Source organism: Cryptomeria japonica, chromosome 3 (assembly GCF_030272615.1).
Source record: "Cryptomeria japonica chromosome 3, Sugi_1.0, whole genome shotgun sequence".
Taxonomy (NCBI): Eukaryota; Viridiplantae; Streptophyta; class Pinopsida; order Cupressales; family Cupressaceae; genus Cryptomeria; species Cryptomeria japonica.
Window position 1 is genome coordinate 50,034,796 of NC_081407.1, and position 288,358 is coordinate 50,323,153.

At 36.1% G+C, this 288,358-nt stretch overlaps 2 protein-coding genes across 6 annotated transcripts; both read right to left on the bottom strand.

The window, feature by feature from the left end:
- Positions 1-6,667: 6,667 nt before the first annotated feature.
- LOC131033004 (MADS-box transcription factor 14) lies at positions 6,668-230,732 on the bottom strand. 5 transcript variants are annotated; one of them, XM_057964130.2, is made up of 7 exons: positions 230,317-230,732; positions 130,249-130,318; positions 74,007-74,068; positions 73,804-73,903; positions 73,543-73,583; positions 7,065-7,106; positions 6,668-6,978 (listed from the first exon to the last, which is right to left on the bottom strand). In XM_057964130.2, exons 1-5 carry the CDS (start codon positions 230,496-230,498, stop codon positions 73,545-73,547), a joined length of 453 nt encoding a protein of 150 aa, XP_057820113.2. In that variant the 5' UTR covers positions 230,499-230,732; the 3' UTR covers positions 6,668-6,978; positions 7,065-7,106; positions 73,543-73,544. The 5 variants fall into 5 exon arrangements, with proteins under 5 accessions (XP_057820113.2, XP_057820101.2, XP_057820123.1 ...); XM_057964118.2 differs by having other exon boundaries at positions 130,249-130,327; positions 230,317-230,722; XM_057964140.2 differs by lacking the exon at positions 230,317-230,732 and adding an exon at positions 169,929-170,304.
- LOC131032997 (uncharacterized) lies at positions 28,489-31,087 on the bottom strand. Its single transcript, XM_057964100.2, has 5 exons — positions 30,553-31,087; positions 30,142-30,440; positions 29,636-30,033; positions 29,104-29,512; positions 28,489-28,993 (listed from the first exon to the last, which is right to left on the bottom strand). The coding sequence occupies exons 1-4, from the start codon at positions 30,975-30,977 to the stop codon at positions 29,342-29,344; spliced, it is 1,293 nt and encodes a 430-aa protein (XP_057820083.2). The 5' UTR covers positions 30,978-31,087; the 3' UTR covers positions 28,489-28,993; positions 29,104-29,341.
- Positions 230,733-288,358: the final 57,626 nt, after the last annotated feature.

Consider the following 288,358-nt stretch of genomic DNA (forward strand, 5'->3'; position numbering starts at 1 on the left):
CCTTAAGATACCTAAGACCCCTTAGTAGGACCTTTTATGACATAAGATTCCTTAAACCCATTTTCACCCCAATGCTACATATATTTAAATGTTATACATGTATAGTTAGATGTTTAAATGTTTAAATTTCTCTCTATATATGTATGTCTCACTCACTCTCTCTCTCTATCTCGCTCACTCTCTCTTATTACCTACCCTATCTCTCTCAATCTCACTCACTTTCTCTTATTGTCTACTCTCACTCTCTCTCGTTGTTTGCCAGATCACTTTCAAAGTTAACTCCTCTTTACAACTTTTGACAAATTTTTACGATGAATATTAGGATATCCACTTATGCTAGTCATCATTTTTTTTATCAAAAGTTGTTTTGCTTACTAAAATTGTTTTTATTGCTCGTCATGCCGCATTCCTATCTTTAGAATGACTTTTCTTTTCGATTGTATCAAAGGTGCTAGCGACAATCGATACAACTTGTTTTAAAGACCCATCCTTCTTCTTGGGTTTGACATAAAACCCTAGCTTCTTCATCACTTTTCGTATTTGTCATTTTAATTAGTTGAAACATTAATTGACATGGAAACCCAAATTTCTTATTATAAAAAAATTGTCTAAACAATCTATTTGCATGTGTCATAATCTGTCTTCATGAAACCAAGCCAAAAAGATTGTCTAGCACATCACTTTTAATTTGAAAATATTCATTCATTTCAATATCATTCAAACATGTTTCTTTTTCAATTGGTGTTTCCATGTCTACATCCACATTATTGATTTCAATTGTCGATTGATTTTCAATTTCAATTAGGGTTTCAATTTGAGTTTTATTTTCATTTGGGGTTTGATTTAATGAGTAACCTGCTTCTACTAAATCACCAATTTGTTCATGAGAATAAACATGGGGCTGTGAAGACATACCTGCATCCAATAATGGATTAGAGGATGCACCTAAATTTGGTTCTATCGTGTTTCTTTCTTCAAAATTTATGGTGTCCTCAATGTTCTCTTCTGTGCTGATTTGATCCCATGGCTACACAAAAATTCGAATTCTAATGGATCTCCTTGTCAAATTGATAACAAGACAAGAAAAGAGAATTATTTAACAAAATACTCCCTGCAGATCAAACCTGTTGGATAATGATTGAATAATCATTCAATCATTGAAATTTGTCCTTATAGGCCAGGTTTTTGCCCAACGGATCTTTTAAGAAACGAGCGCCCGTTACTTGAATGAAACGGGTGTCCGTTTTCAAATCGGGTACACATTTCTGAAAAACAGTTTTTAAAATTTTAAATAACAGGCGCTCGTTTCATAAAAGGTGGAGCGGGAAACAACCCTTTGCCTTGGTTTTGGCTTCAGGTTAGGCTTGGTGAGACCAAGCCTATGCTTGGACCTCCAAAAAATGGCTAAGCCAAAAGAATATCAAATTTCTGCCTTGGCCTATTTTTTTTAAGTCCTTGACTGATTTTTTTGATGAAACGAAAACCCATTACAGTTCTCAGTGTCTTGATTTTAAAAATGTAAATTTCATAGTGAAAAGATTATTTTTACGATTTTTGCATTATTTATTAATCAAGAGCGGTACTTAAACCTAAAATACTGAGGTTCAGTAAAACTTTAATAACTTTTTGTTTTCAAGTTTTGAGAAAAAAAATTTATATGACATCAATCTACATACGATTCTTTTTAAGATTGAAAAAAAATTTAAAAATATGAAATTTTCATCAAATTATGGTGGCCGTACATCTGATGTTTTGAAAATGTACTTTATTGTCAATTAAAAATTAATAAAAAAATATATATCCAATAAAAAAAATTAGAAAAAATATTATATCGATATTTGGTGTCTTAGGTATCGTTTCCCAAAAGGATTTGCAAAAATTCATTTATTTGCATCAAAAAATAGTGGTCGTACACGTGGTATAGTCCTGAAACAAGCATTTTGAAACAATAATTTTTAAACATGCTTACTAAAAAGTGATTTCTACCATTTGGGTATTGAAATAAATTACATATTTGAAAAGAAGACTCTGTGCACTACATTTTCTATTACTGAAGTTTTTTAAGATTCAATCTCTAAGTACGTCAAATTTTGACATCAATCAACAGAAAAATTTGAAAAACAAAGAAAATACTTCCACTTTTTGCCCAAAAGTGGGACTGCAAAAAGTGGGACTCAACTTCTTGCAGCCACCCGTAATGTGTATGAACAAATATAAGTAAATGACATTCTCAAATTAGTCATATTGTTATATGATGAAAATCATATATTTCACAGAGGTAAATTTTGGTTTTACATATTTGGTAGCCCAAGGCCATCCATTGAACATTGATATCAAATTTCCGAAACGAAACATACACTGGTTGAGAAGCCAATGGAATATGCGCATGGTATGCTTCTACCAGAGACCTAGATTCTTGCTATGCCCACGGGGGGCATACATCCCGAACAAGAGCCACTGTTAGGACCTCCAAAATTTTCTAAATTTTGAGGTCCCATGTTGAGAAACTTACTTGTAGCACTCAAAAATGCAACTGAAGAAACTTGCCCAAGTAGCCCACTTCGAGGGCTAATATTTTGGAGCACATTGATTATCATGCAAAATGTCTTGGGGAAAGTATTGAGCACTTATCAATAAGCACATTGATCATGTTCCAGCATCTCACAATAAGATTGAATGCATTTTTTAAGTACTTAGTTTGAAGGGTCCATGAAAGTTTAGTGTGTGTATTTCTAGAAAAGCCTGAGTAGCCTACTTTGGAGGCTTGCATCTTGCACTAAGTTGATTGTCATGACAAACCACTTGTCCACCTATGTTCTCTGCAATTTTTTATGCCCCCTTGTCCGTTATCAAATCCCCATGATCCCGTTTGACATATTTTTTAGGCATAAATCATTTGCACTTTGTATAATGAAATACTTTTCAGCAGAGCTCACTTCAAGCATTGATAACTTGCACCCAAATGGTTGTTTCATCAAGACAAGTGGTTCCTATTATTCCTTCTAGCCAAATGAGCTCATATGCAGGATCTCAAACATTCACAATGTTATTCGATATTTTTTTCAAAATAGGTTTGAAAGAGGGTTTGAAAGGGATTGCAGCAAGTTACATTGCAGAAACAACCAAGTTGTCATCTTTGGCGATTAAAACCTTGCAACCCAAAATGAGTTAAGCGAATCCGTTTTGCAAAGTGATACACAATATATCAAACTACATCTCAGTCAGTTGACATGGCCTCATGGGGTCATTTGATCAGTTTTTTAGGGCAGTTTATAGAGGCTCCGAGCTAAATTTAGCATCCGGAAAAAGTTCCAAAATTCAAAAAATGGAGAATGTCACGGATTTTGGTATGGTCTCAGAAGTCTTCAGTTTTGATTTCGTCAAATTCCAAATCTGTTTGACATATTATTTTAAACTTTATATTTTGTGGCTGTTATCCCACAATGAAATTTTACTGTTTACCTCATAGGCGAAATTGGAAAATGCAATTTTTTTAATGTTTTAATGTGCAGATTTTAAAGGATTTTTAAATGTTTTAAAATACAAGTAGGAAACATCTATCATAGTCTCAAATGTTTAACATATTAAAGCTTGTAAAATTTAAACTACAAACTTTATTTTTTCAATTTGTCAACGGGAAGGCTTCCTCTACCCGCATACGCATACCCGTGAGCAGCCCAAAGGGGAAAACAAATTATTTAGAGGAAGGAGCATATTTAAGGTTTTGATATTGTTCTTCTTCTTCCACAATAGCCATAAGGAGTTTCAAGGGATAAATCACTGTATATTTCCCATGCTGATAAATGAGTTACTGCCAATCACTTTCATCAGAGATGACAACTTCTGAGCTTTCTTCATGATTGGAAGACATTACATAGTCCAATGGAGAATAACAAATGTAAAACGATTACTGTGGATAGATATTCTGCTTGATGATTTGTAGATTTCTTATTGTTTTTGGCAGAGTATAATCATAGATTTGTAATTAGTTGAAATGATGAGTTGTGGTCGGCACAGTATATACCCCAAGTTACATTTTGAAACATAAAAATTGCACAAACACATTGTTGGTTGCACAATGGAGAATGAGAGTGGGCTCCAGATCTTTTCTTAGCTATAGTAAAGAAGTGTTGCTGCTGAATAAATTTTCATTGTGTTGGAAATACTTTGTGGTTTCAGTGCTAAAAACATTTACAGAGTAAAGATTTTGTCCTGAAAGGGCAAAGTATGCAGTAAAGATACCATATGAAGATTGGAGGATGTGTTGATTTCACAAAAGAGTTTGCAAATGAGAGCCAAAGAGGAATTACTTCTACAGGAAATGAGTTAATCATGCTACACACTGTTTTCATTAAGTGAATCATGATGTAAAGAAAGGGGATTGTATTTATGAAGTGATGACTTCTATCCAAGGTAAAAATGCAATTGCAGAACATAAGCTTTCACTCAGGTCATAAAGGCAAGAATTAATAGTGGGCAAAATATTTCCACCAATCATGAAATATTATTTGAACAGAAGGCATAATGTTGTTCAAAAATATTTGTTACAAATACTTTTATGTGAGAACAAGTGCTGAAGATAAATCTATTTACCAGCAAATGGATTTAATTTTCACGAGAATGATTAGTGCAATGTAGGCAGTACTTGGAGCCTTTTAATGAAATAATTCAAATGTTGCCAATACAAGTAAATGGTGATTTCCATACAAATGAAGGGGTTAAGTAAAATTAAGGCAGACTACAGTAACAAGGGAGGTATTTTCACTCAGAAGAAGTATTGTTGCACAAAGGAAGCTGATTATTATGTAGTAAAGTGTTGTGGTCAAAATTTATTTTCACCTGAGAGTGATTCCTTTTCACTTAGTAGTAAAGGAGATATACCAAAAGTGAAGTGCAATTGCTGAATTATTTTTTACTTTGGCAACGGATTAATATGTGCCCAAAATTATTTTTCATTATGTGAAAAATATAAAAGCATAAAAGACAAAATTATTTGCAAACAAAGGATACATGGGAAGTGGCATTTATCCGAAGGGGGTTTATTTTACTCAGAGAATAAAGTGCAGCAAGGCAAATGTTTTTTAACTAAAATAATATTTTCACAGAAGAGGCAGAATTGAAGGGGAATGAGGCAAATATATCATGTGCACACTAATGTATTTTCAGTTGCAAATTAAAGGAAGGAATAAAGGAGGGAGTGCTGGAGCTTTTTCAAAGTGCCAGGTGCCTACCGGACAGCTGTCAACTACAGTGCTATGCTGGGAACTTCCCTTCTATATTCTCTTTTCCTTTTGATTGTAGAGGGTTCTGGAGTTCAGATTTGGAGAATAGAATAGAAAAATGTACAACTTAAGGCTGGAATTTGGTCTGTAGAAAATGAGTGTGTGAATTTTACAATAGCATGAGTTAGTTTGAACATATTGAAGGAATATTGCAGAAATTGTCTCCATCTTGTGCTTTCAAATTACATACGAGTCAGGGACATTAAGGATGTTTTGATTTGTCATTGTAATCTTTTTACAATTGTTTATTTGTGTATGGGCTTCTTCAAGGAATAATTAAAATCTGTATGCGGGTTATTGTGGGTTTGAAAGAATGACATGGATTTATAAAGTATGATCATGCAATAATATGAGAGGCTTCAGTAATGTCGGGCATTAGTGTGAAAAGACTACTGATTTCTAAATGTCTATTGTTCAATTTTGTACTCATGATCTTAGATATGACTCTATGCCCAATAGCTAGGCACCGATCTGTGATATTTTTCAGATCTGGTTCATAAACAATCAATCTTTTCAAAATCATCTTTCTTTTCCCTGCTCTTTCTTGTTTTATTATAAATTATTAGTAATTGTTTGTTCTCCATGCTAGTCAATGAAGTTTGTCCAAGATCTGAGCCAATTCTGAGCGAAATTCATGTATTTTGACATATTTTGGAAAGAACAAAATCTGTTATGCAATGCCCAATTGAATGCATGATTTAATCCTTAGGTGTTGCTGAGAGGTCCACCTGCCTAGGGTCCTACAAAGGCTGAAGTGAAAGAGAAATTGTTTATTTCCTGTTAATTGACCAAATCCAGTATTGAGATTGAGAATAAAGTTTGGTTATCTTTTAGATCTTAGCATTTTGTTGATTTGGAAACCCCAGTGAGGAAACGCCCCATTAGTTATGGTAAACATCCTTTACATTAGCCTGAAATGAGGTACAGAAAATCTCTTGGACCATATAATGTCAGGCTGCACACACGATCTCTTCATTAAAAATGATCTTTTGAGATAAAGAAGAAGCAGTTAGCAGAAATTATCATCATGAAATCATGTGAGATTAAGTTTAGTTTGAGATAGATCTTGTTGATTGCAGCATCTGTATTCAGGTAACCGTTGACTTCTTCGATGAAGTCAATATTAGGGTGGTATGCCTCGTGACTTGTACCAATCTGTATCATGTTTACAATTCCTTTCTGGTCAAAAGAAAACGAAACATTATGATGGCAATAAGAAAAAAGGTTAAGACAGTCTGTATCTTTCTTTTTCAGATTAAGCCTTTTCCAGTCTGTTAACTGAAATTTACTCTGGATTTCCTTTCAATTTCATAAAATTACTGTTTAAAAACAATCAGAAGCTGAAATCAGAGCATAGACACCAAACAAAGAGATTTGAAGTCTAATAATTTTAATGGAATATTTGGATTTCCTAAGAAACAACGTAGCTGTAAAAAATCTTGTTGAACAGAATTGAACTTCACAGCGACTGAAATGAGTTACAGAGAATATCATGGACCATAGAAACGCCTTTGAGTTCATCCAATCTTTTGAGATTAAGAAGAATCAGTTAGCAGAATTATTATAATAAAAATTACGTGAGATAAAGGTTAGTTTGAGGCAGATATTGTAGAGTTACAGCGTCTGATTCCAATTTATCGTTGACTTCCTCCATCATCTCAATATTAAGGTGGCATACTTTGTGATTTCTACCAATCTGCATCATATTTAGAATACCATTCTAGTCAAAAGCGAAAGAAACATTATAATGGCAGTGAGGAGAAGTATAGAACAGTTTGTTACCTTTTAATCCAGCTCAGCTTTTTCCAGTCTAAATAACTTTTCCTGCGTTACAGTCAATCATCGGCCATTATCAGAATAGGGTCACTACAGGTGTAATGAGCAATTTAAGGCAACTCTGTTTATGCAGTTTATAGCAATTCCAATTTAAAATGCGAAACATGCTAAAAGAAATCAAATAAAGCTAAAAAGAGATTAAGTACAGGATTAATTTCAGAGATTGCTAAACCCCATAAATATTTATTATAGCAATCCTTAGGTCAATGTCGAAAACCACCAGCATCGTCTAATCTATAATGATACAATCTAAGTTGCAGACAGCAAACGAAAAAAGCTAATAATAAAAATCAGCTTGAAAGTTTTAAGAGGATAAAAATCTAAACAGATAAATATTAAAAAAACAAATAAAATAAGGAAAAGTGTCATAAATAATTGAATATTTAATTTAAGAAACCAATCCACCACTTTCGAAGTCAGGGAAGTTCAACAACACTGTCGACCAAAAAACTTCTTTTGGTAAGGTAATTCTCTAGGCCTCGAATTAAGATTCTAATAATAACAATCATGTTCGTTAAGTGTTCCCACCAAGGAATCCATATCAAAGGAAGAAGGATAATTTATAGATTCTAAGCTTAGCAATGTTTCCTTGAGCCTTACACATATTGCAGTTATCAACTTATGATGCAGCACTGTGTCTAGACCTGCAAAACTTACTCCACAACAGTACCCTGTTGTCTAACCTGTTCAAATTAAATAAAACAATTATCCTACAGCACAGGTACAAACAGGAGTAATAAAAAGGTATCCAGAAATATAACAAGTAGACTTCTGTTATTATATTTCCATAAACAGAAAGTAAAACAGAGCAGTGAATAATGAAGACTGCTGTCTCCATATCAAGTTCATCTCTTTCTCTAAAAACCCTTAAAAGCTTTCTACCACTTATTTCTCCTCTCACTAACTTTCCTAATCCTATATAGACTCCCCATAACTCCCCAGCTCATTAAAGGACACAAACTCAACTAGAAGCTAACAATAGCAAATACTAGGAAGCCAGTCAAAACAAACAACTGAACAAATGTCTAAAACTGTAGTAAAGAGATCCTAAAAGGACTGGACAGTCACCCAACCAACTCAACGTGGGTGGGCTGTTAGATTAAATGCTCCGCATCAACTTGTGAGTGTGAGGATGCATTTAGATCTCTGATAAATGATAGGAAAATAATCCACAATATCAATAGTTTAATTGCCCTCAAAGTTAAGATTATGTGATCAAATTACAGATGTTATTTCCTTAAATTTAATTAGCAAAAATATTAGAAAAGAACATATGAGACGTTAAGTTTAACAAGGGATAGCCTTTTAAGAAAACTCAATAGCAAAAGGATGCAAATAATTATATTAAATCTACGAATATAAATACAATACAACCTCCTTAGTCTGTCTCCCTCAATATTTGGTCTCACAGTTAATAGTTTCTACACACTTCTCGATCACAACATCATCATCTTCCTTACCATGCCATAGACTACATATAGACCGGTTTGTTTCCTTAGAATGCCAACCGACTATTAGAAACATCAATTATAAAATCATTAAACTAGGACCTTGTCATAGTTTCGTACCTACCATGTCACTCTCAACAGGAACCTTCACATGGATGGACTACTCATCAGTCTAGATACTCCCATAATTGACCAAGTCATCAATTGTGACCATACACCCACTGTATGGAGGAATGATAAAAGTTTTATTTCTATAGTACCAACAAGATTATTCCCGTGGTTTGCACTAGCATAGACAACAATCATATGAGATTACCCTTTCATTCCGCTCGTCGTCATAGAACACCTAAAATGCTCTAGCATTATTACACATACTCGAACAATGTACTCTACACAAGATGCAGTAACTATAATGTAATAAAAAATTCTTTGATTGCTACCATGGCTTCACCAAGGTCCAGGAGATATCCAGGCCATACTGCAAACTGTAACTTCAACTGTATTTTATCATATACGCTTTCAACACTATTCTACAGTCTGCAATTAAACTTCTCCATAAAAGAAACTCATAGAAGTCTCAAGCATTCTTCTCACTCAAAAATTCTCCATAGGTGAATGTCAGGCCAGGATTTACAACATAGAATGGATATTCAAAAGCTGTCTTATTTGATTCGCGATGGGAATATATTTTTAAAACAAATAAAAGATGGTTAAACTGTCTGAACAGAACTTCCTCAATGGAAAATTGTTTTCACACAAGACTATCATTAAAAAAAAACAATAAAATATAAAAAATAAATAAAACACAATTAGTCCCATGATTAATATTGTAAAATCCCTCCCTTAATCTGAAGGGATGAAACCAAGCGTTCCTTGGAATTTCTCAAACTTCTCTCGTCCAAGTTTTTGGTAAGAATATCTACAGGCTGATCTGGAGAGGTACAATATTTGAGATGTACACTCGTGTCTTCCAAATGATGTCGAATTATATTAACTTTGTGTTAGTGTTAATGTGTTTGGTTCGATCATGACAAATTGGATTTTGGCCATTTTCATTGCAGATCGATTGTAAACAAAGAGTGGTGTGGACGAATTCTTCGAAGTCATAAGATATCCCAAGTTGCCTCAAGGGCTACCATGTTTTCAGTAAAAGATATGGCTGGTAATAGTTGCTTCTTAGTTTTCTAAGAAATGACTAAAGACTCAAGATGTATTAAGAAACCAGATGTGCATTTTCCATCACTTATAGTTTGAATCTAAAATATCCAACCAAAGGAAAGTGCATTCTCTTGGTGTTTTTTAGCCCATAGATTTGAGTGTCTTATAAATACCGAAGATCTTGATTGGTTGCTAAGCAATGAATTTCTTTAAGTCATTGCACGAATCTAGAGAGTGTTAGGATAACTGGTGGACAACTGAGAATGAGGGGGGGTGAATCAGTTGTCAACAGATTATATTAATCAAACATCTTTATAACCTTTAACCAGAGCACATAAACATTGAATACCAGAATAGCAGAAACAGATACCGATAAGCAATAAAACTTAAGAATGAAACAGAGAATTAACACAATGCAACCATACCACATAACACCATGATTTGTACGCGGAAAACCCGATAAAGGGAAAAACCACGGTGGGAAGCCTACCCACAGTCAGATGATACTTCTGCAGAAAGTGTGCGATACAATAAGCAGCCTACACATGCAGGAAGGCACACTGCCTAGAGCATACTGCTCATTACAAAGGAGTCTCACTGACTACAGAAAGGTTATAACCACCTCAATATAATTGGACAACAATCCAGAAGAATGAACTGCCAGAGATAGCATCTACCATGCCTGATTACAGTTCCAGTTAAACTCAATATCGAAAGCCTTTGACCTCTTACTTAAACCCAATTCGATCACCTATGATCGACCAAATCTCCTTCACATATGATATTGCATTCCATGACCACGAACATTTTTCACCACGATCTACAATGAGATCTTACATCAATTTATACAAACCTTAAGGCCTAAACCAATTAGGTCAGCCACCTAAAAGATATTACAATAAGATCATTACATACATCCATATTACAATGATATGCCATGTCATCTTTAGACCAAAACAATATTAACCAATCCATAAAACATCCCGGTAACGTGTAGAGAACACGTTAACATAATACCGGTCCATCCTAGATAGGTACCATACCTAATCTGGGTCCACCACACCAAAGCGTTGTCTCCAATCAGTCGAGCCATGATCAAGGATCACCTTCTGCATCTTGAGTTCCATCTAGAAACTACACCAACACCACTTATGCATCCTGTCAAAGATTCTCAGAAAAAGCTCTGCTGGTAAAACCTTAAACCCTTACCGATACCACAAGTTCTTCTACCGGTAAGCAAACCTGTCTGGTGGTAACCAATCATAACAGCTAGTGTTGACATCAATGACAAAACATCAATGCAACACATAATCAATTCCTACATATTGCTAACAATCTCCCCCTTTGGCATTGATAACAACACTAGATGTAAAAAAGAAAACATCTAAGTGCCAAGAAGTGCCAAAAATTTCTCATAGAAGATATAAAAATGAAAAGCTAAAAAATCTCAGCAACTCCCCCTCAGAAGTGCAATTCAATATGAAACTGATCTAAATTTTTCACATATAACTCTTCCCTTTTGACATCAATGCCAAAGATATGACATAAATATCAAAATTCTGTGAATCTCAAAGCTGACTACTCCTCCTGAATAGTAACACCACTACATCAACCCGGAACAAAGGATAAAGTTGATGATGCATACCGGACTGATGGTCTGCTCCATCAATTAAGTTTCTACCCGAAGGGTAGATACCCCTAACCTGTCTCTCAAATACTCAAATGATTCCTTAGACAACGGTTTAGTGAATATATCTGCAATCTATTCTTTAGTGTTCACATAAACCAATTTGACTTCCTTTTCTTCCACCTTGTCCTTCAAAGAGTTATATTTTATTGAAATGTGCTTAGGCTTAGAGTGAAATATCGGATTCTTAGACATGTCAATAGCTGCAGAGCTATCACAATAGATAACTACCGGTTCACTATAATTTACCTTGGTATCCTTCAACATTTGCTTCATCCACAAGACTTGAGTGCAATTAGTTGCTGCTGCAACATATTGAGCTTCTGCAGTAGATAAAGAAATGCATGACTGTTTTTTGCTGATCCATGAAACTAATTATTTTCCAAGAAAGAAAGCTCCACCAGAAGTGCTCTTCCTGTCATTAGTATCTCCTACCCAATCTGAATATGTATATGCATATAAAGTGAAGTTATCATCTCTAGAATACCATAAGCCATATTTTGTTGTTCCTTGCAAATACCAAAATATCCCCTTTACTGCACATTCGTGATTTTCTTTAGGATTACTTTGATATCTTGAAATAATACTTACTGCATTCATAATATTTGGTCTAGTCTGAGTTAGATATAACAAGCCACCAATCATAGATTTATACCTTGTCAAATTTATCGGTGCAGATGTGTCTTTCATAGATAATTTCTCACTTGTCACCATAGGAGTAATTACCGGTTTGGAATTATCCATACCAAACTTCTTCAACAATTCCCTTAGATACTTAGTTTGACAAATAAAAATGCCTTTGTCAGTTTGAGTAATCTGCAAACCTAAGAAAAATCTCATCTCACCAATCATGGACATTTGAAATTCATTCTTCATATTATTAGAGAATTCCATGCACAATTTATCTTCACCTCCAAAAATGATATCATCAACAAATACTTCAATAATCAGAATATCATCATCAGTGATCTCGTAATATAAATTACTGTCAGAACTGCCTTTAGTAAAACCAAGCTTCAAAAGATATTTATCCAACCTTGCATACCAAGCTCTAGGAGCTTGTTTCAATCCATATAATGCGTTCCTTAACCTGCAAACCATATCTTTGTCATCTGTCAGTGAAAATCCATTAGGCTGCTCAATGTATACCTCTTCCTCAAGTTCACCATTCAAAAACGCACATTTAATATCCATTTGATAGACCTTATAGTTCTTATATGCTGCATGGGCAAGAAATAGTCTAACAGCTTCAATTCTAGCTATGGGTGCAAATTACCCACCGTAATCAATTTCTTCCATTTGAGAATATCCTTTACAAACCAATCTAGCCTTGTTTTTTACAACTTGACCATCCTCATTTAGTTTATTTCTAAAAACCCATTTAGTTCCAATAACATTCTTATTTTTAGGTCGGGGAACTAAAGTCCAAGTGTTATTCTTCTCTATCTGATCTAATTCATCTTCTATAGTCTTTAACCAATGTTTATCTTTACAAGCTTCAATAACAAATGCCGGTTCAATTTAAGAAATAAGACATACCTCTTCATTTGTTAGTCTTCTTCTTGTCATAACTCCCTTGTTCCCATCTCCAATGATTTGATCTTCAGAATGATTTAACCTTACATACCTTGGTGTCTTCTGAAATTCAGGTTCACTGTTCTGATCATCTGTCACAGTTGAATTTTCTAATTAACTGGTGTAACTATTTCAATACTTTGTAGCGATTGGGGCATTGTCGATTCAGGTATGATTATTTCCATTGCTGGTTCCCTATCATATGATATAGATTGATTTCCGTATTGCTCATCCACTTTCATATTTGCGCTCTCCACAATTTTCTGCAATCTTTTGTTATAACATCTATATGCTTTGCTCTGAATTGAATATCCAAGAAATATCCCTTCATCACATCTAGAATCAAACTTCCTAATTGAATCATCCCTTTTGATATAACATTTACTTTCAAAAATTATGAAATATTTAACAGTGGGTGTATGTCCAAACCATAATTCATAAGGGGTCTTACCGATTTCACCTTTGATATGAACTCTGTTGAATGTGTAGACTATTTTACTCATTTATTCTCTCCAGTAGAAGTGAGACAATTTGGCTTCCGTCATCATGGTTCTTGCTGCATCCAAAATGGTTCTATGCTTCCTTTCCACTACATTCTGCTGAGGAATCTGAGGTGCAAATAACTATCTCCTAATTCCATTTGTCTCACAATAACTGTTAAATTCATGAGAAATGAACTCACCGCCTTGATTTGATCTCAGACATTTGATATTCAATTCAGTTTTTGTTTCTACCTTTTCTTTAAAGATCTTGAATTTCTCAAATGCTTCAAACTTCTCCCTTAGAAAAGTCACCCACATCATTCTAGAATAATCATCAATTATCAGCATGAAGTATCTATCACCTTGAAAGCTTCTGATCCTTGCTGAACCACATAGGTCAGTATGTATCAAATCAAGCACATCATTAGATTTATCATGTATGCTCTTAAAAGAAGTTCTAATTTGTTTTCCCAATTGACATTCCTTACATGCCGGATTATGAAGCTTTATAATCTTAGGTATATCTCTAATTGCCTTTGTGGAACTGATCTTAACAATACAATCAAAATTATCATGACACAACCTCTTATGCCATAACCAACTCTCATCAATATGAGCAATCAAACATGTCTTATTACCAGTGTTCAAGTGAAAGATATTACCTCCAATCTAAGTACCGGTTGCAATCTCCAAACCAGTTTTGTTAATGATTTTGCATTTTCTATCTTTAAACTGAAGTTGGAATCCCTTGTCCACCAATTGACCAACACTTAAAAGATTATGCTTTAAGCCTTCTACATAATAGACATTATCAGTATTATGCTTGCCATCCAGAGAAATAATACCTCTACCTTTGATCATACATGCTTTGTCATCGCCAAATCTGACTTGACCGCCATTGTATTCTTGCGGGGACAAAAATTTTTTTTTATCTCTAGTCATATGATGTGAACATTCACTATCAATTACCCATTCATCCTTGTCTTCAACTTTTGCTGCCAGGGCCTTTTCTTCATTCTTGATAGCCGGTTCCAATTCATCTTCCTTTAAAGCATAGAACACCCATTCCTTTCCATTGCCAGATCCACTAGCAGAGTCTGTTGCCGGTTCATCCTCAGAGTCATCACTTACTCCTTCCTCATCCAATATTTAGCATTGTTTGTTTTTCTTGAATCTATATCTGTTTAGATTAGGCTTAAATGATTTCTTAACTCTTTCTTCAAATCTTGCATTCCTTTCAGGACATCTAAATGCAAAATGTGACCAATCTTATTACATGCAAAAGATTTAAAAGGTGATTTTCGTTCATACTTATTTCTTGTCGGTCCTTTAGGCACTCTTCTAGCAAATAAGGCTTCAAGTTGCTCAAATTCTTCATCCTCTTTCCTCATATCTTCCAATTCTTTTGCATATAAGGCTTTCCAATCACTTTTGCCGGTAGATGATGATGCATGAAAAACAGGTTCAGATTTTGCAACTCCAAAGGGTCCAAATTCTTCAAGCTCAAAAGCAAATAATTTCCCAATCAGAATGTCTCTATTAATTGAAGTGTTTGCCATTGTTGTCAATTCATTAATTGCAATCGCCTTCATCTTGTAAGCCGGTGGAAGGGCTCTCAAGACTTTAGAAACTATTTCATCTTCACTCAGAGATCCTCCACAATATTGAATTTCCATGACAATCTCATTTACTCTTTCCATAAATATAGTAATTATTTTATTATCTTTCATCTTCAAGTTCTCATAACTTACTAAGTAACCATCAAGTTTAGCAATTTTGACACTAGGGTCACCTTCATTCAGAGTTTGCAATTTCTCCCACATAACCTTTGCAAATGATTTATCAGTCAATCCCATGATTTGCTGATCAGTGAGTGCACACAAGAGGGCTTCTCTTGCTCTGCAATCATTTTCAATATTCTTGTCCAAGTCTGCAGGAGCAGGATTGCCAGATGCCGAATCATAAGGTGTATATCCTTTCTCAGTGATCTCCCAAATATCCTTTCCAAGACATCTAAGATGAGTCTCCATTTGTATTTTCCATATCCCATAATTTGTTCCATCAAGCTTAGGGATTTATCTTCTGAAAATAGTTGACGGTGGATTTGAAGTATTAGTTGCCATAAGATCTACCTCAAGCGGTTAAGCTTCTGCAAAAGAGGACCAAAGCTATGATACCAATTGTTAGGATAACCGGTGGACAACTGAGAGGGTGGGGGGGGGGGGGTGAATCAGTTGTCAACAGATTATATTAATCAAACCACTTTTTAACCTTTAACTGGAGCACATAAACATTCAATACTGGAATAGTAGAAACAGATACCAATAAGCAATAAAACTTAAGAATGAAACAGAGAATTAACACAATGCAACCATACCACATAACACCATGATTTGTATGTAGAAAACCCGTTAAAGCGAAAAACCACGGTGGGAAGCCTACCCACAGTCAGATGATACTTCTCCAAAAGTATGTGATATAATAAGGGGCTTGCACATGCAGGAAGGCACACTGCATAGAACATACTGCTCATTACAACGAAGTCTCACTGACCACAGAGAGGTTATAACCACCTCAATATAATTGGACAACAATAAAAAAGAATGAACTGCCAGAGATAGCATCTACCATGCCTGATTACAGTCCTGGTAAAGCTCAATACCGGAGGCCTTTGACCTCTTACTTAAACCCAATTCGATCACCTATGATCAACCAAATCTCCTTCGCATATGATATTTCATTCCATGACCACGAACAATTTTTACCATGATCTACAATGAGATCTTACATCAATTTATACAAACCCTAAGGCCTAAACCAATTAGGTCGGCCACCTAAAAGATATTACAATAAGATCATTACATAAATCCATATTACAATGATATGCCATGTCGGCTTTGGACCAAAACAATATTAAGCAATCCATAAAACATCCCGGTAATGTGTAGAGAACACGTTAACATGATACCGGTCCATAACCTAGATAGGTACCAGACCTAATCTGGGTCTACCATGCCAAAGCGATGTCTCCAATCAGTCGAGCCATGATCAAGGATCACCTTCTGCATCCTGAGTCCCATCTAGAAGCCGCACCAACACCACTTATGCATCCTGTCAAAGATTCTCAGAAAAAGCTCTGCCGGTAAAACCGTAAACCCTTACCGGTAACACAAGTTCTTCTACCAGTAACCAAAACCTGTCTAGTGGTAACCAATCATACTAGCTAGTGTTGACATCAATGACAAAAAATCAATGCAACACATAATCAATTCCTCCATATTGCCAACAAAGAAAACAACGATAAATGATGTAGGAGCATTCATGGTTACCAAACAATCCTGCATCAACCAAAAATATTTCCTTTCTTGCATTTTACTGTGTAGTAGTTTAAGCATTTTCTCTGCAATGGACTAGATATTTCTCTTCATGCTTTGCAGATCTGGATTCACACTCTAGACATGATCATCTACATCATATCCAAAGATTTGTTGATTTTCATCAAGCTATCATGTCTGAAAGCTCATTTTTTTGCCAGAACATTGTGTGTCTATGGTGCCAATTCAATTTCAGACCCTTCCATTGTGTGCGGCTCTGATTACAACATCATTCGAGACATTGGGACCTGGGGGAATCCTTTCTTGTGGTCTGCATTCCATTTTCTCCTTCTGCAATGTATTTTGAGGTCGACCTACACATTTCATCATTCTTTAGATTTGAGACTTTTAACGCTGATGCGGATCATTTCTGAAGCTTGTAAAACATGTATAATAATAGATTGTAGTCATTCAAAGGAAATTCAAAGATCAGTAGTTAGATTCGTAAGGACATACCACTCACATTGTGAATTTAGTTCTGCCAATCTGTGGGACTGTGATCAGGCCAATCTGCCCTATAAGCGTTGTTATTCCATATACCAAATTGATGTTGCTGATGGTAAATCTATTGATCTTCTTGCTTATCGGGTGTTTTGTTGTCTTATTTCCATTGTGTTCACTCTATATTGCACAGTTGGGTATTCTTATTCTAGACCTTTCATTCATGACTATAACAAGTGGTATCAAAGAAAGCTTTGAGTAGAGCTAGGGCATTCCTTGAGGTGAACAGATTGTCGACCTAAGGCAAACTACAAGTGTTGTAAATTGACTGCCAACTGCGAGGCAATTGAGACCTTGTATCCAGATTGCTGAATTGAGGCAATTGCATCAGAGTAAAGGAAGAGATGTTGCCTATAGCGAATATTGCTAATAGAATGGATGCAATGATGGAAATGATGAGACCAATAAGAGTCCGATTAGATGATATAGAAGAGGATAGAAAGAGAGGCTTAAACCCTAGACCAGAAGGCAAAAGTGAAGATGAATTAGACCAAAACCTAGTCGACCACGATTTTGGAGACGAGAAAAAAGAATCAAATCAAATAAAGATGATGAAAGCTATTTCAAAGATCAGTAAAAGACCTAGAATTGAAATTCAAAATTAAAAGGAAAATATAAACCCTGAGGAACTAATTGATTGCATAAATTATATGAAAGAGTACTTCGAATATGCAGAAATTGAAGATCTGGAGAGAGTAAGATTTTTGAAAACCAAGTAGAAAGGTCACGCTACTTAATGGTAGAAAGAAGTTCAGTTGGATATGAATAGGAGAGGAAAAGAGAAAATTACAAAATGGGATAAGATGGTGACAAAACTGAAGAACCAATTCATACCTACTGATTATGAGGTTGAGTTGCTAAAAAGATTGCAAAACCTAAGACAAAAAGAGAAACCTTTGAAGGAGTATATCGTGCAATTCTACAAAATAATCATTAGGGCTAGACATGTGAAGCAAGCAATGAAAAGGTTGCACGGTACATCAATGGACTACAAACAAATATTAAGGAAGAATTGGCTCTAGTAAGAATAACATTAGTTGAGGGATCATATCAATTTGCATCGAAAGTAGAGGAGAACATGAATAAAAAGTGTGACCAAAGACAGAGATCTGAAAGATGTAGATTTTAGAGAGACAAAATACAACCCGAAGAAGGGCAGTCCTACACTGAGAAAAACAAATAAGATAGACCTATCTGGAATGATCAAAAATAAAGGAAATGATGATAAAATTACCTATCGCAGTGACAAGGGAGGCTATTGTTGGACATTGTTGCTGCTAGGATATGTTGTTGTCATTGATGTCAACATATTCCTGTGATTTATTGCTCCGATGATTGCAGATTGGTTTATTGCGATCTTAGTTTGTTGTATTGAGTATTTCTAGTATCATTATATTCTTTTGTATTCGTTTTGGTGATCCGGATAACTTAACTGATCATATCATATGATCCGGTTTGCAGTTTGTTTTTTTGATCAGTGCTTTATAGAGTTCAGTATTTCCTCCGGTATATTCTAGTGTGATCAGATCTTGAGTTGAGATTTTGGGAGATTGTTTGGGATGGTCTTGTGTATCTTCAGTTTAGATGGTTCGTGATTTGATGTTTCGCAAGTTATCTTTCTTCATGACAATTGTTGTTGCTTGTTTCAGATGTTGATCGATGAAGATTTGATAAGTCGTGTTGCTACAACTCTTACTGATGATTCTAATGTGCTTGTTGGTGTTTCCTAAGTATGTCCTATTTATTTTGATGATCCGCATTGATCGTTGTGCGTGTTCTTGGTAATTTTGTCGAACTGGTGATGTTCTTCATGTTACGCAGTTTTCCTGGTGATGTAGCATGTTGCGGTTGATTTTAGCATGATTACAATTGGTGTTGAGCATTTGAAAATTTGATTTAGGTCCATGTTATGTCATGTATATCATTATAATGGTCCAGTGATTGATCTTTGTATCATGTGATGTAATTTTGTAATTGTGAGTTGAGGGTTTAGCCGACCTTGTTGTAAAGGTTGATAAATTGTATAAATAGGTGATATAGTTATGTAATTTTGGTGTCAAGATTGTGTCTGCATTATCAGAGTGGTGTATGTGCAAATAAGTGATTCATCCTTTGGCATTGTGATTGAGTAGAGATTGATGTTGTAGAGCAGACAATTGTGCTTAACGGGAACGGTCACCAAGCATTTGTAGATGCTATTATTGTAGTTCATTCCCTCCGGATTGTAGTCCGAATCTTGCTGTAAGTCAGTGAGACTTCTCTAAGGGTTGTAGCCATCCAAGTTATTATATTTGAGCAGTGAGCTCTAAGCAGTGTGCCTGAATGCTGGTGCATTCCCCATTGTAAATTTTTCACATACTACTTGTTTGCTCCATTTCAGAAATAGTGAAAGTTTAAACTTTTGGTGACAAAAGTTTAAATATTGTTAACCATTGAAAATTTTCACAAGTTGTCAAAAGATACTCGCATGCGTTTCACATGGTTTTCATCGTCTTCATGCATCTTCAAATGGTCATGGTTGTTTCAGTTTATTTAGGATGGTATAATATTTCAAAGAGGGCTATCTTTCATTTTAGTCGAAGTCCTCAAAGTGATCAAAATTTAGGTTTCTAGATGAAATGTTGGGAAGCAAAGGTAATGAATGATATTCATTTTCCATTCAAGAGGCAACTCATATGACTTGGAAGTATTGATAAAGAGGATTTTATGGCATTCTCATGTGGTCACAAGCATTGATATTCATCACTATCAATGTTAACACTTACTCGAATTACTCATGTCAAAGTCTCAAAATAATTGTTGCTCACTTTGACAGTTACTTGCAAATTGAAAGATTTAAAATCCAATGTTGTTGGCAAAGGTGTTTTACATCCATTTCAAAAATCAAAAGTTGGATCCTAATGGCTAAAGGTTACGATAACAGAAATAATAATGCTTATTTAGGCCTTTCAAAATAATTGTCAAAGTAACCCAAGCTACTGGTTTGCCAATAAATAGCTTAAAACAGTACAAGTCAATACAAATCAGTATTTTGCACGAAAATCATAACTTACCAAAAAGCAAATGTCATTTTCATTTTTTATTTCTATCGACCATTTCTCTAAGGTGGCCAAGTTTGTGCAAACACTTTCGGTGAAAGGTGGCCAAGTTTGTGCAAACACTTTCGGTAACAAAGTTATTATCGGCAAGTTACCTTATTTTCCAAAGAAGCCGATATACTTGTATGGGACATGTTTTCGAAGTTTCACTCATCTGTCAGGGGCTTTCTCAAGTTTCCAAAGTTACCGAAATCTCATGTATTCATTAATATTATCGGAAAGTTGTTTATGTTTTGAAAGAGAGGATGGCAAAAGAGTTCACTGACGACAACTTGAAGTATTTTGGCAAAACACCGAAAGCGATGCCCAAGATCATTAAATCTATCATGATATTTCGGTAAGTTGGCTCCCTTAACTAAAATACCGATGCACATATTCATCGATGGATTGTTTAGTCTCCAAAATTACCATATATCGGCCTTGTCAGCCAGTTTAGTAAATATCTAAAGTTGTCGACTTTTGTTGTGAACTATCTCTAGACTGAAGATGATAAAACAAAGCCGCCATGAATAACGGCATTCCCTTCACCTACGGCATGGCACAAGAACTTCTTGGTGAAACGCCTCGGATAAATGTTATCTCATGCAATACAATTATCACACAGTGTGCGTAGATCAAAATAAGAACATGGATTGTTTGTTTGAATGACTCAAGGAGACAATTTCTCATATGGTGCGATGATTGCAAGAGTTGCATGAAATAACTCCGATGATAAGTCATTAGAAACTTTTAAAGCAAGCAGGTGTAAAGCCGTATTCTGCAACCACGTTGTCATCTCCCCTGCCCGCGAGTTTGGCAATATAACTCAAAGAAATGTGGTCTAAGGACAAGCAAATATTGTATGATATGCGCATCAATGATTTGTTCAAAAGGCTTTAGAAGCTCGCAAGCCAATATAAGTGACAGTCATGTAAGTATATTATCTATGCACGCAAGTTAGAGCCTTGAGATTGTATCGAAGCACAATGTCTACTGAAAGCACTTCAGAAACTTTCAAGAGAATGCAAGAGCAAGTATAAAGCCATGCCTCACGAACTTTGCCAATTTCCTCGAGTTTGGTCTAGAATGAAGGAAATATAGTGCGCAGAAATGGGAGCTACATAACGACATATTGACATCCATCAGAACATTATGATTGGCGACCTTTATTAGATTCAAAAAAAAACTCAAGACAAAATGCATACAGAATGTGGAGTCACTGACATACTGGTTTTATTTGTTGCATGCAAAAAGTTTCGTTGAAAAGGGTTTTAGAAACTTTCAGGTAAATGCGGTCAGCCAGGTTTATAGCCAAATTGCAGCACCGAACTGTTTGAAACGCCGCCTCTGAGAGATGTCATTCCACAGAATGTAATAATTGCAGGATATGTACAAAATAGATTTATTGAAAAAGTCTTTAAAAATTCCGCATAAGCACAACTTGCTGGAGTAAAGACCAAGCTTTGCTGTTCTTGCCAAACATAAGCACAACTTGCTGGAGTAAAGACCAAGCTTTGCTGTTCTTGCCAAACATCCCCCTCTCGTGTGCCATTTTGAAAACTCTGGATCTGTTTTTGCAGCTAAAAAACGACTATTAAAGATGTTTTGAAAATTTCAAGTTCCACTTTTTTGCAAAGCATTGTATGAAGGACTCATATAGTACTATTCAAGCAGAGAAATGCTTTGGATGTGTGTTCAATTCATCAAAAAGTGTTATTGTTAATAATCTTATGTCCTATCAATGATAACCATTTGCTATCCTTTAACATTGCATGTGAAGAAGATTATTATTTCAAGTTTTGGTATCTTAACTTGGATGTGTGAAATTTAAAAATTGATAAGTTTATATCTTATTTCTCTATCAGTTTTGATTATACATTATTACATTGTGTTCTTTGAATCATAGAAAATTCATATACCCCCATCGTATGAGGAAGTTGCCCCAATCTAACGTAGAGGAAGATTGCAGTTTGATTGCAATCTCTCCAACTGTTGGAACGGTTGTCACTGCTCTTTGAGCAAACATGGTCAATTTTGAAGGAGAATTCGCAGTGACAAATCTTGGTGTTGTGTGGTGTCTTATCAATTTGCTTATCTTTGTTATTGCTGCAGTTTATCAGATTTGTATTTGTGGTTGAGTTTGTAGTTCCGATAGAAAACTGATTCACCACCCCCCTTAAGTTTTCTCTTATTGTTGTTGCCAAGAGCTACAATTCAGTTTGCAATGATGGATATCGAAGAGATTGGGGTAGATTTGAGAACAAACCGTTCAAAGGAACCTGGTTTAAGTATCCCGGTGAAGGTCATTGAGTATTTGACTGCCATTAAGGGAGTACCGTAAGACAACTGAAAATAATGCTGGAGCAGCCTATGTAGAAGAGGGACCTATTAGATTACCTAATTCGGTTTGCAAACCAAAGAAAGGCGAATCATTGGTGATGAGGAGACCTTTATTGCTAGAAGAGAACACTAAGGAGTCACCACAAAGGAAGAGTCTATTCAGGACTAGATGCAAGTTTGGAGGTAAATGTTGCAGAGTCATTGTTGATAGTGGTAGTATAGACAACTTAATTTGAATGGATATGTTGATCAAGCTGAATTTGAAGATAATGAAGCATCCAAGACCCTATAAGATAGCATGGATTCAAGATGAATACAGAGTACTGTTAAGTGAACAATGTTGGGTAAAATTTCATACTGGATCTTATCATGATAAAGTACTGTGTGATATTATGCCCATGGATGTATATCTGTTGTTGGGGAGACCATGGCAATATCATAGAAAGGTAATTCATGATGGAAGAAGAATCACCTACATTGTGACATCTAATGGCAAGAGGCATGCATTAATACCTTTGGAGGAGGAAGAAGAGAACAGTGAAGCGTGTAGTAACACCAAGATTTATTTGATCGATGGAAGAAAATTCTTAGAAGTCTAAGACATGAAAACATGTGTTTTGCATTGATTCCAAAGGTCGGAAAATCTAGAAGCTAAGAGCTATATCGGAAGACAAGATGAACCACTCCAGAGAGAGATAACAGACTTGTTGACAAAATACAATGATAATCAAAGAATATGCCAAATAGATTACCACCAGTCCAACGTATCAGTCATCATATAGATCTCATACGAGGAGCTAGTTTGCCTAACAAAGCAGCACATAGAATGACACCAACAGAGAATACAGAGTTGAACAGACAAGAAGGAGAACTGCAGAAGAAAGGATTGATTAGAGAAAGATTAAGCCCATGTCTGCTACCTATTGTGCAAGTGCACCTAAGAAAGATGGAGAATGGAGGATGTGTACTAATTCGAGAGCAATCAATAAGATCATTGTGAAGTATAGATTCCCATTGCCAAGGATGGATGGCATTATGGATTGTCCAAGTGGAGCAAAGTATTTCACCAAGATTGACTTCAAGAGTGGAAAACATCAGATCAAAATCGAAAAGGAAGATGAATGGAAGACTTCATTTAAGACAAATGAGGGACCATATTTGGGATTTTTCATTTTTGTAGAGGGATTAAAGATGGATCCGGACAAGGTTAGAGAAATTGTTAAATGGCCTACACTAGTAAATGCTGGAGAGGTGAGATCTTTACATGGGTTGGCTACTTTCTATAGGAAGTTCATCAGAAATAATAGCAGTATTTGCACACCTATGACTGAGATGATGAGAGGAGATAAGGACTTCAAGTGGATATTTGAAGCACAAATAAGCTTTGAGTTGTTGAAACAAAAAAGTGACAAATCAACCGGTGTTAGCTTTGCCCGATTTTAACGAAGTATTTCACGTTGATTGTGATACTAGTGAAAATGCGATAGGAGCAATATTGAGTCAAGAAGCAAGACTAGTAGCATATTTTAGTGAGAAGTTAAAGGATGCTAGGAAAATATATTTGGTATATGATCAACAATTCTATGTCATAGTTCAAGCCTTGAAGAAGTGGAGACATTACTTGCTGCCTAAGGAATTTGTGTTGTATATCGATCACCAAGATTTGTAATATTTGAATAGTCAAAACAAGTTGAATCATAGACATATGAGATGGCTTGAGTTCTTGTAGAGTTACTCATTTATGTTGAAGCATAGAAGTGGTAAGTCAAACAAAGTTGCAGATCCAATGACCCGAAGGAGGAACCTTCTAACATAAATGAGAGTGGATGTGTTGGGTTTTGAAGAACTTAAACATTTATATGAAGGTGACTATGATTTTGTAGAAGTGTAGAAGGCATGTAAGGAACTAGTAATGATCGATAGAAGCTACTGGTTGGATTACTTCAGTCCAAAAGAGATGTTATTTAAGGGAAATCGGTTGTACATTCCAAGGAGTTAAATGAGAGAGAACCTGATCAAGTAAAAGCATAGTATTTTTGGCCTAAGATGTATAAAGTTATCGAGAAGTATGTTCATAGTAGCAAACATTATCAAGTTGCAAAAGGAAGTATTCAATATACCGAATTATACAAACCTTTGATAGTACCAGAAAGACCTTGGGAAGACATTATCATGGATTTCATATTCAGGTTGTCAAGAGCATAAAGAGGACATGATTCATTAATGGTAATAGTAGACAGATTTTCTAAAATGACACATTTCATTCCTTGTAAGAAGACCAATAATGCAGTATATGTTGCAGATCTATTTTTCAAGGACATTGTCAGATTAGATGGATTACCAAAGAGCATAATTTCAAATGGGGATACCAAATTCATTGGATACTTTTGGAGAACCTAATGAAAAATGATGAAGACAGACTTGAAATTCGATTCAGCATATCATCCACAAATTCATTGGATAGTTTCGGTAACTTGTTAAGATGTGTAGTATGAGATAAAGCAGGAAATTGGAATATAGCTCTACCACAAGCAGAGTTTGAAACTGAAGTATAGGGAAGACACCATTTGAGGTTATGACTAGAGTGCATCCTAAAGGAGTTGCAAAAATTAGAGACATCAATATGGAGAAAATGAGGAGTGCAAAAGTAGAAGAATTTGTACGGTACATAGAGATCTAGTGCATAAGAAGATCCAAAACATTTGGAGAACATGAACAATAAGTAAAAGGAGCATGCAGATGAAAAGAGGAGACATAAAGAGTATTCTATTAGAGATTAAGTCTTGATGTATCTCAAAAAGGAGAGATTTACATCTCGTACATATAACAAGTGGAAGATGAGGGAGTATGGACCATGTAAGATTCTTAGGAAGTTTGATTCTAGAAATGAATATGAAGTGGAGTTACCGGAGACATTGGGTATATCACCTAATTTCAATATTGTAAATATCTATGAGTATCATCAAAGACAATTAGATGCTAGTATCAATGAGGTTTGTTTGGAGGATCAGTTACCACCTCAACCACAGGAATAGATTGGGCGAATTTTGGGTAGCAAAATCGGAAAGAGCACTACGAACAAGAAATATCAAGATTATTTGGTCAAGTGGAAAGAAAAACCGATGTAAGATTCAACATGGATTTATCAAGTTGCTATAGATCACCTTGGTTTTCCTCCAGTCCCAACTAAATGAGACACTCACTTTCCTTCTATCTTTGGTTGTCTAATACAAGAACAACCCTGGTTACTGAGCAATCCGGCATTAACCAAAAATATTTCCTTTCTTACATTTCAATTTGTTGTTGCCTTAGTATTTTCTTTGAATTAGACTAGATCCTTATAGATTTGGATTCACACTCTAGACATGGTCATCTACATCATATCCAAAGATCTTTTGATTTTCATCAAGTTATAATATTCGAAAGCTCATTCATTTGCCAGAACATTCTGTCTGTGGTAACAATTCACTTACAGGCCCTTCCTGTTGCGTGAAGATCTAATTGGAGCATCATTTGAGATATTGGGACCTAAGGGAAATCTTTCCTATGGTCCGCATTCTGTTTTCTGTTGGTCATTTGGAGGAATTGATTATGTGTTGCCTTGATGTTTTATCATTTATGTCAGAACTAGCTGTTTTGGATGCTTTACCAGCACCCTTATGGTCCCGATAGGTTGTTTGGTTTCTGGTTGGTTTGGATCCGGCATGATCCTGTATGCTCCGATATGTTTGCGTCATAGAATTGGCTTATTCATGCTACTCAGATTCATGTTCAGTCAATTGGTTTTGATCTGGTAGTCAGATGCTATCCTGATTGCTAGAAAGCTTGGTTTGTAGTTCCAGCAAGGGTTTCACCGGTAGAGCTTTGATGAAGATTTTTGATGATATGCATAAGTGGTGTTGGTGCGGCTTCTGGTGGAGATTTAGGATACTGATGGTGATCATGTTCGAGACTTAGTTGATTGAGATTATTGCTTTGGCATGTATGGACCTAAATTGGGTCCCGATATTGTCTAGATTATGGACCGGCTTAATGTAACGTGTGGATTGGACCTCTCGATGTGTTTCCAGGATATCTTATGGATTGGATATTATTTGTTTTGTCTCAGGCTGACATGTTTTGTAATTATATAATCATTTTATTGTCAGGTGGCTGACCTTATTGTTTATGGTCGAGGGTTTGTATATATATGATGTAAGATCTCATTGTAGATCATATAGGGCATGGGATACGAATATGTAAGGAGCGAATAATGTAATAATCATTCAAGTAGAGGATTTTGTCGATCATTGGTGATCGAGTTGGGTTTATGTAAGAGGATTTAGTCGTTCAGTATTGAGCTTAATCAGAACTGTACTCAGGCATAGCAGATGCTATCTTTGCAGTTCATTCCTTCTTCTAGATTGTAGTCAATGAGACTCCTTTTGTGATGAGTAGTGCGCTCTACGCTGGTGACCATCCAGCAAGTGCAGACCCCTCATTTGTAATTCACATACTGCAGAAGTATTATCTAATTGTGGGTAGGCTTCCCACCGTGGCTTTTCCCTTTACCGGGTTTTCTATGTATAAATCTTGGTGTCATGTGGATGGTATTTATTCTTTGATTATTGCTTATGCTTAATTGGTTTATCTTCTATTTCGGTATTTGGTTTATGTATTCGGGTATTGATCTTTTCGGTTCCGGTATTAAAGTTTAAATTGCTTAAGGTTCCGGCAATCTGGTGACAACTGATTCACCCTGCCCCCCCTCTCAATTGTCTTCCGGTTATTTGAATTGTCTAACATTTTCTCCTTCCGCAATGTATTTTGAGGTCGACCTACATATTTCATCATTTTTTGAGTTTGAGACCTTTGAGGTCGACGCAAATCTTTTTCAGAACTTATAAAGTATATATAATAACATCTTGTAGTCATTCAAAGGTAGTTCAGAGATCAATAGTTAGATTCATAAGAATATACCATCCACACTTTGAATTTAGTTTCACCAATCTGTGGGACTATTACCAGGCCAATGTGCCCTATGTAAATCTGTAATGCCTTGTAGTAGGCCTGTCAGCCCATTGTTATTTTGGATACCAATGCATATGATGTAATTGATGTTGTTGATGATAAATATATTAATCTTTTTTCTTACTGAGTGTTTTGTTGTGTTGATTCTATGTTGCACAGTTGGTCAATCCTCTTCCAGACCTTCCATCCATGATTGCACCAAGAAATGAAATATCTAGGCTGTTGGCATTTTGATGATGTTTTGATCGTCATTGATGGACACACACTTTCTTGATGTATGAGTTATACTCAACCGGTAATTGTTCCAACCGGTATTGTATATAGTCTTTATACCATAGTTGAACTACTCACGACTCGGCTCAACTCGCCAAGCCCCTGGGAAAAAAACTCAATGAAAACTCGGGAAAAACTTGGCGAAAAACTCGGCAACTTAAAAACACACTTAAACTTAGTAAAAAATGCATTTTTTTTACAAAATTTAATGAGAAGATGCATCCACTGAGTCAATAAATGATAATACAAAAGAAACAAGCTGATTCTAGATATATTTAAATGCAAAGTGTCTACAAAATCGCATCCTCATGAGGAATGCTGATGGCTGGAAGCCTAGAAGCAAAATAGTAAATTACTAAATAGTTTTTGTAAAAACAAAGTTAAATACATCATTACAAATTATAATTACAACTTCCTCTTCCCAGCTCTAGCAAAAACATGGGGAGAGGTAGAACAAGAGGGTCTAGACTGTCTCGTCGCATAAGTCTGCTGTGGGACTGGGCGTGACTGTGCCTCCTTGCTCAGTATGGTTGGTTGAGACTCATCCTCCATCCTGGATGAAGCTATGTCTCCACCTGCCTCTGGCACTAGCAATGAATCCTCATCCTCATCCTCCTCAATGTCATCCAGCCTGAAACCAAATCCACCACCCTCCTCCATAGCCTGCCTCTTCAAATCAGTGATGTCAGTGTCGGAAAACAATGGAGGTTGCTCCTGTGATGTCCAATCACTGTAAGGATCTATATCATCCAAGTCAATTGGACCACCTTGTAGTTCCTCTACCTTCTTTACACGCAATCGAAGATTATATTGCATGTAGACAAGGTCATTGAGCCGTTTCTGCGCTAACTTGCTCCTCTTCTTCGTGTGGATTACTTCAAACAAGCTCCAATTGCGCTCACAATTGGATGAACTGCAATTGTTTCCACCCCAATTTTGCCACCAAGCATCTGCAAAATAAATAAAATGGAAAAGTTAGAAACCAAAGGGAAAAGAGAAAACATAATTTATCAATCATTTTAGTCTTTAGATCCCAAAATCCAAATGACAAATGTTATACCTGGGGTTTGAGTGGTTCTTCCTCTCCTAGCCGGCTCTGAAGAGAATAGCTTACCCCTTCCTCCCTCATAATTTTGGAGCTCACTCACAATGAGGTCTCTCTCCTCAACATCAGGTACCATCCTCTCAATGCCTATACTGAGGCCCTCCATGACTTCTCCATTCGAATCTGAGTAAGAAACCCCAAACCTAAAACGAGGGTTGAGGAAGTAACCTGCTGCATGAATGGGTTGGTGGAGCTAATTGTTCCACCTCCTATCAACAATTTCCCAAATGGGATCAAATTTGAGCCTATCCCCCTTGTAATTTTTGATAGACTCCTTGGCCCTATCCATGGCCTCATAAAGATATCCCATTGGGGTTTTATCCCCATCCACCAAGCGAAGAACTCGAACCAAGGGCTCTGACACCTACAATTGAAAAATACAAATTACAAAAAGATTAAAATTTAAATAATGAAGTTACAAATTAGTAATGAGAAACTTGAATCAAGAATAACTAAAATTTAAAAATTAAAGTTTTAAAGTAACAACCTTCACAATCTCTGCAGCCCTTTGTGCAAATTGGTTGTCGAAGACTATGCATGCTACAGCCTCTCCTTCAGGCTTCTTTGAATAAGGTGAGTTAAGCCATTCTCCACTCACGAACATTTGTTTCCAAGAAGTCAATGCAGCAAGAAGGCTTTGCAACGTCAAGAATATCATTGCAAACCTTGTGACACCAGCTCTCACCAAATCTTTCCCTTGGGTGTGTTGTCTCATCAAATGTGGGACCCAGGGGTGATTGTAAATATATTTGGTGATCCTCCTTGCATTTTCCACAATTGGAGTCACCCACTCAAGTTTTCCTATGTCCTCCAAGAGAAGGTCAAGGACATGTGCTGCACAAGGTGTCCAAAAAAGAGTGGTGTGCCCCTCTTGGAGGATTCTTCCTGCAAAAGAAGAATTTATTCTTAAGAAATATGCAACCAAGTAAAACAAAGTCACAACAAATGAAAATATTGCTAATGCCTAAAGGTGATAATTTAAAAGGATTCTACCTGCTGACACATATGTTGCTGCATTATCTGTGATGATTTGCACCACATTCTCTACCCCCACCTCCATGATGACATGCTCCAACATTCCAGCCAATGTTTCTGCATTTTTCACCTTGCTGGAGGCATCAACAGATTTCAAGAATACTACATTCTCCTTACAAGCAACCAAAAAATTGATGATGGTGCGGTTCTTGCCATCTATCCACCCATCAGAAAGAATGGTGCAGCCATAATTTGCCCATTCAATTTTTTGATCCTGCATCACTTCTCTTGCCCAACCAACTGCCATTGTGAGCAACCTGTAAGTGCAAAGTGAAATTAGGTCTTACTACACAATTTTGATTTAATAAACAAGAAATCTAAAAATTAATTAAAAATGAAATCAAGTGGACTATGTAGTAATTTACTAACCTCCCACTCAAATCCTTGCAAGAAGGGGCCTTGTACCCCTTTCCTGAAACTATCATAGCAGTCACCAAATTCAACCAATAAGCATTCTCCGCCACATTGAATGCAATGTTGTTGAAGTACCAAAAATCAGCTACTGCAATGTCAGTTTTCTCATGTACCTCCTTATTCCATCCAGTGACCTCTAATGATGGTTGTGCTCCAGGTGTGTTCCTAGGCACAAAATAATCACCTATGGACCCTGCTCGTGGTGATGGAAGTGGAACAGTGCCAGGTACTCTACTAGAGGAAGCAGAAGCAACGGGCGAGGTGATGGTTGGTTTGCGGATACGTGGGCCACGCCGAGAGCCCACTATGCCCTCAAGTGCTTCTTGTTCCTCTTCAAGGTCAATAGAAACACCTTGAGATTCAACTATGGCTGATCTCATGGCTAGTTTTGCCTTCTCCTTTCACAATTTCTTCTCTTCCCCAGCTGCAAGTAGGGCATTCATTTGTCTTTTTATTTCTTCATTGGTCCCAGGGCATGCTCTAGCATCATGCCTATCTAATCCCTACAAGGTGGTATTTGAGGCGATTGATGCTCCCATGAAGTATTTTCTCACATTTTATGCATATAACTGACCCAGGATCGGGTCCCTCATTGGCATACCTTCATGCCCCATCTCTAGCACCTCTAGGACGGGTGCCTATATATCCAGATGGGCATGGATCCAGTGGCCATTGCTCCCTTGCCATGATTAATGCTTACTTAACCTACACATACAAAGTGAAAAAAAAATTTAACATTTTAGTTAAACAATATAGCAAACTATCTACATTAGTTTAAATAAATTTAGACATCATTCAAAGTTTTTTTTCAAAAAAAGTAGGGTTTGATTTTTTTTTGAAAACTAGATTCTTCAAAAAAATTGTGAAAATTCAACAAAACTTGTCAAATCTAGTGTTAAATCTTGTGCAAATAACTTAGAAATGATTTAGATTACCTAGGAATCATTTCTAATCCATCTAAATGCAACAAAAAATAAACAAATTGTTTTAAAAAAGCATAGAAAAAAAATGCAAAAACTTACCTGGGAATCTGATTTTCCCTTCAAATCCCCTTTAAATCCACTTGGAATCACTCAAAAATCACTCCAAATCACCTTGCAACTCACTACAAGTCCACTTCCCCCTTCTCAGCCCAAAACACAATCAAAAAACACAAAATGCATTACTGTTTTGCCGTTTTCGGCTAAGAGACCCAAGCAGTCGAGTTTTTAACTTGGACTCGCAGAGTTTTTGACAAAAACTCGGCGAGTTTTCTAGCGAGTAGAAGTGGTAACTACTCGCCAGGCTCAAAAACTCGGCGAGTTTTTGAAACTCGCCGAGTTTTCAGCGAGTAGTCTATCTATGCTTTAGACTATCGGTATTTTGCAGAAGATGTTTAACGGTCACAGATTGACTGAAGACCCGAGCGGTTCGAAGATCTCAAGCGGTACGAAGGAGCAAAGTGGTAGTTAACATTTTCCAGTCTTCATTTTTTGACAACCAGAAATCGGTATATTGTATTAACCGGCACTACTCTGTGATGAGTTACCAACCGGTATTTTTGTGATGAGTTATCATAAACTGACACTTTGGCGGTGATTTTATGTCGTGTTACCAAATGTGTCTAGATGCACTGAACCTAGGAACTTGTAGTCTAATCCTATTGGACCGACATGAAATCAGATTCCTTTATAAGGACATCATGTCTAGGGGTTGCATGTATGAAATGAATACCATTGATGCAATAGAAGAACTGGTATTCCAGATGCAGACTGTAAGTGAGGTTGCTACCTCATTACTTGAGTCATGGTCATTGGCCATGAAAACTTTTATGAAGGACTTTAAATATGTTTTTGATAAGTTTTATTCCTTATTGTCATAAACATTTACTCTATTTTTATATATAAGGAAACAGGGGTTATTCTGCATTACTTTGTCATTGTTGGCAAAGGAGGAGTAGTATTTAAAATTTTGGTGAATGTTACCATTTCATGTATACTTTCATGTTACCACTTTGGGGGAGTAATATTTTGTATTCAAAATTTTGATGCATGCTATGTATACTGTCATGTTTATCTCTATAAGGGAGTAGTATTCCTTTTTATTTTCTGCAAAAAAGATAGTGTATATACTTAGGGGGAGTAATTTTGATTATGACATAATTTTGTTGTAAAAACACTCTGTCAAAATTTTCCTAAGTGTTGCCATCAATGCCAAAGGGGGAGATTGTTGGTATTTTGATGATGTTTTGATTGTCATTGATGGACACACACTTTCTTGATGTATGAGTTATACTCAACCGGTAATTGTTCCAACCGGTATTGTGAATAGTCTTTAGACTATCGGTATTTTGCAGAAGATGTTTACTGGTCACAGATTGACTAAAGACCCAAGCAGTACGAAGATCTCAAGCGGTACGAAGGAGCAAAGCGGTACTTAACATTTTCCAGTCTTCATTTTTGACAACCGGAAATCAGTATATTGTATTAACCGGTACTACTCTGTGATGAGTTACCAACCAGTATTTCTGCGATGAGTTATCATACACCGACACTTTGGCAATGATTTTGTGTAGTGTTACCAAATATGTCTAGATGCACTGAACCTAGGAACTTGTAGTCTAATCCTATTGGACTGACATGAAATCAGATTCGTTTATAAGCATATCATGTTTAGGGTTTTCATGTATGAGATAGAGTATGAGAGATGTGTGATAGAAGAGGTTATGTGCGATCATTGTAGAGAAGATTAAGTCTGTGCGAAGAGTTAGAGTGTGGAGATATTGAAGACTGAAGTAATGCTGAAATGCATTAACAATGAGCTATCAAGGATCTAATTAAGCAGACTGTGCTATTTGCTAGATCACTCACTTGTTGATTACTCACATCTTCGACAAGTCTGAAACCCTTAACTAGGTAGGCCCAGCAAAGCCTTTGTAAATCCTCTAACAAGGTGGTTCAAAACTGTGGATCTGAAATCCTCCAACAAGGTAGTCTTTAACAGGACTTATCTCCTAACAGAGATCTAGATTCCTAACAGGATTTGTTCTCATGAAGAACATTGTATGACCTTAACCGGTTTGGTTTTTTTTCTGCAGATAGTTACTTGTGAGTTTCTACTCACCGTGGTTTTTTCCCATTTGGGTTTCCACATCAAATATCTTGTGTTATGGTGATTGTTCTTTTGTGGGTGAATTCTTTATTTTCTATTTGGTTTGCATTTATCTTAACGGGTTTATTAGTGAATCTGTTATACCGGGTATCTGCTAAACTGTTTAAGAGTTTGAGTACAGTATTTTTTGGTATACTAATTCACCCCCCCCTCTTAGTATTCATCATAGGCAAGTAGTTGCATAAATCAAACTACCAAAAAGTTGTCTATATGTTGTTGCATCAACCAATGCTGTAGAATCATTTATGTGAGTTTTAAGTTTTTCTCCATAGGACTAGTAAGTCTTTTCCAATTTGACATGTCAAACTTATTGAGAAGTTCAACAATGTATTTTTATTGGGTGATGAAGATATACTAGGGGTTTAGAATTGCCTCAATACCTAAATAGTAATGAAAATGGCTCAAATCAACCATGTCAAACCCTTTCTTTAATTTGTCTTTCATATTTTAAATATAATCCTCATTATAACCAATGATAAATTAATCATCCATATAAACAAGAAGATAGACAATACTATCAATTTTTTTATAAAAACAATTGCAACATCGACTTCAAAATGTGTGAAATTCAACTTGAAGAGACACTTGGTAAGTTTTTCATAGTGGGCTTCGGGGGCTTGTTTCAAACTATACAATAATTTTACAAGCTTCGATACCTAGTGTTCTTTACCATTGACTGCATAGCCTTCTGGTTGAGTCATACACACTATTAATTTGAGATCGCCATTCAAGAATCTAGTTTTGATGTCCGTTTGATGAAATTTCAACCCATTTTGTGCTGCAAGAACTAACAGAGCACAAATGGTAGTCTATTTTGCTGTGGGTGTGAAAGTTTCATTATAATCTAGCCCTCTTTTCTAGCATAAGCTTTTGCAACAACTCAGGCTTTATGTTTGCCAAGTGAACCACTTGCTTTATAATTATTTCTAAAAATCTAGTTGCGATCAATAGGTTTACAACCAACTAGAGGATCAACCAACTCCCAGGTACCATTTTTCAAAAGACCATCATAGTCATTTTGTAAATCTTGCCTCCTCATTTCGATATCCTTAGTGTCATTATACTAAGTTGGTTATAATTATATTATAATATTGAGTTCGTCAATAGACATCAAGTTACAATATTATGAGCCTGTTGCGTTTCTTTGTAAGACTTATTTTGTCATTTTACCTGTTTCATCAATTCTGAAATCTTTCAAAGTTTGTTAGACTTGTGGGAATATTCTGGCTAGACTAAAGGTGCTTACATTTCTTTACTAGAAGCTTCATAAGTGGCTAGTTTTTTTTAAATCCCAAGCTCATCTAAGGAGGGAAGATCATTATTCTTGAGCTAGGAAAGCTTGGGATATAGATTCTGCATGTTAATCCATGAAAAGTAATTTGAAATAATTTATCCCCTGCCCCCCCTCTACTCCCCTCCCCCAAAAGTGAGGAGCCTCACACGGATTTTCTATCCAAGAAGTATATTTGGCAAATATATCAAGTTGTTTTGACAGGCAATCAACATTCGCATATTTTTTGGAAGATTCACAAAATGCAACATCTCGTGCAATAAAGAATTTCTTTTAACTTTATCAAAAAACCTATAGGCTTTTAAAGAGTTTGAATAACCAAGAAAAATGCTTTATAACTTATCGTATATCTTCGTTTTTCTTGGGAAGCAAAGCATAGAAAGTCGAGGCAAAAATATGAATAATCCAAACAAATAGAGGATAACCAAACCAAACTCCATATGGATTTGCTTGGTGAAGAGAAAATTAAGGAGATCTATTACGAAGATAAATCATTATTCTTGTTACTTCTGCCAAAACATTTAACTTGATGTCTTTGAAATATAATATTTCTTGAAGCATATTCATGATATTACTATTCATTCTTTAAATGATATCCAATTCGGTCACCAATGATCGACCAACTCCTCTGCCTGAATGATATTACAATATTCGCACATTACATTCCTTGACCATGACCTTTTTCATGAACCATGATTCACTAAAAAGAGTTTCTACCTTTTATTTATACAAACCCTAAGGCTTAAACCAATTAGGTCAGACACCTAAAAGAGATCATTACATATAAATCCTCTCGAAACATCTCGGTAACGTGTAGAGTGTTAAAGCCCAAAAGTGCACCCGAAAACTAAGTCTTTAAAAACTCAGCACTTTGGGATAACATGAGAACAATCATGAGTTTGTGGGTAAACTACTGGGATGATTGGACCTCCGGATAGGCCGGCTCCTAAAAATGATGGATCACCTATTCTAATAAAACTTGGGAAAACCTTGTTTGGAAAAGGGACAAGGTATTAAAACTGAAAAAAAATGGAAAAAACTAAAACTTAAGTAAAGTGATACACCAATTTGATCTGAAAATGACAGAAGACTTTCTAAAATCACTCGCTTTACTCAAAAGCACCTCTGATTTATATCACCTAAATGATTTATGCAAAGGATCATAACTCAGAAAATTGAAAGGAAAAAAAATGGCTTTCTCAAACAATCAATTGATAAACCACAATGCATAACATGTGATTCATGCATGAGACAAAAATTCCAAAGGTTATTTAATCAATAACACACTATAAAAATGACTCTCAATCACACATCAAATAATAAGCTCAGAAATATAAGGCATATGCTGATAATTTTATTGAATATTCTGTCAAGAAACTATAAATGTGAGCTACAAGAAGAATTCTCTGCCCAGCATGAGAATAATAATCCAGAACCCCCTAAAAAGATGAATCTTTTTCACTTTATAAAAAAAGGCCTTCCAAAGGCCAAGATAAGATGACTCCAAGTCAACTGAAGGTGAACTGGAGTGATCTCCAACTCAAAATATCCCAAAAATCCGAATAGAGAAGAAAAACAACCAAAAAAGGCTTCAAATTTTGCATAAATGTGTGAAATCTGGCCCAAACTCTTGGTCAACTAAAAGTTGACCCATGTGACACTCAGAATCAAGTCTCAACTACTAAAGAACTGGTTCAAACCCACGTATAATTGCACCTCAAGCCCAAATCTGACCCCAAACTCATGAGATAACTCCAACCTCTTTGAGTTCAATATTTTTTGCATATGCATATAAGGAATAAATATTTAAGACACAATTATAATAAATATTAATTGGATTTATAACTCATCCAATTAAAATATTCATTTTACAATTTTCAATGTGTCTATGGGTGAAAAAAATTGAACTTAAAAGGGCTACAAAGATGCAAAATTAATAATTTCCACATAAGGATATAAAAATTGGAAATATTCTTATGCAAAAATAATTAATTATTATGTTAATGTTGCTATTAGTTTATTTTTATCAACATTAATATAATAATTAATTATTAAAATTAATAGCATCTTTAGAAGAAATAAGTCTTTTAAAAGACTTAAGGGTTTTATAGCCTCCCCACGGCTAACCATAACATATCAAAAGTGGGAGTCTAGGGACTCGACCACTATGCATTAGTTGCATCTTTAAATAAAAAATGCAATCCCATAAAAATGGGAAAAAGCAAAACAAAGGAGATGTAAAAAAAAACGAACCCTAAGTCTTCATTCACTCTCGCATTTTTTTGTAATCGCTGTAGAAGAGCTCTGCCGCCATGTGAGGGTTTGGACAGGAAGAAAAGGAGCGCAAACTACGAACTGACTCTCTCTTCTGGCAGTCACCCACGACTGCAACTGGGGTTTTCGAGTTTCATATTTGCAGGGGTCTCTACATAAACTGTAGCATTATTTCGGTCCCAAAATCAAAACAGGTATTTTCGAGCTGCATTTTAAAGGAACCTCTGTAAATTTTGGCGTTGTAAAAAGGCCATCCTGTGATAATTTTGCTTTGCAATGTTAGAGAACAACCATTCTCTGTTCAATTTGGTGAAACAAAGACAAGGAAATATCTGCAGCACCAATAGCTAACCATCGTTCTCCAACCTTGACTAATAATATATCTGATGAATGAATGCTTATATTTTTCACACATTGCAATGAGCCCTCGTGAGTTTCCCAAATTCGTTGAACCAGTGATTATCCCTTTGTCAAAAGTTGAGTATTCAACACAAGTGATTGGGCCAGCATGAAATGCTAGTACAACATCACAAGTTCCACGAGAAACAAACCACAATCTAGCAGTCCAGTCATCACTTCTAGTAATTATAATGTCTCCAACCATTCTCATTGATCGAATCCATTTTGTATGCCCTAACAGCTTGTGCATTTGTTTTCCAGATCGTATATCCCATTTATTGCCAACCCCATCATGAGAAGCAGTAAGCACACGCTCTCCAGAAAGCATCTTCACACAGCTAACCTGAGCATCATGACCCTTGAGTTCCTCCAAAAGTCGGGAAGTATGTTTGTCCCACACAAACACGTTCTGATCATCAGAGCCTGAAACAACTCGTGCTCTGTCAGAGCTGATTGCATGGATTTCTCTTAGCACTCTTCATTCTGATATTAGTTTATCTTTTCATCATTAGGGAATGAAACTAGAGGCACCCTTATGTGCACATTGTCCTCTGAACAGTCATATAGATTCTATGAGCTGGGCTCAACCCTTGTGGGAGCCTCATTTAATCCCACTCATGCATGAAATCTGAAATCTACAATTTTTATTTTTTTTATTAATCTGTTTCTACACATTAAGCAAACTTCATTAGAAAAACATTGATTCTGCGATGCAATGAGAATGATCTTTCTCTTTTTTTTTCTTTTTTTTTAATGCTTATTTTCTTGTTCAAATAAGGATCATGATTGAATAGTATAAATGCATAGGCATGATTAGGAGCTAATAAATCATTGCTTGGATCCCTTGGATCTAACACATACTTATTTTCACTCTTTCAGGACCACGAGACAATTGGAGGTTAGGAGACATCGGGGTTGTAGACCTACACCAAAAAAACAGATTTATGCCAGCCATAGACCCCCAGGCAATGACTAGTTCCCTTCTCATCTTTTCTATGCATTTGTATTATTTAGTTTTGTATTTCTCCTTTGCATAGGAAAATTAAGATCAATCGAGAAACATTTATTCAATAGATTACTTTCTCTTAATCTTTCCAATTGTATAAAAGATGAAATATTATTTAGTTGAAAACAATTAAAAGATCTAAAATTTTCTCCATGTAGTTGTAATCTTTTAAAAGGAAACTGAAAACCATAATTAAGACTTTTTGCAAAAAACGTACCTTATGCCTGGCAATTGAATTTTCTACTAAATTGCAATCAATGTGAAAATTCAGTAACATAGAGTACACATTAGCATGATACCGGTCCATAACCTAGATATGTACCGGACCTATTCTGGGTCCACCACGCCAAAACAAAGTCTTCAAGCAATTGAAGCACGATCAAAGAACATCTTCAGCATCCTGAAATCCATGAAGAAGCTGCACCAACACCAATTATGCATCATATCATGATTCCTTAATGAAAGCTCTGCCAGTAAATCCTTAAACCAGTGCCGATAAGGGTTTACCAGAGTGTATGATAGCATCTGATTGCCAAGCCAATACTAACTGACCAAAACATGCTCATGGAGCATATAACACATGAAATCAAACATACTTCACTGATCCAAACACGCCGGAAGTGTCCAACAGATAGTCTCTTCTGTCGGTAACACTAGATCTTCTACCGGTAACCAAAACCTGTCCAGTGTTGACATCAGTGGCAAAACATCAATGCAACACATAATCAATTCATCAATAATGCCAACAATCATCCCCTTTGTCATTGATGACAACACTAGATGTGAAAAACATCTAAGTACCAAGAAGTGCCAAACAAGTCTCCCCTAATGGAAGACAACCAACAATCTTCTGAATATCAATAGCTCTCCCCCTGTCAATGATTTTTCACATTACTATCACTCCCCCTTTGACATCAATGCCAGAAATCTGAGAAAAATATCAAAGCAATGATATAAACCTCTGAATCTCAAAGCTGACTACTCCCCCTGAGTAGTAGCACCACTTATCAGTACCGGAATGAACATTGTCTCTGATAATGCATGCCGAACTGATAACAAACTTCATCAATCAAGTCTTTGCCGGAGGGGCAGAAACCTCTAGTCTGTCTCTCAAATACTCAAATGATTCCTTAAATAGTGGTTTAGTGAATATATCTGCAATATGTTCTTTAGTGTTAACATAAACCAATTTGACTTCCTCTGCTTCTACCTTGTCCTTCGGAAAGTTATACTTTATTGAAATATGCTTAGTCTTAGAGTGAAATACCGGATTCTTAGACATGTCAATGGCTGCAGAGTTATCACAGTAGATAACTACCGGTTCATTACAATTTACCCTGATATCCTTCAACATTTGCTTCATCCTCAAGACTTGAGTGCAATTAGTCGCTACTGCAACATACTTAGCTTTTGTAGCAGATAAAGAAATGCATGACTATTTTTTGTTGATCCATGAAATCAGTTTATTTCCAAGAAAGAAAGCTCCACCAAACGTGCTCTTCCTATCATCAGTATCTCCTGCCCAATCTGAGTCGGTATTTGCACATAAAGTGAAATCATCATTTTTAGAATACCATAAACCATATTCTGTTGTTCCTTGTAAATACAAGAATATCCTCTTTACTGCACAATCATGATTTTCATTAGGATTACTTTCATATCTTTAAACAATACTTACTGCATTCATAATATCTGGTCTAGTCTGAGTCAGATATAACAGACGACCAATCATAGACTTATACCTTGTCGAATTAACCGGTGTAGAAGTATCCTTGATAGATAATTTCTCACTTGTCGCCATAGGAGTACTTACCGGATTGGAATTATCCATACCAAACTTATTCAACACTTCCCTCAGATACTTAGTTTGATAGATAAAAATGCCTTTGTCAGTTTGAATAATCTGCAAACCTAAGAAAAATTTCATCTCACCAATCATGGACATTTCAAATTCATTCTTCATGTTAGCAAATTTCATGCACAATTTATCTTCTCCTCCAAAAATGATATCATCAACAAATACTTCAATAATCAGAATATCATTATCAGTTATCTTATAATATAGATTACTATCAGCACTGCCTTTAGTAAAACCAAGCTTCAAAAGATATTTATCCAACCTTGCATACCAAGCTCTAGGAGCCTGTTTCAAACCATATAAAGCTTTCTTCAATCTGCAAACCATATCTTTATCATCTGTCAGTGAAAATCATTCAGGTTGCTCAATGTATACTTCTTCCTCAAGCTCACCATTCAAAAATGCAAATTTAACATCCATTTGATAAACCTTATAGTTCTTATAAGCTGCATAGGCAAGAAATAGTCTAACAGCTTCAATTCTAGCTACAGGTGCAAATGTCTCACCATAATCAATTCCTTCCATTTGAGAATAACCTTTACAAACCAATCTAGCTTTGTTCGTTACAACTTGACCATCCTCATTCAGTTTATTCCTAAAAACCCATTTAGTTAGAATAAAATTCTTATTTTTAGGTCGGCGAACTAAAGACCAAGTCTCATTTTTCTCTATCTGATCTAATTCATCTTCCATAGCCTTTAACCAACATTTATCCTTACAAGCTTCAATAACAACTTGAGAAATAAGACATACCTCTTCATTTGTCAGTTTTCTTCTTGTAATAACTCCCTTGTTCCTATCACCAATAATTTGATCTTCGGAATGATTTAATCTTACATACCTTGGTGTCTTTTGAACTTCAGGTTCACTACTCTGATCATCAGTCATAGTTGAATTTTCTGACTGTGCCGGTGTAACTGTCTCAGCTTTCTGTACTGGTTGAGACATTGTTGGTTCAGTTATGATCATTTCCACTGCCGATTCCCTATCATATGATATAGAATGATTCATGTATTGTTCATCCACATTCACATTAGCACTCGCCACAATTTTCTGCAATCTTTTGTTATAACATCTATAAGCTTTGCTCTGAATTGAATAACCAAGAAATATCCCTTCATCACATCTAGGATCAAACTTTCCAATTGAATCATCTCTTTTGATACAGCATTTACTTCCAAAAATTCTGAAATATTTAACAGTAGGTGTATGTCCAAACCATAGTTCATAAGGGGTCTTACCAGTTTCACCTTTGATGTGAACTGTGTTAAATGTGTAGACTGTTGTACTCACTGCTTCTCTCCAATAGAAATGAGGCAATTTGGCTTCCATCATCATAGATCTTGCTGCATCCCGAAATGGTTATGTTCTTTCTTTCCACTACTTCATTTTGCTAAGGAGTCCTAGGTGCAGATAGTTGTTTCCTGATTCCATTTGTCTCACAATAACTGTTAAATTCATGAGAAGTGAACTCACCACCATGATTTGATCTTAGACATTTGATTTTCAAACCAGTTTCAGTTTCAACCTTCGCTTTAAAAATTTTGAATTTCTAAAAAGCTTCAGACTTCTCTCTTAAAAAACTCACCCACATCATTCTAGAATAGTCGTCAATAATCAGCATGAAATACCTATCACCTTGAAAGCTTCTATTCCTTGTTGGACTACATAAGTCAGTGTGAATCAAATCAAGTACATCATTAGACTTATCGTGTATGCTCTTAAAAGAACCTCTGACTTTCTTACCCAATTGACATTCCTTACATATCGGATTATGAGGCTTCATAATCTTAGGTATATCTCTGACTGCCTTAGTTGAACTGATCTTAACAATACAATCAAAATTAACATGACACAACCTCTTATGCCATAACCAACTCTCATCAATATGAGCAATTAAAACATGTCTTATTACTAGTGTTCAAGTGAAAGATATTACTTCCAGTTTGAATACCGGTTGCGATCTCCAAACCAATCTTGTTAATGATTTTGCATTTTCTATCTTTCAATTGAAATCGAAAACCCTTATCAACCAATTGACCAACACTCAAAAGATTATGCTTTAAACCTTCTACATAATAGACATTATCAGTATTATGCTTGCCATCCAAAGAAATAATAGCTCTACCTTTCATCATACATGCCTTGTCATCTCCAAATCTGACTTGACCGCAATTGTATTCTTGCAGGGACAAAAATTTCCCTTTATCTCCAGTCATATGATGTGAGCATCCACTATCAATTATCAATTCATCCTTATCTTCAACTTTTGCTGCCAGGGCCTTTTCTTCATTTTTGATAGCCAGTTCCGGTTCATTTTCCTTCAAAGCATATAAAACAACCATTCTTTTCCTTTTCTAGATCCACTAGCAGAGTCTTCTGTCGGTTCATCTCCAAAGTCATCAGTTACTCCTTCCTCATCTGCTATGTAGCATTGTTTACTTTTCTTGTTCATCTATATCTGTTCTGGTTAGGCTTAAAAGATTTCTTAACTCTTTTCTCAAACCTTGCATTCCTTTAAGGACATCTAGATGCAAAATGACCAATCTTATTACATGCAAAACATTTAAAAGGTGCTTTTCCTTCTTACTTACTTCCAGTTGGTCCTTTAGGTACTCTTCTAGCAAATAAGACTTCAAGTTGCTCAAGTTCTTCATCTTCTTTCCTCATTGCTTCCAATTCTTTTGCATATAGGGCTTTCCAATCACTTTTGATGGTAGATGTTGATGATGATGCATGAAAAGCAGGTTCAGACTTTACAGCTCCAGAAGATCCAAATTCTTCAAGCTCAAAAGCAAATAATTTGCCAATCAAAATGTCTTTGTTAACTGGAGTGTTTTCCATTGTTCTTAACTCATTAATTGCAGTTGCCTTCATCTTGTAAGCCGGTGGAAGGGCTCTCAAGATAGGAAACTATTTCATCTTCACTTAGAAATCCTCCACAACATTGAATTCCCATAACAATCTCATTTACTCTTTCCATAAACACAACAATTCTTTCATTATCTTCCATTTTCAAGTTTTCATATCTTACCCGGTAACCATCAAGTTTAGCAATTTTGGCAGTAGGATCACCTTCATTCGAAGTTTGCAATTTGTCCCATATAACCTTAGCCGATGATTTATCAGTTAATCCCATGATCTGCTGATCATTAAGTGCACACAAGAGGGCTTCTCTAGCTCTGCAATCATTTTCAATATTCTTATCCAAGTTTGCAGGAGCAGGATTGCCAGATGCCGGATCATAAGGTGTATATCCTTTCTCAATGATCTCCCAAATATCCTTGCCAAGACATCTAAGATGAGTCTCCATTCGAATTTTCCATATCCCATAATTTGTTCCATCAATCTTAGGGATTACTCTTCTAAAAATAGTTGTTGGTCGATTAGAGGTGTTAGTTGCCATAGGATCTACCTCAAGCGGTTAAGCTTCTGCAAAAGAGGACCAAGGCTCTGATACCAATTGTTACAAGCTAGTGTTGCCATTGCACCAAAAGATCGACCTGTCAATGCCCAATCCAACCACTAGACTTATAGAATCCATAGGAGGTTGTTAAACCATGCCGCGAATCCACACAAGGGACGCTGGCCCACTACCAACATAAAAGCCCACATAGATTATAATGAATGAATTGTAATTTTTTGTGTGCTCAACAAGTGGAGTGAGCAAAAGCCTCTTTATGTTGTTTTACAAGAATAGAAGCTTCACATCTTTCAATTGTCTTGGGCACAGTTGGCAAACCTGAAACACCATTCTTTTGCATGATATGTAATAAGCCCAAATCCCACATGCCATAAAATACCAAGAGAAAAATTACCTTCCTCAGTAAGATATGTAAAACTCCTAAAAAGGGTTGAAGTGTCATGGAGTTTTAACAATTTATGATCTTCACAACTAGTAAATGCATCTTGATTATTTAACTTCTTCCTAACAACTACGTGTCCATATTCCAACAAAATGGAGTGGCTTATTTTCAAATCAATATTATTGACAACAAATTATATTGTCATTGAGGAAGATATAATACATCATGAAGTACAAAATTTGCATGGCTAGTCAACTTGAGTTGAATGATTCCTTTTCTAATATGATTGAGGCTTGATTCATCTACCAAATATATTGTACCACAAACACCTCATATAGTTCTTCAAAATAATAATGTCAAAATGTCATGTTGTTTGGCTCCAATATCTTACTCTTGAAGTTTAATACTTAAAGTATTTTTATTTTATATTTTTGTTTAACAGAATTTTCTGTCATATCTCATCAGATCTTGCATCCACATGCTTCATGACCAAATTTTTTACCACATCGTTTAAAATACAAGTTGTACCTATCATTTTGATTGTCAAATTGGGATTGGCCTTTGCCATGTGCACCTCGTCTACCTCTATTTTTCGGTTGACATCTTTCCTCTATCACTATGACCACATCTAGATGAGCTCTTGTTTCGAAGGTTTATCTTATTCATGAGAAAGACAAAAAAATTCACCGATGTTATCATTTTTTCTTCAAAAAGCTTTCTCACATTGTACCAACTATTGACCCAATTGATCAACAGTGGTGACCTTCAATTGGTTACTTTCTTGAAGAGACTACAAATAAGTGGAATGTATTAGAATAAATGCCTTTACAAGGGTTTGAGATAGATGTAACTTTCCCACTAGCAGCATCAACATCTTGTTTTGTTGTTTGAATTTCAGAAGACAAACTCATGACATCTTCATTCTTCAAATTAAGATTAAATATATTCAACTATAACAAAATAAAATCCTATTCAAAATGAGAATCATATAGATATATCAATCTTTGAACAACATCCCAAGCATATTTATCACTTTGTATGTGATAAGTAGGAGGTATTTTCCACAGCAAGTCAAACTATGATATTGCTATCACGGTTCAAATGTGTAGTTTTTGAGTCAAACTATGATATACCTCCTACTTATCAATTGATGAGCTAAAGGGGCTCTATAATGAATGGTTCATAACTTGCTGAAGGTTTTGCAAATTGGGTTGCAAGCTAAGCGGGTTTAACCTTGGAGGGAACTCCGTGGTTAACCGCACATGAGTTGCAGTAGTACTGGGATGAGTGGCCTCCCGGGAAGTCCCAATGCTTCACCCCTGTGAGCATCACCTAGATGTGATGAGCGTTAAGTGGACCATTCATTCTCATGAAAGATGGGTTCTTGTGAACCATTACTCATGAATCATGGGTCAACGAGTTTGACTCAAAAACTACACACTTGATCTCTGATAGCAATATCATAACTTGTATGTGCCTAAACACATCTGAAATGCCAAAAACTGTAAAACACACAAATATACTTAAAGGGGAGTGGGTGAATCAGTACATGCCAAATTCAACATCAAATTTAATACAACTTGGAAATCATTACCACGTCTCACATCACCATCAAGTCATCTAACCAAATGATAAACATAACCACATATCAACACATGAGAACACCAAATATATGTGGAAACCTAGAAGGGAAAAACCATGATAAGAATAGATGTTTCAATCTATTGCCTAAATCCATCCTCGAAAAGATAATAAACAACTTACATTATTTTGTAGGAACCAACCCACAAGAATTACAATCTTAGATGGAGACAAGAATACCCAATTATATTTGCAATCACCAACCTATAGGAGATACCAATCCACTAATCCAAGAACTAAGCACTAACTCAAATACAAGACAATTACAAGACAATGACCTCAATTACAACAAGATTTATTAAATATATGTCATGCGGAACTTGAAAGCTTATTCTTCAACATCTTTATGATTTGAACTGCTTCAAAACACTCTCATAGGTGCATGCAATCTGTATTTCAATTTGCACACTTATACACATATTGAGTAGACAACTTCCACAACTTTTTCCACAATTATCTTCTACTTAATTTCTCACTTGCAATGAAACTACATCAAAAATATATTATACATTCCAACATTAATTGTATTCACTAGATGGCAAAGAACATATTAAGATCATCCACAAATCAGCCGTACGAACAAACCTTAAACCAACCATGTAATAGGCCCAGTCTGAAACCGAACACATTACACTAGGATTGGGATGACATTGTGTGTTACCCAATACAAACTCAATTATAAAAAAAAGACTTCAAACACTTCCTCCAACTATCCCATGTTACGATACACTAGCTCATTCATCAGGGACACCAACATGGTCAAAGAACTAGCACTGTGACAACTCTATTGACTCTAACTTTCCTCTTTTGAAATAGATTAACCTTAATATGCAACCTAACTTGTCTTCCAAACTGCAAGCCATAAAACATCATTGTGGTAGAATGTGGTACTAAACACCATGCTAGTGAAGATATGTACATATAAGAAGAGATATTTAAGTCAGTTCCTGATGAACTTGAAGATTCCGAATCGGACCTACTCTCTACAATGATGAACATCTAATTTGTACCTAGAGGATCAAGACCACCATTCTTTGCATGAGAAAAAGGTAATATTTTTAACACTCAGAGATTTCACATTTTCTATCAAAAAAATCAAATTATGCTCTTATTTTTAAGGAATTTGAATTGAAAGATTATAATCAACCCAAACATAAAAATGAAAGAAGAAAAAGAGTTCAATGAAATTATTGAAGAATGTAATTTTATAACTTCAGTTTGTGATGATATCAATGAAAGTTCTCAAAAGAATGAAGGTATAAAAGTTATAGAAATTGAAGAAGAAGAAGATTTTTTCGCTGAGCAAAATTGTCCAAATGCTGCGAAGGAAAGACTTGTCAATACTAGTCTACCAGAACTAAAGCCTAAAATGAAATATATTACTTCTCTTATCAATGGTAGATTTTCTCAATTTATTTTAGTAGAAACAAATGATAAAACATTATGATACTCAAGTAGAAACCTATTCTTCTTTGTCATTATGTTGAACTCATGTATTCCAAGACTAGGAACAACTTGACAAAAAGGACACATACAAAATATAAGACGTATAGGCAAAACTCTTTATTTGTGACAAATATAAACACCAAGAAAAGATCAGAATAGAAAGGATAAAAAATTCAGGTGTGACTTATATAAATTCAATAACCTGTTAGTAGATGTATTGCTTAGAAGAAACTTTGTTGATCGAGATTCTCCATATGAAAGTACAAAAATGATGTTCTATTTACACTCAATGGAGAAAGAGTAAGGATAAATACATTAAATTATACTACTGAAAAGTATCCATCTACAATGGTATCTCAAAAGGAACTATATTCTGAAGATACATAAAAGTTTTGGAGAAAAAGAATGCCTACAGGGAGATAAAGCAATCCAAGGAAAACAGACAAAAATAGGAAATAAAATTCCTATTCCATCTTCAAATAATTAAGATATGGAGAAAGCTATTAGAGAAATTAAAGAACGAAAATATATTTCTCCATCAAAATTGCCATTATGTTGCTATGCGTGTATGGTCAACAAAAACTCGGAACAAAAACAAGGGAAGGAAAGGTTAGTTAACAATTATAAACCAGTAAATGAAATTATAGATTCTTTTCCCTATCCTATTCCTCACAAAATTTATTTTGTTATAAAAAGTTGCCAAAGGAAAGAATTTCTCAGAGTCTTATTGCAAGTCAAGATTTACCAGTTTCAGTTGTCCTTTTGGACACTTTGAGTGGAATTGTATTTCAATTGGACTAACGAGTGCTCCTACTTTTTTCCAAGAATTGTAAATGGATCAAGTATTCAAAGGTGTGCCAGATTTTATTTGTATATATATAGAATTGATATTCTAATTTTTAATTCAACTTTAGAATTTCATCTGAATCATCTTAGAAAATTTTATGATATTGTAAAAAATGTTGAAATTGTATTATCCATAAATAAAATCCAGTGGTGTGCTACGAACTATAAATTCATAAGAATGATTGAAAATAATGACATTCTAAAATTACATTTGAATGTGCGTTTGATAGAGAAATGCTCCAAGCTTGTATAGCTATTTTAAATATGTAAAATAACTTTATCAAAATGCTAGTATAGACCATGAATCTCTTCAACAACTTTTCAAGGAAAACAAATTCTTTCGAAAGAAATATGGTAATAGTTAAAACATCACAAAGAAAATCAATAATCTTCCTACACTACACATGCCAACAACAGAAGATTTTGTGCTCTATATAGATGCCTGCTAGCAAGCTATTTGCTACAGGAGCCCAAAATTGGAATTCATCTAATAAATATATAGATGGGGTAAATAAATGCCTAGAAAATTTTCTTTGAAACTCAAGCATCTCAAACACTTCATTATAAAAACTGATTGTACTAGATTCTTAACATTCAAGGATAAGGATCATGGCCGAAAATATGGAAGAGGTAAGTATGTATGATGGCGTGATTATTTCAACCAATCAAATTGCTGAACACATTCTAAGTAATGACAATATTGCAAAAACTGATTGTACTAGATTCTTAACATTCAAGGATAAGGATCCAAAAATATGAAAGAGGTAAGTATGTATGATGGCATGATTATTTCAACCAGCCAATTTAACTATATTGCTGAATATATTCTAGGGAAAGACTATTGTAGCAGATTGGTTGAGCAAAGATTTTCCTATAACAGCTACGCAAGTTCCCATCACTCTAAATTCTCCTCCTATAGGCTTTAATTATTACCAAGCAATTAATGCTAACTTTAATTCCATCCAAAAACATATCCAAATTCAAATATTAAGGCTTGGTATAAATTAACAATTTAAGCATTATTAAGAAATTGCTAGCCAATAGCTATTTGGGCTTCATCACACCACCACATGTGGTAGGGAATTGGGGATAATTTGTCATGTTACACATTAACATAAATTTTTCATACTTAACACTCGTTGATCTTGTAAGACGAGAAAAATTTGAATGCAGAATTCTAATTTAAATAAGACTATTAGACCAACTGTATAAGACTCTTAAATATGCAGGAAATCCTCTCCATTCTAATGAAGAGTTCTTATCAAATTTAGTAGTGACAACTATCATTCATCGGTAACTACATTGGGAATCTCATTTCACAATCAATATTTGAATAAATGATAATGATACAGACTAGAATTTATGACACAACTTGAAAATTACTACTTTATGGAGACCCATTAATAAAGCCAATACAAAAGCATGGTGGGACAAGTAGAATTAGGATATTCTTGAATCTTCATCTTTCATTTGTAATGATGAATATCCTGTCTATAGTGAACAATTAAAATAAAGTCACTAACATATGGTACAATAATCTTCCATTCACATTTGCCCATTTAACTGGTAGTCTAAGTACTTGATTTGGAATCACTGGATCAATAGGTCATCTAGGATCTCTAGATAAAGGCTCAAAGAAGTCATTCAACATCGTAAAGCTTAGTGTGTCTAAGCAATTGAATGCTCTTCTATTGTACTCTATGTGAAATGGAGAATCAAACAATTGATTTAAATTTGTAATGAAAGCCTTGTAATATTCCATTTCAGTAACCGAAGAAGCCGTAACCATTTGGCCATCAACCTCTACCCTTGTTTTCCTATCTACCATTATTCGGCCTAATTTTCTTGAGTCCATAAAGTGATTTCTTCAATTTGCATACGAAGTATTGATTCTCAGACAACTAAAAACCTTCTGTTTGCTCAATGTATACCTCTTCTTCTAGCTCTCCATTTAGAATTAACAACTTAACATCCATCTGATACACCTTGAACTTCCTGAATGGTGATAATGTTAAAAATATTATAATTGATCCTAATCTTGCTACCAAAGTAAATGTCTCTTCAAAATCAACTCCTTCAACTTGAGTATAGCCTTCGCATACAAGTTTGGCCTTACTTTTTATTACATTTTGTCTTCATTGAATTTATTTTTGAAGACCCATTTAGTGTAAACAACGATGTTGTCCTTAGGTCATGGAACAAGTTCTTAAGTTCCATTCTTCTCAATTTGATTTAGTTCTTCTTCCATTACTTCTAACCAATTCTCATCTTTTCTTGCTTCCATAAATGTACTTGGTTCATGTTTTGATAACAGAGAAAAGTATACTTTTTCACTTGCTTTCTCTAACCTTCTCATGGTATGAACTCCACTCTCTTTGTATACAAGAATTTTATCTTTAGAATGATGTTTTTGAACATATTTGGTCGAAGTCTTTGAAACTATTTTATCAAACACACATTCAATAGACTCTTCACTACTACAAAATGAACCATTACTATTATCTTCATCTAAACCATTAGAACTTTCAACAATCCTCCATAACCTTTGTTATAGCATCTATATAGCTTACTTCTTTTATAATAACCAAGAAATATACCTACATCAAATCTTGAGTCAAACTTACCCAAGTTGTCTTCATCCCTTCTTATACAGCACGCACATCTAAATAACCTGATATATCTGACTAATGTCGATCATTATTTCCATAGTTCATATGCTATCTTAGTAGTTTTTATTCTAATCTATACTCTATTTAGAATATGTAATACAGTTTGAACAACTTATCTCTAATATAAGTCAAGTAGCTTAGCTTGGCTCAAAATTGTTCTTGTCATCTCTTACACTGTTTTATTCTTTCTTTCCACCACTCTATTTTGTTGTCCTAGGGGAAAAGTACTACCTCTAGATTTCGTTCTTCTCACAATATTCTTCAATTTCATCAAAAGTAAACTTTTTGTCTTTCTCAATCTTAGACATTTGATAGTCCTACCTACCTCATTCTCTACCATGGATTTAAATATTTTGAACTTCTCAAAAACCTCTGATTTTTTCTTTAGAAAAGTAATTTGTGGCATTCTAGAAAAATCATCAATAAGTATCATAAAATACCTATCACCTTGTAGACTCTTTGTCTTGATTGGTCCATATAGATCTATATGGACCGGATCCAAAGGTCTTGTATTTGAATGCTCCTTTGTTCAAAATTTAACTCTTTTTTTCTTCTCTTCATGAGCTTGCTTGCAAATAGTACATGAGCGCTTTGTAATCTTAGTTATGTCTCTTACAACTCGGACCTTTGAGTTGATCTTCACAAAATGATCAAAATTGATGTGACCCACCTTCTGTGCCATAGCCAACTTTCTTCTTTTATGTATTGTAAACCAATTCTTTCCATTGACTTCATTGAGATTATACACATCACTCTCTCTTCTGCTTTCTTCCACAACTAACTCATTAGGACTTACTTTTTTGATCTCACATTGAATGACAGACTATAAACTTTGGTACACATATGACTAACAATTAGAAGATTATGTTTCAAACCTCCCACATACAAAATATCATGGCTTATTTTTTCAAACATCGAACTTTTTGTACCTTTTGAGGAAATATTTGCAACTGAATTGGTAGTGAGAGTTAATGCTCCACCTTTAAAGTTTTATAAATTTAGGAAATTGCTTTTATCTCCACTCGTATGATTAGAAAAACTGCTATCAATAATCCATAGGTTATTCTCCTTCAGTGTATGAACTATAGTGTATGCCACCATTGAACTTTTTGACCTAAGTTCCTTTAATTTCCTTTTCCATATTTTCTTAGTTTTGTCCTTCAAATATTTTGAACTCTTCTCCTTTATATTCGACTTAGCAGGATTCACAAAAATACTTCGACAATCTCTTACAATATGTCCAAAATTATTGCACTTATAACAAACAACATTGAAATCAAACAAAGGTACAAATTTATACTTACAAAGTTATTTCTCCTTGTCTCCTTGTAGGAAACCTTCTACAACCTACAACCTTACAACAAAGTTGATTATAGCTAAAATAGTAACCAGAAAAAGAATAATTGAATTTGGTATAATACACTTGTTCTTTTGGGTTTTCCCTTATGGGTCTTCTCCCGTTTCTATGAACTTGAATGAAGCTATCATCTTCCTTTTTTCTATTTTCTGCCACCTTGTTCTACTCAGTTTTTGACACTTCTGAAGCCAATCAAATATAGATTCTTTGTAATTGTCTTCAATTGATCCTTAGTTAGCTTATAATTTTTACTTTCATCAATCCAATACCATTCTTAATATGCGGTTTCCTCTAAATACTTACAATCTCATTTAGGATCTCCATACTTTTTCTAAACTTCAAACTTAGCTCATTGTTTGATCTCTCCAAATACTTTCTCAAGGACACAAATTCTGATTCAACATCTCCAAAATATTTATCGTTTATATTTAATCTATCTGTTATAAAATCTTCTATCCTCTTTGCTTCCTCTACATGTATTTTCAAATCAATGATGAGCTTCTTTGCCCTTTCTAGATTCTATGATAATTTATCTTTCGCTTTCATATCCTACATATTTTTTCTTTGAAGTCTTTTGAGTTCCTTGCCTGCACAATAGATCTCTTCAACAAGATCAACATCATCATCTTCATTTTTATAATTCATATTTTATGCATTACCTTCAGAAGTCCAATTCCTTGAATAGGGCTCTTTCTTTTTCATATTCACTTCCAAAGGGGCACTGTCTTTTTCATATTCACTTCCAAAGGGGCACTGATCATATTAATCACATGATTTGTCTTCTTTAGAATAGAAACTTTTCTTTTTCTTTTGAAAGTTCTTCTTGTTGGCATATGTGCAAGAGTATGATGACATGATGATATTGTATGTTGTCATTGATGTCAATATGCTAAGAAGTGAACCAGTATATTGAAGTTAAGCAACTAGCAAAGAGAACCGGTATGGTGGTGTAAACCGGTATATGTGCAATAAGTGAAGCGGTATGCTTGTCCAAGTGAACCGATATGATGTTGTGAACCGGAACTGGTATGTCGGAAAGAAAACTAGTACATGGAATGTGGTAGGACTACCGGTTGGTAGTCTTAGCTTCAGGGTTTCCGGTTGAAGTGTTCCAAGCCCGATGACATTGTGTGATGAGTTAGCATTGTAATGGAGATCCGATCGTGTTGCCACGTCGGTCTTGTGCACGTGAAGGATCTTGCATGAAGGAGATTGATCCTATCTACCTCGGGAATGTGTGAAGTCTTTGCAAACGGTGGAGAACGCGTGATGGGTTATCGCCTCCATGAAGCGGTGAAGAACGAACGATGGAGAATTTCTTGAGATCTGTTCAAGACCGTTGTATTCAAATGCAAAGTGCTCAATGGTCAGGATTCAACCGATCAATTGCTTAACCTAAGTGTTTAGGGTTTAGGGTTTATGCTACCAACCTATCTGTGTTCTATAAGGTCGATGTTGTGTTTCATGTTGAGGTTGTTGACAAATGTTGTGTGTGTATCTAAGTGCAGAGATACATGATTCTTGCCAGACCAAATAAAAGGATTGATACCTGCATAGTGTGTATGCAGAAGGAAGGAACTAAAGCGAATCTGCATTAGCATTGAGTGCTATTACCAGATCATTGTAATACCTGTTGATCTTTAACTACTTCAACAGTTAGAAAATCCCTTAACCGGGTAGCTTTAACCAGCTTGCTGTAAATCCTTTAACAGGGTGACTCAAAGCCATTGAGTTCATAAAATCCTTTAACAAGTTAACCTCTAACAGGTTTTAACCCTTAACCAGGTATTCTAGCCATCCTTTAACTGGGTGATCCCTAACAGGATCGGTTCCTAATAGAACCTGTTGAAACAGTCTTTAACTGGACTAGGCTTCTAACAGAGCAGACTTCAAAAGAGTTCAAAACAGCTTGTGGGTATTCATCCCCACCATGGTTTTTCCCAGTTGGGTTTCCACGTGAAAAATATGTGTCATATGTGATGTCTTTTTCATGTGATGCTTTGTTGTTTTCTGTCAAGCGGTGAATCATGTTGATCTAGCAAGTTATTAGATTTCTGATGATAGATTATCTGTTTATGCATAAGGACAAAGTGGAAATGAGGGAGTAGGTTGTGTGGAAAGCTAAGAAGATTGACCGGTTCATGTCTTTCACAGTTGCACTGTGTTTAACCGGTAGTAGTCTGGTTTGGACCGGTGTTAGGGATTGCCAATAGTTTACAGTCTGCACTGATTCACCCCCGCCCCCCCTCTCAGTACCGGTTTGGTACTCACTTTTCATCATTGAGATATCACTTCTTACAATTCTTTTAGTTTTCCTTTTATTCATCATTGCTTTCTATGTATGGACACTTAGCCATAAAATGGCCTACTTCACCATAATTAAGACACTTAAGGGTAACTTATCTTTCAAATTAACGGAACCTCTCTACAACTTTCTTACAAAGTTAGGTTCTTTTGGAATGGAATGATCATTTGAATCAAGACTCTTCAACCTTCTTAGATACCTTGTATACTTCCTCTTTCCTTAAAGACTTGTCATCCATAAACATCATCTCATATTCAATTAGAATCTCGTATCATTCATCTATACTCAAAATATTAATGTCTTTAGCTTCTTCAACTGCTGAAACTTTTCAATCAAACCTTGGGGAAGGAATATGAGTATCATTTTCAAAATCATACCTTCTTTCACCTCCTCATCATGTGCTATGATGATGTTGATAATTTATTTAGCCTACAGTAGGAATGAAATAACATTTTCTTCTTTCTAAATGTTTAGACTCTTAAATTGACCTCAATAGGTCTGAAGCTTTTCCAAATTGAATTTTTCATCTCCTTCATAGATATTATGCAACTTACCTGTACAATTTTAAATTTTATACCTTTATAATTTCACGCTCATTTTCGGTTCACTTTGGTGGTTGTGCCTCATCCCCCTAATTCATGCCTAATAATGCTTAGTGCATGGCTATTTCTACAAACTCAACACAATCACCTACTCAGAGACCTTTTTTGGCCAAAAATGCTAGGACTAGAGAACCAACCTCCCCTATCCTCCTAGACTAGGACACCTAGCAACCTTGTCTAGCCATTTTGACCCTAAATTTGAAATTCAAATGATCAACTTTACAAGTAGTAGCAAAGTGCTCCATGATATCAGTCTTATCCCAAAATTAAAAGCAAAAAGGTGTAAATGTTGGCAAGAGACACTGCATAGATGAACCAATGATTGTCATTGATGGAAACTAATGCTAATGCATCCATCCGCATAGCTCAGCTTGTTCATACCGAAAGAGTGATTGATTTTGGTTACGTCCGACAGACTAGAAAATAGAATATTTGACAAAGAATAGGTTGATCGATCCATACTTCAATACAAGTTTATATCTTGTGTCGCGGATCTCGGGAAAGCATAACGGATGTGTTATCTACCCTATTCCAGGTTTGTGGCATCTAGTGCTGACTCATGGTTGAGTTAGATGATCTTGTGTGCAGGTTTTCAGTTTGACAGAGCAATTTAGGAGTATTGTGTAAATAATCATTGTGCGGATTATGTGGATTGATTTTGGTGCTCAAATTGTAATCGTGGCATGTTGTTAGATAATTTTGGTAGTGTGTGGAGAAATTCTTTTTGGTCCGCATATGCATTAGAATTTGAATTGAGCCGACTTTGCTTACACATTTCATTATTTGGATAGTGTTCTTGAAGCCAACATGTAGAAGACCTAAATTCATATTGTGGATATTAAAAGCCGATGGATATGATCATTAATAGACAACAATCCAGCTATTGTTAGGAATTCAATAAAAGCAAAAGCTAATTTGAAGTGATCCAAAAATCTCATTGTGATTGCAAAGAGTTTTGTCAAGTTAATTCAATATTTTAGAAAGCTTATCAAATCATATTCCACAATTGCAGATCTTTATATCATAGCAGCAAAAATTGTTTGGGGAAAAAATTGATAAACTAAAAGTATAACATTTTTTTTTAAATGGGTAAAACATTGGATTATAAAAAATCATAAAAAAATTGTAGAAAAATAAACACAAACTACTTTTTTTATAAAAAACTTAAGGGCATTTCCTTAGCATAGAGATATAGAGAGTAAATAAAATAGATTTTAGCCCATGATTTGTAGAAAAAAGATTTTTGTTGTTTATATTCATATTGCTGATTACATAGGCAAATATTCAGTTAATTTTTAGAAGGGCAATCACCAAATACACCAAATAGTTGTATAAGTCTGAAATCAAAGATTAGCTAAGTCTGTGAAGTAGCTGAGATAAAAATTTATCAAATGGTGATCCAACTATTCTTAGGAATTTAGTAAAAGTGAAAGTCATTTTGAAGTGATCCAAGACTTTCATTGTGATCGAGGCAAGGAGTTTTCTAGGGGTGGTTCAATATTTGAGAAAGATTATCAAATCATATTCCACATGTGCAATTATTTATATTCCTTGATGGAAATTGGTAAGTCTTTTAAATGGGGCAAAATTCAATAAAAGGCATTTGTTTAGTTGAAGTAAAACATTAGCACCCCACTACTTTTTGCAATAACTAGCTTGCAACTACTATTTTAGGTTCAGACAAATTTTAATCATTATGTGTTGGAGGTTGTTTTATTACAAGTATGTAAGCTTGTTTGTTATCATTCAGATTTATTTCACGGAGCAATTTGGATATATTCTTCACATAATGAATTGTATGACTTTGTTTGAGCAAAAATTAACTATATCAATTATAAATTATAAATAATATATTTTTATCTATATCTATTATTTTTGTCTTTGAACGTTTAGTGTCATAGTAGAAACACTTCATTGGTGAGGCAGCCACCAAGATTCAAACACTTGTTGGGCTACTGAGCGCGCAGGCCTTTTCCTTTTGCTGGGTTGTTGAGCTCACGAATTTGAACAAGTGTGGGGAATGATGACCGCACATGAATGGCCTGGTGGGAAGAGACCCTCTATAAGTGGTCTCTCTAGGAACATACCAAGCTAAAAACCCAAGTTTCCTCCATCAAAAAAATAAATATTATATATTATATTAAATAGTAAATATGTACATTATAAATCTTACATTATTTTTAATTTATAGTTTATTATACAACTTTTAATATATATTCATATTCTCTAATAGTTTAAATATGAAAACTACTTTATAGTATTAGTTATAGACTATAGAGGTTCGCTCCTTCCCCATCAAAGCTCCATCAATAATAGTGCATAACAGTATTAATTTTAAAGCTAGTGTACAATATTAATTATACACTTGTTTGCATCAAAATCCATGGGGTGAGGTGTGCAAAGAGCTTGAGTCATAACAAAGCTGCATTTAGAGAAGATTTGCTAGCTGCTTTGACACTCTCTCATATGCCACCCATGATTTAGGATGATTGAAACTCTTTCAACTTCGGTTGATGACAGCCATTGCTCCTCCCATTCCTTTATTTAGGGATTTTCAAAGCTCAAAAATAAAACTAAGGGATAAAATAATAAATTGTTTCAACGTTGATTCCACATTGACTTTGATTTTGTCTCAAATCGGCCCTATTTCTAAGAAATTCAACCATTTCACAAGTTTTTCTAGGGTTTTGTGAGTTTTTACAACAACAAAAAAAAAAAAACTTTTTTTTTTTACAATTTTTAGGGAGTTATAACATGATTTAAATGCGATTTAAATACAAAAAATCATTGAAAACATGTCAATGGCCTTTTCGTGAATCAAGATTTTTTCAAGGAATAAATTGGTTCGCTCAAAGATTCATTACTAATCGGGCATAATCGAGATTTTTTTGTAGACTATTGCTTCTTTGGTTATAGGGTCTTGTATGTCTCATTTTACTTAGATCTTGCATAATCATAATCAAAACCATATCCAATTATATCAAATAAAAAAGAGGAACAACTAATCAAAGTGTTCAGAGGTCCTTGAGGAATAAAGCTAGAACTAAGTGGTCATTTCACCAATAAAATGATTTGTAATTGGAAACGGTGAATGAATAAGTCTAGATTTTTTATATCTAGGCAAAGGATCCATTTCTCAATATTCTAGTCTCATGCTTCCTTTATTGTCCTACAATGTATCATCTTCACAAACTTAGAGTTACATAAAGCATGAAAAATAACATTTACTACCCTAGCATTTTTTCACAAGCCTTCTTGCCAACCTAATCTCCTGGAGAATTCTTTGCAATAGATCTAGCCATTCACAGTTGCTTCAAAAAAACATCAAACCCTAATAGGCTCCCATCCTTACACTCCAAAATGCATAATTTTTTCCATAAAACAATGGTGCCTTATTTGAAGAAAGACCATCCTAATCAATTGTGTGTACCTTCCTAGATCTACATCAATTTGTTAAATTTCTTCTAGGGAAGTTGGCTTTAATACCAATCATTAATCATACAGATATATTGCGAGAGTGTTGAACCAATATATGTCAAACTTCAAATTTAACACAATCTAGAAGACATTACCAAATCTCACATCATATTCAAGGCATCTAGCCAAATGATTAAATAAACACATATCAACATATGCAAACACCACATATACATGTAAACCAAGTAGAGAAAAACCATTCTTAGAATAGTTGCATGGATCCACTATCCAAATGAAAGCTCACAAAGATAATAAAGAACTCACAATATTTTGTAGGCACCAACACACATGCATTACAATGTCAAATGGAAACACCAACCCCAAATTATATTTTCAAGAACCAGCCTACAAGATACAAATCTCCTAATCTAAGAATTGAGCTACAACCAAGATATGAGGCACCGATTTCAATTATGACAAGATTTATGAAAGACATATCATGTAGACCTTCAAATTTTAGCCTTCAACATTTCTCTGATATAATCTACTTCAAATGTAATCTTTAATATGTTGTTGACCTTCAAGGCACTTTTTGACAAAGGGAAAAGAACATTTTTTCATAGATTGCCAATTGTAACCCATATGAAGTAATTTTCTAATCAAAGATCTACCACCAAAGTTCCCCCTATAAGCACCTCAATGGGCTTCCTTAAGGGCAATAAGGGTCTTTGATTTGTTCAGACATCAAAGGAGAAGACCATTTTATCCTAGAGAATGCTTGTGGTAATTTAACATATAGAAGCTCAAACATTCTTAGTAGTACAAACTTTAAAGGATCCATCACACAAATATCAAAATATATTGGTGTGCCACTCATCAAGATCAATGTTATAACAATAAGAAATCATAGAAGAGATCTCTAAAATAATGGGTGAGATAAGTTTATGGATAATAAATTGGTAATCTATAAATAAATTGCCAAGGCATATAATAGAAGCAACATTCGCCATTACATCCGCATGTTGTTTATCTTTATGTGGAATCGTCTATATGGTATAATAAGTGAAGTTCTTTAACAATGATTAGACTAAATCAAAATATTGAGATAGTTTATTTTGTTTTTCTTGATAAGTTTGGCATTGCTTGTCTTAGAATCAAATGTGAATATCATTACTTGTCTTAGAATCAAAAGTGAATCACCAAAGATATGTAAATATTAAATTCTAAGAGATGAAGTAGCACACAATCCAACTATAAGGGCTTCTTCATAATCAGCAATTTTTTTGGTATAGAAGAATGCAATCAAGAAATTTATAGAAATGTTATTACAATCCAAAATTAGGGTTTCAAATTGACTAGCGCATTTAGACTCTCTTTTAGTTCTTTATTTAATGTATAAAAATACATAGTGCTTGCCTCAAAACTGGTGTAGAAAAAATAAAAAATCCCTCTTTTAAAATAAAACATAAACAAGTCCATGATACCACATACATGATGGAGGATACCTCTCACGAATCTAAGATTAAACATGATCATTTAACGAAAATAATCCATTGCTCTATTTCTGAGAAACTTGCATGTTTGTTCATGGGTACCTCATCAGGCTTTAGGCCGGACCCATCATGCATTCATCTTTGCATGCTTTTTCCTATATCTTTGCCTCTCTCCCATTTGTGCATTCAGGGGAGTGTTGGAATAAATAATGCATATATTAATTATTCACTTAATTGCATTAATTCACTAAATAATCGATGTCTTAGTTCGTAATTAATTATTGGTATTTATTAATTAGTTAATTAATTAATTATGAATAATTAATTAATATTTATCTCCATGCATAATGCAAACTAGGAAAAGCAAACTATGTTTAGAATTTCAAGAGTTTCATACATTAATTAGTCTATTATGATTTTTGTGCATACATGATTGATTCATGCATTCTATTTTAACTCTTAGTCTATCTTGTGGACTCCACCATTTAGGATTTATATCTTAGAGTTAGATTTCTTTATAAGGATGTCATATCCTTCATTGTAATTAAGCAATTTCAAAGCAATACATTCAATTATTGTTAATTATCTTCAATTCTCTTTGTTGTTCAATTTTCTCTTATGGTGTGACAGGTATTCTTGCAGAAGATAACTGGGGTTGTGGGATTCACATTTCACGAATTCTAACAATCATGAGTTCATATTGATGTATGGAAATTGGTGTAGGTGATATATCTAGTTGTCTTAGAACTATTTTGAAGCATTGAAGATGTATTTAGATGTTCGCAACAGATTATAGTTATGTATGATTGCTCTAGTGAATAACCAATCAAATATGGTTCAGATTTCTAGTTTGTATTGTGCCGCTGGTGCAGGAGCTCCTAAGGTCTAGTCGATTTTTCAATTTGGTATTTTGAGTCTTAGGAGTTAGGGTTAGGTCTATTTTGATTTAATAAGGTCTATTGAGACCATTTGTAATGTTATTTTATGTTTTTGGGTCTGTTGGTCAAAATTGGAGTCATGATTTTCAAATTTGTAAAGTTGCTCAAAATATTGTCTTTTTTGTCATCGGGATAAGCTATACCGATAAAATGTCATTGGGGTAAAAGGTTATCATTACTATTATCAGGATAGGTTAAACCGATAAGGTATCATTGTTGTTATCGGGATAGGTTACACTATCGGCTTTGCAAAATTCTATTCGGCCGACTTTGAATAGTTATTCTGATAAGGTATCAATATTGGCATCAGGATAGTTAACCTGATAAAGTATCATTGTGGTGAAAAGTTGCCATTGGAATAGTTAATCGGATAAGGTTGTCATCGGGATAATTTACACTATCGGGATTGCAAAATATTGTTTAGCCAACTTTGATGGGTTATTCCGATAGACATTCACATGTCTTGTTCGGCATAAGCTATACCGAAATGAGTGACATCGGAGTAGTTTGTTCTGTCGGGATTACTGGAATTTGTTGCTCCGCCTTGAAGAGTTATTCCGATGGGAGATTGACAGTCATGATCGGAGTTCTTATTGGTACCCAGTGTTGGTCTATCAACTCAACATTGCTATTCCAACACCTGTGTCTGACAGCGACTTATCAATTTTTGAATTTGAACGGTCATGCAGTCCAACAGTCACGACGGGAAAATTCAAATTTGGGGCAAATTGTATGAGCAACGGGTAGAAAACTAGAGAGAGGGGGGGAGAACAGATAAGATTTTGCAATGTAAATTATGTAATTGTTTTTCAAATTTGAAATCATTGGTACCAAATTGGAAGTCTATTTTATGTCATTCGCTCTGTCTCTGAAATTTGTTCTGTTTCTTGTATTTGTATGGATTCAAATTATTTATGTGAGCATATGTGGGTATAGAGGTGTGTGTTATCATCCATTTGCTGATGGTTGAAATTATGAACCATAAAGACTTTGCAGATTTTTCACGAGATTGCCTGGCTGGTTAGGTTAACTAGGGTTCTAACAGAAATCTGACAGTTTCTCCTTGATTCGGTTGTCAAAACACCTTGAAACTTGGTGTGAGGACCCAAGAGGAGTTAGAGGATAGAATTGGCATCAAAGAGAGGCATCAGTCCAATTAGGGCTATAGTTGTAATTATATGTTCGTGATTTGATGAGCATATAAGCTTAAGTTTTGTTGCAATTTGACCGTTAATCTGGTAGCAGAGAGTCCTTGTAAGGGTATTCTATGTTTTGAATGTTGTAAGTTTGAAGGGAAGGGGTTTTGTATTGCATTAGCCGTATTCATTCATCTTTAATTTTGGTTGTGATATATTTTTAGTAGATGCCAAAGCATATTATATCTAAGGTTTTATATGTGCATTTGATCTACAATTGATATGTTGTTAGTCTGAGTGTTGGTTCCGTAGTGACAGTGTACCTGTTTGCAGGAATGCTTTGCATTCCTCAACTTACTAATGTTGTTGGTGTTGCGATTCTCTGATGTTGTGTTGTGCGTGTTGGGTTATGCTACGTTATCCATCCTCAAGTATTTTTGGTGGTCCACACTATATTTTGAGTATGTTTAATTGGATTGCCTTATTGGTTTTGTTCTTTGGAGTCGACTTGAGTATTTTTGGTCCATGCGGTTGTATGCAGAGTTGAAGGTAATGATTTAGGATTGCTAGCAAGGTATGCCAACATGATGAGATTCTTCACACATCTTTTTGTCCCTTCCGCATTGCTTTGGAGAATTTTTTTAGACCAATGCTTTATATTCTACACATTACATCTAAATAGTCCGACCTAATTGATGTATTTTCTTTGTGTGGATGATATACAAAGGAAGAGATCTTTTGGAGGATGATATGTAATGGTGTGTGTTGAATGAGAAGTTGTGAAAAGCTGCACAAGGGCAACTGAGCAATGATGAAGTCAATTTCAGATGTTTATAATAGTGAACTACAATCGATATTTTAAATAATGCACTTCTACTTAGTTCAACAATTATTACTCTTTGTAATTAAATCCATTGTATATTTCCCTAAAGAAGTGAAATTTAATGTTTCGCAAATCCATTGTATCTCACCCTACGGTTGTGCAAATTAGCCTGCAAATCTAAATCAAGAGCAATGAGCTTCCTCGGTCAAGCGCCTAAAACTTTGTAATCAATTTTTCATATAGTGAGATAATTCTCACCATTTTTTTTCCCTCATTGGGTTTTCCACGTAAAATCTATTGGAATCAAGTAACACTGAGAGGGGGGTGAATCAGTCTTTTGCAAATTTTGATTTTATTAACTTGTTCTTTCAACCACTTAATGCAAATGAACAAAAGCAAAATCCAGAAACACAAAGCAATCAGCAACAACACCATGACACTAGATTTTATAAGTGGGAAACCTAATCAAGGGAAAAACCACAGCGGGGATGACATCCACAATATAAATATACTCTGCATAAGTATAGAAATATTACATAAGGGAATGCAAATGCATTCAGGCATACTGCCTAGAGCTCACTACTCAAAGAAAGAAGGGCAACAACCCCGGAAGGCTCATTGCCTTACAAAATATTTTACAAAAGATAATTGGAATGTCTGAACTGAAAAATAGCATCTACAAATGCCAAGGTACAATTCCAGTTAAGCACAAAATACTCAATCTCATGCTGCTCTGCTACACTGCTTTGTTCCACTGTTTTGCTTTATTCCAGAGCACAAATCCTTAACTTGACCACGTGAAACTTTGCACAATTGATCATAAACACTTTCCACATACATCTCCATATAAAAAATGATCATATCTATCGGTCTTTAATATCCACAATATGAATTTAGGTCTTCTACATGTCGGCTTCAATACTATCCAAATAATGAAACCTGTAAGCAAAGTCAGCACAATTCGAATTCCAATCCATATGCGGACCAAAAGAATTGTCCACACGCTACCAAAATTATCTAACAACACGCCAAGATCACAAAATGAACACCAAAATCAATCCACATAATCCACATAATGATTATTTACACAATACTGCTAAACTGCTCTGTAAAACTGATAACCAACACACCGGATCATCTAACTCAACCATGAGTCAACACCGGATGCCACAAACCTAGAATATGGTAGATAACACATTCATAATGCTTCCCTAAGATCTGCAACACAAGATATAAACTTGTATTGAAGTACGGATCGATCAACCTGTTCTCTATCAAATACTCTGTGTTTCCAATCTACCGGACTTAACCAAAATCAATCACTCTTCTGGTATGAACAAACTGAGCTATGCGGGTGGGTGCATTAGCATTAGTTGCCAACAATGACAACATTGGATCATCTATGAAGTATCTCTTGCCAACAAACTCTAGGTATCATTGTGTGATTAAAGTTTTTCCATCTATTGTCTACTTCTGCACTTATGATTGTAAAGCGGAAAAATTGAACCCTAGTTGTTCTCCCCTCCCCAACTCCAAGGAGAGAGAAGGCAGAGTCACTAGGGTTGATGGTTTTCACTTAGGAGGGACTTTACATTCAAAAGAGGGGTTGAAACCCACAAGATCCAATCCCACGCAATGCAAGATTGGATTCTAGATGAGTTTCAAGGGGTAAGACATCAAGGATACCCTCTTTTGTAAAGAATGTAAAAAGATTGAACTAGGAATGCATGTAAAGTAGGAAAGATTCGCTTATAAACAGAGATAGGGATATAGGATGAAGCTGCGGACCTAGAATTAGCAGTAAAATGTCGAGACGGTGCTGTTCTGCAAATTTGAGCGAAAGTTGACGGGACGATGGCGCCCGGCGTGCACACGGTCCTCCGAAAAATCCGCGAAACGAAGGGGGATCTGTTCGTCTCTGCACAAGGATTCCAGATCTTCAATTACAGCCGCGTACCGGCAACCTACACACAAAAAAGAGAGGACGATTGGGGGGTTAGGGATGAGGGGTTTGCCTTTAGGTCAAACCCCGGTTTTGGAATTAACCAAGAAATGAGAATGCTGTAAATGTAAATGTTTGTAATGTAAACAAGTACTGATACCTTGTTGTAAGATTGTTTGTATTCTTACATGCGAAGGTGTAATGTATGTAGTATGTTGTATGTTGTATGTGATCTCCTCTTCAATGGTTGAATCCTTGTCTTGAATGCAACACTTAGCCTTGAATGGAGACTTAGAATGATCAATTGCTTGAAAGAATGTTTGAATGCTTGAATGCTTCAATGCTTGAATGTTTGAATATCGTTTCCGCCTTTTTCCCTCTTACCAAAATGGGAGAGGAAATGTAGTTTATATACTTGTCAATTAGGGCTGATAGAATGATTTTCCCGACCTTAGGCCAACCAGGAAATGTTATTTTCCAATTTGCAAACATAAAGACCCGATGCCCAAAAGAGACCGGGCCCAAAATAGGGCCAGGGACCAGGGTGCTGGGCGCCATGGTCCTGGGGGACCAGGGACCAGGGCGCTGGGCGCCATGGTCCTGGGGGACCAGGGCACTGGGCGCCCTAGTCCTGAAGGACCTGGGTGCTGGGCGCCATGGTCCCACCTCCCAGGACAGCAGGGTGCAAGGAGGATCAGGCCAGGGTGCTGAGAAATGCAGTTTTTGATGTCATGAACAAGTTTCGGGGTCTCCATTCAGGTTCCGTGTTGCATCGCCATCCTGAAGATCCAAATGCAGTAGAAATTGCAAGTGTCGCAATTTTAGGACGCTACATTTAGCCCCCACTTTGGCGGGAGTACAAGCGTACGCTCATACTTCCGATAAAGTATAAGGAATCAACATTGAAAGACTTTCACCACGTCAAGGAGGCAAGATACACCAAGCCCCCAGTGGACTAAGGATCTTACGACTTCGATTGACAAAGTAAAAGGGAAGATCACGAGGGAGAACCATGACTGTCAGTAGTAAGGTTCCCTCACTGTGAGTCATCCAAGAAAGATATCAAAAATTTTCAAGGCAAAGCTAAATTTGTCAAGAAATTTTCAAGTATCTTGAAAAGATATAGACGGGATGTATGCCCCCCTACGTTAAAGCGATCGCACACGCCTCACCGAGGGTGAATGCTTTAAGGTAGTGATACATATAAGAACTGAGACAGGAAAGGAGCACGTTATCACAAGGATTTAGCCCCCAAGTGTGAGATAAGCCCAAGGATAATAGACACAAAACACAAAGCACAAGGTGACTTCGCTTTCCTCGCGGTGAGTATGCTGTATGATAATTCATGTATATCATATGTATGTATGCATAATTTTTCTTCATTCCCCAATCAAGGAGGGTCACCTAGAAGAAGGGAACACATGTGTCTTTTGAGTCAACATGAGAGAGACCAAAAGAGATCTCAATGTTTTGCATCGTCCTCAAGTAGACAACACTAAGGACAACAAATAGAAGAATGAGAGTAACACATAGAAGAAGTAACAAAAGAGAGGAGGAGAGAGTCTGCTATGCTAATGAACTAGTCTAGCACGTCATCTACCCCCCGATCTTGCTGATCAATATTTCGAGAAGGTAGGAAACACGCTAGAGGAGGAACATCCAACACAGCAGATGGAGCTATCACGAGATCCAAACAAGGGCTATGTTCATGTTCCAAGCCACGTTGTTCTTGTCTAGGAGCTAGGATAAGTGCTTTAGAAAATTCGTTAGATAAATAGTTATCAACATCAACATATTCATATTCACCATCAGAATGAACAGGAGTAACATTTTCATCATGAATAACATTTTCATCTATATCATCATCAAGATTTATAAAAATAGGATCTTTAACTCGCACAGGATCAAGACCATCATGCATCTTATGTTTAGGAGATTTCGGCTCAATTGTCGGCTGAGGAGAAAATGGAATAATACTAGCTGAAGGTGTTTTTGGGGATTGCAAAGTTTGAGAAGCAACTGCTTGAGCTCTGAGACGACGCTTTCGTCGGCGTTCACGTGCAAAATGATTTCGTCTAGTCTTAGTAGGAAGTGGAGAAGAGTGAGGAGGAGGAATGTTCTCATCCTTATCACTTGGGTGTCTAGGTTGTGGTCTCTTAGGTTGAATAATAGGAGAAGAGGAAGGTCTCTTCTCTCCATAAGAGGAAGGAGGAGGAACTGCTCCATATAAAGGAGGAATATTTGGTTTAGGAAGGAGACCAAGCCCATCATGACGAGGAGGTATAGGTCTACCTTTAGAAAGTTTATTAGACATAGGCATAGTTACATCCATAGGGATGGGTTGGGAATCTTCTTGAGGAAAGACATTGGTTTTATCTTTCAAAGGAAGAACTTCCTTCTCAAGAATGATAGGAATATCAAGTTTGGGTGTTCTAGGTTCACTTAGACATAGGATCATATCTTTTTTCCACTTTTGATAAGATTTGAAAAAATGATCACTTCGCGGAGGAAGAGATTGGAATTGTTTAGGCCAAAAGTAATCAATAGGAACACTAGAAGTTCTTTCAGCTGGTTTAAAGAGACTATGATTGACAGTAACAACTTCACCATTATGGGGAAATTTCAAACACTTGTGAATAGGAGAAGCAATAGCTTTCATGGAAGATAGCCAAGGATAGCCTAGCTTCACACAAAATTGTTCGGATGATGGAATAATAGCAAAGTCCACATCAAGGGATTTGTTATGAACCTCAATAGATAATGTAATAGAACCAATTGCAGGAGAAGAAAATGCATCAAATAGTTTCACAACCACATTTGTTTCATCATAGATCACTTGATTCAATTGCAAAGTAAAAAGAAATTCTTCAGTAATGACATTAACCATACAAGAAGGATCAATAAGCACTCCACGGCAAGGTGTATTCTTGACATTTGCAACTATATATAAAGGACCATCAGGTGCCCTGATAGTTTCACTAGAATCAAAGATGATGGAAGGTTCTTTAGGGATTTTCTGCTGCTCCACAAAGTTAATCACATTCGGAGTCATAGACACGAGATCATCAGGTGAGACAGAGGAATCAGTAGTATCAATCGCATTAGAGGTATGAGAAGGCAAGGGATCAGTAAAAATCTTAAGGTTTTGGTTAGGAGGAGCTACAGATGTGTTTCCTTTATCATTCACTCCAGAAACAGAGATAGTATTATTATCAATCAAATCTTGAATTTTACCATTTAAAGCAAAACATTTTTCAGTATCATGCCCAGGATGACGATGAAATTGACAAAAAGATTTGTTATCAAAATAGGGTGAGTTAATCTTTGCAGGATCTATTTGCCTTATAGGAGGAAGAGTAAGCACATTTTGTTCCAATAACTTATTCATAATACTATGCAATGATTCATTCAAAGGAGTAAACTTTCTTTCTTTCTTGAAAAATTTAGAAATAGGAAGCACACCTGATGCTGCATTCACATTGTTGTTGATGATGTTTTCATTGAATTTAATGGACTCTCTGTTCGGTTTAAACTTCCCAAATGGTTGTTGACTACTATCACCCTTATCACTCGGAGCCATAGGATTTGCTTGTTCCATTTGACTCACAGTCAGTTGATAATTGTGAAGAGTTGCGCACAACTGTTGGAAAGAAGTAAACTCAGAAAACAGGAGTTTTTCTCTAATATCTTTTGGTAAATTAGAAATAAAGATTCTCTGAATATCATTGTCAGGTACTGGAAAAGAAATCTGAGCATACAAATGATTATATCTACCAATGAAATCAGTCACTTTTTCTTTAACACCTTGTTTGCAATGCATTAAATCAATCAAAGTAACTTTAGGACTTATATTGTTTTGAAATTGTTGAGTGAAAGCATTTGCAAGTTGTTCGAAAGAAGTAATAGAATAGGAAGGCAACGAGCAATACCATTGTAGGGCTTTGTCTCTTAATGTTCTAGTGAACAGTTTTGCAAGCAACCTTTGGTCATAAGCAAAATCAGTACATATTGTTTGAAAGGTCTTAACATGTGTTAGAGGATCACCCTTACCATTATAAAGCTCCAAATGCGGAATTTCAACATGTTTAGGGGTAATAGCTCGAACAATGTCAAGAGAAAGTGGGCTCGCAACATCAAATGTGGGCACACTAAACTTAGATTGATTCATAGAGGCAATTTGTTGCTGTAAAGAAGACACAGTTTGTGCAAGATTGTTAATGGTCGCTTCAGTCGAAGAGTTCATATTAGACGTGTTAGATTGTGATGGAGGTGTTATGTTATTGAAAGAAGGTAGAGAGTAAGGTGGTGGGACACTATGATAGTTAGTCATAGGAGATGATTGGACAGGAGGAACACTACAAGGAGGAATGGAAGGGTTAAATGAATTGCCCCCTTGCGTCATGTTCATTTGTGGAGATATAATAGGAACACTTATTGAAGGAATGAATGAAGAAGTCGGATTGAATGAAGGAAGAGGGTTGATTGAAGAAGAGGGATTGCCCCCATGACTGGTGATCATAGGAGGAATGTCTTGTGTTGAAGTAGTCATTATGTTTGATGTAAAAGTAGGTATACTAGCAATAGGATTCGTCAAAGGAAAAGAATGATTAACTTGAGTAGGAGGTTGTGTATAACCCAAAGTTTCGGCACAACTCTTCATAGGCATCACATTCGAATCCACAATGTGTGCAATACCACGCAAAATATCAATTCCATTCTTATCACTTTGAACCATACGTTTTAGACCCTCAATTAATGAAAGAGCTTGACTATCAGGGTATTCTTGAGACATCCATTGTCAAAAATCATCAAATTGGTTATCCAATTTTGAAAGTTGTTCTACAGAAACCTCATGGAGAGCTTCTTCATCATTAAGAGGATTAGAGGAATTACCCATGTCCTCGTTAAAAAGGCCATTCAAATTAGGTTCCATCTCCTCAGTAATTAAACCTTGGAAAGACTTAATTCTAAGGCTTCGTCTTACGGGAATAGTGTAAGTAGGGCTTATTGTTGTAAAACTCATGCACTAAAGAAAGAGAGAAGATTTTGAATTTTAGAGGTAGCAAATTTCAATAAAACCAGCCAATCTCCTAGATTTAAGCTGTTAAATACAATCAGGACAATCTCCCGAAATTTCGGAAAAAATGTCCGGGACCGTAGCGAACAAAATGCACACGGTCCTCCCAACTTTTTTTGAAATTTTCAATGATGAAAGTTATGATGATTTTAAATCTAATCTGAAAAAATTGAGTGATTTTACGATCTGTAGATAGGCCAAATTAAAGTTGCAATCTCAAAATTGAACCCTACCCAGATTGTTGAAAAATGTAAATTTTGAATCTTGAAAAAGAGAGGGAAACTGAAATTTTGAATTTTATGATTTTAGAGGGAATACTGAAAGCAAGGCAGGCTTTGAAATTTAAAATTTGACTCAATTTCATGCAAAATTCGAATTTGAAAGTGGAAATCAAGGTTGTTGCAATTAGACACTTAATTTCAAGAGTCACAAATTGTAAAAATTTGAATAAAACACTGAAATTTCGAATGAATGCTAACACACTTTTCAGATTTAGGACTGTAAGAAACACAATTTTGACATGAATTTTAATTTCAACGATTTTTGAATGATTAGAAGCCTCAATCCAAGCAATCGCTAGACCAACTTTGACTGTAATTTTGAAAGTGTTAAAATTGATAAAATCAGCCAAAATTCTGGATTTTAGTAGAAAAATACAGTAAGATCTAGCTCCCGAAATATCGGAAAAAATGTCGGGGACGATGGCGCTCGGGGTGCACAAGGTCCTCGCAACTTTTTTCCAAATTTTCAGGGATGAAAGATATTGTGATTTTGTTGCGGAATCCAAAGTTACAGCCGATTTGGAGGTGTTTTGATCAGTGAAATTATCAGTCAAAGGTTGAATCAAGGAGGTTTTAAAAATTAGGGTTTTGACACTTAACCACTTAATTTTAAAAATTAAAGCACAAATATGAATTGACAATTTGCAATAGAAAGGTAGATCTGAAACAAGCATTTAACAATTAAACATTTCACAAGTTTAATTACTAAAAAGAAAATTTTAGGGTTTTTATGCAATTAACCTCTAAAATTTGCAAAAGATCAAACACGGAAATTTAGGAAAGCAAAATTTTCAGATCTAACCATGAATAATCAGAATGAGGATGTTCACGTCGGGTTCACCAAAATGTAAAGCGGAAAAATCGAACCCTAGTTGTTCTCCCCTCCCCAACTCCAAGGAGAGAGAAGGGAGAGTCACTAGGGTTGATGGTTTTCACTTAGGAGGGACTTTACATTCAAAAGAGGGGTTGAAACCCACAAGATCCAATCCCACGCAATGCAAGATTGGATTCTACATGAGTTTCAAGGGGTAAGACATCAAGGATACCCTCTTTTGTAAAGAATGTAGAAAGATTGAACTAGGAATGCATGTAAAGTAGGAAAGATTCGCTTATAAACAGAGATAGGGATATAGGATGAAGCTGCGGACCTGGAATTAGCAGTAAAATGTCGAGACGGTGTTGTTCTGCAAATTTGAGCGAAAGTTGACGGGAAGATGGCGCCCGGCGTGCACACGGTCCTCCGAAAAATCCGCGAAACGAAGGGGGATCTGTTCGTCTCTGCACAAGGATTCCAGATCTTCAATTACAGCCGCGTACCTGCAACCTACACACAGAAAAGAGAGGACGATTGGGGGGTTAGGGATGAGGGGTTTGCCTTTAGGTCAAACCCCGGTTTTGGAATTAACCAAGAAATGAGAATGCTGTAAATGTAAATGTTTGTAATGTAAACAAGTACTGATACCTTGTTGTAAGACTGTTTGTATTCTTACATGCGAAGGTGTAATGTATGTAGTATGTTGTATGTTGTATGTGATCTCCTCTTCAATGGTTGAATCCTTGTCTTGAATGCAACACTTAGCCTTGAATGGAGACTTAGAATGATCAATTGCTTGAAAGAATGTTTGAATGCTTGAATGCTTGAATGTTTGAATATCGTTTCCGCCTTTTTCCCTCTTACCAAAATGGGAGAGGAAATGTAGTTTATATACTTGTCAATTAGGGCTGATAGACTGATTTTCCCGACCTTAGGCCGACCAGGAAATGTTATTTTCCAATTTGCAAACATAAAGACCCGATGCCCAAAAGAGACCGGGCCCAAAATAGGGCCAGGGACCAGGGCGTTGGGCGCCATGGTCCTGGGGGACCAGGGTGCTGGGCGCCCTAATCCTGAAGGACCAGGGCGCTGGGCGCCATGGTCCCACCTCCCGGGACAGCAGGGTGCAAGGAGGATCAGGCCAGGGTGCTGAGAAATGCAGTTTTTGATGTCATGAACAAGTTTCGGGGTCTCCATTCAAGTTCCGTGTTGCATCGCCATCGTGAAGACCCAAATGCAGTCGAAATTGCAAGTGTCGCAATTTTAGGACGCTACAATGATAATTGAAATAATGTTGAATAAATCATTAAGTTTTAATATATCCCAATTCACAACCCCCCCCCCCCCCCACCCCCCCTCCCCTCCCAACATCCAAAGTGTTCAACAATAAGATCTATAGTTGAGATATGCTTCAACTTTTTTAGCAATCTATATATGTAAGGCTCTTTCTATTTGTAAATACTTGTCAATTATCTCTTACAATTTTAACTATATTTTTCTCTTATTTAAATTATGGATTATTGATCATTTATCCCTTGGCCTTTGATTAACGTAATATCTTTTACGCTTTTGTTCTTCATACTCAATCTGAGAGAGTGGACTTCGGTGTAACTTTAAAATGTGTCTTGTGTTTGTCTACCTATACCTCGGATGATAATGGATAATTTATGTTTCTTGTATAATCAAGTTTGCATAATTTGAGTTGAGGTAGCCCCACTATAGGCATTCACATTTTCATTGATGATGATCTATTATATGTTAAAGAGAGAGTTGACTTATTACTTTCTTTAGTACCCCTCTATCCACCATTTTAATCTAATTTTTCGAATCCTTGCCTCCTTTTTCTAAACTCTATGCCTAGTGAAATCCCTTTTTTATAAGCATTAGTTTAGTTTTTCTTTAGATAGAAAGCTGGCCTTCTTTAAAGGTTTCTTGCTCTTTTCAGATTATGTGTATGAGCATCCATGATTGTGCTGCCCCCCATTCTAGCATCCTTGGCCCCTTGGGCTTCAGTAATCTAATTTGACAAACAACAAGTCCCTCAAATGGCTAAATTTAAAATCAAGAATGTAATAAAAAATTCATGAATGAGGTCCCAAATAGAATCATTTCTAGTTTATAAAAACTAAATACCAAAATTACTAAAATATTTAAAATTTTAAAAGATCTTATATATAAATCTCAAATAAAAATATATGTAAATAACCTCATTTAAGTCTTCTCTTCTAATTACATAATTCTAGCTTAAAAAATTACATGATATTTTTCTATTATTTACAAACAAAATAGAAAAATAAAATATCATAATATTTTTTTAAAAGTAAAAATAATATGTAAAATATAATAATTTCTTAAAAAAGAAATTGTACGATACCTTCATTTGTAGAACTCCACATTCTCCGATAAAATTTTACCCTACAGAGCTTGAATGTATAAGACAGTCTAACATTGATTGAAATTATTTTAAAATAGTACAAATTTATTTTATTTTTTAATTTTTTTAAATATTAAAACTGATAACATAACATACTACTTTAAGATCGCCCAATTTCTATAACAATTAATGTAGCGCTAAAAACATAATGCAGAAAACCTATTAAATTTTAAACTTAATCAAAAGGATACTGCGAGTTACCTTTCTTGAGCGTATCCTTCTAGCACCCAAACTCATTTTCTTTTCAAGTTGTTGCAATTCTTTCAAATTTAGTAAATCCAAGTCTTCACCGATCATATGTCTGTCATAAGATGTTTTATACTTTAAATAGGTAGAAACACTTTTTCAATTTTATAATCTATAAATAAATATTCAAATTTCATCATATGATTCAACGTTCTTACTTGCACACTTTTTCTGACTGTGTTATCTGTCTTCGTAAGTCCTCAAATTCCAAACGCAATGGCTATTAGCAGATAGAATGTTAGTCCACAAACTATTAATAACTATTTAACATATTCTAAACAAAATTGCAACATATGTATACGGGATCTGAAGCATATATTCAAAATTTTGCTGAATAGAACTCAAAATAATATATTAATTATAACTTTTGAAAAATTCCTTTTTAAGTACAAAAGTATTGATATCTAAAATCATGAGAAATTCTACCATTTAGACCTTTCGTTGTCCTTCTAAATAAACTTATATTATTATTTTTCAATTATAAAATAAAAAAAAATCTATACGTAAAAATATTCTGTATAGTAAATTACGATTTATATTGTATCATATAATAAATATTTATCACTATTTATATAATAGTAGTATTTAGTCAAGTTTTGTAATTATTTTGGTCTTATTTTTAGATATGTTATTTTAGTATTCAATTCAATTTATTTTTGCACATAAATTGATAAAAACCAATAAATTCCTCTATTTTCAATTACTTCATCACTAATAGTCTAAACCTTGGATAATTCCTATTAGTTTTTTATTTTCTACCCTAAACTAAATTTAGGTGTTTTTTTCCCTAAGAATAAACATCCTCATGATCTTATTCAATTTATAGGAACTTAACTTTCACTCATCACGAGGTCAATTCCTACCAAGAATCAATTGGTGCCCATCATCTTTCATGCAAAAGCAATCAAACCTTAATAACTAGGATATTATATTTAAAGAGAGGTCCTAGGGCACTAGACTATATCCAAAGGAAGTATTCACACATCATAAACAATAATAAATCAATATTATAGTGCATCATACTATATAGATCACTTTAAATTTACAATAAGCATCTTGCATGACTTTGCAACTTACTCTTGTAAAAGTAATGAAATGGATCTAAAGAAGACTTAACGAACCTCAAAAAATTAATCCTACCACAAAGGAATCTAATTTCTTTTAATTAACACTAGCTTAGTGCTAGAAAACTTTAAGGAGTACAAATTTCATAGGTTAGCAACAATGACTAATAAAATCTTGTTGGACGAGACAATTGTTGGAAAATGTCTAGCATCTTCCCTTGGGGTTTGTGACATGGTTTAACAACCTCCCTTGAGATCCTAAATTGAGATGGTAGTGGTTTCCTAAACAAGTACATCTTTTGGGAAAAATGACCAACTTAACTCCCAACAAGTAGTATCAAAAAAGGGTCGTAGGTTTGAATCCCCTCGTGTAACACGGAGGGGGAGATGTTGGATCATAATTAACCGTTGGGATAATGTGCAAATATGTGTTTGGATTGACTGAGTGACATGTTGTCATTGTTGTCAACATATTCCTCGGTGTGTTCTAGTGTTGCAGTCGGATTAAGTGAGTTGGTTTGGCAAGTGTGTTGTAGATGAGTTGTTGTGGATTAAAAGGTTTTAAGATAAGTATATCTAGTTTATTCAGCTCTAGTTTTAGTGGTTCGCATGGAAATTTGATTGAGTTATGAGATCCAGTATTGCGGTTGCTTTTTCAATTGTTCGGTGTTGATCAGTATTCTAGATTTTGCTCCGCATAGCTCCATGTTGCAATATTTTGGTTTGCAGATTGGCAGTGTTTGGGACGTTACATATGGTGTGTCCTCAATTCACATGGTTCATGATTTGGAGATTCGCAAGTGAATCTTTCACTTTGACAATCATTCCAGTTAGTGTTCTTAAAGTCCAGTACATTGATGATGAAGATTCTAGTAAGTGGTGTTAGTGCAGTTGTTTCTGTGGTAATTCATGATCGGTACTTGTACCGGTACCAGTACAGTGCATCATCGCTACGGAAAGGATGTCAACTGGTAAGTGATGTGTTAACATGGGGAAGTCAGATCAACCAAGTGAGTGGTTGTCTGCCTGCAAAGGTCATGACCAGTATACTTGAAGCAGGATGAGCATGGTTGTTGGATGTTGTTTGTCCTGGAGAGGCAGAACATTACCTAAATCACATCAACACTAGAGGAGAAAGAATGAACAAAGCACAGGGATAATGTAAGGTTGCAGGACAGCAGGACTCCCACCTGATGAAAATGCAGTCAGCATGAAAAGCAATGACTAACAGTGAATGTGCCCACACCGGATCACATGTGCCTTTATGAAGATATGTTGCACAAACAGGGAAGTCACATGAGTACATTGCAGGATGCAGAAGACAAGATGGCACTCCACCGGTAAGTGGAACTTATCTACTATTATGTATTGTGTGCATTATAGTTTTGTAAGATAAGGAAGAAGGGGTGTGACTCAATTGCATGAAATCAGGGATATGCATTGAACCGACTGAGAAGGCATGTTGAGATGCCGAAACAAATCAAGAGGGTTTACCGGTATGTAAGTCCACCGGTAATATGAGCAAGGTGCAGATGCAGGTGTCCTCCCACTTTGTGGAAATGTGCATGTTTGGGATAGACATGTCTGAAGACCGATTTAGGTGTTCCACTGACAGTTCAACAAGTGCAGACATGAGGTGTGAACCAGTAGAATGAGAGATACCGGCAGGGTTAGAAAACTCGCAGAGAAGAGGAACTGGTAGAAATGTTTCGTCGATGATCCTATCTGGACCGACAGGAAGAGTCAAGCTGGCAGATGGTCGACATGGATGCCACATGGAGTCAAGATGGCGAACCTGCATTTGGATGAAGATGGAATGTACACCAACGAGGTAGTTGCAGAGTTGGTCGACATTGATGGAAGATCCCACAATTCAAGTGACGTGTTGCAGTGTCCTTGCAGAGGTTTGTGGCTTGAGGTCTGGAGGACAACTACGAGCCAGCTAAGAGTGATTGAGAAGATGGAGGCAGTTGAAGGAAACAGCAAGACAAATCTTGGTATTTGACCAAGAGATCAGTGGATAAGGAAAAAGCACATCACCAAGGATAGAAGACGTAATCAAGAAGGTGCGATAATGGTAGAGGTGTACTATTGGCTGTCAGGAAGATCAAATTGGGGAAGATCTGATTGGATTTGGTTTGCCTCGAGGATGATGAGAAAACCCTAACCACCCATGATTTTGAATTGGCTTTTGGCAGGAAAACCTAACTATAAATATGCAGGCCAAAGACATTGTTGAGTGTTGTTGTATAGAAGAATATTGTGCTACTACGAAGTGTGTTACTTCTGCATGTAAGAGCAAATCAGCCAAGTGCTCAACGAGTATCTCAGAAAAGAGTGAGAGCAAGTGAGAATCAGGTTGAAGTGTTCAACCGGTAGCAAAGCAAAACCGGTAGTGACCATACTGGCAGAGCAGAAGTAAAGGAGGCTACAAAGAAGGCAGATAGAGAACCGGCAAAGTGTTATACCGGTGAAGAGCAGAGAGTAAGGTGGAGATCCAGCAGAGAAGAAGAAGAGGAGAAGTGTACCAGTAGAGTTTATCGACAGTTAAGCAGCAGAAGAGTGAGTCAGTGTAGCAGAGAAGGTATCTCACCGGCAAAGTAAGGTATATGAAATGGTTGCAAGATTCACTTGTAACAGGACAACTACTTTTGTAATTGAAGTTATCATTGTGATCACTGAGTTATAGCTCGGTGAAGGGGTTGGTGCTCCTGGGGTTGGTGCTCCTTGGGTTGGTTCCCTAAATCAAGGGTTGGTGTTCCTGGGGTTTGTGCCCAAAACATTGTAATAGAGTTTTCATTGTGAGGTTGGATTGGAGCAGTAGTCTTCAACAGCATTGCTCACCGAGGTTTTTCTCATCTTGGATTTTCCTCGTATATATTGGTGTTATGTGATGTCCCTTGTGTGATTGCATTTGTGTTGATCTCTCCACTAACCGGTAAGTTTGCATTGAGTTAGTTCTATTAACCAGTATGCTCACATAGGATAGCTAAAGGGAAAAGTTTGAGAACCGCGGATTCACCCCCTCCCCCTCTCAGTGGTGCATTGTGTCTAACAATTGGTATTAGAGCCTAGGTTCCCAACTAGACGAGTTTTCTCCAGCTTGGGTAGACTCCGTCTTAAGGACACAATGGTTTGTTTAGTGTCAATCCCTGCTCCTGTGCTTGATGGTTCAAACTATGCTATCCGGAGTTGTAGAATGAAAATCTTCCTATCCTCTCTAGGGTTTGATGTATGGATGTCGATTATCAATGGTCTCCCTAGGAATATCAGTCCTCCCATCGGATCTGAAGAAGAAAGAAGTTGCCTGTGCAATGCAGAAGCCATGAAGGCTATATTCAGTGGGCTCACCGGTGATGTCTCCTCACAAGTGGATAAATGTAAATCTGCAAAGAGTCGATGGGATAGACTAAGGAAGCTCTATAGAAATGAACACTGCACTACTAGATCAATGTGTGGAAGTGAGAAGAACAATACAACAGATACATGTGCAGATGATGAAGACAGATCCACTAGCCGTCCCCGCATTGATAAAGAAGGAACCCATCTCCTCATGGCTCAAGGATCTAAAGTTGAGGTGCACACATCTGAAAGTGACAAGTCAAATGGATCCGACCAACAAGATGTGTTTGGCAGTGATGATGGGGAAGAAGGAGACAAGACAGATGGATCTAGCCATCAAGATCTATTTGATAGTGAAGGAGAAGAAGAAGAAGAAGATACAGAAGTAGATGTTGAGTGTGAACTGGTAAGTGCTCTAGAAGAGCTTCAAAATATTAGAAATGATTTTAAAATCTACAAAAGATCAATTCATGAGGACTGCAGTTAGTTGAGAACCTACATTGATGTGTCAAACCAAAAGGTTGGCTTATTGACCTCTCAATTAGAAGAGACAAAAATATTGACTGATGATTTAAAATCAGTCTTGGACTCCAAGGAAAGTGAAAGGGAGATCTTGAGAAATGAATACAAGCTATTCAAGAATGCTGCTATAATAGAGCAGAACCGACTGCAAAATGCCTTGAAGAATCTGAGAAATGCATCTCAGAGTTGAAGCCTCAAGCAGAGAACACCAAGGAGTGCTGGTGTGAAGATCTAGCATCTAGGCTAGAAGTAAAGAATGAAGAATATCTGCAGCTAGTTGGAGAAATGATGATTCTCCGAAATGACCTTGAGAAGTGTCAGGATGAGCTCAAGGTAAGAACCCGGTTTGATGGCAGCAGTGATGCCTTGGACAAGATGTTAAAGAAGCAAAAGCATGCCAAGGACACTAAAGGGTTAGGAAGTGGTACCGATGAATGCTCCACCAGCAAGAATGTCCCCCACAATGACATTCAGTTTGTCTCATCAAATGGAGAGAACAAGGGACAAACCTTCACAGTGAGAAATGCTCCCCGGAAGAAGGTTGATCTAAACACAACCGGAGAGGACTTGCAAACAGAAAAGAAGATCGGTGTTGCAAGAAGGAACAATGCAGATCCCAAAGGTAAAGGGCAGATGGGAGAAGACAACTTCACAGGAAGCAGAAAAATGAGAAGACAACAAAGAGGACCTCCTACTAACAGAGGACAAGGAAATGCTACCACCCACAGGGCAAAACAAGTGTGGGAGAAGAAGAGACCAGATGGAAGAGCTGCACAAAATGGACAACCAAGGATCCATTCTCAAAGAAGAAGAAATGGAGATGCAAAACCGGTAAGATCTCCCCATGCATGGCAAAATAAATTTGTAAGTCATATACCATCCTTTACCAATTACTGCTTTGCATGTAATGCTTATGGCCATAGGGCAGGGGAATGTAGAAAGAGATCTATAAAGGATAACGTAGGATCTCATAGAAATCGAGCATATGAGCAAAATGTATCTAGGAGAAGATACATGCATGTCCCCTCTCCCGGTTATGCAAATGTTGTTTGTAATAACTGCAATGTTTTTGGCCATAGAAAGTTTGAATGCAAGAAAAGGAAACTACAGTCACATGGAGGCTAGTATAACAACTATGCTCTGCAGAAAAGTGGATATAGAGCATTTGGAAATTAGAGACCTGCATGGAACTAAAGGAGAAATATCCCTGCAGGAGCAAGAGGTCCACCGGTTTCGGTTGCCAGTCATAGCAACATGACCAGAAAAAGATGGTCAAACCGGTATGTCAAGAGATTCCCCAAACATGAAGTTGGGATGGATGTTGTGTGCTGCTATAGCACTAATTCTGGCTGTAATGGAGAATCAGGAAATGAAAAGACCCATCAGCAGAAGAAAGAAAGACCTGCTCCCAAGCCTGAAAATGGGAAGAAGGATAAGACCAAACAGGTATGGAGGAAGAAGACCATGGACCGGCACTGTGCACTCATTGCATAGGTGATATCTCCTAAGGTCTAAAGGAGATGCAGGATCTTAGGAGGAGTAGCACATTGAATTTATCATTCACCCCTCTGTGAATTAGACAACATGGAAGAACATATATGATAAGTGTGTGTAGAGGTTGCCTTAACTACACACCTACAGATCAATGTTGGATCACACCACTGCATGTGTCAATAAGTGGAGGTTAACAATTGGTATCATATTTTAACCAGTATGTGGAGGATGCTACCAATATACATGCCTATAGGTACTTGCAAGTTATGTAAGACAATGAAGTTGGAAATCATTGCATTAGCCCCGGTAGCATGGAATGTGGAGTTCATGTCTCACATAGTATTGGAAAAGACCTGAATGACATTTGTTGGCCCAGTGGTTGATCATGCAGGCATGCATATTTTGGGGCTAACCGGTTTGAATCTTGGCATGATGATAACATTGTCTGGCATTGTGTAGATCCAGGATCATGTTATAAGGCTGTGGTGAAATAGTGGAGTTGAAAGATTATCAGATGATCACATATTTACAGCTCAATCGGTATATGGAGGAAATTGGAGCCCCGGTATTAGGCCCCACCGAAGATGAGGACCTGAGATGTATGACTCAGGGGGAGTTCAAGTGGCTATGATGCAAAGTCAGGATGTTTGAACTTGGAAGAGTAAGTGCACTAATTGCCCAAAACTGCAGATGCTGAAAAGTCACAGTACAAATACCCAAGAGAATTTCATTGCAAGGGGTATCTACCTGTCATGTGGTTGGTTGTATTCATAGTACAATCACATTTGATTCCTACTTGTCACTTGGCTGGTTGTATTGGTAGTACAATCACATTTGATTCCTAAAGAGTTTTAGGATCAATTAGGAGGTGACGCAAGTTCACCGACAGAGGAGGAGAGACATCCGGTAAAGACAAAGAGGGAGAAAGAATTTTGTCAGTACCTGGCAAATACAAGTAGGAATGATACCCTGACAGTGCCCTTTGCCATTGTTATCAAAGGGGGAGAAAGATTTTGTAGTATACTGCATACTACATGTGCTGAGAACCCATAGATCAGTGAAAGGGGGAGAAGGACTATGCAGTATGTCCGATACGACCTGAGTTGACATCAATGCCAAAGGGGGAGATTGTTGGTATTGGGTTGTCACTGATGCCGACCGGTATGGGGTGACTACCGATAAGAGAGATGTATGTGCAAAACTGTCAACAAGGAGTATAGGTTGAGATATCTTTGATATCACAATGTGTTGCAGAACATTGGTAAGGTAAGAAAGATAACCCCAGTACACAAGTTGGTGCCTGACTTGTGGAGATGGAATGGTAAGGTGATTGGTACCTGTACTGGTACCAGTACATTGCATCACCGGTAAGGAAAGGATGTCAACTGGTAAGTGATGTGTTGACATGGGGAAGTCAGATCAACCGACTGGTTGTCTGCCTGCAAAGGTCATGGCCAGTGTACAAAGCCGGATGAGCAAGATGCTTGGATGTTGTTTGTGATGAAGAGGCAAAATGTTACCTAAATCACATCAACACTGGAAGAGCAAGAATGAACAGAGCACAGGTATACAGTAAGGTTGCACGACAACAGGACTCCCACCTGATGAAGATGCAATCATCATGAAAAACAATGACTAACAATGAATGTGCCCACACCGGATCACATGTGCCTCAAACACGGAAGTCACATGAGTACATTGCAGGATGCAGAAGATAAGGTGGCACCCCACTGATAAGTGGAACTTATCGCCTATCATGCATTGTGTGCATCATAGTTTTGTGAGATAAGGAAGAACGGGTCTGCATCAATTGCATGAAATCAGGGATATGCACTAAACTGACTGAGAAGGCATGTTAAGATGTCGAAACAGATCAAGAGGGTTTACCGGTATGTAAGTCCACCAGTAATATGAACAAGGTGCAGATGCAGATGTCCTCCCAATTTGTGGGAATGTGCATGCTAGGGATAGACATGTCTGAAGACCAGTTTAAGTGTTCCACCGACAGTTCAACAAGTGTAGACATGAGGTGTGAACTAGTAGAATGAGAGATACCGGCAGGATTAGAAAACTGCCAGAGAAGAGGAACCGGTAGAAGTGTTTGGTCGGTGATCCTATCTGGACCGACATGAAGAGTCAAGCTGGCAGATGGTCAACATGGATGCCACATGGAGTCAAGGTGGCGAACCTGCATTTGGATGAAGATGGAATGTACACCGACGAGGTAGTTGCAAAGTTGGTCGACATTGATGGAAGATCCCACAATTCACGTGACGTGTTGCAGTGTCCTTGCAGAGCTTTGCGGCTCGAGGTCTGGAGCACAACTACCAGCCAACTAACAGTGATTGAGAAGATCGAGGCGGTTGAAGGAAACAGCAAGACAGATCTTGGTATTTGACCAAGAGATCAGTAGATAAGGAAAAAGCAAATCGCCAAGGATAGAAGGTGTGATCAAGAAGGTGCGATAATGGCGGAGGTGTACTATTGGCTGTCAGGAAGATAAGATTGGGGAAGATCTGATTGGATTTGGTTTGCCTCGAGGATGATGAGAAAACCCTAACCGCCCATGATTTTGAATTGGCTTTTGGCAAGAAAACCTGGCTATAAATATGCAGGCCAAAGACATTGTTAAGTGCTGTTGTATAGAAGAATATTCTGCTACTGCGAAGTGTGTTACTTCTGCATGTAAAAGCAAATTAGCCAAGTGCTCAACGAGTATCTCAAAAAAGATTGAGAGAAAGTGAGAATCAGGTTGAAGTGTTCAACCGGTAGCAAAGCAGAACCGATAGTGACCATACCGGCAGAGCAGAAGTGAAGGAGGCTGCAAAGAAGGTAGACAGAGAACCGACAAAGTGTTATACCGGTGAAGATAAGAGAGTAAGGTAGAGATCCAGCAGATAAGAAGAAGAGGAGAGCTGTGTACCGGTAGAGTTTACCGGCAGTTAAGCAAGAGAAGAGAGCAGCTGAAGAGTGAGTCGGTGTAGTAGAGAAGGTATCTCACCGATAGAGTAAGGTTTATGAAATGGTTGCAAGATTCACTTGTAATAGGACAACTACTTTTGTAATTGAAGTTATCATTGTGATCACTGAGTTATAGCTCGGTGAAGGGTTTGGTGCTCCTTGGGTTGGTGCCTTAAATCAGGGGTTGGTGCTCCCTGGGTTGATGCCCTAAATCAGGGGTTGATGCTTCTTGGGTTTGTGCCCAAAATATTGTAACAGAGTTTTCATTGTGAGGCTGGATTGGAGCAGTAGTCTTCAGCAGCATTGCTCACCGAGGTTTTTCCCATCTTGGGTTTTCCTCGTATATATTGGTGTTATGTGATGTCCCGTGTGTGATTTCATTTGTGTTGATCTCTCCACTAACCGGTAAGTTTGCATTGAATTAGTTCTATTGATCGGTATGCTCACATAGGATAGCTAAAGGGAAAAGTTTGAGAACCACTAATTCACCCCCTCCCCCTCTCAGTGGTGCATTGTGTCTAACAGCTTGTGGATGTTTCTAAATCGTGTGCTATTCGTGTTGGTGGTCTGGACTGATCGGTAAACGTGTTATTGGTGATTTTCCTTGTTACACGTCGGTGATTTTCCTTGCTCCATTGGTGTTCTTCATGTTTTTGGCCGACCGAATGATTGTAGTGTGTTGCAGATGTTCGAGGCATAATTCTTGGAGGTGTTTCATGTTCAAGGTGTTGATTTAGGTCCATACTATGTCTTAGCCAATATTGTTTTGGTCTGCATATAATATTGTAGCGTTTATGGTTATATCTTTGTAATTTGTGATGTGTATTGAGCTGACCTTGAAAGATAGGTTGATGATATGTATATATAAATGTAATACTCATGTGAGAGAGGTATTTGTGTGTGTGAATAATGCTTTGATCTTTCAAAAGCAGTGAAGTCGTGCGAAGAAGTGTGAAGAAGTGCAAAAGAGTAGAATATGTGCCTAACCGGAACTGTAACCAAGCATTAGGAGATGCTAATTTCTCAGTTCATGATCTTCCGGATATAATCTAAATATGTTTGTAAGACACTGAGTCTTGACTGGGTTATAGCCCTTTGTTGTTTTTGAGCAATGAGCTCTAGGTAGTGTGTCTAGGTAGTGTGCCTGAATGCATGTGTATTTCCCATTGTAATATTTCATATACTTCTAACACGCCATCATCATATTGTGGGTAGGTTCCCACCGTGATTTTTCCCTTGACAGGGTTTTCCAAGCCAAAAATCTTGGTGTTATGTGTGTTATTGATGTGGTGTTGATTTATGCTTTCACTATTAATTATCAGATCTAAAATTATGTTTTGAGTTAAGAAATGATTTTGAGAAAACTAATTCACCCCCTCCCCCTCTCAGTTTTCTACCTTGTTGTCAACACTAACATCTCTCCTCAGGGTTCATGACATGTTTTACCAACCTCTTGTAAGATCCTTAATTGTGAGGGTAGCAGTTTCCTGAATAGACGCATCTTTTAGAAAAAACGGATAGCTTAACTTCCTACAAGAATCATCCAAGATTAATACAAAATCACAAACAATCCTAGTTTACAATTAAGTAGACAACAATGATACATTAGCTATAGGATTTACACTCTAAACCCAATTTACATAAATCAAATGTGATTGTCATACACTTCTACACGTTCTTAATGAACTACATTAACTTCTGCCATTAGCAAGAGCAAATAAATTCTAAATATCCATTTAGTTTTCCATATAATTAGATTCTTTTGGTTTAGAATCTTATACTACAAACTGGTGGAATACTGGTCACTCATCCTGATTATTTAGGTCTAATTTAAATTAATTGGTGATAGTATTTATTTACGTTTGTAGTTACATTTTTCTTTCGCTTATTTTCTTATAATTTAGTCAAATCCAACTAACTAAAACTCTCTACCCTCCTAGGATTTAAATCTACTTATTCTCTGATTGAGTATTCTAATTTTGGTAATGTTAATATTGAATTAAAAACTTGTGTTGGTATTACTTTCTTTCTTTTAATGTACCATTATTCGTATGTCAAAAAATTAATGAATATATAGTCCTCCACATATGACTTAGCCTTTCAGTTTTTAAATGACATGCTATGTCAGATAGATATCTTAATGTTATCATTATGATCTGGTTTCAGTTGTTCCTAATAAAATATATATTGTGTTGTAGTTTCGATACATTTGAGGTACAGTTATGAGGCTTGTTGCTCAAGAATAGAATGTGCATTTAATTGCACTGTAATGGATATTGGTTTTGCTTTCCATTGTAGTTGAGATTCATGGTATGTTATTTGGAAAATAAGTATTCATCTAATGTATCATATTCTACTGTTTCAGTGGCTGAGCTTCAGTAGAGAGAGTTAAAAGCAACAGATTATACACCGTGTTAGTTGACCGACTAGGTTCATGTTCTGGTTTGATACATAAGAGGATTGTAACGTGGGCCAACCGAAAGTAGCATGTTGATGTAAATTGAGGCCAGTGAACATGTCGTGTAATGCATAGTGTGACCTGTCTTTCAAAGTAACATGTGGACTTTTGTACCAACCCTATTTCATGTTTCATGTAACGTTTCTTCTTGTGGCAAACTTTTGAATGTAATTATCATTGCAATTCATATATATAGCAAATCTAGGTTCATTCCTAGTGTAGTTCTTTAATATGGATATCCAACAGGTGTGATTGATATTTGACTATGTGGGTGATGCTATTAACAGCCTCTCAATCATTGTGTGTAATTTTATTTGAAAATCATACACATTGTGTGACAATGTTTTTATGTCGATCAGATAAAAAAATGCTAAATATTCAGCCTTGAAGGTCTCCAATTCATATCTCTTGTATATTGGTGAGATTCATGTCTCGCATGGTAAGTTGGTGCTCAGATGTTGGACTAGGAGAATGTAGGTTTGTGCCTACAAATGTAATTAGGATAACTGTCACTGGTAGGTTGGTGCCTACTCGATATTGTAAGTTCTCTATTATTTTGTGAGGTTGGATCTAGGTGGTAGATCCAAGCAACTATTTTCACCATGTTTTTTCGCTTTTGAGTCTCTATGTAAATCTGGTGTTATATTGTGTAGATGTATTTGTGTGCGCTCATAAGCTTATTTATCACTAAAGAAAAATTTATAAATACTATTTTGATGAATTGGGGTTCATGCTTAGAGAAATCACTAATAATGATTAATGTTAATCATATTGATATTGGCAATACTCATTCATCTCCCTCCCAGTATATCAGTGTGCTCTTCAGTTGGGTATTAGAGACAAGTTCCTTAGAAGAATCTTAATTGGATGAGGTAGATCTAAGAAGGTACACTGGATCCAATTATGCATTTTGGAGTATAAAGATGGAAGCATATTTGATGGACCTATGGTTAGATGTTTGGCAATCAATTATGGATCGCTACAAATTCCCTGACAGTCCACCAAGAGATCAAATTAGAAAGAAGGCTTGTGAGAATAATTCCAAGACAAGAAATGATATTCTATGTGGTTTATCTACTCTAAGTTTGTGAAAATTATGCATTGCAAGATAACAAAGGAAATTTGGGTTAAGCTGCACAACATTTATGAAGGATATGAGAAGGTCAAACAAGCAAATCTTGAGACCTACCGAGCTTAATCTGAAAGTTTTGAAATGAAGGAAAAGGAAAACATTACTACATCCCTACTCCTGATTGATGAGGTTGTCAACTCTACTAGAGGACTTGATGAAGAACTAAAAGATATAGTGACAGTAAAAAATGTACTCGGATCTCTCCCCAAAGTTTTGATGCAGAATTTTCTGCAATTGAATAAGAAAAAGATTTGAATACATTAACTATAGATGTGTTACATAAAATATCGTAATTATAAGAGGACGATTGATACTGATAAATTCTCAACAAAAGAGGTTGCATTCAGAGTGTCCAACAAAAGAGGTTGCACTCAGAGTGTACAACAGGCAAGAAGATCTAGATTCAGATAATGAGTTGCATTCAGAGTGTCCAAGAGGCAAGAAGATCTAGATTCAGATAATGAGTCACTTTCCGAGGAAGCAAATTTTGTCAGAGAGTTGTAGAGAGATTCCACAAGTTATAAAGTTGAGTTTCCTATCAAATGTTTTACTTTTGGACAAGTAGTACATTTAATGGCTATATGTCCATATAAAGATTCTAACAATGATGATCTTAAAGAATTGGAATACGTCATTTCCAAAAAGGAAGTATTCTTAAGAGAATCAGAAAAGTTATTCATTTGTTGATGATGAGCAACATACTTCTAAGAACGAGGGCAAAAGGGATCTATTCATGGCAACAATGACTACTGAAGATGATGTAGGAGGAATGAAGTTTGGAAATAAAGATGATGAAGTAGACCTTGTGGAAGAATTGTATTGTTCAAGAAAACAGATTAAAAGACTAAAGAAGAGGATTGTTGAAGAAGTGAAAGCTCAAGGCAAGTTATCTCAAAACCTTGGGAAGGCAGAGGAGATGGTCATTGACTTGAAGATACAATTGCACGAAGAAAAGAGGATTAAAGAGGTTATCAAAAATAGGTTGTTGATAAGAGATAAAGACTGTGAAAGACTTGAGGCAGAAATTATGACGTTGAGAAAGAATCTAGAAAAAGTAAATAATCAACTAACATTGAAGTTTGGAAAACTACTGAGATCTTAAATCAAACCATAGAAAGTGAAAGATCACCACATATCAAAACCAGCATTGGATTCACTAAGACAGAAGAGGATAAGATGACAAAGTAGCACATGAAATCAATTACTGAGAATCCGAAACAAAATTGATATGAAAGTTCAAAATCAGAACAAATTGTGACAAATAAAGAAAAAAAGGGTGGATGATCCTTTCACTCAAGTGCAGAGACAAAGTAGGAGACCTAGACCACAAGCCTTAAGAGGACAAGCATACATGATCAGATTCAACTATCCTTTTTCTGGTTATTATTTTAATTGCAATCAATTTTGTCATATAGCTATGAATTGTAGAAAGGTTCCAGCAAAGACAAAGTAGGAGATCTAGACCACAAGCCTCAAGAGGACAAGAATACAAGATCAGATTCAACTATCCTTTTTCTGGTTATTATTTTAACTGCAATCAATTTTTTTATATAGCTATGAATTGTAGAAAGGTTCCAGCAAGAAGAAATAACTTTGTTAGGAAAAATATTTTTGTACCATTCTTTGATTCAAATATTATTTGCAACAAGCGCAACAATTTTAGGCATATTGCATGAAACTGTAGAAGTAATTTTAAGAGTCATCCTAATCCAAATGTAAAGGGAAATAAGCCAGTAAGTCAAAGCAGTTAAACTCGAAAGGTTTGGAAGAGGAAACCAGAAAGGGAAAAATCAGAAAAATCTATAGTGGCTCAAACTAAACTACATGCTTAGAAGGAGAAAACTTATGGATCATTCACAATGGATGTTCAAGTCACATGATATAAGACAAAAAAACATTGATGAACTTCAAAAAGTTTGATGGAGGAGTTGCGACTCTTAGTAACAACTATGTTGCTAAGGTTACTGGTAAGGGTGCTCTGAGTCTTGATGGTGGAAAGAAAAAAACATATGATTATGTAGAAGGTCCGAAATAAAACCTTCTGAGTGTAAAACAAATGTGTGATAAAGGCTACAATCTGTCATTCAATAGAAAAGATTGTCAAATCATAAAATTGATACCGATGAACTAGTTGCGAAAGGAAGCAAAAATGATAATGATGTGCATCATCTAAGTGAATTAAATGGACAAAATTGTCTTTCCATAAAGATGGAAGAGAGTTGCCTTTGGTACAGAAAGTTGGGACATATTAATTTCGATGATCTTGTGAAGATCAGTTAAAAAGGTCCAATAAGAGACATGCTTATGATCCAAGAGCCTCCATCTACTATTTTTGTTGGCAACAACAATGCAGGAAAACTGAGAGGGGGAGTGAATCAATTTTCACAAAACTTAAACAAATTAACCTTAACTTCAACTCTGATCAAGAACAGCAATAGAAAAGATAGACACCACATCAACAACACACATACCACACAAATAGTAGATACCCACGGTGGGAACCTACTCACAATATCATGATACTCTGTAGTAGTATGTGAAAATATTACAATGGAGAATGCACATGCATTCAAGCACACTACCTAGAGCTCACTGTCAAACAACAATCCGGATTATATGAACTAAAAGAATAGCACCTTCAAATACCTGATCACAGTTCCGGTTAAGCACATATTCTCAAAACTCTGCTCTTCACACTTTTGCACACTCTTTCACACTTCTTCACTTTTCTCCTCTACTACTGAAAGATCAAAATAATATTCACACATGCAGATCAACTCTCTCAAATGAATATTACATGTATTTATACAATTCATCAACCTATATTTCAAGGTCGGCTCAACACATAAAAAGTAATTACAAAATTACATCACACGATACATAAATCAATATACGGACCAATACAATGTAGATAAGGACATAGCGTGGACCCAAATCAAAACCTCAAACACGCAACACCACCAAATATCTTGCCAAGATCATCCACAACATGCAACCACCATCGGGCCGGCCAGAAAGTCGTATAACACAAAGAATACCACCAAACCAATAAAATCTTCAATAAAACGCACCACGATCAATGCAGACCACCAAAATGCATAGAACACGATTGAAGAACATCAACAAGTAACGTGAATTTCTCCCCAACAACAGCAACAACTCAGATAACTAGAATCATCATCATTTCCCTTCCGTAGCTCAAGAACACCAACAACAATCCAAAAGATACGCTTCTAAAGTTCCAAATCATGAACCACCCGAACAAGGGACACACATGAACATCCCAAACACTCTCCAAAATCCGCACAACATAAAGAATCAATTTTGGAGCAATACAAACCAGAAATTACAACTCTGCAATATAAAACCAACATAAAAACCAACCATCACACCGGATCACATAACTCGATCAAATCACCTTCCGGAACACTAAAACTCATACTGAATCAACTAGAGATAAGTATCTCAAAACCCATTAATCTGCATCAACGTATTTGCAACCAAACCAACTCTCTGTAACACCAAAGCACAAGAACACAAGAATATGTTGACATCAATGACAACGACACATTCCAACAACTCTAATCAAAATCCAACTCCACAGATTCCGATGAGCCAAATCCGAGAAACACAAAAAGAAATGTTGAAATTGCAAAAAGAAACTAAAACACAAAGAAAATATTTTTTGTTGATGCAAGATTGCCATGAATCGAGGATGCTCCTGCATCAAACATCCAGGATTGTTGAAAAAGTGACTCTCACTTTGTTGGGGTCAAAGGAAAACCAAGGCAATCTACCTCTGCATGAGAAATCCAAGATGAATCTTCAACTAGTCTGTCCTTCCACTTAACAAGATACTCTTTATCCTGACTGCTACGGGTACCACGCCCAATCCTACTATCGAAAATGTCTTCGATCTAATTCGGTTCCTTGTGTGGCAATTGTTTCTCCAAGTCTGCAATATTGTCCTCACTCAATTCTGGTTCATGATACTGATGAAGATCTGCAATGTTGAATACCGGTGAAATACTCAGACTATCTGATAACTCCACCTCATATGCAATTCCAAACCTCAACTTTCTCAAAATCTTGCAAGGTCCAAACTTTCTCATCTGCAACTTGTTATAAGTTCCAACCGGGAATCTTTCTTTTCTCAGATACACCATCACTTCATCCCCAACTTCAAATTCCTTATGTCTTCTCTTCTCCTCGACTTTCTCCTTATGCTTCTTGTTCATGTCCTCCAAATGTTTCTTAACTTAAATATGTAAGTCCTTCATGTGATCCATAAATTCTTTTGCTTCTGAACTTCTTCGGTCTTCACTGCTAATATATCTTAATTCTAATATACATCTAGGGTGTGCTACGGTAACAATCTCAAAAGGTGTCCTTCCGATACTTCTGTTCACTGAACTATTGTAGGCAAGCTCTGCTTGTGCAAGAATCAAATCCCAACTTCCGGTTTTCTCTCCAACTAAACATCAAGCAGTCACCGGTGAGTAGGGACCTCAAAGAGATCATTTTGGACTAGTTAGCAAGAGTAAACACAAGGGAATCACAAAGAAATGGAGGCAATGCAAAACAGATTGTTTTATTGCATGAAAATTGATTACAACCAACCAGCAACAACCAGGTTACAGCATACCTGCTCACCGGCCTCGTGGAACATACAGAATAGGTCACAACCGGAACCTTGATCCTTAAGATCTATCTTCTACGCACTGTCTAGCTACTTGATTCTCTGATTGATAATATTCTAATGCGCAATTACAATTATATATATCAATCAAAATGATCCAGACGGCCCAAAAGGGATCAAAACCCGAAGAACAAGACATAACATGTAAAATAAACAAGGTTGGCCTCGACCAAGAGCTTCCTCCGGAAAATCCAAAGGATCAAACGTAGATCGCGGGAAAAGGTCGGACACATACCAAGGAACATCGGAATCAACACCCAACGCTCCGCAAGCTTCAGAAGGGGTTCCGGTAGATTACTGAAATAGGTCCAAGCAACCGGTAACAAGAACTGCCAACCGGTAACAAGAACTGTCAACCGATAACAGGAAACTGTCAAGGAAATTGATAGCCAACACAGGCTGCTCAATCACTTTCCGTTTCAACAATTCGAAACTTTTTTTGGCTCTGGTGGTCCACTTGAATTCCTTTCGATCTCCCCTCATTGTCTAAGTCATAGGGTTACAAACTGAACTGAAATTTCTGATGAACTTCCGATAGAAACTAGCCAATCCATGAAATGATCTTACCTCTCCAATGCTTTCCGATGTAGGCCACTCAATGATTTCTTTTACTTTCTCAGGGTTCATTTTCAAACCATCCTCAGATATCACAAATCCCAAATAGAATAATTCTTCCTTGATGAAAGTACACTTCTTAAGATTTATCAGCAACTTTTCTTCTCTCAACCTCTACAAAACTTGTCTCAAATGTAACAAATGCTCCTCTTTTGTCTTACTAAAAATCAAAATGTCATCCAAATATACACTAACAAACTTACCCAAGAATTTCTTCAATACCTCATTCATCAGCCTCATGAAAGTACTTGGTGCATTAGTTAACATAAAAGGTATCACCAACCATTCATATAATCCTTCATTTGTCTTGAATGTTGTCTTCCATTCATCTCCTTCTCTGATCCTGATTTCATGATATCAACTCTTTAAGTCTATCTTTGTAAAGTATTTGGGTCCGCTCAAACAGTCCATTATGTCATCCATCCTAGGCAAAGGAAACCGGTATTTCGTTGTGATCTTATTTATTGCTCTGGAATCGGTACACATCCTCCATTCTCCATTCTCTTGCATGCTAATACTACTGGTACTGCACAAGGGCTCAGACTTTCTTCAATCAAACTTTTATTCAACAACTCCTGCACTTGTCTATTCAACTCTTCATTCTCTGTCGGTGTCATCCGGTGTGCACCTTTGTTAGGTAAACTAGCTCCGAGAAACAGATCAATGCAATGACTGATACTTCTCACAAGTGGTAATCCATCACGCAAATTATCTGAAATGATGTCTTCATACTCTATCAGCAAATCTTTTATCTCTTCCGCTTGTTCTTCTTCATGCTCTGGATTCTCAGTCCTTTAGGAACCAAGGAAAAACACACATTCTCATGTCTCAATCCATCAAGGAATTTCCTTCTATCCACCAGACAGATTCTAGCATTCGTATAGACTTCACTCTTCAAAGGTTCCTCCAAGGACAAGAAGGTTTACTTCCTCCCATTGGCCACAAAAGTGTATGTATTTTTCCTCCCGTCATGTATTGTCTGTCTATCAAACTGCTAAGGTCTACCCAACAAAAGGTGACAAATATCCATAGGCATAATATCACACAAGACTTCATCATGATAATTCCCAATTTTCAATTTCACCAAACATTGCTCACTTCCTAACAATTTATGATCATCCTGAATCCATGCTATCTGATAAGGCTTAGGGTGTTTCAATCTTTCCAATTTCAACTTATTCACCATCTCTTTTGAACTAAGATTATTTGAACTACCACTATCAATGACAACTTTACAACACTTACCGGATACCTAACATCTGGTCTTAAACAAATTCTTCCTTTGCAAGGGCTCTTCATCTCTACCGGTATGACACAAAGATCTCCTCATCATCAATAATTCTCCATCTTCTGGTTTATTAGCTGATCCGATGGGGTTTTCTTCCACCACTATTCTTTCGATATTCTCTATTTTCTTACACTTGAAAGCACAATGTCCTTCTCCTCCACACTTATAGCAAGTTCCTCTAAACACTCTTTTGTCTTGTCTTTTGTCATCTCTTCCAAATTTCTCTTTTCAGTAGCCATTTGGTTCTCTCGTTCGATAGAAATTTCTATCATCTTCCCGGTATGACCTCCTTGCGTTGCTCACTTTCTTGTCCTTATACTGATCCATACAGGTTCCTCTTCCTCCTTGAAATATTCCTCTGGAAAACCTTCTACTTCTGCCTCTCTGCCTTTGCTCATCTCTTTGTTTTAGCTTCTCTTATGCTTTTAGGGCATACTGGTAAGCTTCTTCGACACTCTGCAATCTGATTAAACTGAGTTCATCTTGTATAGCCATCCGTAATCCATTCAAATATCTTGCAACTTGTTCAACTTCATCATCAACATATCTGGATCTGATATTCAACTTGTAAAATGTTTCGGTGTACTCCTTCACACTAGATTCCTTTCTGCAACTTCCGAAATAGATTCACTTGATAATCAGCTAGCATAAATTTTGATTTCAATTTAGCAATCATCCGATCCCATGTCTCGATCTTCTCTTTACCTCTTCTTTGTCTATCAACCTAAAAATGCTCCCACCAAAGAGATGCATGACCTTTCAATTGGGTACAGGCATATTTCACCTTCCTTTCTTCTGTAATGTTTTCAAAATCAAAATATTTCTCCATCTCCAAGATCCTATCCATCAATTCATCTGAATCCAACCTTCCATCATATTTCAATGGGATAAAATGAGGTTTAGCATTCTGCCTACTCAAAACCCTCATAAACCTTTCCTCATCAAGATCAACCACTGGTGGGTTTACTTGTTCTCTCGGGGCTTCTTCTCCTTCATCTTCACTTACATGTTCTGCACTCCCACGCACTCTATCATTCCTATTTCCTCTTCGCGCCATCTTCACGCCAATCTTCTGCAACTGCAGGTCGGATCCACAGTCCGCCACCCTAAAACAAAATTCTTAGGACAATGCAATCTCCGAAACGAAAGCTCGCTCTGATACCACTTGAAGCAATCATCGGCTAGGAGGGACCTCAAAGAAATCAGTCCAGACCGGTCAGCAAGAGTAAACAAAATGGAAACACAAGGATATGATGGAGGCAATGCAAAACAGATTGAATTATGTCATGAAAACTGATTACAACCAACCAGAAACAACCGGGTCACAATAACCGACTCACAAACCTACTAAAACATGCTCAAAATACAGAACAGGTCACAACCAAGACCTCAAATCTTAAAATCTATCTTCTATGCTCTGTCTAACTCCTTCGATATATTCTAATGCTGTATTACAATGATTTATACGATCCAAGGGGATCCGGTCAGCCCAGAAAGGAAGCAAAACCCAAAGAACAAGACCTAACGTGTAAAATCAACAATGTCAGTCTCCGCCAAAGAAATTCCTCTAGAAAATCCAAATGATGAAATGTAGATCACGGGGAAAGGTCGACCACATGCGAAGGAACATGGAATCAATGCTCAGGACTCTGCAAGCTACGGAAAGGATCCGGTAGATCACCAATGTAGATAGGCTCATGCAAGCGATAACAAAAAATAGTCTCGGAAGCCAATAGCGATAACTTGCCGGAAAATGATCCAAATGCTCCATGGTTTGGGAATAAGAAAGATGATCAAGTCTTTAAGAAAAATCCAACTCCACAAGATCCGGTGATCCAAATCTTGGAAACAAAGATAGAAATGCTGAAATTGTAAACAAAAAGGAAATATTTTTGGTTCACGCAATATTGTCATGAACTGGGGATTCTCCTGCATCGTTCCTCTAGGTTTCTCACAAATGTAGTTGCTAGGGTAAAAGAAATGGTGGAGGAACAAAAAATTGAATGGGCAAAATATGGTTGCACCATTCTATCTGATGGGTGGACAGATGGCAAGAACCACACCATCATTAATTTTTTTGGTTGCTTGCAAGGAAAATGTAGTGTTCTTGAAATTGTTTGATGCCTCCGGCAAGGTGAAAAATGCAAAAACATTGGCTGGAATGTTGGATCACGTTGTCATGGAGGTGGGAGTAGACTATGTGGTGCAAATCATCACAGATAATGCAGCAACATGAGTCAACAGGTAGAATCCTTTTGAATTATCACTTTTAGCAATATTTTCATTTGTTGTGGCTTTATTTTTCTTGGTTGCATCTTTCTTAAGGATAACTTCTTCTTTTGCAGGTGGAATCCTCCAAGAGTGGCAACCCCCTCTTTTTTGGACACCTTGTGCAGCACATGTCCTTGACCATCTTTTGGAGAACATAGGAAAACTTGAGTCGATGACTCCAGTTTTGGAAGTCGCAAGGAGGATCACCAGATATATTTACAATCACCCTTGGGTTCTAAATTTGATGAAAGAGCACACCGAAGGGAAAGATTTGGTGAGAGCTGGTGTCACAAGGTTCGCAACTATTTTCTTGACGTTGCAAAGCCTTCTTGCTCCATTGATTTCCTTGAAACAAGTGTTTGTGAGTGGAGCATGGCTAAACTCACCATATTCAAAGAAGCCTGAAGCAGAGGCTGTCGCATGCATAGTCTTTAACAGCCAATTTGCACAAAGGGCTGCAGAGATTGTGAAGGTAATTGAAAAACTTTAATTTTTAATTATTCTTGATTCAAGTCTCTCATCACTAACTTGTGACTTCATTAATTCATCTTTTTGAAATTTGTATTTGTCAATTGTAGGTGTCAGAGCCCTTTGGTTAGAGTTCTTCGCTTGGTGGATGGGGATAAAACCCCAATGGGGTATATTTATGAGGCCATGGATACGAGCAAGGAGTCTATCAAAAATTTCTACAAGGGGAATAGACTTAAATTTGATCTCATTTCGGAAATTATTGATAGGAGGTGGAACAATCAGCTCCACCAACCCATTCATGCAACAGGGTACTTCCTCAACCCTCATTTTAGGTTCGCGGGTTCTTATTGTTAGGATAACCGGTGAACAACTCAGAGGGGGGGTGAATCAATTGTTAACAGATTATATGAATTAAAGCACTTAAAACCTTATACCGGTATAACTGATTAAGCATTAAAGCATAAATGAAAACCAGATAATCAATACCATGCAACCATAACACATAACACCATGATTTGTATGTGGAAAATTCGGTAAAGGGGAAAACCACGGTGGGAAGCCTACCCACAGTCAGATGATACTTTTGCAACAAGTATATGATTAATATAGGGGCCTGCACATGCAGGAAGGCACACTGCCTAAAGCGCACTGCTCATCACAATGGAGTCTTTTGGACTACAGAGATGTCAACCACCTCAAGATGTATGGACTACAATCTAGAAAGAAGAATTATCGGTGATAGCATCAAACATGCCAGATTACAGTTCCGGTTAAGCTCAATACTAGAGATTTAAAACCTCTTACATAAACCCAACTTGATCACCTATGATCTACCAAATCCTCTGCAAAAATGATTATTACATTATTCCCTCCTTGCCCATCATACATGATCTACAATGAGATCTTACATATATTTATAACCATCCGGGACCTAACCAATTAGGTAGGCCACACAAATGATAATACAATAGATCCATTACATAATCCTGAAATAAAATCATAACACATGTCGGCCTAAGGCCAAATAAATAACATCCATGAATAAAACATCCCGGAAACGCGTCGGAGGATCCACCAACACGTTTCTTGCAAACCGGTCCATAACCTAGATAGCACCGGACCTAAATTAGATCCACACACGCCAAAGGATTGACACCAATCAGTCGAGGCAAGAACACAATCACCATCAGCATCCTCAATCTCTTCTAGAAGCTGCACCAACACCACTTATGCATAACATCAAAGATCTTCAATAAAGCTCTGTCAGTGAAACCCTTATCGGATCAATAAAGCCAGCTTACTAGAGCATAAGCTAGCATCCGATCATCAAGTCAATACCAACTGACTGAAACATACTTCAGAAGCATATGAACCATCCATACAAACATATTCCATCAACCAGATCATACTGGTGGCAATCAACTGATTATCATCCAATCAAATCAACCTACCGGGAACCGGTAAACAACCATAACAGCAAGTTTTGACATCGATGATAAAACATCAGTGCAACACGTAATCAATTCTATCATATGGCCAATAATCTCCCTTTTTGGCATTGATGGCAACACTAGATATTAAAAACACCCAAGTGCCAAGAAAATGCCAAACAAGTCTCCCCCAAAGGAAGACCGCCAACAATCTCCCATGAAATGATATAGCAATGAAGCTCTAAACCAAAACTGAAACAAAAGGACCAAATACCGCCAAACTCCCCCTAAGGAGTGCAATCAATAAATAGCAATGGTTTTTCATATATATTCCTCCCCTTTTGGCAACAATTCAAAAGAATCAAACAGAATAAATAACTCTACAACTCAAGGCTGACTACTCACTCCTGAATAGTAGCACTGATTCATCAATACGGAGCAAAAGGTAGCTCTGATAATGTATACCGGACTGATGCACAACTGCATCAATTAAGTCTCTACCGGAGGGGTAGAAACCCCCAATCTGTCTCTCAAATACTCAAAGGTTTAGTGAAGATGTCTACTATTTGCTCTTTAGTGTTCACATAAACCAATCTGACTTCTTTTGCATCCACCTTTTCCTTCAAAAGTTATACTTGATTGATATGTGCTTAGTCTTGGAGTGAAATACTGGATTCTTTGATATGTCAATAGTTGCAAAGTTATCACAATGGATAACTACTGGATCATTACAACTCACTTGTATATCCTTCAACATCTACATCATCCATAGAACTGTACAATTGGTTGCGGGTGCAACATATTCAGCTTCAGCAGTAAATAAAGAAATCCATGACTGTTTCTTGCTGATCCATGCAACCAACTTCTTTCTAAGGAAGAATGTTCCACCGGATGTGCTCTTTCGGTTATCAACATCACCTGCCCAATCTGCATCTGTATATGCACATAAAGTAAAGTCATCATCTTTAGGTTACCATAAACGATATTCAGTTCTTCCATGCAAATATCGAAATATCCTTTTTATTGCACTTTCATGATTTTCTCTTGCATTACTTTAAAATATTGATACAATATTGACTGTATTTATTATATCCAGTCTAGTCTGAGTTAAATATAGCAAACCACCAATCATGGATTTATATCTTGTAGAATTTACTGAAGGGGATACAGCCTTAATTGACAATATTTCACTTGTAACCATAGGAGTACTAACCGGTTTAGAATATTCCATACCAAATTTCTTCAACAATTCCCTTAGATACTTAGGTTGACAGATAAAGATGCCTTTGTCAATCTGAGTAATCTGCAAACCTAGAAAAAATCTTATTTCTCTAGTCATAGACATTTCAAATTCACTCTGCATATTATCAGAAAATTCCATGCACAATTTTTCTTCCACCTCAAAAACTGATATCATCAACAAATACTTCAATAATCAAAATATCATCATTAGTGATGTTATAATATAGGTTACTATCAGCATTACCTTTTATAAAATCAAGCTTCAAAACGTACTTATCCAACCTTGTATACCAAGCTCTAGAAGCCTGTTTTAATCCATATAGGGACTTCCTTAATCTGCAAACTATATTTTTGTCATTTGTCAGTAAAAATCCATTTGGTTGGTCAATAAAGACTTCCTCTTCAAGTTCTCCATTCAGAAATGCATACTTAACATCCATCTGATAGACCTTATAGTTCTTATAGGGTGCATAAGCAAGAAATAGTCTAATAGCTTCAATTCTAGCTACAGGTGCAAAAGTTTCACTATAATCAATTCCTTCCTTTTGAGAATATCCTTTGCAGACCAATCTAGCCTTGTTTCTTATAACTTATCCATCCTCATTCAGTTTGTTTCTAAAAACCCATTTAGTTCCAATAACATTTTTATTTTTAGGTCGGGGACCTAAAGTCCAAGTATTGTTCTTTTCTATTTGATTTAATTCATCTTCCATAGCTTTCAGCCAACATTTATCTTTACAAGCTTCAACTATTGATGTCGGTTCAATCTGAAAAATGAAACATACCGCTTGATTTACCAATCTTCTCCTTGTCATAACTCTCATGTTTTTGTCTCCAATGATCTGATTTTCAGAATGATTTAGCCTTACATACCTTGGTGTTTCTGATTTTTAAGATCTCTGTCTTGCTCTTCAGTTACAGTTGAGTTTTTTTATGATGTCAGGGTAACTGGTTCAGTATTTTGTTCTGGTACGGGCACTACCCGTTCAGTTATGTGTTGGACACAATGTACCACTAAGAGGGGGATGAATCAGTGGTTCTTAAACTTTTCCCATTACCTATCTTATGTGAGTATACTGGTTAACAGATTTAACTGAATGCAGACTTACCGGTTAGATGGGAGACTAACTCAAATGCACTCACACATAAAAGGGACATCACATAACACCAACCTATACGAGGAAAACCCAATATGCGAAAAACCTCGATGAGAAATGTTGTTGGAGACTACTTCTCCAATCCAGACTCACAATGAATCTCTGATTACAATGTTTAGGGCACCAACCCAAGGAGCACCAACCCCTGATTTTAGGGCACCAACCCAAGGTGCTACGACCTCTACACTGAGCTACAACTCAGCGAATACAAAATCATGTTTGTATACCAAAGTTATCTTCTTGTTACAAATGGATTTTGTAACGCTTCTGCAAATCTCTCTGTTGGATCTTCTATCCAGTTCATTGTCGGTTCTCTCTATGCCACTTCTACTCTTTGCTAGTTCAACACTCTGTCGGTTCTGCTCTCTATCGGTTTTCTCTTCTCTCAGCTACTTTGTTGCTCTCCACCGATACTATCTTATGTCAGTTTTATGCATGGCTTCTTTGTAGTCTTCTAAACTTCTTCTCTGTCGGTTTGACCTCTGTCAATTCTCTCCTTTGTCAGACTCAATGGCTAACTGTCAATAGCCCCACTGATGTCGGTTGAACACTTCAACCCTGTTCTTCCTCACACTCAGTCTCTTCTTCTTCTTCTTGATGAGCACTTGACTTATTTCACTCCTTCAGTAGCAACATTCTCTCATCTAGCGGCACCCTTCAATGATTTTGGCTTGAATATTTATAACCTAGTTTTCCCACCAAAAGCCAATTCAAAAATTTGGGCCGTTAGGGTTTCCTCATCGACCTCGAGGCAAACCAAATCCAATCATATCTCATTCGATCTGATCACATAGATTGATAAAATATAACTCATCAATCAACCCTGCCATTATCGTGCCTTCTAGAACACGCCTTCTATTTTTAGCATCCTGCTCTTAACCTGTCAACGGATTTCTTGGTCGATCACCAAGAATGGTTTTGCGGTTTCCTTCACCTTCCTCGATCTGCTCAAACAGTCTATGTTGGATCTCTGTTGTCCATTGACCTCGAGCTGCAAACCTCTGTTGTGCATCCTGTGAATCTCGCAGTCAACATAAATGTCGACCTGTCATCAACTACCTCGCCGCCTGACACTTCACCAACTCAACACACCAACCTGTGCATGCATGCCACTTCATCTCCACATGGCAACTATGTCGGCATCCACCTTTGCTTGAATATCTGTGTCGGTATGGATTGGATCACCGACCAACTCCATTACCGGGTTCCTCCACCGGGTTACTATCCCTGCTGGTTAAACCCTTAACCAGTATGATTTCAACCTTGCACTCTGCTTCTATTCTAGTGGAACACTCAACCGATCAGCACACTTGCTAACCTACCTTATGCACATCTTCATCAGATAGGATTCTTTTGCATCTGCACCTTGTCCATATTACCGGTGGACATACATACCGGTAGGCACTCTTGATGAAACCATGTCATCAACCTTCAACTAACTCCAGCTTCAATCTAGCCATTGTGGTTTGCCTGCAGCTGCTCATCCTTGCCTTTTTCTTCATCAACCCAGACCATATCTCAATTGGTTTGTCAAAGTGATAAACCCATCACTTTTCATCTATCCCGACAACTCATCATGCCTTCTCTGTCAGTCCAGTGCATATCCCCCATTTCATGCACTTGAGGCATTCCTTTGATTCATCGGTAGATCAGGTGTGATCCTTCAAACACCTGCCTTTACCTCTTCTTCCTTATCTCATAGAACTCTGATGCATACTTTGCATAATAGGAGATAAGCTCCACTTACCGGTGGTAGTAAATCTTTGTCATCTGCATCCTGCAATGCTCTCATGTGGCTTTCCTGTTTGTGCAGCATATCTTCAAACAGGCACATGTGATTCGATGTGGGCACATACACTGTCAGTCATCTTTTCACATGGTGACTGCATCTTTATCTGGTGGAAGTCCTATTATTTTGCATCCACATAGTATACCGATGACCTGTACATCCTTCTCCTCCTGTGTTGATGTGATTTAGGTAACATTTTGTCTCGTCATCACAAACAACAGCTCAAGCACCTTCCTCATCCTGCTTGTACACTGGTCATGAGCTTGCCGGTTGGCAACTACTCACTGTAAACACAACTATTACCAGTTAACATCCTTTCCTTACCGGTGCAAGACTGTACCGGTAACCTGTCCATTTCATCCACACAAGTCAAACACTAACTTGTGTGTCGGTGACTCCAGTGGTCATTTCTCTGAATGATATTCTCTTCTTTACCAGTGACCTGCAACACTAGTTGACATCAATGACTGCATGTCAACAATTCTCCCATACCAATTGTCCTTCTATATCGGTTGACATCAATGACAACACAATGCCAACAATATGATCATTTCTACTGTCGGTTCACTGTCATAAGATTTAGCTTGGTCTTTGTACAGCTCATCCACTTTCACATTAGCACTCTCCACAAGTCTCTGCAATCTTTTGTTATAACATCTTTATGCTTTGCCTTTAGTTGAATAACCAAGAAATATTACTTCATCACATCTAGGTTCAAACTTTCCACTAGAATCATCTCTTTTGATATAACACTTACTTCCAAAGATTCTGAAATATTTAAGAGTAGGAGAATGTCGAAACCATAATTCATAAGGGATCTTACTGGTATCGCCTTTGATATGAACTCTGTTGAATGTATAAATTGTTGTACTTACTGCTTCTCTCCAGTAAATTTCAGCCAAATTAGCTTCCATCATCATGCTTCTAGCTACATCCAAAATGGTTATGTTCTTTCTTTCCATAATGTCATTTTGCTGAGGTGTCCGAGGAGCAGATAACTATCTCCTAATGCCATTTTTCTCACAATAGCTGTTAAACTCACCAAATGTGAATTCACCACCTTGATCTCATCTCAAATACTTGGTCTGTGAATTCCTGTCTGTGTCTCAACCATAGCTTGAAAGACCCTGAATTTCTCAAAGGCTTCAGATTTCTCCCTTAAAAAAGCAACCCACTTCATTCTAGAATAGTCATCAATGATTAACATGAAATATCTATCACCTTGAAAGCTTCTTGTATTAGCAGGACCACATAGGTCAGTATGAATCAAATCAAGAACATTATTAGATTTATCAAGTATTCTCTTAAAAGAAGTTTTGATTTGCTTACCCATATGACATTCTTTACATACCGGATTGTGAGGCTTCACAATCCTAGGTAAATCTCTAACTGCCTTAGTTGAACTGATCTTTACAATGCAATCAAAATTTGCATGACACAAGCTCTTATTCCATAGCGAACTTTCATCAATATGTGCAGTCAAACATGTCTTTTCATCGGAGTTCAAATGAAAGATGTTACCTTTTGTCTGTGTACCAGTTGCAATCTCCAAACCTAATTCGCTAATGATTTTGCACTTTTCATCCTTGAATTGTAATTCAAATCATCTGTCTACCAACTGTCCTACACTCAAAAGATTATGCTTCAGACCATCAATGTAATAGACATTATCAGTGTTATGCTTACCATCCAATGAAATGGTTCCTCTTTCTTTGATCATGCATGCCTTGTTATTACCAGATCTGACTTCACCACTATCAAATTCTTGCAAGGTTAGAAACTTTCCTTTGTCACCCGTCATATGATGAGAACATCCACTATCTATTACCCATTCATCTGTCTTCAACTTTTGTTGCAAGGGCCTTTTCCTCATTCTTGATAACCGGTTCCGGATCATCTTCCTTCATAGCATAAAATACCCAGTTTTTTCCATTGTCGGATCCACTAGCGGAATCTCCTCCCGGTTCTTCTTCTGAGTCATCAGTTAATCCTTCCTCACCAGCATAGTAGCATGATTTGTTTTTGCATTTCCTATACTTATGCTTGATCTGATATTCAATGTTAGGCTTAAAAGATCTTCTTGCTCTTTCTTCCAATTTTGAATTCCTTTCAAAACATCTAGATGCAAAATGACCTATCTTATTACATGAAAAACATTTGAAAGGAGATTTTCCTTCATACTTGCTTCCTCACGGACCTCTAGGTATCCTTCGGCAAATAGGGCTTCAAGTTGCTCAAGCTCTGCATCTTATTTCCTGATCTCTTCCAATTCTTTTGCATACAAAACTTTCCAATCTTGCTTGTTAGTTGATGATGTAGATACTTTAAATGCAATATCAACCTTTTTCACTCCAGGAGGACCAAATTCTTCAAGCTCAAAAGAAGATATCTTCCCAAGAAGAGTATCTCTATTGACAGAAGAATTAGGCATGGTTCTTAGCTCATTAATTGCAGTTACCTTCGTCTTATATGCCCGTGGCAAAACCCTTAACACTTTTCAAACAATCTCTTCCTCGCTCAGAGATCCACCATAGCACTAAATTCCCAATACAATTTCATTAACCCTTTCCATGAATGCAAAAATTCTTTCATCTTCTTCCATCTTTAAGCTTTCATATCTTACACGATAACATTCAAGTTTTGCAATTTTAATAGTAAGATCACCTTCATTCAGAGTCTCCAACTTATCCCACATAGCTTTTGCCAATGATTTGTCTGATAGTCCCATGATTTGTTGATCTGATAAGGCACTTAAGAGGGATTCTCTAGCTCTGCAATCACTCTCACTGTTCTTATCCAAGTTTGTCGATGCAGGAAGGCCAAATGCCGAATTATGAGGAGTGTAACCATTCTGAGTTATTTCCCACATTTCCTTTCCAATGCATCTTAAATCAGTCTCCATCTAAATCTTTCATACTCCATAGTTTGTTCCATCAAGCCTAGGGTTCTCCTTTCGGAAAACATGAGTTCAACTATAGTTGCCATAGGATCTTACTCAAGCGGTTAAGCATATGCAAAAAGAGGACCAGGCTCTGATATCAATTGTTAGGATAACCGATGAACAACTCAGAGGGGGGTGAATCAGTTGTTAACAGATTATGTGAATTAAAGCACTTAAAACCTTATACTGGTATAATTGATTAAGCATTAAAGCATAAATGAAAACCAAAGAATCAATACCATGCAACCATAACACATAACACCGTGATTTGTACGCAGAAGACTCGATAAAGGGAAAAACCACGGTGGGAAACCTACCCACAGTCAGATGATACTTCTGCAGCAAGTATATAATTACAATAGGGACCTGCACATGCGTGAAGGCAAAATGCCTAGAGCGCACTGCTCATCATAATGGAGTCTCACTAACTAGACATATGTCAACCACCTCAAGATATATGGACTACAATCCAAAAAGAAGAACTGTTGGTGATAGAATAAAAAATGTCAGATTACAGTTCCAGTTAAGCTCAATATGTGAGGTCTAAAACCTCTTACATAAAGCCAACTTAATCACCTGTGATCGACCAAATCCTTTGCACAAATTATTATTACATTATTCGCTCCTTGCCCATCATAAATGATCTACAATGAGATCTTACATACATTTATAATAACCCGAGACCTAAACAATTAGGTCAGCCACACAAATGATAATACAATAGATCCATTACATAATCCTAAAATAAAATCATAACACATGTTGGCTTAAGGCCAAACAAATAACATCCAATAAATAAAACATCTCGGAAGCACATCGGAGGATCCACCAACAGGTTTCATGCAAACCGGTCCATAACCTAGATATCATCGGAACTAAATTAGATCCACACACGCCAAATCAATCACACCAATCAGTCGAGGCACGAACACAATCACCATCAGCATCCTAAATCTCTTCTAGAAGCTGCACCAACACCACCTATGCATAACATCAAAGATCTTCAATAGAGCTCTGTCAGTGAAACCCTTACCAGATCAATAAAGCAAGCTTACTACAACATAAGATAGCATTTGATCATCAAGTCAATACCAACTGATTGAAACATACTTCAGAAGCATATGAACCATCCATACAAACATATTCCATCAACCAGATCATACCGGTGGCAATCAACTAATTATCATTCAATCCAATCCACCTACTAGGAGCCAGTAAACAACCATACCAGTAAGTGTTCACATCAATGACAAAACATCAATGCAACACATAATCAATTCTATCATATGGCCAACACTTACTCAGATCCTAATGGAGAGGTTATGAAGGGCCTCAGTACATGCATTGAGAGGATGGTACCCGATGTTGAGGAGAGAAACCTCATTGTGAGCGAACTCCAAAATTACGAGGAAGCTAGGGATAAGCTATTCTCTTCAGAGCTGGCTAGAAGAGGAAGAACCCCTCAAACCCCAAGTATAACATTTGCCATTTGGATTTTGGGATCTAAAGTGATTGATAAATTCATAAATTATGTTTTCTCTTTTCTCTTTGTTTTCTAACTTTTTAATTTCTTTTATTTTGCAAATGCTTGGTGGCAAAATTGGGGTGGAAATACCCCACATCTCAAAAAATTTGCCCTCAGAGTCTTATGTCAGCCTTGTAGTTCATCCAATTGTGAGCACAATTGGAGCTTGTTTGAAGCAATCTACACGAAGAAGAGGAGCAAGTTAGCGTAGAAACGCCTCAACGACCTTGTCTTCATGCAATATAATCTTCGATTGTGTGTAAGGTAGAGGAAGTAGAAGGTGATCCAATTGACTTGGATGATATAGATCCTTATAGTGATTAGACATCAAATGAGCAGCCTCCATTGTTTTTTGAGAGGAAGGCTATGGAGGAGGAGGGGGGTGGATTTAGTTTCACGCTGGATGACATTGAGGAGGATGAGGATGAGGAGTCATTGCCAGTGCCAGAAGCAAGTGGAGACATAGCTTCAACCAGGATGGGGGATGAGCCAACCATACCTAGCGAGGAGGCACAGTCATGCGCCTCACGCGAGTCACACGCATTGCAGACTTCTAGGACTAGACCCTCTAGCTCTACCTCTCCCCAAGTTTTTGCTAGAGCTAGGAAGAAGTCGTAGTTATAAATTGTAATGATGTATTTACTTTTGGTTTTACAAAAACTATTTACTATATTGCTTCTAGGCTTCCAGGCTTCCAGCCACCAGCATTCCTCATGAGGATGCGATTTTGTAGTTAATATATCTAGAATCAGCTTGTTTCTTTTTTGTTCTCATTTATTGACTCATTGGATGCATCTTCTCATTAAATTTTGCAAAAAATGCATTTTTAATTAAATTTAAGCGTATTTTTAAGTTGTCGAGTTTTTCGCCGAGTTTTTTTTTCCAGGCCTAGGCGAGTTTTGCTGAGTAGCGACTAGTTCAACTATGCTTAAAACTATTACATTAGCTCTCCTAGTGTTGGATAAATTGTTTCAATTATTTCCTGAATTACTATCTTCACCATTGTTATCGTTATTGTTTTGATTAGCCCTATTCATATCCACATTTTGCACCAATTGAGTTAAAATATATCAACTATTGCTGCCCTCTAGCAAGACCATTAAAAATATAATATATGCTATTATTATCCGTATCTTTCAGCCATGGTTTATTTTCCCGACTCCCCCTCAATTGGAAAATCTGCAATAGGAACTCTTTTTTTTATTTCTTGGAGGATTAAATTGTCTTCTTCTCAAACAATACTTGTTTTTACCTTCACCCAACTATATATGAATTATTTATTTGCATGAATTTGTTCAAATCCCTACAAGTTGACAAGATTTGTGGCTCTAATGTTAGCATAGCTTCAAAGTTGAACTTATTGTTCTACCCATGATTTACAATTAACAAATGTTGCATGCTTTTTCTTACGTTAAGACAACCACGCAAAAGTGTAGTTTAACTCTTTATGCCTCTTCAAAAACATCCATACATTTTCACCATAATTTCAATTCTTGTGGTAGTTCATCCTTTTTATAATTCATGCATTTTGTAATTATTAATGATAGAATGTTTCGTTTTTCATTCATTCATAACTCTGTTTTTTTATATATTTTTATTTGCATTTTTTTCTTTTATTTTCTAGCTAGATTCTTGTACATGTTCAACTGCAATTTTACATGGTATCAGAGCGTACGGGATCTAGGAAGGAGCATAAGCAATCTTTTGCAGGTATTGAATATTAGATCTGTTATAAAGAATGGAATTTTCAGCCTCTACAATTTTCACACCATAAAACTATTTTGAATGGAAGACAAAGATTCTTCTTCATCTCAGAAGTAGAGGCTTGTATCACATAATCATGGCCACAAAGATTGAACCAAATTCTATAGTTGAAAAATTTAAATATTTATCATCTTTAAAACCATATGATGGTCCTTTTATTCTCACAACAGATGACTTTTAAGTATAAGCAACTAGGCTAGGGAGGGTAGGTCTTAGAATTGGTAGTTTTGAAAATGTCCTACACATTTTGAAACTTTATGTTAATCTTCTCTTTGTATATCAAATGACACATTGGCATGGGAAGGAGAGTTGAATTTACCCTTGATTTGGTCAGTATATTTCACACGCAAGATAACTCCAAAATTTCTATTGGTAAGGCCAATAATCAATCTCCTTTGTACGTTCTTTTTTACTTTGTTCCTTAACCAGATTCTACTTTACTACTAACATATGCAAATGATGAAAGTACAATTTCGCATAAAAGATTTGGTCATTTAAACTTTAGATACATGCAACAACTTAGCATATATGGAATGGTAAAAGGCTTGCTTGTCATTGAATTTTTTGATGGAATTTGTGAAGATTGAGCTCTTGGAAAGCATCCACAAGAAAAAAAAAATCGAAAGGGAATGCGTGGAGAGCCTCTTCTCCTTCAGAGCTTGTTCATGGTGTTCTTATAGATCCATTTTATGAACCTTCCATGAGCAAAGCCAAATATGTGCTAACATTCATTGATGATTGCACAAGATATAGGTGGATGTATTTTCTCATATTCAAGTCTGAGGTGTTTAAGAATGTCAAGAATTTCAAAGCCCATGCAGAGAAGCAGACTGGGAAATTGATCAAGATCCTTCGCACAGATAATGGGGGAATATATCAATAATCATATCCAACATATTTATGATGAAGAAGGAATACAATTGCATAACATAGTTGCTTACACTCCGCAACAGAACGATGTAGCTGAGAAGAAGAATTGATCTTTGAAAGAGATGCCTAGTTGCATGCTAGGTCCCTTCCCTCCAGATTGTAGGTTGAAGCAATCAACTATGCTTTGTACATACAAAAAAAATCTCCTTACAAATTTGTCACAAGGAAAAATACCTTTTAAAGCATGGAGAGGCATGTTGGCAACAACAATGAAGGAAAACAGATGGGGTGGGGGGGGGGATGAATCAATTTTCACCGGATTAACAAACTTAACCTCAAATATAAATCTGATTAACTGCAGAAACAACAAAAATAAGCAAATTGATAACACAGCACCAAGATTTTGACGTGAAAAACCACGGTGGAAACCTATCCACAATAAGATGATACTCTGCAATAGTATGTGAAAATAATTACAATGGGGAATGCACATGCATTCAGGCATACTCCCTAGAGCTCACTGCTCAAAATAAGAAGACACAGAAGGCTATAACCCTCAGGGAAGGTTCACTACTTTACAAGGAAGTCTCACTGACTTACAAAATATTCGCACAACAATCTGGAATCAAATGAACTGAAAGAATAGCATCTGCAAATGCCTAAGGACAGTTCCGGTTAAGCACATTTGTTTGTCCTGCAACAATCTCTGCTCAATACATCACACCGATGGATAAATTCGCTTAAGCACCACATACACCACTCTCTGATAATGCAGACATAACATCGATACCCAAATTACATGACTATACAACCTATTTATACAAATCATCAACCTTGACAACAAGGTCAACTCAACCAGAAAAGACCTAATTACAAAATCTCATCACATGATACATAAATAAACCACCGGACCAATATGATGATATACATGACATAACATGGACCTAAACCAAATCTCCAAATATGCATCACCACCGGAAATCTCGCCAAGATCAACCGCAACATGCTACACCATCAAATAGGTCTCATATAACATGAAGAACACCATTGGCTAAACAAAACACCAAAACCATGCAAAACGACCAATGTAGATCATCAAAACAAATAAGATATAATTAGGAAACATTAGCAAGAAAGCTAGAATCATTTGTAACAGCTACACCAATCACCACTTATCAAATCTTCATCGATCAACATCTGAAACTCAAGAACACTCAAACAGGAGCAACTGCCACGAGTAAAGATAACTTGCAGAGCACTAAATCACGAACCATCTACAATGAAGATACACAACAACATCCAAAACTACCTCTCAAAACCGTAACTCAAGATCTGATCATACCATAATATACTGGAGGAAATATTGAACTCTACAAAGCACTGATCAGAAGAACTAAACAGTAAACCGTATCATATGATATGATCAATTGAGCGCTCGGATCACTGAAATCAATACAAAAATATATGATACTAGAAATAGTCCATCTACCGAACCATGATCCCAATAAACCAATTTGCAACCACCAGAGCAATAAATCACAGGAATATGTTATCAATGACAAAAACATATCCTAGCAACAACAATGTCCAACAAGGCATGCAACAAGAAGTTGCAAATTTTCACACTTTTGAATCACCCTCATGGGCACACAATCCTACAAGCAAGAGGAAGGCTTTGGAGCCTCAAAGCAAAGAATGCATCTTTGTTGGACATCCAAATGATGTAAAGGGATATAGATTGCTAGATCTTTCAATAGAAATGCTCTTCATTGGGAGGAGTGTCGACTTTAATGAAAGCCTTGTTCAACACACACTTGATGACGAGAGGGGGGGATGAATCAGCATAAACCAAAATTCATTCATCCATTAACACTTAAAATATTGAATTCAAATATGTAGAAATGAAGAATAAAATAAAGCATTCATCACACATGGACATCAAGATTTTTACATGGAAACGCCAATGAGGGAAAAAACACGGTGAACATCAATTCACAATATATGAAATAAGTGCTACAATGTCAATTTTACGCACATTTCTATAAAGCTCACTGCCACCTAGAATTGCTTGGATAGAGTCATTCTGGGATCCAAGCTCCGAATCCGATACAAGCAGTTCGGATAGTGACACCACAGATGTCCACATCTTTACCATATCAGCCCTCTCTCTCCTTACAACCAATGATGACATGCCCCTCATCTATCCCCAGCTTATCCAACATGACCAACAAGAACCGCTCACATTGGACTGTTTTCAAAATGACGAAGCAATTGCAGAATTCCTTGGACTACGGGAAGGCATACCACAAGGTGATCATAAGGCAGGATTTGCTTTTGACCTGGATTCCACAGCATATTTTGGGGAGTCAACTCCCTCTTCCAGTCATCAAAATGAAAAAAGAAAAGAAATAGTAAAAAATCAAAAGAATAGATCTTTGGGTGAAAACCGTAAGGCACTCTCTGATCATACAAAAGTCAAAATAAAAGATGTACCTGCGGGTGAAAACCTCTCTGAGGCGCCCAAAGGTGGAAGAGTGGACATACCCCTATCAAGTCAAGACAAATCAACATTGCTTGTGGAAATGACCGAGGAAATCAATTTGGGTACACCTGACAACCCTAAGGTCATTCATTTTGCTGCTTCTCTATCACAACAAGAAAAGGTAGATTTTGTAAACTTCTTTCTTGAGAAGAAGATCAGCTTTGCATGGTCCTATGCAGATATGCCTGGCCTCGATCCAGAATTGGTTCTTCATCATTTGCCACTAAAAGCCGATGCCAAGCCTGTCAAACAGAAACTTAGAAAGATGCATCCCCAGGTGGCTCTTTTAGTCAAGGTGGAACTAAAAAAATTACTAGATGTGGGCTTCATTAGACCCATTGATTATGCGGACTGGATTTCAAATTTAGTACCAGTTAGCAAAGTAACTGAGGGCATCAGAATCTGCACAGAATTTAGGGACCTAAATAAAGCATGCCCTAAAGATGATTTTCCATTGCCAAACATAGACATCATAGTGGACATGACGGCTAGATATGAAATGCTTTCATTGATGGATGGTTTCTCCGGCTATAATCAAATTCGCATTGCTCCTGAAGATCAGCATAAGACAACATTCAACTATGCTTGGGGTACCTACTGTTGGAATGTGATGCCCTTCGGTCTTAAAAATGCAGGCGCAACATATCAAAGAGCAATGACGACAATTTTTCATGATTTCGTGCACACTTTGATGGAGGCCTATGTTGATGACTTGTTATGCAAATCTGTCACCAGAGATAGTCATCTAGCCATCCTGAGCCCAATCTTTGACCGAATGGAGACCTACAAACTCAGGCTCAATTCAAAGAAGTGTCTTTCGTGTCATAGCTGCCAAATTACTAGGATACATTGTTTCTCACCGAGGCATTGAGGTCGACCCTGCCAAGGTTAAAGCAATAATGGATATGCCTCCACCTTCAAACCTCCGGCAATTAAGAAGTCTGCAAGGAAAGCTCCAGTCAATTCGCCGCTTCATAGCTCAGTTGGCCGACAAATGTCATCCATTCCAGCATCTATTGCATAAAGGTGTCGCTTTCAAATGGACTGAGCAATGTCAATCAGCCTTTCAAGCTCTCAAAGAATATTTGCTGTCGCCGCCTATTCTAATGCCTCCAATAGAACGAAAGCCATTTTTATTGTATATTTCTGCAACTGAAACGGCATTAGGAGTTCTTTTGGCCCAACAGGATGAGAACGGCAAAGAGCGAGCTATTTACTATATCAGCCGGACACTGGTAGGCTATGAGCTAAATTATTCAACTATTGAAAGGGCATGCTTAGCGGTAGTATTTGCAACACAAAAGCTCCGACATTATATGTTAAGCCACCAAACATTGTTGCTTGCAAAAATTGATCCCTTAAAATATTTGCTTAGCCGAGCAGCTTTGACGGGTCGCCTAGCAAAATGGGTCATGATTCTCAGTGAATTTGACATTGAGTATATGGAGCGAAAGGCCATAAAAGGACAAGTCATAGCAGATCAACTTGCAGAGGCTCCTATTTCTGATGATCATCCCATGTTGACCGATTTTCCAGATGAATCAGTCTTTGCTCTCACATCCTCTAATGAATGGAAGTTATACTTTGATGGGTCCCATACCAAGTTTGGATCCGGAGCCGACATCTTGTTTGTCACCCCTCAAGGTGATGCTATTCCAAAGTCCTACAAAATAACTTTCCACTGCACCAATAACATTGCAGAGTATGAAGCGCTGGTTACAAGACTCCGAGTAGCAGTCCACTGGAACATCAAGCATTTGCAAGTCTATGGAGATTCTCAATTAGTCATCCGACAAGTGAATGATGACTACGAAACAAAAGATGAAAAGCTTATTCCCTATAAGCATATGGTAGATTTCTTCAAGACCAAATTCACGGCTATCCATTTCAGTCAAGTTCCAAGAATGCAAAATAAGTCGGCAGACGCAATGGCTACAATTGCCTCCATGTTAAATATGCCAAACAATATGGACAAATGTGAATTTATAGTTGAAAAATTGCTGGTTCCTTCTTTTGACATTCCGACAGCGGATGTGATGTGCGTTCTTGTTGGTCCCAACTCCCCATGGTACAATGACGTATATCAATATTTGAAATCCCAAACCTTACCACCCAACCTTTCCGCTAACCAACGCCAAGCCTTTATCCGACAAACAGCCAAATATGTCATCATCGCCGACACCCTTTACCGACGTTCCTTTGACCATACCCTCCTCAGGTGTTTGGATTCTGACGAAGCACAAACGGCTTTACAGGAGGTTCACCATGGTATATGTAGGGGGCCATTTCAATGGTCTAAGCTTAGCCAAAAAGTTGATTCGTGCTGGGTATTATTGGCCACTCTTGAAAAGGATGTTCATGATTTTGTTAAGAAGTGCTACAAATGCCAGATTCATGGAAACTATATTCATGCACCAGCCCCAGAGCTTCATTCTGTCATATCTCCATGGCCCTTTTCTCAATGGGGATTGGATCTTATTGGCAAGATTCACCCGACATCTACAAATGGACACAAGTTCATCATTACAGCCACAGAGTATTTCACAAAATGGATCGAGGCTATCCCCATGACCTATATCACAGGTGTCCAAATTTCAAAATTCTTGCTGAATTATATCATATGCCGGTATGGGGTTCCCCTTGCCATAGTCACAGATAATGGTCGTCCTTTCAAGAATAAAGATGTTAAAGAGCTCTCTGAAAAGTTTCATATCCAACACCGTTTCTCTAGTCCATACTATCCACAGGGGAATGGTCAAGCCGAAGCATCCAATAAAATTGTTATCAAGATCCTAAAGAAGGTTGTCAACGATGCTGGTCGAGATTGGCATGTACAGTTCAATCCAGCACTATGGGCCTATCGCACTTCTATCCGCACACCTACTGGCGCAACACCTTATTCCTTGGTGTATGGTGCGGAGGCCATTTTACCTTTGGAGGTGGAGATTCCTTCCTTGCGAGTTTCCTTACAACATCTGATTGATGATGAGACACACAGAGTCTCTCGGCTGCATCAGCTTGAGATGTTAGATGAGAAACGTCAGACAGCTCTGACACATTTGCAAGCATATCAAAACCGTCTCCGTCGCTCTTATAATAAGAAGGTCAAAGGGCGACACTTCGAAGTGGGAGATCTGGTTTTAAAGGCAAATCCCAAGAATGCACAGTCTACTGACATCATCAAAGGCAAGTTTGAACCTAATTGGGTTGGGCCTTTCATAGTAACCGCAGCATATGGCTCGGGGGCATATCAGCTTGCTACCCCAGAAGGTGAACCTCTGTCTGATCCTATAAACAGCATGCATCTTCGCAAGTACTGGGCATAATTTTCTATCAGTACTTCTTCAAATATGATCCTGAAAAAATACAAAAAAATTGAAAAAGGGAAAAAATACAAAAAAAGCAAAAAATACAAAAAAAAAGAAAAAGAGCAAAAAAGTAAAGAAAAAAAAATGATTCGCCCTCTAGTAAAAACCTGGCAAACAGGCGCTTGGGGAAAGTACCTTGGTGAAAACCTGGCAAACAGGCGCCATGTGTAAAATGAGATCGTTGCTCCGTCATTTGTCATGACATCTAAGCTATGCTTTTTCTCGGCCGGTCTATCATGTCTATTGTAGTCTTAACCCAATGTTCTATTCCAAGCCTGTTATTGGTCAACATCATTGTCTTGCATACCCCGGTTTCTTGTACATATGTTTTGGTCCCGGTCTATGTATGTCTTTCAGATGCGCATTGGGTGTGTTTCCCTTGTCATGATCGATCACTGGAACTTTTGCATTTAAAAATGTCCTGAAAAAAAAAATCTCATAAAAATTGAAAAATGTCCTGAAAAAATCTCATAAAAATTGAAAAATGTCCTGAAAAAAATCATAAAAATTGGAAAATGTCCTGAAAAAATCTCATAAAATTGCAAAATGTCCTGAAATAATCCAAAAAATTGAAAAATGTCCTGAAAAAAAAAAAATTCTCTAAAAAGTCATAAAAAGTCCTGAAAAAATGAACACAAAAACATTTCAAAACATTAAAATCCAAAAAACAAACATTTTGCAATAAATGATCCCTTTTGTGCATAAGACCGATCACTGAGCATCCCTCCAATGACATGCAATCACACATTGTGCTTTAATGAAATCATGCGTTAAACAGATGAACTCTTTTCAAACAACTCAGACATTCAAACTGATCAAAATTGTCTTATCAATCGAACGTTACCATCAATATCATTCGTCTTTGTCACTACTATCATGGGTCTTATACAGGGTGTGGTATACTCGAAACCAAACTGTGTCCTATCTTAGACGAGGTACCGCATGTCCTAAAACCAGACAAAATGATTGTCCTCTCAGCACTTTCAACTTTTGACAATGAAGATCAAGATGTTTGTTTGATTTGTTCGAATTTGTGCATCTTATCTTTTTACTGATTTATTTTTGGCTTCGATCATGTTCCTATGTTGCTCGATGATGTCACTGAGTGATTTAGAGTGACCGGGATGGTTCATGGTCCCTTTCTTTTTTGTTGTGATTGCTGTTTGTCTGTGATGTGTCTGTCTTTTGCAAAAAGGGTTGCATTTCAGCTCTGGCCTTCAATGCCATGATGCTACGCATCCATTTTGCTAGATTAAAATAAAGGTTCTCACCTACAAAGTGCATTACTGAAAGCAAGTTTTTCTTCGTCTCTAACTGTCCTCTGTCTAATTTCTTCTTACTAACATTTCTTCCATCAGTCTTGGCAGTCCGTTTGATCCTATCGTCTCCTATCATTCTTATCGATCAATTGGCCTCTTTTCTGCATGTTTCCGGCCAATTCCTCGAGGGGGGCATGCATATGTCATTATTATTGTCTGGGGCATTTTTATTATTGTTCTTTGAAACAACGCTTAAAATCGCATTGTCTCAAAGAGGGGCAAAATGTAGACACCTAAAAATGGTCAACGCTTGCGGAGTCATACTTTAACATTTGCGCATTGCCTCATTTTAGGTTTTTGCGTCGCATTAACATTTCTCCTATGTCACGCACTTGGTCTTTATCATTTGCGAGCATCGAGTCATTCTTCTACATTCTTCATTCGTCTCGCTCTCAAATTTGGTCTTATCGACAACACTCTCCAGTCATGATTTTAATCGATCTTATCCTATCGCATCAATGTGCGTGCTCATTTGTCATCATTTTGGAAATCGTCAATCCTAATTAGGGTTTTGTCCTCTTATCAATCTTATCATCTAGCGATCGATTTGTCATCGATCGTTGTTGTGTTCGATCTTGTCATTTTGCAATCAATTTGTCATTGATCGTGGTCATTTTCAATCTGGTCGTTTTGCAATCTATTTTGTCATCAATCCTTGTCTTTTTGTCAATCTTGTCATTTCGCGGTCGATTTGTTATTGATCGTCGTCTTTCTCAATCGTGTCAATTTGGATCAATTAGTCATTGTTCCTCGTCAATTGGCGCATTTTCTCAATTAAATCATTTATCACATTGGTCATTTATCAATTCAAAATCATGATCGATATCAATTATCTTCAATCAAGACCTAATTGTCATTCTCGCATTGCTAATTCATCTTCTAGGGTTTCATGATTTAATCATTTAACCTTGTGTGTCATTTCTTCCTCTAGGATTAATAAATTATTTATTTATCCTAAGTCTTCTCTTCGCAATTAAATGTTCATTTAATTGGCTAATTATTCCTCTTTCTGTGAATTAATTAATAAATGACAAATTATTAATTAATTTGACTAATTCTTAATTCCTAATTTTCTTCTTTCTCTAATTTCTTAATTTTCTAATTCCTAATTTCAATTTCCTCCTATTTTTCTCCTAAATTCATGGAAATGACATAGAAATTTGTCATAATTTGTCATAATTGACAATCAATCAATTTTGACATAGAAATTTGTCATAATTTGTCATAATTGACAATCAATCAATTTTGACATAGAAGTTTGTCATAATTTGTCAGAAATTATCAATCAACAAATTTTGCATAGAAAGTGCATAATTTGTCATAATTTGTCATAATTGACATAATTGATTTGCAATTTCCATTTGAATTGAATCATGCTAATCTTGTCTTTTCTCCAATTCTTCTATAAATTGGATGAATTTCTTCAATCAAATCCCCTAATCAGACTATCGACTTTCTAATCAATCACGCTTCGAGTACTTTTGAGCAATTTTCTTACCTACTTGCTTTCAATCATGTATGTGTACTTGTAGGTGAGATCCACAACCAAACTATTTGAAGAGCAAAGAAGAACAATGGAGCCGCATGAAGGAAGCATTTGGATTTACCTCTGGTTTGCATAATCTTTTTGAATGTTTTATCTTTATGTCTCTATTGAGTGTATTAGGATAGATCATTGCATTGTGCTTTTGTGATTGAGCTAATGACTACTATGTCTATATTGCTTCTGATGATTTCTGATTTCCTAAGCTACATTAATTGGTGAACCCGACGTGAACACTAACCATCTAACCCTTTAACTGTGTTTTTGAGTGCTTTTGAGTTGATTTGCGGGCAAAAAACCCAAAAACAGGGTAGTGCAGTGCTTTCTGGGGACTTCTGCGCCTGTGTCAGACAACCTACGCCTGTGTTATGCATTCTGCGCTTGTGTTGAAGACATTTTGCGCCTGTGTCATGACTTCTGCGCCTATGTCATGACTTCTGCGCCTGTGTAAAGTCCAGAACAGAGGTAAAAATGCAGTGTTTTACTTGAAATTTGTTTTGTTTTTGCATTCTGTTTTCTGTTTTTTGGTTTTTGGTAATAATTATCTGTGCAGCATCTTGGCATACGCATGGCGAAGACAACAAATGAAACTACTAACATGTGTTATGCACAATCGATAGTCAAATAATAAATACCTCAAACTTCTAACTTGGGTTTTGCAGGTTGCCTTGGAGAAACAACTAAACTTGGTGTTTGTTATTAATGTTTTAGGCACCTAGTGATTTCTAAATAGGTTGGAATGAATATGTTTTTGCTTTGATTGTTGAGTGTGACATTGGAGTAGGAAAGTATGCTCTCATCCTTCTTAGGGTGATCAGAAATCCAGATCTTCGATACCATGCTCGTGTCTTTGATTGTTTGTCACATTTAGAGGGTCTGCCTTCCCGACCACTTTGCTTTTGCAAGCAAGTGATAATCGTGAGAAGGGAACGACCCAAAGTGAGTATGGCTAGAATACCTTGGCATTCTAACTCACTATAAACAAATACCTGATGAGCGAAAGCTTTGAAGGAAGGGTTACGTGGGAATTGCAGTTAATTGGAAAGTGATGACCCTTGAACTCTTTCTCATATCAACATCTAAGTAGGGCCTCTTGGTCTAAATCGTGCTTGCACGACTACATTTGTTTGGTATCTTGATGGGCTTAATGTCTCAATCATGTTTGCGTGACATCGAGGAGTAACGCTTAACAGAAATCCTTACTAAACACCTTGTTTTTAGAGGCCAAAAACCCTTCTAGTTGCTTGAGAAGGACAAGTTCGGATACTTGGAAGAGATACTAAGTTCGCCATGGGGAGATTTCCATGGGGACTGATGCTTGGCTGCCCTGAGAAGTGAGTGCCGTGGAGGGGAGCCGGTGGGGTCAAGCATCTATGTATTCTCCTTGAATCTCGTAACAAGTCTACCTCTCAAGTACCTACTGTCCTTGCCTACCATAAGAAATGTGTGAATGAGCATGATTGTCTTAAGTCTATGTTAAAATATCTTGTCTGTTTTACTTGTCAAAAGTTGAGTTGCATCTCATTTCAAAAGCAAGACAAATTGATCCAACATAAGATTAAACACAAGAGACATTCATCCACCAAAGGTTCAACAAGATTCAAAACTCATCTTCAAACATCGTTGTAAAATATTGTTCAAGATCTTGTCTCAACATGCATGTCACTTACATTTAGGTTCATCCTAGGTTGCATTTTGCAAAGTTCATTGTCAAGTACCAAGGTTAGGTTTCACCTAAGTCATACTCTTTTCAATAAGGTTCATCCATTTGCATATGTCCTCTTGCATTAAAGTCATACCATTGTCATTTGCATTTGCATACCCTAGGTTTCTTCATAAAGATTAGGTCATTATCATATCATATTGGGGTCATTTGCATACTAATTGTCCCTTTGCATATAGTGTCAAAACTAGGTTTTGTCATACTTGAGTAATCCAAATCTTTGATAAACCCTAAGTTATTGTTAGGAAGTCTAGACCTTATCAAATCTTTTGTCCTTTTGTCATCCATGTCATTTCGTCAAACCTAGCTTTGTATCCAAGCATATAGGGGAGACATTGTCAACTTGTCCTTTGTCACTTAATCCTTTTTGTCCTTTGAGGTCTAGACATCATTCCAATTTCCCAAGGGTCCTCTCTTAGATTTGCATTCATAAGTTTGTCAAAATTTCCAAAAACAACCAAAAACATAGATTGTATTTTCATCTATTTAGGTTGCACTTAGTTGCATATCATATATTGTCTTTGAAAAATTCCAAAAAACATTACATTTTACACAAGTGACATGCCTGTTGAGACAAGATCAAAATCTAAAAAGATGGGCGAACCAACGTATCAACCCATGGACAACATAGCAAATTCGCAGTTTCAAACTAGTCAAACAGTACAAATTGAAGGTTCATCAAACACATCTCTACCACCATATGGAACGGTTCAACTTGGACCACCTCCATTATATGAACCAGTGTTTGTACCTATGAAACCAGGACATGGGAGTGTTCCACCAACTCCAAGAGGAAGTGCACCTTTCAATTGGAGTCAACCACACCTACAACATGACATTCAAACTCAAAGATTATATGAAGAACAAACCCTCTCACAAGGATTTGGTTCAGACCAAGGCATTCAACAAGAAACGAATCCAAATGTCCAACCAGATTCTTCATCCGATTCCGATGCTTCTGATGATGTTGACATGTTCCTTCAAGATCCAAAGATAACAAAAAAGATGGATAAGTTCTTGAACAAGGTCTTTAAGATGTTTCCACAAAAGTATCTTAACATGATGAGTAATGTGACCTCTTCAAGTGACCAAATCAATGTGCAAGAACAACAAAGCGGTGAGTTGCTAAGTTTTTCCTTGCATCCAAATGAAGAAAATACACGACAAGCAACTCAACCTACATTGATGAGTAAACGTGCTTCAAAGGCATTGACAGTGACCATTCCTCAGAAGTCACCATTTGAGACAATAAATAATCCACTATCAATGCAACACCTGTAACACAAGATCAAATGAAGACCACACCAATATTGACAGCTGTCCCTCAACAAGAAGTGGTTCCTTACATGCATAAAATTGGATCAAAATCTAAGATGCAGGAAAGCTTCACAACTGGAATGCCTGATGTCACCAATGTCCAAAATAATTCCATGATGCAACAAAGTTCTTATGTCCCGTTAAGTTCAATATCTTTGCCAAACACTATTGCGACAAATCCTTCGATAATGGCGACACAAAGAGCTACGGATAGTGGTTTGCACCAACAACAATTGTTGCAACAATTGAGTAATATACAAAAGGTACAATTGAATGTGCAAACAAGCAATGTACCACAACAACAATTTCGCATTCGACAACAAATTGCAGCGCCTTCGGCACCATTACAAGTTAATGCAAACTTGCAACCATCACAATGGATTGGACAAACAACACAGCAAGTTAATGCAAGTGCTATACCCCATCCTAAGGGGAAGCAACGAAAACCATCTAAACAAAGTTTTTTACAAATGATGGGATATACACCATGACAACAATTGGCACAAAGTCAACAAATTCCGATCCGTTAGCTTCAACACCAACATGTGCCACAATATGTGCCAAGGCAAACAAGTAATCCTACTTCACAACCGCAATTGGCGCCTATGCAATATCAACAACCTACTCAATTGCAATATCAACCTAAGCTCCAAGAAGCACAACAACAAGGTCGATATCAAGGCATAGCACAACCACAACAACAACCGATGTACCAAGAACTTTATATGCCGGAGACACCAAAAACGACCATTTCAGAGTATCAACAACCGATTGGAAATGCGATGTATCGACAAAGAATACCAACCAGGATTAATGATGGACCTCCACAATCTGATACAATTGCACAACAACTTGAGAAGTTGCAACGAAAAGTTGACGCATTAGAAACTAAAGGAACAAAGAAGTTGTATACAGATCAAGATTTATGTCCTAATCCATTTGACAAGAGTGTATACATGCCTCCATTCCCTAAGCATTTTGAGGCACCCAATTTTGAGAAATATAAAGGGAATGGTAATCCAAAAGATCACATTCGAGCATTTTTCGCGGCATGTACTAAAGTAAGCTATGAGGAGACGTATTTAATGCGATTATTTGCACGAAGTCTCACGGGACAAGCCATGGATTGGTATTCACATCTGCCAGGAAATATAAAGACTTGGTCGGAGTTGGCTCAAAAGTTTTTATCTCATTTCGCGTTCAACATCGACAGTGACGTGACTATGTCAGATTTATGCAATACCAAGCAAAAGCAAGGTGAACCATTAGTGTCTTTTTTGCAACGATGGCGAAGCTTGTATAGTCGTTCTTCTCTCGATATACCTGAAGAACAACAAGTGAATCTGTTTATCCAAAATTTGGTCCCAGAAATGATGTATGAGCTAAAATTGAAAAGTCCCAGTACTATAGAGAAACTCATTAAGAAAGGGATGAGCATTGAAACGGCTCTGGTAGCTAAAGGAATTATCAAGCTCAATAAAGAGAATGACAACACCAATTATTCGGGGGATAGAAACAGATTTTGGTATAAGAACAAGAATGTCACTAATGATGGAGTTGTTGATGCAAGAGCGGTGAATGCAAATCAACCCCCATTCACGATCAAGAAATTGAGTGTTCCTAATATGTCAACTATGGAACAAAATCAAGCACCAATGAGCAATGTTACTCAACAACCGCAATACCAACAGCATGCTCAACAACAGCATACTCAACAATATAATCAACAACAAGGCCAACAACAAAACCAGCAAGGCAAACCTTTCCGGTCAAGGGATGGGCCTCCTCGACAATTTACACCATTAGGAGAGCCTATTGAATCAGTAATGAGACAATTGATACAAGCAAAATTTATTAAGCTACCAGATATCAAGGTAGAACCAGCGGTAAAACCGCATTGGTGGAATGATAATGCGTACTGTGAGTATCATTGGTCTAAAGGACACAAAACTGCATCATGTTTTCAATTGAAACATATGATTCAAGATTTATTAGAGCAAGGAGTAATTGAGGTAGATCCACCTCATGCGACTTCTAAGTAATTGAGGTGAAAGGTGAGTTTCCGGTTGTTGTGCTTGTAACTCATCTTCCGTCATACCGATTTGTTTAAGTACATCTTCTTTGATAGCCTTAGCCTGCCTTGATCTTTTCATCACTGTTGCTTCTACTTTCTTCACTCTCTTCTTGGATTGAATTTGATTTTCAATGGTTTCATCACTGCCAAATACCTCTTCCTTAGGTTCCTTGGGTGCTTCTAGAAGGGCTTTTGCATATGTTTCAATGATGTGATCATCTGTCTCATAACCCATTTCAGTAACCCAGATTGTTCTTGGGATAACTGCCTCCGTCCAGATCTCATCCTTCTTAATCACCAAACATATGTCATCCTTATATTTATTTACAATTTCTTGTGACAGTCTGACTCTAGCGTTTATTCTGGCCTTTAATGCTTGAAAGTACTCATTAATATTCTTCTCTTTGTTTTCACCCATGTTGTTCAATAAGTCAGATAACTTTTTGCCTATCAGTATGTCAAATCCAAGGTTCTTATTACCTATACCGGGCACCTGTTTGGTTATATGTAGCATTAAGCAAACAAGTTGCCAAATCTAAATGTCCCTTTCTTATCCTTCTTGATCTTTCCTAGATTGTCAATCAATTCATCCTTCAACCATTCACACACATCAATTTTCACATTATCCTTAATCATGTCGTGAGCACTCTTTATGCATAAGCTGGAAACTGAATTTAGTATGTTTGCATGTGTTGTTTTGTAGCCTAGAATCATGCTAATGAATCTCACATTTATGTTAGTTACATCATTCACCCTTAAAGACCTTTTGTCGGATGTTGCACCTGTTAGGTTCATTACTAGGTCATTTGAGACCTTCTTTGTCCTGTCAGGTCTGTTATTGGTGGAGGGTAACCCTATTACAGCTTTTACAGCTTCCTTAATAATTTCGTGAATTGAATCCAGCCAGAAAAATTCACCATGAACCCTGCTCAACACTATCCTTATCACTTCCTTAGGGAAATCTGGAATGCAGAGAATTTCTGTGAATCCTAGGGTTTCAATTATTTTGTGTTCAGGTTTCACATTACCGAAATCATCACAAATAATAGTCTTGTACATGTTCTTAATTTCTTCATCTCCTAATTCTTCTATATGGCAATGAATATATATCCTAGGGTCTTCTGCAAAAACTACTCCTTTGGGGATTTGAGAAAAAGCACCAACATTATCATCCTTCTTTGCTATTTCGGGACCTAACTGAAAAACGGGCCTAGGGCGCTTGATTACTTCCACTACAGTAGGGTTTGCTGTGAATTCAGATACAGAAGAGGATGCCATGATTATAAATGCCTTTTTCTGCCTTTGGAAAGATTGATTGATGAATTGCTTTGCTTCTTTGTTCGAAATGCCTTAGCCCGGAATTTTCACGCTCTTCGAATGTTTGAGTGCTCGGTGAAGTGGAATGGAGCCAAAAACACTGATTTATAATGTTAATTTTGCCAACCACCATATTTAATGCTTGTCGGTTAAGTAATCACTTAACATATCTGCCGGTATAGAAGTAATTTTAACTTCTTACGATCGACCGAGGGAATAATAGCATGTTTCACATTTGTTTGCCAAACCCTCAAAGAAATTTTCTTTAGTTAGATGAAGACTCTCCTGCTGGTGGAATGTTACTTTCTTCTGTCGGTGGAGTGTTACTCTGTTCTGCCGGTGGAGTATTTCTATCAACATTTAGTTCTGATTTCCTGATCCATTGTTTTGAGAATTCCTGCTTTACTTCTTCAACCTTTTTCTTTACCTTTCAAACTAGCACCATTGTTGTTTATCGGCGAGGACTTACTTCTACAAAATTTTGCAATATGTCCACTCTTGTTACAGGCATAACAAGTCACATTATATTTCTGAATAGCTTTCCCATAACCTATGTCAGTTTGTGTTCTGCATTGATTCAATAAATGTCCAAATCTTCCACAAATATAAAATCTCACATTCATTCTGCAATTTTCAGAATTATGATCGACTTTGTTGCATTTTGAAAATTGACCAGTGGGTGTACTGGTAATCTGATAATTTCTAGATCTACATTGATTTGCTCTATGACCATACTTGTTATAGTTAAAGCATTTGCCATTAAATTTATAAGCAGTAGGTTGTCTTACCGGTTTGCCATGATCCTGTGTGTTTGCAATACCAAAGCTTTCACCAGTTTCAAAGCCAAGACCATTAGTGTCACCATTAGGTGTCTATAGCTTTCACCAGTTTATAGCTCTGCTTCACACATAAACCCTTAACCTATAATACGCATAATAGGTCTGCCTTATTTCGCTTAATTACATTCCTCCATTCATTACATTTATTTTTTGTTCTACAATGATCTCTTATATATATGAGTCATTTTACAATATGCCAAGTCGGCTTACAATGATTTTACAATAATAAACAAAATATATTAACAACAAAATTATTGTTGGCTTCTGTGCCGGTATGCTTCCTTTCACTGCCAGTGCCGGTGGTCTGTGTGCCGGTGTAGAATCTAACTTTGCTGGTGCCGGTGGATTGCCTTGCCGGTGTCATAGAATTGTAAGGTTTCCATCAATGACAAAACCTTCAATCACCTACAATGTCTCATTGGAGTGTGAATTTGCCAACAATATATATCCTTTGTAGCATGCAAAAAACATCTATTAGGTCGACATAATAAGACCCAATAAGAGAAACATGTGACAAGGCATAGGTCAATCTTAAACTCAATTCATCATCAACAAGATAGGTTGCAAATCCATTTGTATCATAGTCAGCCTTAACAACAAGTTGATAGCATGCCTCCAAGACATCCATCAACCAATATGGAATAGGTCAGGATAAACCACAATCAGTAGAACATATCAAGTCGACATCATACATGAAAACTACATATCAAACACTGATCCCAGCATAATTTAACATCCAAAACATAATGTGGAATAGCAAGAAAGACATGTGATCCATAGAAAACTATTCTCCAATGATCTCCTAAAGTAACAGATCATCGAAAGATAATGCTCAAGAAGTGAATCGCTAATGTGTCAAACATTATGTAAACCCAAACCACAGAATGCAATAAATCGTTCACCAATTCACCAAGAAACCTAAAAATTTTGTCATAGGTTCAATAAACTATCCATACCATGTCCCCAAATCCGCACGTTGATATTTGTCAATGCAGGAGTGAACCAAAACTATTCCTCTGTCAAACTAGGATAGAAAGATCAAACACTTATAACTTATTCTATAGGAAATCAAATTAGCTGAAAACTTGACAGTATACTCGTCAGCCATCACCAAACCTAGTTGCAAATCCGCACAACCAAAGAATGTAACGAAATAGAATGCAGAGCTAATCACATAACTCTAGACTGATATGTTGTCAACTGAACCACGAACTCTGGATTGACTTTTGCATCAATAAACTAACGTTAGTCATTTATGATAGATTCTCTTACAGGTATAAGTGTTGTAAGTTATGAGGGTTGTAAGATGCGTAAGAGCATCTATCATACCTCGAAATAGTAAATGTTGGGTACCCAACTTAGGAGGTTTGAAAGAGGAGTCATTTGGAGACGTACATGTGTCATTTGCATGCTTTTTGGTGGCTGAAAAAATAGGGCCAAATGCTTTGCACGACCCCATCTTCTTGCTTCATCTAGAAGCTTCCTTTGTTGTATTTCTCTATAAAAGATAGCCTTGCAGAGTATTAGTCATGTTTTGTTTGCAGGTGAAGTGTTATGCTACCGAAATTAATCCAAATTGTGGGTTGTTAGTCGTAGACTCTTGTTGAAGAAGCTAAGTGCTGATATTGTATTGTAAGAATTTGTTTATTGGAATACAAAGTGTTTTTTTTTTGTCAGTAATATAGTTTTTTTTAATTAATATATGAATAAAAAGTTTACATTACAAAAAGGGCTTATCTTAAGCCCAGAATATTACATGCATTCTTGATTGAAATTTGCCTACCCCTATACATAACATAAACACTGATAAAAGAAACTGTAACCTAAACTCATGAAAGGACTTGGACCGCAAAAAACTGGTTTCACCACCCATATCAACTAAACTTTCCTACTAATGTAATGTGTCCATATCAACATTTAAAATTCCACTCCAGGGAGGGCTGGAAACTGCATCTGTGAAAGAAACAGAGAAACAAAAATTTGCTGACAAAAACTCTCCTATTCAACCGGAAGAGAAAAAACCTCAAACGCGCAAACTTCAACCCTGAGCTAGTCAATTTCTCACACTTCGCCGTTTCCTCGGAATGAAGCTGAAACACCATGGCCTCCGCATCTCCTGTTCACGAAGATTTGTTGATCTTTATGCATCTCTATTATTTATTTGTAAATGTGTTTCTGATTCTTGCACTACCTTCCACACTGAATTAGTGTGAGGAAACATTTTCCACACCTTAGATTCCTTTCAATTTCAAATTGAAATAACTAAAAGAAATCGAAATTAATATTTTTTTTCAAATGAGCACCCGTAAAGGACACTTTGCATGCTATCACTTCCTCCTAAACTCTCACAAAATCATTAAAAATAAATCATTGCTGATATAGAATGCACACCGAGGTTAAAAAAATACACTGTCGCTACCGTTGACAGCTTCACGTCCCTATTCAATGCCTTACATGATAGAAATCATCACATACTGGAGCTCGTTAATCTTCAAACCTATTTTTGCACATCCTTCGTACCCGTGAATATTTTGTACACGTAGACGATCGTTTAAAAGTGCATTTGCCCCTTAATATCAGCTCAACTAGCACATTTCAAAGCTATTGAAAGGCGACCAACAAGTAAATAGCTAACCTAAAGATGGAAGTAGGAAATATTACCAACAAGAAATCCAACCGATTTTTCTTAGATTTTATTCTTGGCGCTCAAATGTATCAATGGATGTCGAATCCATAATTGGATTAAGCATCACATTTACAACCTTCCAAGAAATCCACGATAAACTCAACACAACCTTTATATCAAAATACCACTAAAATTTCAAAATTTAAATCGTTAATTATAATTTGAAAATCATCAATCTTCCATACACTAATGAATTCCAGAGTCCACTCTGAATTGACTGACAAGAAATCCTTCTGTGAAATTAATACGTCCTTGAGGTTTTCTAAGTTTTTCTACTTGAACAAAATGTACAAACTTCACAATAGAAAGTGAATTTGACAAAAGAAATCCAAGAAATTTTATAAGACGATTTAGAAGCTTCAAAGCCAAAATTATATAAACTAATAATGATCTTGTATTTCCTAAGCATTTCAAATGTGATTTAAGCTCATATTTGGAAGCACAACTTGCTCCTAGTTTTCATCAACACACTCAATTGAATAGATAAATGAAGTTGGTTACTAAATATTTAGAAATTTCTATTCATCACTTTGCATTAGATAAATAATATCAATGGTATTTTTACTAAGATGAGGATTAGAATTATCATGATGAACTGGATATGATGTTGAGCATGTTGTAAACGATTATGAATCTCTCTAGCTACTACTATGTAACAAATTGATGTTACAAAGTTATTTTAATCTTCACATTTCGTTAAAAGAATTAAAAATGCAGAAAGTTATGTTGTTGAATGTCTAGGAAAATGCTCCACATCTCTATATAGTTGAAGATACGCACCTATGGTTTGGAAGTTAGCTTGTATGTGTTGGGAACGATGTATCTTTCTATTTCCAGGACAGTGGAGTTGTCATAGATGTTTTTGGTAATTTTAGTATGTAGATAGCTTGGTTGAATGTCAGACCAATCTGGGAAATGTTATGCATTTATGTGCACTTATTTGTTTTCTCCTGCAGTTGGGTGGACGTGCTTATGGTGTCTCTATAATGTCTCAGTTCCAGTATCAAGTTTTGATGTGTAACGCAAGTATGGTCACTAACGTTGTATGTCAAGACTTTGTTTATGGCCTATCTAGAATGAAGTATATTATATTTGCTTGTTTGCACCATCTTAATTTTGTTTTTGTTAGTTTAAATCAAGCAAATAAATAACATAAAATAATGAAAGAAAAACAGAATTAAAGAATGAGACACGAAACACGATTTACAGTGGTTCGGCAAATGCTTACATCCACTCTCAAGCAGGGAAATCATCTATTAATCAATATACAATCATACAACATACATGACTGCACTCAGTCATTTATACAACCACATTCAGTTGTGAAATGAATAGTTTGGAGAAGTTGAATGGCCATATGACCATTGGACTTCATATACCCAACAGTTTAACAGTATGAAAGTATGACACAAAATTTATGCTAAAAGACATATGATGTTATCTTGTGCTCCGCATTGCTATTCCTGGTCGTTTTAAAACTGTTTAATAACTGGTGTGCACAAAAATTCTTTAAGCATACGGGAAGCAACGATCTAAAGGTATCTACATTTGGGTTGGTCCAAAAAGTTTGCTAGACGTGCAATGAGCTTAAGGTAGTTGATGGTGCAGAAGTGTTGTGGTGGAAATTCCTCAATTATTCATGATATTCTAAGATTGTTGCCTCTACTATAAATGTGTGAGATTCAAGGAGTAGTGAATTTCTTTTGGTTGTAGGCATAAAATTATATTTTTAGGGTTACAGATTTTTTGGGTTGTAATCCTAACACAGTTGTAAATTTGTTCACTTTTATCTTCTGAATAGCTTTTCTCACATTGTTTTTCTCATGTGGGTTTTCCACGTATATCTAGTGTTCTCTTATGCACATGTGTTTGTTTTATCTTTCTTTGATATTGATTAGATTAAGGCTTTGAATTATAATTTGATGCAAAGAGGTTTAACTTTTAAGAGATGTTGATTCACCCCTCCCTCACTGTCTTAGTATCCTTGTGTTCAACAATTATCTATAAATTCATGTATTATGTTTGTAGAAGATTAGTAGAAAAAAGATATAGCATTTAAAATAGTAGAAAAACATAGGTGATAGCACATTCCACTTATTCATGCAATTGCTAATAAATAGGTCAAGTAGAGTATAACTTATGTCAACAAAATAGTCAAATTGGTTCATTACCTTTAAGACTTATTATTAAGTTATTTATGTAACTATTAGTTCCATTGTATTATAGACAGAGCAAATTGGACTAACAAATGATAAATCTATATAATTTAGTTATGTAAATAGATTTGAGAGATATGGAATATAGATTTTGTTAATTGTAGTTATTTTTTCAAATATCAAATTAAATTACATAAGATGATCTGTTCTATTTTTTCTTTCCTAAGAAAAATATAGCCTAAATTTCAAAATAGATGCATTTCACAAGAATTATTATTTTTATTTCTTGTCAAAGAAAACATACCAATCCTCTACTTCAATTATCTTTAATAATAAAATAATACTAAATTCCAAAATCATAAATTTTTATAATTAAATAGAAAAAGTTTAAATAGACAAATAATCATGTAATTATCTCACAATTGTTAATCATGATGTCATTAAATTTAATGAATTCGATTAAAATGGGTACGAAATATACCTCTACATATTCTGGTAATTGTATGGGGCATCCCGTAGAATCACAACCTTTCAAATACTTCCCAATTATTCTGTTCATACTTTATCAAAGAATTATTCCAATCACTTAAAAAAAGAAAAAAATGAAAAAACATTCACTTTAAATTTATCAATGCATAATTATATTCAAATATAATACTTAAAAGAAGATACAAGTAAGAAAATTCTAACATAAATAGAAAACTATATTTATCGTAATTCATTTCATTTATTTAACTTATTTTAAAATGAAGAATATAATATCATGTGCTAAATGGGATGTCAATTTATATATATAAGAATGTTAAATCCTACATTATTGCTAATGTTTAAAGACAAATGGGAAAAAATGGTATTTATAGATTGCGATGATTTCTTGTAAAAAAATGCTACTCTTTGTAGATGATATTATTTTAAAATTATGGGCATCATGATGCTTCACAATGAAAAATAAATTATAAAATTTGAATGGTGCAGTCTCTAATAAATTATTTATACCTAATTTATGAAAAAAAAATCATTTCTTAAGCTATATATATATATATATATATATATAATTAAATTAAATTAAAACAATTCTCAACTATTAAACATGCAGATATTTTCACCTCGAACCTTTGAAGGGAATAATAGAAATAAATCTACATAAATTTTCGTAGCATTATAAAATATAAATATCACTTAGAAAATAATGGAAAAAAAAGAGAATAGAAGTAAACAAAAAAAGGCAAGATATAAATATACTATCTAAAAACCATAGTCCCACGGATGTGGAGACATTGGCACAATATTTGGGAATGGGAGACCTATGCCTTAAATTTGGGGATGGCAAGGAGACGGTAGGGAGACAACGACGGTGGGGAGTGGCTCTAATATACAAATTAAGGTGAATTGAAATCTTCAAGGGAAAAATCTGCAATATAACCTCTCAACAAGTGCCCCATTAAAGACAAACTAGTTTTCACAAAGTTAAAGGTTACAATAAGTATGTAACTATGTGCACCATATGTTAAGCAACCCAGTGCCATCGTCGACAAAAGTGGCAGAGGTTGTTGTGCTATGGGGGGCATTTCCCCCAAGTCTTCATGTCTCAAAAATGTCCCCATCACAAGAACACGTAGTTTTTGGGGTGACACATCCACATGGAACATTGGTGAAAATTATTTTTTAGTTAAAATCCAAACTCCAAAGCACCATAGAATTCATTGAAGTACCAAAGGTATCATGCTTACAATACATTCATAAAACTTCTACATACAAAACTTCAATGAGATCAACAATTCTAGTCCTCTAATACAAATTTGATAGCATAACCCTACAAAAATTTATTCACATACTCTATTCCATCATCTAATATGTAGACTTAAGTGGGACTAGAAAACCACAAAAACATAATACTATATTCTCATATTCTACATATTTTTTTTTAGAATTCATTGGAAAAATGCCCACAAACTCCTTAGCAATAAAAACTTAATATAAAACTCAATTATTAAATGTGTAATGTGTTCACCTTAAATTTTTTGAAGAGAATATTATAGAAATTAATCTACATAAAATTTAGTATCATTATGGCATGTAAATATAACTTAGAAAATACTCAGAAATTAAGGAGAATAAAAGTAACCATAAAAAGATAAGAGACACAAATATACTATGAAAAAACCCTTTCAATAAAAATTCAAACTTCAAAGCACCATATATCACTCAATGTATTACCAAATGAATCGTGCTTACAATATATTTTTAAAGTTTCTATATTGAATACATCAATAAGATCAACAATCCTTATCCTATGTTATAGATATGATACCATAACCCTGCTAAAATACATTTCATACATCCCCTATCCCATGCATCTAAAATATAGATTTAAGGTCCTAAAATAGAATGGTACGAATTCTCAATATCATCACTCTATGGACCCATCTCGAACTAGAAAAAAACTCTCACTAAAGAACCTTTAACTCCAACCACTTAAGTTGGCAAACCCAACTCATAAACACTCCCCCATTAAGCAATGGTTACATCTCACACCGTGCAGAATTAGAAAGTTTTCCAAGTCTACTATAAAGTCATATCATTAATGCCCTATTACAAAGATATTTCAAACTCCTCAATAAATAATAAAATAAAGACATATGTCTCCACCCTCACATGGGTATCCCATATTGCCCATTGCAGGGTTATTGAATATACATGCATAATAAATAAATCTAAACAATAAGTTACATAAGAACTTACGATATCTATGTTGAATAACACTTCTAATCTTAGCATTCTCTAACATGATAATCATTAAACAAAATCATGAGGGCTCCAACAAAATAAACAAACCATCAAGGATATACCATGTTTTCCAACAAAGTATCTACGACATTGATCAAGTGATCACCATCTCAACCATAACACTCTCATCCTACATGATGGCCAGCAAAAACGAACAAATTGAAGTTAAGAACACACTCTAAATATCATTCTTCAAGCTGAACATGTACACTAAAGTCCATATCCCTATAATAAGATCAAATATTTTAAATATAATCAACATAAATAGAATGGAAAATCGCATGTCCCTAACACATATAACTAACTATATGAAAAAAAAAAGAAAAATACATCAAAATTAAACCTTTGATATTCACATATCTAAGCTAATTCATTTCAAGTCCATGTATATTCACCATCCTTAACAAGTCTACCTAGACATCTATAATGAATAAATACCTAAAGACCTTTATACCAAAGTCCAATCATAATTATACCTTCCTATGACTCCCACTATATGTGTAATACTTAGGCTAGAATTGAAGAAGTATCTTAAAGTCCACCAACAACACTCATAAAGGATGTAGCTGAAGTCCACTATTATAGTGTTAAAAACTACACACAAATTTACAAACCTACAAACTAGACCACTGTAAAACTCTCTCCCCTTATCACTCTATTCTTCTAGGTCCTTAATATTAGTTAAAAATAAAGATTAAATAGCCCCAATCGTCCATAGTATAATATTACTAGCAAATAATAAAGTAAAATAATAAATTATTCTCTAGATATAAATCCTCTCTAAAATAAAATGTATCAAGTTCAAACATTAATAAAAAACCTAAAAATAAAGCCAAGCCCTTGTACCACTACCAACACTAACATGTGCTCTAATCATGTCAAGTAATATTTCCAAAATGTGAAAATGGACAAGCTATCATATTTAACAAATCAATCTCAATGTCAAACATCATAGAAATAGACCTAAGATTCATAAATTGGAGGCATATAAAATATATAATCATTTTCGTGATGAAGGAATGCACCTCAAACCACTAAACATCTCATGTGCTTGTCAAACTAGTCCTTAAATTGACTTAAAAGCTCGAGACCCAGACATAAGGACTTAAAATAAAATATTATCCTATGTCTACTCCTCAATAACTCCTTAAATTGAAATCCATACCTCAATAATTACATACTTGACAAGATAGGGCATGATGAAAAGATGCATTTAAAAACTAAACGACAAATGTACCTATGAGTATTTTCTCTATTTAATATCCGAATTAACATTAAATAGAGAAATGCAATGTTGGTCAAATCATTCACTTGCAAGTGGATTGGGATGATGCATGAGATTATTCTACCAATGAAGTAATATCTCCTCAATAGGTCCATGTCGAAATTACTTCAATCCCTATTAGAGGTTTGTTGGTCTTTCAACTTAAGACGATTCAAAAGAGTCATCTCTCAAACAAATAATCTCCAAAATACTATAAATATAGCCTCATGAAAATATAATACAAGTTTGTTCACAATTAATTATCATATCTCAATAAAACTCAAACTATAACTCTATAATAACTAGAAGCTCACAAGCAAAAATAACTAATCTATCATCTCAAAGATTACCATTAACCACTACCAAAGCTCCCATTTCATCAATATAAAACCATAACATCATAAGTTACCAAAGCTAAACCAAAATATCCAAGAGCTCTATATATCAATCATATGTCCATGCCTCACTAGAAATCGAAATAAACATAATTTATTGACAAAACAAGGAACTATTAATGAACTCTCACTACTCGCATGATAAAGAATCCAATCGAACCTGACAGAGCGAGTGAATCAGGTTTTGGAGGACATGCTTCGCATGTATGTTATGGAACAGCAGTCGCACTGGGAGGATTATATCTATCTAGTGGAGTTTTCTTATAGCAATGGATATCACAGCTCCATAGGTATGTCCCCCTTTTAGGCATTGTATGGTCGTCCTTGCCGCACTCCTTTGAGTTGGGATCGGCTAGAGGATAGGGTGCTTGTAGGACCGGATATTCTTCGAGAGATGGAGCAGCAGGTTGAGCGGATTCGTGAGCATTTGGTAGCTGCACAAGATAGGCAGAAGAAGTATGCAGATGCACATAGGGCAGATCGTCAGTTTTCTGTTGGCGACTGTGAGTTCTTGAGAGTGCGTCCGCGGAAGAGTCCGATCCGTTATCGAAAGGGTTCTAAGTTGGCGCATCGGTTTGTTGGGCCTTTTGAGATCCTTGAGAAGATAGGACATATTGCCTACTGTCTTGCCTTGCCACCGAGTCTATCCCGCATCCACGATGTCTTTCATGTTTCAGTTCTTCGACCTTATCATCCTGATGTGACATATGTTCTTGATTGGAACTCTTTGCAGGTCGAGAACGGGCAACTTTCCATGGAGCCCATGCGCATTCTTCAACATCGGGATTTGACCCTCAAGGGTCGCACCATCGACCAGGTAAGGGTCCTATGGGACCCAAATGATGAGACCTCGCTGACTTGGGAGGATGCAGCAAAGATGAGAGAACTTTATTCTTATTTGTTTTAGGCTTCCAGGAGTAAGCCTAGTTTTGGGGGGGAGAATGTAGTACCCCTCCTCGTTTGAACTTATTAGACTTATATTTTACTATTGCTTACTTTCAGTGGATACATTACTATGATGTATTATTCAAACTTATATGACCTTATTTCATGCTTTATTTGGTTATGAGATGCATAATTTATTTGCAGTATTTTAGTACTTGTGATTTATGGCATTTTATGCATTATTGCTATATACTGACACTTTACTTTATCTATGCAATGTGTAATTATATATTGCGTGTCTGCAAGTGTATTGGATGCAAAGGGACGATTTTCCTTCACTCACTCCGGTGAGACAGGGAACGTCGCGATTCTCCTTCATCGGTGTGCATGTCGTGTTTTCTATATTGTATATATGCATGTGTGGTTCGGTGATGTAGGATATTGCAGATACAAGTATCGGGTAGGTACGGGGTATCGTCTCCACCTGGCTTCATAGGTCTGAGCGTGCCTTATATTTGTCCGATGGAACTGGAGGAGGTAGTAGTTGACCCTATTTTACCCTGTTACACTCTTGTGAGTGTCGTAAGTTGCTCGTCCTGTCAGTTTGTTCGGCCTCCGTATTTTGTCGTTTGACTTTTTATGAGTCTTCGCTTGGGATTTGCTCAGTTTGTGTGTTTAGTGGATTTAATTAATTAATTAAATTTATGGAGTTATCTCATAGTTGGTATTTTTTGAATTATGTATTTTATGCATTGAGAATTTAAATTTAATTAATTAAAATAAGTTATTAAATTAAGTTCCAAGTTGCATTATATTAGAAATATATCTTTTTTAAATTTTAGTGAAAAATAAATTAGATTAATTTCATTTATTGTTCATTGAATTTTAAAAAATAAATAAATAAATGAATTAAAAATAAATAAAAGAATAGATTAGAATTAAATGATTTCTTTATTTTCTTTTTTTTAGAAAATTAATTAACTTGCATGAGAAAAGAAAAAAAAAAAAAAGGTTATGATTTTTACTTATTGCATGTTAATTTATTCCTTTGGTGGGAATTAGAAAAGAAAATAAAATTGTTTTTATTACCAAAATTAAATATTAGGTTTTTTGAAAAAAATATGTGCAACCTAAAATTTTAGGTTAAAAGGGAATATATCTTTTTCTTTTTGGGACTCACGAGAAGAAGGCACAGATTTTGGGAAGAAAAAAAAAATTATTTTGGAAGTAATATTTTGTTGAAGAAGAAATTATCAAAGGATTGTTGGTAAGAGGGATTGGCTTGGAAACCCTGTTGCAGGACAAAGCTCATCCACATGAATCTTCCAAGAAAGCTTTACAGGTTGGGTTGCTTTGTCTGGTGTTCTTTTGTATTCTTTAAATAAAATTAATGTAGTTGTTTGAATCTCCAATCTCTGTTGTGGAGATTCTCATGTTTATTGATTCTTTCCTGTATGTTTTAGTTTTGGTATTGTGAAAATCATAGGGGGTTATGCTGGAAAAATTTTGCCAAATTCAACCTCCTCTGTTCCATAAAAAGTTTCTCTGTGTATTATGCAATTTTTGTGTTCTTCCTGGTTGAAGGAATTTATAAAAAATTGGGTGAAGAAATAATTGGATTAGGGAAGATATTTGTGTTAATAAAAATGAAGTGGGGATGCATTGATTTTTATTTCTGTTGAAAATCAATCTTTTTATCCGAAAGGAATTTAATTTTTAATCCCTATGAAAATTTGACTTTTAATTTTATGTGAAAATGGATCTTTAGATTCTGTTAAAAAACAATTTGATATTTATTTTATATATTCTTTTGAATATTTTCCTTAAAAAAAATACGGGGGTCTGTGAAATTTTTATCTATGTATTTAAATCTGGGCATTTATTAAATTTAAGTTTTAAATTTAAAAAAATATATATATAAAAAAAAGGGTTTATAGGAGGGGGTCGGTAGTACCTGCTACCCGTCGGTAGTAGTGCTACCGTGCAGTAGCACCTACTACCGTAAGGTAGCAATGCTACCGACGGTAGCACCTGCTACCGTAGGGTAGCAAATTAAAGTTGCCAGAACACAATAAATCCGCTCCCTGCTTTGCGTGCCTCGGTTAATTTTTGCAAAGTTCAGTTTTTAATTAATTTATGATATGTAAAATATATATATATATATATATATATATAAGTTTTTAAAATTTTTGGTATTATATCATTTAAGTATTATTTAATTTTGCACAAATTAATTCATGTTTTAATATATATATATTTTGTAATATGAATATAGGTATATGATATATATACAATGAATATATATATATATATATATTCATATATTTATATTATATTATTATATATATATAATTAATTCAGAATTTGGTTATTTCCAGAAAAGCTTATATTTTTAGATTCTATATTTATTCTTGGGAATACTTTAGAAGGTTAATTTTTTTATGTGCTTATTTAGCCTTGTTGATCAAATGACAATTCTGCTTTTCTTTTATCATTGAGGTGTATTTTCTGCTTTTCTGAAATATTTGTATTTGCAAGTAATTAATGCTTTTTATTGTTTTAAAAAGATTGCATGTAATAGGATCTTTAGAATAAAGGGTATTCTCTGGTAAAAGCATATTTCGTTGTAAATCTTATTTGAGTTACTGTCTTGTTACTAAGGTTGTTTTTTTCCCCGTAGTCAGGTGTCGTTGTATAACCCTGTTGATGTGAGTCATTGTGTGTTATGTTTCCAAATGGTCAATCCTGGGGTAGTGAATGTGCATTCTTCACCTGTGGTTTGTCAGGATTAGATATGGCTGTCAATTTCGCCATAGAGTTCTCAAAGAGAGACCTTTCCTGTTAGTGTCCTATGAGAGAGAGTGGCTTTCGAGCGAGGGCCGCACCCGAAGTGGATGGCAGGATAACCCTTCGAAAGTCAATTAAGAAGTGATAACCTAATAATTGATTAGGGGGTGGGTAGCTAAAATATTAAAATAAGATAATGTGCCTCGCACATGGTTGAGTGCTTGTATAGGCTCAGGAAGGCCTGGAATGGCAAACCTACCACCTTGTCTTCGCAAAAGGATTGCTAGGGTCCGCATGATGCTTAGATGGAGCTGGGGGTTCAGGAGAGGTTACTAGGATAACCCAAGATGGGGGCTGGGAGCTATGGAGGCCTACCTAGGGTAACCACCTTAAGCCATGCGATGACACTCTCTCCTTAGAGTCACTAGTGTTTGTGAGTTGAGTCACATGGATATTTGCGGAGTCATGTAGTTCTGTGGTACTTGTCTTATTTTGCTTGCTTGAGGGTCTTCTCCTATCTCCTAGCACGGTGGGGTGGTTCCATTTTGGGATCACATGGTCGAGTGGTAGTGCCACTTCCCATCGGATGTTCTGGATTGTATCTTCAAGCGAGGAAAGGCTTCACTGGTGTTTTCTTGGTTCATGGTTCATGTACCAGCTCATGTTCGTGATCATTGTTCAGTTGAGACCTTGTGGTCATTGTATCAAACATTTATGTAACCTTGGCATTGTAACTTTTGGATACCGTGGTATTTTTGGAAGCCATGTAGTTATGGATATTGTAATATTATACCAATGAAATGTATGTTAAATTCAGTTGCTTTAATCTTTTGTATATATGATCTATGTGAAAATAAATGCATTGGAATACTTTGATTCTTTCATTATGGAATTTAGATGTATGTGTAGGTTTTATCTTAAGCATTTAATTTTCCTAATTAGATGGACAATTGGATTAACCATGGTGTTAATATAATCTACGAATTAATCTTCATTGGTAACCCTTAGGAAATCATGTGTTAGACTTCCACTGTGTTATTAAATGTGCAATTGTTATAATTAATGCACTTCATCTTTTTTTTTTTAAATATTTCACCCTTTAGTTGCCTAGTTGTGTTGTTTTCCTTTAGGGTTTCTGGCGGGGCATTACACATTCCAAGTTGGAATAGCATCATGACAAAAAAATACCACTAATAGTGATTCCAAGGTCATCCCCGACCCTCATACAATTAAACAACTCAATTACAAAATGAGGATCTCTCAAAGGACAATATAAAACCATATTTTGTAATAAAAAAGATTCCATTTACTATGTAACCACACAAAAACCTTACTAAACCATGATTTGAATCCTTTCTTGACACAATAATCAACTGCTATAGGTACCAAAATGTAACTATCTAGAGCACTAAAAACAACCATACTTCAACCTCACTATAATAACTATGATTGTTGTGTCATAAATTGTAAGCCCTTACAATTTCATACTCTTCTTGGGCCCTTGCTTTAGTGTGCCCTCTCTTACGTCAATTCAAGCTTATTTGGGTTCTACCCTATTTTGAATTTCAAGACACTTTATTCCACACTTACTATCGTGAATCCAAATTTAAATTCCAAACCCAATATTAGGGACCCAATATCAAACTTATTGCAAAAGCAATGGGCCTAATTTATCAGGTCATTGTCAATTACCTCCAATGACAAATACTTTTTTGCAAAAACTTTGGGAGATTAACGTATCGACCTTGAAATTATAGAATTTGGTTTGGATTTTTTAATATGACCATTGGAAGTCAACCAAAATGCAAAAATATATTGAGAACCCAATATATGACATCATCTCTAATTCATTTTGATCATCTTTCATATCCACAAGTTACATTCAAGCACTCAATTCCTTCATTCAAGAGCAGATCCGAGAAAAAGGAGCATTAACCTATAACAAATTATCTTCAAGTATGTTTTCATGATGGATTTTGTTATGATTTATCATGTTACTAGATCAACACTTGGAGGACTTATCTAAAGAGAATTACATTATCAATCAAAAGTATAATCATTTCATTTAAGCACTTCAATTCAACATTTCATTTCAAATTTAGGGGTACAAGTTTTATCTTATAATCAATCATTGTTGTAGTGGAGGTTAACACCAACACACATTTTGACTTAGGCAAGCCCCTATACAAACCAACACCATTTTTTCTCTTCTTTTGTACATTTGCAGGCTCAGATTCAAGTTCTAGACTTGGTTTGTGAAGGAAGACAATTGACCATTGAGAGGGGGGTGAATCAGTGGTGATCAATAAAAACGTTTTACCTTCTAAAGGATCTAAGCATTTATAACAAAAAATTTGAAGCGATGAGCAGAGGTATCAAACACACAAGCACACACATAACATGCATATCACATAACACCAGATGTACGAGGAAAACCCAATGTGGGAAAAACCTTGGTGAGAATAATTGTTGGAGTCTACTGCTCTAATCCAGCCTCACATAGAATAACAGTTACAATGAGTTTTAGGGCACCAACCCAAGGAGCACCAACACCTGATTTTATGAGCTACAACATAAACGTGCGCCTACCCCTGCTCTAAGAACCCACTCAGAGTTTACAATAGGTATAGATTCAATTACAAATTAGATACCATACTACAAATGAAGTTTTGTAGCACCTTATTGGTTTTCTTTTGTCTTTCCTTTCTCTCTCTGCCCTCTACACTTCGTTCTGTTATGCTTTTCTTCAACTGTGCTTTTTGTTTCTGCTAGTAACTCTGTCCGCTCTTTCCTCTCTGTCTATTTCTCATCTAGGTTCTCTATGTGTCTTCTACTCTGATCAGTTCCCTCCTCTACCTTTCTGCCTTGACTCAGCACCTTACAGCTTCTTGTTGTCTTCGCTTTCTGCACTCTGATAACTGAACTTTGTGGCTCTTCTATCTTTGTCTTTGTTCAGATCTTTTTCTTCCTTTAGCACTCAACTACAACACCTTGCCCACTTCACACAGCAACAACAACAACTAGTGTAGTTGTTCCCCATTTCTTTTGTATACCACTTTGTCTCAACAACTTGAACTACCTTAGTCGAATCACATTAACTACCCTGTATTAACAGCTCTACATCAGGGAATGTTTTTTATTCCACTTGGAGTAATTCATTCTTGTCCTGCCATGAATCAGATTTGATTTTCCTTCTTGGATCGAGCACATGCATTAAATGACTCTTCTATGTTTTCTTCTTTTTGGTCTTTGTACAGTTCACCTTCTGCATTACGTTGTTGTCTTTAGTAAACTTGATCTTCCCAATTAATCTGATCCAATCACCGTACATCATCTCGATCCCATCAAAAACCTACAAAAGATCCCCCATTAATGTGTTCTTCATGCTCTTTAGACCTACCCTCCAAGGATCGACAACTACCTTATTAAATCGTCCTTCATCTTTGTAAGAACCGACCTGCACATCGGATCTCCTTGTTGTCCACTTGGTTTCCACATGTCATCGTAATCTGCATCCAAATCACCTGGTCAAATTTTAGTCATCTACCACATAGGTAACTACAACTATCGTGCCTATCAACCATTTCTATTTTTGAGTTGCTGCGAAATAATTTTAAAAGATCTTTAAAACTCAGTTGTAGATCTTCCTCCATGCTGGCAAAACAGACAATTTGCAATGGTCAATTTGACATTGACCTCCACATTGGCAAGTGACTCAACTCTCGGCCAATAGGAAGATTTCGCTTCGGTCACGCTTTTACAGCTCAACACGAGGGTCCCACCTTCTAACCCTGACCGCTTGACCGCCCGACAGGGACACGTGGCACCATCAGGTGATGTCGTGAACGTTAACTTCCCTACATCTTCCATCACGAGATAACAAGAGCCGTCAGATCTGCTCAGACTTTATCTTCCCTACTGCGGTGACCGTCAACCTTAACAACATAACCACTGAGCACCTCTTTTATGCGATTAAGACATAGTCGTCCGGTTAATCCATGTGCAAAATTGTGTACCTTTAGTAGCTCAGACTATAATAAATTTCCATTGACTAAGGACTTAATAATGATTTAAAATATTTTAGGTCGGACTATAGTCTGCGGGAGAAATATTAAAGCGCTAGGACTTAAGAAAAACAACACGGGCCCGACAAAAAGATTAATCGCCTAGGAAATTAAAAAGGGAAACATGGCCCCGCACGACGATTGGTGACCCTCAGCTTAAGTAAAGAAAAAAATAACGCAAAAAAATAAAAGATTTAAGGGTTGAAAGGTTTTAACAATAAAAGGATTTTGATACAAAGGCATAAACCCTAGACCTGACGGCAGTGACAAAGACAATTTAATTTTGTAAACCCTAGGCTTTGGTAGGCTTAAGGGCAACAACAGAGGCACAAAAATGGATAGTACATAGCAAAGACTAGCGTTTCCAATATTTGGTCATGACATATCTGCCATTCTGTCAATCTGAACTACAACATCTTCACAACCCTGATCACTGAGCAAGATCCCTCAGCAACCTACAACCATGTAGTTCTCTGTATCTTGTTCTCTGCAACCTGTAACCCTGGTTTCATTTTGCATCTAGTTGACATCAATGACAATAATGCCAACAGTTTGTAGGTACGAGAGCATAGACAAAACTGAGACAGGCTACCAAATAAAATCTAGCAGAAAGACATGATTGAATGTGCCCAACACCCTATACCACCTTATCTATAGTGTCTGGTCCTAGTAATTTGACCTAAAATTTGATAGGAAGATTGTTTGGAGGCTCCTAAGATTAGTTCTGACACCTGTTTGCAGTCGGACACCTATCTGGGCTATGGTGCCTAGCTCCAATGACCAACCATTTTGAATTTTGCTCACTATCATAGGTCCCTCTCTGCACGTTATTTCCAATTTTGTACATCTCAATTTTCTATCTATTTGTTTAAGATGATTATTGTCGATTTTACATCATTTAACCGAGTTCATGCATTTCCTCATCTAAACCATTATCCAATCATCAACAATCAAAAGGGAACAATCAACCACAATGCCCAACTCTCTTAAGGGACTGATGTTGGGCCTAATTGGTTCTTCTCCAATGAGGTTGATGGGATTGGGTTTGATTCCAAGTTGCACTTTTATGCTAGTGAACCTTATTTCTCTATATTTGAATAATAATATATAATGATAACAAAAGAGTCCAACTATATAGAATCTATAACTTAAGAAAAACTTAGGACAAAAAGAGAAGAGAATAGAAATACTAGCAAAATGACAAGAGACATAGATATACCTTAAACCTTTAAGAGAAAACAATCTTTCAAACCACCACATAACTCAATGTATTACCAAATAAATCATGGTTAAAGTATATTCATAATGCTAACCCATGAAAATAATTAATAAAATCAACACTCGTTATCTTGTGGTAAAAATCCAACAATATAACCTTATTAGATTATATTTATTATATCCTCTATCCCATGCCTCTAATATATAGACTTAGGAACTACAAAAACACTTAAAATAATACACAAACAAGCTTTCAATATACCACACTATAACTTCTCACGACTTTCACATGTGTGGAGCTATTTTGGAATGTAAAATAACTCCTCACAAACATCTTTGACTTCCACCACTCAAGTTATCACATATAACTATCAAGAATTCTCCCATTAAATACTAATTACATATTACACCCACTAATAAAGGAATATTTTTCAAGTCCAGTATTATATTACACCCACTAATTATATATGTAACTTCCTTACCAATGCCTCATTAAAATAATATTTATAATTATTTAAAGTAATAATTTAAGTACATATATGCCTCCACCCTCATATGTGCATCATATATTATCCATTCTATGGTTATTTGAAATATATACATAATTAAGCTTCTACCAATAAAAATCTAAATTAGCTTGTTATAATGTAATAAAAACTATCAAACTTGCTAATATTACACATATTTAGTAATTATTACCTATCATTTAGATAAGTGTAGATCCTTCCTATAATTCTCTACTAATATATGGATGACTTGTGCATAACTGCGTGTTAGAGTCTAGGAAATCTAACAATGATATGCCACTAAAGGTGATGAATGAAATAGGCCTCAAGCTTTCAAAGTCCTATGGTAAATGCTTTACAATGAACTCCAAAGAGGCAATGTTAGTAGCATTGTGAATGGAGTTAAAATGTTGACACATATTCAACTAAATCAATCTGAATGAACATTATCATAGTGGATTGCCCTGCTGCGTGACATATGATTTTGTTAAGAAAGCGAGTTGCTTCTATAGGAAGTAGAAATTAATGGCCTCTCTTTTACCAATGTACCTTTATATTTAGATACTCTCAAGTTACGCAAGGAAAAAAGGATGTTTCCTATCATTGAGGACCTTACGAATTGTAATAATAAAATCTATTAAATTGATTTTAAACCTAATGATTTCATAGGATATTATGATGATAAGGTAAACCCAATCGACCCTAATGCCTACAACCAATCTTCAAGTTCCTTAATAGATGTTCTAAAGATGGTTTAGGAGCGTGGGTATTTCTCTTATTTCCTAGAGATAAGTATTTCCTACTTTATTTTAAGTTAATATTTTAATGCACAAACAATATTACAAAGAATGAAGCATTAATTTTAAGCCGAAAATTCATAGTTTTAAAACTCGTGGACTCGTCGCGGACTCGCGAGTCCATGGGAGCCACGAGTTGACTCGCGAGGTGAGTCTTGGCGAGTCCATCTGAAAGACTCGCGAGTCTTTTGCAAGGACTCGCACGAATCTTTTGCACGGACTCGCGAGTCTTTCAAATGGACTCGCGCGACCCTAAAAAAATGTCAAGCAAGCTTTAAAAGTGAGTTTTTTTTTTATTTTTTGCCTTCATTTGGCATAACTGAGGGAGTGAAATATCTCTTGAAGGGTTGTTTTTCACAGTGTTCCACGGGGAAGCGTCACCCTCCCTTTTTGGCCGTGTCTCGGAGACTTTTTGGGGGTTTAAGGGGTAACCCTAATTGGACGTGGGCCAATAGAAAAATAACACCCGACAACTTTATTAAATAATAAAAGTAATTTTGGCCTCGCGCGGCGCTGCCCCCAAACCCCCGTCAAAAAATATAGGGGGAAACTGCACTGATGGAATTAGGGAAAATTTAACCTCCAAGTCTGATTAGGCTCCATATAACAACATAATTAGCATTGAAGAAATCTTGGTATATATAAACTTATGCTGCTATTATACATTTTAGAGTTGAAACTATGAGTATGAAATTATGAATGATGAAATTTCAAATATTGCACGTTTGTAGATCATATGACATGTGTAATGTTTTAATTATGACTCTTATGTTCTCTAAATGCATTAATTTCTTTTTGTTTTTTTTTAAAACTACAGTTTTTCTTTTTGCTGAGTCTTTCGCAAGTCTTTAATGAGTCCGAGTTCGAGTCCAAATTTTTGGTTTGCTGAGTCCGTGGCGAGTCCGAGTTTTAAAACATTGGCCGAGATATTTCTCCAAAGCATAATATCAAAAGTCTAATGGTTTCTGTAGATTCTAAATTCATTGTCTCTGTTGGTGTGCTTTTTATCATATACCGAACATTGGAATGAAATATCCAAGGATACTCTATCCTCTCCTGAACAAAATCACTACTTGTGCCAAGATTATGAGAAAGACCACAAGGCGACTCCAAGGTCCATATGTGCAAATGAGCAACTTTATGTGGATAGCTTCTTGTGTGGCGTGTGCTGAAATACAAGGGGGACTTATGCTTAACAACCCATATCATCCACAAGCTAGACTTAGGCAAATTTATCAATAAATGCTCTTTGTTTTTGGATTTTCTAATTTAGGACTTCAAAAAAAAAGATAAAAAGGATAAGGGTTTAGGAATTCTAACTACTGCTAAGCTATTCCTATGAACTCACGAGACGGTAAAGACTGGGTGAAACCGGTAACAACGCTTTGTTTCGCCACACTTGGACAACTGCGCAAAGCGAGTACAATCTTCTAGCGTTGTGCTTAAGATTTTGACACTTATGAATAATACTAACAATTAAACAATATTACTCAAAGTAGAAGATAAGCATCCACATTAAAAGCTCAAACTAACTTTACACATTGAATGAAAATCATCCATCCAACAAAAGTATGAGCAAAATTTCACCAATCTAAACCAAAGAAATATTAATCATTTGGGGAATTAATCGGCAAAAAAAAAGTATAAGACTTTTTGAAAAAATCATGAAAAAATCAGGGAAAAATAAAGAAAAAATCGTATTTACAAAAAACAGTAAAAAATTGCAGAAAAACAATCAAAAACTACTTTTTTTTAATATTTAAGTGCATTTCCATAGCATAGAGATATTGTAGGCAAACAAAATAGACACTTCAACACATGAATTGTAGAAAATAGATTTTTGTTGTTTATATTCATATTGCTAATTACATTGCACAAAAACATACCACACCATAAATAATATCTATATGGTGATAGATGTCAAAATATCGATTACAATATAGTTTGTGACTTTGTACAAAGTCAACCCATAAACTAAGTACAAAATTTTAAAAAATCAACTATAGACAAAGGCATGCAAGAGGGCAGCAGGCTCTGATGATGAAGCTCCCAGCTGAGAGCCTCTCTTAGCTCAATTGAACCATTCACGATCCCAATTGGCTTCCCTCATGATATCAAAATCTTCAGACTCAAGTGGAGTATCAGGATCATCATCATCATCAACAACAATCAACTCACACTCTGGATCTATCTCATCAAGGTCAATTGGCGAGACTTCCTCAATAGTTCCTGATTTTTGCCATGTAGAAATCAGTCTTTGCCTTATGAGTGAGAAACATAATGAATAGCGAATACAATTTCAACTATTGCAACTATATATTAATATTCTCACCTTGAGCTATCTTTATCTTCAAGCGGAGGTTGTGGTGAACGAATACCAAGTCATTCATCCGTTGTTGTGATAGGCGGTTGCGTTTCTTGGAATGCATGTGTTCAAAAATACTCCAATTACGCTCATAAACTAATGAGCTGCATGCTTGGCTCAAAATGTGCACCACCATCCACCTTAAATTTGGTATTTCATCTCCAAAAGAAGCCCATCATTGAGCTGAAAAACACATTATATGGAGGTGATCTTGTAAGACTATCTTAAAATACTAACAAACTTAATGGGCATGTTGGCAAAATAAAGAGATTCTCAAAAGTATATAGAGTCTACCTGGTTACATGGTCTTCCTACGTTGCAGGGCAGCCCTACAAGAGAGAAAACCCTTAACCTACCTATACACTTGCAACTCTGTCATAGCCGCATCAAGTTTTTCCACAATAGGAAATATTTTCTCCATGCACTTGAAGAAGCCTTGTTTGATCTCAGCATCAATATCCTTGTATGGAGTCTTATAGAATAACAAAGGATTGAGAAAGTATCCTGCAGCATGGAGAGGAGTGTGCATCTGTCCATCTCATCTCCTATTAATTATGTCCCATAAGGGCATATACATATCCCTGTTATTTCCCAACTTACTCCTTATCACCTCCTTCACCCTATCCATGGCCTCATATAGATATCCCATGGGGGGTTTTTCCCCATCCAGTAGTCTCAAAACTGTTACTAGAGGCTCTGAAAATTCTATAATTTATTCAATCAATTCCCAAAAGCTAGTAGAATAGATGAACTATGTCGCTACTATGCTATTTGCTTGAAATCTTAAGCTATACTCCATCCACTCAGATGAAACAAACATTCGCCTCAAATTAACTTTTTGCTCACATAGTTTCTGCCATGCAAGGAAGTTTGTTGCAAATCTTCTCACCCCCGATCGAACTAGCTCCTTGCCCCCAGTGAAAGGGCACATCATAGCCAAAACCCTTGTGTGATTATAAATAGATTTGGTCACCTTATGAACCTTCTGAAATGCCTCCTTAACACATTCAATTTTTCCAATGTCCTCTAGGATTAGATCAAGGCAATGTGTTGCACATGGTGTAAAAAAAATAGAAGGGTATTTATCTATCAAAATTTTCCTAGCAGCAAGACATGCAACAGCATTGTCAGTGATAAATTGAACCATATTTTGTGGCCCTACTAAAACGTAACTACCATTTCATACATCTCAAACAATGCAGTTGTGTTTTTTGAAATATAAGATGCATCCACAGATTTCAAAAAAATAGTGCCAATCTCACAAGAGACAAGAAAGTTAATGAGAGTCTAGTTCCTTCTATCTGTCCAGCCATCTGACATAATGCTACAACCAGTAATAGCACACTGTAATCGATGGTCTTTAACAACATCTTCAACATGTCGTGCTGCATCTTGTAGCATTCCAACCCTCAAAGACTCAGAAGATGGGGCTTGAAAACCTAGACCTACTGCTGCAATAGCATCTACCATAGGTTGCCTATATGGATTTCTGGAAGCATGGAATGCCAAGTGAGAGGAGTACCAAAAATTACCAATTGCCTTCTTTGCTTGATCTGTAACATTTTTCCTCCATCCTGTACTCTCCAAAGTGGTTTGCGATCCGGTGTAGTACGAGGTTGGAAGAAAGTATTAATTTTTCTTCCACCTATGTTTGGTTGGAACGTGCTATAGAGCTAGGTGGTGACCCAGATTCATTGAAACCACCTTCTTCACCATCCTCCTCACACAAACGGTTCCTCCTGGCATTTGCAAAACTAGAACCTAGTTCAACCCCAGTTCTTGCCTTTTTGGCCTTGCTCTCAGCAATCCCTTCAAGAGCTTGCTTTGCCTGATACGAGACATCTGCAGGGCATCTTTTGCATATCGCAGTGTTATTTCCTCGTTCTTTTGACAAATGCCATTTGAAACGATAAATTCCACCACTGATGTCCTCTAGACACCAATTGCACTTGACCTTCGTGCTACTAGGAATTGTTGTGCAATGTGTCCATGCAAAGTCTTTTAGACGTGGCATTGTGATGAAGAATCAGTTCTGCAAAGATATTACACTCAGTCTTTAATTATTAGGGATCTAGGGTTAGGTTTGTGTATAATAATTGCATTTGAATTTCATTGACATGGGAAATTGGAAATCTAAATGTAATTGAATTTCAAGATTATAACAATGGTATACTTCAATCGTTGCTCAATAGTACAATTCATGTTTTGGATTGAAGATGTAAGGTGTTTTCGAGATCTTTCTTTATGTCTTGGCGGGGTTCAAAGGAGTTTGGACAAGCTTGTTTCAATCCGTATGCCTTGCTTTGTTTATCATATCAAGTCTTGAAGAGGGCGAACTTTATGTCTTTCACTCTTTGCTTTATTTGTTTTGCTTCCTTCTTTAATCCTAACTGCCGGTTGGCGTTTAATTAACTCTTTCCACATACTTTGAAACTGCAAGTAGGAGTTTGCAATCAGTTGGACATCCTTCTTTGATGCATCTTATGCCATGTTAAATAATCTCTTGCAACCTTGGTGTCTTTGTCTTCATGAATCTGATTTGGAAATCTGATTGCCATGTTCTGATCATGCTTCTCTTTATGCTGGTGAAATTTGATGTTCATTTTGCCAAAAAAAAAATTATCCTCTTGCAACTTTGGCGAAGTTGGACAACCTCTCTCCAAATTTTATCTTGCTTTATCATCAAGGGCGGATTTGATAATCTCTTGGACAGGGCGAAGTGGGTTGAAGGCTTTACTAATTTATGCTTCTCTTCCTTGGACAAGGCTTTGGCTTAAGAGGGCGGAGTTGGAAGACTCTTTTCCATCTTTGTTTTTGCTTGCAACTTTCATGCCTTGTTGAATTCATATGTGCTTAGAGACTTCTCTCTTTATACTCTCTTTGAAAAGTTTGGCTCTAATCTTTGTTGCTGACTTTAACCCTGGGTGCGAATTTCACTAACCCATGCCACCTTCATTAACTGTAGATCGAAGTTTATCAATGTTTGGATAATCCTTGACATGGCTTAGGCGGGGTTTGAAGTTTCATTGCCTTCCTTGATCTAGTATAGGCAGACTTCGAATGTGGTTTACCATCCTTTCTCAAAGCTTGGTGGACTTGAAAGACTGTGTGCCATGATTTTTGTTTGGCTTTCATCTGAAGCGAATTTGGATTGCCTTCTTCACATCGTTTCCTTCATCTCTTTGAACCTTCAATCTGTCATCTTCTAACTTGCTATGACTGTTGTTTTCTCTATATCGTCACATGTTTGCTTGCTTGATTTATCTCTTCTTTATCTCCTTTGCCTCAGCTTTATTTGCTTTCTTGGTGGATGTCGAAGCTCCCATGCTTTATTTCTTTGTTTGATTTATCAAGACTTCAGCTTCGCCTCCATGCTTTATTTATTCGTTTTCTTAACCTCCTTGTATCTTTGGTGAACTTTGGCATGCTTTATGCCAACTTGATTTAGGGGAAGTTGGAAACGAAGTTGCTTTATTTCTTTGTTTGCTTTATGTGCTTTATTAGCCTTCCAATTTTAACGGACTTGATCTCTTTCATCTTTGCTTTCAAATGCCATGTCATCATTCCTTAATCCCAACTTTCTTTACATGTCATTGCCAACTTCGTAATTCTCACGCCATCTTTACCATATGTGATGCTTTAATGTAACCTTTTCTAGGCGGACTTTTCTTTCCTCTAGACAAGGCGGAGTTTGAGTGACTCCTGCCATGTCTTGGCGGTCTTGGCAAAGGCCTTGCCAATCTTGACATATGCTAGGCGAACTTTGGAACTTCCTATGCCAATTTGCTCTTTCTCTACTTCCCACGCCTGAGTTTATTTCTCTCCTTCCAGCTTGGTCTAACCTCAAGTAGGAGTTTGAGTGACTCTTACCATGAGTTGGTTAACTAATGGAAGGAGTTTAACAAGTGTGCCAATTTTGCTTGGTCATGAGGCAGACCTGGAAAGTCATTAGCCATTTTTCCTTAACATTCTTGGGCAGACTTGAGACTTCCTGTGGCAATTTCACTTGTCTTCACCATGGTAGACTTGGAAGAAGTCATGCCATGTCTTCAAGGTTCCATGTTTAACTCTAATTTGAGCGAACTTATCACCTGAACAGCCATGTGCCACTTCCATGCTTGACTTTATACTTGATCAGCCCTATTCATGTCATACTAGTTCTTATGAAACGAAACCCTAATTAGGGTTTCAACCTTTTTTTTTGCAGTTGGAGACCTAATTTAAAATTATAAGAACATGGGTACCGATCCTATGGCTGATCTTTTAGAACAAAACCCTAATTAGGGTTTCCATCTTGCGTTTTACCCTTAGAGACCAAATTTTTCGATTTTGACAACATGGGCAGTAATGAAATGGCCTAAGGATGAAAACCCTAATCTCAGAAAAAGCAGAAAAAAAGATAACCCTGCTTTTTGTAGTTAGAAGCAAAATTTCTCGAATCCAACAACATGGGCAGTGATCAAATGACACGAGGAACAAAACCTAGGTTCTACTTTCAAAAAAGCAAAATGCAAAAAAAGTAAAAAGCAAACCTAAAAAGCTGCTTCCTGGATTGCGCCCAAAGTGCCAAAAACAAAACTTTCTATTTTTAGAAAAAAAAAGCAAACAAAACAAAAATTCCTAAAAATAGAAAGTTGTTAAAAATGAATCAAAGCAATTGCGATCCTCGTCCTTCAGACCTTCTAAACACTTTGACAACATTCAAACATGATTCTGAGCATGATTTCATTACTTGGCTTGGGATGACTTCAAAACTCTAACTCAAAACTCTCAAAGAAAATGGACTTATGAAACTGCAGAGCTAGGACAAAAAACATTAAAAGCAAAAACAAGGGGTCCCCATCTGCGATGGGGCGATGTGTGAAATAGGTCACAACAGTCTCCTAAATTAATGGTAAATATTTTGCTAGAGATAAGAGACTATTTAAAGATATGGGAATGATGTGCAAGACACGATTCAATAGTTTAATTCATTTGGTTTCTACTAAAGTGATAGTCCTTCGAATATGTCAATAGATATAATTGTTATTTTAGCTCCAAAGTTTGATGCAAGGTGGGTCACATCTTTATGCACATATGGTGTAGAAATATTGGCTAGAACTACTATAATATATACAATTTGAGAGTGCTTGGTAACAATAATTAAGTCTATATGTTGCTCAATTGTGTAGTGAAGTCTTATAAACAACTTATGGATTTAGAGAATGATGTTGGTAAAGAAATAATGATTTGGGCTGATATAATTTAATTAAAGACTAGTATAATTTTCAAAGGCCTTGTTGCATTGGAAAAGTCATTCAATGGGGCTAATTGTTAAAAAAAAAAAGAATAAGTCTATCGAAAATATTGATGTTGAGGTATTAATTTGAGTATTAAATTACCTTCCAGGATGGACAATATTATAAAGAAATTTAAAGTTACCAAAGAAATAACTCCTTACTTTTTTTGGGGGAAAAAGCATAAAATGATTTGCATGATCTTATGATAAACTCAATATGTATTGCGAGGACATGTTTCAACATATCATCCCATTGCAAACTCATGCAAAGTCATTCAGGTAAATACAAAACTCATGAAGATAAGAGATGGAGATATCATAAGGCCAATTAGGCATTTTTCATGGGTTTTTAATCTTATCAATAGAAAAAATAAAGATATCACATTGTGTGGATTTCTAATACTTGAACTTGACACCAAAATAGATAAGTATACAAAATAAAGATAAGGTATCAAGATCTAAACTACAATCTATAGTAGACAATTTCTCAAGGTATAATTAAGTTGTTGTCAAAGACCTAGAGTAATATAAGACTTCTCAAATACAATGACACAGATATATATGTGAGGACACTATCAATATAAAGAATGATGGAGCAAATTTTGAAAGAGCTATGGAAGTGGTTGCAATCTTGATCAATAAAATCCTAGTGATTTTCCAAGATCACATTACAACCTCATCTAAGGACGAGAACGATTATTCTAAGCACTTATATACCAAACTCAAAAGTTATTTGAACCACAAGAAAAGCATATTTAGAGTGAAAGGGAAGTTATTAAGACACATTGGTGCTAAAGAGGGGGATGTTGCTTCTATCCATGGAAAATATTTTGGTGGGTATATTAAATTCTAGGTTAAATAAAGAAAAGTTGCCACTCTTCAATTGAGAGAGGTAGATTTTCATATTTATAAATCAACACTACTGCAACCACACTACTACTTCAAACAATTAATGGATAAAAATGTTGCTCTATAATTCTATTACATAATTTCACCTTCAAGGCCAGGGGTTATCATTCATAAAGATATTGTAGAGGTTTATCAATAATTTGAGGAGGTTAAAAAATCAAAATAATAAGAGTAGATAAACTCTTTTATACATTCAGCTCAAATTTATCTCAAAACCTAATGTTCCTACAGGTATCCTAAACAAGACTAATCATTAATAGTGTTGAAAGATTAGAAAATATGATAAATTGAAATCATATCTAATGTAATTTTACTAAAGGGTATCACTAAGTTAAAGGGTATCACTAATGTAATTTTACTACAAAAAAAAAGCAAGATGGAGGAACAAAGACACGATTCACAAAATGATTTAGATAATAAATCTCACAACTACTATTTTCCTATTTAAACTACTAAATCATGAAATACAAAAAGTCTAAATTGTTGGTGAAGGACTTATTTATTTTAAAGAGTATGCTTAAATCATCTGACTCCTAGATTAGTACCTATCCAAAGGATTATAGAGTCGCAATTCATAGAAGGACAAATTAGAGAACAAGATAAGAGAAAAATTTATCTAAACATAAAAAACATAAAAGAACACAAATAAACCATAGAGCATACTTAATTATACAATATTATACTTAATCATGTAATATTATACTACATAAATCCATATGTAAGGAAGAAATGGTCATTACAAGGTTTTCAATATTTTAAAAATATCGTTATATTTATGAAATTGAAAAAACATTCATACCAGTGATTATGTTAAAAGAGCAAATTAATAAGCGTTTATAAATTCCCCTCAAAATACAATAATAGACTTGGAGACATTCAATCCTTGACACCATTACAATCTTTTACACTATAGATTCTTCACAAATCCACTACACTCTTAATACTAGACATTCAATGCTTGAAACCCTAAATCTACCTAGCACTTATAAATATTTCTTGCAAACAATCATGACCAGCCTTTTTATTGATTGTAAAGTTGTATATATAGCATTTTTCAAACCTTCCACTCAAATATCTATGAGTAATTAAAAGAACACATTGTAGACATTGCTAACAATGAATCCATTTGTAACAAACTGGGCCACTTTACCAAAGTTGACCCTAAGCAAGAGGTACAGGTTTCCCCTACCTAGGTCCAGCTCTCTCACCTCCTGTTGCATTTTTTGTGCATTGATACCATTGAATCCATTTATAACAAACTGAGCCACTTTACCAAAGTTGACCCTAATGTCAGTCTCTTCTTCCATACCTCTTTTATGAAAATCTTGGTGGCTTTAGGCCCTCTCAAAACCCCTTCCTGCTCATATTTCTCTTAAACTCAATGAGCTTCAGTGGAGGCAATGCTTGTACTATGAAGGGATTCTATTTAGAATCATTTCTAGTTTATTATGGGGCATCTGGTCTCTTCCTATCCTCGTGAGTATTGAATATGTTCCTCTCATACATAGTGAAAGGATGCTAAAAGGTGCCATCTTATTGTCTTTTCTCTGATCCCAAATTCAGACTCTTCTTCAATTCTGAAACCTCCCTCTTCGCCAATTGTCCCAGCTTCTATGGTTCATGGTTGTTTGCCCCTTGTGCCTCATGCCCAAGTGTCCCCTACTTCTTTGGTTGTTGTTGCTTGTTCCCCAACTGCTCCTGCTCCTACGGCCCCACATGTTGCTGACGCCCCATGGAATTTTTCTAGAACTCTCTTAATTTCAAGACTCATTCCTTCCCTAGTCCAAGATTCTCTTTCACCAGACTACCAAGTTCACCTCTTGGGTTTGGCGGCTCCTCTCTCAAACACTGTTGTTGCCTTAGTTGGGTTAGATAGAATTATTCCTTTTCTGTCTCTTGTTAAGGATTCTTCTTAGACTGTTATAGATAAAAAGAAAAAGGGTCATTCTCTTCCATCTTAGAGATCTCTAACTGTTCCTTTGGGTTTAATTCTTGGCCCCAATTCAGATTTCCATTTGTGCGGTTTTGTCGTTGGGTTACGTAGGTCCAACCCTGTTATTTTCTCTCTTGGTCTAATGTTCGTTGTCTAATTTGTAAAGGGTTGGAGCCCTTCCCCACTTACCTTAATCAAAAACAAATACTACATTAATTCTAGCTAAGCTTTACGATACAATGAAGCTTAAAATAAGCTTGTGGCAACTTGTGAACCAATTGTAATCTACATTACTAGGCTTGTGAGCATGTTGTAATCATTTTGTTATGTGAATAAATGATAATTTCGTTTTTATTCTATAATTACTTTCGTTGTGTTAACTCTTCGCTAAATGGTTGGATAGTCCTCTCTAGACCCTCCATTTGTGATTGCATCATCATTTTGTGGGAAAAGATAAGGACATATAAATGCTCATTTACAATAATCACACTCCGCTTGCTTTATTGAGGATGTTTAAGGATGAAATTTCTCAACCCCATAAATACTAGATATGCTAGCTATATTATTTCACTAGAGAGGACACTCGAAGTGTAGGAGCCTCTACAGTTTATGATGGTTAATACTAATTGGGGTAGATGGGTAGAGGTAAACACATTTAAAGGATAAAGTGTGATAAATATTCCTAACAATAATATTTGGTCGAAAATGAGGTAAGAAGTGTTGATTAGTAAATTGGTTTCAACTCTAGTACTAGGTATGGTTCTCAATGTCTAAGCTCCAAAATTATTACTCCACAACCAAACCACAAGTCTGCTAGAGTTATGGATTTTCTTATTTTGATAAGAAAATTTAAAATTAAGTAATATGTAATGGTATCATGTAATCCCTAACATTGCAATATTAAAACATCTCTGCCAGAGTTCTTGACAGTCTTATATCAATAACGCAATTTAATAAATTATTAATTTTATATCGTTTATGATTTTGTTGTTTCTAAGTTTCTTTTTTTATATATTAGTTTTATTTTTTATAGATATTTTTTATGCATTCATCCCACCTATTGTGTGGGTCATTATATATGTTTATACAACCTCTCCTGGCCTTGGAGATATTTACAAGTCATTTGGACACATTCTTGGGAAGATGTAGTGAACAATTCATAGCAACAAGCTTAATTTGAGAATTTGTGAGAAACACATTAAGTCCACTATGATTCAACTAGAACTCTATGAACACCTTACTTCATATGGTACCCTATGCATTAACTTTCAAATGGTAAGAGCAAGACCTAGGAGAGTGCCTCTATCTAATGATGAAGAGGTGAAGTAAGAGGTCATGAAGGCCCTCTGGAAGACATAATGATGAGGAGTCTACTTTACTTAGAACACATTAGCTAACTTTTATAAATCTCAATGATCCAAAATTCAGCAAACTAGAGATGAGAACAGATAGATATGCATTAGCTCAAACCTTTCTTATTGGATAGTGGACATGGCATGGGAAGGATGTACTAGAGTTAAGGATACTTGCCACCCACTTCCTTTCATAGGTTTCCAGTTCCTCAATTATGAAGAGGAATTGGTATAGATATAGTTTCATCTAATTATCTAGGAGATATATACTTACCTCTTAATTATCAAAGAAGTTAATAGTCATGAATGGTGCCTTGTGGCTTTAGGATCAACAGACACCTAAATATCATCATGCTCTAGCCACACATTAGGATGTTGATCGTAAAGATACCATAAAGTTTGATGAGGATGAGGTACAAGAGGGATTAGTTTGGGTTTTATTCTCAGATATCGGTTCTTGCCTATTTTGGCTGGGTCCTGGTCCTGGTCCCAGCCTGGTTCGCTCTGGGTCCCACCCGGGTCCTGCCCAGCCACCTGGGCAGGACCCGGGTGGGACCCAGGGCGAACCCAGGAGGACCCGGGTGAACCCAAGAGGACCCAGGTGAACCCAAGCCCGTGGGTTCCCAAAAACGGGGCCCACGGGTTAGAAAGCAATTAAAAACAATAAAAAAACAATTTTTTTAATCTTATTTTTACATCTAAACCCTAATCCGCCCCTCTATGATGCATTTCATGCATCAAAACATGCATTCAACCTATTCTACTTGCATTTTTGAAGATTTTTTCTTTACAATCAGGCTTCTTAGTTTTTGTATTTTTCTTCGAAGGTGACGACTACGAAGGTGTGAGACACGCATCAATATCAGAATATTTATTGGCATTGGCAATTATGGATTTATGATTTATGATTTATCTGTTATCATTTATGTATCATTGTATGGGAAAGTTACATTGTATGTTTCATATTTGTATGTTTGAACTATGAACATATATAATTTCGATGTTTGAAGTTTGAACATATATATATATATTAAAAAAAAAAAATATATATATATATATATATATATATATATGTGTACGGACGAACCCGTACCCGTACCCAAAAAAAAAAAATTTTGCCGAATCCGTACCCGAATCCGAACCCGAATCCTAACCGGAACCGGTAACTTAGGTTTTATTGGATGAGACAGCCTCTTATAGTGGCAATGACTTAGATTCAAACTCTAATTTTGATTAAATATTAACAAATGTTGTTTAGGGGAAGCAATAAATTTTTTATGTTTCTATTAGTTTTTAGTTAAAAATTGTACCCTTTGGGCATTTTGTTATAATTTTTATACAATATATATGCACATTGCCAATAAAACATTAAATTTTGTTAACTTATTTGTAACTTGCATTTGAAATCTCAATTCAACTTTGACACTATGTAGTAAGGTTCTTTAATTTATATGATGAATACCTTATCAATGTTATTATATGAATATTTATAGTTTCTTATTTTTTATTTTCTATTTTCTTCATAGTTATCCCCTACCATCCCCTAAATAATGGCCTACCAAAACATTAATCCCTAAAATGCATCCCCCATCCCCTATTAGCCCTATTAGTTTTAGAGAGTTGCACACAATAATATTACTTTCATATATCACATTTTGTTCAATACATATTTATAGGATTTTCAAATCCTATTTTATTGGGAACAACGCTAAATATATGAGTTGTTTTAACAACTCATAATACAATCCCAACCAATTATTTTTACACCTAAAATAGCTACATGATTCGTTACTATAACTCACTTTTATTTTAGCATAACACATTACTATTCTAACCCATGTGAACACTAACAAAATTTCGTAACAATCCCCATCCTAGAAACTTAGTGGGAATAGGATTATATGTATTAGGTCACTAATGCTCCTCGATATTATGATTATAGTGATAGCTTCATGCTTTTCACCGCTTTACTCCACCTCGGCTTCATGGAACCATGGTTTACCATTCCAATTGTATCTTCATGCCATCTCAAATTCATGCCTCTATAGCTTCATACTTTCTCTGATGGTTATCAACATGCCCAACAAATGTTATATTTCCTTTTCGCTCATTTTCTTAATTATATTTTTAAATGTCTATCAAAACTTATTCATTGGAATTTTTATGTTTCCAGGTTTCAAGATTGATCACTCATTGGGAGAAGAATGTACAAAATCCTCTGTATATCATCCTTATTTGTATCCTTTTTATTACTACCTTACTATCTTACTTTTATATTGATGACTTCTACTTTGAAACACGACTTCATAGTAATTTGGATGCAAATTAAAGTGAAGGGCAATTGTAATGGTGAAAATTGCATACCGTACACTTTTGCAATTTATTTTAGGCTCATTTGACTATGTAGTATCGTAAATTGTAACCCCCTTACAATTTCGTAGTCCTTTTTTGGGTCCTTTCTTCAGTGTGCCCTCTCATAGCTAATTTTCAGCCTATTTATGGTCTTGTCACTACCAAATTATAGTCATATGCTTATTTGGTGACTAGATCCTATGTCATGAGACCCTCTACTCTACATCCATCCTTAGTTTTCTCTTTTTCAGGTGGACTATGGTGCCTAGTGCCATGGTCCTTCGATATGGGCCCAAAACCAAATGCATCACACTGTCAATTCCTATCATTTATTATCTAGTCCCGATTTTTTGATATGACTATTTGAGGTCAACATAGAATAAGAAATACCTTGTGATCCATATAGAAAGGCATAATTCCTAATTCATTTTCATCCTACCACATCAAGCATTATTGAGATCATTCTTACAATAAGCATTTAATTAGCAAATGCCTCCAAATCTGAGCATTATGGAACTTAGCAAGCTATAATTTAATCTACATGTAAGTGTGGTTTCATGATTGAATCTTTTATTCCTTGTCATGTTATTGCATCAACCCTTGATGGTCTTATCCAAAGAGAATTGCATTACCACCATTATCAAGCCTGAGGTAATATCCTTTTAATTCAACATTTTACTTTAGAGTTAGCCTCTACCCTACTAGGGCTGAGATCTATTTTTGAATCAATCATAATTGTAGTGGAGGTTAATTCCTACTAGGTGTTTGACTTAGGTAAGTCTCTATACAACACAATATCTTTTTCCTCTTTTTTGCGTGTAGATTATAAAACCAACTGTTAAAAGTTACAAAGTTGCAAAGTGTAGACTAAGACATACCATTCTAGAATTTGAAGAGGTGAAAACTCATGGACCATGTCAATTAGCACACCCTTTCAACATTTTTTGGCTGAATTTCAAAGAGTGTGATCTGAGGAGCATTCTAATCCAAGTTTAAAGTCTTAGATTGCAGGACACTTGTCAAGACTAAGGTGCTTGCATGCTGGTCCAATATTTCCAGGCTTAAACTTCAATTATAGGTTCCTTTCTATGTCTTATTTCCAAATCTGCACTTATATATTTTCTTTCTAATATATTTTTGTTTGTATATGCTGAATATTATCAATTTTGCACCATTTTAACCTAGTTCTTGTATCTTTAATTTAATCATAGCCAATAGACATTCAAAAGGGAACATTCAATCACAATGCTCAACTCTTTTATAGGATTGAAGTTGAGCCGAATTGGTTGTTCCCCAATGAAAGAGTTTGGAAATGGTTCCTAGTTTACATTGTTAGGCTAGATCCATTTTTCACACATCTCACTATGATTATCCTGAGTGTTAGGCTAGATCCATTTTCCACACATCTCACTATGATTATCCTAAGTGTAATGAATAGTGTACAGGTAGAATACATTGTGCAAGAGTTAGCAAATCAGCTCATCCTTAACTAATTCTAGCTTCAAACAGCTCAAAGGCTAATCTCGATACTATTTTTATCCACTCACTTACTTGGGTGTAATCGGCATGCATAGAAATGAACCTAGCTCATTTTGTAATGTAAAAATATCCCAAAAACTGTAAAAGTTAATGCTAATCATAGGTCCAAGTTAATCTCTTCTTAATTAGTTATTACTCTGATTTGAATGTAAACTATTTTAAATAACATGCTAGAGTGTTGTATAAAAGACATAGCATAATTCACAAAGACGGATTCACTTTTAGAACCTAATAAGGTCATACGAGAGCTCTAGTTCACCTTATATGTTTTAATAGAGAACATTTGAGCATTCAATGCCTTATCTACTTAAATCAACATTTGTACTTAATGATAGATTAGACATCTAATATAGTTTCTCGTTATATTTGACCCTTGTGTCAAAACCATTAAATTAGATCCTACAAATTTAACCCCAAAAGAAGATCCTTACCTAACAAACTCCTCATAGATGTTCCTTAGTACCGCTTTGGAAATTTAAAATCAAAGAGGAAAGAAAAATAACTTTTCAGAGACCAAAACTTGAAATATCATTTTCTGCATAAAGATTCAATCCACGAGTACAGTTTAGCTCCATCACTAGAAAGTTAAGTTTCACATACACAGTTTCACTCCAAAATAGAATAGAGATCAATTAACCATTTATCAAAGTATTATAGAACCATATTTTATATCAAAGAGTATTTTTACTATAGACAAACAATCTACAATCAAACATCATCTAACCCTATTCATCTGACCCTCTCTTTTTTTAATCCTCTATGTTTAAGAGTAGTATTGAAAAGACAATTCTACATCTTGTAAAATATTGTCACCTTATTGGTTGATTGTAGAACAACAATCTACAATCAAACATCATCTAACCCTATTCATTTTACCCTCACTTTTTGTAATCCTTTATGTCTTCTCCTATGGTTGAGGCTTGTCTTCCAATTTGTCCTCTTGTTGTACTTCCTTCGATTGTTGTTGATTCTCCAATGAGGGATTCACCTTCTATTTCCTATTGTAATGGGGTTCAAAAAGATAGTATTGCTTGGACTATTGTCTGTAGACGGCGGAAAGGTTCTTCCCTTTCTCCCCTTACGCTTTCATGTACTATGAAAGAGAGGTCTTTAGTGTTGGGTTGGACCCTTGTTTCCCGTTGGTTCCTTGCTTCGATCTTGAAAGCTTTTTAGTTGCTCGTTTTTATTTTCCCAATCTCACAACTTGTTACATTCATTGTATTTTCCTTGATAGTTGACTTGTAATGGATCAAGCACTTGACAAGCTTATCTAATCAAAACATTGTCACCTCATAACTATTGTAACCATTCAATCAATCATTGTTCTGTTATAATATATTTCTCCACTCTAATTTAATTTTTTCAAAGAATTTTAAAAAATTTCTTTTGGGTACTACTCTTTTCTCATAGAACTAACATTATAATATTTTTCTCTTCTAAAATATAGATCTTATAAAAAATTAGAAAAAAATAAAAAATAAAAAATAAGAAATATTTTTAAACAAAAAAGAAACTGTTAGTGTAGGTTTTTTTATTTTCCTTGTGTTAGGGGGTATTTATTTTTCCTACACATATTATTTGAGCTTACTTAGGTTATTAGGAGTGGTTATGAGGACACGTGGCAAAATACTTCAACTACATGTGCAACTCTCCACCTCGCATGGGTAGTTGAGTTACACACTCTCTTCTGGCTTGTTGTACCACCTCTCATAACCACTATTTTGTTATTTCCTAAGTGGGTTTGGGGTAGTTGGGTTTCTCACCCTCTTTTGACCTTATGTACCAACTTTCTCAACTCCTTTCCTATCTTCATGTAAGGAAGTTATGCCACATGTTTTGGAATTTACCAAGAAGGTAAAACCTACCACCTTTTATGGGGAAATAGGAGTTAATGCACCCCTTGGATGTATATGCTTTTATTTTTCTATATAATAAGCATTATACTCTCACCTTCACTAGTTTAGCGATTGCTCGGTGAGAGTCTTCTCCAAAATTCTCTTATGTCTCTATTTTTTCTCTCATATCAGATTTATCTTCATTCATCTATTTTGGTCTTCGATCATCTGTTGTTTGGATTTGTATGTGATCTACGACCGACATCAAATTCTGGCTCAGTTTTCACTTCACACAGAATCTAACATAGTATCAGAGTCGTGTTGTCTGGTACTGCTAATTTTTTTTCTGATTTATTTGAGAGATTTGAGACTTTTAGATACCTAAAATTTTCCTTAAAAACCAAGTATGCTCTTCTCCTCCATTCTCGTGTGACCTAAAGAATCAAAACAATTTAAAGGAAAATAGCTTCTAGTTAAATCTGGTTTTATATGTATGTGTTCTTGTAAGATCTGGGTGATTACAGCTTTTTGGTAATATTGGAAGCTTAATAAGCATTTCCAGAGTGTACAGAAGACTTGAGAAAGTCAAAAGTGACTTTTACTTCACCAAAATCAGAGTTTGGAGGACACAGTAAAAAAAATCAGAGTGAAATCTTTTTACTGGAGCTGTTTTCATTTCGTCTTTAGATTTTCAGCTTTTGTTCATTTTTAGGAAAAACAATTTCTACGTTTTCTTCCCAGCTTCAAACAACGTCTGGGTTGTTGATGGTGTCCCCACAAAATTAATTTTTTTGTAGAAATCGAGTTTGAACGAGGCCTAAGCCGTTTTTCTAGCAGGCAAATTCAGCAACCTTTCTTAAAAGTTGCATAACTTTTGCCTCTGGTATTGGATTTTTGCAAACAAATACTTGACGGAAAATTGGAAATGAGCACTCTCCATTATTGTAGGACTCATTGAAAAACTATGCCTTTTTCCATCAGATATTGTAGGTTGTATCAACTGCTTCTTTTTCCTTGAACAGGTCATATATTTTACATCACAACTCTGTTTTTCAAAAACTAATAGTTGTTGCAACTATAAGGCTTTTTTTTTTCAGATCTTGTCTCAAAATTATTTGTATTGAAAATTTCTATTTTTGGCCATTGGAGCCTTAAAAGCATTGTAATCTGATAAAAAGCCTTGTAAATGCACTCTAATTATAAAGTGTCAACCTTTTAATTATTTTTTTGGGGGGGGTGATTTCTGCGACTAGTGGAAAGGGAGGGTGTCTCTTGTGTCTTCTTTCTTGCACATTTTTTGATTCTTTGCAATCTTATTTTCTGCTCTCATGGATGCATCTACAGTTCCACTTTTAACACCATATAATTACTTTGAATAGAAATCTAAGATGATAATATATCTGAAAAGATATGGAAATCATCGTATTACTATGTGACTTGAAACTAAACCTCAAGATGCTGCAAAAAAGATTAAATGGTTTAATAAATGTGATGAATCTTTTGGTACTCTATGAATGTCAGTCTCTCCTGACCTTCTTTTTCATATTGAATCTGCCACTACACCAAATGCAGTGTGGACCACTTTGGAAAACCTCTTTGGTAAGCAGGATGAGCTAAGAGGTCATCAGTTGGAGAATGAACTCATATGGTTGAATCCAACCAATTTTGATACTATACAAGGGTTTTTCACTAAGCTTAAGTCTATAAGATTGCAGTTGGAATAGTGTGAAACTAAGAAAGATGATAAGCAACTAATCTTCAGTATTCTTTTTAAGCTTGGTCCTAACTATTCAGTGATTGTTTCTACATTCTATGCTATGAAATGTGCCCTCGGTACCACATTCAAAATATCTTCTCTAGATGAATTTGCTGCAGAACTCACTAGGGAGCAGGATAAATTGGTTCAAATGGGTACAATTAAAAAATTCTACACCGCATGCCTTAGCTGTAAATCAAGGCACAAAAGAACAAAAAGGGTCTAGTAAGCAAGATAAGAAACAAAAGAACCAAGGAGAGAAGAAAAAAGATCAAAAATCTGCTACTTCAAAAGCAGATAATCCGACCTCTTCATCAAAAGGTGAACAACCTAAGAAGGAGAAAGTCAAATGTTCTTATTGTAAGAGGCCTGGTCATGATGAACATAAGTGTTTAAAGAAACAAATTGATCACCTTTCACATCTTCTTGAAAAGAATAATAAAAAGGTGCCTGATACAGTTAAACAAAGTTCATCAGAAGGATCTTCTAAGGAAATAGATAAGAGTAAGGGGAAAGGAAAGGGTAAGGCCCTAGTTGCTGGTGCTTCACAACCCAATTCTTGGATAATTGGCTCGAGTGCTTCACACCACATGGCTTCTTCAAAAGATGATTTCACCTCTTTAGAGTCATGTTCTATGCCTACCATACTAATGGGTGATGACACTCTTGTTGAAGTGCATGGGAGATGGTTTGTTGATGTGGATGAAGGAACATTTCAAGATATCCTTTGTGTTCCATTTTTATCAACTAATCTCCTGTCTGTTTATCAGATCACTCACACTAGTTCTGGCAAGAGAGTTGAGTTCACACTAGATACAGTGGTAATCAGTGAAATGCATAATGGGTCTACTGTTGTTGTGGGAAAAGCATATCATCAATCTAGATTATATCAGTTTTCTCACTTTGTTCCTGACTCTCCTTCGACAGTTTTACTCACTCATGCAAATGAGGTGAGTTGTTTATGGCATCAACGATTTGGCCACTTGAACTACCATTACTTACAACAACTCAGTCAACAGGATATGATTTCAGGGTTACCTTCTATTCGATTTTCTGATGGAGTTTGTCAAGGATGCATTCTTGGTAAGCATCTTGAGGAGAAATATGATAAAGGCAAAGCATGGAGAGCTACACAGCTATTGGAGTTGGTACATAGTGACTTGGCAGGACCATTTCCACAACCATATTACACCAGGCCTAGATATGTCTTGACATTTATTGATGACTTTTCCAAATATACATGGGTTTACTTTCTCAAACAAAAGTCTGAGGTATTTGAGAATTTTCTAGATTTCAAAGATTTTGTAGAGAAACAATCTGGGAATTTCATCAAGATTCTACGTATAGATAATGGGAGTGAATATGTTAATAATCAGTTTGAACAGTTTTGTGCTTTAGAAGGTATCAACATGCAACATACAGTCCTTAGTAGAATGGTGTCGCAGAACGCAAGAATAGGTCTTTGAAGGAGATGGCAAATTATATGATTCACTCCAAGTCTTTGGCACCTCAGTATTGGGCAAAGACCATCAACTGTGCATGTTACATCCAGAACCGAGTTCCTCACAAAATTATGAAGGGGGTAACTCCTTTTCAAGCTTGGACTGGTTGGAAAGCTATAGTTAAGAACTTCAAAGTGTTTGGTTCTCTTGCATGGGCCCACATTCCAACAAAGAAACACAAGGCTATGGATCCGCAGAGAAAGCCTTGATATTGGTTGGGTATCCAGATGATGTCAAAGGGTATATACTTCTCCACCCCTCTACACGTGAGTTGTTCATTGAGAGGAGTGTTCGTTTTGAGGAGAGTTCTTCTAGTTCTTCTCATACCACTTCTCCATCCACTATCACATTGGAGACATTGCACCATGATGACAATTCTTCTAAGGATCTTAATCCTCCTAATCCTAATGAGGAGTCTTCTTCCTCTAACTCAAATGGCGACAGTGATGATGAGGATTCACATTCTTCTCATAGTCATCATTCAAAGGTTGATGATTCTCCTCCAGACTCTCCAGCCTCAGTGCCTCTTTGGCCTCGACAAACATTTGAATCCACTGGAGATTGGCTTGGTGATCCATCAGATACTAGAAGAACTAGGTCACAATTTCAGTAGCCTCTACATCTCTTCATTGCTTCAGCTTCTGATCCACAGTCTTTTCGAGAAGCTTCAGGTGTTCCCGAGTGGGATGCTGCAATGCAAGAAGAGTTTAATTCCTTAGAAAGGAATCACACATGGGATTCAGTTCCTCTTCCTAAGGGAAGGAAACTTGTTCGATGCAAGTGGATCTATCGAACAAAATTTGCAGCGGATAGGTCGGTTCATAAGTATAAGGCTCGCTTGGTAGCAAAAGGTTTTTCCCAAGTTCCAAGGGTTGATTACTCTGAGACTTTTTCTCCAATTGCTAAAGATGAATTCCATCCGACTTGTCCTTGCTATAGTTGCAGCTCATCGTTGGGAAGTTCATCAGATGGATGTGAAGAATGTGTTTCTTCATGGTGATGTTCAAGAGGAAATCTACATGGAGAAGCCACAGGGGTTTGTTCAGGATCCTTCACTTGTGTGTCAACTTTAAAAGCCTCTCTATGGCCTTAAATAGGCTCCTCGAGCTTGGTATGCCAAGATGGACTCCTTCCTTCTGACAGTTGGTTTTACTCAATGCCATTTTGATCCTAATGTATACATTCTGCAGCAGGATGATACTCTCATATTTCTAGTTCTCTATGCTGATGACTTGTTGATCACAGGGAGTCACTCATCCACCATCAAGGCAGTGAAAATTGCTCTACATGATAGATTTTTGATGTCAAACTTGGGTCTTTTGCATTACTTCTTGGGAATTGAGATCACTCAGTCATCTTCAGGTATCTTCCTTGGACAACCAAAGTATGCACTTGATATGCTCTCCAGATTTCACATGGTTGATTGTAAGCCTGCACCTACTCCATTTTTGTCAGGGGTCAAACTTGAGGCTAAGTGCTCTTCACCCTTGGTTGATGACACTATGCCGAAAAATTGTTGGGAGCCTCATCTACTTGACTCATACGAGACCCGATATTCCATATGTTGTGGGCATGGTCTCTAGATTCATGCAGGAGCCAGATGAGTTGCATTGGAAAGCAGCTAAGCGGATTCTCCATTACATTCAGGGTACACACAATTAAGGAATTCGGTATGCAGCAGGCATGGCTATTGATTTGGTAGGATATACAGATTTAGATTGGGTAGGTGATTCTCAGGATCGCAAGTCTACTTCAGGGTATTGCTTCTCACTTGGTTCCGGTCCAGTTTGTTGGTCGAGCAAGAAGCAATTGCTCTTTCATCGACAAAGGCTGAGTATCGAAGGGCAGTTAATGCCACCACAGAGGCTATTTAGCTTCAGAATATTCTCACTAAGTTTGGTATTCCAATCCGAAATCCTACCATCATCTTTTGTGATCATCAAAGTCTTATACAGATCTCAAGAAATCCAATTCATCACCAAAGGCCAAAACACATTGAGATACATATGCACTACATTCGAGAGTTGATTCAAGAAGGCATCATTGATCTTAAGCATTGTTCTACATCGGAGCACACTGTGGACATCTTCAACAAACTCTTCACCAAAAGAAAGTTCCTTCATTTGCGATCTTTGCTTGGGATGCTTCAGTAGGGGCTTCTTAATCCTTCATCCTTTCTCTCTTTATTTAGGGGGGGGGGCTATTCCTCTTGGGGGGGGGGAACTCTATGTACATGGGTACCTAACATGGCCTCATTTGTCAAGACTCGTCTTTTCACGCACCTAAGCTACACTTAACGGGGGTGTTAGTGTAGGTTTATTTATTTTCCTTATGCTAGAGAGTATTTATTTTTCCTACACATATTCTTTAAGTTTGCTTAGGTTATTAGGAGCACCAGGGTTAATATGAGGACACATCCAGTGAAATACTTCAGCTACATGTGTAACTCTCCACCTCACATGGGTAGTTGAGTTACACACCCTCTTTTGGCTGCTTGTGCCACCTCTCATAACCACTATTTTATCATTTCTTAAGTGGGTTATGGGGTAGTTGGGTTTCTCGCCCTCTTTTGGCCTTATGTGCCAACTTTCTCAACTCCTTTCCTGTCTTCAAATAAGGAGATTATGCCAAATGTTTTGGCATTTACCAAGAAGGTAAAACCTCCCACCTTTTATGGAGAATAGGAGTTAATGCACCCCTTGGATGTATATGCTTTTATTTTTCTATACTTTAAGCATTATACTCTCACCTTCACTAGTTCAGTGATTGCTCGATGAAAGTCTTCTCCAAAATTCTCTTTTGTCTCTATTTTTTCTCTCATATCAGATTTATCTTCATTTGGCTATTTTGATCTTCGAGCATCTGTTGTTTGGAGTTGCATGTGATCTACGACCAACATCAGGTCCTGGATCGGTTCTTCTTTCTTGCAAAATTTAAAAGAAATATCACTTATAAATTTACTAAAATTTTAACTCAAGTATTTAAAAAGAATTAAAAACTCACATTTTATTTACCTAATATCATTTAAAAATAAAAATTAAAAACTCACATTTTATGTAGTTAATATCTTTTTTTAAGAATAGAATGAAAGTTTTAATATAAACAAAGTAAGGTTATTCTTCTCATAATCAACCGTCTTTAATAGTAATAAAATAAATATTAAAATAATAAACTATATGGAAAAGTTTAAATTGATAAATTAATCTAATTTGTGCTTACACTCTGGACATTTGAACCCTGATCATGGTGAGGGAATTGCCAATCTTACCACTTGAATGCCCATTTGATCTTGTATGATATCCACTCAATAGTAAAGTTGTAGATAGATATGAAAAGTTTTAAGAAATTTTGTATAGGCAAAGGGGTTTTTAAGTCGAAGAAAAATGATTTTGAAGCTAGGAGAAATAGTTTTCAAATTCCAAATATCATTACATAGACCATGCCAACTGTAAATGATTTATAGTTAAATCTGATGATTGCTATCATGTTATGTATTATACCACACTAGGTGTTATATAGATGATTTACAATTAGTAATAATATAATATAATAATAGTTTACATGTGTTTATTTTTTGAAATACATAAAATAATATAAAGTATCTTATCTTAATGTATACTAATATTATGTATTTTATGTATATGCAATCACTAAATTTTATATCATTGATATTATATAATCTTTTATAATAATTTAAAAACTTGTAAAAAATATTTGTATTTTGAATATTAAATTAATTAAATATAGACAAACTCAAATAAACAATAAACAATAAATAATATCTGAAAATTAATTAAAATAAATAATGAAAGAAAATTATTCTGTAAAAAGAATTTCCATTTGGATAAGAATCTTATCCTTCTAAGAAAAAGTTGTTTTAAAAACTAAAAAAACTCTTCAATTTGCAAAAACATTTATTAAAATTTTATTTAAGTTCAAACATAGTAAATATGGCCAACAAAAAACAAATACATGTGATTCGTGAGAAAAAAAAAAAAAAAACTTTCCAAAACCATTGTTGTTTGCATTGACCAATCACATGAGAGATAAATAATTTAATTTGATCTATTAAAATCCATATTTAAGTTTAAACATGAAAAACAATAAATAATATATGAAAAATTAATTAAAATAAACAATGAAAGAAGATTATTTTGTTTTAAAAACTAAAACAACTCCTTAATTTGCAAAAAGAAGAGATAAATCATTTAATTTGATTTATTAAAATCAATATTTAATTTCAAACATAGTAAATATGGTAAAAAATAAATAAACTCATGCATCGAATAGAGCCTGTAACTAATAAGATAATTATTTATTAACTTTAAATAAAATGAAATATAAAATTATTATCAAACATTTGACCATTGAAAACATTAATTATAAACAAAAGGCAATTTTCAGTAAATAAAAATTAAAAATACATATACCTTTTAGAAAAGAAATTAGATAAAAACCCCATGTACATTTGTTCCTGTTCTTTGGATTTGATTTTATTCAACATACTCTGTATCTAATTCTAAATAATAAGAATCTCTGTCTAAAAAAAAACTTCTGTAACACGGGAAATGGAAATAGTTAAGTAATCTTCCATTGCTTACAGACTATAATCCAGAGGGAAAATGGAGAATCCTTACCTAGGGCTAGCAAATTCGTACAGCTTCCCCGTGGGCGAGAAAATGATGAGACCAATTTCAGCTTCGCAGAGTACAGAGAGCTCGCTGGCCTTCTTCAATAGCCCCGCTTTGCGCTTAGAGAATGTAACCCTGCGATTTACACGGTTTTGTATTCTTTGCAGATTCACTTTTCCCCTCGCCATTTTGTTCCAAGGTGAGCAGTTGCAGAGTGCAAAATAAGAATATTCACACAAGACAACAGCTCACAGCCACTCAAATCACTTTGAATATGTATGGTGGTCTGAATTTCGTACATTTATAACATAATTAAACATCGAAATCTATCTGAACGTTTTGACACGTTGTGTCCATTTCTCTGACTCATTTAAGTATCTCATAAAAATCTTCAATTGCGCGAAACGGTGTGTAATAAATGAACTACAGCGACGAAACAAGATTTACAAGTCTAAATTCGGTGTAAACCGTGAAAAAGCGGAAATTGCCTTAATTAAGTAAACAAAATTTTACTGTCGTAAATATTGCCCGGGACGGCCTACATGCACTCCGCTCAATGTAGGAAAAAGCCATAAGGATTTGAATGAATTGTTGTTAGTTTTATAATGTCATTTTAATTTTTCTTGGAATGATAGTATATTTTTACAATTTTTTTAATGAAAAAGGTAAAAAGTTGAATAGAGGAAGAGCACCTGTACATGGTTCACTCTTTGTTTTCTCAACCTTCCAATTACTGACTGTAAAGATATCAAAAATAAATTAAAGTCCATTAACAAATTTCATATGTATAACCATTCATTTTTTAACTTTTTTTTTCATAATATGCTCATTTGTGCATGACTACTAGGGGAAGACCACCAGTAGCCGTCATAGCTAATTTTGCGCACCCATAGATCCCAAACGGTACATCGGATTTTGATTTTTTTTTTAGTTGTCTTCGTATGCGACTTAACTGCTTATAGCTATTGATCTGGCTTCTCGGTAGTAACGATGCATGTTGTGGAATCAATTATGCGCACAAAGGTCAAAAAGTACACATTTCAAAGTGTCACCTAATACCTAACTAAAGATGTTCCAATAACCGTCAACTCAAAATCGCTAGTACTTGTTGACAAATATCCCAATAGTGGTGCACAAATGTTCCAATAGTGGTACACAAATGGGACAAATGTTCCAATAGTTGTGCACAATTGGGCCAATTAATTACAAAAAATGATCAGCTATTGGTACAAAACAAATTTATTAATGGTGTTTTCACTATGACCGCTATTGGGGAGTCAACATGACAATAAGGTGACGGTTATTGGAACTATGTTATCTATTGGTGCTCTTCCCCTAGGTCATTTGTGCATAAGTAGGCAATTTTAAGTACACAATTATTGGGGCATATTTAAATAGGCATCGAACGACACTTTGAAATTTGTATCTTTTCGCCCTTTCATGCATAATGGATCCTACAACGCGCCTCATTACTACACAAAAGCCAAAACAATAGCCATAAGCAATTAAGTTACATACAAAGACAACCAAAAAAAAATTGTCAAAATCTGATGTACCATTTAGGATTTGTGGTTGTGTGAAGTTAGCTATAAATAATAATGGTTCTCTTCCCCTATTTATGTTATATTTTATTAATTTTGGGTTTATTTTGAGTAGAGTATCTTGATGTATAGATATATTAACAAATAATGTAGTTTAATGTAAAGTTAGGCTTTTGTCCTAAGACATTGACTCATCCATTGAGAATATTTATATACAAATACAATTTTGTAACAACCAATATGTTTTTTATATTAAAAGAAGCAAAATAAGGGTGTTGACCCTGTACACTAACAACCCATCGATAGCATAAACATTAACAACACAAAGGCTAACAACCACCCAACAACAAATATCAAAAACTATAAAGTGTTAATTAGATCCAACTAAACGAAATAGTATTAACGAGAAAGACCAAAAGGCCTAGACAAATAAAACCAACCAACTAGTGGCTATTTGAGCACATGGCTCTAATCATAAGTAAGCAACTTAAAGAGTTGCTTTTGATTCCCTTCATTGTCAACATCATTGCCTAGGACTTTTTTCTATATCAGGCACATGGAAGTAGCAGAGCTATGCATCACCTTCATACTGAATTTGGAGACACTAACCATCTTTTGCTCTATCTCCAACACCACCTTCCTCAAAGCCTCTAATTCCTCAAATGTGGTCCTACAATTGACACAATTGCGCTCACTCTCCCCTGTCGTTTGTCAACCTCTTCCAACATTGCATCATGGTCTGGTCCAAGGGATCATTCTATTCAAAGTTGTCACTAGTAGGTTTGTTCAATCTTTCTGCCTTCCACGTGCCATCCTCCTCTTAATCTTCATCTTCAAATTCATCCTCATTATCAACAACTTCCTCTTTCAATTCTTCCTCATAATCAACTAATTTCTTGCCTCCAATTTTGTTCATAGTGCAATCGGCCAACCTATTCAAGCGTCTGCGAGCGCTTCCACTATTACCATATGTTTACACATCCTTATGTATTTCTTATATTTTTACTTATTTAATATATGCATTTCCATGCACATGACATCCACTTTGATTTGACTTCTTTAGTGTTCAATGGCAAGCTTGTAGATGCATATTCCTCCTTCATGATGCAATCACCGGTTAGGAGGGACCTCAAAGAGATCAATCTGGACAGGTCAAAAATAGTAAACACAAGGATATGATGAAGGCAATGCAGAAATGAATGAGTTATATCATGAAAATTAATTACAATCAACTGGTAACAACCGGGCTACAGAAATTGGCTCACGGACCTGCTAAAACATGGTTAATTACAGAACAGGGCGCAACTGGGACCTCAAATCTTAAGATCTATCTTCTATGTTCTATATCTTAAATTATCTCTACTCTAATGCTCCATTACAATGATTTATACAATCCAAGGGGATCCGGTCGGCTCAAAAAGGGATCAAATGCCGAAGAACAAGACCTAACGTGTAAAAATAACAAGGTCGGCTTCCGCCAAAGAAATTCCTCTTGAATATCCAAACGATGAAGTGCAGATCAAAAAGAAGGTCGGCCACACGCCAAGGAACATCAGAATCAACGCTCAACACTCCACAATCAGAAGGGATCCGATAGATTGCAAATGCAAATAGATCCAAGCAGCCGGTACCAAAAAACTATCTCAGAAACCGATAGCGATAACTTGCCAGAAAATGATCCAAATGCTCCGCGGTTTGGGAATAAGTTAGATGATCAAGTCTTCAAGCAAAAAATCCAACTCGAGATCCAATGATCCAATCTTAGAAAATGGAGAATGAAATGTTAAAACTGCAAAACAGAAAGGAAATATTTCTGGTTGATGCAAGATTGCCAAGAACCGGGGATGCTCCTGCATCAGACATTCGAGGTTGTTGAAAAAGTGAGTCTCTCACTTTGTAGGGGTCAAAGGAAAACCAAGACGGTCTACCTCTACCTGAGAAATCCATGATGAATCTTCAATTGGTCTGTCCTTCCACTTTACAAGACACTCCATATACTGACTGCTTCGGGTACTACACCCAATCCTACTGTCCAAAATGTCTTCAATCTAATTCGATTTCTTCTGAGGCAACTGTTTCTCCAAGTCTGCAATATTGTCCTTACTGAATTCTGGTTCATGATATTGATGTAGATTTGCAATGTTAAATACAGGTGAAATGCTTAGACTATCCGATAACTCCACTTCATATGCATTTCCAGAACTGAACTTTCTCAAAATCTTGCAAGGTCCAAACTTTCTCATATGCAACTTGTTATAAGTTCCAACCAGTAATCTTTCTTTTCTCAGATACACCATCACTTCATCGCCAACTTCAAATTCTTTATGTCTTCTCTTCTCATTTGCTTTCTCCTTATACTTGTTGTACATGTCCTCCAAATGATGCTTAACTTGAATATGTAAGTCCTTTATGTGATCTGCAAATTCTTCTGCTTGTGAACTTCTTTGGTCTTCACTGCTAATATCTCTTAATTCTGGTATACCTCTAGGGTGTACTTTGGTAACAATCTGACACAATCAAGGCAAGGAGATCCAATGAAGGACAGCCCAACCTTGCAGCTTAACACATAAACCATGCAAGATATATCAGTAACCGATAACAGAACAACAGCAAGAACAACCGGTAACAACACAGAACACATAACCAGTAAATAAATTGAATAAATCTTATTACAATCTGAAGAATTACACACGACACATGTTAGATCGCAGTCCGGGATATAAATAATGCTTACAACACAATTACAAGATCCGCAGATCATCCACATATCATATCGGCTTCCAGGAACAGTCTGTCGGTTCTACTCTAATCTGGACCTCAGCCTTCCAGCCTCAGTCCACCGGTTCATAATCTCGTCGGATCTACAACTTCACTCAATCTCTAAACTTTGTCTTCGATCTTGCAACTTCTATATTCTCAAATGATTCACCAGCTTCCATTTATACCGTCCGCAAATAATTATAACTCAATCAAGTCGGCCCAAACACCAACCGGTTCATGAAACATGCAAAGGTAACATGTCGGCTTAAATCACTAAGAACAAACACAAAAACATAAAATAATGCATGGACCTCCGGGAATACCGGCCAAGGCCCAAAGCAACATCTCCATTGATCCGCAAGTCACGGAGATCAACCACAACCCGATCCAACTTCGCTTAACACACTGCTAGGCTAACCAGTAAGAACATATCAACCGGGCCAATACCGGAATCGATAACTAACTGGGATTAAATCCAAAAGCCATGGAACTCGAACACTGCAAAGATCACGAACAAAAGGGAATAAACCCAAAACCACAACGCTAAACTCTCAAACAAGAAGAAATGCCACGCTCTCAAGCAATTCCACTGAAAAATTGTCTAACCGGTAAGAACTAGACCGGTGCTCCTACATCAGACTCTCGGGGTTAATAGAAAAGTGAGTCCCATCACTTGATCTCGTTCGGCCATCTGTCAATAGGTACTTGCAACTACCTCAGGGGGGTTCGGCGATCTAACTACAGCTTCTGGTTGCATCCAAACTGAGGCCTGCCTCAATCGGCGATCTGTTCAAGTCTCCACCCACTAACTGCCTCAAGCTCAAGCTCTAGGATCAATGGTCTACCTACAAACATTGCTCTGCCTCACTTTCGGCGATTTGAACAAGACTACAAGCTGCCTCAACTTCCTTTCCAACCAACCAGTGCACAAACAACACTCTGTCCAACAACAGTTTCACAAACCAGCTTTGATACCATTTGACGCAGTCAAGGCAGGGAGATCCAATGAACGAAAGCTTAACACATAAACCATGCAAGATATATTGGTAACTGATAACATAACAGCAGAAAGAACAACCAGTAACAACACATAACACATAGTCGGTAAACAACTTGAATAAATCTTATTACAGTTTGAAGAATTACACATGCCACATGTTGGATTGCAGTCCTGGAAACAAATAATGCTTACAACACACTTACAAGATCCGCAGATCATCCACATATCATATTGGCTTCCCAGAATAGTCTGTCGGTTCTACCCTAATCCGGACCTCAGCCTTCCGTCCTCAGTCCACTGGTTCAGAATCTCGCCAGATCTACATCTTCGCTCAATCTCTAAACTCTATCTTCGCTCTTCTAACTTCTATATTCTCAAATGATTCACCAACTTCCATTTATACCTTCCACAAATAATTACAACTCAATAAAGTCGGCCCAAAGACCAACCCATTCATGAAACGTGCAACAGTAACATATCGGCTCAAATCACTAAGAACAAACACAAAACCATAAAACGATGCGCGGACCTCCAGGAATACCGGCCAAGGCCCAAAGCAACATCTCCAACGATCCGCAAGTCATGGACATCAACTGCAACCCGATCCAACTTCACTCAACACACTACCAGGTTAACCGGTAAGAACATATCAATCGAGCCAATACCGGAATCGATAACTCACCAGGATTAAATCTAAAAGCCATGAAACTTTAACATGGCAAAGACCACGAACACAAGGGAATAAAACCAAAACAACTACGCTAAACTCTCAAACACGAAGAAATTCCATGCTCTCAAGAAATTCCACTGAATACTATCCAACCAGTAAGAACTAGACCGGTGCTCCTGCATCACAATCTCAAAAGGTGTCCTTCTGGTATTCCTGTTTACTGAATTATTGTAGGAAAAATCTTCTTGTGCAATGATCAAATCCCAACTTCCGGTTTTGTCTCCGACTAAGCATCTTAACAAATTTCCCAAGCTCCAGTTAACTAGTTTTGTCTGTCCATCAGTCTATGGGTGAAAAGTAGAACTGAACTTCAAATCTGTCTTCATCTTCTTAAAAAGTATTCTCCAAAAATAACCAACAAACTTAGTATCTTTGTCTGAAACTATGCTCTTAGGTAATCCATGCAATCTCACCACTTCATTGAAAAATAGGTCAGCTATATGCACTGCATTTGATGTCTTCTTACAAGGAATGAAATAAGCCATCTTCAAGAATCTATCCACTACCACAAATATAGTATCATTCCCTCTCTGTGTTTTAGGCAATCCAAGTATTAAATCCATGCTTATATCTTCCCAAGGTTTCTCCGGTACTGTCAAAGGTGTATACAGTCCCACATTCTGACTACTACCCTTTGCAACTTGACAAACTTTACAACTTTGCACATATTTCCTAACATCCTTATGAATTTGGGGCCAAAAGTAATGCTCACTCACCACTGCTACTGTTTTATCAACACCAAAGTGTCCGGCTAATCCTCCACTATGTTTCTCCTTTATCAGATTATCCCTGATATAACTCTTAGGTATGCACAACTGAACTCCTTTGAATAACATCCCATCCTGAATGAAGTAATCCAACCACTTGCTTCTGTCTATGGTAGCCAGTTCTCTACATGCTCTCCAAGGTTTTGCAAAATTAGGGTCATCATCATACAAGGTCTTCAACTCCTCAAATCCTAATATTGTCACTCTCATTTCTGTTAGCAAATTCCTTCTTCTACTCAATGCATCAGCAACTTTGTTAGATTTCCCACTTCTATGCTTCAACACAAAGGTGTATCTCTACAAAAATTCTACCCATCTCATATGTCTCTAATTCAACTTACTCTGATTGTTCAAATACTGCAAAGCTTGATGATCAGTATACAACACAAAAACCTTAGGCAACAAGTAATGTCTCCACTTCTTCAAGGCTTGAACTATGGCATAAAATTCTTGATCATACACTAAATATCTCCTCCGAGCATCATTCAATTTCTCACTAAAAGAAGTTACGGCTCTCCCTTCCTAACTCAATACGACTCCAATTGCAGTTCCACTTGCATCACAATCCACTTGAAATACTTTGTTGAAATCGGGTAAATCTAACACAGGTTGCTCAGTCACTTTCTGCTTCAACAGTTCAAAACTTTTGTTTGGTCTGGTGGTCCACTTGAATTCCTTCCTATCTACCTACATTGTCTTAGTCATAGGGTTACAAACTGAACTAAAATTTATGATGAACTTCTGGTAGAAACTAGCCAATCCATGAAATGATCTTACCTTTGTAATGCTTTACGGTGTAGGCCATTCAACAATTACTTTTACTTTCTCAGGGTCCATCTTCAAACCATCCTCAGATATCATAAATCCCAACTAGACTAACTCTTCCTTCATGAAAGTACACTTCTTAAGATTTATCAGCAACTTTTCTTCTCTCAAACCTCTGCAAAACTTGTCTTAAATGCAACAAATGTCCCCTTTTGTCTTACTAAAAATCAGAATGTCATCCAAATATATAATAACAAACTTACCCAAGAATTTCTTCAATACCTCATTCATCAACCTCATGAAGGTACTCGGTGCATTAGTCAATCCAAAAGGCATCACCAACCATTGAGTGTTTCATTTGTCTTGAATGTTGTCCTTCACTCATCTCCTTCTCTAATCCTGATCTGATGATATCCACTCTTCAAGTCTATCTTTATAAAGTATTTGGCTCCCCTCAAACAGTCCATTATGTCATCCATCCTAGGCAAAGGAAACCGGTATTTCACTGTGATCTTGTTTATTGCTCTAGAATCGGTACACATCCTCCATTCTCCATTCTTCTTAGGTGCTAATATTGTTGGTACTGCACAAGAACTCAAACTTTCTCTGATCAAACCTTTCTTCAAAAATTCCTGCACTTGTCTATTCAACTGTTCATTCTTTGTCGATGTCATTCGATGTGCAGCTTTGTTACGCAAACTAGCTCCAAGAAACAAGTCCATGCAATGACTGATACTACTCACAAGTGGTAATCCATTAGGCACATTATCTGAAATGATGTCTTCATACTCTGTCAGCAACTCTTTTATCTCTTTTGGTTGTTCTTCTCTATGCTCCGGATTATCAGTCTTCTAAGGAACTAAGGCAAAATACACATTCTCATGTCTCATTCAATCCAGGAATTTCCTTCCATCCACCAAACACATTCTAGCATTCATACATACTTCACTCTTCAAAGGCTCCTCCAAGGGCAAAAAGGTTTGCTTCATCCAATTGGCCACAATGGTGTATGTATTCTTCCTCCCATTATGTATTGCCTGTCTATTAAACTGCCAAGGTCTACCCAACAAAAGGTGACAAATATCAATAGGCATAATATCACACAAGACTTCATCATGATAATTCCCCATTTTCAATTTCACCAAACAATGCTCACTTACTAACAACTTATGATCATCCTGAATCCATGCTATTTGATAAGGCTTAGGGTATTTCAATATTTCCAAATTTAACTTATTCACCATCTCTTTTGAAACAAGACTATCTGAACTACAGCTATCAATAACAACTTTGCAGCACTTACCGGATACCTTACATCTGGTCTTGAAAAAATTCTTCCTCTGCAAGGGTTCTTCATCTCCTCTGGTATGACACAAAGCTCTCCTCATCATCAACAATTCTCCATCTACCAGTTTAGTGGCTGATCTGGTGGGGTTTTCTTCCACCACAGTTGTTCTTCCGGTATTCTCTGCCTTTTACATTTCAAAGGACAATGTCCTTCTCCTCCACACTTATAGCAAGTTTTTTTAAACATTCTTTTGTCTTGTCTTATGTCATCTCTTCCAAAATTCTCATTCCAGTAGCCATCCGGTTCTCTCCTCCAGTAGAAATTTCTATCATCCTTTCGGTATGAATTACCTTCTTTGCTCACTTCCTTGCCCTTATTCTGATCCGTACAGGTTCCTCTTCCTCCTTGAAATCTTCCTCGAGAAAAGCTTCCACCTCTACCTCTCTGTCTCTACTCATGTCTTTTGTTCAACTTTTCTTTTGCTTTCAGGGCATACTAGTAAGCCTCTTCACCACTCTGCAATTTGATCAAACTGAGTTCATCTTGTATAGACATCCGCAATCCATTCAAATATCTTGCAATTTGTTCCACTTCATCATCAACATGTCTAGTTCTGATATTCAACTTGTACAATGCTTCGGTGTACTCCTTCACACTAGATTCCTTCTGCCTCAAATTTTGCAACTTCCGGAACAAATTCACTTGATAATCAACAGGCATAAATTTGATTTCAACTTAGAAACCATCTAATCCCATGTCTTGATCTTCTCTTTACCTCTTCTTTGTCTATCAACCTGCAAATGCTCCCTCCAAAGGGATGCATGACCTTTCAACCGAGTACAGGCATATTTCACCTTTCTTTCTTTTGCGCTGTTCTCAAAATTAAAATATTTCTCCATCTTCGAGATCCAATCCATCAATTCATCCAAATCCAACTTTCCATCATATTTTGGTGGGGTAAAATGTGGTTTAGTATTCACCCTACTCAAAACCCTCAAAAACCTTTCTTCGTCTGGATCAATCATCGATGGGTTTACTTGTTGTGTCGGGGCTTCTTCTTCTTCATCTTCACTCACATCTTAAATATGTCGGCCTCTTCTTTGGGTTGTCTCAACAGCTTCCAACCAGGCTACAATTCCTCGCAACATTTCCATCACAGCAAGGTCTGCATCCCCATGCGCTCCACCATTCCTATTTCCTCTTCGCGCTATCTTCACGCCAATCCTCTGCAGCTACAAGTCAGATCCATAGTCTGCCACCATACAACAAAATTCCTCAGGACAACGCAATCTTCGTAATGAAAGCTCGCTCTGATACCACTTGATTGAGTCACCGGTTAGGAGGGACCTCAATGAGATCAATTCGGACCAGCCAGCAAGAGTAAACACAATGGAAACACAAGGATATGATGGGGGCAATGCAAAACTCAACGAATTATATCATGAAAACTGATTACAATCAACCGGTAACAACCAAGTTACAGAAACCGGCTCACAGACCTGCTAAAACATGCTTAATTACATAACAGGTCACTACCGGGACCTCAAATCTTAAGATCTATCTTCTATGTTCTATATCTTAAATTATCTCTAATCGAATGCTCAATTACAATGATTTATACGATCCAAGGAGATTTGGTCAGCCCAAAAAGGGATCAAATGTCAAATAACAAGACCTAACATGTAAAACAACAAGGTCGGCCTCTACCAAAGAAATTCCTCCGGAAAATCCAAAGGATGAAGTGCGGATCAAAGGGAAGGTCGACCACACGCCAAGGAACATCGGAATCAACGCTCAAGGTTCCACAAGCTACGATAGGAATCCGATAGATCCCGATAGATTACAAATGCAAATAGGTCTAGGCAATAGGTACCAAAAAACTATCTTGGAAACCGGTTGCGATAACTTGCCAGAAAATGATCCAAATGCTCCACGATTCGGGAATAAGGTAGATGATCAAGTCTTCAAGCAAAAAATCCAACTCCGCGAGATCCGGTGAGCCAATGCCAGAAAATGCAGAATGAAATGCTGAAACTGCAAAACAGAAAGCAAAACAAGAAAGATATATTTTTGGTTGATGCAAGATTGTCAAGAACCAGGGATGCTCTTGCATCACTTCCAAAATGTTTTATTGGATTATATTCAATTTAATCAATTATTGGATATATATATACCTCTCTTTGGCTAGTTGTATAGTCTTTCTTAAAGTTATCGTTCAAGCTCTCTCGATTTAAATTTGTCTCATGCGACTCCTAAAGGCATACTTTATGATTTGGGTTGTAAGATGAGAATATTCTTTAGGAAAAAATTCAAAGAAAAAGTATGCCATTTAATTAATTAGTATAAAGTTTGCTTAAATAAAGGTAGGTTATTAAGTATGAGATCTTCCCTCCTTAACAATGTAGATCTTGCTACAAATTATATTGGAGATGGTGTGTGGAGGAATAGGCTTTATGGAGGTTAATTCTTAGGCTCAATCAAGTACCTAACTTTAAATAATCATTCTCTTTCCAAGGATGCAAATTCTTGATAGCGGTTCTTAGACACAAAAAATGATGTTGGGAAGTAATCTAATTAAAGTTAGTGTTTTCTAGATTGGAAGTCTAATTAAAGCTATTACCTTTTTCTATCGACCTTATCATTAATTTTGAGCTTACCTAGCCATAGCTTCCCAAACAAAAAAAGTATCATTTATAAATTATAGATACATGTGATCTTCCTAGTACCTATAGAGATTTGTAGTCCCATTAGTCGACCACTCCTTGAATCATTCTTTAATGATCTACCTAGCACCTCCACTATAATGAAAAAGGAAAGAGGATAAAGGGTCACCTTGATGCAAGTCCCATTCGGCAAGGAAAGAATCTGTAAGGATTCCATTTATGAGCAAATCATAAGAGATCGAGGAAACACAACTCAAAACCAATTGCACCAATCTTCACAAAAAACCAAACTTCTTCATATCTTTGATCAAGAAATTTCAAGTTATTTTATCATATGCTTCATTCATGTCCAACTTCATTACAATACCTTCTTTTTACTGAGCTTGATTGAGTATATGGTGTCATTTGTCATGATAATTCCATCAAGGATTTTTCTTCCTTTAAAAAAGCCACTTTATTCTTCTAATATAGTATTATCCAAACACTTCTTCAATCTAACAATCATCATCTTGGAAACATTTTTTTAGATAGTGCTACATAAAACAATCAATCTAAATTCATCAAACTACATAGGACATTTTGATTGTTGGAATAATAGAAATGTATAGTTGTATTGTGTTTCAAGCCTTAGACATTGATTTTTGGCCTCTACATTCCTCTCTCGTCTTCGAGATATCATCACCACCACATCCCAAAAAATTTGGAATAATTCGAGTTGGAGCCTTTCTTGCACCTATGGAGAAAGTGGCAAACTTAATCTCATCAAGAGAGAATGATCTCATTAACAAGACATTTTGATCCTAAAAAATATGATAATGGATGTTCCTTAAAAGAGATTATTGTACCTCATGATCCTCAACTGAGTCATTCATTCCTTATCACTTCTATTTCCTCCATCTCATTACCAATAGGAAGCTCAAATCATGCTAGTGATTTATTCCACTATCTTCTAGTGTTAATGAAAAGATGAAAAAACTTAGTGTTGTCCTCACACTCCTTAAGCCATTTAACCTTGGGTTTCTTACATAGCCAAAAGATTTTCTGCATTCTTAAAAATTGATTAAGCTCCCTCGTTAACAAGAATTCCTTATTTCTCAAGTCCTCAAAGAACCCTCTACACTTAGCAATTTTAACAAAGGAATTATGTCATTCTTCCTTTATTTTTAAATAAATTCCCTATGAATTCTTTATTCCAAACCTTAGCAAGCCTCTTAACATTTAAGAGCTTCTTCTACAGAATGAACCTCTTGCACCCCTTACATCAACTTCCCACTACTTAGTCTGTTTGTCTTTAAAACTATCATGTTTATATCAAAGGGATTTTATTTTGAACGAGCACCCCTGAGGCTTCTTTTCAAAGGTTATCAGTAACTATAAATTTATGATCAAATCCCCCATAGTGAAGCATTGTAGAGCTAAAGGCAAAAAAAAAACAGAATCCACTCCAGGGAAACAAGAAAATGATCTAACCTACATAGCATATTCTCTACACCTGTTCTCCTATTGTTCCATGTGAACCAGCCAAACTTTAGGGAAACATTAGCTAAAATTATCTTACTATGTATAAATTTCTCAAATCGAAAGAGCCATTAGAAAGATGAGCACTCCCACCTTGTTTATCATTCAAGGAAAGAATAGTGTTAAAATATCCACCCAAGATCTAAAATTATCCAAATAAAAAGTCTTCGAAACTCCCCAATTTCCTCCCTAATCTTGGCACAATCATTAATGTTATTAGGTCCATACAAATTAGTGACAAACAAAGGACCCCAAGCCCTCGGCATCTTTGAACCAATCCAACCCTTAGTTATTTCCATCAAGAGTCAAATATCCATGAATTTAGTGATTATTGCATGCTTTTTTAGATGCCCATCCTTATAATTCAAAAGATCATCTAAAATACCGATATTTAGAATCTCCTTATCGTCTTCGCCGTTCACATTCCCTACGACTATCTTCTTCCCTTCCAACTGCACTAGGTATAAAGAACCAACCATTGCTCTAGAGTTGATCTCGACACCCCATTGTTTGTCTTTACCACTATTAAAAATTCATTCTTTCCTAATGAAGAAGAGCTAAGATTTTTCCTTTGCTCCCTAATAAAACCCTCATGTCTTTTCGTTTCCTTTTCTCTATATCCATAATTGTGTCGAATGCACCCTTTTCAATCTTTACACATTTTTCAATCATTCTCACCCTAATTTCCCATATTTGTTATTCTTAATTATAATACATAATATAGAGATGGATTTTTCATCTTCCTATACCTTTTTTGCACTTTGTATATCATTCGATATTTTTTAATATACCTTCTCTTTTAAAAATTAAAAACTATTGAATTAATTATCCCATAACATCCACTAAATCAAATATCCCATAAATACCTTCGACCCATTATGAACCTTCTATTAAATACAATATTATGTCATCTTTTAAATTAATCATGTACTTCTACTGAATTGTTCATCCAGCCCTAATTTTTTTAAATCGTATATATTTAACATTAGTGTTAAAAATACAACTCTACCTCTTGTAAAGCATTGTCACCTTACAACTAAATTATTCCTGTAGAGTGACGCATTCAATATTGTTCATCCAACCCTAATTTTTTTTAATCATCTATATTTAATATTAATGTTGAAAATACAACTCTAACTCTTGTAAAGCATTGTCACCCTACAAATTTAATGTAACCATTCAATCAATCATTGTTTTGTAATAATATATTTCCTCTCCCAAAATTCTCTCAAAAACGTACAAATTATTCTCTTAGATAATACTATTTTTTGAAAGTTTAGGGTGAAACAATTCCTTTATCTCTACTACATAAATGGGTTCATGCAAATTGGTTTGGTACACTTTTCTTTCAATTTTTATCCTTGAATACTTTTATTCTGGGTTTTGATTAAGTTGATGCCAAAAATAAGGCACTTGAGAAAGATCATTATTGGTTGGGTAAGAATTTAGTTTTTGTGCTTCCTTCGAAACCCTTCCTTCAACCCAATAATGATCTAAAAAAATTGGGAACTGTCTAGTTTAAATTGCCTAATATCCCTTATGAATTTATGGATCTGAATATCTTATATAATTTAGGAAATTCTTTTGGTAGATTTTTGCTCTCTGATAGTTCTTTCCATGAGGGCTTTTTATTGGTTAGAATATGTGTTCTTATTAAACCTGACTTGGCTATTCCTCGAAACTGTAATTTGAAATCAATTAATGGTATATGGCGACAAGATATTGTTAGGGATTCTTGTTACTATTTACTAAGTTGTCATTAGTTTTATGTTCAAAGTCATCCTATATACCCTAGTCGGTTAATACTACAGAAAGATTCAGTCGGTAAGCACTAAGGGTGTCGGTTACAGAAGAAAGACTAGTCACCGAGATGATATATACCGAGCTGTCTACAGAGTAAATTTCCTATGTCCACCGAGTAGCAAAGAAGGTACACCGAGTTAATCTGAACCAAGTGGAAACGTGTTACCAAATTCAATGAACCTGGACACATATGTGGAAACGTGTTACAAGATTCGAGAACAGGGAACCGCTATTTCATAGGGAATTGCACTTATAGATTTTGTATGATTTTGAGGAAGATTATCCAATGAAATAATTTCTATGTTTATTCATTCGATAAAACATGTTTGTATAATCGATGCATGAACAAGATCACCGCCTTAGAGATCTATATAAAGAGTGATTTGAGTATCTAAGAAAAAAGAGAAAAAGATGGTGAGTTGAAGATAAAATCTTATGATAAGATAAGATGTGATGATTGAACAGAGGTATTCAGAGGTCACTAAGAAGATTTTCAGAAAACAGTTTAAGGGACAGAGAATACAGAAGAGGTCACCGAGTTGATCTATCAATTACCGAGGTATGCTATGAGCATGGTAATTTCATATTGAGCACATAGAGTCTGCTATAACATTTCAAATGTAAAGTTGCAGATATTTTGTAAAAGATTTTGATTGAATTATTTTGAGTTGTGTTAGAAACCTTTAACAGGGTAAAAGACTCTAACAAAGTCTATAAATTGTAAAGCCTTTAACCAGGTACAACATTTTGTAAAAGTGTTTGTAAAATCCTTTAGCAAGGTAGATCTAAAGCTCTTGATACTCCTAACAGAGTAAGGTATCAGAAATAGCTAAACATGTAGCTCTAACCGAGCAACATTTATTATTGCAGTAGTGAAGTTGTGGGTGCCATCCCCACCGCAGTTTTTCTCTCTAACCAAGAGTTTCTGCGTAACCAAAATCTTTGTGTTATGGAGTGAAATGTGTATGGTTGTGATTTCTATAATTGTGTTTTGGCTTTATATATTATGAGATCAACTATATACAGTTTATGTTTATCAGTAAGATTGTTTTTAAAGAAAAGTTTTGAAGTACTGATTCACCCCTCCCCTCTCAGTACATTAGCTTTCATTGTTGGACCTAACAATTTGTATCAGAGTGATACTCTTGGAAAAGGGTTTTACAGCCTAAAGAGAAAGATCCCATCAATGGAAGGCTATAAACAATCACGCAGAATTGTGAATCTCCAAGAAGAATTGGATCATGCTAATCAAGTGATTGCAGACATGCAGAGACAAATGCAAAAATCACTGAAAGTAAGAAGAAGATTGTCTGATGATTTACAGGACTCACAAGAGTTGGTGGAACAAATTGAGACATCATCTGAGAACAGCATATCAGAAGAGTCTGAAGAAATGATTATAGAATTGAAAGAAAAGAACAAAGCACTAAATGATCAGCTTAAAGCAATGAGAAGGGAACATGAGTATTTCAGCACACAGATGACTGAAAATCTTGATGCATTGAGAACAGCTAAAGATAACATAAAAGGTAAAGAAAGAGAAAAACAACAGCTGGAAGCTTTGGTATCTGAAAAGAATGACGAAATCACAAGGATGACTAGAATTCAACATAATCTATCTGATCAATTGGGTCATGCACATCATGAGGCAACTCTGAAAGAAAATGAGAACCAAGCATTGAAACTTGAATTATCAAGATTGACTGATGAACTTGAAACAGAAAAGAAGTCAAAAGAAACACTGAAGAAAAGTTATGAAGCGTCAAGAATGTTGGATGAGCAACTAAACACAAGATCACCCAACAAATCTGTCGGACTCGATTACCAAAGAAACAACTCTACCGACAAAGGAATCAACACCACCGAGAAAGGAGAATCATCAAGGAAGGCTGGAAACAAAGATAAGTTGAAATATAACAAGCCTATTTGCAACTACTGTGGAAAACAAGGACATACTGCCAACACGTGCCAAATCGGAAAAGGTAAGCTACCGAATGTCACTAGGTCTGATAGTTATTGTTACAATTGCAATAAGTATGGTCACACATCTAAACAATGTAGGACAAAGTCTGTCAGCAATTATCAGAAGGCAAAATTCAAGGGATTTTGCAAAAACTGCAATAGATATGGACACAATACCGAGAAGTGCTGGTTTAAGAAGAAAATGTGGTCTCCACACCAAGCAAATGATAGAAGCTACCAAAATCACACAAATCGCAATCGATAATATACTGCAGTACTATGATATTACAATACAAGAATATGATGTGAATGCTGTGGAAGGTATGGACATATAAGTGCAAATTGTATGATAAGGTTTGGAATGAACAATCGGAGATCATGGAGAAATCCTGTAATGGCATGCTTTCATTGTCATAAAGTTGGACACTTGGCTAAAGATTGCAGAGATCAACCCAGAGGAGATACTGAAGAGATAAGAATCAAATTACAGAAAATCTGGAAAAAGAAAGAAAATGGATCAAATAATGAAGAAAGCACCTTACCTACCGAGTTAGGTGCATCTACTTCCAATTAATCAATAAAGGTATGAAGGGACTACGTCTTCACAAAGTTAGATCTTAATAGTTCCTATTTTAATCATGGAAATAACTCCAAAATCTGAATAGCTAAGATGTATTAACATTTCTGAAATTGTATCTAGTCTTACGATTTACCAGTAAAGTCGGTAAATACAGTAAAGTTGTCTAGTCGGTAAAAGCATATAAGGAAGTTAGTCGGTAAAGAGTAATCAAATGCATTTAATGCTTATCTTACCTAACTGCACGAAGCCCGATAAGGTAAAGGGTGTATTTAAAGTTCTTTGTGCGGTCATTTTACACTTACCAGTTTTCAAAGAGCAGAGCTAAGCCAATCAAAGGCGATCAAACATTTCAGAGCGAATTCAAGGTATTTTCACACAATCTTAAAACGCATTTTCAAGCAAGTTAACCAATCAAATATCAGTTGTGAATATTTGCATTCTATTTACTAAGTTGAAAGCGTTTTCTGGTTAGTTGAAACCCTAAGCTATTTTATTAGTAGAAATCCAAAGTTTGGAATGACTCCCAAGTTACAGAAACCAGTTGTAGTTGAGACTATTGAGATGCCCTCGCTGAAGTATACCTTACCTCCCAAAGTGGCATTTGAACCCGATGAGAAAACTACATTTTCTCTTATTCCAAATAGGGTTCTATTAGTTGAAGATGTCAGATTTTATACTAAGTGTTGTGTAGAAGAGCTAGGTCATACCGAAATCAAGGACATGTATGATGAACTTTGCACCGATGGAATCCTGGATAGTAAGTATGAGCATATCAAGGTTAAGGGATTGACCGAAGCCCTAACCTATCCTCCAGTTTTCAAACCCCAATGGGTCAAGTTTGTTTTGAGCAAAGTGCATGATGACTTTATGTGGTTAGAAGACCAACCGTTCAAGATCACCAAGGAGATTATTCACATAATCACTGTATACCCTATATACGACCATGCCCGAGCACAGAAAAATGATTTCACAGAAGGAATTGATAACCCTAACCGGAGTTGAGTCTGATTGCAGAGGTCTTAAGTTGAATAATATAACAGATGCAGAACTAAAGTTTGCAATTAGAGCCATCGGTTATTGTTTCTTTCAGTCGACGAGAGAGAACAGTGTACCATGTGCAGCTGTGGATTTGGCCTATAAAATTGTGAAAAAGGGTATGAAAATTGATCTATGTGAAGTATTGTTGAAGAATCTTTTTGAGAATCTCAACACAATAAGGAAACCTAAGAAGAATAACTCTGCTAACACACTAAAGTTTGGGTCACTCTTAGTGTGCATGTTCTTCTATTTTCAGAAGTTCCTTCCCTCAGTCAGTAGCATTGTTTGGGAACTACACCGACTGATCACCCATCAGATAAATGACTTTATGAATCAGCTAGGTGATAACTTCAATGAGATAATGGATGACTACTTTAATAAGTTCCAGGAAAAGATGCATAACAGGTACATGATCCCACCTAAGCTAGTGGAGAAATATAACGGTACTATATGTTTTGAAGTGGACACTGACTACTGTTATGTCAATGCAGTAGAACCCAGAACTCAATCCTTACCGCATATGGGTTAGGAGATTGATTTTGAGATCACTCAACATCAGATAGATGCCTTTCTGACACTTCCAAGGCACTCGACCGAGATCAGATATGGTACCTATGAAGAGGTAAAAATGAGCATAGTTGTACCAAAGGCTACCAGAAAAGCCACTAAAATGATAAAAGACTTAACTGAGAAATTGGGAGAAGGTTCTACCTCCACACCTACTAAGCCAACAGGTAGGAAAGATGATCAACTTTCAATTGAGGAAGAATCTGAAGCTCAAGAAGCAGCCATCACTCTGAGCACCGAGTTGCCAAAGGGCAAAATATTGAAAAGGAAGAAACAAGATACACCTAAGGTATCACCGAATCCACCAGTGAAACAACCTAACACTAGATCATCTGCAGTGTCACCCGGTAAGAGGCAGAAAAATGTTGAATTGCCTAAAGTTAGAAAGACTTATAGAAAGTTGACCAGGAGAATCATTTTGAATAAGGAGTCAACTGAGACAGAATCTGAAAACAAAAATAAATTTCAAATTGTTAAAAGCACAAAGGAAGATGTACACAGTGTTGACAACTTTTGTGCCAAATTGAAACAATATGGAGGATTCGGGTCTTTTGGGTATGTTAAATATGACTCTCGGACAGAAGAAGAAAAGAGACAAATAGAAGAGTCAGTTGTATGTACACTTCTCGAATTCCTTGTAGTTCCATTGGAAGTAAGTAACTTTCTTCCAAATGCATTATACTCTCACATTGACAACAGATGGAAATATACTATGAACTCGAAGAAGCAGATAAGAGAAAGAGTTTTAGTACATCTCTTTCCAGACATGTCGGTAGATGATATTAGAAATCATTTGAAAACCTACCAGACAAATTTTCAAGTGAAGCATAGAGCCTTGAAAATGATGAATGGACTTTATCTTGAAGTCGAAAAGGAAACCAAAGAAAAATGGCAAGAAATCTTCAGAATTCAGACTGAAGAAACTCAAGGTGAAGTAGAAATAGTTGACATTACTGAGCAAGATCCTGCTTCAACTATTCATCAAGATGAGGATGTCATGGACACTGAGGCACAGGAAGAAGAAATGATAGAAAGAAATACCTATGCCAAACTGGTAACCAGTGAATCACTCTTGGAACAGGTTAAGTCCTATCCTCCGGTAACTCAACAAGTGACAACCGAGATACCTCAGGACACAGAACAAGGCAAAGAGGATCATAAGGCTACACAAGGTGAATCTACCCCTCAAGCCACAGACGAGCAAACTTCTCAAGCTCCTACAAGCACTGAAACTACTGCCACTGAGACCCCAAGCAAGGAATCACTGAAGGCTACAACAGAGGCTATAGAAACCGACAAAAGTGTTGCTCCCACAGAGAAACATACCGAGGAAGATCAAGCCTCCAAAGACATTGTACTCATTCAACCAGTGAAGGCATCATCATCAAAGGAGAAGAAAGCAAACAAGCACAGTTTCAAGATAGATCTGTCAAAGCCTATTGTGCTGCCGAATGTTGACATTTCCAAACTAAAAGGGCAAGCACTTATTGAATTTGGTGCGCTGTGCAAAGCCAAAGCAGAACAAGAAAAATAGATAGCCATTCAAAAGAAGAACCGAGTACTTCAAAACGTTAAAGCATTATTGACAAACATGCTACCTAAAGCTACCGTAAGTAAAGATGCAACCATCCATATGCAATTGGATGAACTACTCACTCAATTGGAAACATCAGGAATAGAGGCATCCGAATACCCTAGCAAATTAAAAGACAAAGAGCTAACTGCCAAAATGATTGAAGAAGTGCAGAACCATTGCTATAGGTAAAATCAAGCTTGTTGGATTCATTGCTGAGTTGTCCCCTCAACTCAAGCACATTATTTATTTATTCCAGAAATTATGTACATTTTCATTCTTTATTAAAGATATCAAGCAGAAGACCGAAGCCATTGAGAAAGAGATTACCGATCTCTCAAATAAACTGACTACCGAGCCAAATTCTACTCATAATTTTTATAACAAGCTGCAAAATTTTATGGCTCAGCAGTTAGAACTTAGGAATGAAGAGCACAAAATAAGGATGGATATTATGACTCTTCAGAAATTATTTATTCCCCACCTGTCATCAGTACAAGAGCAGATCAACCGAGCTACCCAACTGTCCACACAAGCAGAGGGAAGCACTCTAGATGATTCGATTTCATTGTTAGCTGATATTAATGCTCAGAATTCTTTAATGGAAAGTGTCAAGGGTGCACTTACCAACGCTCTCAACGATGCTCGTACTAAGTATAAATCTATTTTTGATCAGTTGCCCCCACCGAATGGTAACTAGTTTTGATGTTTGTCAAAAAGCGGGAGTGTATCGAGTATATACAGAGTATCTGAGTGTACAGATGAAATTGTCAACGGGAGCATGGAACATCAGGGGCATGCAAATCAAGTTTTGTTTAGCATATTGATAAGGGGAGTACGTATTCGAAGTATGTATTTGAACGAATGTATATACTGTCATTTCAGTCACATTTTGTGTTATGACTTTGAAAGGAGTTTTGTCAAACATACCAAACTAATGTCAAAAGGGGAGATTTTACTATTTACTAAGTTGTCATTAGTTTTATGTTCAAAGTCATCCTATATACCCTAGTCGGTTAATACCACAGAAAGATTCAATCGGTAAGCACTAAGGGTGTTGGTTACAGAAGAAAGACTAGTCACCGAGATGATATATACCGAGCTGTCTAACGAGTAAATTTCCTATGTCCACCGAGTAGCAAAGAAGATACACCGAGTTAATCTGAACCAAGTGGAAACGTGTTACCAGATTCAATGAACCTGGACACATATGTGGAAACGTGTTACAAGATTCGAGAACAGGGAACCGTTATTTCATAGGGAATTGCACTTATAGATTTTGTATGATTTTGAGGAAGATTATCCAATGAAATAATTTCTATGTTTATTCATTCGATAAAACATGTTTGTTTAATCGATGCATGAACAAGATCACTGCCTTAGAGATCTATATAAAGAGTGATTTGAGTATCTAAGAAAAAAGAGAAAAAGATGGTGAGTTGAAGATACAATCTTATGATAAGATAAGATGTGATAATTGAACAGAGGTATTCAGTGGTCACCGAGAAGATTTTCAAAAAACAATTTAAGGGACAGAGAATACAGAAGAGGTCACCGAGTTGATCTATCAATTACCGAGGTATGCTAAGAGCATGGTAATTTCATATTGAGCACATAGTGTCTGCTATAACATTTCAGATGTAAAGTTGCAGATATTTTGTAAAAGATTTTGATTGAATTATTTTGAGTTGTGTTAGAAACCTTTAACAGGGTAAAAGACTCTAACAAGGTCTATAAATTGTAAAGCCTTTAACCAGGTACATCATTTTGTAAAAGTGTTTGTAAAATCCTTTAGCAAGGTAGATCTATTGATACTCCTAACAGGGTAAGCTATCAAAAATAGCTAGACATGTAGCTCTAACCGAGCAACCTTTATTATTGTAGTAGTGAAGTTGTGGGTGCCATCCCCACCGCAAGTTTTCTCTCTAACCAAGAGTTTCTACGTAACCAAAATCTTTGTGTTATGGAGTGAAATGTGTATGGTTGTAATTTCTATAATTGTGCTTTGGCTTTATATATTATGAGATCAACTATATACAGTTTATGTTTATCAGTAAGATTGTTTTTAAAGAAAAGTTTTGAAGTACTGATTCACCCTTCCCCTCTCAGTACATTAGCTTTCATTGTTGGACCTAATAATTCTGAGTGGTTTCATAAAGTAGGAATTACTATAGATACAGGGTTGTTTTTAAACTAAAAAAGTCCTCCCCTGTGATTAATAACCAAAGCATAAAAAATAATCTTGTTGCAGCTCGAGTAGGGCTTAATTGATTTTGTCTGTCTAAAAATAGGTTGCAAGTGAGGGGGAAGGACGGTCCAGGTCTCTAATACCAACCGCAATTGTAGAAATAGAAATCATAACCGCAACATCATCTGTGGAAAGCAATGTAGAATCCGCACTACTATCCAATTCGGATCCAGTAATCCCTGCATACCTTCTGACTAAGATCATTGTTAGTAGATGTGCACACCCAAGAGTCACAAAAATCAAACAATATAGAAATGAATGTGATATGAAGCCTCAAAAATTAAAACATCCATAGCATCTGAATAAGAGGATAGGAGGAACCAAGAATGTCACCAAACACAAATTAAATAGGACGATTTGTACTGTTGTAGTCCCAGTGTCTAATGTGAACTTGACAAAGTTAAATGGCAATACCGAAGTCCATATCCCAAAAAAGGAGGGACCTCCACTAAAAACGTATGAGGGGAAAGAGTGAGAATAAAAGTCATACCTATATACTTTGATAACTAAAATCATCCTTCCCCAACAAATCAAAATTAAATCAGATGTAAGCGATTACTCACATCTACTTCCTGCTGCAAAACAGGGGCATCAATAGCTTTATTTGCCAAAAAAGTACAAAACCAAAGGAGTATAAAGAACGTCTTCCCATTCATTAAAGGAATATTTTTTTAAAAAAGAGCAAAATGTATTAAGTGTCTAAAAATTATTCATATATCTCCATTGCCGATGTTAAAAGGTACCAATAATAAATCGAGAGTTCTAGGTTGCAAAAATAAAAGTAAAAATTCGAAACCTAGTGAAGATCAATACAAAATAGGATCCAAATATGAAGGTATCTACCATAAAGATAAAGATGCAACCTCCAAGTATTCATTAAGAATCTCCAACCTAGTGTAAAATTATGACAAATGGTCAAAAGGTGAAAAGAGAATAAGAGGGTCTAAATATACATTTGAAGAAGAAATTGAAAAGATGTTGAGGTAGTCGAACAACTTCCTACACTAATCTTGAGAGTGTTGGACATCGTTGCTGCTAGGATATGTTGTTGCCATTGATGTCAACATATTCCTATTCTGGTACTTGCAGATTGGTTTGTTGGGATTATGGTATGATGTATGGAGTATCTTTAGTATCATTATATTATTCTATACTGGTGTTGGTGAACAGGGAAGCTTAATTGATCATATCATATGATCCAGTTTTGCAGTTTGTTTATCTGATCAGTGCTTTGCAAAGTTCAGTATTTCCTCCAGTATATTACGGTGTGATCAGATCTTGAACAAAGATTTTGCAATATTGGTTGGGATGGTCTTGTGTATCTTCATTACAAATGGTTCGTGATTTGGTGTTCTGCAAGTTATCTTTCTTCATGACAATTGTTGTTGTTTAAGTGTTCTTGAGGTTCAAATGTTGATCGATGAAGATTTGATAAGTGGTGTTGGTGCAGCTATTTCTGGTGATTCTAACGTGCTTTTTGGTGTTTCCTAATCGTGTCCTATTTGTTTTGATGATCTACATTAATTTTTGTGCGAGTTTTTGGTGATTTTGCTGAGCCGGTGATGTTCTTCGTGTTATACAGTTTTCCTGGTGGTGCAGCGTGTTGTCATTGATCTTGGCGTGATTTCCAGTGGCGTTGCGTGTTTGGAAATTTAATTTACGTCCATGTTATGTCATGTAAATCATTGTATTGGTCTGGTGGTCGATAATTGTATCGTGTGATGTCATGTAAAGAATGCCTATTTTGCTCCTTTGAATGGACCGGTTACTGCTGATGAGATCAAGGAAGCAGAACATAACATTAGAGCGAAGGAAGCATTGTTGAGTGCCCTAACTGATTCAAAAATAATAAATGTAATGGGACTTCATACCACACATGAGATCTTGGAGAAGCTTGACACCCTATATGAAGGGGATAAACAAGTGAAAGTTGCTAAATTGACGAGTTTGAAAGGGAAATATGAGATGTTGAAGATGGGAGAATATGAGAACACAAATACCTTTATGGCCAAGGTGAATGATCTTGTCCTAGGTATCAGATGTGTCGGTGGAACCCTTGAAAAAGATGAAATTGTTGCTAAGGTGTTGAGATCTTTACCTCCTACTTATAAACCTGAAGAACGCAAAATATCTAGATATGAAACAGAAAGGATAGAGATGGAAGAGCAAGAAAGAGAACTCGATGAGCTTGAAGAATTGATTGTCCGAAGATTGCTAAAAGGAGCTGGTAAGTATGATGGAAAATTTCCCTTGAAATATATCTCTTGCAATAAGGTAGGACATTTTGCTTCTAGATGCTCGGAGAGAATGGCTAAATATGATAGGCATGATAAATTTGATAAGCGTAACAAAAATGATAGATATGAGAAGCATGAAAAGTATAATAAGCCTTACAAGTCTAATCGGAAGTATAGGAATCAGAACAACTGCTAGTATGTTGTTGATGAAAGTGTTACAGATGAAGAATCAGAAGGAGATGAAGTTGTGTTTCTTGACATTAAGGAAGATGGACCGGTACCTGTTCATCCAACTAGTTGCACTATTGAGGAGAAAACTTTAGCTGATAAAGTAGAGGAAAGAGATGAATGGGTAATAAACATTGGTTGTTCACATCATATGACGGATGATTTAAAAGCAAATTTATGAGTATGGAGATTTATGATGGTGGAATAGTAAGACTTGGAGATGACAAAGCCTATGTGATCCATGGTAGAGGTTCTATTTCTTTTGATGGTAAGCATAATATTAATGATGTTCTATATGTTGAAGGTTTGAAGCATAATATTTTGAGTGTTGGACAGATGGTTGACAAAGGTTATGATTTACAATTCAAAAATGGTAAATATAGGATCCTAAAAGCCTCTGGTATAGAGATTGCATCTGGAACTAAGACTGAAAGTAATATTTTTCATTTGAATGCTGGTGAGAAAAGTTGTTTGATTGTCCAGATTGATGAAAGGTGGTTGTGGCATAGGATTGCAATGTCGTAAAATTGTGATCCTTGCAATTTTAACCATATTTGAGACCCTCACCTTGGCAACGGTATCTTCTTCTCCAACCGAGACCTCTTTTTGCACTTTCACCCTTGAACCTCTCCTTGGTTAAGCCCTGAGATGGCCTCAGGACCCTGTTCGGACCGCAAGATAGGGAAGGACAGGGGCGTGGCGCCCTTGTCCCCCCCTCTTAGGGTGGCCCTAAGATAGGTCCCTCCAGTCCTATCTGCATTTTGGGATTCCAAATCTCCCCGATGTCAGCCTTTGGTGAGATGAATTAATCTTTTGAGGTGTGTATAAAAGGGAAGTTGGTCCTCTCATTTGCATAGACGGGATATACACGAAATACACAATAGGTAAAATTAAAGCGAAAGGTCTTCATCAAGCATTCAAGTCTTCTTCTTCATGTGTCTTCTTCATTCATCCATTGGAGCAACATTACACCATTCATTTGCAAGCATGTGTGTGTGTTAGGGTTTTGTCATGTTACATGCCATTTCATACAATACTTGTGATTACATTCAAGAAGCAAAGCAATCATCATCAACAAATTGCAGATCTACAAGGTATACATTATCATTATTTACATTTAAGCATTTACAATTACTTTCTTTCAAGGTTGATTCCTCAACAAGGGTTTGACTGAGGCAAACCTCTATCCATAACCCTTCCTCCTTTCTTTTTTGTGTGTAGGTTGCAGGTGCGTAGCTATAATTGCAAGTTTGGGCTTTATTTGCAGAGATGAAAAAACCCTTTTCGTTCCACGGATTTTTCGGAGGACCGTGTGCACTTTCAACACGATGTCAACAACTTTTCTCCAAATTTGCAGAGCAGATCTGTCTCAGTCTAAGTATCTCAGATCCAAACTTACAACGCGATCCCAAACCGGTAGCTCCTCATTTCACCCATTTTATCTCTTTTCTACATAGTCAACAAGTCAAATCTTCTACTTACAAAAGGGGCAAATTACATTCCAACACTTACAATACACTTAAAATTCACATCCTTATTTCCCTTGGATTTGGATCTAGTGGATTCAACCCCTCTTTTGAATGCTAAGTATTTTCCAAGTGAAAATCATCCTAGTGATTTCCTTTCTCTCCTAGGTGGAGAAACACTAGGGTTCAATGTTTCACTTTACATTTTGGTGAACCCGACATCCTACATCTTAATTCTGATTTCTTATTATTAGATCTAAAAATTTGCAATTTAAATTTCAAAATTTCATTTCCAAGTTTGATCTTTTTGCAAAATTTAGAGGTTAATTGCATAGAAACCCTAATTTTCCATTTTGAGGAAATTGAGCTTGTGAAGTGTAGCATTTTGGTTGCTTGTTTCAGATCTGATTTCTATTACAAGCTTACGATTCAAATCTATCTTTTCATTCTAAAAATTAAGTGGTTAAACAGTAAAGCCCTAATTTTTAATAATCTCCTATTTTTGACCTTTGACTGCCAATTTCAGCAATCCAGACATCTCCAAATCAGCTATTTTTTTGGATTCTGCAATAAAATCATAATATCTATCATGCCTGGAAATTTCAAAAAAAGTTCGTCGGACCATGTGCACTTTCAACACGGTCCCTGGCTTTTTCTTTAAATTTCGGGAGACGGAATTGACTGTATTTTTCTGCTTAAATCAAGAAAATTGGCTGATTTTATCAATTTTTAAACCTCCCAAGGTCGAAAGCAAATTCAAAATTGAATGTTTGATTTTCTCACAATTTACAAAAAATCTAGATTTGAAATTGAATTTGAGCAAAACTTGGATCGTACTTCAATTTTCGGATTTATTATTGTCGTCAAACTTGTTTTCTTGCCTAAAATTTAAATTTTCAATTTCCCTCCTTTTCCCAAAATTCAAAATTTAAAAATTAAGTGGTTACATCCTAAAACCCTAATTTTCAAAATTAAATGAATTTTGTGCAAATCTCAATCATTTTCCCACAATTTCAGTTTTCTAAACCTCATCTAAGGTGGCCTTATCTATTAGGTGTGACCTTTTTCAAATTTGCAATTCAACTCCTCATTTTTTTCAAAACCCTAATAGGGTCCTATTTCGACATTCACACCTTAATTTCACCTATCTAGAGATCATAAAATCAATCATCTTTGGGGGGTTAGCTTTCAAATCATCGTGGCTTTCATCCCTGAAAATTTCTGAAAAAGTTAGGAGGACCGTGTGCACTTTCAACACGGTCCCTACCTTTTTTCCCGAAATTTTGGGAGACTGTTATGACTGTATTCATTTGCTTAAATCCAAAAAATTGGCTGATTTTGTCGAATTTTGATCCCTCGAAAATCAAAAACAATCTCCACTTTCAACATTTCAATTTTCAAGATATAGTTTAAAATTAAGTGGTTAATTAAGAACAACCCTAATTTTAAATTTCAAACTTTCAATTCAACAACTTTCAATTTTTAAAATTAAGAGGTTTTTCAATAGGCCCTAATTTTAATTTCTTTTGGATAATTTTAAATTTTAAATTAAGGGGTTATTTTACATAATCTTAATTTTAGATTTCAATTTCCTAGGAGGTTGCATTACTATTCTTTCAAACAATTTGTTCATTTAATTCAATAATCATTTTTCCTAGAATTTTGAATTATTCAATTATTTTGCAAGTTTCAAATTTTAAATTCAAATTTCACATTTGCAATTCAAATTCTATTTTCCCTCCTTTATTCAATTTTCTATGAATGTATAGTGTGAACATTATCATGGTTAAATGACATATGAGGTTTTGTTTGATCATAAGTACATATGGAGTTCTTATCTTATTTTGCTACTTCAATTTCAAGTTAAGATGTTCATGGTGTTCCCTTTCATGCATATGATGATAATTTAGTTCTCCCTTTCATGCTTATGATGATAATTTAGTTCTCGCTTTCATTCATAGCTATGATTTACCCTCTCCCAAAATTGACCTCATTAATGACACTTCTTTCAAAGATCTCCCTCCTAAAGATGAATCTTTGGAGAAGTGTGTTCCTCCTCCTAAAAAATACCTCCCTAATAAGGATTATTTGGTGCAAGAGGATGATATTATGGCTACTTATCCTAGTGATACCATACCTTCTTTTCAAGATCTTCCCTCTAAAGATGAAGCATTAATTACATATGATAGTCATTTTCCTAATGAGTGTCTTGAACATAAAGATACCTTAGAGAAAGAGGATGATATTATTTCTCATCATAATTCTCTCCCCCAAAAATCAAAAGCCTAACAAAAATCAAACCAATTCCATTCATGTTCCTAGGAAACCAAACATTCTTCTTGATTATCATGTTGTGCCTTACACATTTACTAATGAGGTAGTTGATGAGAACATAAGCGAAGCATCATATGCTTTCTTCGTTCCTACAATCCTCTCTTCAATTCACTCAAATACACCATCTCATGCCAAAGAAGTTCTTAAAGAAGAATTCTTACAGGATGATTGGGGGTCCTTAGATATCACTCCTACCTTTTCTAGAAAGTCTAAGATGCCAGACTTCTTAGAGACTTTTGCTCTGGTGGCCAGACTTGAAGTTGTTACACTGTTGCTTGCATATGCTAATTATAAAAATTTCAAGGTATATCAGATGGATGTCAAATCTACCTTTTTGATTGGTGATCTTGAGGAAAAAGTCTACATTGGGCAACCTGATGGATTTTCATTATCAAATGATGGTGACATGGTATGTAAACTGAAGAAAGTTCTTTATGGATTGAAACAAGCCCTTAGAGCCTAGTATGTTAGATTGGATAAGTATTTACTGAAATTGGGATTTAATATAGGGATTGTTGATAGTAATTTGTATTTTAAGATTGAAAAATGATAACATCTTGATTGTTGAAATCTTTGTTAATGATATTATCTTTGCAGATGATGATAACTTGAGCATGAAGTTTGTTGGCAATATGCAGAAAGAATTTGAAATGTCTATGATAGGTGAGATGAAATTTTTCTTAGGTTTGCAGATTTGACAGACTGGAAAAGGTATCTTTATATCTCAAACTAAATATGTGAAGGAATTGTTGAAGAAGTTTGGGATAGAAGACTCTAAACCAGTTGAAACTCCTATGGTGACTGGATGCAAATTATATAAGAATGATGAATCTTCGAAAGCTAATCAGAGTTTGTACATGTCTATGGTTGGTGAATTGCTATATCTTACTCAGACTAGGTCGGACATTATGCATGTTGTGTGCATGGTTGCTAGATATCAAGCTGATCTGAAAGAGTCATGTCACTGTTGTGAAGAGAATACTAAGATTATTGAAGATAACTATGGATTATGGTTTGTGGTATCTAAGAAATGATGATTTCATGTTATGTGCTTCAATTGATGTTGATTGGGCTGGTGATGTTGATGACCGGAAGAGTACATCCGGTGGTGCTTTCTTTTTGGGTAAGAAATTGGTTTCATGGGCTAGTAAGAAACATGATTCAATGTCCTTATCTACAGTTGAAGTTGAGTACATTATTGTTGCTAGTAGCCGCACTTAGGTTGTTTAAATGAAGAAAATGTTGAAGGATATCAGAGTTATCTTTGATGAGCCTACTACCATATATTGTGATAATTCCAGTGCTATTAACATGTCAAAGAATCCAATGCAACATTCAAAGACTAAACATGTGTCAATCAAATATCATTACTTGAGCAAGAAAGTTAGTGAAGAGGAAGTCAAATTGGAATATGTATCTACAAAGGAACAAACTGTTGATATTTTCACTAAGTGTTTGCCTACAAATACATTTGTCTACTCGAGAGACAAGTTAGGGGTATCCACCCTTCCTGATGAGAACTAGATGCATTGAGTTGTATCAATCCAATGGGCCTCACAGTCTTATCTCTTTATCCGGATTGATGAGTTGGTGTTGCTCCTCTGGTGGAGTAATCTGGTTATGTGTTTTATTGGGAGAGATTCATGATTTGTTTATCTATGAAGGAGAGTTTGGTTATTTGTTTTGAGATCTTTGGCATTGGTGTCAAAGAGGGAGAGATGAATGTGAAAAACTATTTTATCTGTTTGATCTTAGGGGGAGTTCGCTAGAGATATTTCTTTCTTTAAATTGATTTTTTTCACATTCATATGTTGCCATTAATGTCAAAAGGGGAGATTGTTGGACATTGCAATTGCTAGGATATGTTGTTGTCATTGATGTCAACACATTCCTACTCTGGTAATTGCAGATTGGTTTGTTGGGATTATGGTTTGATGTATGGAGTATCTTTAATATTATTATATTCTTCTATAATGGTGTTGGTGATCCGAGAAGCTTAATTGATCATATCATATGATCCAGTTTTGTGGTTTGTTTATCTTATCAGTAATTTGCAGAGTTCAGTATTTTTTCTGATATATTCCGGCATGATCAGATCTTGAACTAAAATTTTGGGATATTGGTTGGGATGGTCCTGTGTATCTTTGTTTCAGATGGTTCGTGATTTGGTGCTCTGCAAGTTATCTTTCTTCGTGACAGTTGTTGTTGCTTGAGTGTTCTTGAGGTTCAGATGTTGATTGATGAAGATTTGATTAGTGGTTTTGGTGCAGCTATTTCTGGTGATTCTAACGTTACTTGCTAGTGTTTCCTAATCATTTCCTATTTGTTTTGATGATTTATATTGATCGTTGTGCGAGTTCTTGGTGATTTTGCTGAACCGGTGATGTTCTTTATGTTATGCGGTTTTCCTAGTGGTGCAGTGTGTTGCGGTTGATATGGCGAGAATTTCCAGTGGTGTTGCATGTTTGGAGATTTGATTTAGGTCCATGTTATGTCATGTAAATCATTATATTAGGCTGGTGGTCGCTCTTTGTATCGTGTGATGTAATTTTGTAATTGTGAGTTGAGGGTTTAGCCGACCTTGTTATTAAGGTTGATGAATTATTTAAATAGGTGATATTGTCATATAACTTAGGCATCAAGGTTGTGTCTGCATTATCAGAGACCGGTGCATATATGATCAAGTTATTCATCTTTCAGTGTTGTGATAGAGCAAAGATTGGTGTTCCAAAGCAGACAATTATGCTTAACCAGAACTTGCATCAGGTATTTGTAGATGCTATTATTGCAGTTCATTTCTTCTGGATTGTAATCTGAATCTTCTTGTAAGTCAGTGAGACTTTCTTGAGGGTTGTAGCCTTCCAGGTCATTATCTTTCGAGCAGTGAGCTCTAGGCTGTGTGCGTGAATGCATGTGCATTCCCCATTGTAATATTTCCACATACTACTGCAGACTATCATCTTATTGTGGGTAGATTCCCGTCATGGTTTTTCCCGTAATCGGGTTTTTCACGTCAAAATCTTGGTGTTGTGTGTTGTGCTATTTATATGCTTATCTTTGTTGTTGTTACAGTTTATTAGATCTATTTTTGTGATTAAGTTAGTAGATCCGGTGAAAACTGATACACCCCCCCCCTCTCTAAGTTTCCCCTCATTGTTGTCGCCAACAGAGAGGAGGGTTATATAAAACATTTTTTATCTTTACGATAGTTACAGAAATTAAAGAAAAATGACACAAATAGCTGCCATAGAATGACATTATGATCTACATGGAGAAAATCATTTCGGGGAAAAAAACTCCACACTCGAAAAGCCACCAATTCAATATATTATGCAAAAATCAATAACAAAATACAATATACTTGCAGATCAAGCTTCTCACATGAGTATCACCAACGAAAGATTTGGAGTTAACTCACCAACTAGGAATTCGAAGGTAACTCAACAACTATAAAGACTCTTACAATGCAGATAATACATAGGAGATACAATACATGAAATTGTGAAACGACGTTACAAAACCATGAGCTAAAACCGCCTAAAAAGTAGTGCCCAATGTATCTACAATATAACTCCCCTTTACAGCTCATTATGTGTCTAACAAGTTTTTATGTTTATCATTTTAGGAAACCCAACTTTCGGAGGCCATAACTTTTGATCCGAGAGTCCAATTAATGAGTCGTTTGAAGCACCAAAAAAATTGTAAGTACTTTATCAAGTTATAACCAACTATGTCAGTTATAACCACTTTCAAGCCAAAAAAAATTCTCTAAGGCCTCCAAAATTAACTTCGAAACATTCACAAATGGAAACTTTAATAGCTTCAAATTTAGAGATGATCTTGTTGGTATTATGGATGACTTTGTCATGTGTTGCATTGGTTTTTTCATTGATGTCAACACTTGTCTCCTTGGAGGTTTACATTATGTTCACCGGTATGGTTAGTGGCTTATGCATGGTCACCAATATGTGTTCACTAGCAGGTTATATTGTTCACCGACAGCGATGATGACTTGTTATCATCTGGAGATCATTTGGTTATGTCGAAGACATGAACTGGAAGTTTGGTTTTGGTGTTTTGCTTATTGGTCTAATCGGGTTGACAGATTTGCCTTTACCGGCAGATAACTCTAGGTTATGGACCGGTACATGTTATTTGTTCCAGATCAGCACGACACATTATGGAGATTGTTTATTGATTGGTTATTGTGGTAAATGTATTGAGCTGACATGTTGTATCACATCGAGACTTATTTATAATTGATTTAATTATAATATCTTTAGTAAGCCGACCTATACATTTGGTCTTAGATTTTGTATAAATGATTGTAAGATCTTATTGAGGATAGGGAATATGGTTATGGTATGAGTGTATTCAAATATTGAAGAGCAAAAATAAGCAGATCCTTGTGTGAATCACACAAACATTATTCGAAGGTTGAAGGAAGGATATAAAGGTGTTTTGACACTTAGTTTCAGAGCTTAAATGGTACTGAATCCAGCATTGGAGATGTTATTTTGAGTAGTACATTATCATTGGATTTAACCATCCAATTGTGTAGTCAGTGTGACTGCTATTTTGTGATTGAGCAGTGAGCTCTAGGCAGTTGGTCTTTCGGCATGTGCAGACCCCATTTGTATACATATACTATCTGCAATAGTATCATCTGATTGTGGGTAAGGTTTCCCACAGTGGTTTTTCCCTTACCAGGTTTCCACGTCAAAATCTTTGTGTTATGTGTTGTGGATGTTGTTTTTGTTTCTGTTTCATGCATTAAGTTAAACCGGTACTGCTATATCTGATTAATCTGTTTTACGGGCACTTAAGTTTGGTTTACCAGCATTTAAGTTTAAATTGGAATAACTTGCATTTGGATTACAATTTATTGACAACTGGTTCACAACTGATTCAACCCCCCTCTCAGTTGTCCTTCCCAAGACCTAACAGATCTTATACAATGAAAATTTACTAGCATGCATATTAAGCCAATTCATAGCTTTGGGAAAAATTTCAAACCAATCAAAGCTCAAATGTAAACTTACCATAAATAGTAAACTTATGCAATTGTAAGGTTGAGACACCATTTTCCTTTCAAAAACTTCATCAAAGAGAAGATGAATGTCATGAATAATGTCTCCCAAATCTGTCAAGTACTCATCCCAAGCAACTATATTGAGAAGACCAATATGAACCTCCTCCATTGCTACAATACTGATATTTTAAAAAGTTGGAGAAGGAATACAAGATTAAAAAACTAGATTAGATGTCAGAATACCAAAGTTCAAGTAAACAAAATCATTCTGAAAATTAAATTTCACACAAGGAGTGTGATCAATATCCAAATGATCAAATATATCATTAGGAACAAAGTCTAAAAAGGTGTATAACCATGATGCATGTGATCAACCATCACAATTGCAATTTTGTCTATGGTCTCCAAGTCATGAATCATAAATGAATTGTGTAAATTCCATAGTCTTCCCCACTCCATTGTGGGTAATCAAATAAATAGAAAGAGATTGTTTCAACAATAAGGTACACTCAAAATAATCTTCATCAATACCACCATGTTTCCTCCTAATTACATTCATATAACTATTACTTACCATCAATATAGGTGGCATAACACAAGGTTCAAAAGAAGGAAATATTGAGTATAAAGAAGCCATACGTTGAGATGCTCCAAAATCTAGATGCCATCTAACTTTATCTTTATTTTTGGTTGTTTCAAAAGGAAAACCTACATAATTTGTTTCCTTGTACTAGATCTTGAATGTGAAGAAGAAGCTAACTCAGACATTCTAGATGGTAGAACAATATTGTTCTTCTTAAGATGTTCTAGTAAATCAATATCCTTCTTATAACAATAATATTCTTGTCCATTCCTCTTGCAATATGTACATCTAGAATTATCTTTCTTAGTTGAGTCTTTTTTTGAAGAGGATTTAATTTGTGCTTCATTTGTTTGTGGCTCTTTCTTTCAATTTTAGTTGTTTCAAAAGAAAAACCTGCACGATTTTTTTCCTAACTAGATCTTGAATGGGAAGAAGAAGCTAACTCAGACATTCTAGATGGTAAAACAATATTGTTCTTCTTAAGAAGATGTTCCAGTAAACCAATATCCTTCTTACAACAATAATATTCTTCATGTCCAATCCTCTTGCAATATGTACATCTAGAATTCTCCTTCTCAGTTGAGTCTTTTTTTGAAGAGGATTTATTTTGTGCTTCATTTGTATGTGGCTCTTTCTTTGATTTTTCTTTTCTTTCTTGTAAATTTGTCCCAACTCTTTTTGTTCCTTAGCTTGACTAGTCAACAAAGCTTGAGCCTATGATGGATGCAAAAAAAAGATCTCAATTTTTTATAACATAACATTGGAATAAAAATATGTTCACCTACAATCTTGACATCAGAGCTCAACACTGAGATTTTTTTCTTTGTAGTGGAATTGAGATTGTGAAGTGTGTATGAAATTCAAGGTCAATGATTGAAAAATCATAGATTTCAACTATAAAAATAAATTATAGAAAGGAAAATAGACACAATATGCTAAATATAGAAAGCGCGTATAGAGAGGAACCTGTATTTAAAAATTGGAGCAGAAAGTGCCAAACATAGGTGTTGGGCGCTCTAGTCTAAAGGTGTCTAACGCTAACTGAGAGGAGCGGGAATGCAATCAAGAATCCAACCCAAAACAACAAGAAAGGGTTACTTGGAATCCTAGTCTAGATATTTTATTCATTCACAATTTATCAGAACCTGTAACAGTATGCTATACGCTATTGTACCAATTTTGCTATGGGATTTGAACCTACATGCACAAAAAAAAATAAAGGGAAGTATTGTATAGGGGCTTCCATAAGTTAAACCCTGTGTTGGTGTTCCAACCTCCTCAACAGCTATGATGGTGAAAAGGAGTGTGCCCTAGGGAGGATAGATGCAAAACAGTAATGAAATTATTATATCTTAGGCATATATAAAGGTGGTGATGTAATACTCTTTATGAAAGTCCTACAAATTTTAATACAATAACATGATAATAATAAATAACAAGCATGAACCTGTACTAGAATGTAGAATACTTATTGTAAAGCGGAAAAATCGAACCCTAGTTGTTCTCCCCCCCCCCACTCCAAGGAGAGAGAAGGGAGATCACTAGGGTTGACGGTTTTCACTTGGGAGAGACTTTACATTCAAAAGAGGGGTTGAAACCCACAAGATCCAATCTCACACAATGCAAGACTGGATTTTAAATGAGTTTCAAGGGTTGAGATAACAAGGATACCCTCTTTTGTAAAGAATATAGATAGAATGATTGGACTAGGAATGCATGTAAAGTAAGAAAGATTCGCTTATAAGCAGAGATAGGGATACAGGATGAAGCTAGGAACCTGGAATTAGCAGTAAAATGTCGAGACAAAGCTGTTCCGCAATTTTGAACGAAAGTTGACGGGACGATGGCGCCCGGAGTGCACACGGTCCTCCGAAAAATCCGCGAAACGAAGGGGGATATGTTCGTCTCTGCACAAAGATTCCAGATCTTCAATTACAGCCACGTACCTGCAACCTACACACAGAAAAGAGAGGACGATTGGGGGGTTAGGGATTAGGGGTTTGCCTTTAGGTCAAACCCCGGTTTTGGAATTAACCAAGAAATGAGAATGCTGTAAATGTAAATGTTTGTAATGTAAACAAGTACTGATACCTTGTTGTAAGAATGTTTGTATTCTTACATGCGAAGGTGAAATTATGTTGTATGTTGTATGTTGTAAGTGATCTCCTCTTGAATGGTTGAATCCTTGTCTTGAATGCAACACCTAGCCTTGAATGGAGACTTAGAATACTCAATTGCTTGAAGGAATACTTGAATGCTTGAATGTTTGAATGTTTGAATGTTCCTTTCGCGCCTTGCTCTTGCTTATTTTCTTCCTCCCTTTCTAGGAGAGGAAAAGTAGTTTATATACTTGTCAATTAGGGTTGAGAGACTGATTTTTCCGACCTTAGGCCGACCTAGAAACATTATTTTCCAATTTGCAAACTTAAAGACCCGATGCCCAACAAGAGACCGGGCCCAAAATAGGGCCAGGGACCAGGGCGCTGGGCGCCATGGTCCCACCTCCCGGGACAGCAGGGTGCAAGGAGGGATCAGGCCAAGGTGCAGAAATATGCAGTTTTTGATGTCACAAGCAAGTTTCGGGGTCTCCATTCAGGTTCAACGTTGCGCCGCCATCGTGAAGACCCAAATGCAGTCGAAATTGCAAGTGTCGCAATTTTAGGACACTACACTTATAGTCTACTTCTCATTATGCTCAAAACTCAAATTTGATATGTTCGCATTATATGACTTGGAATTGCTTAGCTTATTAATCCATAATGAATGATAGAAGATCTACTTTATATAGGGATCACAAGGTATTTTTAAGTGTAGGATAATTACCAATAATTAAGTGTAAAAATTAAGACCAAAATGCAAATGATGAAAGCCGACACTTGTACATATTGAAATTTAGACCTCTTTTTGATAGACTAGAGCACTAGGTGCCCAAGTCCATTCCCAAAGGGGCCAACGGAAGACAAATTAATGTACTAAGGTCCAATAATAGGACCTAGTCTTGAAATTAGCATTTGACGATAATTAAATTATAGGGTACCATAGGGCACAAATAGAGTGTGATATTACATTGGAATACAACTTACGACACTACACTTAGAGATATAATCCTAGATATTGCTAAAGTTCTTTGGATAAAGACTCATCAAATCATTGTCAATCTAATAGCCTCTAACTTTATCTATTATACCATAAAATATTTTAATTTTTACCAAGCATTCAATATTTACATGGATCAATTTGAAACATAAGATCAAGAGACACAAAGCTACAAAGACATATAAGAGCTTTCGTATGCTCAAGCATTTATTTTATATTTTTCTTATCATCCAAGGGTTCAACTATCTTTTATTCAACATATGCACCATACCCAAGCTATATTAAGGCATTCCATGCATGTCGATGCTAAGATGGATAATTATAAGGTTTTCGCAAACCAACCTTTGAATGGTTCATATCATAAGAAAATAGATTAAACAATGCACACCAAGAAAACCCCCTTTTCAATCAATCAAGAATCTCCCAATAAGAAATAATTTTGCACTTTATAAATCAGTGAATTGACATAATAATTTTCTAAAGTTTTACAATGTCCAAAAATGAACTTAAATACTCAAAGTCTAAAATTATTTCAAAATGAAAACCACAAACTAGCACAAGTAGCTATCAACAAAATATCCACTTCTAAAAAGAGTGTTCTTTTAGTGTTAAAAAAAGGAGTGTTCTTGAACTCTTATGAAAATACAAATTTCGTAAAAAATCAACACTTTTAAAAAAAATTATTGAACCATTGTGAAAACCGTCAAATTTTATCCTAAATAAAAATAATAATGTGCTAGAACGTGCCTCTATATGGCCAAGAAATTGCTTCCTAAAGATTAGGTGCAAAAATAAAAACTACAATGGTGAGGGATCAAAATTTTGGAAAAAAAATTATTGCCAAACTTAACTGACCAAAAATTAAAAAAACCTTGCTAGATATAAAGGACCTCCAGAATCGTAGATCTTTTTCAAATTAGGCGCAACTACATGGGCAACCGCCAAATGTAGGAATGGCACCAAATTTCTAACACAAAGACCAACCCCTAAAAAATTTCGTAGCCAGAAATGTCAAAATTCCATAGCAGGGTTTTCTTTTTTTAGAAAAAATATTTTAAGAAAAATTTCATTTTGCGTAGCTCCCCAATGTTGAAAGGTCTTCGATCCTAACATGGCTTATGACCTATATATGCATGGGGCACAAAGAGCGATATGAATAAGCCATGATCAAATGAGTTCTTATTTTTATGAGATCTCATTATGAACAATATGATCAAATGGATGAGTAATAAATTATTTTAATGAGAAGATAATTTTCTGAAATTTGTTTATAAATAAGTTAGGTTTTTTATTTATTTTTTTATATTTTTTAATTCATACTATATATGATAATTATTTGTTTTTTAAATGAATTAGATAATAAATTTTTATAAGGCAATCAAAATGAAGTTTGAATATATTTTTTAAGTTTCATTTGAGGGAAGTGTTTCACCATTATCTTATATGATGTAGAGTGCTCCCTTATCTTATCATTACATTCACATACAATTAAAAAATGCAAATAAATGCAAAACAAATTCACAAAACAAATCTCTTATTTATTATTTGAATGCTCCTAAAACTGAGCTATAAAACTGAGCTATTATAAAGCAAATATGATATACATTGAATTGGAGACTCATAGGCATGCATACCAATCTAAAATCTGATACAAATCTGATTTCAAATGAACTACTTGGTCCTTAAGCTACAAAATAAGCTTCCTAAATCTGCAAAAGAACTCCACTAATTCATGGCCTTTATTTGAAGAGAAAAATGAGAGGGAAAACAATTTTGGTTTTCCAAAAACAAGGACAGAATACCTCCCAAAATCTCACGCCCAAAATGAGAAATTGTAGTTTGTAATTTAGAAAATTGCAAATAATGCAAATTTTGACTACACGTGGGCTCACCACTACCCATGCCAAGATTGGGAAGATGCCAAAAGAAAGCTAGGGAAATGGCATATAATGTTCGATAAATAATTTTCCTTCCCACCTCCACAAACATTCTAAATCAAGTCAGTTATGAGACTCCACAACTACACCTGGGACCTGAAAATAGAAACTGCAATCCCACTAACACTTGCCCACCCATTTTGAAAGTCAAGCATTAAGGCAATATTCAAGGATTTATGACAAGATATAACTCCCAATTTACAGGTGTCATGGAATGCATATTTGAATTTTTTCTCTTCTAATTACCTCTCAAATGAATTTAAGTTACAATAAGGCTATAATTAAAGAATGCGACCAACATATTCATAAAACATTTGGCCTTTATTATATATATTATTCATCTACAATATTTATTCAACTAAACTACAGGAAATTAAAAATAAAATATTATTTTCATTGATAAAGATATCCTCTACACAATGGATGCTCCTGCATCAAACACCCAGGGTAAAAGAAAAATTGTGAATATGGATTCAAGAAATGGAGTTGTGTGGTAAAGATTGCAATAAATCTTTAGCAAATTCCATCACTAAAATTGGTACCTCCAATTGGTTCTACTTTCTCCTCCTCCTTTCACAACTCTTCTCTACACTCGTCGTCCTTAATGTGGAATTAGCTCCATCATAAACTAGTCACCTCCTCCAAATGCAACTATCACACTCTTCTAATCCTATGGGATTTAACACACCACAATCTGGCCACCTCCTAAATGCATCCGCACTATACTTTCCAACAACATAAAATTCTTTCTTTGTACGAACCATCTCTTCCAGATTCACTAACTCATTCATCACAGCATGCTAATCATCATTATCTTACTTCATGTCTTTAACAAGACATGCAACCATACGATATTGTTTTCCTAAAATCAAGGCATTCCACTTTGCCCCTACTACTGCAATTTGCAATAGTAAATCATCTTCTTCACCTGCAAACAAAAATTCACTTACTAATACATCTTTGCTAGAAAAATAATGGGACTCCTTCGTACCCATATTTTACTCTTCTCTTCTCTTTTCCATCCTCAAGGCCTCTTAAAAGCCTCAACACAAATCTTCAAAACTCTTGGGTTCTACATATGCATACTACCTCACTCGGCAATTTGCTTACAAATCCTCAACACTCTCAGGTTTTGCTGCAAGCTGCCTTACACTCGACAATCTATTCACAAACTCAGGAACCTCTATTCAACGAGTTCCCTTAATAGCCCCTCTTGTAACTTACACATACATTTGCAATTAAAATTCACACACTCCACCCTCAAGTCCTGGTGCAAACTCCCTCCATTGGCACTTTTTCTTGCACATTCAAGAACTTTTACTCTCATACCATTAATGTAGGGTACTCTCCTATCTTACCACAACAGTCAAATGTAGCTCAGAAATGAAATAAATGCAAGACAAATTTGCAAAACAAGTCTCTTATTCACTATTGAATACTCCTGAAATTGATCTATATTACAAAAGAAATCTAATATTACATTGAATTGCATCCTCATAGGCATACATAGAAATTTGAAATCTGATACAAATATAATTTAAAATCAGTTATAAGCAAAAGAAGGAATTACCAAAGAACACAATTTCCCTCTTCTTGGTCTTCTGCTACAAACCAAGAATCCCAAATGTACGACCTACAAAAGACTTGCCCTACTAATTCAAGGCCTTCATTCGAAGAGAAAAATGAGAGAGAAACCAACTTTAGTTTTCCAAAACCAAGAATGGACTGCTCCTAAAATCATGTTGATGTTTTTTTTATGACACCTCGAACATAGAATAAAATACTAAGCATTTTATCCTCTCTTGAATAAGGAAACCTCAAATGGCAAACATTGTGACCAAATAAGTAGTGCAGGAGCACCTAGTTTTGAGTCTAATTGTTTAGTCCAATTTCTTCATTTTAGTGTGTTTGTTCATAGGTCGGTTTGGAGTGGTGAATAAGAGTCTTCTCTTAGGTCCTCATGTGTTTTGAAATGCTTTGGTAGGTTGAATGTCCTTAGGGCAATGCATTTGCTCAATTTTGGCTTGCAAGCCTTTGTAAGCCTAAAATGGCAAAATCTTGCATTTTGATGAAAAATGTCTTGAATAGCCTTGTTTGGCATTGGGACATGTTAATGTAATGGTTTTTAGTCAGCGTAGATGGTTTTGAGGAGAAAACAAAGCAAGTAAGGCAAAAATGCACTTTTTGGTAAAAGTTGTCAAAGTTGCTTGACAACTTTTTGCAACGTTGAGCAACTTTTTGCATTTTTGAACAAAGGGTTGGTTAGCAAACTGATGGAGAGAGTTAGTTAGGCCAAAAATGGCATATAAATGCCCTAAAAAAGAATGTAATGAGGTTGTTGAATGCCTGGAGTAGATTGGAATATAAATTGGAGACCATTTTTTAGTTTTACATTGCATTTTTCAAGAGTTAGAGCAGCAATCCGCACCTAATGGATTGATTGCATTGTTGTTCTTTGTTTGTTGTTTTGTATATGTTCTTGTAGTGCTCAGGAAGCAATTTGGTTAGTTTTATTGCAGGTTTGAATTGAGTTTTCAATTTTGCAAGCTCTCGGCCTGAGTAAGGGTTTGAGAGGCCCAAACATGGTTCCAGCTTGAAGTCCTTTGAGTTCTTCTCAGTAACCCTTGGGACTCGAGCCATGGAACCTTTGTACAGTGTAAATAGCTTTTATTTTCCTTTAGTGGTCGTTGAAAGGCCAATGAGCATCATTTCCTAGGAGAGCTCAGTCATAGCCCGGTTAGGAAATGAATCAGATTATGCAAGTGTTTCCAGGAATGAGCAGGGTTGGAGTTGCAAAGTGATTGGAATGAACAAGTGAGGTGTGGCAGAGCATATGTGTGAGTTTGGAGGTGTGGTAGATTAAGGAAGACACCAAACCCTTGGAAAAAGACCAAAACAAGGCTCAAACCACCTAAAATAAGCATTTCCCAGGTTCTGTACCTGTACAGTCAGACTGAAATTACTCACTTCATAAATTGGAAATTACTTCCAAAAGGGTATCCTGATCATCAAAGAGTTTGTGTGGGTCTTTGGGGAAATTGTGAGCAAATCCACAAAAACCAGTTAGGTAGGGCTAATTGGGGCTCTAGGGCTACTAGGCCTAGAAAATAGGGAAAGGAAGGAGTGATGGAAAAATGAATCAAACCCCCACTCAAAACCAGTTTATTACCCTTGGAAAACATCATGAACAATTACTACAACCTCAACAAGCATTTGTTAGGAGTTTGAGAGTGAAAGGTTGGATTTACCCTTGTGAATCTCAACCATGCCTGAGCAACCAGTGAGCACATCTTGATTGGGAGCACTCTTAGAGAGTTGAGGTGTCTAAATTGATTAGTGGACCAGATAAACAATGAATGGAGCCCACTAACACAACACTCGATTTCCCTTAAACAAGGAATTAACTCTCTTTGAGTATACCTCCCCATCAATAAGGCAACCCCAAGGTTTCTTTAGTCAGACCTTGACAATGCAATGGATAGACTCAATGAATATGATGTGATATGGCTGGTATTACAAAGGCATTTACACTTTGTTGGAACTAGAAACTAACTTAACTCCTCAAACAAAGAAAGATCAAAAAGGACAAAGGGTTTAGAGAAACTAATCTAACACCTAACAATGCAAGAAATGATTATTGACTTAATGAAACCAAACCAAGCTTTGCTTCACCATGAGAAAACAACTACACAAAAATAGTGCAATCTCTTAAGGGTACACAAATGATTTTCATATGCACATCAACACCATGACCAATGAGCATAGAGCAATTGAAGTTAAGCATTCAATTGAGTTCAGACGAACCATGATATTGGTTTAACTTTAGCATGCACTGCAATCTTCGCTTCCGGTCTTCCAAATCTTTCCTGATACTTCTACTCTATATCCAAGAATAAAGATTGTTCATTTGAGTCTTGAGCATCTTCTTCTTCAAATGAATGTGCTTCCATAGAGCAAAAACTCTTTCCTTTGTCTCTATCATCTGTTCTTTTCTTAAAATCATTTCTTCTATATCTACTTTTCTTTTCATCATTATCAAATTTCCTATAGTCTTCTTTGTATATACATTTAGAAGCATAATGATCAATTCTTCCACAATTAAAGCATTTAAAGGGCAACTTACCTTTGTACATTCTAGTTTCTCTTTTCCGTCTTCTTACAAAGTTTTCTTCAATCTCATCCAAGTTCTCACTTGTTTCCGGTTCATCTCTTGATATCCTTGAAATGTTAAATGCAGCTTCACTTTGATAGGATTTTATATCTTCCATCTCTCAAATTTCATAAGAAGACAATGTTTGGATAAGATGATCACTTGTGTAGTTATTCAGCTCATGACATTCTTCAATAGCACACTTCTTTGGTTTATAGGGTTTAGTCAATGTAAACAAGATCTTTCTAATGACATAATTTTCTTCTAGCATTCCACCAATGGCTCAGATAACCTTTGCAGTATCATTCACTCTATGTATGTAGCTCTCAACACTTTCATCATCAACCATTCTAAAACCTTCAAATTTTTGCTTCAAGTTGAAAAGTCTTGCTTGCTAAGTCTTCGGATCACCTTCATATGCATAACACAACTTGTTACAAATTCCCTTGGCTTCTTTCTTTCCTTTAACCTTACCAAATACTTCATCACTAAGATAGATGATAAGAATTGTTATACCTTTTGCATTTGTCTCCTGAGCCTTAATTTCATCCAAAGTTGATGGTCCATTCGAAGGGCGTCGATAAGTTGTTTGAATAATCTTCCAAATTCCATTCGACAATGCTTCCAAGTAAGACTCCATTATTTCCTTCCAATAATTAAAGTTTGTTCCATCAAACATCGGTGCTTTAACATGAAGGTCATGTGTCATCTCTAGATCTACCTCAAGCAACTAAGCTTTCCAAAGAGGAACCTTTTTCTGATACCAATTGTTGAACACCCAACAAGATTGAGAGGGGGGGTGAATCAGTATGAAACCTCAAAACCAATTTTAAATAAACAACATTAACTTACGTAGCATTAACATATTAATCATCAGCACATAAGCATCAACCATCAACACATGAACAACAAATTTACGTGGAAAACCCAAACAAAAAAATCATGGTGAGAATCTCTAACAATTTGAACAACAATGTTTACAACATTTTATTCTCACTGCAAAGGAGCACCAACACCTGAAGGACTTGTAGAATTAATCTGCACAACCTTTGGAAGGATACAAAGAGGACTTGCACAGCTGAAGAACTCTTATTCAGGACAAGATACAAACTGTTGCTGAAGGACTCACTGCCAATCGACAACGAATAAAATAGTTGAATTGAAATTGAGAAGGATTCTCCTGATCATGAAATAATCCTTGAACAACTGAATCAAGCGACCAATATCATGGCAAACATCTCTGGTAATCTTCACTGTCCCAACACACTGTCTAGCAAAATATATCACCTTAAAAGCTCTTCTCAAATTGACTTTTGCATCAGCACAAACTCAAATCTACTTGCAAATCATTCACATATACTTCTCCCACAATTCACTTCTCATCCACACACAATTCATCCATCTGCACATCTTAAATATGAGATACAACATTGAAATCCTAATTAAGGGTCAACCAAAATAGAATAAGCAATATTACACAAAATAAGCCACTCGGACCTAAAATACTTAAGTCGGTCCACTCTAAGAGGAGGGAACCAAAACATATCACAATACATCCTTCCACAATTGATCCAACAATCCGCATGCACTAACACATACTCCAAAGGCGTTACCAAATGTAACGTGTTGACATTCAACCAGTCGGCCACATAACTTCTTCTGATGCACAATACTCCATGTGGATCTCCACACACCATGGTGACACCCAAATTAACATCTCAACACATCTTCCAACACATATCCGGACCAAAGAATATCATCCGCTAAACCGCAATATAATTACCAACATATCTAGAGGGCACCGAAAGCTTTTCAAGCCACCCTGAATACAAGATGACACAACCAATACCAAAAGCATATCCAGACCAACATCCATCGAAAAACCCAAGTCTGACAAAGCATATCCAGACCAACATCCATTTGGATAACCAGGTTTGACATCAATAACAACCATATAAGCTTGTGCCATCAACAAACTCCAACAATATCATAGGGAACAATACTTTTAATTTTGAACTTGTTTGTAATCAAATATTTTAAATTCTCTCAATTTGTATCCATTGTAAAACTAAGGTACTACCAACCAGCAATACTAAAAGCCCAAAAAGATTTTGGATGGTTTTCCAATCCCATAGCTCTGCCTCTCTACATCTATGTTGAAGAGCATAGAATGCTTTTGTTACCTCCTAAAGTTCTTGTAGTACCCCTACCCTAATCAGACCTTTTAAACCCAGTTTGACCATGGTTGACTTCAGTTGACTTTTCAGTGGATACATTAAATTGGAATATTCTATTCAGATAATACGCTAGGATATGATATGCTTTGATTTAAGTTTCAATGTATGTTGTTACGCATTACTTCCTTATGATGGTTAAATTGGAATACTAACATAGACTAACACATTTATGTATGCGTGCGATGCGTTATATACATGTTTCATATTTGTGAGTGTATGGGGTGCAAGGAAATGATTTTCCTTCACTCATTTCGATGAGACAGGGAACGCCATGATTCTCCTTCACCGGTGTGTCTACTGTGTTTGTATATATATGCATGTGTGGTTCGTTGTTGCAAGAGATTGCAGGTACAAGTACTGTGTAGGTACGGGGTATCGTCTCCACCTGGCTTCTCAGGTCTGAGTGTGCCTTCTTGGTCCGATGGAAGTGGATTAGGTAGTCGTAAGATCTTACGTTTTACCTTAGTCGCGCTCATGTGAGCGTCATCAGTTGTTCGTCAGTTTCCGTTTGTTTGGGTATGTGGGTCATGTATTTGTTTGGTTTCGTTGAGTTGTGTTTTATGCGTTTAGTAAAATTGCTTATTAAATCTTAAGTATTTAATTAGATTAAATGTGTTTTTATGCATTGGTAAATAAAAGAGGATTAAATTAAATAGAACCCCTGTGGTGATTAATCAATAAATCAAATTGTTTAATTCATGTTCCTTGCGAATTTGATTTATTGTATTTTTAAATTGTGAATTAAATAATTTGTATGCATAGTTGTAAAGAGTTTAATTAGAAATTGGAAAGTTAAAATATATCCCTCATTAACATTCTGAAATAGAAATGTTAGTTTTAATTTATTTGAGAAATTAAATGAAGGAAAGAAGGTATTTTTGAATATTAATTTTCATTAGAAATGAATTTATGGATTAAAAAAAATAAGTTTAACCTAAAATAGATTTTAGGTTAAAAATCTCATATAACCTATTTTTTTTTATAATTTGGGAGAGTTGTTTGTTTTGGATGAGAAATTTTGGGGCATTTTTTGTTTGAAGGAACCTTGCAGTTACAGGTTGGGCTCTCCTTCAAACTTCTTCCAAGATTGCTTTAAGATGTTGGATTCTTGTTTTAATTCTTGGTTTTTAAGAAGTTTTATCTTGAAATAAAAATAAAAAATCTGAATGTGTTTTTTGTTGGAAAAATCTCTTAAATTTGTAAGAGTTGTAGTTAAATTTCGAATTTAAACCCTCCTTGCTTTCATTTCAAACCTCTAAATCAAATTCTTATTTGTTCAAAGTTGATTTCAAATTGGAAAATGGTTGTGGCTGTTCACAATGAAATTTTGTTAAAATTTCATATGGATGCCTTCAAATTCGGGATTTGAAATAAGAAATTTGTTTGTGTTTGGTATAATGGGAGTGGGAAAATGGTTGATTTTATGCTGGCAAAATTTTGCCAATTTGGGTATTTTGGCATACTGGTAATTTTTAAAACAAGAAAAAAATTTGCATTCCCTTGCTTTTTTCTAAGTTTTATGATGTTAAAGTCTATTGCTTTAAAATAAAATTATTTATTAAGGGTTCTAGAAAAATTGATTTTTCTCAGAAATCCCTTATAGACTGTGTACATATAATATTAGGGGATTGCTTTAATTTTATTTTTTTTAAATAAATAAATAAAAATGCATATATTTTATGGGCGTGGGGAGCCATCGCTCAACCCACGGCCCATTGTGGTTACCACAACCTGTGGCACCACGGCTATGGAAACCACAAACCATGGTTCTCCACGGCTGTGGAAACCACAGTCTGTGGTAACCACAGTTGTGGGGGACACATGCCTTTTATTATTTAAGTTCTTTTTTATTTTATTTTTTATATATATATTTTAAATTTCAATTAAAATATATATTTTTATATATATTAAGTTTTGTATTCTTGTTTGTATATGCTTGCTAAAAATATATAAATTGGAAAATGAAATAATATATTATTTGAGAAATTGGAAAATGAAATAATATTATTTGTAAATTTTTGGAAATTAAATAATATTTTATTTGGAAAATTTGAAAATTAAACAATATATTATTTGGGGAAATTTGGGAATGGAAAATGAAGAAAATAGATAAAGTTGGAAATTTAATGATATCTTCATTTTAGAGAAATCAATTGATTAACTTATATTTTTTTCTAATTATTGGAAAGTAGGCAAAATTATAAAATTATAATTTCGAATTAATTTACTAAGATATGGTGATTTTTCAAATGTTGTATTTTGAAAATTTAGATCTATTAGAAAACTTTGATCCATTTGTATTTTTAACAAAATGGAAAAATGATTGTCCTTATAGATTAATGAAAATGCGTGTTTAATTTTTGTATTCACATTTAATTTTAAAATGGCAAGTCTTTTATTTTGAGAGTTGGATGTTGTCATGTGGTTGATTGTAACTAGTCATGTCTCTAGTCAGAGAATCGTCAATTAGTACACCTCGTGTGAGGACTTGTTTGGCCAAGTGGGCTTTCCTACAGTATTAAACTCCATATATTATTTCTTGTGTATACCTTGGTTTTGGGAGTCTGTCTGAGTTGTGGTTAAGTGTCATACAGTTGAGTGGCTTTCAAGTGGGGGCCGCGCCCAAACTGGTAGCAGGTTAACCCATCGAAAGTATGTCTAAATAAGTGATAACTTAATAGTATATTAGGGAATTGGTAGATGAAAACACTAAGTAAGATAATTGTGCCTCGCGCATGAAATTGGTTGATGTACCTCGCCACCTTTTCTCTGTCCATCTCCCTATGTCCAAATATGATTACCACATTGTAGAATTCCTCAATATATTCCTTCGCAGTCATGTTTCTCTGTTTCACGTTTTGCAACTTCTTGAACAACTCCAGTTCATAGTCTCCCGGTATGAACTTGGCCTCAACCTTGCAACCATCTGTCTCCAGCGGGTGATCTTCAATTCACCATTCTCCACTATGTCTTTCTGCAACTCTTTCCACCATAAGGCGGCATGCCCTTTCAACTTGGTCTGTGCCAACCGGACCCTCTGCAGGTCCTTGACATCCTCAAACTCAAAATAGTCTTCCAACTCTTCGATCTAATCAATCAGATCCTCCGGGTTCAGCGTTCCGGAAAAGTTAGAAACCTCAACTCTATGCACTTTACTTGCTTGCGCCACTGCTCTTAGGAATATTTCCTCTCTCTCATCTTTCGGTCCTTTAGCTTCCTCAAGCTCTTCACCGGCTTCCTCATACTCATCCTCAGAGTCAGGGTTTCTTCACAAACCAGCCAAAGCATAATGGATTTCATTCCTCACTTTATTCTTGAAGTCTTCCATCATCTACTCTACCCTCTGAGGGTTTGTTCTCCTCAACGACATCTCTCCTTCTACTCCGGTGAACTGCCTCAACTCGACGATCTGACTATCGGTTTCAATTGCCTCCCCTCGGCGATCTATTGAGCACCCAAGCAGCCTGCCTCCAATTGGCGATCTGTCCACCTCAAGGAATGCCTCAGACGATTCTTCCAACAACCAATCCATAATCAGCTCTGATACCAATTGATGCAGCCATAACTGGTAAGAACCCTGAAAAGAGTCAACCAGCTTATGCAGCAAGAGTAACACAACGAAAGCAACAAGAAAACATAACAAATTCATATAAATAGAATATATTTAAGACATAGAACTTCCGGCAATCATCCGGTAATCATCAGATTATCACCAAAGAACATCCAGTAGTTAACCAGTTACATGTAGGCTTCAAGCTAGAAACAGCCCACCCAGGACTCTAAAGATCAACCAGATCATAATATGCGAATCTCAATCCTTATTCTAAGTTCTAATTCCTCTGCCCTTACAAATGATTACATAACATCATATTTTTACCCACTATAACATATCTGAGTCGACCTCAAAAGATTACATTCACCAATGCGGGAAAATGAAACGTGTAATTAGGTCGGCCCTAAGGTTTCAAAAATCTTTCCGGAAAATAACAATCAAGTGATGCGGATCAGCAGGAAGGTTGGCCACACGCCAAGGAGCATCGAACAAGACCTAAGATGGATCCACACGCCGGTAATGAAGGAAAACCAACCAGTAAGCACAAGAATTGTCCCGGAAACCTAGAAACAGCCAACCGGAAGCAACAATTGATCGGAGAAGAACCCCAAATGAACTAGAAATCTGGAATCAACCACATGAAACTGCCAGGAAATTGCAAACAAGATCTGCCATGAAGAACAAGCAACTATCGGTACATACCGGTAAGAATACTAAAACTGCAAAAAGAACTAAACAAGAAAGGAAAATGTTTTTGGTTGATGCACGATTGCTCATCGACCGGAGATGGTCTTGCATCACCTACCCCTCTCATTATTACAATACGTGGACATGAAATTCAATTCGACATCAAGCAATCAAGCATTTAATTTCAAGCAAGCAAGCAATCAGTCTTCTTTCAAGCATTCAAGTAAGGATAAGATCGAGTTTTAAGCACTAGAGTTGACATTCATGTTCTATGTTATTGAAGACTTCATGAAACCCTAATTTTGTGTGGAGACAAACAAAACTTCACAAGGAGGTATAGCATTTGTGTTTCAGTCATTATTCAACATCTCCCTCAAAAGGAGAACATTTCCATTACTGCAATTCAATCATATTTCATTTCTATTTCATGGTTAATTCCAAAACTGGGGTTTGACCTAAGACAAACCCCTATTCTCAACATGTTTACCTTCTCTAGTGTGCGTAGGAATAGGTTAAGATATGCAATCTTTAGAATAAGCTTTATTTACAATGACAAACCAATCCCCCATTAGAGTACAAAAAATGCGGAGGACCAGGGTGACCACCACACCGGTCTCAACAAATTAGGTGGTCCTTCTAAGAACAGGTCCGAATACTCTTACAATCCTCAGGTTCAGGTTCATGGCTTGATTCGATGACTATAGCTCACTGTTTATGCACTCTTATATCAATTTCGAGCATATTTACCTTAATTTCAGGATTTTCACAATTCAACTTAAAAGAGCGTAGTTCAATCCAATCCCAGTAAATCTAATAGAATTCCCATCTCTTATCCTTGTTTGTTTGTGGATAGATCCATTAGATTTACCCCCCTCTTTAATGTAATGATCCCTAAGTCATAAATTAGTGGTTTCTCCCTCTTATTGTGGAAACTCCAATTTTTCACCATTACAATAAGATATATCAATAATTAGAAGAACAAAGATGGTAATGTGTATTGTCTCTTTCAGTATAGCTATTCTCATTCTCTTCAAAAATATAAAGCTTTTAAGGAATTTGTTCAAGACCATATGATAGAGCTTGTATTACTCTTACAACTAACCTTATATTTTTTCTCAATATAAAGGTAGTACCTTAGCACTCCATTCACCTCATTATGTTGCTCTTTACCCTATGGCATTGGTAGTTTACCTTTACTGAGGCCTATTTGTCATGTGTGGTGGTTCAACTTAAATTCCAATCATACTAGGTCATAAACATAATAGTTATTCTTCCTTATATCCATGCTTGGGGGGCAAGAATAATATTTCAATTCTCTCTTTTTCAAAGATTTCTTTTTCCTTTAAGTTGTAGTTTTTATAACTTGAGCTCCTTTCTTACATAGAGTGGTCCCCCATGCAAGTACATATAAATCCCTTGGTTGGACTTTTTCTTTCTTTGCATTGGTGTGTTTTCTTATGAATAATCTCTCCTTAGTGAATGTGTGCAATCTTTTACTAAAAATCCACTTTTTTCCTAGCAATGGGAGGTGTGGATTCTTAGTTTCCTTCTCCTTTTCAAAGACAAACTGTCTTTATCAAATATCCCTTTATTTTCGAAGGTGAATATCTATGGATAAAATCTCTTCCTCAATGCATCCCTCAAAAGGATCCCTTTACACTTTTATGCCTCTTTAGCTTGGAGTTATTTACATTGTTGCCTAAAGGATATCTCCTTGGTAATGAAGGTGTGTATCCTTGTTTCTATCTTCCTTAAGAAATCAACATAGGGCTATGTTGACATCTTAAGGGGGTGGCATAAATCACAGCCTCCTTGTAACATATGTTCCATTCAAGTCGTGGATTTCTTTGCATTTGCCTTGCTTGATTATTTTTTTAATTAAAGTTGCGGATTTCCTTGTATCCTTGCTTAGTTATCCTTTTTCCATTTAAGTTGTGAATTTCCTTGCATAATGCCTTGCTTGGTTATCATTTTTCAATTCAAGTTGTGTATTTCCTTGCATAGTACCTTTCTTGGTTATCCTTTTTTAATTCAAGATACGATTCTCCTTGCATAATGCCTTGCTTGGTTATCCTTTTTCAATTCAAGTTGCAAACTCCCTTGCATAATACCTTGCTTGGTCATCCTTTTTTAATTCAAGATTATGAATTTCCTTACATGATGTATTGTTAGATTATCCTTATTGCATGTCTTATATAAGTTGTTTCATGCTTGAAACCAAACCAAAGTCTTAGATGAGATTCCTAACTCCTAAAACAAAAAAACAACATATATAGCAGGATGAGTTGACTAGCATAACATAACTTGCTAGACCTTTCAACTCTTCCTTATTCAACTTCTTTAAGGTAGGTTGAATAGCATAACATAGCTTGCTAGACCTTACAACCCTCCTTGTGCTGCATTTTCAAATGAGTGGAACTAGCATAACACATCTTGCTTGAATATTAGGACTATTCTTATTATTCTTTCCTACATGGATCACACAACATAACACAATTTATTGTCCCATGAAAATTCATATTTTTGTGGATCATCTAGCATAACATAACTTGCTAGCCCATGGAATCAACATTCCTTCATTTTCTCTTTGATGGATCACCTAGCATAACACAACTTTCTAGCCCATAGCATCTATGTTCTCTCCTTTCTCCTCTCCACGAGCTCGAAGCTTTTATCATTGTTGAATCATGATCAATCACTCAATGCACACTCTTTCTCTTTCCATGTGAGAACTTGTGTTCATGTAATAGCATTCTGAGAATGAGATTAGCGACTGAGATATTTTGACTATCGAGGTCTCTTCAACTAGTTGACTTGGAGATTTTTATATTAGTACTAACCCCTTTGTTGTATGTCTTTTGTCATTGATTATCTTTGTTTGACTTTCCATTTGCCTTTGTCATGTTTTGCGTACCATTTCATGTGGTTGTATGAGTTAAGATCCTAAGATTGGGGGTTTGATTCCTCAAAATTAGTGATGTCTTATCTCTTTGTGATCTCACTCCTAGTTGCTCTTCTCTCTCTATGTCTTCCTCATATTTCTACCTTACCGTGACTATTTGTATGGGCTCATGCTCTCATTAACATGGGGGCTAAATGTAACATCATAGATTATAACCTAGTACAATTCACACCTCATTCTTCTGCCCCTACTTTAGCTTGTCCCATCCTAGTTCTCCCTTAGGTTCGTTTTGGCCCTTTTATTCCAAACTCTGCATGGCTAAGTGGACCCCATCCTAGGACTGTGCCTTCCTGATAGGCTTCTGTTTGCCATGTTTTGGGAGGACAAGGGCATCTAGGGGGCCACTGTCCCAACCAAGGTGCCCAAGGTACCTTAGTCTCCCTTAAATAGGCCCTCTTTCAAATAGTTCAAGGTACTTTTCCTCTCTGGTGAGTTTTGGTCTCCATGCTTCAATGTGACTGTTCGAGGTGAGCCTAATCAATAAATTACCTAGGGGACCCTATATAAAGTCGTCCTATAAATTATTTCTCAGCTAGAAGCATTCATCCACATTCTACCCCATCATTTATGCATTCATTAAGCAATCATAATCAAACATAATTTGTGCATTTATTAAGCAGTCATAATCAAACATTCTTAAGCATTCAAGGCAACATTTCATCCCGCATAATCCTTCTAGCATCATGGAGAAAATCACATCAACTTTCATGAAAGAATATGTTCACGTTTGATTCTTCTATGCATTGTCATGTTATTAGATCAATAATTGTACTCACATCTAAAGAGCATTGCATCATCAATCGATTAGTCATTTCAAATTCGAAGAAATTGATTCAGGAGCTACGAGCGAGAAATCCAACAGAGTAGGGGACAACAATCAGACTCATATTTTGAAGGCACGAAAAGCGAAGGAGTAGAATAGTCGACCCCCTTTGGTCTCAGGAATTTCTGGCGATTTTCTGACAATAGATTCTGTGTGTAATCCTGATCCAGAAAACATCAAGTTTATCTGCCTCTAATATTCAAAGGACTAGGACGATTTGCCCCCTAGTCCCAACAATTATACCTGAACTTTTTGTCACAAGTTCTAATCTATTTTCCATTCTCCAATCTAAGTTTAAATCTCTACATGATGTTGAGAACATTCTATTATTGGGATTTTATGTCAATTTATCATTGTTTGTCCTAGATCTAGCATTGTAATTTAACCCTAATTCAAATTCAATTTCAACTCAAATAAGGTAACATTAATCTGATCTATATTAAGCCCTTTTAGGATTGGATCCATCAAATTCAATGCCCTCCTTAATGTAATGTTGGTCCCAAGTGAAGTTAGTGGCCTTACCAATCTAAGTGGTGAACCCCTAATTTCAACACCTTACAACTATGTATGAAGAAAAATCATCATGTATTCCTTCATTTTCTATATAGTGTTTCCTAGCATTGGAGCGATTTTTTATGTCAATGAGTGTGTTTATTTGAGACCATTTTGGACAACAAGTGGTTCACATTTAAAACTTTGACCTAGGTTATCCAATCCTTAAGTCACACACTATAGCTAGAACACTTTTGGACTATGCATTTGTACCATCAGCTTCAATTCTTCAATTTTCACTCAAAAAAGTGATTAAAGATAGAAGTTGAATAACCTACTATAAATTTCACCATGCAAAAAGAAAATGATGGTAAAAAGGGATGTACAATTTCTTAAAATGGGATATAGAATTTTGGAAACTTGAGTCAACTTGAGAAAGTAAACTCAAGTCTTAATATCAACCCTATATCTTGGTTCTTGAAATGCTACTTTAGTTAATAACTCAAGCAAAACCTTTTGTAGAACACTACAGCTTCATATCAAGAAAAAGAGGCCTTGTAAGAAAGTTTCCTAATTCACAACACACACACAATGGTTGTACCACTATTCCTACAAATTAAGAGAGGGTGTAACAATGATGTACATAATCCTAGGAATGGTAGGATAATATTTTATATTTTATATTTCAATACACAATATTTTGGTCTTTATGTACAAGAAAGGTTTGACTAATAAATTAATTTATATGTTATTTTAGAACTCCGGACGTTGATTCAAATGTTGGGTTCATTAAATCAACCTAATTCATTTTTCTAAGAGGCTTGTGATGAGTATGATGTCAATTTTAGAGAGGTATTTCACTATGTTATAAAGTCAAAAATAGTTATTTTGACAATACTTTATATTTTCAAGATGGAATGCATTATAAGTTACATAAATTGTGTGTATGCAAAGAAGGGAAGTCCCAATTGATGAGAGAAGTTTGCATTTTAAGTTACAATTTATAATTGTAGTGTTAAAAGTGATATCAAATCTATTAATTTTTATTTATTGAATAAATATGCAAAATGATATCTCTACATTATTAAGGTCACGTGTTGTGTAGCACAACTACAATAAACAAGAGGAAATGGGGAATTGCGTATATACATTCCATTACTAGTTCCTTCTAAGCCATGCCAATGAATACATATAGAATTTGTAGGAGGGTTTACATGTCCAAAATGGAGCATGTATCTATTTATTTATGGATGTGAACTAACTTAGAAAGTTATGGATTTTTATTGCTTGTTAAAAGGCCCATAAGGCACCCTATGCATGTGTAGTATCGTAAATTATATCCCCATACAATTTCATGCTCCTTTGAGTCACACTTTGATTATTTTGCCTGATTATGCTCAAACCAATGCCAAATTTGAGGTCTCTACTCTTTGTCTTTGCTTCTTGATCTTGTCACAACCCAAAAGGAGTGGACTAGGGCCCCTAGCACCCTAGTCCAAGGAAAAGGAGATGAAATTTGAATCCTCCAACTGCCAAAAAAAGTTGAGCAAGAAAAGCTATCCATGTTAGCCTTCTTCATAATTTTCAATAAGTGTCATGAGGTTGAGTATAAAAGCAAGTCTTATCACCTCATTTGAAACATCCCTCGTCAAGGAATTCATTTCAAATCAAGTATTTCAATTGAGAAAGAAATCAAGGATCAATAAGGCAATGAAAGAGAGGTCAAGTATTTAGATTTGCAAGCATTCAAGCTGACATTCATGATCAAACTTATGTAAAGGAATGCATGAGTTTCCACGTAGTAATATCAACCTTTTTATAAAGATTTCAAGGCAAGGAGATTTATAACAAAAGGTGTATCATTTCAATTCAGCATTTTGTTCCAGATCTAGCCTCTTCCCTAAAAGGGTGAGCTCTCTTTTCTATCAATTCTTCATTATAGGGTTAATTCCTAACCTAGGGTTTGACTTTGACAAAACCCTATCAACCCAACACCATTTTTCCTCTCTTTTGTGTGTAGGCTTTTGGTTTACCAAAGGAGTAAGATTCAAAAAGTGTAGACTAAGGCAAAAAGATCTAGATTTTGAAGAACAAAAAACCTTGGACAGTGGCAACTTTTGTCATTGCCTGACACTTTTCCGACAAAATTTTATGGAAATATTTAGTGCGACATCTTGATCCTGAATGCGTTTTCGATATCTACATCAAACATGTACACAACATTGATGCCTATTGACATGGTCCCACATTTTGGGGCTCAAATCGTAGGCATAGGTTTCCTTTTGTTCCTTGTTTCTAGATCTATACTAAGAGTCTACATATTTGTTTTACAACTTATTGTTTATGCTGATTACTTCCAATTTTGCACCATTAGCCCTAGTTCTTGCATCTCATCATTCTATCTTATCCAATTGCATCTACACTCAGCAAGGAAACAATCAATTCATGTGCCCCTCTTCCACGGGTTTGTCGTTGGGCCTATTGGTTGTTTCCCTGATGCATGTTGATGTTAATGGGTTTGATTCCTAGTTGGCGTGTTTAGACTAGTGAACCCCAATTTCACACCTCTAAAACATGTAAGATATGTTTGTAATGTGGGGATTAACTTTAGTTTTCACACTTCTAATATTTAGATAGAGCTTCCCATTTTCTAAAAACCTTTAAGGACTTAATTGAAGAGGTTAACAACTTTTCACCCATAGATAGACATGTAAGCTAAGGTAGTTAGTAAAACATTTATCTAGGTCTTAAGATGATACAATACAAAGCATCCTAAGCCGTGGGATTAAAAAAAATCTTATATGAACAATATTGGACTATAAAATGGCTTTGAATTCTTATAAAAATAAAAGTTCATTAGACCAGTACATGTTGAAATGATGCAAGTGTAGAAAATGAAAATATCCCTTCATAAACTAAGAAGATTAGTGCCCAAATTTTTATATGTTAATAATGGGATATTGTATTTTGGGACTAGGGAAAATCTATTAAATATGGGCAAACCGGGCACTTCTGAAGAAGCTCAAAATAACCAAATCTCTAGGATGGAAATGCCAAAAATAGTCAAATCATAACATATAGCCCCTAAAAAATCATTCTTAGTGATTCTTTCATCCCTAGCCAAAAGTTTCACAAGTGATCCATGTGTATAATGGACAATGTCATCTACAATGGAAACTATTATAAATGAAACCAAATGAGGGAGCTATAAACAAAGGTGAATATTGAGATTCCATTGTTTAATCTTTAGTCTCTTGGAGTTCTATGAAGTTTAAGATTCCTTATTAAACTTTCTTGTAATGTTTTAGTTGGATAACCCCCAATAAGTCATTTTATGGTGATTCTTCACAACTATAAATAGACTTAGTTGCTTTATTCGAATAGTATTATGGATGTCTAGGTGTAATTAGGAATGAGAGACAAAAATAACATTCATGAAGCATTTTGTTATATATGTACAATGTCTATAAAGCCCTCTAGAAGAAAGTAAACCTGTACTAAAAAAGGATATATATGTATACAAAACACACACCTCTCTTCTAGAATTTTTTTCAATTTACATTTTTTAAATCAAAATTTTTTAATTTATATTTGCTTACCCTTGGTTTAATTATTTTTTTCTTTCTTAATGGTGACTATTTTTCTACTCTGTTACATAAAAGTATAAAACTAATAACTTGACTCAAATCTTAGTTAAATTGTACCATGAAATCAAACAATGGAATATGTACAATAATTATGAATCATTCTATATTTCTATTAGATAAAAACATATTTATAGTTAAATTAAAATTAAATCCTTAAACTGAACTAAAGAAAAGAGTTATAAATTTGTATATTTATAAAGTAAACAATTGGGTCAAGAAATCCAATTTCTTTTTTTAAAGTTCTATGATGAAATGTGTGATAATTTACATAGAGGAGGTTTTTGTTTTCAACATGTCCAAATTTTAAAACTATACTCCTACTCTGAATAGTAGTTTTATTTAAATCGGGCCACTGATGCAAGAGAGGATTGTTCCCTACTTGAATCCTTAACGCCACATTAACATTTGGCATACAAACTGTCATGCCCAACGTTGCAAAAGAGATAACTGGTTACCCAAATCCTCGAACTCCGTCTACCCCCAAATTATTAATTCATTGGTATAGCAATTCACCTAGCATTTTCCAACAATCTTTATGAGTTCCTCCCAAAATGTCACGCAAAACTTATGGATTGCAGAAACTTTGTTCGTACCCTCTGAGACATCAGGAACTTTGTTCGTACTCTCTCAGACGTCACTCTACCGTAGACTCGATATGAAATATTTCATTGGTGAAGCTGGCACCTATTTGCTCTTTTATGTGTTGCAATTGGTTCTCCTTTCTCGTGTAACAAAAAACACAGGAACTGAAAAAGCTGTAGCTCCTTTCTTAACTGCCCAATCGCTTGCGTTCCTTTACTGCATCCGTATGCTTTATACTGAAAATCGTCTTTATTTTTATACGTATAGTACTTAATACGGAGATGCTTATTGAAATAGGGTTGTAGTTTCTCGAGTAGTAGGTACATTTAATTCGCATGCCGTCAATTCTTTAAAATACTCTTATATTCTAATTTTCCATTCACAATACAATGTTCCAATTTCAATCAAGCTCTCTCCAAACGATGAGCTATCAATTCTTCTCTTCCACATCGATGATTTTATTGTCTTCTATGCTTTGATTAAGACTCTAATGTGATTAGCCACATCATTTGAGAAATTCCTAGACAAGATGATATTATCGTATTCTAATTTTATTTGTTGGGATTATGGATATTTCATTTATGCCGGTTCACATATCTTATGTTAATCCGTTTGCCTCAATGCCTGCATTTAGTTCGTGGGTTTTCTTCTCAGAAATATTTACCTTAGCTAGTCAATAATGACATATGCTTGCATAGCTGTTCTAGTTTCAAGTATGAAATGGATTGATGCATTTATCCCAATAACTGCGGCATATGTAAATAGTCCCACAGAGTATATCTTTCTAGGATAAATGGATACAGATTCGAAAATTAACCCCTGCCACTAACCAGACTTTCAAGTTATAAACATTTTTCCTTTGACAGACAATTTAAATCATAAGAACAACTTGAGCGTCTAATCTCCTGATTTCTACAGAGCTACTCAATAATTCATTGAACAACATGCGTTTCTTATCCCCTGTTTTCTAAACATGGTCATTCTCAGCACATATGAGGTACCTACTTGCTGGTTTGGCTATTGGTGACATGAAAATCCCGTGTCGGCACAATGATGGTGGTCTACAGCTTTAGTTTATGAGGTACACGTAAGTTGCCGGTATAGGAGGACCATCTCAAAAGTTGTCGCTTGATCTTAAATACGACTTAATCTAAAACGCGATTTAGATTTCGATTTGATAAAAGCCGCGCCATACGCATTTCAGAAGAAATTACTACGCTATCGTTTGTCTGCAAGACACACACACTTTCTCTGTTTCGCCGTTGTACAAATCACCAATTATTGAGGGGCCCTAAATTATGGCTAAGGAGGAGAAAGGAAAGTTTGCTCCTCCATGCAGGCAAAAATCGTAGCCGAATTTTAACTATTTTTTTTGCACCTTTGTAAGATCGTGTTCATTGACATATGATATATTTATTTTATTTGTATGAATTTCTATTTCTGGAAGTCTAAAACAGTAAATCATTGAAAATAACTTGCTGTGTGATGTTCGACCATAAAATGGAGACAAAAACAAATGGGAGAAGGGGAATGAGGGTTCCTTACCTGGGGCTGCCGAATTCGTACAGATTTCCCGACGGTGAGAAAATGAGGAGCGCGACTTCAGCATCACAGAGAAGGGCGAGCTCGCTAGCCTTCTTCAGCAGTCCTGCTTTACGCTTAGAGAAAGTAATCCGACGCCTTACGGGGTTTTGAATCGTCTGCAACTGCAGTTTTCCCCTCGTCATTCTCGTGTATATCCAGATCAGTTGCAGAGTAATAGAGGATACTGCAGACTGAAAGAAGATCCTCAAAATGTATTTCCCTGCCTCTCAATTCATTATCAATATGGTTGCCAGTGTACGTATTGTCCTTAAAGTAATATCTTTAAAGTAATATATTTATTGCAAAGGAAAACGCCTGTCACAAAATATTGTACCAGCAAGTTGTTAAAATTGGAGGAGTTCATTGACAGCTGGCATCTGGTCCAGTTGAGAAATTGGGGATTCTCATCGTTAGTTTGTATAGAAAAAGAATCCAAATGTAAAAGTCAATGATGGCAAGATTGACTGTTCCATGGATTTTCAATGTTTTGATCTCATGGACTCTCGAGGTTAAAAAGTAAGATTTTTAGACAATGGAGATCTCAACAAGTGGTTGGTCAATAGACATATTTACATACTACATAATTGAAAAACTAGGTGGATCATGTAGACAAAATAGATTAGAGGGAAAAAGGCTAACTATATCAAAGAGTTAAATTTAACTTGGAATCATAATAAAAAATCACATTTAAGAGCGGCTATTAAAAGAAAAGAAAAGTTGTTAATTATATGGTTGAAAATTGGATCATGTCATTTTAGGTGTTGTCAAAGTAGATTAGAAAGGAAAAAGCTAACTATATCAAAGAGTTTAATTTAATTTGGGATCACATTAAAAAATTATTTTTAAAAGCGACTATTAAAAGAAAAGAAAAGTTGTTAATTACATGGTTGAGAATTGGATCACATCATCTTAGGTGTTGTAATGTAGCGGAAATGGGGTTCACTAGTCTAAATATGCAAGCTAGGAATCAAACCCAATCCCATCAATTACATTAGAAAACAATCAATTATGTCTCAACTTCAGAACTATTGGTGAGAGTTGGGCACTTATAGTTTGATTGTTCTCTTATTGATTGATTTGAATTGATATGATAAGTAGATTTTAAGAACTAGGCTTAATGGGTGTTGTAATGGTGAAAAAATAGGGTTTCCACCATTAGAGGGAGAAAACCACTAATTTTTTCTTATGATGACCATCACATTCAAAAGAGGGGAATCCAATAGATTCAATTACAGATCAGAAAGGATTTAAGACTGAAAATTGATTGGATTCATTGATTTGAGGTCCTTTTTTGTAATTTGAATTGTTGAATTAAGATAAAGTGTTGGAAATGAAGGTAAAAACATGAAAAACGGTGACCTATAGATGCGGGATTGAGTTGTACACCTGGAACTGAGAAATGTATGCAGACTCGAATCTGATCCCCCAAAAAGCACCTAAAATATCGAGACTGTGGTGCTTGTCATAGTCCTCCACACTTTTCACACATCAAAGGGGGATTGATTCGTCACTGTAAATAAACCTTATCCTAAAGATCACAGCTATGTACCTATTTCCTACACACAAAAGGAAGGGGAAATAGGTTGGGAATAGGGGTTTGCCTAAGTCAAACCCCGGTTTAGGAATCAACCTTGAATGAAATGTTGTAAATACTGAAATAAATAATGGAAAGATATACCTCTGATCTACAATGACTGATAATGATGTTTTGCTTCTTGAATATAATCACATATGTTGTATGAAATGGGATGAACATGACAAAACCCTAATCACACACATGTGCTTGTATAGGAATGATGTAAAGTTGCTCCACAATATATAGATGAAGAATATGCATCCTTGAAGACCTCTAGAAATCCTTGATGATGAATTCTTGAATCCTTGATTGCTCCCATTTTCACCTATCATGAATGTATGAATGTATTTGTCCCCCCAAAATGAGAGGGGAAGACCTCCTTATATACTTACCCATCAGGAAATCATGTTAATTTTTTGACATAGGCCAACACAAAGAAAGGTTTCTCGCTCAAATTTGAGATGGGGAAAAGGGTTTAGATTGGGTCCAAATTAGGGAGAACCATGGCGTGGCACCATGGTCCCGGTGAGGACCAAGGCACCACGCCCCTGTCCTACCCTAATATGGGGCTAGGATAAAGGGAAGATGCAAGGTAAAATATAATATTGAGGCCATATTTGCATTATGCATGATGTGAGAGCCCCAAATATGGTCTAAATTGGAAGGGGGTGCAATTTAGGATGTTACAGGTGCAAATTTGATAATAAACAACATAAACAAGTAAATACATAATTGATATGCAGACATTAAGTACAAATTTGGAAATGGAAAGGAGAGAGAAACCTATGTCTAAAATATGGGCTCAAAAACGCAAGTCAATGTTGCTAGGCGACCTTGACCCAAAGGTCTTAGATGCGGACATCAAAAACAATTTCAAAACCAGGATGTCATTCGAAATATCTCCTTGAAACTTCATTGGAAAAGTGTCAGTCAACGTCACTTGGCAACCTTAATTAGGCTTTTTTGCTTCTTCAAAATCTTGTTTTGTATCTCAATCTACACTTTCAAGATCTGTGTTCTCTACAAAATGTGTCACCTAAGCACACGAGAGAAAAAAATATTGTTGGATTGATAAGGGTTTGCCTAGGCTAAACCCAAGAAACTTTGAATTAAATCTATGATTAATAAAATAAAAAAGAGAAAGTGCCTTTATGGGGCAAATGCTAGATCTAGAATTGAAATGATTATATCTTCAATTGATGATGCAATGCTCTTAAGATATTTCCTTCATGTTTCAATCCAATAACATGATAAATCATCATAAAATTCATCATAAATTCAACATGAAAACATAATTTAAAATGTCTTTTTGTAGCTTGTTGCTCCTTAGACTTAGATCTTCTCTTGAATTGGAATAATAGCTCTTGGAAGGATAGAATGAGATAATAGAAGATGATGCAATGAATTAGGAGTGATGTCTTATATAAGGATCTCAAAGTAAAATTACCTTTTGACAAACTTAAAATAATCATTTTCATATATCAAGGATAGATTTGGAAATTACAAGGCCATCATATTATCCTCCTAAAATTTCAGCTAAAAATTATAAACCAACCTGTTGGTATTTCCAACTGATTGCCTAAGGAATTCCTATAAAAAGCCAATACCAATCTACAGACCCTTAGATGAGTGGCCAGTGAACGAGATTTCAACGAAAAGGCTAAAAGATCTCGCTACAAGACCTAGGTCTGCACACCTTCCAATATTGATAGACCTTGTGCAAATATTAATAAATATTGATATTATGCATATAACTCTCAATGAATTCTAACTTGAATGCATATTATTCAACCCTGAATTGGATTTATTCATGGTTATTTTCACTATTATGCACAATTAAGAATGAATTCTACTCTAATCCTAATCATACAACAAAAACTGAAAGATTTTGTTGAATAATATGACTCTAAAATATATTACAAAAGCAAATTGATAGGTTCCTACTTCCTAGGGTGATGGAGTCAAATAACAAAGAATTACATATCCATGAAATGCATTAATATTTTCACCATCCAATTCTAAATTCTCATGTATTACACAAATATTCAATCCTAACAACGTCAAATTCTACTTAAGGATCACCATCTCATTCATCTTACCTACAGTAACATGCTCACATAATTTAATTATTTCCTTGAAAGAAACCTGTAACACATCTTACACATTCAAAATAAAATTGCAAAGATAAATTAATGCATCCTTAACATATTAACTCATATAGGAAAGATAGCACGAAATGGGAGATAATCTGAAAGTATTTTCATTAATATCTCAAAATGATGTATACAATTCATGAACACAAAATACTCTACAACCTTTTCTTCTATTACTCAAAAGATTAGACTCGATACAATATACCCACCCAAAAGAAAACATTTTAGAATCCTTTACAAGTGATCTTGAATTCCCTTTTATAGAAAAATGAAGGGAGAAAACAAGCTTTGGATCACTTGTACACATGTCAAATTTTGAATTCAACTACAATAAATATATGCCAAGGAATCTTTACATAGCATATGAGACAAAAAAATATTTGCATTCCTAAAAGGGGAATGCAAATACAACTGCTTTATGTTAAAAATGTTGTTGACTTGTCTTGTTGAAGAGGCTCACTAAGGTTTACATATTTGGTTACCCTACCAATACAGAATTTATTATTGCTGATGTAGAATTCACTGAAGTAGGAATTAGAAAAAATGAAATGAAATAAGAGAAAAGTGTTTTTTGAAGACAACTAAGGATTGTAGGCATGTGGATCTGCAATGAATGACCAGCTCCACTAAATCTGCATAAGGCACCCATGATCAGTTGATCTAGCAAGGTCCTTATGTACATGACTGGGTTGTGCCTAAAATGTAGTATGTCCCTCCTTCCATGATATTTATCCTTTACTCCTCCTCAAGAGTAAAATACTTCCAATGTCATTATGCTATTTGAAAATTAGATAGCCATTTGAATTCATGTATCTCCTGAACTCTAGTCGGGGTCTCCTTGCACTTATTATCTATAACATTTTTCACATTTGCTATTAATTTTCCATAAATGACATCAGTCCCAATGATGTTATCAATTACAGTATGAGATGTAGATACCTACAACTAATTCCTTTGGAAAGCTTTAGGAATCATTTCATCAAACTCCTTTTTCCATTTCTCAAGAGTTTTTATCTCTCCATCCTTATCTAACAATTCTGGAATGGTCTAATGTTGAAGCACATGGAATGAATCAACCTTATCTCTAATCACCTGTTCCTTCCCTTTCAGATATTGAACCTCCATGGGCAACATGTTAAACATTTTACTGGTTGCCATAATTATTGCAGGAGTTGTTGGTAAATTTTCTGTTACCATGCTCAAATCCTTAAGAAGACTATTCTATGGTTGCCATGTATCACACAAGGGTTTCAAAATTTCCAAAAAGCTCTTACATTGTTGCATAGCCTATGAAAAAATATGATAAGATCAATGAACTTCATCTAATTTATTCAAAATTTATCTTAACAATTGTAGTATTGTTCCCTTCATTACATTTAAAGCTTTGTCCTTTGCCATTATTTTAGCTTCTAATAATAAATAATTTTTCTTATATTCAACTCATGCTCAACAACTATCAATTGTTCATTTATCTTTTCAATATCATGTAAAGAAGAATAAATGACATCACTTATTGAAGAAGAAAGTTGGTCCTCAATTATTGTGTCTGATGGAAGAGGAGGGAGTGTCTTAATTCCTAGGGCATATTTCATCCTACCATTTTCTTTAAACAACTTGTTGTTTGCCTCGTTAATTTACACCCTTCATGTTACCATTCTTTCTAACACCTTCTATTGTTGTTTTGTTATATTTCTAGCAAACATAGCAAAATGCATGGTGATTGTTGTTGCTTCTACAACAATGGTATCCTTCTACGTTTTGATAACACCACCATCACTTGTTGTCTCTTCCACTCCAATCAACAATCGTGGCATCCTTTTTTTAAGGGTTTTGGTCCATTGAAATAATTCCTTGAAAGTTGGATGGTAACCAGTACCACTGAGACCCCTTTCATTATCAAATTCATCGAAAAGTAGAAGTTTTTACTATTGTGTTATTTGGTCCAATAAAAATAGCTCCTCCAAATTCAAGGATGGAATCAATAACAATCCACTTTCCTTAACTATATTTCTAGCTTCATCAAGCATCAGAGGGTCAAGATTCAACTCATCAATTCATCTTGCTCTATACCCCCTAATTGTCACCTCATTCTCAACCATAAGTCCTTGAACTCTAGAGTTTTGATGAACTCACCATCTAACAGAAACATGGTAGAAGCAATCACCTATTCATCATCTATGTAGTCAAAAGGAATAGGTACGCCCATAGTTGTTCGTCTTGTGGATTCTTGTTTAGAATACTTCCATCGGAGGAGTCCTCATAGGTTGATCAACCTCTTAATCAATAGCTAATCCATATTAAATATGAACAACTCCTTCAGTATCTCTTGTCTGCTCAAAAATTTCATAGGACAAAATTGGCACAACCAATCTTTTATGTGGTGTCTCTTGTGTTGATGGCTCATCGGGTAGCACACTTACCCTTCTTCTAGCCATCAACTCATCCAACCTTGCAGGAACATATTCAATAATTCCTTCACTCACAAGAGGATCACCTACAAGACATTCCTCAACTACCAATGGTTCATTTTCAACCATTTTTTTTAGTACATGAGGCGAACTTTGTGATTTCTCTCTTGCTATGGGCCTCTTCCCCTTAGTTGCAATACTTCCACTATACAATTGTTCAAAATTTTCAATCATACATTCAATCTCTTAACCTCATTTTTCTCCTCTGGGTGAAACCCCTTAAAATTAGGGTTCCACCTTTTTCTTTCTATTTCAATACTTAAGAAAATTGCCCATTTCCTTCTTCTCTACACTGTTGTTGACATATCTAGGTAGCTCCTCATTACATCCTCAATATGATACAAGTCATGGTAATAAGACCCCCTATTTAGATATACTTCTTTTAACCAATGCATGAATCCCTTAGGATCATAATTTCTCCATTGTCCAAATTTCAAAGAATATCTACTATTTAAATGCTTATGAACCTCATCCAAGGCCTCAACACTAATGAGGAAATCATAATACCTTACACACCGAGGGAGCAAAGTACCTTTCCTCTGTACTTCCATGTGCATATTTTCTCTCCACACGAATCACCCCATAAACTCTAGGAAGACCAATATGGGGGAAACATATGTAGGCAATTGATGTGGTGCCTCAAGGTAGCCATTGTTGAACACTACTAGATGCTAAGAGGGGGGTATGAATTAGCGTATATAAAAACTTGATAAAATTAAACTAATAAAACCAAGATATTCATTCAAACCAAAGTGCATGAAAGTAAACAACTGAAACAACAAATGCATCCACACAAGAACACCAAGATTTTCACGTGGAAAGCCCAAACTGGGAAAAACCACATCGAGAATCAAACTCACAATATATAATAATAATTTACAATATTTGAGGCCATTAACCAAAGAGCTCATTGCTCCAAACTTGCGGACTAAGGTGCACAACCTTAGGCAAGATCCAAGATAAGGACTTGCACAACTAAATATCACTTCTTCAAGGCAAGGTACAAAAATAATTCTGCAGATACAACAAGTATAAAATACCAAACTATATAGAAAAATCCTCTAACAAAATGCGGATAACAGTTCACGGCTTCATATTCATTTGTCTACACTGCAGTACTTTCGGACCTTTGGTTTACTTCAACTTTGCATCACATTCACATTGAATATCTCATTACTTACTTTATATCCATATCATTTTATCACACATACCAAATACAATTGATTTGCCTATTACATATCAATCGAATAAATAATAATCTCTACTAAGTTGACCAAAAGGAAAATGTAACGTGTACATAATAATGACCCAAAATATATCATCTTGAAGGTAAGAGAAACATGTGAGGGTTCACATCAAGTCAACACACCTTTGAAATATCACCAAAAGACTTTAAACGCAACCGCTCAAACCAAAACATATAAGGCAGTACAAACTAATCTACTAAACCCAGAGCATCTTAACCCAGACCCAAAAACTAAATAAGCAGTCCACTACAAACAAAGCATAACATCTTAGGAATAATAAAGAATGGTCTATAACATCCTTGAAAGAATATCTAGATAAGAAAAGCAGCACATTCCTCTACATACCCATAAAATCAACACCATAACCAATAGACAACAATGTCACTCATGAGCCAACCAATCAAACCACTAAAAACCTAAAATTAAGTTGTAGGACCATTGTGAAATAGTAAACATGACCATCTGAAATATATCCAGTTCAAACACATATTCCAGACTATGATTGTTCACTAGAATAGTCAACAGAGATAACATCAATGCTTTTGGACCAAATGAAGAACACTAAACTTATGGAACCTCTTCAAATTATCATCCTAAGTCATCCACTAGTACAAATATGGTAAATAAATGACCATGTGACTAAAGCTTTTAGTCACGACAAGTAAAAATGACCAAATCCTACTCTTTTCTTGGAACACAAGTATAAATGACTAAATAAATGACCAATTTGGTAATGGGGTAGAATCACAACCAAATAATTAGCCACACAAACAAAAAATGATTTAATAAATGACTACTCCCCTATACAATATGATATTAACATGACCACAAATAAAATGGGTAATTAAAAAAATATTTGGAATTGGTGTGTGCCCAATTGTATTGCGTGCACAGGGTCAATAAGATATTAGGGTGTATGTGTGTGCGTGTGTGTATATATATTAATTAAATATACATACATACATATGTGTGTGTGTGTAGTCACATAAATCTATCCATTTAATTAAATGAATATTTACTATTTATTTGATTAATAAACCCACTAGCCAACAGTTAATTAAATTAACATTTAATTAATTCCTCCTCAACCATTCTCCTATTAATTAAATAAATTATTGAATTGATTTCAATTAATTTATTAAACCAAATTCACAATCAATTAAATGAATAAATCTTATTTATTTAATTTAATTCCCTTTCTTCTTTTAAATAAATAACTAAAACATTTATTTAAACCATAAAATCCCCCCCAACTTGCATTCTCCTACAAATGCAAGTTGCAACCACAATTGAAATAAATTAATTTTATTTTAATTTAAATCATATTTTTCCTCACCCACCAAACCCACTTCCAATCTTGAATCCCCTTCTAGACTCTTCTAAACCATTCCTAATTAACCTAATCCATCCCCTAAATATTGTCACATTCCTAAGCAACTTGGAGTCACTTCTCAAAGCTTTCAAAGTCTTTGAAAAGCATTTAATGCTTTATGTGTTCAGCAAGCTAACCCCTAAAGTCTTCCAAACCACTAATGGCTCTTACATGACCATTAGTGGCTCTTACATAACTATTTATGGTTAAATCCACTTGCCCCCATGGTTAGAGACTTTACCTCTAACTCAACCTCCATTTGACTCATGGGTCTCTTCAAGCATTTATTGCTTTGACCATGGTTATCCTCACCAACTCTTGCACAAGAGTTTATCCATTGGATAAAGAATTTTTTTATTGGATAATGGCTTTATTCTTTCAACTCAACATTAATCTTACCTCCCAAGTTAACCCTCAAATCATGTCAAACATTTAATGTTTATTCTCTCTCCTCTCAACTCATCTCATGTTGACATTTGTCATCCTGAGATTGGGTTGAAAGCCCTCACATAGATCATAAACCCCTCAATCCTAACCCTTGATGAGAATACTCAATCTCAACCCTCCATTGCTTCATTTTACCTATAAATAGAGCTTATTTCTTCATAATCCAAATCCTGAAATCTTGTATGCATCTAATTTATAGTGAAATTTAGAGAGCATTTAGCATAATCATCCACATTTTTCTTTTTGGGCTAAAATTTACATTAGATAATTAGATAATATCTTGTTTTAGCTTGTTCACATTTGCATTCTCATAATCATCCATTTTATAATCTTGAACCTCCATAAGACATCCAGAATAGTGCAAAAAGCTACTAAGAGCTATGCTCATTTGGGAACTTGGAGAGGAGAGGAACAAGGGAGAAGAAGCTATAAGCATGGTGGAGAGCATTTTGAGATGTCTTATTGCATTTCTTAGATTTATCAAGCTTTCTATTGTATGTTTTGTATCTCTCTTTATATGCTTGCTTATGATAGTGTTTGATTTGTGATTTCTAACACTAACACTTGTTTGTTGCTTGTTGTTTTATGTTTGTCTTGACAATATCCTAACATTCCTTTTTGCAAAGCATCATTTGGTGAACCCGACATGAATCAAACACACAACCTTCCGATCATCTTTTTGAAAACTACTAACTTTTTCATGTTTTAATTGACACACAAGTTGTGCTTTAGCGCCTTCAAAAGTTGGTACTTTAGCACTATTGTTCCTAATAATAGCACTGTTGTCTCCCAATTGGGGTTATTGTCCTTCTTATAATGCTATTGACCATTAAATAGCGCTATCATGTCTAGTTTTCACGCTTTCAGTTCGCTGCTTAACATAATTCATTTTGTTTGACAAAGTTCTTGTAGCACTTTTGTCTCTTTTTATAGTGCATTTGCACTTCTTTTAGCTCTTTCATTTGTTATTTAGCGCTTTCATGTTAAATAGCGCTTATGTTTCCACACAGAGTAGCGCTATTGTAACAGAGTTGTAAAAAAATTCCTTGTAACCAAAAAACCAAAAATATTAGGCTTGTAGAAGCCCACCAAACATTCAGATTTTACTAACTAATTATCTTTTGTGCAGGTTTGGACTAACCCCATTTTTGTAGGATTTCCAAAATTTAAGCTTAGGAAGTAAATTTACTTATGTTGCTAACTTTTTCTTTAAAGTTAGGATAAAATGAATTCACTTTCTTTTCTTGGTTAAAATCAACTTCACTTCTTTTTTTGGGTATAAAAAGGAATTGCATATTTTGTTTGGGCTTGTAAAAAGAATCTCACTTGTCAAAGTTAAAAAGAACCATAAACTCCAAACCCAACAAAATTTATTTTTGCAAGTTAGGGACAATTTTTTTTTGGTGCTTAAAATCAACAAGACAATTTTTATTTCTTGCATCAAACTAAAATTCACAATCAACAATTTATTTTGGGCAAGATTAAAAAGCACAAGCCATTTGTCCTTCAAGTTCAATCGATTTACTTCAAGCAAAACGTGTTCTCAATTGAGTTGACCAGGATTTCAAGTTCCTAGATTACAAAACATTTTGCCTTGATGTTAAAAAGAACACCATTTTTGTTGGAGCAACATCTCCAAATAGTCAGATCGCATTGCTATAAACTTGGTTAAAAAGAACAAGTGTTTTTGGTGATTGGCACACTTGTGCAAAGTTTGTCGAGTTGTCCTACTTCTAACACACACTATCCTCTCCCTTGGTTTTTGTGGTCCTAGGTGCAAGAGAAAAGTGTTAGTAACACTCAAAATTTTATCTTATTAAGAGAGGCCTTCCAAGAGACACATCACTCTTGGGAACGACCTCGCGAGGTAAATCCTTCGAGTTGCTATAGAAATCAGGTGTGAGTGAAAGCTGTAGCCTTGGGTATAGTTGTTCTTATAGTATAACTTGTCAAAAGGATATATGGGCCCCACAACAAGTTACAAGGCTCTTAAGTGAGTCACTATAGAATGAACTTATGTCCAAAAACATTGAACATTACTAGAAACCTTTTTATATAGAAACCCACCCATTCTATTGATTGAGGATATTTGTGATAAGTTCAGTGCAAGAGCATATATGGTTTTGCTCCCAAGATACTCACCATACATATTTCCCTAAGTAGAAACAGGAATTTTTGGAAGGCTACTTGTAGCTTGATGAAAGTGGTGACTCCCCCATCATAGGGATCATCTATCTATTATGCTTGTGCAAGACTTAGTATATCACATCCTTACCTGCTATGATGGGATTCATAAGGTATGTATTACCAAAGTTGAAGAAATATCAAGATGTGGGCTGAAATTATCGCAACTAGCCATTTCACCTTAGGGATAAAGTATGTTTGAAGTGTCTTCATTTTGTGTCAGACCAGTGATAAATTGAGCCGACTTCAAGCTTTTGGAAAAACATACACAAAAACATTTGAAAAAGGGGTCAAAAAGTTCAAAGATTGGGTTGATTTAGACCCACACTTATTTGTGCCTTTTGAGGAAACATTATTGTGTTTGTGTGCTTGCTCTATTTTCTTGTCAAAGAAAATCAAAACCAATTCAAAAACAAGTATTCATTCAACACAAATTTTCAAAAACCAAAATTTGGAAAAAATCAAAACAAAGTGAAAACCAGATATCAAATTATATGACCATCCTTCACATTTTGAGAAAGAAGAATCTTCGTCAACATATCGATTTGAAGAAAAGACCATTGAGTTCAAAGGCTTTCATCAAAAGAAGGAATTTTTTCTATCTTAATAGATAAATTTTTGTCTCACACAGAGCCTTCTTGCGTCATATGCGTTTATGTCTTCAAGGAGAATCCAATGAGTTCGATAAAGAGTCTTTGAACAACAGAGCTTTTACTCAATATAGAGCTTTGAGTTATCGTAAAAACAAAGGAGGCAAAATCAACCTTGCCTTCTTTCCAGACATTTGCATTACATATAACATAGCTCGGGAAGAAACACCAACCCGTGAGAGAGAAGAGGGAGAATTTGTCCCATATGTAACACAAAATTTTTATTGAAGTTTCCATCCACTCTCACATTCATACATCATTAATCCATTTTCAAACTCTCAAAACATAAAAAGGTCTTGTCCTAAGTTCTTTTTAGATATTGCTTGAATCAAAATAACACATAAATTTTTAGAGTGTCTCTCCATCTAGGATAAACTCATCCTAAGAGGCATTTCTACGCAGGTTAAAACTAGTCTACGAGTGCATCCTCTCATTACTAGGTAGCTTGGTTTGTAACACATCTCAGACCTTGCTATACCTTATCATATCAACCTTGTTGACAAACACAACAAGCAATTCATAAAAGGACTTTGGTAACATAAAACTTTCAGTGTTAGAGATCCGTATTCTAAAGACTTCACAAAACATTTATCTTTCATTTCATTACCAACTCGTCATCACTTTCACCAAAACTTCAAAAACAACTTTCAAACAAAATGGCTCAAACCGGATCAAGGACTAGACAATTAGAGGTTGAAGAGGAGGAGGATGAAAATATCAATGAATTTAAAGAAGCCCTTGGAGGAAATGTAAATGATGAAAATCCTAGTACTCCCACTCCTGAAGCAATAGAAAGGGCACAACACAACCCCCTCTTCAATCGAATTTTTGATGAAATCCTTAAAAACAACACCGATGCTCATTTTTTGAGACTTGCTCAAGAGGGATGCTCATTTTTTGAGACTTGCTCAAGAGTGCACAACCTGTGGTCCGATTTGCAGGGCAAAATCCCCCTCCTAAAAACAACACGGTTTTTCCTCCACAAAATCAAGGTCGCAATGCACCGTAAGAGGAACCGAGACAACGAAGGCAAAATTATAAACCAAAATGTACATACAATCCCTTAGGGGAACCTATCGAAACAGTGTTGTGCCAATTGGTCTCTTCAAATCTGGTGACCTTACCAAAGACATCTAACTACGAACCTTAGGTCAAACCTCCATGGTGGAGAGATAATGAACATTGTGAATTCCACCAACGGAAAGGGCATAAAACAAGTAACTGCCATAGATTGAAAGATCTTGTTCAAGATCTTATTGACCGAGGAGATATTGAAATTGAAGGACACGACCCAAAAACCTCAAATAATGATCATCTCATGTTTAAGAATCTGCTTCCATCACAAGATCAAAGGGGTCCTTCCACTTCAGGGCAAAACACAGATACAATTGATTATACGCGAGCTACCTATAATTACATTGTGAATCACCTATATTATGCCAATGAAAAAATTACAACCATCACCATCAAAGATCCAAACCCTACCTGCAATATTGTTATACGTCGTAGCAAGATCACCATTAAAGCAACTCCGCAAGGCACACCATCCATCCCAAAGTAGTATAACCTTGTAGAATAGTTAGATATGACGCCCGCACTTATATCCATCTTAGAGCTTTTGTGCCTATCCCCGTCTCATAAAACAATCTTGGATTAAGCTCTCCAAGAGGTGTTAATCCCTGCCAATCTTAATACATATCAATTTCAAGCTATGGTTGGTAATTTGAGGTCATCACCATGTCTCACTTTCTCTGAAAGCGATAATACATCCTTCCAACAACCTCATAACGCCTCACTCCATATTGAAGGATTTATCAACCAATACAGGATCAAGCGAGTCTTGATTGACAATGGAGCAGGGCTGAATATATGTACATTACAGTTGGTCACAACATTGGGATATGCAGTTGAATCAGTAGACCCCGCAAAAAGATAACCATAAAGGCCTATGATGATGCGAAGCGTTCTTCCAAAGGAGCAGTTGTGTTGCCAATCCGAGTGGGCCCAATGGTGAAACACATCATATGTCAAGTTTTGAACCTTCCTCTACCATATAATTTTTTGTTAGGAAGACCTTGGATACACGCCATGCAAGTCATTCCATCCACCTATCACCAGTGTATCAAGTTTCCTCATAACGTTGTAAAAGTTACAATCCTGGGCGATGCAAATCATTTGCATATTGTAACAATACCAACCATCAGCCAAAGATTACCATTCCCAACAACAAAAGTTATCCCATCCACATCATATGTTAGTCCAGCCTCTCTTTCTAGTTCAAACACCACTATACCAAAGCAAGAGAAGCTAAAAATGAAAATGGCAGAGGAAGGTCCTGGGGAATACAATCTAAGCCAACTCTTTTGTGTTGGGCAACTACCCACTTCCCCTAGAACTCATGGTAAGCCTCAAAGGTTACTTCAAATACCACTGGTTAAGCCAGCATGCACTTTGGCACCTTTTATCCTTAGAAAGAGTCAGGAAGAGGAGACTAGAGATGAGGACTTAGCATAATGGATCTATAAAGACATTATCACTATGGAAATCCCATAGGCTAAGCTTCCCACATATCAATATGGAAAAGGCCTTACCATTATGCAAAGAATGGGCTATGATGGTCAGAGTGCTTTGGGACCTTGAAAGCAAGGACGACACGAGCCGTTGCAGCCTGAATTAAAGCCTAAAGATAACACTAGATTAGGTTTTCAAAAGAAGGTTCTTCCTAAGCTCAGATTCAAAGGGAAGCCCAACAAACCTCTATATCAGTCTAATACTCTAAAGAGGCCACCCTTTATTATATCAGCGACACCAAGAACCACAACAACTGCCCCAATGAGGTTGTGAATCCCATCAATACCATCCACAACACCAATCATACCACCGATCAAGCCAATAACCCCATCAACAGCAACAATTGCATCAACAATACCATTAGCAGTATCAGAAGCCCCAACAGTATCGACAACACTGATAATTCCATCAGAAACAACATATTCAACAACACTGATACTCCCAGTATCAGATTCAATGATACCAATAATCCTCCTCGCAACACCAACCATTCCATCTCCAAAGGTACATCAGCTGATTACACATGTAGTGTTTAACTCAAAAGATATCCGGGTTTGGTATAGTAATCGGATACTGGAAAGCGACTCAGAGACCGACTCACATGAGTGGGAATTTGATTCTGTGCATCTCGATACTTCAAATGAGGAAGACACATCTCCCCCTCCACCTCACAAAGAAATCCTTATTTACGGAGAAACACAGATTAAAACCTCTTGGGTTCCTGGACTGGAAACACCTTCCACAGACCCTACGTCACAACCTACGCCTGATTATGACAGGGAGAGTACCATCAACGACCTTTACCATAATGTCTTAACCCTCACTGACACATCTTATGAACTTAACCTGATTGATGAGGTAATGCCCATTATCCATCCTGAACTCATTGAATGGAACCAACCAAATCCCCCATGCATTGACCAATTCCAAAATGATGAGGCGATCATTAAATTTTTGGAACTACAGGATAACATACCAAGTGGCGATCACAAAGTTGGATTCACCATCGAACTTAATAGCGCAACATACTTTGGGGTAGATGCCAAACCTTTCAGCTGCAAAAATATCACAATAAAACATGGATCTTCCCATGAATACCACACTGTGGCACTGTTTGATCCCAAAAAACTAAAAGAAAGAGTGTATCCAACGGTGAAAACCTCTCTGAGGCACCTACAGATGAAAGGGTTGACATCCTCCCCTCCAGTGCAAATCAGGAATGATCAACGATCCTCATTGAGGAAACAAAAGAATTCGACGTGGGGACCCCTGAGACTCCTCACCAAATACATCTAGCATCTCTTTTAACTCCAGAGGAACAGCCTAAGTTTGTAGAATTCTTCCAGAAGCGTCAGATCAACTTCACAAGGTCATATGCAAACATGCCTAGTCTAGATCTTGATTTGGCCATGCATCACCTCACAGTGGCAGAAGGAGCTAAACTAGTAAAATAGAAGCTTCACAAGATGTACCCCCAGATTGCGGTACTAGTCAAAGCAGAACTTAAAAAACTCCTGGATGTTGGTTTCATCCGACCAATCGATTATGCAGATTGGATCTCCAACATTATACCTGTCGGCAAACCAAATGGGGGAATCTGTATCTGTACAAATTTTTGAGATTTGAACAAGGCATGTCCTAAAGATGACTTCCCCCTACCAAAGATTGACATGATCATGGACCTAGCAACAAGACATACCATGCTTTCTCTTATGGATGGCTTTTCAGGGTACAACCAGATAAAGATCACACTAGAAGATCAATATAAGACTGCCTTCACATGTCCATGGGGAATATATTGTTGGAATGTAATGCCTTTTGGTCTAAAGAATGCGGGGGTGACCTATCAAAGAGCTATGACCACCATCTTTCATGATATGATGCATACCATAATGGAGGATTATGTCGATGACTTATTGGCAAAATCATTAACAAGAGAAGGTCATTTGGAAATATTAGATAAATTTTTTGATAGACTAGAACAATATCATGTTTGAATCAACCCAAAGAAATGTGTCTTTGGAGTAACCTCAGGGAAGCTTCTAGGATACATTGTCTCAAGCAAAGGCATTGAGGTTGACCCAGCAAAGGTCAAATCAATCATGGACATGCCACCTCCAAGGAACATCAGTCAGCTAAGGACATCACAAGGGTGGCTACAATCCATCTGAAGATTCATTGCATAACTAGCAGATAAGTGTCATCCCTTCACACATCTGTTACACAAAAACATCTGCTTTCAATGGGATGCTAGATGATAGCAAGCATTCCATATGGTGAAGGACTATCTCATGAATACACCATTGTTGATCCCACCAAATCCAAGTAGACCTCTATTGCTCTATATTTCAGCAACAAATATGGCATCAGGAGTACTGCTAGCACAACACAATGCAGAAGGGAAAGAGTGTGTGTTGTTTACTACATCTCTCACATACTGGTTGGCTATGAACTCAATTACACACCTATTGAGTGAGCTTGCCTAGCAATAATCTTGGCAGCCACTAAAATGAGGCACTACCTGTTAACACATAAAGTACAACTCATCGCAAAGATCGGTACACTAAAGTACTTACTCAACAAAGCAGCATTGGCAGGGCGCTTGGCCAAATGGGTAATGATTTTGAATGAATTTGACATTGAGTATGTGGACCGTAAGGCTATTAAGGGCCAAGTTATTGCAGATCAGTTGGCCAATGCACCCCTCATAGGTGATCATCCTCTTGTTTCCAATTTTCTAGATAAAGAGATATTCATGATCACAACAACACAACCACGGAAGCTCTACTTTGATGGTTCATATACTAGGCATGGATCGGGGGCAGGCATTTTATTTATCACACCTCAAGGTGATAGCATCCCGAAGCCTTACAGGCTAACTTTTCCATGTACAAACAACATAGCAGAATATGAGGCCCTGATCATAGGACTCAGACTAGCCATACAATGGAAACTGAAAGAGCTATAGATATATGGAGACTCCCAACCTGTCATCCGATAAGTCACAGATGAATATCAGACCAAGGATGATAAACTCATGTCATACAAGCAAATGGTGGACAATTTAAAAGCATCATTTATGACTATCACCTTTGAGTAGATACCCAGAGATCATAATCGAGTTGTTGACGCCATGGCTACCATTGCATCTCTCCTAGATCTTCCACAAAATTCAACACGGTACAAGTTCTTGGTAGAACAGCTTTGGATTCTCGCTTATGATATCCTCGAATCCGAGATGATATGTCACCTTGTTGGTTCTAAATCCCCATGGTACGGTGAGTTCTACACCTACCTATGTGATCACACACTCCCTCCTAACCAATCAAATAACCAACGCAAAACCTTCATTCGCCAAACTACTCGATACACCATCATTGTTGAAACCCTATACCGACGCACTCTTGATGGTACTCTCCTTTGATGTTTGGAACATGATGAGACAACAAAGGCCTTGGAAAAGGTACATGAAGGAATTTGTGGGACTCACTTAAGTGGTCCTTCCTTAGCAAAGAAGATCATGCGCGCTGGATACTATTGGTCGTCCATGGAAAAAGACTCCTATTTTGTTAGAAAATGCAAGAAGTGCCAAGTTTATAGAGACTTGATACATGCACCACCACAGGAATTGCAACCAATCACAACACCATGGACCTTTTGTCAATGGGGACATGATCTTGTGGGTAAAATTCATCCATCTTCATCCAACGACCATAAATTCATTATTACCGCCATCGAATACTTCACAAAGTGGATTGAAGTTGTTCCACTTACCCAATTCACCGGCAAGCAGATCACCTCATTCATCATTAATTACATCATCTATCGGTATGGTGTACCCATGTCCATCATCATAGATAACGGGCTTCCTTTCAAAAATCAAGATGTCTGTGAGCTCTGTGAGAAGTTTCACATCCAACACCGCTTTTCCACTCCCTATTACCCACAAGGCAATGGTCAAGCCGAAGCATCAAACAAGAACATATTGAGAATCCTCAAGAAGAGAGTCAATGATATCGGTCGTGATTGGCACGTTCAATTAAATCCAGCACTATGGGCGTATCGAACTAGCATTCAAACCCCTACAGGTGAAACTCCCTACTCACTGGTATATGGTGCAAAAGCCATCCTTCCTATTGAGGTCGAGATAGCATCTCTATAGGTTTCTTTGCATAATCTGATAGATGATGAAGCATATCGAGTCTCTCATCTTAAAGACTTGGAACTACTCGATGAAAGGCAACAAGCTGCATACAACCACCTCAAATCCTATCAGCAGCGCATGAGAAGAAGCTATAATCATCGGGTTAGACCTTTTACATTTGAGGTAGGTGATCTTGTTCTTAGAGAGTCTCCTCGTAATCAACTAAACTGAGAACATCAAGGAAAGTTTGAATCAAATTGGTTGGGTCCATATGTTATCACTGTTATATTTGGGTCCGGGGCATATCAGTTGGCTACTTCAAAATGAGAACCGCTAATAGATCCAATCAACAACATGCACCTCAAACGGTTTCATACATAAGCTTTACAGAGCATCAGACTCCAATACATATCAGAAAGAACACCAAAAACATTCAAATAAATGTCCTGAAGAAAATACAAAAAAATCAAAATAGTAAAAGAAAAATCATGCATCCAAATGATGAACAACCACTCTGGTGGCACCTTGGGTAAGTACGATGGTGAAAACCTGGCAAACAAGCGCCACTCATAAAGGCTATGGCTCCACTGTCTTTCAAACTTGTTGCGATTGCATTTATTGTATCCACTCATCCATCAGTCAAACCATGACTTGTTATTGATCTGCAATCAGGGATAGTACTTCATGCGTCTTGCATCTCACTTTTTCATAGTAATGTCTAAACTGGAGGCAATGCTCTTAACCTATTGATGGAAGTGGATTATACATTATTTCTGATTCATTGAGTTCTTCATTCAAAACTGTCTCACAAAATCAAACAAACATTCAAAAACACTCACAAAATCCAAAAACATCAAAAATCAACCAAAAACATGGCAACACATAATATCCTTTGTACATACACATTGAAACAAACATCAAGCAAACATTTTGAGATACTTAAACAACAATCACTTTTCAAATCAACCAAACAATCAACATCGACACACAACTGTCTTAACAAGGATGCATCCTTCCTTACCAAAACAAAGACATGATAACATTTTCTTTGACAATAAAATTTTATTTAAGCTATCAAGTACTTGGTCAATTTGATAAGTTATTTCTTCATTTATATAAGGTTCCTACGCTACTCCGGGATATCTACAAGTGATTAGAGTAGCCAGGATGGTTCCTAAGTATCATTTGTTTTATTGTCTGCGAATTATTCCAATGAAGTTCTAGGGCATGTACTAATGGTGTTTATGTGGGAATTTCATTAAGCTACATGATCATATGCAGAAAAATCTAGTCATGGATCACTATGGCTTACTGACTACAACATATACCTCGACCATTTTCAGATGAACTAGAATGGAGGGTCCATCATGTTTTATCTATACTGCTTTCTTACAGGTACAATGCTCCAAACTTGGTTCCTCTTGCCTCATCCAAGATTGATACTACCATTGCTCAATGATGATAAATAAAGCACTATGGATCATCATTTCATCTCATCTGTTTATATTGCATTCTATTGTATATCACCCATCCATTTGATCATTCATGATTCATATTTATGGTTTTGTATGCAAGTATGAACAAGTTAAAATATGAGAAGTTATTTAATATGAAGTGGTCTTGGATACAATCATGACGGAGTTCTCTGATACATCATAAGTGCATCATACAATTTCTCGCCAACTTGCATTCATCTATCATAAACACATGACATCATCATTCCATTACATTTAGTTGCATTTAAATGCATCTAGTTCATTATCATTTACTTGCATATAGGTTCAATATTCATTTAAGTGCATCTAATATCATTTAGTCGCATTCATTATCATTTACTTATATTATCATCCTTACATCATTTCATCGTTGCAAATAAAGGCATTTATATTCATTTGTATTAATTTCCAATCATTTCATTTACTTCCATTATTAGTCATTAACGTACATTCATTTAGTCATCCAGGTACAGCTAGTTGTCTTTTAAATCATTCAAATCATTCATCATCATTTCCATTTGTTTAAAATACATTCATTTAGATTCATTTAGTTGGACTTCATTTACATTTATTTATCTATTAGTCAAGTACATTCATCAATCAATCCAATATATTCTTATATTCACTCATTTCATTCTCATCTTAAAAAGTTTCATCTGGATTCATTGAGATGCATTCATTATCCTTTTAATTACATTAAGGTGCAGTTATTCATTATCCCTTAGTTGCATTTATTTGCATTATCATTTCACTTTCATTTATCACTTAGACATATTTTAAGTCATTTAGAATCATAAACATAAACATTTGTCTCAACATTTGTTTATTCATTTTAAAAGTGCATTCATTTAGAAATCATCACATACACATTTGTATTTACATTTTTTTATCCATTTTGTCATGCATGAACATTTCTATAAACTATTCGATTCATTACATTTTTCATCTCACAAACCACAAAGTTGCATATCATCATTTCATTAACATAAACACAAGTACTATCTAGCTCATAAGCAACATCATTCATTCATCATTTTGCATACATAGTCATCATGGCATTACATACATAAAGCATTACAACAACGCATCATATGTATATTAACCTACATCCACATGTTAGCATCACATTCATAAACATGCATATAGACATCATACAATCATCATCATACACATATAGAAATAATTTCATCAACATATACATCTAGCAAGTACAAACATCCATCTAAGCATAAATCATAAATCATCATCCTGCATAAACCCATACATATCATCAACATGCATATCATCACAAAATATGGGATCTCCTCATATATCACATCATATATCATCTCACAAAAACATACATGTATTAGAGTACAGTGATGTCAAAAATATCAGCTACCAAGAGCCATCTGAATCACAGTCCAAAATAACATTATAACAAGTACATAAGCTCTCTCAAATAGCACTCTGGCTAGATGCTGCACCACCATTGCCGCCTGCTCCACCACTACCCCCTGCACCACCCACACTATCTTGTCGTGGAGGACCCATAGCACCACCACTGCTTTGCATCCTCTGAGACCGCTCTGATCTCGCCTGACGCAACTGCGAATAGTTCAGTGCCGCTGACTAGATGGCACCACCTGCTCATATAAACCCCACCAATAGTCAACCTCTCCACCTGTCCTTTGTAGCTCCCTCGCCAATGAATCAGTCGACGGACCATGTCCCTGTACTCCTTCCAAGACCCAAACTCTCTCCTACAACTGGATCACCCTATCAACCGCATCATCCCGCTCTCGCCTCACTACTATCAACTCTGACTCCCGTGCAAACAGCCGAACATCTCTAGCTGCAATCTTTGCCTCATAATCCTCCACTCGTGCCTCGGTGGCTGTAAGTCGAGTTTGCATATATACTAGAATATGCTCCCGCAGATCTCCTCCTCCCATCCCCATAGTATCCTCTTCTCCACTTGTAGCTCCCTCTCCCATATCCATAGGTGCCTCTCCCTCCCCAATATCCCAACCACCTAATCTGAATCCTCTCTGAATCAAAGGACCCTGTGACAGTCGCAACGGCTGCCCGCCTCTCCCTCTCCTCTATAACCATCCTCCTCCACCACCTCCACCTCCAAATCTCCCCCACCTCCAAATCCACCACCACCACCCCCTCCACCTCCTCCTCCTCCAAAACCTCCATCAGCACCTCCCCCACCTCTCCCACCACCTCCTCCTCTTTCACCTCTACCTCCTACTCCTACTCCTATGCCTCCTCTCCTCCATCGTTGTCTCCTATCATCCTTAAATGATGGTACTGGCTCAGCTGGATCTGAAATGTGTGGAATAGGATGCGTGGTATGATACTGCATGTACTCCTCTGTCACCCCTGCATCCACAATCCTCGGCCTCATATGCCATGGTCTTGCCTGTAAAGTCCGAAATTCGGCTACGACCTGATCATACGGTAACACTTGCCCCCATTGGAATCTCTCTCGTACCGCCCGTGCATACTCCTCTGATCCACTCAACAATCCCTACCTTCGACTGAACTACCTCATCACTCTACTTGGCACGTGTCTCTCAATATTGTAGGATGTCCTACCCATCAAATACTGTGTCATAAATACATAAGGCAAAGCCTCTGCATCATCCTCCCAAGGTTCACACTCAATATATGGCCTCCATATCACTGCATCCAAATCATCCAATGCCTACTGCCACCACTCCAACTTCCCCAAGTGGGGATGACTCATCATACCTCCGTACATGTACACGTAGGGCTGATCTACCACCCTGAATCTCAGACATATTGGTCGTGTAACTGACAGGTACTCCCATGCCTAGATATGTAACAAAGTAATGTCGACTCCCAGGAGCTCGTCTCCTGGTATACCACCTCATGTAGCTCCCTGTATAGGTGTGATAGCACACATGGTCCCCATGCATAGTGGGTCCCATTTGTCACCACGCACTCAATCACCTAGCCCCAACCCACGGCTATTCCATGCGATCGTCGATTGGGGCACAACAAACCCTCGATAATGCCTGATAAAACAACTTGTAATGGCTCATATAACACCGCTATCTCCTCCCACGCAATCGAGCCATCTTGAATGTAGACATCCTCATTGAATATCCAGTGTACCACTGTTGTATCCAATCCTCGGTCATACATCACCAGATCCCCTCGGATAGGAATGTGCCCGCCACACATCCTCCAATGTAATGGTCATCTCTCCCATCGATAAATGGAATGTGCAGGTCTCACTATGCCATCACTCCGCTAATGCAGTCACTAGTCCATGATTCATCTGAATCACGGGCATGTATATCATGTCATATAGTCCAGTCATCGTGACATAATAAATATCCACCTCAGTTAGCTGATCTCGCAGCTGTTGCATGGCCGGATGTGGCTCCCGCATATGAAGCACGGGAAGATCCTCCTACACACACATCAACATCATCATTAGTTTTTTTTTTCAAACTTTCTTAAGTTTAAACCTAGATTGTCAACAGATACTTTGATCAAGTATCTTCGGGTCTCAATAGGTAAGCGATCATGACAAACATAGACTACAACATGCATCTATCATAATGACCTAGTTTCAATGGGGTTGGTATGATTCAAAACAACTTATCCATCCATCCACCCAACATCGGCATTAGGCAATCATTTTCCTAACATTGGGGCATCTTTTTTTTTTTTCGGACAATAGTGCTATTCTGCTGACAATCACGCTAAAACAACTACACACTAGTACTAGAACAACAAAAGCGATATAAGACTTACACAAACGTGCCATAATAAGGCGACAATGCTACAACACTGACTCAATCATGCTAAACCTACATTAGCGCTAATACTACTACACGACTGCGCTACAACAAGCCGATAGAGCTAAAACCACTATACAGTACCGCTATAGCGGCACAAAATGGAGCAATGGAGGGTTGAGATTGAGTATTCTCATCAAGGGTCAGTATTGAGGGGATTATAATCTATGTGAGGGCTTTCAACCCAATCTCAAGATGACAAATGTCAACATGAGATGAGTTGAGAGGAGAGGGAATAAGCATTAAATGTTGGACATGATTTGAGGGTTAACTTGGGAGGTAAGGTTAATTTTTAGTTGAAAGAGTAAAGCCATTATCCAATAAATCATGTATTTATCCAATGGATAAATTCTTGTGCAAGAGTTAGTGAGGATAACCATGATCAAAGCAATAAATACTTGAAGAGACCCGTGAGTCAAATGGAGGTTGAGTTAGAGGTAAAGTCTCTAACCATGGGGGCAAGTGGATTTAACCATAAATGGTTATGTAAGAGCCATTAATGGTCATGTAAGAGCCATTAGTGGTTTGGAAGACTTTAGGGGTTAGCTTGTTGAACACATAAAACATTAAATGCTTTTCAAAGACTTTGAAGGCTTTGAGAAGTGACTCCAAGTTGCTTAAGAATGTGACAATATTTAGGGGATGAATTAGGCTAATTAGGAATGGTTTAGAAGAGTCTAGAAGGGGATTTAGGATTGCAAGTGGGTTTGGTGGGTGAGAGAAAATAGGATTTAAATTAAAATAAAATTAATTTATTTCAATTGTGGTTGCAACTTGCATTAGGAGAATGCAAGTGGGGGGGGGGGGGGATTTTATGATTTAAATAAATGTTTTAATTATTTATTTAAAAGAGGAAAGATAATTAAATTAAATAAATAGGATGTATTCATTGAATTGATTGTGAATTTGGTTTAATGAATTAATTGAAATAAATTGAATAATTTATATAATTAATAGGAGAATGGTTGAGGAGGAATTAATTAAATGTTAATTTAATTAAATGTTGGCTAGTGGGTTTATTCTTTCAACTCAACTCAAAATTAACCTTATCTCCCAAGTTAACCTCAAATCATTTTTTCTAGTCATTTATTGGAACACAACTATAAATGACTAAACAAATGACCAATTTGGTAATGGGGTAGAATCACAACTAAATAATTAGCCACACAAACAAAAAATAACTTAATAAATGAGTACTCCCCTATACAATATGATATTAACATGACCACAAGTAAAATGGGTAATTAAAAAAATATTTGGAATTGGTTCGTGCCCAATTGTATTGCGTGCACAGTGTCAATAGGATATTAGGGTGTGTGTGCGCGTGTGTAATAATTTGTGTGTGTGTGTGTGTGTGTGTGTGTGTAGTCACATAAATATGTCCATTTAATTAAATGAATATTTATTATTTATTTGATGAACAAACCCACTAGCCAACAGTTAATTAAATTAACATTTAATTAATTCCTCCTTAACCATTCTCCTATTAATTAAATAAATTATTCAATTTATTTCAATTAATTCATTAAACCAAATTCAAAATCAATCAAATGAATAAATCCTATTTATTTAATTTAATTCTTTTTGTTCTTTTAAATAAATAATTAAAACATTTATTTAAACCATAAAATCCCCCCCCACTTGCATTCTCCTACAAATGCAAGTTGCAACCACAATTGAAATAAATTAATTTTATTTTAATTTAAATCATATTTTCCCTCACCCACCAAACCCACTTGCAATCCTAAATCCCCTGCTAGACTCTTCTAAAACATTTTGAATTAGCCTAATCCATCCCCTAAATATTGTCACATTCCTAAGCAACTTGGAGTCACTTCTCAAAGTCTTCAAAGTCTTTGAAAAACATTTAATGCTTTATGTGTTCAACAAACTAACCCCTAAAGTCTTCCAAACCACTAATGGCTCTTACATGACCATTAATGGCTCTTACATAACCATTTATGGTTAAATACACTTGCCCCCATGGTTAGAGACTTTACCTCTAACTCAATCTCCATTTGACTCATGGGTCTCTTCAAGCATTTATTGCTTTGACCATGGTTATCCTCACTAACTCTTGCACAAGAGTTTATCCATTGGATAAAGACAATATTTATTGGATAAGGGATTTATTCTTTCAACTCAACATTAACCTTACCTTCCAAGTTAACCCTTAAACCATGTCAAACATTTAATGCTTATTCCCTCTCCTCTCAACTCATCTCATGTTGACATTTGTCATCGTGGGTTTGGGTTGAAAGCCCTTACATAGATTATAAACCCCTGAATCCTGACCTTTGATGAGAATACTCAATCTCAGCCCTCCATTGCTCCATTTTACCTATAAATAGAGCTCATTTCTTCATAATCCAGATATCTTGTATGGATCTAATTTATAGTGAAATTTAGAGAGCATTTAGCATAATCATCCACATTTTTCTTTTTGGGTTAAAATTTACATTAGATAATTAGATAATATCTTGTTTTAGCTTGTTCACATTTTCATTCCCATAATCATCCATTTTACAATCTTGAACCTCCATAAGACATCCAGAATAGTGCAAAAAGCTACTAAGAGCTACACTCATTTGGGAACTTGGAGAGGAGAGGAACAGGGAGGAGAAGCTATAAGCATGGTGGAGAGCATTTTGAGATGCCTTATTGCATTGCATAGATTTATCAAGCTTTCTATTGTATGTTTTGTATCTCTCTTGATATGCTTGCTTATGATAGTGTTTGATTTGTGACTTCTAACATTAACACTTGTTTGTTGTTGCTTGTTGTTTTGTGTTTGTCTTGACAATATCCTAACATTCTTATTTGCAGAGCATCAGTGTATATATATATATATATATATATATATATATATATATATATATATATATATATATATATATAAAATTACGTCGAGAGTCGTAACACTACAGTGGCACCCAATATTTTAAATCGTTGTAATTTTAATGACTAAAAATTTAAAAATAAATTAAAGACTAAAATCTAAATTAAAAAGAAACTAGATCTATTATTATTATTTATTATGACTAAACAATGAATAATTTAAAGACTAAAATTTAAATTAAAAAGCAACTTTCAATTATTATTATTTATTAAATACAAAAATATATTTTAAAATCTAGGTTTAAAAGAAACAAACCTAAATCAAAAAGCAACTTCTTATTATTATTTATTAAATGTAAAAATAAATAAATTTAAATTTAGATTTTAAAAAACTTCTAATTTAAAATATGTTTTTAAATCTAGATTTAAAAGAATTTTCTATTTATTTATTTTTTTGCATACAAATCATTTCACATTCTAAAAATTATATTTTTAAATCTGGATTCAAAAGAAGCATCTAATTTAAAAAATTACGTTTTTAAATCTAGATTTAAAAGAAACTTCTATTTTTTAATTTTTTTTGCATGTAAATCATTTCATATTCTAAAATTGGACTAAATTCTAATAAATATTAACCATATCAAATTAATCAATGATAAAGGTAAAGATCTTTTAAATTTGATATTTTTGGTCCTATTTTACATAAATTTTATTTATAAAATATAGGTATGCTAGTTAATATATATACACACAAATTAGTTTTCAATTGTCTTTAAGATTACATTTTATTTGTTTCAAATATATTATGCTTTTAATAATTTTTCCACTAAATTGTTTTAAAATTTATAAAAATTAGCTTTGAATTTTACCACTAATGGGATGCACAATGAATCTCATCCATAAGATGAATTCAATCTCCACTGTTGGATTATAAGGTTAAGGGTATCCATTGACTAGGACCCCTTTTAGGGTAGGCACGAGAAGAAAAAGTTATTTTATTTTTTATTTATTTTTTTATATATTTCCAACTCTAACCCTAAAAGTGGAGCATTGAATCTCATCCATTAGGTGGATTCAATCTCCACTGTTGGATCCTAGGGTTTCCAAGTTTCTTAAGAACTCAAGAAAAAGGAAAAGTTACTGCATTTGAGTCCTATTTTCCTTTTGGTGCAACATTTGCTCTTCCAGCAAATCATGGAGGGAAGATTTTGTTTGCTCATGGCTACAAGGGATTGTCAAAGCAACACTGTAGTGGCTTCAAGAAGCCTCGTATGGTAGATTCTTTGGTTCTTCCACATGTAATAATCTTATGTTGCTGCTATTTCTTCTCTTTTAAACTGACCCATTTTTTTTCCATAGTCGTAGGTGAGATTCATGTAAGAAAGAAGGCTTTCTCTAAGATTCTTGTTCAATCCTCTTTATTATTTTATTTTATTTATGTTTTCTTTTTTTCTCTGGCCATTTGAAACTTGTCGTTGCACAAAAGGTTTAACTCCACCCCTTACAGAGGGAAGCTATGATCCCCATGAATTGCAGCCCTCCCCTATCGGTGTTGTGATTCCCAGGGGGTCGCAACCCCCATGATGGTGTTGTGGCACCATTGGGTCGTAGACCCACAAAGTCCACTGTGGGTGTTGTAGCGCCCATGGGGTCGCAGACCCACAAAGTCCACTGTGGGTGATGTGGCGCCCATGGGGTCGTAGCCCCACAGTGGAAAGTTGCAGCTCCACAAGGATGCAGGTGCCCTTGTGGTGCCCTGCAACCTCTGTGGGTCATAGGTCCACTTGTAGGTCCATTAAATTTTCTTTTTCATTATATTTAATTTAATCAATTATATATATATATATATATATATATATATTACTATTACTATTACTATTACTATTACTACTTAGAATTTTTTTATTCTTAAGATATCATAAGAGAATTTGATGCAGTTATTAATTTTGCTCCAAAATTTCATTTAATTCAACAACTTAATGTAGGTGGGGGTTCAAGATCCTCGTCCTTCCTTTTGCATATTCTTTGTTAAAGGATGTGTTTTAATGGCTCTAAACCAGGTCTTGGTAATAATTGATAGGTAATGTTTGGGGTTTGTAGTCCTTTTTTTTTTTTTTAAAATGACAACCCCTCAAGCAATGTATAGCTATGTTTGCCACTAGATTTTTTTCAATATTACACCCTGACTGATACACAGTCATGTAAAGCGGAAAATCGAACCCTAGGTGTTCCCCCACTCCATGGAGAGAGAAAGGAGGTCACTAGGGTTGACGGTTTTCACTTGGGAGAGACTTTACATTCAAAAGAAAGGTTGAAACCCAAGAGATCCAATCCCACACAATGCAAGACTGGATTCTAAATGAGTTTCAAGGGTGGATACATCAAGGATACCCTCTTTTGTAAAGAATGTAGATAGAAGGATTGAACTAGGAATGCATGTAAAGTAAGAAAGATTCGCTTGTAGACGGAGATAGGGACACGGGATGAAGCTACTGACCTGAAATTAGCAGTAAAATGTCGAGATGAAGCTGTCCTGCAAATTTGAGCGAAAGTTGAAGGGACGATGGCACCCGGAGTGCACACGATCCTTCGAAAAATCCACGAAACGAAGGGGGATCTGTTCGTCTCTGCACAATGATTCCAGATCTTCAATTACAGCCGCGTACCTGCAACCTACACATAGAAAAGAGAGGATGATTGGGGGGGTTAGCGATTAGGGGTTTGCCTTTAGGTTAAACCCCAATTTTGGAATTAACCAAGAAATGAGAATGTTGTAAATGTAAGTGTTTGTAATGTAATCAAGTACTGATACCTTGTTGTAAGAATGTTTGTATTCTTACATGTGAAGGTGTAATGATGTTGTATGTTGTAGGTTGTAAGTGATCTCCTCTTCAATAGTTGAATCCTTGTCTTGAATGCAACACTTAGCCTTGAATGGAGACTTAGAATGAAGGAATGCTTGAATGCTTGAATATTTGAATGTTTGAATGTTTGGCTATTGCTTCCGCGTCTTGCACACATCTGTTTTTCCTCCCCTTTCCGGGAAGGGAAAATGTAGTTTATATACTTGTCAATTAGGGTTAGGAGACTGATTTTTCCGACCTTAGGCCGACCTAGGAACATTATTTTCCAATTTGCAAACTTAAAGACCCGATGCCCAACAAGAGACCAGGCCCAAAATAGGGCCAGGGACCAGGGCGCTGGGCGCCATGGTCCCAAGGGACCAGGGCGCTAGGTGCCATGGTCCTGAAGGACCAGGGCGTTGGGCCCCATGGTCCCACCTCCCGGGACAACAGGGTGCAAGGAGGAACAAGCCAAGGTGCAAAAAAATGCAGTTTTTGATGTCGTAAATAGGTTTCGGGGTCTCCATTCAGGTTCAACGTTGCGCCGCCATCGTGAAGACCCAAATGTAGTCGAAATTGCAAGTGTCACAATTTTAGGATGCTACATTTAGCCCCCACTTTACCGGGAGTATAAGCGTACACCCATACTTCCGGTAAAGTACAAGGAAACAACATTGAAAGACTTTCACCACGTCAAGGAGGCAAGATACACCAAGCCCCCAGTGGACTAAGGATCTTACGACTTTGATTGACAAAGTAAAAGGGAAGATCATGAGGGAAAACCATGACTGTCAGTAGTAAGGTTCCCTCACTATGAGTCATGTAAGAAAAATACCAAAAATTTTCAAGGCAAAGCTAAGTTCGCCAAGAGATTTTCAAGTATCTTGAAGAGTTATGAATGGAGTGTATGCCCCCTATGTTAAAGTGATCGCACATGCCTCATCGGGGGTGATTGCTTTAAGGTAGTGATACACATAAGAAATGAGAAGGGAAAGGAGCATGTTATCACAAAGATTTAGCCCCCAAGTGTGAGATAAACCCAAGGATAATAGACACAAAACACAAAGCACGAGGTGACTTCCCTTTCCTTGGGGTCAGTATGCTGTATGATAATTCATCTATATCATATGTATGTATGCATAATTGTTCTTCATTCCCCAATCAAGGAAGGTCACCTAGAAGAAGGGAACACATGTGTCTTTTGAGTCAACATGAGAGAGACCAAAAGAGATCTCAATGCTTTGCATCGTCCTCAAGTAGACAACATTAAGGACAACAAATAGAAGAATGAGAATAACACATAGAAGAAGTAACAAAAGATATCAAGAGAGGAGGAGAGACTCTTCTATGCTAATGAACTAGTCTAGCACGTCATCTACCCCCCGATCTTGCTGATCAATATTTCGGGAAGGCAGGAAACACGCTAGAGGAGGAACATCCAACACAGCAGATGGAGCTATCACAAGATCCAAACAAGGGCTATGTTCATGTTACAAGCCACGTTGTTCTTGTCTAGGAGCTAGGATAAGTGCTTTAGAAAATTCGTTAGATAAATGGTTATCAACATCAACATATTCATATTCACTATCAGAAAAAAGAGGAGTAACATTTTCATCACGAATAACATTTTCATCTATATCATCATCAAGATTTATAAAAATAGGATCTTTAACTCGCACAGGATCAAAACCATCATGCGTCTTATGTTTAGGAGATTTTGGCTCAATTTTCGGCTGAGGAGAAAATGGAATAATACTAGCTGAAGGTGTTTTTGGGGATTGCAAATTTTGAGACACAGCTGCACGAGCTCTAAGATGACGCTTTCGTCGGCGTTCACACACAGAATGATTTCGTCTAGTCTTAGTAGGAAGTTGAGAAGATTGAGGAGGAGGAATGTTCTCATCCTTATCGCTTGGGTGTTTAGGTTGTGGTCTCTTAGGTTGGACAATAGGAGAAGAGGAGGGTTTCTTCTCTCTATAAGAGGAAGGAGGAGGAACTACTCCATATAAAGGAGGGATATCTGGTTTAGGAAGGAGACCAAGTCCATCATGACGAGGGGGTATAGGTCTACCGTTAGAAAGTTTATTAGACATAGGCATAGTCACATCCATAGGGATGGATTGGGAATCTTCTTGACGAAAGACATTAGTTTTATCTTTCAAAGGAAGAACTTCCTTCTCAAGAATGATAGGAATATCAAGTTTGGGTGTTCTAGGTTCACTTAGAGATAGGATCATATCTTTTTTCCACTTTTGATAAGATTTGAAAAGATGATCACTTCATGGTGGAAGAGATTGAAATTGTTTAGGCCAAAAATAATCAATAGGAACGCTAGAAGTTCTTTCAGTTGGTTTAAAGAGACTATGATTGATAGTAACAACTTCACCATTATGGGGAAATTTCAAACACTTGTGAATAGGAGAAGAAATAGCTTTCATGGAAGATAGCCAAGGATAGCCTAGCTTCACACGAAATTGTTCGGATGATGGAATAATAGCAAAGTTGACATTAAGGGTTTTGTTATGGACCTCAATAGGTAATATAATAGAACCAATTGCAGGAGAAGAAAATGCATCAAATAATTTCACAACCACATTTGTTTTGTCATAGATCACGTGATTCAATTGCAAAGTAAAAAGAAATTCTTCAGTAATAACATTAACCATACAAGAAGGATCAATAAGCACTCCACGGCAAGGTGTATTCTTGACTTTTGCAACTATATATAAAGGACCATCAGGTGCCCTAATAGTTTCACTGGAATCAAATGTGATGGAAGGTTCTTTAGGGATTTTCTGCTGCTCCACAAAGTTAATCACATTCGGAGTCATAGACACAAGACCATCAAGTGAGAAAGAGGAATCATTAGTCTCAATCACATTAGAGGTATGAGAAGGTAATGGATCAGTAAAAATTTTAAGATTTTGGTTAGGAAGAGCTACAGATGTGTTGCCTTTATCATTCACACCAAAAACAGAGATAGTATTATTATCAATCAAATCTTGAATTTTACCCTTTAAAGCAAAACATTTTTCAGTATCATGCCCAGGTTGACGATGAAATTGACAAAAAGATTTGTTATCAAAGTAGGGTGAATTATTCTTTGCAGGATCTATTTGCTTTATAGGAGGGAGAGTAAGCACATTTTGTTCCAATAACTTATTCATAATACTATGCAATGATTCATTCACTTCCTTTCTTTCTTGAAAAACTTAGAAATAGGAGGCACACCTGATGCTGCATTCACATTGTTGTTGATGATGTTTTCATTGAACTTAATGAACTCTCTGTTCGGTTTAAACTTCCCAAATGGTTGTTGACTACTATCACCCTTATCACTCAGAGCCATAGGATTTGCTTGTTCCATTTGACTCACAGTCAGTTGATAATTGTGAAGAGTTGCGCACAACTGTTGGAAAGAAGTAAACTCAGAAAACAGAAGTTCTTCTCTAATATCTTTTTGTAAATTAGAAATAAAGATTCTTTGAATATCATTATCAAGTACTGGAAAAGAAATTTGAGCACACAAATGCTTATATCTACCAATGAAATTAGTCACTTTTTCTTTAACACCTTGTTTACAATGCATTAAATCAATCAAAGTAACTTTAGGACCTATATTGTTTTGAAATTGATAAATAAAAGCATTTGCAAGTTGTTGGAAAGAAGTAATAGAATAGGAAGGCAACGAGCAATACCATTGTAGAGCCTTATCTCTTAATGTTCTAGTAAACAGTTTTGCAAGCAACCTTTGGTCATGAGCAAAATCGGTACATATTGTTTGAAAGGTCTTAACATGTGTTAGAGGATCACCTTTACCATTATAAAGCTCCAACTGCGGGATTTCAACATGCTTAGGGGGGATAGCTCTAACAATGTCAAGAGAAAGTGGGCTCACAACATCAAATGTGGGCACACTAAACTTAGATTGGTTCATAGAGGCAATTTGTTGCTGTAAAGAAGAGACAGTTTGTGCAAGATTGTTAAGGGTCGCTTCAGTCGAAGAGTTCATATTAGACATGTTAGATTGTGATGGAGGTATTATGTTATTGAAAGAAGGTAATGATTGAGAGTAAGGTGGTGGGACACTATGATGGTTAGTCATAGGAGATGATTGGGAAAAAGGAACACTACAAGGAGGAATGGAATGGTTAAATGAATTGCCCCCTTGCGCCAGGTTCATTTGTGGAGATGTAATAGGAACACTCATTGAAGGAATGAATGAAGAAGTTGGATTGAATGAAGGAAGAGGGTTGATTGAAGAAGAAGGATTGCCCCCATGACTGGTGATCATAGGTGGAATGTCTTGTATCGAAGTAGTCATTATGTTTGATGTAAAAGTAGGTATACTAGCAATAGAAGTTGTCAAAGGGATAGAATGATTGACTTGAGTAGGAGGTTGTGTATAACCTAAAGTTTCGGCACAACTCTTCATCGGCATCACATTCGAATCCACAATGTGTGCAATACCACGCAAAATATCAATTCCATTCTTATCACTTTGAACCATATGTTTTAGACCCTCAATTAATGAAAGAGCTTGACTATCGGGATATTCTTGAGACATCCATCGCTGAAAATCATCAAATTGGTTATCCAATTTCGAAAGTTGTTCTACAGAAACCTCATGGAGAGCTTCTTCATCATTAAGAGGATTAGAGGAATTACCTGTGTCCTCATTAAAAAGGCCATTCAAATTAGGTTCCATCTCCTCGGTAATTAAACCTTGGAAAGACTTAATTCTAAGGCTTCGTCTAACGGGAATAGTGTAAGTAGGGCTTATTGTTGTAAAACTCATGCACAAGAAAGGTAGGCACAATTGAAAATTAGGGCCAAGGGGGTAGCACTTAACTTTAATTGTTATCTTGAAAATTGAGATCTTGAAATTTGAATTTACTTTCGAATTTAGAGGTAGCAAATTTCAATAAAACCAGCCAATCTCCTAGATTCAAGCTGTTAAATGCAATCATGACAATCTCCCGAAGTTTCAGAAAAAATGTCGGGGACCGTGGCGAATGGAGTGCACACGGTCCTCGCAACTTTTTTTGAAATTTTCAGAGATGAAAGTTATGGTGATTTTAAAGCTAATCTGAAAAAATTGAGTGATTTTACAATTTGTAGATAGGTCAAATTAAAGTTGCAATCTCAAAATTGAACCCTACCAAGATTGTTGAAAAATGCAAAATTTGAATTTTGAAAAAGAGAGGGAAACTGAAATTTTGAATTTTATGATTTTAGAGGGAATACTGAAAGCAATGCAAGCTTTGAAATTTAACAATTGACTCAATTTCATGCAAAATTCAATTTTGGAAGTGGAAATCAAAGTTGTTGTAATTAAGCACTTAATTTGAAAAGTCACAAACTGCAAGAATTTGAATAAAGCACTGAAATTTCGAACGAATGCCAACACACTTTTCAGATTTAGGACAGTAAGAAACACAATTTTAACACAAAATTTCAATTTCAACAATTTTTGAATAATTATAAGCCTTAATCCAATCGATCACTAGGCCACCTTTGACTTTGATTTTGAAAGTGTTAGAATTGATGAAATCAGCCAAGATTCTGGATTCTAGCAGAAAAATACAGTAAGATCTAGCTCCCGAAATTTCAGAAAAAATGTCGGGGACGATGGCGCTCGGGGTGCACACGGTCCTCGCAACTTTTTTCAAAATTTTCAGGGATGAGAGATATTGTGATTTTGTTGCGGAATCCAAAGTTACAACTGATTTGGAGGTGTTTTGATCAGTGAAATCATCAGTCAAAGGTTGAATCAAGAGGGTTTTAAAAATTAGGGTTTTGACACTTAACCACTTAATTCTCAGGATTAGAGCACAAATATGATTTGACAATTTGCAATAGAAGGGTAGATCTGAAACAAGCATTAACAATTAAACATTTCACAATCTCAATTACTAAAAATAAATTTTTAGGGTTTTTATGCAATTAACCTCTAAAATTTGCAAAAGATCAAACATGGAAATGTAATTAAGGAAGTAAAATTTTCAGATCTAACCATGAATAATCAGAATCAGGATATTCACGTCGGGTTCACCAAAATGTAAAGCGGAAAATCGAACCCTAGGTGTTCCCCCACTCCATGGAGAGAGAAAGGAGGTCACTAGGGTTGACGGTTTTCACTTGGGAGAGACTTTACATTCAAAAGAGGGGTTGAAACCCAGAAGATCCAATCCCACACAATGCAAGACTAGATTCTAAATGAGTTTCAAGGGTGGAGACATCAAGGATACCCTCTTTTGTAAAGAATGTAGATAGAAGGATTGAACTAGGAATGCATGTAAAGTAAGAAAGATTCTCTTGTAGACGGAGATAGGGACATGGGATGAAGCTATGGACCTGAAATTAGCAATAAAATGTTGAGACGAAGCTGTCCTGCAAATTTGAGCGAAAGTTGACGGGACGATGGCGCCCGGAGTGCACACGGTCCTCTGAAAAATCTGCGAAACGAAGGGGGATCTGTTCGTCTCTGCACAAGGATTCCAGATCTTCAATTACAGCCGCGTACCTGCAACCTACACACAGAAAAGAGAGGATGATTGGGGGGTTAGGGATTAGGGGTTTGCCTTTAGGTCAAACCCCGATTTTGGAATTAACCAAGAAATGAGAATGTTGTAAATGTAAGTGTTTGTAATGTAATCAAGTACTGATACCTTATTGTAAGAATGTTTGTATTCTTACATGCGAAGGTGTAATGATGTTGTATGTTGTAGGTTGTAAGTGATCTCCTCTTCAATGGTTGAATCCTTGTCTTGAATGCAACACTTAGCCTTGAATGGAGACTTAGAATGAAGGAATGCTTGAATGCTTGAATATTTGAATGTTTGAATGTTTGCCTATTGCTTCCGCATCTTGCACACATCTTTTTTTCCTCCCCTTTTTGGGAAGGGAAAATGTAGTTTATATACTTGTCAATTAGGGTTAGGAGACTGATTTTTTCGACCTTGGGCCGACCTAAGAACATTATTTTCCAATTTGCAAACTTAAAGACCTGATGCCCAACAAGAGACAGGGCCCAAAATAGGGCCAGGGACCAGGGCGCTGGGCGCCATGGTCTTGAGGGACCAGGGCGCTAGGCGCCATGGTCCCACCTCCCGGGACAGCAGGGTGCAAGGAGGATCAGGCCAAGGTGCAGAAAAATGTAGTTTTTGATGTCGTAAATAGGTTTCGGGGTCTCCATTCAGGTTCAACGTTGCGCCGCCATCGTGAAGACCCAAATGCAGTCGAAATTGCAAGTGTCACAATTTTAGGACGCTACAAGTCAGTGTTTAACTGCATGGTTAAATTGAACACCTAGTACCCTTGTTTATCTATAGAAAAAAATTGGTTTTTGTCATATCGGCTAGCCTCCAATTTTTGTATGATATATTCAGGAATTCAGAACTCTTTGTCTATGCATGGTTAGGGGTATATTATTAATATTTTGCTTTATTTTATTTATGCCTCTTCAGCTTGAAGTACAAAAATAATTTGATCTTAATGGTTGCTAGCATAGGCTTGGTTGTAGACTACAAGATGTACCTGTTTGTCTCTCTTAAATTATATTTTATACCCAATTTGTCAAATGCCTATTGCATATTCTCTTCTTGCCTGAAAATACCAAGAAGACAAATACATTCACCTATGTCTATGAGAAATCTAGTTGGGTCCATGTGTTTTATTGTTGCAAACACGATTTTGGTTAATTCATGTCTATTTATGAACTATTTATTTGTGAAGTTTTTTTTTTTTTAAACAAAAGAAAAATATTTTTCCTATCACTAGAATGTTGAAAGTTAACAGTTTTAGTCTATAAAAATTTGTTGTCGCAAAATATTTTTCCTGTCCCTTCACCGTTGAGAAGTTAACAATTTTAGTTTAGAAAAATGCTGCTACAAAATTAGATTTACTTAAAATTTTAAAATCTTCAATGGATCAAACTACAATATCGATTTATTTGTCTAATATGGGTTGGATATGCTTGCACCAAAGGTCTGGGTTATTTTTCTTATCATATAAAAGTATACATGCATTTATATATCTATTTGTATATATAATTATTTTATAAGCATACTACATATGTATTCAAAACAAAATGCATAGAGAGTAATGTTTATCTAGATACATATGAATCATGCATTGAAGGTTCAACATTATTTATATCTATGAAAGTATATTATGCAGGAACACAACATTATTTATTTCTATAAATGTGCATATACTTTATCAGGTGTGCATGCATATTCTATTATGTGTGCAAAATTTTCCCTTCGTCATAGGTATTTCACTTAACTGTATATAAGGTTAAAATAGATACTAAGTCTGATAAGCTTTACCTCTCCTATCAATAGATTACTTTTCCATATATCAGAATAGTAATGAAGATAAGTTAGATGTCCATCCACACTCTAGCATAACATCACATCAACTAATATAATGTCCAAACATGAAATAAAAGATCCATAATTAAAAGCCTAACTCATAATCCTGTGCAAAGCCACAACTACGAAGTAGCCAGAGAAGGGTCTAATAGCATACATATATTATATAAATTTACCTGCGAGTTTGATAGCATAAATATCCATATGCAAACAACTTAAAGTAGAATTTGAATTTCCATTTCATTACTATTATCAAACCCCACTTATCATTGTCTTCCAACAAGTAATAGTCACTATCTTCTAACTATTTTGATAAAAATGACTAAATATACTACCATGACTAAATAAATGATTAGTGAACAACAATCAATGACTAAATTAATAACTAAATCAATGACAAAATTAACAACTAAATAAATGACTAAATCAATGACCAAATCAATGACTAAACCAATTACCAAATTGATCAATTAAAACAACCAATAAATGACTAACATAGTTTGAGCATAAATTTGGCTGCATTATAAATGACCGACAATAAACTACTAATAGTCATGTGACCAAGATTAGTCATTTATATGCAATTTTTAGTAGTTTTTTTAGTCATATATTGTTGTTTTTGTACTAGTGATCTAGAAGACACAACATCAATTTGCCAATACTTTTGTAGCATGTAGTTAATTAGATAGGAATCCAAACTAGTAACCAGATGCAATCAAGAACATCAAGAGCGTATAGTAGCACAGTAATACATCCATATTGACATCATAGTTCATCACAGTATATCTAAACCAAACGTACTGTTATGCCTTACATATCTACCCCCATAATTTCCTTTGGCATGTAAATGCGGTTCCCCCCATTTTTGCCTGTCTTTAGTTTTCTTTCTTTTTGCCTTTATTTTGTTTTTTTGCTTTCAACACCTTGAAACCCTAGAACCCCGAAGTTCCGAGGTGCCCCCTTTTGCTTGTTTTGTCTCTGCTTCGAAACCCCGAAGTTCCAGGGTGGTCTCTGTGCCTTTGTGTTTCTATCCAGACCTCGGAACCCTAAAATTTTGAAGTCTGGTTTTGTTTGTGTGGTTTTGTTGAAGACCTCGGAACCCCAGAATACTGAAGTCTTCTTTTCTTTTTTTTGTTGAAGACCTCGGAACCCTGAAACACCATAATTTTGAATTCTTCTTTCTTTGTTCTGTGGAAGCCCCAGAATCCGAAGTTCTTCGTGTTTTATTGTGTTTTGTTTGAGTTTCGGCATTTGGGAACCTCGAACTCCTAGAATCACCTTGTGTTTCACCTCGAAACTCTGGAACCTCGGAGTCCCAAGGCATCTTTTTGTGTGGGCCTCAGAACCTCATAGTTCTGAGATTCCCTTTGTTTTGTCTTGGGATTCCGGAACCCAGAGGTCATGTTTAGTGAAGTTGTATGGATGCTAAATAGGGGGGGTATAAATAGGGCCAAATGGATTATTTTCATTCATTTATGCACTCCTCTATTGTGAAATTCAAGCTCTCCCTCCACGCGTTCCACCTCTCGCTCATTCATATTTTCGACGTTGTCGCCTTTCCAGGTTGGTTGGTTCATTTCATTTTCTTGTCTTATCATCCCTTTAAGGCTAGGTTAGATTAAATTTTGTATATTTTCAATAAAATTGGCTGATCTCATCTTATTTTTGCAAAACCCTAAGTTTTGACATTTTGAGATCCCGAAATTCCGAAATGCCTAGGTTCTACCCCATTCAGCACCACAAAACCTTAGAGTTCTGAAGTTCTCTTTCGATAAATTTTTACCTACCTCAAGATCCCAAAATCTCGAAACTGTTGCACCTTGTGAAAATTTGTTTTACCCAACCAGGAACACCGGAATTCTGAAGTGCTCTTACGATAAAAGGTTTACTTATTTTGGGATCTCAGAATCCTAGAGTCTGTTTTGAGACTGCCTTACCCTACCTCAGAACTCTGGAGTTTCGAAACCGATTTTTGGAATGTTTTACTTACCCTAGAAACACAGAGTTCTGAAATTTTCCTTTTGAGATCCTTTGTCAAACTTGAAACCCAGGAGTTCCAAAATTAGTTGTTTTGAAGAGTTTTATGCCTCAGAACCCTGGAGTTCCGAAAAATGTAATGATTTGATAATATGAAGTAATAGCTAATTATTGATCTTTTCTTGTAGGATAAAGCAGATTCATGGACCCATCCACAAGAAAGAAGAGGACAAAGGAAGAAGCTAAGCTTGACAAGAAGCCAATAACAATGTAAGTATCAAAGGAAGACTCTTGCCTCAAAGCTGGAAGATGAAGTTCAGTGGGTCACTGATACTGAGATCGGTCATATGGAGATTGAAGATATCAAAACCCAGCTAACACCTGTACCTCATACACTAGAAGCCCCATACAGAAGGATCAAATGATCAAGCTTGGTAGAGGTAACTATCTTTCCTCAAGCCATGTAGTCATTTGAGCTTATCATGACAATTGCTAAATAATACCATCAGGAGACAAGGTAATGTGTTGATACACACGGGAATGTAATTGTAGACTTGTCCCCCGACATGATAGGGATTACTTTTGGGATACCACTGAGGGAAGAGGTTCTGGTAACAACTAAAGAGCAGTTCACTTCTATATTTGTAAAGAATACTTCTAATTCCAAAAGACACATTAATGAAGCATGGCTAGAAGAGACAAGGAAAACTGGTCTGAAGGCTACAAATATTATGAGAGTCGATTTCGAGGGGTCTCAAAGAGACCTCATCATCATGCTGAGCAGAGCCTTTGGAAAGTCGTACTGTAGGCATTTTCACATATGGATGTTTCATTACATGACCACAATTTTGATTGGCAAATAATATTTTGATTGGTCATAGATTATTACATATAACATTCATAATCAGATGATCATAGTCCTTCAAACGAATAAGTTCTTCATGACTTATTACGTTATATGGGTGGTCGCTCAGGCTAGTAAGTTCCTAGGGCTGAAGACTGAAGGAAGACTAGGAGAAGAACCTGGACAGAAAAGAGTGTGGGAATTGTACACTCAACTACCTATCTTCGAGGCTAAGTTAAATTTCAAAAGATTAAATGATGCATTTATTTATACAATAATAATAAAAGTGACAAGGGATATAGGATATAGACTAACCCCAGAAGTAATGCAAATGATCAAGGAATGGGATTGTTGGTTCTTACATAACCAATGAGAAACATATCTACGGGTTAGCGGATTCACATGAAATCCTTTTCTTTTACCAAGATTTGGCAACAACAAGATAATCATTTTGGAATATACTAGTCAATTGGTGTGCCTATAGGCATTGTTGACTTTGAAGCATACGATGGGGATTACTTTACCAGTGTCTCTAGAACATTATACATGTCCTAATATACAGGCAACCAAGGCGACAGAACAAGAGCTCCATGATTTGAGCTTAAAAGAATTTAATTACTCAAGGGACCTATATGACCTATATGGTAAGCTAAAACAAATGATGCCTATTTCTTACAAGGGTCACAAGTCGACTTTAGAGGATTTTTGGGCTAATTTGCAAGACAACTTTGAGGTAAGGGAGAAGGGATATTATAATTTATCAGTGTCACAGATTAAAAAATTTAAAATTGAAACAAATATCCCTAAGGATTTATGGAACGATGGTGAGCTCCTTGATCCTATATTCAAGGAGAAGGAAATTGATCAAATACCTCTTACTCCTATCAGATGGTCCAACCAAGAGGATTTGGATATTGAAACTGTTACATCAAAAGTTTTGCAAAGGACGAGACAATGTCTAAGTTTGAGGATTTTACCAAGTGCCACCAAGGAGAAGAAAAAGGGGAAAGTTGCTAATAACCCTCAGACCAAAGTCCACAAAGAATATGTAAGAAAAACAAGGTCTGACTCAAGGAAAAATACTTCCACTGATCTAGAAGAGGCAACAATACCAATTGACAACCAAGAGCTCAAGAGGCAATTGGATGCCAAAATGAACGAGCTCCAATTCTTAAAAATTGTTACGGAACATGGGATCACTACAAGGTTACAAGCAATCCCACAGGCTTTCGTCACCCCCATGGTTCCTACCATAGTTATTGTTCCAGGAGAAGGTACATCTCAAGAGGAAGCTACTGAAATAAAACCTCCTCCTATTCAACACAACGTGCTACACATCCTCCCATGCCAACTTGAGAATGGGTTATCATCCATAACATTGAGACAGATTATGATGAAGATGATGAACCCATTGCAGCCGTAGCAAAGAGGAGGAAAGTTGAAAAGAAATCAAAAGAGCCACAGGAGGATCCTGCTGCAACCCAACCAAAGAATCAATCGGGGACTATAGGAGAGCCAATGGTACAGGTGCAACCAATAGAAATTCATGTACAGGTTATGGGAGAAGAGGCGCAGGAAGAGGCCCATGATGATGAAATTGATGAACAAGATGAAAGAATGTTCCTTACTCATCAATACCAAGAAATATTGCTTCAACAACTAGGAGGAAATGAGAAAGGATATGAAGTTGAAACAAAAATATCATTTGAAAAAGAGGTTTCTGAAAAGTTGGAAAAGATAGCAAGACAAAAACAACCCGATCCATATCAGATCCTACAAGCTAGTCTTGGTCAACAGGTTGCTCAAATCCAACAAAGCTCACCCACTCATCCAGATCAACAAGAGCACCAAGAAGAAGAGCAGGAACAAAATGTAGAAGCCCATAGGATCACTGTGGACGTAACAATGCAGGGAGGGGAACAAGATGACTCCATGCCACGATGGTTAAATTTTACTTTCAAGAAGAAATCAAAGGTCATCCTCCTGGATATAACTTTGCAGGAGGCAATTATTGAATTTGCAAGGAGAATAAAAAGAGTGAGGATGATTCATCATCTCTCAAAAATGGATTCGGGGGATGTAATTACTGATATAGTGGTACCAGTTAAGATGCTGAAGGTTCAGCCCAAGTTACCCCTAGGTACCAAGTGTCGAAGGTTAACCTGGGTAAACAAACTAAGTGGGGGGACATTGATACTTTATTTGTTGCCATTTCCACTATCAAAACAAGGATGGGGAAATAATAGAAAAATAAGGCAGAGGTTAAGGCACAATTGAGGTAGTATGAGCAACTAATCATGGAGATAGCGAAGCCTCTGGATTCTAGAACTGATGATGCTTTACCATCCACTTCATCGGTATTGCGAGGTGATATCAAAGTGTTGTATGAGATGAGAAAAGTAGCCACAACAATTAAGTCTTGGGCGAAAGATCAATTAAATAAAATAAAATAATTCTTGCAAAGTACAATGGAAACTATTGAAGAAGCCCATTTTAATGAATATGCTCTTATTTATTGTTCTATAATATGGGAACAATGACTTTTTCAGTTGTCCAAACAACATAAGATTCTGAAGAAAATCATAAGGTTAGGAGAAGAAGTGATTACAAAAGAGAATTTATTGGGAGGAGAGACTATCGATAAGTTGCAATCATGTATAAATATTCTAGATATGAAGATAGAGGTAATGGAGCAAAGGCGTATCAAGGTTCTTAAAGAACATCCTCTACTCCTTGACGCACTTGAATAGTATGAGCAATTCTTGATTAAACTATTGGGAAGACATGGCCACAACCTCAAGCAAGAAGGAGTACTACATCAAGAGGCGGTACTCAGCAGGTGGGATTCATATATTGCGGATCATTTTGTAGAGGCTGTGGAGGTTACTATAGACACAATAAATATATATATGTATGTAACTTTCTAGTGTTAAGAAGCTGAGACAATAATGGATCAAATGGTCAGCAAGGTGGAAAGTATAAAAGAGATACTTAGAGTATCAAAATTCAGGATAAGTTACATCACTGACCCACCTACCGCTTCCTTGGACTGCTTTATCAACAACTACCATAACTCTAAGAAGTGAATGATGAATAGCTAGTTGTATAGGCCCTAGTGCATGATGGAGCATCGTCATCGCCACCATTACTGAGCTGTCAAATGGATTTGTATATAATACTTGCTTTTTTTTAGCATTCTTCAAACTTCTTGATACTGGAGCATAATTTTGGAAGTGAACCTTGAGTACTAGTTTAGTAGTACTTAACTGGATTTCACAGGCAACGACTTGCATGCTGACTGCAACTCCCTCCTTTTTGTAATCCTAGTTTATAGGCATGATGCCTTCCTAGAATGTAGCGTAAAACTCTATAAAATATAGAATTTGGGCCATTTTGAGGGTTCACGAACATGAATTGATGATTCAAGGCCATTGAGCTAGAGAATTTAGTTTTATGCAAATTATTTCTCTTAAACTCTTGAAGTACTATTATTCATTTTACAAGGATTAATACAAAAGTAGCTTGTGGATTGCCTGATCTACAATATGTGTTCTATGGGTTTTTGTTCTTCGTAGTCTAGTATCTTCTTCCATTTGAATCAGCAACTTGTTGTTCCAAGCTTTATTGTTTTATGAATCATAGTGCACATGTTAATAGTGTATGAGGACAAAATGGTAGAGCGATTATCTAATCTTGTGATTTCTATTTCCATTTATGTGTGGGTTGTATGACTTCGCATGTTTGCTAGAATGTCCCTTTTGAATGTTGATTAGATGTTATTGATAATACCTTGCTACAATTCATTGACTTTGTAGTTCATTAAGTTGTTCTGTATTAGTTTAGTTGTTATCTCTTGTTACCTTGACTGATCTTTTGAAGTTTCTTTATCAAGTGAAAACAAAATAATACATAAAAAGTATTTTGTTTATTTTGTTTCAATCAGCAGGCCCCTTGACAGGTACAATCGCAACATCCACTAAGTGACCCAATACTGTCGAGACCCGACTATAGAGACCTAGGAGTGATTAGTCTTTCAAGATTGATTTCTTTTCAAGAGAGGTGGTATACATTTCATATTCTACCTGACTGTTGGTGATACTGTCAAAACACCCATCAACAAAAATTGGCGCTAGAAGGAGGGCCAACAGTCTAAATTGAATTCTCATTTGCACTATCACAGTATGACTGAACATGGTGCTCCTGGAAGATAGACTTCTTGCATTTACTCAACCGAACCTTGGTTATGAGCAAGAAGAAATCATCTCCCAACTATATCCCCTTGCTTGGAACTGTAGAAAGAATTATAGTGATTGGTTATGTATGCGAGAAGTGCTTGACAATGAAAGGCAAAAGGGTAGATGCATAGAAGCTGAAGCACATAGACAACTCCTTGCCCAAAGAAACCCTCAACAACCCCCTCAACCACCAAGAAATTGAGGTAGTAAGTTGGAGCATATATCATCCTTCTCTCTATAGAGGTTTCATAAAGTTCTTAGGAGCAATTCTTCCCCATCAGACTTAGTAGAGTTAGGACCTTCGACTAGGAAGAAGAGAAATAAAGCTAAAGGACAGTCTTCAATAGACCCATCAGTACAGTCATCTAAATACAATGTAGAAAATCAGATAATCCCTAGTCCTCAACCCATTGCTGCACCTTTCGTAAGTTGCAATCCACCACAACCTCAAATGACATTTTTCAACCAACCCATACACCATTATGAATAATACCCAGAGGAATTCATGATCTCCCTAGAAACTCAGACAAATTTTATAGCAAGTATGAGTTTGGGGGACCCGGGACAACAAAAGATTATATTAAAGCATTCAAGGATGCAGTCATTTGTAACCACATAGAGCACGAGGATGTGGTATGTCGAATCTTCTCATATTCTCTTGGATACAATGAGTATTACTAGTATTTAATGCTACCTGCCAACTCTGTCACCAGTTGAGATATTTTGGAAAAAGATTTCATTGCCCAATTTTGGGTATATGTAGACCCAACAACCCTCTACCATCAATTTCCTTCATTGAAAAAGTTGCCTAATGAACCTTTGACTACCTTCGATACAAGTTTTCAGAGAGCTTACAACAGACTTCAAGCTCCTTATCAAGTCGAGCAATGAGTAGCTATCAAAGCTTACTTTAGGGCCATAGACCTTTAGAGTGCAATGTTTATCAAACAAACTATGGTTGAAGCTGACAAAGACACATTGGCAAAAGTTTATGTCTTGGCTATCAAAATGAATCATGAATTAAATCAAAATACTAGAGGAATTGGACACAACCTTCCTATTGGCATGAGTTATAAAAACTATAACCAACTTCCAAGAGTATCATCATCATCACCCGCTGGAGCACCAACTATGAATCCAATTCCATTATATGGACCACAACCAACATCAAATTAACAACTGAACCAACAATTTTCAGCTCAAGCTTTACAATGGACTAACCCCAATGTCGTTTGTGAGGCCCTACCCTGACCCATCCTAGATTTTTAGTGATTTTCATGTTGGAACTATTATGGATGCTTTATTTTTATGCATTATGGATATAGAACTTTATATGATCCCACGAATTTGATAACATTGATATATTGATGCTTCATTTCTATGCTTTGTGGATATAGAATTTTATCTAATCCTAGAACAGGGTAACATTGAGACGATGTATGTCATTATTTGATTTGTAGGACTTTATTATGATGCTAGAAATATGTTGCATATCTTATGAATGGATTAAATTATGAGGGTTATGATGAATTGCTTATGTGAATTGCTTTGATATGTGGCAAATTGTATTGCATAATGTCAATTCTATGCAGAGTGATTGAATTGTATTCTTAATTATGTGTTTTATATTATATGAGGCTATTGGAAAGTACTAATGTTTAAATTGAGATGCGCAGGAAATTATCCATGTGACCATGGAAATATTATGGAGAATCAAGCCTAGGCCTATGTACGTTCGTAAAACCAGGGGTTGTCTATTTGGAGAGACAACACCCCGTATGTATCGTATTTTATTTGTAAACGTAATTGTTTGCATGTGTGTAAATTGTATTAATTAAATTTGTTTAAATCATTCAAGGGACAATTGCCATGTGTGTATTTGTGATGTGGAATTATTTTGTAGTGTCACTTGACACATATGTTGTATGTTGTGTTGGCACTTGTCATGTCACTTTTTGGAGAATTTTATTTTTGTTTAATTGTTATATCTCTTATTTATCCTTGAAGGTACCAAGAAATCTAGGTTAGTGAGCCACAAGGAGGGTCAACTCAGAGTTGACCCGTAGGTTAACTTTAGGTGGACTTTCTAAGGGTTAAATCAACTCCTAGAGTCAGTCTTAGAGCATTTTTATTAGGCCTCATGGGGTACCTATGGGTGAAGGCCAAATTTGGCCATGTGTCTTTCCCCTAGGGCTTGTTTAACCACCCAAAAAAGTGGTTTTCCCAAGATGGACGAATTCCATCTGTAATGCCCCACTAGGAAACCCTGAAGGGATTAAGCCATAACACAAGAATAGAGTGCAATAATTTTTTTTTAAAAAGTCACACCACATTAAGATACAACAAGATATCAAAGATTCAGATTACATCGCGGAAGACATCGACTAACACCTAAAGAGTTTCCCAACGAGATTACTTAAATATCACAATTCACTTAACTCACACAATTAATCCAATAAGCTGCTAATCTAACAACGAGATAATTCTTAATCAGGATAATTTCTTTCAAAAGATGGAAATATAAATCACAAGCAATGACTCACCCATTAAGATCTATTCATAATCTTCATTCAAGGTTTTCGTTTAAAATTACAAGCCATACATCTAATATCCTAACACACTAGAATTCCATCATAAACATAAGAGATTCTTTTCAAGCATACTTAATTTCCTTAACAACAACTGAATATATTCCATTACTCTAAGTTACATTCTTTCATACTCCAATTTATTGCATTTTAAAAGACGATTACATACATGCATCTATGATAAATCTCATCTAAACCACTTATGCATTCGATCAACATGGCATTCCAGAAAGGACTGAATATAAGGATTTAAAGCTAATTCCATTTATCCACTTAACCATTCTAACATAAGTTAATCATACATGATAAAGCTGAATAAAGGAAACATAAGAGAATACATCACATAACACCATAATGATCTCGGAGTTCACCCCTAAAGGGCTACATCTCCGGGTCTGCTCAACTGCAAGACCCCTCTGATAATTAATAAAGTTAAGAATACAAGAGGTTACACCATTACAATCCGGCCATCAAGGCAAAATATAAACAATATACAAACGACCACATCAATCAATTAATACATAAACGATCCTTGAAAAGGAAAGGATCTAGCTGAACTTAATCAAAGCCAATACAAAGGTCCAGAAGAGCATCCACAAGACTGAGCCATCACCACCCAAGGTCTAACATGAAACCAAGTACTCACAAGGGTAAAGACAACAGGGCGACCCACAAAGGTACTCCTATCAAGACAAAACGACAACACACTAGCGAACATAGGGACAAGTGTCATCACACAACCTGGTATGGTTACCATGGCAGGTCTTCATAGGTCCCGGCCCCATACACTGGGTCACCTTGGCAACCTAATCCGAGCTTCCGGCCCATCCAAGCCTCATGTGGATCCACACATCCTCTCGTGAAGACAAGGATGGTGGTTTGCCATTTCAGGCCTTCTCACAGCATGTCGAATCTATGATAGCACTCGTCCCATGTGTGAGGCACATTTATCTTACTTAGAAATTACATTCTAATCTACTGTTAGGTTATCACTTATTAGACTCACTTTCGACGGGTTACCCAGCAGCCACTTTGGGCGCGGCCCCCAATCGAAAGCCACTTTCCCATACGACACTAGACTAAACTCAGACGAACTCAAAACCAAGGAATACACATGGTCAGATGAACGGAGTTCAAGAAGAGAGAAACAACCATTAGGTCAAACACGACTCAAGATGCACACTTACTAACGGTACTCTAACTAGAGACCTGACCAACAACGGTCAACCACAAATCATCATTCGACTCACATAAAGAGGATATGACCAAATACGACACTACCACAAACAACAGTCCACTCGGAACTGAGGACTGAAACAGGTACCCCAAGACATTTCATACGACAGGGTCCTATCAAAACAAGCATGACTTGCCATTACATAAGCAAAAGCAAATACAGAAATTAAACTCGCAAAAGAATATTCAACAGATACAATCTTTCCGAATTGATCTAAACATTAAACGTCGATCAAGTTTCTACAAGATCTATATCAGATTATAGTTATCTACCTCATCTACGGATAGGTTGTTCTTGGTTTTCTAACTCTCTAAGGTTCAAAGCATCGAACAGACATATAAAGCCGTAATGAGTTCTTAAACCGAATTCATATTAATAAAACTCAGACAACCACTAAACAATTAAATAAGATATTAAATCTCCAATCAAAACGTCATTGACATACTGGTTCAAAACCACCTCTACAGTTTCATATTTTCCAAGCCCAGATGCACTATACGGACCATGGAAATATAAATATAAAAAGAGAGTCTGAAAGAAGATAATCATTTCCAAAAGCACATCGTTTAAATTCAAATATCCAACGATAAAAATTTCACTTACTTCTCAATTACTCAAATGATATGTTCTGGAATAATATTTAACATTATCAATTAGTAATTATAACATATTTCAACAGTTATCCAATAACATAATATTCTATTTTGTTTTTAAACAATACTACCTCAATTAGCCAAATGCTCTAATCAGCTAGAAGGTAAGATATAAACTTGTTAATCCAAGATGGGTCCAAAATAAGACCAATTAATATTCAATGGCCAAAATAAAATTCTAGAATTTAATTAGAAAATGAGCACCAATCCTAAAATGAAATTGAATATTAATTAACGGGTAAAATTCCTTTACACCATTAATCAATATGAAATTAATCATTAGTAGAATTATGCCATAGTATCCATAATTAAAAACTTAATTAACAATTTCCATTAACTAATATTTAAATATTATATATATTTTTTTGAATATAAAAAAAAATACATAAAAAAAAAACTTTTTAAAAAACTAATAAAAAAAACATTTAAATGACACTGCGTTGAAACGGCCGTGTGGGGAACCGAGCCGTGCCCTAGCCCCAGCGGCTCCCGTGCAGGGACGCGCCGCTCCCTGCGGCCACCGCGGCGGAGACGCAGTGCCTGCAGCCGCCGCGGGGGTCGCAGCGAGCTGCGGCCCAGCCGGTTGCTGTGTGCGAGGAGGAAGGGAGGAAGGGGGGACGAGCGGGGGAGGGGAGGAGGAGCGGGTGGAGCTCCGCTCCCCGCCCTCCAACCCCAAACCAAGGGTTTTCAAAAACATACGCACAGTCTCGGTTTGAAAATATATTGTTTTTTTTTTTTAAACAAAAAACGACGCACAGTCCGAATTAAAACAAACGTCCACCACAAAATTGATAATAAATTTCGATTCAATATAAATTCGATTTAAAAGGGACTGTTTCGGGATCAAGTTCTTTGGTGATTTTCATCCTTCCCAAACACAAAGGGGTTTTTTAAACACCCAAACAGCAATGAGGAATAACACACCTCAATTAAAATTTCCAGCCAAACTCATAATGGACAATCAAATTGTTTTCTTGAAGATCATAAGCAAACATCATAGATCTAAACCCATAAATCCAAATTTAAATCTGATAACAATATTTAAAAGGATTGGATTTTGACAACAATCAATTTCATTCACCCAACAAACCATTTCTATAACCACAAAGAAGAACAGTTAAGGTAATTCCTACCTTCATACGCATTCCTGGAATAGCTGAAGGAGAGCCCACCTGCCAGATCCAGAATCCCTTCCTTCCTCCCAAAACCCCCAATTTCATTCCAAAAAAATATTTTCCAACCAAAAATTTCCCAAAATTATCCATCCTCCAAAATTTCCCCAAATTTTAGGTTATATGGAAGAGTTGACCAAAATTCCATTTTTGGAATTAAAATTTTTTATTTAAAAATAATCTTCCAAAACTAATTCTCAAAATTAATTCCTTTCTAACTATCACAACAAATTGACTTGCTTTTCAATTCAAAATTGATTTTCTCATTCAACTGAAATTTAATCTTTCTAATTTCAAAAGCCAACAAAATACAATCAATCTATTGCGATAAAATACAAAACTTTCTTTTTCAACAGCATATTCAAAATGCATTTAATATTCAAAATCGGTCATTTAATCGAACTTACTCCCAATTTAAAATAAGCAATTCATTAACAACGAAAATCACATAACGAATTCCTGATTAATTTAGTCCATTAATCTTCAATGCACAAACACATATTTAATCAAAATAATTATTAAGGACTAATTAATCAATTTATCCAAACACACCAAGCACGCAAACCGAGAAGGTCAACCAAACAGACGACTCGCAAACCCAAACAAAAAGGGATTACCGACGACGACTGACGATGCTCACCTGAGCACGACTATGGTCAACTAGGGTCTTACGACCACCTAATCCAACTCTAAGGATTAAAGAGGTACACTCAAACCTGCACATCCAGGTGAAGACGAACCTCGCACTCATGCGGCGTTGTACCTGAAATCTCCTGCAACCAAGAGTCATACATGCATACATATATAAAATTTAATGAAAGCGTTAGCCCGATATTAATACCACGAAATAGGTACACTAACAACTTGCATATAACTAGTGTGGAAACCACATCAACATCTATGCGTTAAATCAAACAGCTGACTATAACATTATATTAAGATAACCTGACCAAGATTAAACCAAGATTAGAGATTGATTAGGGTAGGGGTACTACACCATCTATAGGAGTGCCATCCTTGGTTAGATAACCTTCTTGATAGGTGTAATTCCTTTTCCCCATTTCATTCCTCTTATTGAGGTGCCTTGGTTAGGGAGTGTGTAAGATCTGGAGAAGACCAACCAATGGGAGTCCCTCACTCTATCCAAGAGGTTGGAAGGAGTGAGAGAAGTCTTCTTAGGCTAGAGATTGAAGTTTAGTGAGCTAATCACCCACTCTCCATTTTTGGAGATTTTGGACAAATTTTGAAGGAAAACAACCAGTTTGAGAATAGGAAAATTTGGATAAGTGTTGCAGAAAAGTCTTGTGGATTGGGTTGCTCTTCTCCAAGTCATCCCTAGAATACCCTTGGCAGATTCAAGGTTGGTGTTTTCTTACTTGTTATTTGAAATCTCTATGTAGGATGCTTGAATGCATATGTTGTATCTTGCATTGTATTTGTGAAAGTTCTATGTGATTCTTTTTCTATTTCTGTTTATGCATTTTGTTGTGTTTGGGAGTATCCAAGACTATCTTACCCTTGGGAGGGAAAAATGGTCTTGGGGGTGGAAGGAGTTTCACAGCCTTAGAGTGAGAGGTTTTCATCATGAGAGTGATCTCAAGGGTTTGTCCATGTGACCCTTGCTGCATAGTTTTGTTTATGCATACGGGGGTCATAAGGGGAGCAAATATGGCATGTTTGCCTTTTGGGGGTCAAAATGATATGGGGGTTAAGATGAGTTTTGTTGTATTTTCTTGGATGTCATGAGTTGGCTGTGAGTTACTATCTAGCAGATCTCCTCTAGGGTACTTGGTCCACTTCCACCTTAGTAAAACATCACATTATGTGATGAAGTTTCAGCTTGGGAAGGGAATGTGTTTGTTGAGTTTTGTTTTTCCCTTGCTCGTTTGTGTTTGCTTGAGTGTAACCCATCTAGGACTTGGTTCTCCAAGCTCGGGGGTGGATTCTAGTAAGCCTAGGCTGGGAGGTGAGCACCCTATGGTCACAGCCTTATGTTTTGTATGCAGGTTGCTTGGAAAGAGGAAAGAAAGCTAGGAGTAGCAGATTGTACTTTAGTTGCAGATTTTGTTTAGTTGTAGAAAGTAAGAGATAAAAATGTAATCATTGTAAATATTTTGAAGGAAAGAGATGTGTTATTTAGTTAAGTCCTCATTCATTAGGAATGAGAGACTATTTGGGTATTTTACCCATTTGTAAGGATTGACAGCTTGTGTTCAAACCATCCATATATGAAAAGCATTTTATTTAAATTCTGTAAAATATTGCTGTTGTTATCTTTATTTAATTATGTCTTAAACTGAAAACTGTTGTTGTTTATTTCTGCAATTTTTCTAAAGAAATGAAAGATGCAGAAAAAAAAAGAATTGCAATGTGTTTTTAAGCATTTTCCTGCAAATATTTAAATGCTGTTTTTTCTGTCATTTTTTTAATTTCTGGTTATACATTGTAGAAAATTAATAATAATAAAACCTAATTTTAGTCTTTAGCTTGTTGCTAGTATTACTGTCAAAAAAAAAATTGTATTGCTGTAGAAAATAAAAGAAAATAAAAGAAAATAAAAGGGGGATATAGGAGCATTCACAGATCTAGAAAATCAGAGAAATGAACCTTTTTTTATATATTTAACTGTTAAATCTGACAGTTCTAATAAATTTAATGTTGTATATTTAGAACCTAGATAACCTAGCTAAAAGAATATTGGTATTCATGTGAAAATTAAAATCTTACTCTACATTAATTTAGCAAGAAATGAAATATATAGATCTTCTATGCTATCTATATTTTAAAGTATTCCTGCATGTTCTGTCAAAAAAAAGAGAGAGCTTTTAACCCTTATATATATATATATATATATATATTTAAAACCTATTTGTGCAAACTGTGTGTATATATATATATATTTTATAAAAACAATTTTTTTTTTTTTAAATAACAATTGTTGGGGGGCTGAAACCCTACCACTCCTTATGGGAGACGTCGCGGGCCGCACCACTATTGTGGGCATCCGCAATGGGCGGCGTTGGCGCCGCCACTGTGGGAACCCACAGTGGGCGGAGCCGAGTCCGCCACTGTGGCAACCATAGTGGGCCGCGTCAGCGCCACCACTGTGGGTGTCCCTAGTGGGCGGTGTCGGGGCCGCCACTGTGGATAACCATAATGAGCGGCACGGAGCTACCACTATGGGCATCCATGGTGGTTTCCCCGTGAACACCTCCACCCACTTCGACCCCCCTCCTCTGCGGCTCCCTTTCGGATGGCGTCGTGCCTCCATGGTCGTCGCCTCACGACCGAACCCTACATAACACACACACACACAACAAAAAAAAAGATAAACCGTAACCCAGTTCGGGTTACGGTAAAGGGAATACATTAAGTTTAGGATTTGTTTTTGGGTAAAATATGCAACCCTAATCCAAATCCAGATTAGGGTTTGCATACAAATAAAAGGCAAACGAATATTAGGGTTAGCTAATAATATAACAATAAAAGAAAGGGATTATTAAGTGGATATAAATAAAATATAATAAAATTACTCAACCCTAGTTAGGGTTTGAGATTTAAAAAATAATAATAATAGATTAAAATAAGAAGAGGGGGAAATACTTTCCAAATTTTGAAAATGATTCCCCCCATATAATTCTAGCCACATGAGTTAATAATTTTAAAACTCCTTATCTGAATTGGGAGAAGATTAATTTTAATATAGTTATTTTATATAATTGAAAATGGAGAATTAATGTTATATGGATATATTAATCACGTAGTTGATTTAATTTATTCAACTAAGGAAACTATATAGTTATTTGATATATTTGATTAAATATGGACGTTAAGTTATATTTTAAATTAGAAAAAAAAATTATAATTGAAAATTATTAATTATTTTTACGAATTTTTAGCCTTTGAGACCAATGTTGGCCAGATTAATTATATCGTCAAATTTAAAGGTTTAGGGGAAAATTAAAATTGACTATAGCATAAAATTGGATTTATTTGGCAGATGACATTCTGGAATTTGAACCCTTATCGGTTAGATTTTAATAATGAATTTGCGTGCATTCAATTAATTAATTTTAAATTTAAGATAACATTATCATTGTTTGGTCGGGAATGATTTAAATGCATTTGAGACATCTAATTATCCCTCGATTTTAATTAGTGGCAAGTTAATTAAGATAATTAAATTAACTAACTAAATTGCGACAACCCTCTTGGGATTAATTAATCTCCATTAATTAATGTCGCTTATTTGAGTTGGTTAACTAAACCAACCTTAGAAAACAATTCTATTTACATCCTAGTTAAGACAAGACTTAATTGATTCCACTTTAAATGTAGATTATTTAGAGAGTTTAAGTGTTTCAAAAAAAAACGTGTTCCGTTTTTAGCCCAAAAGTTTGGGCATAACATTGTTGCCCCACATGGAATGATACAACTATATAATCCTCCTCATAGTTTTTGCAAATCAAACAACACCAACGTCGACTGTCCAAGGCTCACACCTCTCGGCTGAATTAGAAGCACTAGAGAAAATAATATCCCAAGTCACTACTGATTTAAGCCAATTAAGGATGAACCCACAAGGAGGGTATAGCAAATCTCAGTCATATAACAACCAACAAGGTTATCAAAATCAAAATCAAAACCAAAATCAGAGATATAACTCCAAGCCTTACAATAGATAGTGGAATACTAGTCCGAACAATGGAGGTGTAAACCATGATCATCCCGGTGCGAGAGATAATCCAAATCAGACTCAAATGGTTAATATGGCTGACATGAATTTAATGATTAATTGGTGCATGTTACACAATATTACATCATACTCGGAACTTAACTGTGCTCAAATGGAGAAGATGATCAGGATTGCACAAGTTGATTCACAACTGAGAGGATCTTCCATTGAAGAACCTAAGAAAGTCAACACTGCGATTCTAGTAGATACTTTCCTATTCAGTGAGTTTGAAGGAGAAGCTTAGACGGAACCACATGTGTAGGATGTGGAGGCCTTTCAGAATACAAGAAATACTTATAATTTTAGGAGTCAAGCAAAAGGGTCATTCACTACACCTATGCCTCCTAAGGATAGCCAAGTTTTGCCAGACCCAACCGCAAGTAACAATCCGCCTCCCCCTCCACCCTTCCAAGGAATAAAGTCAAAAGGACAAAAGGGTCAAGAATATTTTACCAAGAGGTCATATGATGTCACTAGAGAAATGGAGAATACTGCCACCACAATGTCTCTCTTAGAAGTATTACAGTATTGCCCCAAGCAAAAGGAAGCTCTTCTTAAGAGACTTGATCAATTGGAGGCATAAAGTCATGAAGTCAAAATGGTAGGCATAGAAGATGTTAACACATTAACTCATATTGATAACACTGAAAATCCTCCATTTCTATTAAGTATAAAAATATTTGGGAAAAACCTACATAATTGCTTGGTAGATTTAGGAGCATTAGGAAATGTAATGCCATATTCTATTTGCTAGAAATTGGGTCTCAATCCAGTTCATGCCAATAACCAAGTGGTACAGTTGGATATGATTGAAGTTAATGTAATTGAGGAGCTAAAAGATGTTCATATTCAGCTGGGCGTTGATCCCTGAGTATCCCGTTACATAGACATCCAAGTTGTTGACATACCTGAGGTATACAGGATGCTACTCAGTAGGAATTGGTCAAAGACTTTGGGAGGATACTTTTCAACATGTTTCACCTATCTGTGGCTTCCATGGAAAGGGGTGAGTAACTAGATACAAATTGATAGTGAACCTAGATTGAAGAAGTTGATTACTGATTATGGAGCCACTATTGAGGTAGGTTATATTGAAGTAAGCCCTTGAGTTTACAAAATGAATGAAATTTTAACTTTCACGACTCCACTCGTACCTAAGCCACAACAAGTTGATGCTCTTGATCAAATGAAGAGGATCAAGAAGTCCATTACGAGGATGCGACAAGGGATGCAGTTGTTAGGAAATGATCTTCAACTTCAAGATTTGTTGCTACCCCGATGGTGTAGAATTCACCACCAAGAACACTCAAAGGTGGCTTGCATTGCTTTTAGAAATGAAGTTACAAAGTTGATGAGTCCTCCTTTTGAAGAAGACACTGATTATGACACTGCACCTGAAGAATGCGAAGACTGGGGGCCTAAAATAAAAATTCCTCAAGAGGGGAAACATGAACAAACAAAAGATCCATGACAAAGCTACATGTTGAACAACTCATTCTTGCAACTGCTGAAATTCCTTCTGATACTTATGAGTCAGCAGTGGATCTCATGAAGGATTTTACAAATACTATTTCTAAAGAATGACAATCAGATTCACAAACAATGAAAGTTCCCATAATAGCCATTTCCAAAGAACATAATATAAGGAAGATCAAAGATGAAATCTGACTTTTGAAGTTTGATGGATCTAAATCTAAGCAAGGCAGTGGAGCTAGAGTTGAACTAACTATCCCCAAAGGAAAAAAAATTCTAACCTCATATCGACTCCAATTCTCTTGTACTAACAAAATGACTGAATATGAGGCCTTAGTTAGAGGACTCCTCTTTGCCCTCAATAAGGGATTTAAATGCTTAAAGGTGCAAAGAGATTCTGAGTTGGTGGTTAAGCAAGTAAGGAGTTAGTATGCGTGTCATGATAAATGGTTGGTGGCATATAGGAACTAGGTATGGGGGTTGATTGAAGACTTTGATGCATTTGACATTCATTTAGTACCCAGAAAAAGAAATGGAATATCAGATGCATTGGCTGTAGCAGCGAGTTTATTGGAACCAACAAGTCAGTCTCCTTTGAAATGATTCTATGTAGAGCTGGTCTCCACACCCACCATACCCAGCAACATCACTCATTTCCAAGTCTTCAATTTTGGGGCCTTTGAAGAGCAAATTATTGATGAAGATGATAGATCAGACACCACCGATGAAGATAGTAATGAGGATATTGTTAACCTCTCCACGAATGTTATTCCTAAATGTATGGCCACCTTAGATGACTTTTTGACTTTGATCCCAGGGTAAAAGAAAGATTGACCACTGATTCCCATGTTGGAAAATATGAACCACACAATATTGGTCAAGAAGGTCAAGAGAAGATAGT

Coding starts and splice junctions, on each gene's coding strand:
- LOC131033004 (XM_057964124.2), bottom strand. CDS start 230,498: ATGACGAGGGGAAAACTGCAGTTGCAGACGATTCAAAACCCCGTAAGG. Junction 130,328..230,316: donor TACGAATTCGGCAGCCCCAG/GTAAGGAACCCT, acceptor TCTTTGATAAAG/TATGAACAGAATAATTGGGA. Junction 73,904..74,006: donor CAGTCAGAAAAAGTGTGCAA/GTAAGAACGTTG, acceptor ATCTTATGACAG/ACATATGATCGGTGAAGACT.
- LOC131032997 (XM_057964100.2), bottom strand. CDS start 30,977: ATGAGATCAGCCATAGTTGAATCTCAAGGTGTTTCTATTGACCTTGAA. Junction 30,034..30,141: donor AGCAACATATGTGTCAGCAG/GTAGAATCCTTT, acceptor CTTCTTTTGCAG/GAAGAATCCTCCAAGAGGGG. Junction 29,513..29,635: donor GGGCTGCAGAGATTGTGAAG/GTTGTTACTTTA, acceptor TTTCAATTGTAG/GTGTCAGAGCCCTTGGTTCG.